The sequence below is a fragment of the Blennius ocellaris genome, assembly GCF_963422515.1.
Source record: "Blennius ocellaris genome assembly, chromosome: 4".
Taxonomy (NCBI): domain Eukaryota; kingdom Metazoa; phylum Chordata; class Actinopteri; order Blenniiformes; family Blenniidae; genus Blennius; species Blennius ocellaris.
This window is the reverse complement of record NC_137653.1, coordinates 12420236-12622903: the sequence shown is the minus strand read 5'-3', so window position 1 is coordinate 12622903 and position 202668 is coordinate 12420236. Positions and strand designations below refer to the sequence as shown.

At 43.6% G+C, this 202668-nt stretch overlaps 11 protein-coding genes across 17 annotated transcripts; 6 read left to right on the top strand and 5 right to left on the bottom strand.

The window, feature by feature from the left end:
- Positions 1–1705: 1705 nt before the first annotated feature.
- usp49 (ubiquitin specific peptidase 49) lies at positions 1706–10436 on the bottom strand. 3 transcript variants are annotated; one of them, XM_080494900.1, is made up of 7 exons: positions 10375–10436; positions 8325–8412; positions 5929–7406; positions 4750–4957; positions 3804–3912; positions 3461–3666; positions 1706–3374 (listed from the first exon to the last, which is right to left on the bottom strand). In XM_080494900.1, exons 3-7 carry the CDS (start codon positions 7339–7341, stop codon positions 3271–3273), a joined length of 2040 nt encoding a protein of 679 aa, XP_080351026.1. In that variant the 5' UTR covers positions 7342–7406; positions 8325–8412; positions 10375–10436; the 3' UTR covers positions 1706–3270. The 3 variants fall into 3 exon arrangements, with proteins under 3 accessions (XP_080351026.1, XP_080351028.1, XP_080351027.1); XM_080494902.1 differs by lacking the exon at positions 8325–8412 and having other exon boundaries at positions 10375–10418; XM_080494901.1 differs by lacking the exon at positions 10375–10436 and having other exon boundaries at positions 8325–8509.
- Positions 10437–11547: 1111 nt separating this feature from the next.
- On the bottom strand, positions 11548–14300 carry med20 (mediator complex subunit 20). Of its 2 annotated transcripts, none has more exons than XM_080495950.1 (4): positions 14267–14300; positions 12823–12968; positions 11976–12229; positions 11548–11887 (listed from the first exon to the last, which is right to left on the bottom strand). In XM_080495950.1, the coding sequence occupies exons 1-4, from the start codon at positions 14278–14280 to the stop codon at positions 11666–11668; spliced, it is 636 nt and encodes a 211-aa protein (XP_080352076.1). In that variant the 5' UTR covers positions 14281–14300; the 3' UTR covers positions 11548–11665. The 2 variants fall into 2 exon arrangements, with proteins under 2 accessions (XP_080352076.1, XP_080352077.1); XM_080495951.1 differs by lacking the exon at positions 14267–14300 and adding an exon at positions 13973–14000.
- A 228-nt stretch (positions 14301–14528) lies between these two features.
- Positions 14529–19635, top strand: bysl (bystin-like). The gene is made up of 7 exons (XM_080494668.1): positions 14529–14887; positions 15380–15536; positions 15625–15763; positions 16509–16642; positions 16735–16895; positions 18709–18811; positions 18980–19635. Exons 1-7 carry the CDS (start codon positions 14611–14613, stop codon positions 19332–19334), a joined length of 1326 nt encoding a protein of 441 aa, XP_080350794.1. The 5' UTR covers positions 14529–14610; the 3' UTR covers positions 19335–19635.
- An 830-nt stretch (positions 19636–20465) lies between these two features.
- Positions 20466–24326, top strand: ccnd3 (cyclin D3; the record flags this gene model as incomplete). The annotated part of the gene is made up of 5 exons (XM_080495424.1): positions 20466–20756; positions 20828–21043; positions 22290–22452; positions 23805–23947; positions 24138–24326. The coding sequence occupies 5 exons, from the start codon at positions 20466–20468 to the stop codon at positions 24324–24326; spliced, it is 1002 nt and encodes a 333-aa protein (XP_080351550.1).
- A 387-nt stretch (positions 24327–24713) lies between these two features.
- nuak2 (NUAK family, SNF1-like kinase, 2) lies at positions 24714–35875 on the bottom strand. The gene is made up of 6 exons (XM_080495751.1): positions 35624–35875; positions 30200–30320; positions 29597–29748; positions 28457–28522; positions 27809–28061; positions 24714–27577 (listed from the first exon to the last, which is right to left on the bottom strand). The coding sequence occupies exons 1-6, from the start codon at positions 35834–35836 to the stop codon at positions 26529–26531; spliced, it is 1854 nt and encodes a 617-aa protein (XP_080351877.1). The 5' UTR covers positions 35837–35875; the 3' UTR covers positions 24714–26528.
- A 3776-nt stretch (positions 35876–39651) lies between these two features.
- On the top strand, positions 39652–56604 carry dstyk (dual serine/threonine and tyrosine protein kinase). The gene is given in 15 exon segments (XM_080495615.1): positions 39652–40734; positions 42654–43063; positions 46671–47099; positions 47101–47184; positions 47419–47614; positions 48702–48940; positions 49087–49170; positions 49254–49430; positions 53115–53244; positions 53863–54019; positions 54409–54541; positions 54778–54891; positions 55326–55440; positions 55598–55732; positions 55983–56604. Coding segments are annotated over 15 exon segments (2790 nt in total). The 5' UTR covers positions 39652–40535; the 3' UTR covers positions 56171–56604.
- A 2120-nt stretch (positions 56605–58724) lies between these two features.
- celsr2 (cadherin, EGF LAG seven-pass G-type receptor 2) lies at positions 58725–121409 on the bottom strand (the record flags this gene model as incomplete). Its single annotated transcript, XM_080494622.1, has 34 exons — positions 58725–58850; positions 60708–60930; positions 61029–61211; positions 61737–61904; positions 61988–62073; positions 62162–62292; positions 62729–62839; positions 62929–63055; positions 63511–63593; positions 63828–63940; positions 64250–64424; positions 64513–64713; positions 64794–64917; positions 64994–65161; positions 66116–66434; positions 66949–67132; positions 67355–67564; positions 68068–68162; positions 68304–68405; positions 68529–68712; positions 69771–69891; positions 69994–70135; positions 70408–70564; positions 70719–70832; positions 70909–71088; positions 71427–71596; positions 74076–74201; positions 74493–74656; positions 75262–75419; positions 81328–81416; positions 81501–81616; positions 85887–86109; positions 97607–98308; positions 117878–121409. 34 exons carry the CDS (start codon positions 121407–121409, stop codon positions 58844–58846), a joined length of 8988 nt encoding a protein of 2995 aa, XP_080350748.1. The 3' UTR covers positions 58725–58843.
- A 2493-nt stretch (positions 121410–123902) lies between these two features.
- On the bottom strand, positions 123903–140046 carry capzb (capping actin protein of muscle Z-line subunit beta). Of its 3 annotated transcripts, none has more exons than XM_080495567.1 (10): positions 139805–140046; positions 132798–132887; positions 130674–130795; positions 129453–129566; positions 129223–129364; positions 128521–128637; positions 128340–128405; positions 127284–127360; positions 126881–126975; positions 123903–125090 (listed from the first exon to the last, which is right to left on the bottom strand). In XM_080495567.1, exons 1-9 carry the CDS (start codon positions 139805–139807, stop codon positions 126882–126884), a joined length of 825 nt encoding a protein of 274 aa, XP_080351693.1. In that variant the 5' UTR covers positions 139808–140046; the 3' UTR covers positions 123903–125090; position 126881. The 3 variants fall into 3 exon arrangements, with proteins under 3 accessions (XP_080351693.1, XP_080351692.1, XP_080351694.1); XM_080495566.1 differs by having other exon boundaries at positions 126874–126975; positions 139805–140045; XM_080495568.1 differs by lacking the exon at positions 126881–126975.
- Positions 140047–142062: 2016 nt separating this feature from the next.
- LOC308129655 (MICOS complex subunit Mic10-like) lies at positions 142063–149089 on the top strand. The gene is made up of 4 exons (XM_080495648.1): positions 142063–142139; positions 148591–148638; positions 148711–148820; positions 148922–149089. Exons 1-4 carry the CDS (start codon positions 142079–142081, stop codon positions 148928–148930), a joined length of 228 nt encoding a protein of 75 aa, XP_080351774.1. The 5' UTR covers positions 142063–142078; the 3' UTR covers positions 148931–149089.
- A 3209-nt stretch (positions 149090–152298) lies between these two features.
- Positions 152299–159508, top strand: nbl1 (NBL1, DAN family BMP antagonist). 2 transcript variants are annotated; one of them, XM_080495944.1, is made up of 5 exons: positions 152299–152538; positions 152642–152737; positions 153777–153957; positions 156345–156456; positions 158784–159508. In XM_080495944.1, exons 3-5 carry the CDS (start codon positions 153785–153787, stop codon positions 159063–159065), a joined length of 567 nt encoding a protein of 188 aa, XP_080352070.1. In that variant the 5' UTR covers positions 152299–152538; positions 152642–152737; positions 153777–153784; the 3' UTR covers positions 159066–159508. The 2 variants fall into 2 exon arrangements, with proteins under 2 accessions (XP_080352070.1, XP_080352069.1); XM_080495943.1 differs by having other exon boundaries at positions 152299–152737.
- A 2508-nt stretch (positions 159509–162016) lies between these two features.
- Positions 162017–172888, top strand: tmem88bl (transmembrane protein 88b-like). The gene is made up of 3 exons (XM_080495174.1): positions 162017–162146; positions 162876–163170; positions 172337–172888. The coding sequence occupies exons 2-3, from the start codon at positions 162877–162879 to the stop codon at positions 172562–172564; spliced, it is 522 nt and encodes a 173-aa protein (XP_080351300.1). The 5' UTR covers positions 162017–162146; position 162876; the 3' UTR covers positions 172565–172888.
- The last annotated feature ends 29780 nt before the right edge of the window (positions 172889–202668 follow it).

Here is a 202668-nt window from a genome sequence, read left to right as displayed (position 1 = left end):
AATAAACCAAATAGAGCCGGGCAATACTTTTCTATTTCTTATTGACACATTGACCATCTTTTGATGGATTTTCTACAAGGAAAACTTTGAAGAGAAAAAATAGCTCACAATCCGTTTCTGTTGCAATGCAATAAAAAAAAAAACAACAGAAGAGATTTTCTATAAATGTTTTCTAAAGTATAGAAATGTTTAAAAATAAGAATTCTTGAAGAATTTTAGGCAGATAAAACTCAATAATGTATAAGTGAAAGTTGATTATGAATAAACCAAAGGTCAAATATTCCTTCGAGGCATGTTCTTATTGTTCATAGAATAAGTTGTCTTAAATTTGTGTCCATCCAATAAAAAGGATATCTTGTTAAAGAGCATAAATCAGCATTTACTGCTTCTCGCGCATTCGAAATGATTCTTTCCCTTAAATAAGTTTAGATATTTAGCTTCTAATTTAGTGTACCGGTACATGTTAGATACTAGATGTCCCATAGAGATCACTGTATGTGACTGCTGCAGCATTGTGGAGTGGCGGCAGCAAGTCTCCATTTTACAATTGTTCTAATAAGTTTATCCCTCCATGTTTCAATCGAGCTGACTGTGAGAGAAAGGCTGGTTCACCCTGTACATGTAGCCTATACATCAGAGGACAAAAACAGAGACACACAGTTTTTGGACTGTGGTAGGAAATTGGGAGTATTCAAAGAAAGTCCACATGCACACAGAAAACCCCCCCCAAAAAAAACAACTTCCAAAGAGACTTGAAGCAAGAATTTCCACGCTGTGCGGCAGTACAAACCACGACACCACCCTCCAGCCATAAGTCAAAGTTTCCATCCCTCATGGTTTGCCAGAGAATCTTCAAAGCTGACCATAAATGAGCAGAATCCATTTAGATAGTTCTTATTCAGTTTAGATTTTTAGACATGCCGTTTTAACTTGTTTTCATTTTTCAAGCCCGAAGCAACATATTCTAAAGTAGGATAGTATTGAATAGTGCTGCTGCATTAGCTGATTTCATAACCCTATCTACTCCCTCCTGGCTGGATTTTCCTAAAAGGTTAAAAATAAAAAATTAAAACAATAAAACAAAAAGGTTCAGGTAAATATTAAGCCACAATAAAATGCAGCAGTCCTGAGAACCAGCAATGAAATTTGACAGAACTGTTGCAGAATCATTCACTCATCTTCCACACTGCTTATATCCCATTCAGGGGGAAGCTGGTGAAAATATTAAAATGAAAAAAGGACATGGGATCGCTTCACTCGTAAGAAGAAAAATAATCTTTCAGAGATTATTTGCATTTAATGCCCTCCTATCAGTAGTTTCTTTCTTTGGACCAGATTACATTTGCTCTGGGTTTTAACTCTTTGAGGAAGCATTAGAGAGGCAGACTTAATAGCAGGTTTTCAGATCTGACGTGTATCCTTCTTCTAATCCCGTGGATTAGTTCAGTTTTACTTTATCGTGTCTGCTTCAATCAGGACACTAAATTTAGGAATAAACCTTAAAAAAAAAAAAAAAAATCGTTTTCATCTGACATAACATTAACCCCATAAGACTGTCAATATAATAACTAAATGTTAATGGATACACAGAAAATGACTCATTTCTTTCCAGAAGATCAACATGTTATGACAGTTAAGTCTTCAGCCTCCGCCTTTTAAACCAACTCTTCTCGCTGTCAAATAATAACACAAACACCATTTGGGATATGTTTTGTCTTTTTTTTAATAATTACTGTCAGGCAGAACCCATAAGACCATTACATGTATGACAGGTTTTCTTACAGTACAAGACAGAACTCAGGGGTAATCAGATCCAGTGGCATGGCCACACCTGACCACTAAAAAGTAAGACATTCATTGTCATCAGATTGTTCCAACTTTCACAGAGTTCACGAATGTATTTTTGCATTTGACTCGTATCAAACACAACAGTTTTTCTTGCTTACCTAGAAATCCTAAAGACCTTTATAGAAACAGCAGAGTAGAAAAACAAAACAAAACCAAAAAAAAACCCATTGTACAACAAGCAGAATTCCTGATTTAATTTCCTGTCAAGATGCAAGATGTACAATATATTGCTTTCAGGTGCTTAACTCAAAATGGGTAACGCAAAGTTTCCCCAAATACACATTCTTCAGTATCTCGGTCTGTCTGCCGTTTCGCTCATTTCTCATCTTCCAAGCAGGTCAAAACGGAGGTACAGTGTCTCAGACCGTTCTGACCACAGGAGGAGCTGCCGTTATCAAAAGACAGGAGTCAAACATAGGACCAGTAGTGAACGACTCTCCCGACAGGTGCGGCTTGCCAACACTCGTCACCGCTCGCGTCTGAAACGTGGACGCTTTGCTGCCTTTTTCTCGGAACTGAAACAGAATGGCTACAAAACAAAACTAAAAAAAACAAACTATTCGTGTTCACTGAGAGCCTTGAGCCTAAGACACAGTATCCAGTCACAGCAGAAGTCTGAGGAGAGGACATCTATGAAGTACAAATGACACAGGGGATGAAGTATTTAGTTTTCAGAAGTGACATTTCCACAATAATCAAAAAGCTGAACAGGAGGTAACACGGATTGTGGACTTGAGTCCGGTCGCAAAAGGTCCCTTGTGCACCTCCACGTTGATGTGCACGAGGATCGACTGGACAGTTACATATGAAATGCACATTACCGACTTGCTGCCACTAAATGGTCTTACTCCAGAATCCGTGTTGCCTTTGCGGTGTGAAATGCCGTCTCAGCAGAGCGCCTGGTCGTTTCCAGGTTCGGACCGACACCAGCCCGATTGCCGTTCAAACACACGGGACACACAGGCTTGGCGTTCGGCAGGATAAGAACCGGACCTGCACCCACAGTCGTCGGGCCATAAACCAAATGTGCTGGTCCCACAGGCTGAGGAAACCCCGTGGCCTCATTTATGAGACAGTTTAGATTCTCCCTCCCTCTTTCTCTTTTTTTTCTTCTTCTTTTTAGTTCAAACCAAACAAAATCCAAATCTTTCTGTTGACTATTCAACATTTCCCTTTAACCAAAAGGCAAACCCTGTCGCCATCCGATCTCATCTGGATTAACGCTGCGAAATATTGTCACCTTGACTCATGACTGTGGCTGTCCCACTGCCCCCATTGCCATCTTTTTTTTTTAGCAAACCGTGTCAAAGTGATCGCTTGAATGACATCTGGGAAAACACCAAGAGGAGGTTTTTTTTTTCTTTCATAAATGCAGCCCTAAAGTTGCCGAGCACAGGTCAACGTGGTCACAGCGAGAGGTACCTAGGCAGACCTCTGGGTATAGAAGAGAATATAGGCCTGAGTGTTGCACACTTCTTCCACGCTGCAAACCTTCATCTCGGAGTCGTTGCAGTGGACCCAGAAACCTGGGGAGGACACAAAGACAGAGACATTAAAGCGCGATTAACGCGACGCCGCCGGCGTCGAAAACAGGTGGCGCTTTGTGACTCACCTCCCTCGGTGTTGTAGCAGTATGCGGTGTAGTGCCCTGAGCCGAAGCCTTTGCCATGGTGCATAACTACAGCGGAGAGATCGTAGGTGTAGCCCCCTCTGTGGACAGAGTGACCTGAGCCCGTGCAGCAGTACGGTTTGATGTTCAGCACCTGGTCGAAGGCCACATGGACGCCGATTTTCTCTCTGTGGTTCCTCCCCGACCATCTGCCGCACAACGGGGGGGGGGGGGGGGATAGTTAGTGCGATCGGTAAGTCACGTGGTTGAAAGACAGTACGTCTCTGTACTCGAGTGCCGCGGGTTTGAGAATGTGATGAGAGGGAGAACGAGATGAGAAACTTGCCTGAAGCGTTTGAGGTGCAGCCGTAGAACCTGAGGTAAACGGTAGATCAGAAGCTGCTTACATGCTTCTGACAGAACTAAGGGTTTGTGGGACGATTTCCTTCTTCTTTCTGAAACAACGGGAAAAAAACCAAACAAACAAAGGTGCGTCAGTCTTCTCAACATGCAGCACAGTTTATTGAAGCCGTGTTATTTTAGAGAGAGCATCTTTCAAACACTCGTTTAGAGGGTGGAACTAACGAAATGAGACGCTCTACAGGAAATTCCTGACTGGAGAGGTGTGTGACGGTTGCCTAGCAACCGTAATGAGGTAACTGAAATAAGGGGACAGTTCTTTTCTTTTCTTTTTTTTTAAATGTCCTTTTGAGGACACTTTACACAACCTTAATATTGCACACATTTCAGGGTATTTTGCAATGCCAATAATAACAACACTTCTATATCCAGTTTCACTTCAGTTCAGGTGCGTCGTCTACAAGTGAACACTAGGTGGGACTGAGAATGTACAATTTTTTTAGAAACGTTTGAGTTCCTTTGAACTTTGGTACATGTGAACATGTAAATAACAGAAAGTAGATTATGTTGTGGAGACAAATGCTGCATTTGAAGGGAGTTGTGTCATTGGGACAGCCTTGTAGTGTCATGAGTGATGTCACTGAAATGCAAGTGGAGAAAGCAGCCATTGAGAGTTGGGACACAAGGTTGAAAAAAAAAAAAACTGAATCGTCAATCAGGTCGCGACTCGTGGGTTCACAGACATTAACGACTAAGTTTTACGCTCTTTATGCGAACGCTGGGCTTAAATTCCACTGAAATGCAATCACGCTGTTCCGCCGTGGACAAATATCCCGAGGCGATTTCAGGTCTGTTTAAGTTTAAGTGCAATCTTAAGCGAATAATGAATAAACCCTGGGTCTCGTTTGTGCGGCTTGGCAAGTGGTACTGACTGTTGCAGTGGTTGCAAGCGTAGATGCTGCCTTCTAGAGCCTCCATCTCTGTAAACTTGGACAGCATCTCGGTGAGGGTGCAGCTCCGCTGGTAAACCGTAGAGCCTGAGCTTTTGTCGATGCTGTGATATCGCTCTGGGAACTCCAGAGACAAATCCCAGAATGGCTCTACTGTGTTGGACTTGTGCTTACAGGACAGACACGTCACCTACAGAAACACAGAAAGAATACAAAAAAAAAAGAAGAAGAAGAAAAAAAAAGTAAGAACTTCAGGAGTGGGCTGCTGTAGTAGTTTGCATTCTCACCTTATAGTGAGAAATACGTGGGTTTGAGTGGAGACTTGGACTTTCTGTGTTTGCATGATCCTAGTACGCTGTTTTTCCTCCCACAGTCCATAAAGCATGTGTTGCAGGCTATTCGCTCTTGAATCGATATTGCTGTGGAATATATTTTCTATCTCATAAATGTATTACCGACTACATGAAGTTTCATGGATGTTTAAAAACTTGGGGATGGCAGTAATTTTGAGTGCAGACGTGGTGGTGCTCCTTGAAATATTTTAGTACACAAGAATAAGGTGATCCGGTACATAATCTCCAGAGGTCAGCAGAGGAATTCAAGAAAGCAAACAATAAAATGTAGGTGTTCACCGAGTAGTATGTGTGTGCAGGGAAAAATCTTTGTGTGGAAGCAGATTGCGAATGTGGACATGGTCCATCATTTGACCAAGTTCAAGTTTCTGCTGCATTCCGTTTGGCTGTTTATGCAAACTCTCATTTATCCAGGCAGTCAGCACCTCAAAGCAAGTGAATCAGATTACCTAAACTTGCTCTTAATGAATAAAAGCACATATGACCAAGTCCAGTTGACCCGAGTCATTTGCTTTGAGAGATATTTTAGGTGTATTAAGTCATACTCTGCGGTGAGACGGTGGTATTTCAAACAATTATCTCAGGCTGTCCGGAGCTGCGTGACGGTGATTAACTGTCATTAATGAAAAGTGAGCAGCAACCGTTTCGTTCAAAAGGTTACGGACAGGCGTCACAAGGCGTGGACAGAGGGAATCAGACATTTCATGCAGGACTGGTTAGAAAGAGAACATTGAACTCTGAAAAGTGTTAAGTCTTCGCAATGACACAATGTTAAACAAATGACCACGTGATGCTCTGACGGTCTCACCTGGCTGAGTAGCTGCCCGTGAAAGATGGTGTTCAGAACCTTTAGCACTTGCTTGGACAGCTTCCTCTTTGTGATGGGGATGACGATCCGCCGCTTGGATCCCTCAGTGTCCAGCTCCTGCTGCACCTTGTCCAGCAGCTCGCACAGGAACTCCTGTGCGTCCTGCTGGTCGTACCCGCGGAAGGCTGGGATGAGGTTCCACACCGAGTGCAGCATGGCAAAGGGGGACACCAAAGACCACCGGCCCGACCACATGACCCTGAAAAGTGTGTGTAGCTCGTGGCACAGAGACATCTGCTGGCGGGTGGAGCACCGGGGCTCCTTGGGTTGGACCAACTCTGCGGCCTGCGGCGGGGGCTGCACGCTTTCTTGCTTGCCCACTGGCAAATTCCAACAGCCTTCCTTCCCCACGCGTCCCAGGGGGCTCCCCGACAGCGCCGCGTTGCCACTGCCGACTACCCCTCCTGTCACCCCCTTGATCCCTTGGGAGTGGTTAGTCTTGGCCAGCAGCTCCTCGGTCTCACACAGGTCCAAAGTGAGAAAGCACTCCCTGAATTTCTGCAGGTGGCTCAGCACCTGTAATATAGAGTTCATGTAGCACGTGTTCCCCAAGTTGCGCAGACCAGTGACTCCCGGGGTGGGTCTCCGCCGCGTGACGGCATGTGTGGAGTAGTACCTCCTCGGTTTAGCGGCTCTGCCATTCTGAGGAGCTTTGCGGGATATGGTGAGGATGGAGGCCTTCTTGGCGATGGGAGGAGGAGGTAGGCGTTCGGGGGGGTCGCGGAATTTGCGAGGAATGAGCGTGATGGTTGAACGAGGCGCCTGAGTAAGAAGCCGAGCACTCTTTCGGGGAACGACATTGCCCAGCTCTTCCATAAGTCTCCTTTTCACTTCTTTCTTTTGCCTTCTCACTTCCTCGAGTTTCTCTTGACGCCGATTCTGAAGCTCCTGGTGTTTGCTGATCCACACCTGAAGCATCTTTCCGAGGAGGGCTTTCCTCCTGTGGCGTAAGGCCAGCTGCATGGCGGGTTGCGATCCACTCTCCCCGACCCAGGGGATACAATCCCCGCCGGTCGAGGAGCGCAGTGAACGACTACCGGGGCTCCGCACGGTCGAGAGCGCCCCTCGGAGGAGCTTGAGGTCTCCCTCTGCGTTATCGTTGAGTACATAGTCTCCACAGGCAAAGCAGAAGACGTCCAGCTCGCGCACCTCCATGGCCAGTGGGTGTTGTGACTCCTGAAAGTGTTTGAGCGAGTGCTCCTCCATGAAGCGTCCGCAGGCCACGTGGGAGCACTTGAGGCAGGCCCACACTGAATCGGTCGTGCTGCAGTCCACACAGTGCCATTTCTGCGGATTGAGGATCGAATGGTCCTGGCCCAGGCGAAGGCGCCCCACGTGCTTACAACGATCCATCTCTCCAGATGCACATGTGGCCTCAGTGATAGGACACACGTCCTGTAGCCGAGCAGCAACTCATTCTGAGAAAAAACAGTTTACAAGGAGAGGAGTTAGATTCAGGCAGTGTGGACGCACATTTGGAATAAGTCAGGAAAATGCTTATTTTAGTACTTTGTTCGATTATATATTAACCTTCTAACCCTTCGGTGCAAAAAATAAGTGGATACTTATAAAGCAGATAGATCCATTTAAATGTGAATGCAGTACGGATGCAAGAGCATCAGAACTATTGTCTCCATGTGTTCTAGGTATGGAACGTATGGATGAAAAAAAAATCGTCACGACCACACAGTGATGTAGTGATTAGCACTGTTGCTATAATATCCCCAGTGCACTTCCAGTTTCCGTGTGGAGCTTGCATATTCTGCCTATGCAGGTGTGGCTTTGGTTTCCCTCCTACAATCTAGAAATATGCATGCCGGACGGACAGATTATTTGAAAATAACCCGCAGAAGTAAATGTGTGCGTGTGTGTCTTTCTCTCTCTCTCTCAGGACTGGTCACCTGTGCAGAGCGTACACATGATGTGTGAAGATAGATGGACAGATGTGAATGAATTATCTTGGCTCGCTATGCTCCAAAACAGGTCCAGAAATGAATGGCTGAATAAATTAGCCGTTTCACTGCATTTATGCCTCAATGTTCTCTCTCTCTTATTTTTTAATACATTCAAACTGATTTGGGTGCCATTTCAGTTGTGCGACGTGATTTATTTGTGGCTGTGTGTACAAACTGAAGCACTTCAGGATAGAGCATGCTGTACATCGTTTTTCATAATAAAAGAATCTCCAGTTTTGGTCCGGACCAGGAAGGCACACCACTGACAAAGAAAACCCACGGCTGGGTAAAAACCGGGAAAAACACAAGCTATGCTTCTTAATTACAGCGGCTGTATGCTGAATGTAAAAGTGATACTTTTTGCAAGGACTGTATACTAACTGTTAGAGTAGTTTTCTTGATCGGGTCTGGGAGAACACATCACAACATATGTGGAGAACTCATCACCACCGGCATAAATAGGAAGAGTCTGAAAAATAAAACAAACATTAGACCTCAAGCGAGTAATGACAACAATGGGCTTTTCAGATTAACCTAGACTCAGTGGATGTATATTGGGCCTCACGGTGGTCTGGGATCAGATACTGGCTAGGCCTTTCAGTGTGGCTTGCTTATTCTCCCCTTGTGTGTGTGTGTGTGTGTGTGTGTGTGTGTGTGTGTGTGTGTGTGTGTGTGTGTGTGTGTGTGTGTGGGGGGGGGGGGGGGGGGGGCTTCCTCCCGCAGTCCAAAAAGATGCATGAAAGGTTAATTGGTGACCCTTAAAGGTTGCCCTGGTGACCTGTCCAGTGTGCACCCTGCCCTCGCACATAGTTCGCCGGGATTGGCTTCAGCACCCCTGCACAGGCTGAAGCGGCGTAGATATGAATGGGTGTAAACATCATGGAAAAGATAATGTTTGTAAACAAGGGTTAAGGTGTTTGAGAAGACCAATCAAACGACACATTTATCTTCAACATGGAATTGGAAGACTCTCTCAAAAAAAAATTTAAAAAAAAATCACAGCCTGAAATCAGGATGAGATAATCAATTCAATCAATCTGTGCAGCCTTGGTTTGAGGTCTCAAACTCGGATCCCGGAGGGCTGCAGCCCTGCATGTCCCCCTTTCTGCAATGCACCTGAATGTCCTGATGGTTCGTCACCACATTCAGCACAAAGCCAGGTAATGAGCCACCCTTTGCAATCGGCCATGTTGAAGCAGGGAAACGTGGAAAACATGCAGGGCTGCTGCCCTCCAGGATCTGTGTTTGACAGCCCTGGTTGGATAGAGAGCGAAACATCAATACTTTTGAAAATCTGATTAGGTGAGCTGAAGAAGAAAATGTAGAGGTTCTCAACAGACTGTGTGGTATTGGTGTGTACATGAAGGAGTTTGACTTCTTGTGTAAAAGAAAACAGGAGCCTAAACCTGAAACTTGGATTCAATGACTAAACCCAACGAAAACCAGAGATCTGAGAAGAAAAAAGCACAGCCTCGGTTGTTAAAAACTGTTCGGAGGAAGAAATGTTTCCACGAAGGACTGTCCGTCTTGTCCATTTCAATTATGAGCTTAATTCGTGTAATTGTGTGGCTCACCAGCACAGCGCTGTGTCACACCAGTCTGTTCCTCTTTGTGTACATTTATGCACTATTACAAAAAAAAAGAAAAGAAAAGAAAAAGAAACGAACGGAAACACAGCTTCAAGTCCTGAGGTCGGCGCAACTGGTTTCTTGGCCCAAATCATGGCACGTTGGCGATGCTGCTGCGAGTAAACCGTGTCAACATCCACACACGATGTTTGATTAAAAAAAAACAACAACCAAAAAACAAAAACATCCCCGCTGAGTGTGTCGGTGTTCCGGAGCACCTTGCCGTGTCGTGGCTCAGACAGGCTGGCTGGCTGGCTGTCCTCGCCATGCTAGTCTCCACCATGTCGAGTCAGAACAAAGAGCAGTCACGGAGCCACTCTCCGGGAAACATCCGACAACTTTGTTGGTCCGCGGCAGCCCGGCGGCCAGCGGCAAGTTAGCCACCGCCGCTAACGCGTTAGCTCCGGGTGGTTTTGCACGGGGTCGGCGCCGCGCCGCGCCGCTCACCTCCCCCTCCCCCCCCTTCTCTCGCCCCCCCGCCGGACCTCACCGAATAACGCACTTTAGTTAAACGCGAACAATTCCCCCGGCACCGGGCGGCTAACGGCGCCCGTCATTAGCGGTGCCACGGTGGCTAGCGTTAGCCGCTCGGCTAACGCGGAGGACAATCGAAGTTAAACCCAGCGGCTGCAGTCGGTCGCGAGACGTTAACTGGAAAAAGCTCGCTGGAGGAGCTGCGCCGCGACGCGTCCACAAACCCCCCCACCCACCCCTCCTCCCCGGTGACATTTCGCGGGCAAGAGACAGCCGGCGTGTGTGGCCGCCGTGTTGAGGCATTAAGTAGAAAGCTTGGGTAACGTTACCATCGCCGGCAGCGTCCATCCGTCCCTCCGGTGCTCGGAGCCGCCGCCGCTTGTTGTGTCCTCGCAGATTGAACAACCCAACTCTCGATCCGAGCCCCAGACCCCGCCGCTCTCATTGGACTGGCACCGAGCGGCAGCCCGGCGCTCATTGGCGGAGCGGCTGAACAACAGGCAGCAGGATGGAGCGTCCGTCCGTCCAAGCGTCCACCCACTGAGCGAGGCCACATGGAACAATAACCGAGGCCGGGACGTGTTGCCCGGGCTCAGAGGACAGCTGTGACCCCGCAAGCCCCAGTAAAGCCGAACTCCTGTCTCAGATGCTGGGGGGGTTAATCTAATCCCATCAATCTGAAAACACCGTGCTAAACTCAATCCTGAAACCTTCATGTGGAGGGACTTAAATCCGAATTTGGCCTCTGTCACTGTAAATGAGTGTAAATCAAAGTAGCTCAAGGTGACACCAGTGCAGATCTGCTGTCTGGGAAAGTACCTTATGAGCAGGGGAGGAAAGTTTCAAGGAATCACATAAACCATGAACGAATTTAGACCTATAGGAATCATACATCACCGCAGATCAGAAAATAAGCTTCTTCAATGTAAAGAATAAAGTTTTACATTTTCAAAATGTTAAAGGTACAACCCACAAGATTAAGTAAGTGTCATTGTTGTGTGTTAGATGGCAGTACTGAGTTGCTCCTGCAGCCAGTCTACACGTGAACTGTCACGTAATTACCCTTTTTTTTTAATCTTCAGAGTTTTTTTTCATAACAGTTCTGCAGTACAGAAAATGAAGCGAAATCTAGATCATTTCCATACAATGGTTCCTTCAGTTTGAAAAGCTAAAAACTGAAATTCATTTCATAAAATGCCAATTTTCTATAAAAAATAATCTAAGTATCAATTTCGGCTATTTTAAACATTGTTTTTTTTTTTTTTATAAATATATATGCAATTTTAAAAAACATTTCTGTGCAATTTTATTAACTACACTAAAACATGTTGTGATGTCTGCTTTACCTGCATTACTTTAAAAGGGTTAAATATGAAGTATGTCTATGAATATAAATGAGCCGAGACAGCAGAAATAAACACTCAGACTCCATTACACCACATAGGTTTGATCTTTTAATAAAAAAAAAAAGAAAAGATTTTGTTAAGTATAGCTGATGAAAAATTGAAGCTCCAAAAATAAAACTACACCTCGTGGATCTCACACTGACCCACAGAACCAGAAATAAACCAACATCAATACAAACATAAGAATCCCCTCGGACATTTCCAACGTAAACTCCTAACGCACGCTACTTCCTGGGATTTGCAGTTTGCGAAGTTTGTTGAATAACTCTAAATATTGAGTCATGGTGTCGACGCAGTCTGCTGGTGCAAAGAGCCCCTCAGGCTTGGCGGCGAACACAGACGGCAGTTCGGGAACGCTGGTGCCGAGGAAACACTGCATGAACTCCTTCATGAGGTTCCAGCAGTCCCCCGGAACCACACAGGGACAGTACTCCACCTGAGGAAAGAGATTAGAGAGTTAAAGCTGCCACTGGGAGGAAAACCTCGAGCCGTTTTTTTCTCTCCACTAATTACATCAAGCGTACCTCTACTGATATCCCCCGGGCGCTCGAGCTCATTGTTACGGTACCAACTTTGATCAAGAAGTCACAGTAGCGATATCTTGAGCCGCGACACTCCACCTTGTGTCCTTTGGCGTTCTGGAAGTGACTCTTGAGCTTCACCATGAGGACGTCAAAGTTTGCGTCTGCCACCAGACAGGGTCCGCCTTCAAACAGCGCCATGCAGCTGAGGGGAGTTTCAGAGTTGTGCATCACATATAAGAGTTTGGAGGGCTGGCCTGTGAACGTCAGAAGAGTTGAGGGAGGGGAAAAAAAAAATAGTCACGCTCAGGAATCTCAATTAAAATGTTTTTTTTATTAATTTACTTGTGAGGATAAAAACTATTCTTCCAAAATCATAGTCCCTTATCAAAAAAGTTTGAAGATGGAGTTTACTGTCCAACGCATCAGTCTCAAATCTGCAAAAGGCGATCGTGAAAATCAACGGACGACAAAGGCCATAGTGTACGAGTCACAACATTTTCACACTCATAAAACAATTCAGTGATTCCTGCTGCCTCTTGAATTCTCCTTAAACCAAAGAGTAGTGGTCCAGCCTTCAGGTGTTCTTTAAAGCCATCATCACTCTATTTTCACAGGATGCCTTTTAGTGTAAGTAGCACTATGACCATTCCTGTGACTCTTCATCTTGTGTATAATCCGTCGTCACTTGGAAGGATAAATGGAATTTGTAGGTATAACCCATTGTCCCATATAGGTATGTAAGTAATGGTGCGCTAGAATATTAACTGTCTTCTAAAGGTCCTCGACACTCCGTCACAATGAAAAGGTTACCTGTTGCAGACAGAAATGGTAGATAATTAAACATTACCGCTGACATTTCCTGTGGCGTGGTATGTCTCACAGTCGACGCAGAAGCTGCCCTGCTTCACGGCACCCATCTGCTCCAGCTTCTTGTGCAGGATGTCGACGGTCTGCTGCACACTTTTGCCCTCCGCCACGGGCACCTGACACACACTGTGGGACACAAACGAATTAGGAAAGAAAGTCTGGACATGCGTTTAATATTATGTTTGTAAATCAAAAGAAACTTCTCACTGGGTCTCGCAGTTTGTTAACATTTTGACAAGTGGATTTTTTTCCTCCCGTCCAGCTGTGCTTTACCACTTTTACACATAAATGAACTTCTAAGCCTATGTAGCAAACAGATCTGAGTCTGTACTGCATCAGCATTTGGAAAGTTTCACACCGACTGCTGACATTTCTTTCCCTCTTTCTGATGCGCACATTTTAATGTCATCACTTTGGAGACGATGATGATGCTGCTATTGTGTCCGGTTGAACCCTCACTTCCTCCTCAGTCTGACAACATTGCTCTGTTATACAATGTCTCCAACAGCCCCTGGAACTTGCAGAAAGATCTTCTCTGCTGGGTCAGTGTGTAAATGGCTCCAAAGATGTGGAAGGTGAACATACAATAATTGAATGCGTGGTTGTAATCTGCTTGCTTGATACTGTCTGTGAGACAAATGTTCTTTTGTGAAGCCTTAAGATCTGTTTCTATGTTTTCCAACCTACTTACAGCTGCTCGTCCTTTGTTGAATGAGACATAATCATAGATTCTACTTATTTTACACTGATTCAACTGTCCCAAAAGTAGTTCCACACTGTTAGCCACAATCCTTCATTCAGTCACACATCAGTGATGACGTTTGCCATGCAAAGCACTCAGTATGTCCACTGGGAGTAGTTATGGGTTCAGCGTCTTGCTCAAGGACACTGGACATGGGAGAATGAGGGATCAAGCCACAGTCGCCCCAGATATAGGGAGAATTGTCTCAGAGCAAAGAGTAGCTGAATAGTCAGGAATGATGGGGAATCATTAGAGAAAGTCTTTATCCGTGGATGCATCGGACTATAGAAACTGATTATTTGTTATTTTTGTTATGACAAGTGAGCCGTTATATCAACCAAAATACAATAACTATTAGTCTCGGATAGGATAATCCTAATATTCCCACCTGACAATGCTGAATAACAAAATGCCGACGTAGAGGTCCGCCCGTCTGCATAAAACATATCAACCACGCACAGATATATTCAAAGACTTTACAAACAGACGCACGTTTTCATATATTTTCCACACAGCTGAGGAGCCATATCAGTAATGTGATGACGGTGTTTCACTTAGTGAAAAAGAAACAGAGAAAGGCAGTGGTGAAGCATGTGCATCGAAGAAGAGACAATAAAGTGAGAAAAAAAAACTGGGGACCAAAGACCATTTTTATATTGAAAACTATTAGAAATCGTCTTACCATGTCACCCCCATTGATGCTTCTGTCTCCAATAGTGTTTCTCCGTTTGAGTACTTCCGGGTTGAATAAAGTCTTCCGGGGAAGAAGAACCTAAAACAATTTTAAATGTAACCTTGGCCTTTGATTTCATTTTACATTATATCATGTAAACAATATAACAGTTATTTTGGTGTGTAAAAATTATATTATGTTTTTAGAATAAACATTTCTGAAGACAAAACGCAGACTGCTCTGTGACGTCACTTCCTCCCTCCTGGCCCTGGACCCGCACGTGTCCAGCACTGGATGTTGACAGTACTTGTAAAAGTCCAAATACTGGTTCCGGCTGCGATTAAACTATCGTAATGCCGAAGGTGAAAAGATCCAGAGGAGGAGGGGGCAACGCTGGAGGGGAGAGGACCGGAGGAGCGGTGGCCCTGGCCGACCAGATCCTGCAGGCCGACACGGTGCGAGCCCGAGACCGACTTAAGGGCAGGGACACCCGGGTGGAGAACCAGGACGAGTACGTGGACGAGCGTCTGTCCAGGAAGATCCTCCAGCAGGCCCGCATCCAACAAGAGGAGCTTCAGACGGAATTTGGACCGGCACCGGAGAAGAAGAAGGCTCCGGTCACTGTTCTCGGTAATGTAAATGCATGCGCGAGGCTTTAGATATTTTTAACTGGACCAGCTGATCCATGGTGCTCGTGTTGTTAACGAGTGGATGTTATTCACTTTATACACAGACTTGAGTGCGTGCACCGTTCTTATTAGCTGTAATTTGTTTCTCGGGTTGTTGTTTGATCTAACATGTGTTGAATAGTAATAGAATAAGATGAGAATGTTATTAAAAACATTTCATAAGATAAATAAAAACTCTGGCAATGCACCCTAAAGTAACATTAACATCTCGTGTCCAGTGTATTCAATGTTCTTCTGTTCACCATCCATTTCTCACAGCTTTTGTTCCACGATTTCAAAGGGTGGTTAATAGGGGTTGCATAAAAATCCAACAAAGTGAAAAAGTTGCACAGACAACAGTAATTTTTCATTTGATTCCAAGCCAAGTGGACATGTTTCCCATTTCTGTTGCTCACATGGTCCGCTCTTGTCTTTTCCATTCGATCTGTTTTAGGCCCGGACTCTCAGGATGCGGACTCTGATGAGGAGTGGCCGGTGGTGGGAGCAGCAGGCGCCGGGGATGGCGATGCCGAGTGTGACACAGAAATTGTGGTCGATCCCGAAGATGAGAAGGCAATGGAGATGTTCATGAATAAAAACCCTCCAGTCAGGCAAGAGACATAAGTGATCACGGTTATTGGAAATGATGCACTGTGTGAGGTTTCTGCTTAAATGACTCCTTTACTGTGGATCTTGTAGACGGACGTTGGCTGACATCATCATGGAGAAGATCACAGAGAAGCAGACTGAGGTCGGAACAGTGATGTCGGAGGTGTCGGGGTGTCCCATGCCCCAGCTCGACCCGAGAGTTGTAGAAGTCTACAAAGGCATTAATAAGGTGAGTCGTTCTTATAGTCAGACATCTATGTGCTTTTGATGGTCATCAAATGCCTCCTGAATCCATCTAGGAACAAATTGGTGACAAAATAAGTAGTTTAATAGAGTAATAAAAATAAAAAAAAGACAAACTTGAGATATATATAGCTACTATTCGAATGACTAAATTTAACATCATATACTGTACAAGCATCACCAATTAACCATGACCTTTGCAATATACTAGACAGTATTGTCCACCAACATCATACAAAAAACCCAACTTTTTTTTCTTTCTTTCCTCTATTAGGCACATGTACTTTTCATTCATAACTCGGGAGACTTTTTGTATTTCTAAACTTCCAACACAACCCGAAAAATAAATTGTCAAATCACAGGCCAGACTGGCTAATCTTGTAACATCTTGTAACATCAATATTACAGGGGGTGTAACACACCCCCTGTAATATTGATGAACTTCCAGATATTGGAAGTTGTAGTTAAAAAAAAAAAAGTAACAAGCAAAGATTTACTGTAAATTTTTTTGTGCAATAAATTCGGAAGCCATAAGATCAACACGAGTCCGTGCCGCCTCAATGTCACTATAGGCGTATGAGTGTGGAGCAGAGGCTTGTTGCAACAAACAAGCCCTTTTAAGACGGACTGAATAATGTTTAAGTTGGCAATGTGGAGTCTCAATGTGTTGAGTTTGAATGTGCAGAGCCGTGATGTAACATGTTGTCATTGTAATTCCCCGTTTGCTCCAGGTTCTGTCAAAATACCGCAGCGGCAAACTACCAAAAGCCTTTAAGATCATTCCAGCGCTCTCGAACTGGGAACAGGTTCTGTATTTGACACAGCCTGAAACGTGGACTGCAGCCGCCATGTACCAAGCGACAAGGTCAGTCCTCCGCTTTAATACAAGTTCTATTGATAACTTTGCACTCATATGAATACAAGACGATAATCTTTACATTTCTGTTATTGTCGTAGGATTTTCTCCTCGAATTTGAAAGAGCGAATGGCCCAGAGGTTTTACAACTTGGTGCTGCTGCCTCGAATCCGGGATGACATTGCAGAGTACAAGAGACTCAACTTTCACCTCTACAGCTCGCTGAAGAAGGCCCTGTTCAAACCAGGAGCCTGGTTTAAAGGTGAGGCTTAAACAGAGAGGCTATTTGTGTTTTAAGGGTGTCACGTGAAATTCTTTCTTCAGGTAAGTTACACAAATGATCGTCAGTCATTTAATAATGATCATCGTAATAGAAACGTGATCACTGTGGTGTTTCTGAGCTCAACTACGTTGAATAAAAATGCAATTTTCCCCAACTAATTTCTAAAACCTTTAATATTTGTGCAGTGTTTCCCCAAACAGCTGGGTGTATCACATTCCTTTCAAGCATACTGTTTGTTTCATTTAATATCCTGAAAATGCTGGGCTGAGATTTCATGTGACAGTAGGGGGGGAAAAGCAGTGGGTAATGTAAATGAAAGAGGGGTTATTTTTGATGTTTTTTTTTGAAGAGCCAAAAATCCCAACTTTCTGGGACATGTCGCATATCTAATTTCACCAGTAATTTTAGAAATACTGAAAGCCCTGACGGAGGATTAGCCAGTGTCTACAGGGTAAATAACAGCGCTGCTTCTGGGAGTATAGTAATTAACACATTCAGAATTAATTGGGTCAAATCTTCCTTTCCAGAACTGATTGTTAAAGTTTTTTTTTGTTTTTTTTTAATCCTGCCAGTTGTCTGTTCACAAATTGTCTCAGCTTGACTGGACTGTTTTCCCCAAACATCCCCGTGACCGTGACCCCGTGATCCCCGTGAATGCGAGTCACGACCACTAGGGGGCAGTGCTGCTAATGAATACAATAATTGGTGCAGAAAGAATGATGGCGCTCGTACACAACCTGGAGTATCCCATTTATGCATTTACTCAAAAGTAAACCTCAATATTTGATGCACATAATTCTTTTATAAAATAATAGTCTTTTTTTAATGTGGTATTCAATGTCATCCAATTGCTACGTTTTGTTTTATGTTTCATTTAATTAAATACATTACAGTTGGTCCTACTACATTTCAGTTTCTACCTTTATGAACTCTGAGTACAACATTTTTGCATTCAATGCCAGCAAACATAACTTGACAGAGCTGTTTATGCTTGAATCAGTTCCACAAACGTTTATCTTGAGGTTTTTGTTTGAGTCATTGATGTTTTTTTTTGGTTTTTTTCCATCTACACCAACACAGAAAAGACAGATTCTTGTGTTGTACTGGGTTTCCACAATAACCTTTTTATCCGTAGGATTAAACATGATTTTATAGCACCTGTTACATAAGTCTTTTATGACTTGATTGACAATACTGGATGGGGGGGGGGGTCATTTGTATCTGTTACAACTGGCAGCCACTATTGAAGGGTTTCATGTCGACAACCGTTTTCGAATCCTGGTCCTGCCGGTTCCCAATCCTGGGTGTTCTCCAAATTTGCCTGCATCAACACACACGATCATACTAAGTGGCACATTATCAAGCTTTCTGATGACATAACATTTAGATTGAGGTTGGAGCAGGAACTTTTGTGATACATGCAGAACGGTGGCCATGCTGGACCTGGATTTGCCGCCTCTATTTAAGACAAAACCACGGTGAAAGTATATTGTGCACATGGCAGCTTCTGTGACTTTTCTGTCCTGCTGCAGAAGATTACACATTCTTGTTTTACTTGAATGGAACAGCATCAGAGATGCTTTTGAAAGGGGGACCAGGGTTCCTGTTTGTCTGCTTGTTATGTGAGCATCTGAGCTGAAAGGCAGCATCCATACCTCCGCAAAAATTATCTGCAGAAACAGGTCAAGCACAACACTTGGTTTCAATTGTGAACGCGCCCTTAATGTCACTTTGGCATCAGCACAAACTTGTCTGATTACCTGTCAATTTCTATGCCTCTGTTGTCACGCAGGTATACTGATTCCCCTGTGCGAGTCTGGTACATGCACTCTCAGGGAGGCCATCATCATCGGGAGCATTCTCTCAAAGTGCTCGATCCCCGTGCTCCACTCCAGGTGAGGTGTCCTTTCAGTCGATTGCTCCAGAACACAGATTTCAGCTCCTTAATTGCCCGATGAAGGATTCAGCTCGGTGGCCTCGACATGACCCACGTTGGGATTTTGGGCAAGGCGGGGTCAGGTTGAAGGTTGCATGTAACATGTACTCTTTCGATTGTCTTTCAGCGCTGCAATGCTCAAGTTGGCCGAGATGGAGTATAATGGTGCCAACAGCATTTTTCTGCGTCTGCTGCTCGACAAGAAGTACGCCCTGCCTTTCCGTGTACTCGACGCCTTGGTGGCTCACTTCCTGTCATTCCGCAATGAAAAACGTGTGCTTCCTGTGCTGTGGCATCAGAGTTTACTCACCCTGGCTCAGCGCTACAAAGCCGACCTGGCCTCCGAACAGAAGACGGCACTGCTGGAGCTGCTAAAGATACAAACACACACGCAGGTTTCGGCAGAAATCCGCAGGGAGCTGCAGAACTCTGAGTCGAGGGACGTTGAGATCGGGCTCCCCGTCACAGTTGAAATGGACTGAAACAGTTTGTTCTGATCTGTCGCTTTCTTATTCGCGTTTCCTCAACATGAAGATTATTTCAGTGAATATCGTGTGTTGCCAGTCCCCTTCCAAGGACATTTTTAAAGATCAGAGTGTCAGTGCTATATTTCTATATGAATGGGTTTGCACATTGAAATATGCACATTATTAGTGATGTTGATGTAATTCCATACCAGGAATCCCTGAGCATTTACTGCCGAAGTTACAGAGAAATGTTGGCTTGGTAATATACACATTTTCTTCAGTGAAAGAAACTAATTTGATATGTGCAAGCAACTATTTGGATTAAAAACAAGCAAAATCCATAAATGATGGTCACTAGTGTTCTTTATTATGCATTACATACATTTAAAGTATACTATCTGGTAGAAGAAAGGTAAAACCACTCTATTGTTTAAATGGTCAACTCATGGTTGGTTTAATTGGGTAAAACCAAGTTTGTTTACGTAGTCTACCCATAAGGTTTAGTGTGTCCTGCATTACCATTTAATTATAGCATTGTATCCGTCCTAATATAGAAACCTGCCAAACACCAATTGTAATGCTACAGAATATTTTAAATGAATTCTTCGCACTTGATGTAAGACTTGACTCAAACTAAACACAATGTGTTATAGTCCTATTTGTAAATTCAGTCTCTACTACACATTATAATAAGAGAATGAAAGCCTAATAGATTAAGGTAATGAAGACCCATTCACCTTTCTTTTTTTTTTTTTTTAAGTGTGATTAGATTAGTGGTCGGTGGGACGGTACGCACAGGGCTGTGCGTAACGTAGGTAGCGCGGTGCCGCGAAGTAGTTCACCGCCGTACCTCTAGGGGGCGTAGTAGTGCTGCAAAGTTTAAGCTAGCAGTTTGCAGCGGCGAGCAACAAGCTCGGCTTCCTGCAAGTCGCTGTGGACCGCAAAGTTGCTTTTTTTTTTTTTTTCTCGAATAAAGTGCAGATTTAACTACATAATCATCATTCTGAGGCTCACGTGGAGTGTCTTGAGCAGCAATGTTGGAGGTGCGCAGGGGGGTGGGGGGGTTGCGTCGACGCACAGCCTTCGTTTACGTATGCAGCAGTTATTATTTAAATTATTATCTTTGAATTAAAACAGTCCGCCATGATGGCTCACCAACTGACGTCAGCCGAACGGGACGTCCCCTCTCTCTCAAGTGTGTGGCGGGAGTCCGTTCAGATGGACAGCTCCGTCGTTGAGCCACGGGAGAAGAATGACGCCTGGGTGGTCCTCCGGGCGGGTTGCGACCCCGCAATGACCCGGGACCTCAGAGTGCTGCGCAACCTGCGGGAGAAAGAGGCCTGCGGCCCGGCCTCCTCCTACTCCTCCTCCTCCGGTTGGGAGCAGACAGACATCCAGCCACACATGAGGAGGACCCTGACAGAGTGGATGTTGCAGGTACACCCATGTTGACTCAGCCCCCCCATCCACTAGCCCTACCAGAAATAACCCCCCTCCTGTCCTGACAGGTGTGTGAAGAGCTGCATTGTGAGGAGGAGGTGTTTCCCCATGCTGTGCAGTACCTGGACTCCTGCGTGGCCCGGTTCACTGTGGAGAGGTCCAACCTGCAGCCTCTCGGAACCGCCTGCATGTTTCTGGCCTCCAAAATGAGAGACATGGTCCCTCTGACTGCCAGCAAGCTGTGTGTCTACACCGACAACTCTGTCTCAGTCCCAGACATCCTGGTAAATCTCTCATCTCCGGTCGACCATTCAACCAAGGCAAACACAAGAATGACCAGCAAACATTATTAATAGATCCTCAACAACCACAATTATTTTTTAGTGTCATTGTACTGCTGGTGGAGGAGCCCCCATTAAAGCTGCAGTGGGAAAGTAGTATCTGGACGAGAGGTTGCAGATCGCAAACAGCTTAATATTTACCCCCCCCTCCCATGCCTGCCTACAATGACATAAGAGAGATGTATCGTGGTTACAAATCTTGCATAATAACTTTCATATCCTCTGTACTATCGGGTGTTTGTGTAGTTAAGTGCACTCTGTTGAAACATAGGTCGGGCCCTTTATATACATAAGGATTATCAAAACGCAAACAAAGGTTTTATGTAATCGCTTGGCGTTCAGACCCCATTGTTGTTAGCCTTACAACAGGTCCAAAAAAAAAAAAAAACACTTCATCAGATGCAACAAAACTCTTCTTTTATCTCCCAGTCATTACACCCACATACTGTGACCCTCCAGTCCAAAGTTTCCTTGGCTTCTTCCCTCAGTTTTTTTTTCCAAGTCTGGATTGTTTTTGCTGTTGTGGCATCTAATTGTGTTCCTCTCCTGGAAGCTTGAAACTTCTAAATATCCATCACGACAACATCACACTGCTTGTGTCGCTGCAAATTAGACCTGTGCTATCAACACATCATTTCTTCCCCGATTTCTGCAGAAAACAGTCTTCTTTACACCGTTATGCAGTTTAAGGGTGTAAATACGTGCACAAACACGTGCACGCTCTCACATACACGAGGGCTTACTGAGTTTCAATTTGAATAGGTTGAGCATATTGAGGATATTAAGATGTTTGAAACACTAATGCGATCCAAATATCCTTAAGCCTTCTCTGATACATAAACGTGTCCAGAACCTTTCCACACTTATTTGTAGACTAACCAAGAATTGGAGGTGTCTTCTCCGATTTTACTTAAAGCCACCTTGAAAGGCTTTCTGGCATGCATGACAAACAAGATTCTAATTGCAGCTCTTTTATGAAAGGATACAGCTTGACGAGGAGTAAGGCCACTGGGGGTGGATTGGCTCACAGGAATTTGTGTGTGTGTGTGTGTGTGTGTGTGTGTGTGTGTGTGTGTGTGTGTGTGTGTGTGTGTGTGTGTGTGTGTGTGTGTGTGTGTGTGTGTGTGTGTGTGTGTGTGTGTGTGTGTGTGTGTGTGTGTGTGTGTGTGTGTGTGTGTGTGTGTTGCAGCAGTGGGAGGTGGCGGTGGTGTCCAGGCTGGACTGGTGTCTGGCCTCTGTGGTTCCCTCTGACTTCCTGGAGCTGATTCTTCACGCTCTCCCTTTTGTTCAAACCCCCCGCCGATCAAAAATGCGCAGGCACGTTCACACCTACATTGCTCTGGCAGCTCTGGGTAAGTGATATGATAACGGTACCTACACGTACAGTGTTCTCTATATAAATCTTACCAACAGGAAACGTGTTTCAGGAACAGGTGGAACGTTGCACTAACACTCTCCTCACGATAAATCACTGCTGCGGTGACCTGTGAGCCAGATATTATCATTCAAAGCAAAACAGCAGGTATTATTTTATCCATTGTAACCGAATCAGTGATACCATCATGTCTTAATGATTCTATGATGTAAGTGTGAGACGAGCGGACGTTCCAAGCAGGGAACAACAGGCACAAAGCCGCCATAACTTTGATTACGTCGCGTCAGCAGTTCATTTGGGAGGCAGAGAGCTGAGTTTGTGTAATCATGCTTTGTCTCCAGTGAAAAGACCTGCGTTTGACCATTCAGCTGGCTGATTTCCCACGGATCTCTGTGATGTTGCCCGAGGCAACAAGTCACAGGGATACAGCCAGTCGGTACCAATTCGGACAGGCTATAACATTACAGCTCCTCAAAATGAAGATGCCGTGCGACTCTCAACAATGTAACCCGTTCACGGAAGGTGTTTGGGACTGAGTGGCAGACTTTTTTCCCTCAGCCGTCTCCTGCCTGAAGCAGTTTAGGATATCACGTTTGTTTTTCCAGCACTTGGCTTTGTCCATCGGGGTGTGTCTCCTGCGGTGGCATCTGTCTAATTGTCTGTTACCTAATACCTGACTGGGATACTGAGAAAGATCTCATTGTTGTGCTTAATCATAAAACAATGTGCAACAAATCATCGTCCTCTGCCCATCTGCAGAGAGGAAAAGTAACAAAATACAAGCAGTTAAGGGGAGTTGACGTAAAAGATGTCAATCGAGGGAAAAGACACAAGAGGAACCTGACCACAGAAAAAGGGATGTCTGTTATATATATATAGAGAGAGACCACTGACATAGAGGAAATGAGTCAGATAAGTCAATGAGGACAAGACAACAATTCATGTCCTGTTAATAGTATTACACAGAAATGTATGAATTTAGTACTAGCCAGTAGAAATATTTTAACCAAGGGATACTTGCTTCTTTTCCACTTTTATCACATTTGAGAGACTGTACGATTTTCCTTTAATCTGTATTTTCCTTTTTAATACCGTTTTTACTGAAACAACTACTGTGGATGCAAGTTCCTCATGCATTTGTTACTTCGCTATATAAATACCATTTAAAATTAAACATCTGGGGCCTTGAAAGTATGTTTTATTTATTATTGTATTGTATTTGATATCCCATCTCAGAAGCTAAAGGCTTGTGAGGGCGATTAAACGTCATACAGTTTGATTTCTACTTGGGAGAATGAATGTACTTCAACCATCTATGCTTTTCTTCAGACAGCAGGCTTTCAGTTTTCCTACCCTCCACTGTGGTGTGCGCCTGCGTGAGCCTTGCCATGCAACGGCTGAAGTTGCTGGACACTGCCGCCTGCCCATATTTGGTGACCAATTTCTTGGCTAGCCTTTTGGCCATTGATCTGGTAAGCCCAATGTTTGACTCGTCTTCTCAGTCAATGTTGATTTTCACAGAAAGCGGTCGATCGTGTGATGGTGGTTTAAAAAGGGTGTATGTGGACTTAAAAAAAAAAAACTGTCCTTGACCATATGCGTTTTGCCTCATCAGTACTGATAACGTCGGGTCTGTTTCTCTTTCAACGTGACCCTGAACAGAGTACAATCCTCCTCTGCTGCGACCGGCTGGGGAGCGTGGTGGAGCTCAGCCTGCCCGCCTGCTTCCTGAACAGATCGGCCGTGCGCGTCACGGGGATCGGCTCCTCCTCGGCCGAGAGCCTGGACGTTGCGCAGACGTCTGTGAGATCACCTCAGGAAATGATGGTGAAACACTCCTCTCCTCCTTAAAAGGTTGCGACGAACTGCGGATCTCACGGCAGAAACACGGGGCAAAATGTTTAAAAGTATCGCAACTGGTTTTACGCACGTTTGTAAAAAGTCTTCTTTGTTCTGTGGATTTTATATAATGTTGATTTTTTTTTTTTTTTTTTTAATGAAATACCTGAACTGACAAGTTTTAATTCAAACTGTTCATTTGCACTGAACGTTTGAAGCAATCTCTTGCATATGTTGATCATATTTACTTCTATGTATTTTTCTGGCATCTGAAAGCTCAAGTGTAACTGCATTGCATACCCGCTTTCAACATGCACTTTAAAGTCACACAAAAACCAGCAATTGAGTTCTTTGCTGTATGTTTTGTTTTTTTGTCTTTATTATTGGTGTCACAACAGCATAGCACATCACAGTTGGAAATGGTGTGTCAGCAACTTTGGCAAGCTTGTTTTTTTTGTATCCATTGACAAAAAAAAAAAAAAAAGATTGAAATTTCATGACAAACATTAAATGATACAAAAAAAAAAAAAAAAAAACATTTTCCCTGTGTCACTTCAATTACAAGAGAGCTGTGACATTGAGTGGAACTCGTTTCTTAGATGTCCAGTATGCAGGATGTTTTGGTTGCCCTCTCTGGCAGTTTGGTAGCCAGTATAGATATTTATGAAGGGCTTACTCTTAATAAATCAATTCACAGCCATTCCCAGGGTTGTCTGCGATTTCATAGTAAAAACGCAGTGAAATGCTTCTGAAAATAGAGTCCCTTAAATCTCACATACTGGATATTTAAATGTAATGTTCAAGAGTCCAGGAATGTCAAGAATTTCAGTTAAAATAAAAACATACAGACATTCAATTCTCAATTAACTTCGGCGTGCCAGAAAATTAAACCATAAATAATTTAAAAAAAGAAAAACTTAAACAGTATGGCTTCACCTTATGCAACTTCTTTTTACACAAGCGCCATACTCAACTGACGGCAACTGAATAATCAGTATGCCAGTCAGATTTCAATAGCCAGTGTTATTCCAGTTAGACGCTTCAAAGTGATGTCGATGTGCAGCCCAACCCGTCGTTACAGATACAAAAACATGCTGTTATAAGCAATCGCTAATAACCAGAGCGGATATCATAATGCAGGATTATCAAGTCATCCACATGGATGTGAAACTCATGCTCAAGCGCGATGATAATTTGTACACATAGTTCATGATTTTTCCCCATCAACTCCAACATAAAAACAATTGTTTTAGTCACTATATTGCAGCATTTATACATATTTTTTATGTTAAATGGTGGATTTTTGCATTTAGCTATGTATAATACTGCACCGTCCCAGATACCACGACTGATCTTCAGTCGCAATATTCGTAAACATACAGTGACGCAACACCTCATGATGACCTTCAAAGAAAAAGAAAAAGGGCCTTGAGGAGAACCGGCTTCTGAATAAAACTGCCACCTCAATGGAGAGTCACTTGTGCACGTTTCCCCGAAGCAGCAAAAGCAGGTTCAACTGGTTGCCTTTGTTTTGAGTCATATGGTGACAAATATTGTCGTCACCATCAAAAGGAGCAATTCCAGTAAGAAAACTCCAGGAAGTCCCTTTTCCACAAGCAAATATCCTGCTTGGCACCTCTGGTTTAAGTGTTGCCCGAATCATATTTTCACTTTGGTTTTCATGAAATGTCACGTTGCAAGAGAAGAGTCTCAATACAAAACCACACAGTGACCACAACGCTTTACCAAACTGCCCTGTTGGCTCCATTTGCCACTCAGTTTCAGAATACAAAAAAATTCAGCTACATTCAAGCATTAGTCCCCATTGGGTTTGTATATAAAAAAAAAACAACAACAAAGTTTTCTCTCATTGAAGTTCTCCGCACTCTTACTGCAGTTTTGGTTTTAAGTGACTACTTGAAGCCGTTTTCACCTGAGAAAAGTCAATTGCACTTTGCATATTTAAACATGTAGTTTGATTGTCCCAGCAGGTGATTTTGAACCCCTTTTAACACCAGCTGAAAAAAAAAAAAAAATGAATAACCCTTTTCCCTTTTTGGTTCTGTGTAATTCCTGAAGTTATTTATCCAGGAAGATAATCTACAGTGTTCTGGCATTTTCACATAATGCACTTTGGGTCTCATTTCTGCGGCCATTTACAAACTGAATTATAATGAAGTCTTAAGTCAACGACTTTTTCACGAGGAGCGATCTTCAACTTGCGGCAGGCCCTCGGATGACCATGGCCTGCTTGTATGCCTCTGTGACGTTGTCACAGTCGGTGATGGAGAAGGCGCTGTCAGCCACTCCGGCCTCGTAACAGTTCCAGGACCTCAGCAGCCCGTCGGCAAGGATCACGTCCTCTTGGATGTCCAGGAGGTTGTCGGCGGAAACTGAGCCTTTCATGCTGGCTTTGGCCGGTTTTGCAGTTTGGCTCGGTGGCCTCACGCGGTCTGGGAGGTCCAGCTGGTCGAACGACTCCGAAGACAGGATGCTGTCCTCGCTGATAGCGCTGCTTGGTCTCGACTTGGCACCTCCGCAGGGTAGAGTTGCTGCCAGCTGGTCCAGAGAGCCAAACTCCTGCAGTCCACCCGAAGAGAACTTTCCATTGCGCTTAAGGATGCCCTTTCGATGTGTTGGAGCTGACGGACACTCTTTAGTTTGTGTTGTCCATCCAGAGTCATTGTTCTCGGGGGAGGACGAGTAATATCCCGACTCCTGCTCTGCAGGCTTTTTCAGGATACCTTTGCGAGGGAGCATTGCAGCTGCAGGGTCGTTGGCTGGTGCCGACAAGCCCAGAATGTTCTGCGACTCCACTGAAGCTGCAGCCTGGGTTTCGCTCATCGCCTTCTGTTTGATGCTGTTTCGTCTCTTGAGGATACCCTTGGAGGGACGAGCATCTGTGCTTCCTTCAAAAACAGTCTGGGAGACGTTGTTCTCTTTGCGTGACCTTCGCAGAGAACGCTGCCGAACGACGTCTCCGCCGCCGGCCTGCGAGCGGAGCAGGCAGCGCATTTTGGAGCCGTTCTCCAGCAAGGGCCTCGATGTACGACGCAACCAACTGGCGACGCTGGCCAGACCACCCGGGTGAGATGTGGATGTAGACACCGGAGGGGGCGTCTGCTCTACTGCGCTGTTCCTTCGCTCGGACAGTAACGGCTGTTGGTAGCCCCAGTTGAGCCACCAGTGTCCAGCAATCTCCTCAATCGTTGCTCTGCGCTCGGGATTTACCATCAGCATCCAGCGGATAAGTCCACATGCATCTAAAAGAAAGAAGTGGTAGGAGAAACATATTTAATCTCAAGTTCGTCACAATAATCCATCTCGAAGCAAGTGAATCAGGTCAACCGAGCTTGGCCATGTGTCTTGGAAAATGTTTCAGTGATTTCATTAGTTTATCTCGATCCGATTCAGTTGCTTTCAGATCTTATTGTTAAACAAAGCAGATACACCAACTTATTATTTGGATGACTGTTAAAGTCAAGAAAGCTCACCAGATGGGTTGTTCGGTTTACGGTAGTTCCCAGTGCTGATCTGCTGGACCAAGGTTTTGTGGCTGTTCCCATCAAATGGCATGGTGCCGTGAACCAACGTGTACAACAACACACCAAGAGACCACGTGTCCACCTCTGGCCCGCGGTACGGCCGTCCATTCACAATCTCTGGGGAGGCGTACAAAGGGCTACCACAGAAGGTCTGGAGGAACTCGTCACCATGGTAGAGGTTTGATAGTCCAAAGTCTGCAATCTGCAAGAACCAGAAATGGAGGTCAAAGGAGGCAGTTTTCCAGTTACTGTCAGACACCGAAACACAGACAGTGTAGACCAATGGTATTCAACAAGTGATGTAAGCTCCCAACAGATTTAAGAGTTAAAACAAGTCATGAGTTACCAGAAGTAAATCAGGAGTTGACTGGATGTGTGTTATTTCAAACTATTTACAAAAGTGATCATCATGATGCCACAGTAAAAAAATAAGCAAGTGGACACTCTCTCAGGAGAGAGAGAGCAAAGGCTTCACTAATACATATAATATAAACCTGGACAGATATTATTGCCTCCTGCAGTTGTTGACTGAGAAATACTTCTCCAGGTGTGTACATGCTCATTTCTTTCTGTACACGGTTGTCTCATTATACGCACCTTGACATTGCCGTTGCCGTCAAGTAAAATATTTTCCAGTTTCAAGTCCCGGTGTACTATTCCATTCTGAGAATAGGGGAAAAAAAAAAGAAGAGAGATTCGTTTTCAGTTTTTCATTAGTATTCTTTGACAACACATGACCTCCGATAGGGCCATTACGCATCAGTTTACTAGAAGTTGACAACATTACATAAAAGGATTATTATCTACTGGGTCACAACACATTCTTTTCCAAGGGAAGACTTTTTTTTCTTTTTCCGGCGCGTCAGCCAAGCTTCATTGTCCTTGGCTCTGCGGGGGGGAATGCCTTCGACTCAAATTGTATTTGCTTCGCTTTCAAAAATGCAGGTCAACTATTTCTTACGTACGCCCAGTTGTTGTTGCAATGCGCACATTCCTTGTGGTTTGCGTTATGCGGCTGTTAATCGTTAAGATGTGATTATAAATTCGAGAGTTAATTCTCAAGTAAGGGATACAATGAAGATGGTGAACACATTGTTTCCCCACTTCACTAGCCTCGATTTGAAAAAAACCAACCAAAAAAAACCAAACAAACCCAAAACGATTAAATAAAACCATTAGGACTCCTTGAAGGTGAAATAAGGCCGATGGTTCATGCAGTAAATGAGTGCAACTCACTCTGTTAATATTATTTAACAAACATTTACAAAAGGCTGTGCAAAGTGCTGAACCGCCACACTAAAACACACTGAACTCTAAACGCTTGTAATTACACAGCTCCGGTCTCCGGGAACAACTGATTGTGTGTGTGCTCTGTCCCTTCACACCCTCATTAAATTGTTAGACGGTGCCTGTGTGTGTGTGTCAGGAAGGCTGGCCTTTCGCCCCGACGCTGTTGCTGCACAGACCGACTGTTCATCTCGCCCTGCATCGTTCTCACAGCTTCCCAGCGCAGAGCGCGGGGCTGTCAGTGAATGATGCCCATTATGTAACTTCGGAGGGGGGCTCGTGTGCTGGAACACAACCCCCCCCGACCAAACCCCCGAGAGGGGCTGTGCATCATTAAGCTTTACATTTGATTAACTCACAGGCCTAATGCACTCTTCCACTGGACTCGGGCTGTACGTTCGGAAAGCAATTTCAACAAAGTCGACATGCAAAAATGTTTAAATGCCTCACCTGGTGGCAATAGTGTACAGCAGAAACGATCTGCCTGAAGAAGTGCCTGGCCTCTGGCTCAGAGATGTTCCTCTTGTCACAGATGTAATCATACAGGTCTCCTTTGCTGGCATACTCCATCACGATCACAATTTTGTCCTTGTTTTCGAACACTGCGAGACAAAAGCGCACAAGCACAAGGGCTCGGGAGTCAGGACTTTCAGGCCTTCAAAGCATTTTTTGATATGAAAACTGTGGGCGCAGCCCGAAGCTCCCAGTGATTAGGATAATCCAGGCTCAAACAAACATGCAGTGAAGTGAAGAAACACCGACTGATGATCGTCTCATCAGGCGTGATGGGCACCAGAAGACACGAGGCCCTGCATTATCCCCCAGTGATGTTGGTGGGTATGGCAGGGTATCAAAGCTTATATAACGGAGCTCGGCTCCTTTTTCAGCACAAAGACTTGCGTGACCAAACGCTGGACCTCAAACAGAGGCCGGATTGAGACACGATTTTCCAGGTATCACGTTTCAATACAGCGTGCAGCAAAAAAAAAAAAAGAGATGCAGTCAACTGCTGAAGAGCAGACGAAAGTCAAACCAAACGTTTTGATACCGTACCTTCATATATCGTGATGATGTGTGGATGACACAGCGAGGACATGATCTCGATCTCCCTGCGAATGTGAACCAGGTCTTGCTCATCCTTGATCTTCTCCTTCCTGATAGACTTCACAGCAACCTTGGATTAAAAAAGAAAAGATTCCATGACTTTAAAAGAATTGTATCTTGGCGTAGATGTTTTAATTGTGACATAATGAGAATTATGGCCCAAATCAGATGGTAAGAGGTTGTTAAAGTTGTCACTTTCTAAAGGGAATTGGTTGGGACATTGGCTGTAGTTCATGTAAACATTTCTCAGGTTTGCTCAGATTGAAACAAACTTTGGAGCAACGACACCGGTTCAGTGCCGAAGTACAAAAACTACCAGATATATTGGTGGCCAACAGGCTAAGGAAGTGAGCTTGTGACAAGAGAGCTGCTGGTTTGAAACCTGAATCTTTACTCCGACATCCAGTTTTGCTTCGACCTTTCGGAAAACTGCACCCAATATGTGAAGACGGAGCTAAGGAACAGTCAAAGTGGCCACACGTGACATAAACCGGAATGTGTAATTAAAACTTAAGATGGATTAGCAGAGATGTGCAATCAAGTTAGTGAACTGCCAGGGAGCAAGATAATGTATGACTGAAGAACATCGATTGAAATAGTAATTATTGCAGATCAAGTAAGGATTTATTCAATCAAAGTTTTCCAGGAAAAATGATGATAGAGTATAAATAACACCAAGGCAGTCATTGTCAATCGGAGCTCATTATTGAAGATGTGAAATTACACGTCAATTTCTAAGTTTGTGGAGAAACAAAAAACAAAATTCAGCTTATAAGCAATGAACCGAAAACTGCGCTCTGCCCTTTCCAACGGCGCCAAAGGAGTAAAGTCAAGTATTTTCTGCGGTAAAGAAAACTATTGTCTCCCGCCATGCTTGCGAGAACCTCTTTAAGTTAATTCAAGTGCGAGTAATAAGCGTGAGCTCTGTATTTGCAGCCTTTGTCAAAGACTGTATTCATCCCTTTGAATTTGTCGAGTTTGTCTTGTGGGGGTGCGGATGCTTGGGATTCCTGTGCCGCGCTTAGTGCGTCATCCGTCTACCCCAAGGTGGAAGGGTGTCATGAGGCACCAGATGGCAGTGGTAGTGGTGGTGGTGGTGGTGGTGGGGTGTCCCTGTCTCCCCCCCTCAAGGCTACAGACACGAGGAAATGAGTAAGGCAGCAGTTTCAACACAGGCCCCGTCGCCCGTCATGAGTCACTATCTGCCGGCGAGGATGCGCCTCCCGGTCAGCGCCGTTTTCACGCCACACAGACATTTTTCCGGGGAACTGAGGTTTCCTGCTTTTGTTTGCACAGCGGTCGGACTCACGATGCGCTCACACCCATGTGAGGATACCGGCGTGTGTGCACAGTTTTGTTCACATCTATCCGCTCTAACGCAATGGCCACTGACGCGTTGAAATATTCGATATTTCACACACAGGCTGCATTTCTCCATCTTTTTTTTTTTTTTAACATTACCGACTTTGTGATGCATATTAAAACTGCTTCTTTTAGCTCAAACTCACTTTTGATAGAACAACATAAACTGGTTTGTTTGTACGTTACCATGCTACCAGAACTACTGGTCTAACTTTTAACATAATTTGGGTAAAGATATGAAGCACAAGTCAATGAATAAGCCTTCAAATTATTTTGGGGACCATCTTCATGAATAGTTTATACAATGTGCCACTGTTCCATTTGGAAATTAACAGAACAGAACTATAAAACTTGGTATTGTTGTAAGTGTGCCATTTCTAAGTGTTGCAAACTGCACAAGAAAATAAATATGTAGAAATGAAGATTCAAAATAAGGAAAACATGTTACACTATTTTTTGGTGATTGTGTCTGGTGATTGTGTGTCGAACCAAAAATGAGAATTTAATACGATGGCTCACCATTGTTAATCCTTGAGACCCTTAACCTCAAACAGCCAAGGTATTAAGTTAGAGGAGTATCCTACTTATGACGATGAAACATGTGAATGTAGAAGGGCAAAGAAAGCAGACCAGGGCCTCAAATCCAACCCAATATATTACATTTAAATCACAAACATAACACTTTATAATTCAAGCTTATGACTGCATATCTCCTAAAACTTTTTATAATCATAAAATGATCTGCCCTACTTATGTCAGGGGCAATTAAATCAAACGTAGTTTAGCTTTGACCTATTTCTTTGCTAACGAAAATGTTTAAAAAACATGGGTTGGTCAATTAAGCGTTCATTATACTTTTTACAAAATTATCGTTTTTAGGTTATGATAGTACTGCATGATTCATCACTTTTTTTTTTTAATTGTTACTATTAAATGTGTTTATTCGTCAATCTAATGACGTGTGTAGTTGTGAATCACACAAAGAGCAGGCTGGGCGTCGAAATGGGACGCGCGGATTCAACATCCATACGACGCACCGAGTGGCAGATCAACACTACGCTAATGTGTCCCGTGAACCCCAAATCTAAGTGGCTTATGTAATCCAACGTGCGCGCAGAGACAATAGGAACAGCTGTAGAGCCACAGCACGCAACATGAAGCTACCGTTTTTTTTTTTTTTGTTGTGTCACCCACAGTGGATCAGATTACACTCCTTTGTCCATTACGCTTTCAGTCCTCCAGCAGGTAAATGGCGTTTCTGCCGTTTCAGGTCCGCACGAACTGCTGCCATTTGTCTGGTTTAAGTTCGAAAACACAAATTGGGGTTGATCGGGTGTTTTGAGTATTTGAGGCACCACACGGTCGGGACACATTGCCTGCAGCGACGAACCTTCACACGCCAATAAAAACAGCGGCGTGGCAGAAAGTGGTGTCAGGCGGTGAGAGAGCAGAGGTGTGGACAAGGCTCAACTTGTATCGCCGCGTGTTTACTTCAAGGGCTGACGGGGAATTCCTGCTGCTCTATCGTCTCGACGACCAGCCGCTTTCACTTGGGCCATACGTGATCTTTAAATAAGATAATTTCTGGAAAACCCACGACAGAGCAGCTGGACCCGATTCACCGACAAGAGCCACAGCTCTATTTGGCAGTTTGTTTAACCACTGAATTCATCAGACAATAAAAAAGAAAAATCACTCTATTTGGTTTTTGTATTGTATCATTTTACTACCAGTTATATTCCGCAGAATGTTTGATCTGGTCATAAAAAGAAAACATGACCCAGGTTAAGAGTCCAGTGACCCAGATTCTGCAATGTTTAGATAAGATCAACAGTAACTTTATGAGGTCGGATTGTAAAAAAGTGAGAAGGTTAGATGGAAAGATGATTTGATTGTCAAGTCAAGTTGAGGCTGGAGATTATAAAGTTGTTAACCTGGATCCCATCAGGTCCAGAGCTGCAAGTTGCTATAATATTCCTAATGTGTGTGTGTGTGTGTGTGTGTGTGTAAAGAACCAATGATTAGTTTCGGCTTTAAAATGTTTGAAAATTATACAAATGGTCAAACTATGTTAATTAAAGACAAGTTGCAACTCATTTAGTCTCGTTCATGTTGGGCAAATTGTAATCATTTTCTGTTCATTTTCAGCGGAAATAAATTATTCCAAATTGTTATTCTAACTTTTCTTTAGTCTGAATAACTCCACATGAAAAAAATATGGGACGCTATCTGTGAAAGTACCCATTTCATGAACAAAAAGTTGTTTCTCTCGTTTATGGAATGGGCACAGCACATGGCTGGACAGCTCTTGAAAAGGGTGGTTTCATAGATAACGTGTGATAAACACACACACACACACACACACACACACACACACACACACACACACACACACACACACACACACACACACACACACACACACACACACACACACAGACACACACACACACAGACACACAGACACACACACACACACACACACACACACACACACACACACACACACACACACACTAAAAAAAAAAAAACCCAAAACCCATTTCCATGTGAACAACTCGCACTCAAACAGGTTTGAGAAATCCATCATCCACACAAGCCTGGTGTTTGCCTGCATATTTATGGCCTTTTAAAAGCTTATCTCAACCCAGACTGTTTTAAATACCTCCCATTTCCCTTCAGGTTACAGAGAACTGGCCTGAAAAGGTTACTTATGGTTTCACAGGAGAGCGGACTGAGAAAGTTACCCAACTTTCCTGTCTGAAAGTCCCTGCTGGGAGAAATTCACACAGTCCATTCTAATCAGACACTTCCTTTATACGACATACAGTAAATCAGCCCACTGAATCAGATTATGTAAAGACTTCCTGGGTAGGATGTAAGGTGGGGGGGTCTTGGTTTGACCTCAGATGGAGGGCCAGCTTTAAAAAGGTGTGAAAACACTGAACGTATTAAACCCATATTTTGTGCATTTTTGTTTTAAAATGTTGACTTATGTATGAAGAATATTTTAAAAGCTGGTTCTGCTTATGCATCATTAAGTTGTATGCTTTAATTTCATTTTTCACAAACGACACACTCAGAGAGCGCAGTCAGTATAACTTGCACCAATAAGGATTAATGAATCAAAAGATTTGCTAGTATTTCCATTTTGTTACAATAAAAAAAGGAAAGTCTATGTAAAGAGGTAGGAATGTAACACTTGAATGCTCCTATTCATTTCTGTGTGCCTTCACCATTTAATGTGTTTAGTATCCTTTAAAAAAAGACTTCAAATTAGTCATGGTAAACTAAAAACAAGACATTCAAATACAAAACTACGTTATAGAGGAATCATCATCAAAATTAAAACAATTAAAACATGATTGGGCAAATGTGATGACGGTTAGAGCATTAAAAAAAACAACGTCATTGTCAAACGCCTCCTTTGTGACAGATCATAAACAACATGTGATTAAAATCACTTTTCCAGGTTCCATAGCCTGTGAAGCAGATAACTTCAGTAAAATAGGCTCGTGTCTGCTTTAAACAAGTGTAAGTCTTTAGCTAGACAATCTACTTTATCACGAATCTGTACCCTTAGCTGTACAGGTAGATTAAAAAAAATCTACAGGTAGATCAAATCTACCTGTGAGCAGACTGCGTCTCCTAAAAATAGCTCCGTCTCCAAACAACAGGTGGCCCTTGGGCAGGAGCGCAAACAGAGTTGATACCGGGTCGACACGGGTTTCGGGTTAACTTGTTTCCCTGTTATCTGGTGACCAACCACCTTCATGGCAGAAGATGTTGACAACCCGACAGAAATCCGTAACTGTCCCAATGAACACCGTTTCGTCACATGTAAAAAATAACGTTTCGAAATTTTCGTGAGTCTTCACAGCTGTGACCGCAGTAACGACAGACGCTAAATGAAAATCGGTCACCAGTCAACAAGGAAACAAGTTAACCCGAAACACCGGGCCAAGACAGCCAGTGGACTTGCAGATGTGGATCGTGAGGTTCGAGTCTTACCAGTCTGCCCGATCTCTCTCTGGCTTTCTTCACCTTGCCGTAGGTCCCTTTGCCCAGGGTCTCCAGGAACTCGTACCTGTGCTTCAGGTTGTGTTTGTGGTGGTGTCTCTTCACGGCTTGCTTCTTCCCCGCCGCCGGGCCAGGAGCTCTCCCCGCCGGGGTGTTGCTGTTGACTCTCCCGGCAGAGAGCTGCGCGGCAGGTGGATCGTCCATGTCGGCTTCGCTGAGACACTTTCAGTTCGGCTCGGTTTCCAAGCGCATTCCCTCCTGTCGTGCGGGTACTATGCGGGTTAGATTGTCCTCCAGCAGCGGGATCGTGTCAGGTCGCCTCCACGGTGAGGTACGCACACACACACACACTGCAACAGGTACGAGGGCGCGTGGGCCGGAGAGCAGCGTCGCCCCGCCCACGCGCACAGACATCAAATAGCAGAGAGGGGCGGTGCATTGGCAAAGGAGGAGCGATGGATTAACTTGTTGCCGAGTGTTACTAAAAAGAGATATCAGTCGTCCATCTGTCACCTCTAACTACTCGTGTGTGCTACTTTAATTTAAAAGATATCGCCGCATGTCGTCTGATAACTTAACCCCGCTCGCCCTCTCTAGTCTCTTTGCAATTACAATAATTAAGACAACCGGCGCGCGCAGAGATGAAGAACAAACGCACACTCATGTAGTCAACTTTCGCACTGGAAAGTTTCTTGGTGGAAGAAAATGTTCTGAATTATAACTATTTTCACTGACGACGTATGAGTGCTTTCGTTTTAGATGGTTGTACTTTTACTATATGCAAACATTTTATTCAAAGCGTGCAGTGAGCTCATACAATATGTTGAATATTAAAAAAATTTAACTAATTCGAAAATGTTTACTTGGACTGTCTTATATGTGAATACACCCCTGATCTTTCCCATATTGTTTTAGAAGACAGGGATTTTTTCTCTCTCTCATTTCCATGGTTGAAGTGAACCCCCGTGTAACTCTGCCAAGTTCGAAAGAAACGTATTTGGGGTTTTCCATGAACACTGATCTGTGGGACTTTGCTCAGAGGGGGAGTCGACCCATGATAGGATTGTTTGTTGACTTGTTCCCTACTCAGACCCTGAAAATATGAACCAAATCGAAAGTCCCACCCACCTGTCCTTTATTACTTTGTACAAAGTGCTAATCACTACCCCACTGATTAAATCACGTTTTACATTCACACTTTGTTTTGCTTTGTTTATTTGTTTGTTTTCAAAAATGATTGAATGTATACAACATTTAGTAGTTTTGTGAGAATCTGTATATTGAAAGCTATGTTGTGTGCTACATGATTGACATGTGTTTCTCATTTCATTTCGTTTTCGTTCAGTTAATCGAATATTGTGATTTAATCTTGTGGCTCCTTCTTGACAATAGCTGTTTCAAATCAAATTTGTTAGAAGGGCACTTGAAGCTCTGAGTGTCATTACAGATGAAGGCCACTAAAGGGCAGCATGCAGTCAGTACGTATTTGCAGGAAGGTGAGTTAACTGTCCTCTGAGCAGACATCATGGAAAGAAAAAGCAAAAATCAACAGCCTAAATCCCATTCAATAACAATTACCGGTCTAATATGGGGAGATTGATGCGTTTCTGTTAACTTAAATTTAATAAGACGTTACTCATGTCAGTTGTCACATTATATCAGACGCTACAGATGAATGTAGGTCTCCCAGAACAAAACGAGCAGTTGATACTAATATTCACACACGTCCTGTTATTTATTTGGGTCACTTGGCTGCTTCTTCACAAATTCTCTCTTAATTAACCTCTTAACCCTTTTCGTCTGTCATTGAGTTTGCACAGGAACGTGCCAGGGATTCATTATTTGTGCAAGAAGAGGAACGCTGAGCACAAAATAAACAATGAGAGCAAACAAAAAAGATAATTATGAAGCAAAGATTCTCAAGCCATTTCATATGTGGAAGATATGAAAACAAACTGCCACGTCAATGTGAAAAACACGACGCGGAATGCAGAGGGAAAAATATTGGAGAGAGACAATGACAGACAGGTATTTCCCATTTATTTACACTTCTAAATAAACTGTTATTTAGTTAGGTATGCCAAACAAGATTGAGTTAAAGCATACAAACGTTGACAAGCTGGAGGCTGAGCAACAGGTTGTTCATGTAATTCAATATTTCTGCAAGAAGAGGGCGCGCTTTACTAATATGTATAAAACTGATCGCTTGTTTTGAACATTACTTGCCATAAATAACCACTGTAGGATTTGTCTTCATCCACACATTTTCTGTACAGTCTTATTGCACATCATATAGAGCCATGATGCAAAAATATAAAACAGACATGATTGATCTTTGAAAAAGTAAACAGGATAAACCTGATATGCTGAATTGTTTGTGAGTTGGACAGAGACCAGAACAGGTGGTTTCACACGTGTGATGGGGAACCATGTCTGTTCCTGCCCTAATCCAAGTTTTCCTCAAAGCAAACAGGGAACAAAGAATTGCAGCCTGATGCCAAACTGAAAAAAAAAAACAACAACTTTGATTCAGCCAAACTGCAAGAATGCCCCCCTACGTTTTTATGGCAGTACTCTAATGACCAAAATCATACACTTTCACTATGAACATTCCCATCAGAGCTGTGCATCTTGCACACCTCTCTGTTTTCCTTCCAAAACAGCCCTGACAAGTTGAGGTATGGATTCTTCCAGAAAGTTATTTGTGCTGTGGTATCTGGGACCAATGTGTTACCAGTAAGTACTTTGAATCCTGTAAGGTGGGGCCTCCAAGGATTGGACTTGCTTCACCAGCTCAATTGTATTGAGATCTGCAGGCCAAGGCAACACCTCCACACCGTTGTTGGATTCCTCAAACCATCCCTGAACCATTCTAGCTTTTTGACATGTTGCATTATCCTGTGGATGGAGGCCATTTCCACTAACGAATGCTATTTCTATGAAAGAGTGCGTATGGCCTGCAAAGCTTAGAGAGGTGGTTCCTATCGAAGTAGCAGCCAGGTTATAGTTTTCCAAGCAAAACGTTTTTGAAATAACTACATTGAGTCCTAGTTGTCCATAATGACCCTGTTTCCTCAACTTGCCAATTCACTACTTTTTCCTCAGGAGCTGCAGTTATAAAGATATTCTGACCTTATGACCATCACAACATGGCGTTTGTCAAACTTTCTCAGTTTCTTATGCTCGGCCGTTTTTCGGCATCTAACATGTCAACATTGAGAACAAAAGTATTGCAATTAGATTGTGTTTCAGCAGATAATTAATATCGAATAAGTAAATTTTTTTTACATAATGTGATAATATTATCAACACCTGGGTTCAGGCATGTTAAAAAATACCTGCACTCTCATCTTAGCATATATTGGGTATTATCTTCTGTATTTTCTTTTTGTTGTATCAAGCCTATTTGTATTTATAATTGCGTCTCCTTGTGGCATTTTGAAGATATTGTCGAATTTGCATGTATCTGTTGTCATTTACTGTTTCTTTATGATTGCTTTGTGTATCTTTTATGATTGTTTTGAGGGGATTTTCTTGTTGTGTTGCATTCTCCTCTCTTTATATTTTGGTTGGTTGTTTTTTTAATTATATTTGTACTGTGTTAGGTGATGTTGCTTCTTTATTTTTTTATTTTTTGTCTCTGCGCAATAGCTGTGGAGTTATTCAAGGTTATTTAGCATCTTTGTTTATTTTTCGTTTGTTGGTGGGGAGTCAATCTTTGTGGTCCTCTTTGCATGGTTTTTGGTCGTTTTGCATGTCTTTGCGATCATTTTACAACTTATTGAAGTTATTTTTTTTAAGGTCGATTTGCATCATATTAATGTAATTTGATACTGTAGTGCTGCGTTTCTACCGTCGTTATATAAGCTTCCTTGAATAGATGTGGTAAAAGTAATATTTCGATCTGATAATGCGCCTGAAGCGTCTGTCCTACATTTCCCAGAGTGCAATGCGCGACATTCTGGCCCCGCCCTCTCCTCTCTAACTTCAGCCTGCTCCACTTTCTATTTTGCTGTGATTTCACTACCTGTCGGGTCCTGAAGCTCCGGGAACTGGTCCGGAGACACACCTCACACTCCTGCACCACCGACACCCGGTCTGTGGTTGATCAGAGAAGGCTGTCTGCTTCATCTCGAAGCCGTGTCGCTCCCGGGAGATCCGTCAGCGTCTCCAAACCAAACCCACGGAGGAAGCCTGTGTTATTTTATTTTTTTTTCTTTTCCCTCCCACTGGAACCCACTGGAACCCGTCGTCGGGACGAACGCCGTCGTTTCAACACCCGAGCTCGGCTTGTTGTCGCTGCCATTCCGCAGGCGGCCGTGGTCTGCTGAGAGGCGGTGCCGCCCCGCGGTTATGGACGTTGTGCCAGGCCGAGGTGGGGACGGAGCGGAGATGCCCTCCGGTTAGCGGTGCTAACGGGCGGACCGCATCCGAGGTCTCAAAATACAAAGTTCTCAGTCGTTAACAACGCGAAGCAGCATTTTGCTTTTCAGACAGGCCGCGGTCAGAGGCACGGGCGTTTGCCGGGAGGTCGCGGAATGAGTTAGTTTAACGGGTTGTTGTTTTGTTTTTTGTTTTTTTTGCACTCGGCGCTGTGAGCGGAGTTAGCGTCGGCTGAACGTCATAAAAAAAAACAACAACAAATGCCTCCTTATTCAGCGCCTGTTGTTTGCTCGGTGTGCGGACACACGCGTGTTTTCAGTCACCGACGCTCTTTTTTTTTTAACTGCAGCTTGACGGCGACACAAAGCATGACAGCACCGTAGGAGTGTAGCATCACAAGACACAGGCTTAACATTTGTGTGTGTGTGTGTGTGTGTCTGCACCTGCCCGACACTGTAACTCACAAGTCGAGAGAGGGAAGAAGAAGAAGAAGAAGAAACAAGCTTGTACTTTGTGGACCATGGAGGTTAATGTGCAACAACAGAGAACCACTCCTCTGGCCCGAGAACTGACCAAGATATTCAGCAGCTACAACAAGCACTCCGTGCAGCTGAAGAAGAACCTGAAGGAGACCAACTCTTTCTTCAGGGAGATCAGGCAGAACTACAGCAATGCCTGTGCGTCGACCATGAGCTCGGATTCCGCTTCTCTGGAGGCAGGTAGGTCTGAACTGACTTGTGCAATGCACAGACCTCTGCAGCTGCAAGCCAAGGCATTGCCCCACCAACATGCAGGCCGGGGGGGGGGGGGGGGGGGGGGGGTGTAAAGTAATCCATTCATTAGGGTCAAACTAAAGAGATTAAACCCCCTCTGGAAAGCATGAGGCGACTAAGTGCACCAAATATGCTGAGATTTCTTGCACTCACTAAACCAACGGAGAGCCTCAGATCTTGTCTTTGTAATTTACTGTGTCTCTTAGTTTTACTTTCAGAAATCACAATCCCAATGCACACAAACCTTTGCAAACACTGGGGTTAGGGTTATACATTTTCTTTTTCTATGAAAGTTTGTTTAAACACAGTGGAGTGAAGGTATGTCACATCCCAAGAGACTGTTGCACCCAGAGAGCAGGTCAAAATCGTTTCCTTCACTGTTGAATGAACCGTGTTGAGCTCAAAATGAGTCATAAGCAACTGGAAAGAGAGGCCACATTGCCAAACACACTTCCTGACTTTCTAACTGTTTGTCTTGCTTATCAAGACAAAAAAATGCGCCCATACAATAGGGTTTAGTATGTCGCTTTATTGCATAGAGGTTATGTGCAGGTCTGTAACATTTGATGTTTGACCGAAGGAGGGTAATGTGTATTAGAAGGAGACATTTGGATGAACTGTGGTGAAGTGTTTACATTCTGAATGAACGCTGTAAAGGTATAGGAGTATGAAGTAGGTCATCTCTGTTTTGTCTTAGTTATATAATGGTTTTAGACTGTGACTCAGCATCATTGGAGCTTATGTCTGATCCCTGCAGCAATGATTTGGAGAATATTAACCCAGGAAATGATATATGAGAGTTTTTATATCGATAGATAGATAGATAGATGTTTCAATATAGGCTAAATATTTTCTTGGAAAATTCCCAACAAGTCTAATCTACTCTTTTCTATTAAGCACCAACCATTTGGGTTATTTCTTCTTTGACCCATTTTTAGATCGCTGCATTTCAGAAATGCTGATTTGTTAAATGGTACAAAACCTGATAAGTTGGGCCTCAGTCTGGCTTTACCCAGTCTGGGTTGCGAGTGTCTCGACCAGGGGTGTCAAACATGCGGCCCGGGGGCCAGAACCGGCCCACCAGAGCATCTAATCCGGCCCGCCATGTGATTTTTATATATATTTTTTAAAGTATAAATATGAAAACTGACAGAGGCTGATCTAAAAACACTAGATTGGCAAAAATGACATTCAAAACCGCCCTTGGTCAGAATTAATTAATGCAATCTGTGGAGGTCACATAACACAACACCTTTCACAATAAAGGTGTCCAATTTATGTGAAATGATACTTTAGACAGGTAAACTCAAAACAATTTCCAGATGATGACAAATTGTTTTAATCCTGAATAAAAACATGATATCCAGATACAGGTGACTGAGGGTTGTTTTTTTTTTGCAAATATAATCATATCTGATTTCCTTTTAATATGTAAATGTCAGAATAGACTGGCAAATTCTTGCAGTTACAAAAGGACCAAAAGAAGGAAAGACTTTAACATTTGTCCATATCTGCAGTTTAATATGTTGCGTTTGACTTGTTCGGCCCTTCAGAGGTCAGGTTAGGGTGGATGTGGCCGCTCAACTGAAATGAGTTCGACACCCCTGATCTAGACGAATGGGCAATTTACCTTTGTACACAGAAGCCTCACTGATCACATCAAAAGGATAGTACACATTAAACCATACAGCCCGGTGCAACGATGGTTGTTATTTGAAACAACTGATCGATTAATTGATCATGTAAATGTTTGCAGCCTTGGCAACCAATAAGGTATGACATGGCTGCCTTTTTGTTTGCCGTCCTCTTCATGGCAGCATATACCACTTTTTGTCCAATTGTGTCCCCCCTCCCCTCCTCCCCAGGCCAGCTTAGCTGCATCTCTTTCCCGAGTCACGAGGAAGAGTTCCTCCGCAACACCGTGGGTGCTGCTCCGTACGTCCTGGTTCTGGGGCAAGACTGTGCCGCCCGCTACCAGCTGCTCAACTGTCTCCTGGGGGAGAGGCTGCTGCCGCTGGGCCCCGAGGCTGGCGAGGCGTGCGAGGGAGTCCAGGGAACGGCGTGCAAGAGGCGGAAGCTGTGCTTCACTCACGGCAGGCAGACGCGGCTCAGTCTCGCCCTGCCGGGACAGTACGAGCTGGTGCACCAGCTGGCGGCCAACCGCGGCCGCTGGGACACGGTTCCCAGAGAAGACCTGGAGATCCACGAGGAGTGCGAGGACCCAGCTCACCGGCTAGCCGAGCTGGAAATCACCCTGCATCACCCGCTGCTTCAGGTAGGCCCCCCCCCCCCCCCCCCCGAGTCTGCAGCTCCAACACGTCACCTTGGTGTGATGGGGACGTCCACATCATCCGTCTCGTCTGGGTTTTTCTCGTGACTGAGTGAGTTGGACGACGTCTGTGCAGAACAAAGTTATTCCAATTAGTCGGATATTGAAATGTCCTATGATATAGGATGTCAAATTGACCTCGTCACTTCTGGCTTCTAAATGTTATAAGAGCAATATATACTGTTTTGGTTTTTAAAAAGCAATTAAATAGTCGGGAAGACCATGTGATTTATCAACAAACACAAAGTAATCATACGAGTGGACAGAGTAGAATTTTGACATTTACGTATATACGATCGACACAGTTTCAAAAGTTTTTATTGGCGAGGTGCACTTAAGTTGCATGGAGTTTAAAACGATGTTGCGACTAGTTCAGTGGACACTTAAAATCTTGTTTTACACTGAAGAAATGGAAAATCATCCCTCTGATCACAGCTTTGATTTCACTCTGAACCCTGTGAAGATGTTTTTTTTGCAGCATTTCCTTCAAAAGTAACACAAAAACAAAACTGTCTTTCATCGTTTTATTCATCACCATCTTTTTTTTGCTCTTGAACTTGCTTTCAGTCACGTGGCTGTGCCCTCCAACAGATTAATGAGCAGAGCTGATTATTTCCTGCGTTTCTCTGTTTTACCTGACTCGATTTGAGTCACTGTTTAGGGATGCTTTATTCTCCAGTCACATTTTTTTTCTGCAGTTAAGGAGCACGAGCGGGGGGAAAAAAAGTTGATATGTGTCAAATGGAAGAAATGCAGGGACGCATTGTTGAAGTCATGCTGCTCCTCAGCCGGTGTGACCTGAAAATCACAGTATCTCATTGGAGGGAAATGATTTGTCGCAGCTTAAGGGTTGTATTATTCCCCATCCTGCGTGATACACGGGAATTAGCCTCTAATCGTTCAGACTGCGGCCTCTCGGCGAGCATCACACTGCTCGAGAAAACTAGGCCTAGTTTTTTTTTTTTCCCCTCGACCCACCCGCCCAACCCCCTTACGTAATGCCGATGGTCTGGTGTGATTCACATGACTTGGCCGCGTAAAAAAGAACAAATTTAAACCTTTTGCTGGATAAAGCCACCATGGTTACAGCCAAACTGTGGCACACCAGTGGCTTTTAAAAGTTTAACTCGGGTAAAAGGTTTTTTTTTTTTTCTATTACATTTTTTTATTATTTCAGCATGAAAGTTTTTAAATAAATTTAATTATTTACCAAAGTTAGAAACACATCATGTGCATAAACATCAATTTACTTCAGTACGTTTCAAATGAAAGAACATGTCGTTGTGATTATTTTTTACAAAGAGTAGTGTGTGGCATGCTTATTTTGAAATTAAAACGCCTTTACTGAAGCTTCTATATTTACAAAAGTAAAAAAAACAAAAAAAAACGACCGTGAACAAAAATCTGCATAACTGTTGATAAATCTGTTTTTAGGCCTCAGATGTTTGTGCCTGAGAATTTAAATGATTCAAATGCTGAAAGACTTGCTGTGTTTTCGGAGTCTGTATGCTGGATGAAGATGAAATCTTTTCTCCGTCAGTCAGGGTCTCAACCTGGGTTGCGGAAAAATAAGAGCTGCTGTTTTTTTCAATTTTTTTTCAATTTTTTTTATTAAGGTTTCTGATGACTGTAAAAGAAAAAAGAGAGATTAGCGTCCGTACTGAAGGCCCAAAATCTCTCTGCTCTCTGCGGTATTCACACTCTCCTGCCATAATCACAGCACCCTGCTTCAGAGGCCCGTCGATGAGAAACCAAGCCGCTAATTAGTCCTCGCTTCACCCTGGAGTTTACTCCTGCCTCCCACTTCGACTCAACCACCGCGAGGATATGAAGGGGCGCTAACCTGCCACCATATCCCCCCCCCCCCCCCGCAACGAGTTCAGTGAAAGCCTGCCTCTTAAACAGGTGTGATGTTAAAAGTTAGCTTTAAGATATGCTACGAGAAGAAAATTCTTCTTCTTTTTTTTTTTTTATACAAGCTTATTTATTTTCACTTTGTCACGAATAGTGTCACTCTTTAAGGGAGTCCCAAGTTCCAGTCACTTCAAAATCTTCTCCCAGACGTCGTCTTTGAAAAGCCGGCTGCACTGAGGCGACTCGAACACTGTATTGATTTCGATTGGCTGCGAACAAAATGTTTGCAGGCGATCTCTGTTCCGAAGAGACTGCTCAGGCGGGCTTGCCTCTTGTTTCTTGGAGACAGGACTGACTGTCTCCTTTGTGTCGCTGTTGGTCATTTCTGCCTCTTTTCTCTGGCTGGCTTGTTTTTTTTTTTTTCTCTCTCTCTGTCCTCGTCTCCCTCTCGATCTCTCTGCCAGGCTGTTTTGATTGATGTTGTTATTTTGAACAAGGGTCAAACCTTATCGACTTGTCATTTTTCTGGCCCGTCACAGGCATTCCCAAGACCTCCGCAAATATTTATACGCTCGGGCATGGAGGCAACGTGTCACGTGTGTGGATGTTTTTCCTTCTGCTCGGAGTGGAAACCCCCCGAGCGTTTTAAATGATTAGTTTGAAGAACCTAATGAGACTCCAAATGTAAGACTTTAAAAAGAGAACGTGCTCATCTGTAATTCACGAGTTGAAACGGCCACTGAATCTAAACGACGGCGAAAACATGCTGGCGTGGTTTACGCAAATATTCATAAATGGAGACTCAAAGGAGCATGTAAACATCTTCGGGAAACCCTGGGCACAACATGGCTATAGTGATTGGTTGGTTTTTGTCCAAGCTGGACCAATAAAGGGGATTTCCTTCTGCTTTTGCTCTAAAAGTGTCTGTTCAGAAACTTCTGCTTGTGTTTAACCACAAAACACTCATGGTTACTTTTGGTAGCACGTGGAAGCAGTTCTCCACAGACTGCTGTGTTGTTTTTGATGTAAAGAAATTACTGGTGTTATGCAAAACTTCAGTTTTTATTTTCTTTGTTTCGTTTGAATATTGTACTTGTCAGATTGCAGTTATTGTTTTGGTTGATTTTTTTTTCTCCCTGATAGGACTTTAGTCTCACAAGCTTGAAGATCTTCTTTGAATAACCATTTCTATTTTTATTCGGTGTGGAAACGCCATAAGCAATAACTCATGTGGTTGTGGATAAGTTGATGGAGTGGTTTGTCCTCCAGGATAAATGATAAGATGACCTGGGACACTGGGCAGCATAAACTTGTGTGTGGCTGTGAGTTTGAGTGGGAAATGTTCTTCCCTGAATCGGAGGTAACAACTGCTTTGAAATGCTTCAGTACAAACTAATAACAAAGTCCTCCTGTGCGCCGTCTATGTATGTCACCGGCGCCTTCAGGATATGAATAAACTACTGTAAGTTAACAGAGAATGGAGAAGCTGCTTTAGTAGCATTTATGTGCAGGGGAAAAAAAAAAAAAAAAGCTCAGTATATAAGTCAACTGAGAATGTGGAAGTGGTCTGTCGCTTTGCCCCCTTAATGATCTGCTATTATTTATTTTGAGCCGTGTAACTTGGATTATTAACTTGAATTTTTATTAGTATGACGCACAGTTCTCAAAGGAGCGTTGCATGTCTGTGGTTTGTCCTCAGGAAGCAAAGGTCATGGTGGTGCCCTGTCCAAGTGTCCAGCCCATAGAAGAGGCCCTGGAAGACTGCACCCGCAACGTGATCCCCGTCATGCTCTATGCCATCAACCAGGACACCCTGAGCGCGGAGCAGGTGGCCGAGCTGTGGCGGGTCAAAGAGATGCTCCCCTTTCCCGTCTGCTTCGTCCGCATCCCGGACTCCATCACCTCGGCCTCGCCGGAGCCCGGCCGCCGCGCGGAGAAGGACAGGGACAGGGAGAGGGAGAAGAGCGCCGTCCACAAGCAGCTACTCTCCCTCGGCCTCCTGAACAACCCCACGGGGAATTGCTCCTGCGGTGCCCCGACACAGTTGCTCACCCCGGGGGCCAAGCCCCAGAGCATGTTTGGAGAAGCCTTCGAAAGACTGAACCGCCTGCTGGTGCCGTTCACACGCCCAGGTGCTTCAGAACCAGCAGGTGGAAGCCGCCAACCTGCTGAATGGGCTTCACTGTAGGTGCCTGGACCTTTTTATCAACCAGGTCAGAAAATGGCGTTCTCACAACCGTTTTATGTTTGTCTGCAACGACAGGCGTCACTGTTGGATTCTCATGTGACGGTTGTTATTGCCACTGCATGCGCGGCTTCATCCCCGACCCCCCCCCCCCCCCCCCCCCCCCCCCCCCCCCCCCCCCCCCCCCCCAAAAAAAAATGCCCCCCTTGGAAGAGAAAACGCCATCAGACCTCTGTCCCCTTCTGCTTCACTCCCTTTGCAGGCCTTCGACATGCAGAGGGACCTGCAGATCACGCCCCGCAGGCTGGAGTACACCCGTGAGAAAGAGGGTGAACTCTTCACCTCCCTCATGGCCATCGCCAACCGGAAGCAGGAGGAGATGAAGGAGATGATCGTGGAGACGCTGGGCAGCATGAAGGAGCAGCTGCTGGATGACGCCGCCAATCTGGAGTTCACAGGTTCGTTGAGCAAGGTCACTTCTGGTGGACGCCGCGAGGCAGGCGCAGGGTTCCTGCTCCGCCGATACTTGGGAAGATTTGACCCGTGGCACTTTGAACAGTGCAGGAGAAGAACTTGCGGAATGGCAATTTCAGATGTTTGATACTCGTGGCCTTTTCTGACACAATCTGAGCCGTTTGGGGTTCAGGGCCGTTCTCACAGACCTGCAGTGGTATTTTGATCGAAGAAAATACGATTTGAAGGATGAATTATGTTTTAGGTTTCAACGGAATTTGCTCATTATATATTAGAATTTGCAAGCCAGATAACCAGGACTTTTTTGGGTCTAATTTGCACAATGGTCTCACAGTCGATTACTCAAAAATGATGACCTATTCCATAGTGTTTATTTTTTTACCACATCAGAGTGTAGCCTTTTCACATTATCTTTATCTATCCATGCCTCAGCATTATAGAATTGGAGGGAGACTAATTAAGTGATTTGCTTTTAAAGGAGTTTTCAGCCTCAATAAATCAGAATAAGTTTCAGTACCGTTTGCGCGGTGTTTTGAGGTTTGTTTGTTTTTTTTAAGGGATGTGGCTGAACCAGCTGTGTTTCGCAAGCTGCCCGCAAGCTTTGGCATTGTCTGACTCACCGGCTGGGAGAATAGCCTCTTATTGGCTGTTGTGTTTAGTTTCGTCCTTGGTCTGTCCAGGAAACAGGTTTTTGTCTGTTATCCGTGTCACTTTGGTTCAGTAAAACCAAACAGCCAAGTTTTGATATCCGTGAGGCGCTGCAGCGAGGGGTCGTAGATGATTATAGATGAACTTCTTTTATAATGGCGTCCTTCATACTTGTAGTTATTGATACAAATCAAATTACTTTGCACGTGCCGGACGTGGAGCACGATGATTTTATTCAAGCCCTGAAAGTCGACGGAATAGAATAAATTTGAAAAGTCTACGGGACTATGACAATACAAGTTCACACTGAATTGATTAATGATCACTCTCAACTATTATTCATAACTAATTATCAACTTTATGCCACATGGTTTGTGTGTGATCATCATATTAACTCGGTCCACCGTGTTCTTCCTCCTGCAGACATCATTGTGACAACTAACGGAGAGCCTGTTACATCGAAGGAGATTAAATCATGCATTCACCAGATCCAGGAGCTGATAGTGGTTCGCTTGAATCAGGCTGTGGCAAACAAGCTGATCAGCTCGGTGGACTATCTGAGGGAAAGCTTTGTCGGAACCCTGGAGCGATGTCTCAACAGCCTGGAGAAATCCACTTTTGATTCCTCGGTTCACAACATCACTTCTAATCACCTCAAACAGGTAAAGCTAAATCGGTATGCCGGTCAGCGGTTGTAGCGCGGTAGCATGATTGAACGTTGCTACTCTTTGACACGTGAAATGTTAGCGCAGGATTTTCAACGTGTTTTTTTTTTTTTTTTTTTTTTCCCCCCCCTGATCTTCCCCAGTTGTTAAATGCGGCCTATCATGTCGAGGTCACCTTTCATTCAGGTTCGTCCGTCACAAGACTCGTGTGGGAGCAAATCAAACAGGTCAGGATCGCAGTGATTCACCAGTCAAAATTAATTGGGAGCGACTCGGCCGTGCCATTGCGAACCTGCTTCTCCCTCTCTAGATACTCCACAGGATAACGTTCGTGAATCCTCCCGCCATCACGCCCGAGTGGAAGCGGAAAGTAGCGCAGGACGCCATCGAAAGTCTCAGCGCCGCCAAACTGGCCCGGAGCATCTGCTCTCAGTTCAGAACCCGCCTGAACAGCTCCCACGAAGCCTTCGCCGCCTCGCTGCGCCAGGTGAACGTCTCCTCTGATCTCGCCTGGGTTCACTCGCTTGCTGCTCCTCCCATTTGTTGTGAATATGATTGCGATGACTCGACACATTATTGCTCTGTTCACTCGTGCCATTTGATTTTGGGGTGGACAAGACGCCACGTGGACAGCAGGAAGTAAATCACTTTTTTATCTGTTAACATGCATTTTCACATGCATCTCTATTGGCCACCTATAGTTGAACCTCACATCCGTCCTCTAGCTCCCATGTTTAATGGAACAGGACAAATTCAAGAAGTTTCCAAACTGCAACCAAATCAATTAAGCAAATGAATTAGTCATTAGAGACCGTTTCTGCTGCCTTTCACAAATATTCTGGCTTTTTGAACAACCTCGAGCTTCAGCCTCGGCTCCACAAGTTGGTATCTAAAATCCCTGACCGGCCAGGGTACAGGGTTTTTTGTGTTCCAAGTTTATTAATACACCTTGAGTGTGGGTCTTGACTACGTCTTCATCTACCTTGGGAGACTTGATCAGGAGCAAAACGACCCAGATGATGTAGTTCAGGACACTACAGAAGTCATTCTGCCAAGGTCATAATAAATCATCTGAACTGAATTACTTTATGTACAATTTAAATATGATGTGAATCACGTTTTAGAAGCAATTATTTTTAGAATGTTGATGCATATCTTGGAAAGTTTTTAGCGTCCTGATTTCATATATTGCATTTAGGAATTATGGTTAAGTAGACTCACGTTATAAACAATAAGCCGCAATAAAGCAAAATGCATGTCGTGTGTGATAGAGTCAAATAATCTGATGAGGAAAATTAACTCGGTGAATTGAGAACATCAAGTGCTGATTGTTTGCCTTCTTTCACTTTGAGCTCCGATTTTCACAGAAAGGCTAAAAACATTGTGTGAGGAGAAAGAGATGAACTCTGTAGTGCTTCGAGTCACTGCGGGTTTGAGTTGTGCTCAGGGAGGCAAGGTAAAACTGCTTCATAATCCACCTGAAGTTCAGTTTGTATTTCCTCCCATCATCTCTTCCAGTTCAGCTCTGACCAGGTCCGTTCCACTGTTTTGTTTGCTTTTGTAGACGGTGCCTGCTGAGTAACTCGTTTACTGAGCCCTCATTGTGTCTTTGCTGCCTTTTAAGTGAGGATCCCATACAGCGAGCTGTCGGATCAGTTTGAATGGTGATTAACGGTGGTGATTTACACAGAATTTCATGACTCACTCGTCTTAAAAATATTTCCACTGTCGTCAAACCACTTCGGCCTGTAAAGCAAGGCTCCGGTTAGAAGAACATCAGGGAGACTTTAACCCTAAACTTCTAGACGTCACTGTAAGATGGTTTAGGTTCGTGGATGCGTCAAACCAGGAGGATATTGTGAGGTAGGAAAAGAAGGCCCATAAAACGGCGTCGGCAAGGACGAGCTATTTATTTAAAGAGCAGCGCTGCCGAAGGACACGCAAATCTGCGAAACGTGGAATACATGACCTGTCTAATGTGAATTTTTTTTTTTTTTTTTTAAATGAACGAAGTCTATTGGCGTTGACAGAAATGTACTGGGGAAAATTTCCTGTGACGTCCAAATCCTCGGGGAGTCCCGTATCCTTAGATCATGGGAGCATTAAGGACTTGTAGCAGAACAGCTTGTGACGCAGCAATTTTTAGCTCCCACTCATTTATTACATTGCCTTTTGAGCTGCAATATAGTAGCGACGTCTCATCCCCTGACAAATCGGTTCCTCTCAAATGGCTCTGATGATTACTATCACATGACAGACGCCGTGTGTCACATCGCCAACAACATTTTCATGCTCGCTAATTCTCCGCTCTTGATGCAGTTACACAATTCCGCTCGTCAGTTGTGACAGTCTTATGAAGGCGGCGAGGCGTTTAGAGTCGGGGCTTTGATGGACACAAGTAATCCTAATTTCATTTAGTTATATCTCTGACTTAGTGGTTGAGTACCGTGAAAAGTAGTGTGTGTGTGTGTGTGTGTGTGTGGTTCTGATACCTGTTGGTCCCCTCAGAGCAACGTGTAAAGTTTTAGTAATATGATAAAGATTTAATCCGTGTCCTGCAGTACTCTGGTGTGGTGAAAGTAAGAGTTTCGTAACCTTCCAAACAGTTCAATTAACACAGTTACCGATCAATGGATCTATTTGCAGTATCTATTTACTATTTACAGTACATCGCACCTTTCAGACGGCAGCATGCGAGTCGGAGCGCTCCAGAAAATGATCCCGAAAAATATTTGCAAACGTACAAAACTTCCACATATGTATACGAGTGCAGATGCAGCAAATATCCAAAGTAATAAAAATGAGACGGATGATACAAACCAGGTGTCATGAAATATATTTCAGGTCTGAAAGATCTTTTTTTTTTTTTTTTTTTTTTTTTTAGATGTTTGGAAATTAAAAAAAGACAATAAAAAAAAAAAACACACAAATGAGGCTATATCTAATTTTATGGATTAGATTATCCATTGTTAATGATACACACAAAGCAAATAAAAGTGTGTGTTCAACGCGCAGTCGTCAGAGTGACGGCTGGTTTGTGTTTTGCTGGTTTGGTAGTGGGGAGCTCCGGATAGCGAGCCGACGCCATGCCAGACAACAACACGGCATGTTTACGTACAACTGACAGACATTATTCACTGTTGAGTTAAAAGGTCAAAAGAATAAATTAATCAGGCAGTGACTCTGCGTTGCCCCGGTCTGATTTTAAAACAGTCTGGGGTCAAAGCTACCAAGTGATGGATGTCTTTTGAGTCGGCATAATGTTTTCACTGCGATGCCGCCCACCAGCATTTTAATGTTGATGACAAATGTGAGAGGACATGTTCATGTGAAAGGATGGGAAAACTGACAAGCGATAAAAAATTATCTTGCAGGGAGGTATATTTTGTCATTATCCCGACTGGGCTGGACCAGTAAGATGAGAGTTTATTGTACAACCGATAAATCAAAATGTTTCCCTTTTCGGTGCAAAAACGAACGAGGCCTTTTTACAAAAAAGAAAAATTAAATTCAACTATTTTCTGCACCTTAAGTTGTTTTTAGAAAGATATCCAAGGCGGTTTGCGTCCACTGCTGCTTCACTCTTTCTCATCGAGGCCATTTTTAACTTTCTTTTTCTTAAACCGTGTGGACCTCAATGATTATATTTACAAATGCAAATTGTTCTTTTCTGTTTTAAAGAATACCGGCGGTTAGGTTTTTTTTGTTTTGTTTTGTTGAGTTTTTACACAATGCAATGTAACATTATGCCATGAGATGCAACAGGTTGGATATGTTTGACACACCTGCTTTGACACACATCCTAATAAATTCTCGTTTTTATTTTGGTAAACATAAAATGCAAACAGTACAAATGGCTTACAATGTACAACAAGCTTTGTGTGCTGTAGAGTGAACTTCAATTAACTAAAATATTGCATAATATAGAGAGTTTCAGCATTTTTGATGAGAGAAAAACTATTTCAGTTAAACGTTTAAACAAAGTTAATTACTAGGGATTGTGGAATCCAACTTCTACGTACTGGAAAATCTACATCGAAAGTAAACTATTCATATCGGCGATCCGGCTTTGACTGAAACTTAAATTTACAAAACTTAATATGGAGTCACTTTACTGTAATGCTCACCATGAGACGCTACCACATGTTTTTTTTTTGTTGTTGTTGCTTAGCTGGAGGAGGGACACACGGGCCGCCTGGAGCGCACGGAGGATCTGTGGCTGCGCGTGAGAAAGGACCACGCCCCTCGGCTGGCCCGCCTGTCCTTGGAGAGCCGCTCCCTGAGGGATGTGCTGCTCCACGGTGAGTCACCACCCAATCCTTCCACTGCGCGCACACACACACACCCACACACACAGGTCGAGTTAAACTCGGTGTTCACACTTGGCTGCAGAATTGTACTTTCTCCAAAGTCTGTACACTGCGCCTCTTGCAGGTGTTCTCATTAAGTCGCTCCAGCAGACACGCCGGAGTTATTCTGACGTGGACAACAACAACTCCAGGACATTCACGTTAACGACGTGTCTTATTTGCTTCTTCTCGTTGGAAAAGCCCAAAAACCACAAACGTGAACATGTTTCAAAACTCAAACTGCTTCTTGATTTGAGGTGATTGAAAAGTTGGTTGGAATTTTTGGTATTCACATTAGTTCAAAGCATCTTTCAGCTCTTCAGAGGAGCTGAGCCAGACGGTCACGTTGAGATCTTTTTAAAGTGAGATCTATTGGAAAATGTAATAGAAACACAATGTAATTAAAGATGTGTGTAAAACGATGGAGAGCTTAGTTTTATCATTCATAAATTAAGTTCAAAACACATTTTTGGAGTGAGAAGAATCATTGTACATTACAAATGTGTTACAAATCTGAATTGTTCAGCTTCGTAGCGTGTGTCAGGGCATTTATCTGACTGCTTGTTCCAGGCAAACCGAAGTTGGGGCGAGAGTTGGGCCGGGGTCAGTATGGAGTGGTGTACCTGTGTGACACCTGGGGCGGACACTTCCCATGTGCCCTCAAGTCGGTCGTGCCGCCCGACGACAAACACTGGAATGACCTGGCTTTGGAGTTTCACTACACAAGGTAAGCTTTGTTTCCTTTACACACAGACGCGCTGAGAAAACAAACGCCTCCGGGTGCTTTCGTCACGTCCGAACGTCCGTCTCGCTCGCACACGGCCCGCGTGAGAAACGTCGCGTCTCGCGTTTGGACGGAGCAGTGGGTTTGTTTCAGAGGCCAAACTCCACCCACGTTACAAAAGAATGGTTTGAACCGTTGGAGCCTTCAGGCTGTCCGGTGTCATGTCAGCGTGTTAAACGGTGACGGGCGTCATTAATCATCTACCGCAGTAAACCCGAGGAGCGCGGGGGCCGTGGCGACGTAGAGACGCAGATCTTGTGTTGACGAATGAAATAAAATCCAAGTAAACACGGAGAGACCATTTGGCGGTTTTCCTTCTCTTCCTGCTTCAGGTCCCTGCCCAAGCACGAGCGGCTGGTCGACCTGCACGGCTCCGTTATTGATCACACTTACGGCGACGGCTGCAGCATCGCAGTGCTGCTCATCATGGAGCGGCTGCACCGAGACCTCTACACGGGCCTGAAGGTGAACCACGGAGCCTGGCCTCAGCCCTCATGCTTGAGAACTACTGACCTATATGTTTCAAATGTCTTTCAATGGGCTTTTTATTTACAAGAGGCATGAGAGGGAAATGCCCCCCCCCCCCCCTCCTCCTCCATGCCTGGGAAAATTCTTCATACGAACATAATAATCCACTGTGTGTCCTTGGACTTGTGCTTAAGTTTCTATTTCCTTGCGTCTTCCCCTCTCACCTCCGCCAGGCTGGTTTGTCTCTGAGGGAGCGGCTTCAGATCGCCCTGGATGTGGTGGAGGGGATCCGTTTCCTCCACGGTCAGGGTCTCTTGCACCGAGACATCAAGCTAAAAAATGTTCTGGTGAGTTCCGACTACATAATTGCAGGGGTTGAGTTTGTCCCTCGAGGATGAGTTGGAGGTAATCAATGGAACATTCAATGCTTTGGTTGTGGAACAATGCATCCCACGTTTGGCGGTGAACGATGTAGGTCTCAAATGTAGGTCGTCACTGCCGATTCATATCATGAACTCTGTATAAAGCTGCAATTTTATTGACTTTTTTGTGTTTGGTTTTTGAAGTATATTAAATAAGATAGGACAGTGGTGGCTGAGGGTTTGGGCAATCCACTGCAGGCGGGTCACTCAGAAAACCTGCCAAATCAAATGTATGGATCAGATGATCCTGGAGAGAAATAACCAGGGTTATTCAGTTGTTTTTTTTGTCAGTTAACCTCCACGTCTGGGATATTTTCTTCACGTCAGCCGAATTATACTTTCTCTCTTTTTCCTTGTAGTTGGACAAACAAAATCGAGCAAAGATCACCGACCTTGGTTTCTGTAAACCGGAGGCCATGATGTCCGGCAGCATTGTTGGGACTCCCATCCACATGGCTCCGGAGCTGTTTACAGGTACGACGACTGAGCGGCCACGACGTTTGATGATTACATAACACCGAGGCTCGTGTGCCGGCTGACGCCCGCTGTGCACGCTGATGTTTGACATGCGGTGGCTGTGAGACCGATTCCGCCTTAACGTTATGCAACGTCTGTGTCTGCGTCCCAACAGGAAAATACGATAATTCCGTGGACGTTTACGCCTTTGGGATCCTGTTCTGGTATCTCTGCACCGGTTCCGTGAAACTCCCAGAGGCCTTTGAGAAATGCTCGAGCAAAGACCAGCTCTGGAACAATGTTAAAAAAGGTAAGCGGTTCTCACTCTGCTTTCTTCTTCTTCTTCCCCATTTATGATCGACCAGAAGGAATATGTGAACAGAACTTGAGGAATCAGATTAGAAGACCAAGACCCAAAGAACAACGGCATCTCTGACCGTTTGTGGCCAGAAGAAGATGCTGCAAGTAATCAGTACTGCAAAGCATAATCTCTGAAGTGAGCTGTGGTGTGTGTGTGTCTAGACTGCAAGATGCTCACTTGTGTCCATTGCCGTTTTCAGGTGCCCGGCCGGAACGGCTGCCCTCTTTCGACGAGGAATGCTGGCAGCTGATGGAGGCTTGCTGGAACGGAGATCCTTCCCTCAGACCCCTGCTCGGTATTGTGGAGCCCAGCCTGCAAAGCATTATGGACCGACTCTGCAACTGCGGCTCTGAACAGAAAAGCAGCAGCCTTGAAGACTCAAACTGAAAACACTCCCAAAAAAAAAAACTAACCCATGCACCACAGGGACTCTGATCGGGGGAGGGGGAGAAAAAAAAAGTCTTATTTTGTTGTATTTATGAAGAAAGGAGCTGAACGAAGTATTTCTGGAAAAGTGACCAATGAGAACGGCGTCTCTCCCGCTCTTCACAGTTGTATTTGCATTTATTTATGAGGAGCTGATACAAACAAGAAGTTTGGAAATGTGTGTTTTATTGTTCGTGTTGTGTGCATTTGTATACGAGCTCTACAGTATGCTTCTCGTCATAGTGCTAATCGCTGCATTGTCATAGGATTGTTACTAGATGCAAATTGTTTTAAAAAGTAGTCCACTCCCAGTATTATGAAAACTATAAATACATAAAAAATTAATTTTAGATTGTATTTAAACTGAAAATGTCTGCATCTATACAATTTTTTTTAATAAAATGATCTGTTACAACAAACGATTGTGTCAAATATTTGACGTCCACTGAAACCGCTTTGTGTAATCGCTGACCGTCTTTGGGAGTAACGCACTCATTCACGCGTCACTGCTGCTATGCCGAGCGCTCGCACAACACCGGGAGCTTTTTTTAGTTCCCGTCTTTCCAAACGCACGCAGACGGGCGATCATTTGGATTACACGGTGAACATTTGGATAAGATCTAATAGAGTTTAATTTAATATCCACTAAGTTTCCAGTTGTCCTGAGTTGTAGGTCGTTTCATACTAGGTCTTAGTTCAGTGTGACATTTCTTCTATTATGTAACTTAAGTTTCCTATCATTTAGTGCAGCAGATTAGTCGAACAGTTGAATATGTAATGCCTGAGTCAACAAGTTCAGAAATGGCTCGCCTTTTCTTTGCATATATGATACGACCTATTTGTAAATTTCAGCCCGTTTTTGTTGCCAGATGCTCAGCAGAGACTATAAAAGCTAGAAAAACAGGTGAGCAGCACCATCTAGTGAGGTGCTTCATGCCTCGTCTCTCTGGTTTTCATGAGACGTCTGCAGATTGACGTTGTCTGGGCTTGTATTTGGATGCAGCTCCTTGAAATCCAACTCCCCACAGACACGGAGACTATAAAACCCATAATCCCAGCTTTAAAAACTTTTCTTTTTACTTGCGATGACGAGTAATAATCAGTAACATTTCCTATGTTGCAGTAGCATCACAGTGCATCTCTCCCCCCCCAAAAAAAACAAAAAGCCAATACAAAATGCTTCAATAAATATCAGGCTGCGTTGTTTGATTAAATAAAGTTGAGCTGGAAATGGTACAAAACAGTTTAATCGGTAAAAACAGGAGCGGCAGAGTAAAAGACACAATCCTCTGTTTGAATATCAGCGTTATTAACACCATGATAGATTCTTATGGCATGAGATTTACACATGAAATTCACATGGTTGGTAAAAATGGCTTCCACAAATATGACATCGATCCGACTGGAAGTAGTAACTCTTTAAAATTCAATTCCTAAAAATGATCTCGGACTGTGTGGAGGAAGTTTTACAATATTTACTTACATTTAAAGATATGTTCTCGATTCATTTACAGGCCACTCTGTACAGTAGAAATGAATTACAGCTCAAATAGTATTACAGCACAATTATTTTACAAAAAAAAAAAAAAAGACAAAAAGCCCTGTCGATGCTAATCTATACAATACAGCTGTTTAGTCACTGAATTTGAATGATTCCCCTTCTCTGGTAAAACCGTGAAAAGTGAGAGCGGTTTTGATGTCCGTAATAAAAAAGAAAATGTGCTCTCTGTCGTTCACAAAAAACAAAAAACTTGATGTATCAAAAGCCCCCTTTTTTGAGTTCTTCGTAGGGCCGTAAATGAGAAGTTTATCCCCAAGCGAAGGCCAACGGTCTGTGCTTCCTCTGGAAACGTCCTTCATTCGTGAGAAATAGCTTATTTGGAGCCTCCGGTGGATGCAGCGATTCATTTCTGTTCCGTTTGAGTTCGCACGCACGAGCCTCTGCGTCTGTCAAGCGAGCTGCACCGCGACTGAACCTCTCAGGCGTGTGACGACAACCTGAGTCTGAACCCCGCTCGCCTCAGAGTGGCACAAAGATCCACCAGAAGGTCTTCACAAAACAGTTTTTGCGTGGGGGAAAGAAAAAAAAAAAAAAAGGAATTTTCCCTGAATGTTTGCTAGTCTACGACCACATGGCCAACCCACAGAGCAAGACCTCTTTATTGTTCCACAGTCCTCAAAACAATCGACACATCCTGGAAGAAACACAAGAACAAAACTACAAAATAATAATAATAAAAAAAAAAAAAAAAGTGCATTGCTTCAAGTATGTAAACAAAACCATGTGTTTAAAGGGAGAGTGGGACTCTATCTGTCAGTGTGCAGGAGCCCGGACCAGTGCATGGACTCCTGAAGTTTGGCACACATGTATGAACTCACACACACTCTCACACACACACACACACACACACACACACACACACACACACACACACACACACACACACACACACACACACACACACACACACACACACACACACACACACACACACACACACACACACACACACACGCACACTCCTTCAGAGAACCATGATGACAACGGGGAATCCATTTTCTTTTCCACTCTTTTTTTTTTTGAAGGAGAAGTCTGGTGCACCTTGTTTGCAGTCGCAGTTGAGGAGAGAGGCTCTATGACCTGCAAAGACACACCCCTCCGTCAGCGAGGTCACATGGACGTGTTGCAGTGGCTGCTGGGAGAACAGGGTGGTGCGGGGAGGAGGAAGAGGAGGACGACGAAGGAGGAGGAGGAGGAGGAGGAGGGAGGGTTGAATGATGAAGCAAGTGTTGGGGACAAATGCAGCACAGAACAGAAGGAAAATAAATGGTGATGACACGACAAAAACAAATGTGAAGACACACACACACACACACACACACACACACACACACACACACACACACACACACACACACACACACACACACACACACACACACACACACACACACACACACACACACACACACACACACACACAGTGAAGGGTGGCTGATGCTGAATGCTGCACCGATCTGAAGACAGTGATCCTGATTTTATTGGAATGAGGATCAGAGCTTCATGGCATAAAATTAAAGAATAAAAATCTATGATATTTGGAAAGAGGAAAGGGAGCAAAGACAATTGATTAGTAAACTAAAAATTTGTATTTTGCTTCAGTGAATAAGACCTACTATACTTAAAAGCTTTAAAGTACATATTGAGACACAGTCTGCAGCCTTCCTGTAATATACCCACCGCAGTATTACAGACAGTGACACTGCGTCCATGTTGCTCACTCAGCAGCAGCTTTACCAGTGCAATAAAACTGTACACAACATGAGAAGGAAATACTAGAGGGTATCGAGTGTGAAACTGAGTGAGGTCATAACCAGCCTCCATAGAAACCTGCTCAGCCAACTGATCACTACTGAACTTTAAACCCATTCAATTATGAGTGTTTTGCAAATCTGTTGTCTTGGATAAATGATCATGTTAACTTATTCTTTAATCAGTTCCTCGCGTAGTTATTCAAAAAGGCTCTCAATGAAGTGTTTCATGTTGGAAGCTATTCTATAAAAATATGTCCACGACCCTGCAAACATGTGGTCTTCACATCACCAGCACTACATTTATAGTTACAGTTTTTTTAAATACTGCAAATATTTGAAAAGAATTCAATTCTATGATAAAGAAGCAGTAACTCAAAGTCTGTCTGAAAGATAGCAGTGATCATCACGCAAAGGATTCTTGTTAAAATCACATTAAAATGAACTCTGACATCGTCATGAACATTATGCAGCAAAAAATGTATAAACCATTTAGATTTATTACACTTAAAATAAAATATTTGAAATGTTTTGTTGTCTAAAGAGATAGAATCTGAAAATAATATATTATTTCAAATATTCTGATGGTTTTCCTACATTTACCCAGAAGCTGTAAATATCAGACGAAATTCAGAGAATATTTGAAACTCTTTGATTTTTGTTCAAAGTGGCAAAACAACTGGCTTTCGAATGATATTCTATTTTTGGAGATGCACCTGTATGTACCACACAAATCATTTGCATGTCATTCTTAGTAATGGAGCGATGATGAAACGCTGGAGCTGCAACAAGCAAAGGACGAGACACTGTAAAATTAAACTAACTGTGCTGCAAGAGCGGTGAGAATTAAAACAGAATGGCTGTATGAAAGACCAACATGATTTTTGCAACTCAAAATCCCCAACGTTGCTTTTATTCAGCTAAAGTTTCAGAGAAATGACGTTTGGCTCAGCGGTTTTGAGCTGAGCGCCGTCTTTATTTTAACTCGGCGTGTCGACGTTGGAAATGTGACGGACCACGAGCAATGAGAACAACACCCACTTGGGGGGGACGGCAGCACGGACAGCTGGGGGAGACACTAAACGACGTCTGCGACAAACAGTGGAAACACGAGGAGGAAACAACACTGAGGGCGTCCTCTTTGTGGCCCGGGAGGCAAACTCCGATGCCTCGTACGGATACTCACTCTGATCCCGATGAGTCGCCGTCCACCGTCCCGGCCTTGATGCTCAGGGCGACGCCGTTCAGCTGGTCCGGCGGGCCGGGTTTGGCCGGGCAGGCTCGACCGTCGCTGGACGAGGAGCCGTGCGGGGACGCTGGTCCCGGGGCTTTTTCACACAGTTCATTGTGGATGCGGTTTAGACAGTTTCTCTCTACAATAGGAGAAAGCTGCTTCTTCTTCAAGATCCCTGAGAGAAACGCCAGGAACACAATCGTCACATTGAACGGATCACATTTAGGTGTATGCACCTTTTTTTTTTTTTTTTTTTTTACAGGTATATTTCACCTTTGTGAGGGTGAGCGTTGAGGTTTGGCAGACTCGGCAGCAGCATCATCATGGCGTCCGGTGTCCAGTCGTCTGGCCGGGTCCGTGTCTCACGGCCGAGGCTCGACTCTGGATTGTGTGGACTGTCCACCTTCACACCGTCCCCGCCTGCGAGCTCGCTGTCGCTTCCTGCTGCCGCGTAATCTGCAGGCCAGTTCATCTTACTCAAAGTGTTGTCTGTCAAACGAGCACAGAGGATGTGCAAAATTTTCAAAAACCCATTGTCTCTATTGAAGTGTAAAACCAAACATTTTGCTTTATTGTACATAAAAGCAAAATGTACAATTATAAATATACAAATGTACAAATTTAATTAAATATAAGCAAGATTACAAAGACGTTTTTTGAAATAACCTAATTCATAACCTAATGTTTGACCTAATTCTGTTCAATAAGAATATTGGGTATTTCCAGTTTAAAAAAAACAACCCATGATGTTGTGTGGTTAATAAACCATAAATCTTCAAATCAGTCAAGGTGATTCAAATAGTAATAGTTCAATACAGTTCAGGTGACGTGTGCTCATGTATGAATGGAAATTAAAGCAGCACCTGTTTAATAAAAGCAAAGTAATGATTGCTGTAAATGGAGCCAATAGGAATCCTGTATTTTATCGCCTCATAGTTTGATTCGATTGTCGTGGCTGAACATGAGACGAACTGCGCTTACCGTGCGGTTGGGGTCTCTTTGTGACGTTAGACGCCAGGTTTTCCCAGCATTCCTCCGGTGGGAGGGGGCCGTCCTCGTCCTCGCTGTCAGAGGAGTGAGTGGAGGCGTAAGAGCCACTCTGGTCGTCCTCCAGGGACAGATCGCTGTCCGAGTCGCTGTCATGATCTTGTGATTGTGAACATGAACAGTGATTTCAGTAAACAGCAACGTGAACAACGATGCGAATCACGTGTAATCAATGAGGATGTTACCGTCCAATTGCTCCTTGGTTTCTTGGAAAAGTGACGTGTGGTCGTTCAGAGCGATCTGAGCCTGGCTGTTACTTAACCCGTCGTCCCTGAATAGATTTCAAAAAGATTTAAGGAGACGTGGTTCGAGTCGCTCCCTCTGCATAGTTCTATGTTGTTTTGAAAGGATTTCCTCACCGGAGGACGAACGGCACGTAGCTCTGCTGGCTCTTGCCGCTCTGCATGGTGCCGTTCAGAGACACACTGGAGTCTCCAAAGGGAAGGTGATACAACCGGCCATCCACATAGTTTGTGTTGCATTTGTAACCCTGGAAGGCAAAGAAGAAGGGAAAAAAACCTTTTTTATGAGAACAAATCCAGAGAGAAACAACTCCTGTACACGTGGCGCTGTCAGTGAGCTGGTGTTAGTGAGACACGTTGGCGTTTAAACTTTGCACAACTGACCCAATCTTTAAATTAAAACATTGAAGATACAATAATTCCACTTTTACATATTTGAGTTGTTAATTGTACACATTAATTTGAAAGACATTTGGCACTGGCTTCAACTAAATACGCAGAGCAGATCATGAATACATTATTTTACTTTCATAAAGTGAATGTTAATTCATAGCAAACAGGTACTTCAAACAGACTTCCTTGTTTATGCACCAAATACTCTGATGAGGTGTTTTAATCAGGTCAATCACAGACGACATGACAGTGTGCAGTATTTTCCCACAGAGTTTGTGGTGCGAGACTCACAGAAGCCTTGGATTTGATCATATGATCGGGGCGCTTGCGGCTGCAGCAGTATTTCATGGCATTTCTCGCTTCTTTGTTGAAGACGATGCGGAAAAAGAAGACAAAGGGACCCTGCAATGGAACGAGACAGACGCGAAGGAGGTTGGCACAAAGAGAACGAGAGGCTCTTGCAGGCTGATCTGAGTGACGCCGAGGCCGACCTGCACACAGTTGAATCCAGCGAACAGGTAGTGGAAGATGATCATGTCACTGTTGACAGAGAGGAGAGCCAGAAAACACGTAACGGAAACCAGGAAGAGGACGCCGCCTGCAGTCTTCAGGCCCGAACTGCAGAATAGAAATCACAAGAGAGAGAGAGAGAGAGACAGAGAGAGACTGTAGTGCAGCTTTTCAAAGCAATTTCTTTTTTTTTTTTTTACACAATAAGTGATCAGAAGTCAGTGAAGCAGACACCAGGAGGGTGGAAACAGCTGCAAAACAGAGCAGATCATTGTCCTGTGAAAAGGCTGGAACGTATCATGGAGTACACAGAGGAAGACACAAGTTTGGAAATTATTCAAGCAACAATAAACAAAAGAACTCAATAACGGCATGAATTGAATGAATTCTAAGATTCAAGAGACACATCAAATATTTTCAACGCTAATTAATTCATCTTTCTAAGTACAGTATTTATAGTTTAACCACTAAGGAAAACAAAAACATATTCAATGCATGTTTGAAAAAAAGATCCTTGCAGGCTTCCGTGTTTAGATGTTGACTGGAGGTATTGGGACACTCACGCTCGGGCCTCTTTCTTCTCAATGCCGTGGTGTCTGACTGAGCAGGAAGCTCTGGACGACAGGATGTACAGAAAGATGTTCATCTGCGCAACACAAGACATTTATATATTAATGTGACTGAAACTTGTTGACTGATTGAACTGCACGGCTCAGCATCTCTGAAAAGATCCAACACGAGTCACGGCCGTAGAGGAACAAAACACTGATACGGTCATGCAGCATGAAACTGAGAACCTCACAGCTTCCATTTCCAGGATTCTGAGTCTTATTTTATTTATTTATTTATTTATTTGTGCTTTATCTCGCTGGAGACTCACCGACACGGCCAGGGCGATGGGCCCAGCAAAGCTCCAGATCAGCGTGTCGTACATCGACAGCCAACAGTAATCGGGGTTCCCGTAGCCTTCGGGGTCCAGTCCCACAGCCAAACCTGAGACAAACCAAGAAAAAGATTTTTCTTTTACTCACGCTGTCTTCATGTTGGTGGTGCAGTCAAACATTTGACCAATAAGACAAATAAATTACAAAATGAATACAAATGACTTTGTGTCCTATGTTATCTTATAACGCCTGTTCGTTCATAGTTATTCTTTTCTCTAAACAAAAGTTCACTTCTTGATGATTTGCTAATTACAAAGTGTTGGGCGCTGAGCTGCCAGTGCTTTTGGAGGTTTAAGATTGCAGACTGTCTGGAGATACAAATAGCTGAGCTTAGAAGTGACGCTACCAGGTTCCATACCTGTGATGAAGGCAGGCACTCCCCAGCCAATCAGGTAGTAGAATCTCATGGGTCCGTAGTTGATGTCTCGCACTTCGCTGATCATCCGGTAGACGTGCAGCCCCTCCAGGAAGAGCCAGGAGAAGGTGCAGAGGTAGAAGAAGTGCAGCAGGATGGCGATGACCGTGCACAGGAACTGCAGAGCCGAGAGAAGTGATAAGAAACCCGGAGTGAAGAACACCTTGACGGAAAGATCTCTGCGAGAAGGTTGCAGGGACGGTTACCGGATTGTCGGCCTGGTTGATGCCGAGGATGAAGATGAGCTCAGAGAGGAAGAGGGCGGTTGCTCCGTTGTTGATTATGCTCGTCTTGTTGCACTGCATGGCTCTCAGGCAGAGGAGGAAGACTGAGGTGAGGAAGAGGAAGCCCAGCGTCACGCCGGCCGTGCTCCACGTCAGGATTTTGATGGGCAGGATCTCGCCGTTCTGACGCAGAGGAGAAGAGTTAGAGAGCAGAGCGACGATGCCTGTGACGACGCTCCCGAGCTTCAGGGTCCCCGACTCACTTCTCTCCGGGAGACGTCCATGAGCACGGCGAAGCTGGTCATGTGGTAACACTGGCAGCTGATGTGCGTGCTGTTCCTGAAGACCACCTCGCAACCTTTCGCTGACCAGCCGCCGTTACCGGCACTGACAGAAAGCACACAGTGAGACGAGCGAAGGCCTCCTGCTCTTGCTGTGTTTTCTCTGGTGTCGGGGTACTCACAGGATGCTGTGGTTCCAGAAGACACAGATGGGTTTGGAGCGCTCCTCAGTGGTGACCAGGCGAAACTGCACGGTGATGGGTTTGTCCAGCGTGTGCTGCAGCAGCTCGTCGTTGTCGTGCACCGTGATGCTGACCACCGGGGTGTTGATGACTGGACGCTTTGGCACACTGAAACAAATCAGAAAACAAAACACACGAACACAACGTTTTGTGTTTGAACGTGGGGGAAAAAAAAAAACAACAACTTTTGTTTCAATAAGCTTGAAAGTTTATCAACAACTACTGATGTCATATCATTACTGAGATACTGCTATTACGGTAACTTATATATTCTAAATCAATCAGCAGTGAATGTGTACACTTCGAGAAAAATTTCAGGGTGTTTTGTGTGTTCCAGGAAAGCATCACAGTGACTATATGTAGACTTATAGGTAAAATAAAAAAGGTGAAAAAATAACATATAGATTCAAAGGAATGAAAACCATCATCATATTGGAAGAGAAGAGAAAGAGAAAGCCTTTAGTGATTAATTTGTGATGAGTGTGAAAGTCTATTCAACTGCTTCCTTAGAAGCGAGATAAAGTCACTGCAACTCCCACTGTTTGTTTAGTTTGCACACCTGCAACAGGAACACAAACCAGGGACCTTCAAGCTCAATGTCAAGACTCAACCTGATGCTTCACCACCAGGGGGGGTTACAGTTCACCAAATTCAACAATGTGAAGGTTTCCCATTATTAATGCTTTTCCAGTTTGTCACACTCAAGATTTATGCATATTTCTAGATTATTGAACCCCTGTATATTGAAAAAAAAAACTGCTTATAAATGTTTATTATTCATCAAGAACAAAGCTCCGTTAATTTGATGGATCGAGAAAAAAGTACTAAATGAGCTGCAATTGAACACTATCAATCGATGAAGGTCTCTTCTTTTAGATTTCATGCAGACATTCTATCCATAAGTAAATCCACCCAGGCTTGGACAGAACATGCAAACTCCACACGGAAAGGCTCTCGCCCAGAAGTCAACATTCTATCTTCTTGTTGTGATACGTCAAGGTTGTTTACTGGAGCTGCTTCCCGCGAAAACACGATGGAGGATTTTTTTCTCCTCGTCCTTACCGCAGACTTCTCTTGTCGGGATCATAGCTCTCCGGTAACAGCGAGGCCAGGCTGTGGAAGATGATGACGCTGGCGATGGCGTCCTCTTGGCTGGCGTCGGGGTGGCGTCTCTTCCTGTTGGAGGAGCGGTTCCTCAGCGAGGACTCTGGGAAGACGTCCAGGTGTCTGTGGCCCTTGGTGTCCACGGCGGGTTGAAAGACGGAGTCAGGGAGCGTGACGGCCGTCTCCTGGTCTGCCGGACGGGGGCCCCGCAGGGACTGGTAGCGCGGCAGCTTGGCTCCGGCGAAATTCATCTTCTTCAGACGGTCCACAGAGATGACTGCAAAGCCACCAGGGAGGCAGAGTCAGAGAGCGCTTCCGCAAAACGAACATCGTCTCACCAGAGATTAAAATAACCTCTAAAAATGACGATTTTATCACTGATGACAGGTTCTTCCTGTATGTTTCCTGTATTAAAATAGAATTCTCATTGATGACTTTGGTGAAGAAAGTTTGCTTTGTATTAGGATTGAAGAGAAAAATAGATCAACGTGATGAAAATGAAATATAGAGTATAAAATATATTTCAGTTGGAATATTAAGATGAGATAATATTGTTGTTATTCAGCTGCCCCAATGGACAATTCCAGCTTCACAGATGTTACCTTCTACTGGATTACACACATAATAATGTACTTTTTTATAATTAACAATGATGAAAAAGAAAAAAATTCTTCTGCAAACATCCAAACCGTGATTCTAATTCCGATTCATTAACATATTTATAAAGCCTGATGGAAAAACAAGAGGCAAACATCTGTTAGCGCGCGCACCACATGCTTTACATCACCCACCTATGTTTGGCGTGACAATGGTGAATGGGCTGAGGTAGGTCTTCCTCATGTTCTGTGCTAATGTGTTGGCGTACTCCTCGTAGTGGCGCAGCAGCGCCGCCGTGCCGCCCTCGGCGTGCTGGATCAGCTCCCAGTGCGGCTGCGTGTCCGCAGACAGGATGGCGCTGCCCACGCGGACCAGATTCTGTCAGGAAACAGTGAGAGTTCAGTGTGACAGGATGTCACAGCGGAGAGACAAATGAAGTGTGATGTATTCCCTGCGGATACAAAGCGGCACTGCGATGCCCGCGTGCGCCGGGCCCGCCGCTCTGCTCGCGGACCTGTTGTGCTTCCTGCGTTTTGTCTCCTGCTGTATTTCGCCATCTGCGAGCGGTGCGTGTCAGGAGGCCTCCCGCGGCCCGCTCACCTCAGTGAAGTGGACGTCCTGCGTGGCCGTGAGATTGAAGCCCTGCTGGTTGCTCTCGTGCTGCAGCAGGCTCTGCGTGAGCCGGTACGCCACTTTCACATCGCTGCCGTAGTACTTCTCCGTGTGCACGGTGGCGTTGGCCAGCATGGCCGCCGTCTGCTGAACGTGTCCAGAGTCGAGGAGGGAGGCGTTACGGAAAAACCTCTCGGACTGAAGAGAGAAAAAACAAACGAGAAGCTTTTAGTAAAAGGTAGAAGAAACCAGTAGATGCGAGCAATGAAGCGTGAACGGAACGTTGCTGCCTTTCAGGCAAAAAAAAACCTCATTCTAATTTGCAGAAGTGCCAATTGTACATGTACTCTCCAGTTAAATACTGAATACTTGAGTAAAAGTATCATTTCAGCTCCTCCACAACCCTTTAGTGGCTATTAACTACTGCACTTTTTTTTGTTTTTCATCAACACATAAAATAAACGGCAGGATTAACAAAAATTACATTCCCACCAGCAGTAGCTTTTTAAATGTTTAGATCAGCTTAAACATTTCTTCTTTCAGCTTTCACATTTTAGTTTTTCTGTGTCCAACAGGAAATTCACTGATTGCTATGTTGTTATTGCTACCTGTTTGTCTTTTGTCACACAAACCCAGCCAGGTGACTTCATGAATGAGGATTTCATTGTGTTTTTAAAATGACAGGAAGAGGAGAGACAAACCAGAGCTTTGAGCTTGCTGAAGGTGACAGAGGTGCAGTTGAAGAGATTGGGAGGCAGCCAGCCCTTGTGCTCATCACAGTGTCGGATGGCTGTGCCTGGGAAGGAGAGAGAGAGAGAGAGAGAGAGAGTTATCATAAGATGGAAATTGGCTGCAGCTGCTGGAGAGCTTGGGGCAGGTTTTTGTATATTTGCCATTATTATATGGTAATTTGATGAGCTGCCAAAAACCATGATACCCATTGTTCCCTTGGGACAGGGGACTGCTGCAGGGAGACCAAACTTAGTCCTGGGCCACCATATCCCAGCCTCAATAGCCTGCGGGCAGCTGTCATAGATTACTGCGAGAGAAGGAGCAGGAAGGAGATGATGAGGATAAAAACAGAACATTCTTTTTTTTCAGCGTCGCAACCCCATGACGGAACAGGGATTTAAAATCAAGCGTTACAGTGATGTATTCTGACCTTCGCAGCCATTAGCAGAAACCTCAGCGAATGGGTTGTCACAGTGGTCACACTGGCGCCCGATGACGCCGGGTTTACACTGACACTGACCGCTCTCCCGATCGCAGGCTCTGGAGAAAGAGCCCACTGGGTAGCAGTCGCACAGCAGGCAGGTGTCACTGGCTTCAGGACGATAATGGTTGTCCTGCACGAGAGATCAGCCAGACAAACAATGGATGGAATAGTTTGGAGAAAAAAACAAACAAAAAAACCCCCAATCCTTTTTCAGACATCTGCACAAAATATCAACGCCTTCGATTCACGACGACGTTCAGCTGCTCGTTCAAAAGGATCTCGCTGTGAAGAAGTGACTTTCTGAATCATGTGTTCCATCTTTTCATGATCAGCACGAGGACTCAGACCACACACAGACTCTCAGCAAGTTTCAACAAGTGGCAAAGTGCATCATTAAACACACTGGATCTATTGGAGGTAATATTGTACAGTGTCATTACCTCTTTGTTCGGCATACAGAGTGAATACAGGAGTTCTGAAGATGGTGAAAATTGATTTTTTTTCCTCATTTGTGCTTGAATTCAGAAACTAGAAATGGATTTATGAGTATATTGGAATAACCTTTGGTTAACCAAATTAAAGTCGTGGAGGCCTGGAGAGGTCACCAGTCCATCGCACGCACGCAAGTGTGCACCTACAGGCAGTAATGTCAACATTTAACCGAACAAGCGAGTGTTTGGACTGTGTGAGGAAGCTAGAATACACAAAAAACACAAATACAGAAAGGCTCATTGCCCAGTTAGTCTTAAAAACACTAAACACCTCTAATTTTTCATGATTTCGGTTCATGCTGCCACTTTCGCTCAGCAGGGCTCAAACTACAGTGGAAGTCGGACTGACGTCTCATTATTTCTGGAGTTGGTGCATTTTTTTAGTCTGTATTTAATTAACTAACTGCAGATAAGTGCAGTTAAGTAACACACTGAGAAGAAGGCCTTTTTCATAGCGAATGAAGGTTTTCATTTTGCTCAACCTGTTGTGATGTTTGCATGTTAGCTTGTATGTTTTTTTTAACATTTGGTAAGTCTCTGACATACAACAAGGATGCTATAAAATGAAGTAAAAAATGAGGTTGAACAAGGAATATTCTAGCTTTTCAGACCAGGAATGCAATTTTTTTTCATGATATTCCGCCCCTCTTATCTTGACATTAGGTTGCACCGCAGTGTGTGTTACAGCTGCACTCACCTTACAGCGGCAGTCTCCGCTTGTCTTGTTGCAGTCTGAATCAAAACCTTTGTTGGTCTGACAGTTACAGGGCCCACAGGTCTTGTGGCCCCACCAGCCTCTGGGACATGGTAGATCAGTCCTGCACACACACACACAGACACACACACCATGAGTTTATTGAATTGGACCTGCAGAGTGATGAAACAGGATATGTGAGAAAGAACCACAGCGAAATCCGTACTTTTTCTCACAGTAGTGGCCAAAATAGTTGCTGGGACAGTCACAGGTGTAACCACGAGACAAGTTTGGCTTCCTGGTGCAAGTAGACTCGTGTTCGCAGGGGTTCATTGAGCACGCATCAGTGCAGTTGGTGCCAAAGTAACCTATGAAAAAAGGAGAAATTGAGTTGCTGTGGTCTTGGATCGGCGACGTCAAGCTGCTGAGCTGAACAAGGTAATCATCAAGAAACTAAATCGGAATTGTAAAAACAAAAATGAAACCTAAACCAAATGTATTTTTGTTTCTAAATACTTGATAATGTACAGTTCATTGGTATTGTTTGACATATAGACAGAAATAAATGCATTCATCTTTTCTACCGGTCACCAACATCACGTCTTGTTGGCTTTCTAGTGTCTGAACACAACAGACCGACCGTTGAGGCACGTGCAGGAGTAGCTGTCCCAGTCGTCGCTGCAGTAGCTCTTGGACGGACAGGGACTGGAGCTGCAGGGGTCAGGCACACTGCAGCCAGGCTCCACGTTCACTTTCCTGGCCTGAGACAGACTCAGGGCACCGCCAATACGCAGCCCCTGCAGGGAAAACAGACACATGTTCATGGTCAAATATGAGAACATTTTGGTTTATTTTAAATTGTCAAAATTACAGTTAGAGGAAGTATCCTTATGTTAATATAAGCATATATGATTTGGAAAAGCATGCATGTGGTCCAGAGAGAGGAGGAACCTGTACGCATCCGCGGAAACCATGTTGAATTTTCCCATCGAGCCTTGCCAAGCCGCCAATGCTCACAGTCTTCAGCTTGGAGTCCTGCAGCTTTCCGTCCACCTCCATACTGGCCTTGACAGGAAGGTGACACAACATTTAAGCCAGATGCTCAGAAGGATTGGATCCATAGTGAATAACAGCGGCTCACCAGGTAGAGTCCGTGGTCTAAAGACAACACGGCCTTATGGAGGCTCGTTGCTCCCCCCAGGCGACTGATGTCCAGCTGCAGGTGATGCCAGTCGCCATCGTTCACCAGCACCTCCTCCACACGGGAGAGAGTGGAGTCTTCCCCCCGGTGTAGCCCCATCAATACACTCCCACCTCGTAGCTACAAAGGGCATGGGGGGGGGGGGGGGGGGGGGGGGGGCAAAAAAAACAAACCAAAAAGAAAAAAGACACCATGAAGAATCAGCGCCGCATCACATGAAGCACAAGTTTGAACCTTGAGGCTCTCGCTGCACATCTAAGGCTTCCCACAACGGAATGGATCACCAGATGGTTGTGTAACATCGAAGACTCACACTGAATACAAGCTGAGGACGGGATTAAAGATGTGTCCGTTTCTTTTCTCTATGCTTCCTTCATCTCATCCTCCCCCTGTGAGGTGACATGTCCTCCGGCAGGAGGAGAGTCTGGAGGTTTGCATGTTTATTTAACAAGTCTCACCTGCAGCGTGAGGTTGTGCTGCTGACCAGAGGAGATGTGAAGCAGCGTGGCGCTGGACTGACGGGTGCGAAACATGAGCTCGACATGCCAGGGGACGGAGGCCGCCGTCGCCGCCATGTTGTTCCACTGCAACAAGCTGTTACCCAGGAAACGCTGCGGGCTGGCCATGACTGCGGGAATAATTGCAACGGGGGAGAGAAGAAGGCAAAAATGAGACGAAATACTCTTGCGGATGAGGAGTGAGATGTGGATGGATGGATGGATGGATGGATGGAGGGATGGAGGGAGGATGAAGCATAATGAGGACAGAGAGTTGCAGAGTCGGCGACACCAGACAGCGAATCATTAACGTGAACCAGCATGTCCAGGCTGTTCCCCGAGCTCGTCCATGTTATCACACGCTTCAACTTGAGGGGAGAAAAGAGACACATGAGAGAAAGAGGCCGTCCTCCTGCTTCTTTGTGGCTGAAATGAAATAAGATGTTCCTGGAAGGCTGAAATGAGGAGTTTTAAAGTAAAGGTACATTCTGAAGAAAAACACCAGGTTTTTGTATTTTTTGAGCTACAAATTAGAAGGAAGTGTTGATGTCTGCCTCCTCTTTGAGCTCTGAAAGAGAAGCTTTGTGGCTTTTTCCCATGTCGACAAAGTGACAGTAAAGGACATGCTGCCAGCCTGATGTGCAGCAGCTTCCTTCTCATTAAGCCGTCTCTGCGTGAGAAGAGAAGAAACGCACCTGAACCTCTCAGATTGTACCGATCGATTAGCTACAGCAAATGAACTTGACGCACTGGAGCTGGTGAGAGAAACCCTCAGCCCTGCCTGATTTAAACACACACGGTTACTTTCTGTACGTTTAATAGGTCTGGCAGCAGAAGATCGATATTTATGGAGGTTTATGAATAAAGCAAAGCACAATCAATACATTTCATGATTGATTTCTTCCATTAAATGTCAAAAAGTAAAGAAAATACCTGTAGTAATTTAACAGAGGTGAGAGTGTCAGAATCAAATGGTTTGTGTTGTATGAACACTTCAAGCTGTGAATTTTATTTCTTTTTGAGGCAAAGCAGTGGAGCCAATGTTCACAATTAAACCAATCAATACGTTTTGAGTAAAACTAAACACTTCATCATCTGTCAAAACGTCTTTTAATTTTCCTGTGACAACTAGTTCTGCTTGCATCGAGTTGAAATGCTCACAAAACAGTTGATGTAAATTTGTTTCATTTCATTCATCCAAATGCAGGGTTGTGTTTTCGTTTAAAAAAAAAAAGGGGGCCTTCAGATCTGTTATTTATATTATATTGGCAGCATGTTAAAAAGGAAAATCGATCTGAGATTACTTTTTTTTTTTCTCTGCAGTTGTAACTGTGTGTGGCACCGTGGTCTGTCACAGTGTTTCACTGGGTGTTGCAGCAGGTAGATGAGTCATGTAATATAGAGGAAATCACTCAGGTCATGGATGGCCACATGGTTTTAAACACACATGCTGAAAACTGAGAACAAAACTGTGCACGTAGTGGAATGCAAAACTGTTGGTCAGTATCGCTGCAACAGGTAATTGGAATCAATAAAAATGTGAAAAAGTTTGATAAAGAAGGCTTGCCAGAGATGGCAATGCCAGAGAATAAAACTGCTGTAAAACTGAAACTCCTCCCAAAAAACTGGTTTTCTGGTTATTGTTATTGTATGATGAATATTGGTCAATATTGGTCAACCAATACTTTATCCCATGATGTTGTTCATTAAATTGCCGGATGTCTTTGTAGGAGACGTTCTGCATCACTGAGATTAGAGTTGGATAAAACTATTTCAAAGGGAAGGTTATTTGCTGTTAAATTTTGACTTAAGCACTGCGATGATAAATCATCCTGTGGAGATCCCCTCCCTGAACACTTAAGTTATTAAAGCCCATTGAATCATGTCCGTAACATGTCATCACAGTGGAATCTGTCCCACCTACAAACTCCCATCATTACTTTCCTCTTACACTTCTGGGCTTGACGCAACACGGCTGTCCTTTTCCCTAACTAACCAAAACAAGAGCTTCCAGTCTTCTCTTGATCTGCAGGGAGACTGCTCAAATAAATCTTTTGTGCCCGTTCCACTTCACACCAGAGATAAATGCGCTCTTTTCACTCCAGTCTCTAACATGGCTCATTTATGACTCTCTTCTCAGATTACTTCACAGTATAAATCAGCAGCAGAAACAGCTGCAGCAGATCAGGTGGAACAAAAACCGACACTGGAGAGCATGGCGGCAGAAACATAAGCGACACACCGTATATCTTTAAAAGTCAAAGAGCAATTATTCTTAACTGGATCAACATCACTAAAAGCTGGAGAGAAAAAAATCTACATCAAGCAGTCTTTTTTATTCACAAGTGTCATAAATCAGGCTTCAAAGCTGCAGCCGTTTAATCACTATGCTTTTAACCTGACACATCTTTAGATACAGACAGCTGCCGCTAGAAAGGTTTTATCGCTGCCACTGCACTGAGGACAGCCTCATTTCCACCTGCTATTTTCCAATCAAATCTACTCTTCCTTCACTTCGTCTCCACACTCGCTGACAGGTTCAGGCTTGGGACGCAATCTCCAGTCGAAGCTGAAGACAAATTGGTGCGAGTTATCCTCTCACTCGCTCACCTCTTTCACAGTTTTGTCCTCCGAAGCCAAGTGGGCACTCGCAGCTGAAGGAGCCCCACAGGTTCACACACGTTCCTCCGTTCAGGCACGGGCTGTTGTTGCAGAAATGCCTCTTGGCGGAGCATCCTGGGAGGGCGGGAAGGTAAGAGGGTAATCCATCCGTTTCATCTATCCCACCTCATTATTTCATCAAAGCAGATCAGAGTCAGAGGCTAATAAACTATTCATAGCAGGTACAATGTTCATTTCCCTCTGTCTCCACCGTCCCGCTGCTGCTCATTATAGTCGTAGCCGCTTCCTCTGCCAGTCTTTCCCACTTGGCTGATCGAACAATAAGCACCGTTTCAGTGCAGGACAGTCAGAGCTTCACGAGATTAAATGGCAGGTGGAAGCCAGTGGAACAAAACGCTTTTATACCTGGGAGAGTGCCGTTGTTAGCGATGAAGCCGGCCATGTCGGTGTGCTGGTTGTCAATGCGCAGGTTCTTCATGCATCCCACAAACTGCCGGTTACGAACTGGGAAGTCTTCTGGGAGTTTAGGGACTCCTCCGAGGAGCAAGGGCCCCGTCAGGTCCAGAGATCTGACAACACATAACCCGGGAGAGTTCTGCCGTGCCTTAACGAAATACATCCTCATTGAGTGAGTCGGGCCAAAAATGCATGAAAAATTCATTATAGAGTTAATTCTGCTCTGCTATTTCCCCCCCTGGAGAAGAAAACAAGAAAAAAATATCATTTAAAAAACAAAAGCTTAGCTAAGACCCTGGAGACGAAGAGCTTTATTTCAAAACAAGTTTACCCTGTCTCTTAATTAGGTACAACACTGAGAGTAAAGTAAATTACATTAATCAATATAGAAGCAATAGAATAATTTAGGCAGCAAAGACAAGGAGTATTTGTGGCATTTCATTTTCAAGGACTGCATTCAAATTATAATCTTATAGATTTTCATGAACATTAAAGGTAAAGATGAATCACTGCTCATCATTTGATCGACATGTGAGGAAACATCCGGGTCGACTGAAGCTCTTTAATTTTATCAAGCAGCATGCATGTAACATTTTCTTTCAAGAAGAAAAAGAGACACAAAGCTAAACACTGTCTCAGGTTACGGAAGTTTGAAATGCCACATTTTTGGGATCGATGCTGTGGAATTATCTTCATCCCGTTTGTCCTGCCGACTCACTTTTTGGACCCCGATTGGCTGCCCTGAGCAGAGCAGGTGTAGTTTCCGATCATGTGACCAAACCTCAGGGCCACAGAGGTGTCACAGTTGTCCACCATCACCACGACAACCTTCTGGTCCGAGGGTCCCTGTGGGAGGCCCGCCTGGTTGAAGATGGGCTGAGTAAAAACAAGACAGGATGGTGAGTGTAAAGTGCACAGCTTGGGCTACAGTCAAATGAATCAGATGATACGAGGCATGTTTGAAGTTTTTATGAATGACTTTTCGTTAAAATTCTTGAAAAACAAAAACAAAAAAACTAAACAAACTATGTTGCTATTGAAATATTTTTGAAGACTCCACATTTATAAACAGTACAAAGAAATAGGTTATTGCAAAAAGAATCTCATTAATCTGCTCCACTTCATGAAGGATTAATGCATAAAACACCACTAAAACTTCTGGGAATCTCAGCGAGTGCAAAGCTGGGCGTAGCTTTAGGAAGGAGATTAAAAACTGCAGCTTTGAAAATGGAAAACAACCACGAAACAAACGATCTTTTGCATCGCACTCACTTCCGTCCCCCCCTTCAGCTCCAGCTCTCTGCTGCTGAGTATTTTAATAATTCATATCATAACAGCTAGAGCTAAAGGCAACGGGGCACACACACACACACACACACACACACACACACACACACACACACACACACACACACACACACACACACACACACACACACACACACACACACACACACACACACACACACACACACACACACACACACACACACACCCTGCCCTCTGCAGGGCATCTTCCCTGTTGACAAAGGTTTTTCTTCATTGTTTGAGAAATCAATGGGGGGTGGGGGGGTGGGGGTTACAAAAGGAGGAGGGGCCTGCCGGGGGAGAGAATGATGATCCCGTCAATAAAAGGTCGTGACCTTTTTTCAAACTGGCCAGTTTCTGCGAGGTCACGGAGAGCTCATATTAACCCTTAAGTGTGGGTTCAGGCGGCTGTCGTGCGGCAGAGCGCCGCTGCCTGACGCCCAGCTGAGCGGTGCTGCGACGGGCCGCTGAGCTGTCAGCTGGTCAGACAGGATTTAGCAGGAATTAGCTCGTCTCGTGTGCGGAGACGATACCAGAAGTTGCCTCGTTGCTGAAAACGCACGTTGGGCTTTTGTTGTTACTGTCTGGGCATTTATCTGTGTGATGTCAAACTAAAATAGATCCCCCTCAGACCGACTGCAAGAGCCTCAGGAATTATAATTTCCTGATTGCTCTGCTGTTATGACTTCAGCGTCTGATCCTCTAATTTAAAAACTCTGAAAAAAAAATAGAAAAATGACACCCAGCCTGAAATGTAGAGTAGATTTTGCTGGCTGGCACATCATCTTCAACGGCTCTATCCTGGAAGATTTATTAAGAGAAAACCGAGTCTATCAAGCTACCCAGACATGGAAAAGATAAATTTAGCTCGAGACACTGTCTCAACGTTACGTCTCTCACATGATTTCCTCGTTGAGCAGATTAGATTAAATCTCTCTGGGCTTCACCAACTTTTTACTTGGAGGAGGTATGTGCTGGGGTGGAGGGGGGGAGCTGTTTGTTCTGAACTACATTAGCAATATGTTATTGAATGTATAACTGTAATTTCTGCTTTTATATGTAAAAATTGAATAAACAGAATTGTCAAAAAAAAATCTCTGAGCTTCCAATAAAACGTGTGTGACCTGAAACTGAGACGCTTGAAATGTGGCAGTGTGTCTTGTGATCAGAGGTATGAATAAGGACTGTAAACCATCTTGTTCAATCTCATTCAAACATGATATCTATTGATATGATTGTGATGAAGATGTGCCCGTTTTAATTTACACTCTATTCTCATCAATATGACTGACGTTTTCTTAGATTTTTTAATTTTTTTATTTCACCACTTGCTTGTGCTTGTATAGTGTTGCAGTCCAAAGAAAGACATATGATGGAAAGGTGACAACACTCGTTAAATTGATTCCCCAGCTCAGAGGACTCCTTGCCTCTATAACAAGCAAAACAGGTGGTCATAAAGTTATGGCTTATCTGTGAATAGAATGATGGATTTTGGTTCCTAAAACCACAAAAGCATCTTTTACTTAACGTCAAACTACAAATGAAACTCAAGTAAACAGGATGAAAATGGAGCCTTTCAAAAAAAAAAGGATCTGAGCATTTTCACTTATGGGGAAAAAAAACCCAAAAAACAATGTGAAACAAAGAAAGAAAAAAGATAAAAACAACAGAAATGTGAAAGTGGGGATGATAAATATGCTATTAGGTGTGATGTAAAGCACATGGATCCATCAAGAAGGTCATTACTTTGCTGGGCATGACTTCTACTGGAGCAGGCTTGTGTAATTGATTTACAGGATCGACCGGCCCCCTTGAAAGGTATTGTGGGAAATATGAAGACGAAGATGGTGGGTACAATTTACAGAGAGGCTCAATTGAGAGTCCGGAAGAGCACAAACAAGCCGTGTTATTGAGCACCTTTCCCACAGGAAGCCACACTACGCTGTGGAAATGTTAAGCAGTCAGAGACAAGAGGGTGGAGGTGGCTTTTACTTTCCAGTTAATACTCCTCGAAACCAATTTGTTACAAATTTGTCGATGATGAAACAAGCAAACATGTCGTGCGAATTGCCAAAGGTGAAATCATCCGACATGCCCTTTTTTCCACGGTTTTTTTCTCTCCATTCGCTGTGAAAGCTCTGAAGCAGGCAGCGCTCCAGCTTGGACGCTCCTTTCACTGACCTCTGCTGTCATCAGTCACGGCTATTGACTCTCCAATAATGACTGTCTGTCAGGACGTCTTACTGCCACAGGAAAAAAAACACTGTCCCGTCAGGGCTGATTGGCGTGCACATATTTGCTCTGTGCCACATTAAGCAGCGCTCTCGCTCGCAGCGCCATGGGATTATGGGAATATGAGTTCTCTGTCAGAGGGCTTGACAGGGGCTGTGCAGTTGGAGCAATGCAGCAAGCAACACAAATATGGGATCTAAGATTGACTAGAAAACCATAGCAACAAGAGGGGCTGGCCCTGAAGCGCAGTGTCCCCGTTCAAAGCCCGAGTCAATACTTCTCCCTGCCTTTCTTCACCCTCCTTTCGCTCCTCTCCTGCTTGGCTTTTCTGTCCTCGCTGGAGAACAGTGAGAGAGGGGCACCTTCCCCGGGGCCGCATCATTCACTGCCCCTGGTCCCAAAGGAAGCCGAGCCAAACACAAAGGCAGCGGTCATTGCCATTCTCCACAGTCCCCCGCTACCCTGAAAGCCACATTTCAATCTAAAAATGCCCCCTCCCAGACTCACCCTGCCCCACCCCCTGTGGACAGGGACGGGTCAGAGTGGGCCACCGTGGGATACCTCCTGTGGGAGGAGCCAGGTTTCTACCTCAGCGACTCGCAGGATGTGGAATATGAGAGAAGGACGGCGAGGATTAGTTCAGCTCGAGATGTGGGCTGGACCACCGACATGTTGGGGATGTACGGGGAATATGCTACATGTTGGACATAATGGACCCACTCAGCGCCTGTGACAGAGGTTCAACTGTTCTGTACCCAGAGGAGGACTCACCACTTACTACATTACCTGTTCCATCAAAACTAAACCCACAGGTCTCTATAACCATGAGACCTGTGGGCCTTCATTTGCCATGATTTTCTACTTATAACATTATGTATTATGTCGTATACGCTTAATTAAGCTTAATGAGGTTTGAAAAGTTGGTGAAGTAACTATCTCAAGGCTACATTGTTACACTTAACCGTGTAAGTCAGAAAAATCAGCGACGGAAGCGTTTCTCCAGGTGTGAGATACAGAAAAGAGTGTATAACGGCTGTAAAGTGGCTCCTGTGTATATTTGCAGTTGTGTGTGTGTTGTTGAGTGAGCGAGAGGAGTTCTGTCATACTTGGCTGGAGTCAGAGACAAAAAAAAAACCTCCAGTCATGAACCAAGAACTGCGTCTCTCTTTAGCTTCATCACTCAGAAAATAGAAAGCGAAGTGAAGGACTGATCAGATGAGGCGTTTCAACATTCATGTATTTGTGAGTGCAGAGTAAATTGTACATTTCATACCATTACCGTCTCCTAATAAGCACACTCTAATAAGTGCCGATTCCTTGCTATTAAAAAAAATATATATATAATCTTTTTAGTCACATGACCTTTGAGTGCATAGTTTAAAATCTGCGTATGTAAACACCACTGATCTCATAAAGAGGATGAATAGCGTTCAGTTCTTTTTAACATCCTAATCATTCTGCAAAAACACATCCGCAATTAGGCAAAACAAGCCTGCTGTATGACGGTGTGGAGGCATTGAGGTGCATAAGATCAACCACATCAGCCAACAAAGCAATACATGTTGATATGAAGCTTTTACCTACAATCTCAAACTGTGACGTACAGCACAGTCAAAGCCACTGTAACTACCTCAAGAGAACCTGGACATCTTTATGTTTGTAGAATTTTTACATTAGAGTACCGGTTTATGGTGGACTGTTCAGGTTTACTTCATGATGTGACCTCTGTATTTTACTCCATATCTAACTCAGCAGACAATTAGCTCACAACACTTATTCTCATACACATGATCTCTGTAACACTGGTCGTCAGTATGTGACGTCTGCACTGCTCCTGAGCTGCATCAATGTCATTAATGAGACTGTAATGTTTGTATGGCAAAGAACCAACCAAGTTTCCCCCTCCTTCCATCGCTGTGCCGGCTAAAATCTGACCACGTTATCATACACGCTGAATAGAAAATGGGCACGGCGGGGGAGTTGCCTTGGCAACATCTTTATGATGCAAAGTGACTTTCTCAATAGAGTAAAATGTGACATCCTGTGTGTGGGTCCTGGGTGGGAAAATACTGAGAGAGCAGAGACAACAGCTCCAGACATTCCTCTGCTGATTGAGTTGTTGTGATATTGCTAGAGAGAAATGTACTCGTCAAACATATTTAGTCCAATCTGAGCATGTCTGGAGATCCAGTGCCAGCCCACTCTCTGGCTTTCATTCACACCCCTGACACTGTCTGTCTCTCTCTCTCTCTCTCTCTCTCTCTCTCTCTCTCTCTCTCTCTCTCTCTCTCTCTCTCTCTCTCTCTGTCAGTGTCTCGTTGGCACTTTGGCTTTCTTCCAGATCGTCTGCCCATCAGCAGTGATTCTTTAGTCAGACGGAGCAGCAGCACTAAAGACGAAGAACAACTAACTAACAGCTCACAGTTTCCATTCTGCACTTTGTCTTACACCCACTCCAGTCACAACGTCTCAGCGGCCACCGAGACGGAGCGCCGGCCGGCAGCCATCGCTGCAGCCTCCTCACTTTAGTCTGCCGTCTCCACCCATTTCTTTTCTACTTTCCCTTTACATTACTGTAAAGCTGCATATCTATTAATGCCTGCTTGTTTCACCGCTACAGAGAATGTCTGCCGGCACTCAAATCAACTTTACTCCTGCGGCACTTTAAAAAAAACGACCTCCGCTGAAACAAAGTGTGTCGACATCATGAAGGTGACAAAACGCGCTGCACAGTAATGGTCATGAAAGCATCAACATCAATAAAAACAATAACCCAATTAAAAAAACAAAGTCTCATGCTATTAAACCCTGCTTTTCCTTATCTTCTGAAAAAGACAATAAAACAAGAATTTATGTATTTGTTTATTTGTTTATTTATTTATTATTGTTCTTCCTGGTTTATTTGGTATACCAGGAATCTCAATCATGTGTTAAAACTTTGAAATTAAATTACGTTTTTTTTAAATATCATTAGGGTGTGCAGCCTCGGTTTATAAAAGATAAATAGACAGCAATTCAGATGATACACAAAGTTAAAAAAGCATTTTATATAGTAAACAAATTATAAACAAATAATATAAAACACGTTTTTCTTGTTTAATTATAAAGGTTCTGGTTTGAAGACAGACGAGCTTAAACCTTTTTTTTTTCAACATCAAAAATTTGTTTTACAAAAGCCAATATTTTCCTTTAAACTTTTGATACTGGGAACATTTGAACGTTTGAAATTGGAGGTCTTGCTCACCTTGTTGTAGTAGTGAACTTCCACCACATGCCACTGACCGTCGCTGACGCCCCCAACGATGTACGGAGAAACGGTGGTCTTTGTCTCACCTGGTAAACAAACCAGTAAATGACTGCGCCTGACACGGAAGAAGATTTGAAAGTCGATAACAATATGAGTGATTTCTTTTCCACCTGCAGAGAAGGTGAGCTGAATCTGCTCACTGATGATTTCCATGGCGATGAAGTCATGTTTCTCATTGAAGCGGCCGTTATAAAGTAACAGGCCGTCGGGCTCTTTGGTAGCAAACCTGAACAAAAAGAGGACAATTTATTACAAATTGACAAATTCAATCATGTGCATTATTCATCTCCTGCGCCGCTCATCGTGTGTCCTGTGCTGGAGCTGATCACAGCTGACCAGGAGTGAAGGCTGAACAGGACACAGAACGTCACACACACACACACACACACACACACACACACACACACACACACACACACACACACACACACACACACACACACACACACACACACACACACACACACACACACACACACACACACACACACACACACACACACACACACACACACACACTCACAAGCAGTACGGGCAATGTGGAGCTACCAGCTATCCACACTTGGACAGGAGCACCTGAAGGAAAACCCACGCAATACAGGCCTCCAATCGCTCGAGCCAGAGATATTCTCAGCAAATCATAGATAAATATAAAATTCACAAACATGCACACACAAAAAAATGTTTTTTTCTGAAAATGAAGTGACACTGATAGCACAAATATATCTTGTGTAGATTAAACTCAACACTTTATTCTGTGTCGCATGCTGCTTTTCAAAAAATGAACATGGTCTCCAAATTCCCTTTTGATGCCTCACATATCATCTTCGGGCTAAAAATACTGCCTTGTGTTTCAAGGAAACAGTACGACTCACGGATGTTCACTTTGAAGTATGAAGTACTATAACAAACACATTCTCGCGGTTTAACAGATGAGGTCAATCGTGAGCACAAGGGAAAATAAAAAAGTAGTTTTTTTCAGCTGAAACACAGTCGACGGATCTGCGTGCCACGAATAGATGCCGAGCCACATGAAGTGACACACAACAACGCAGAGACAGAAAACTAGGGCAATGTTAACGGAGCCGGGTTGGGGGGGGGGCCCATTACTGAGAGTAAGGAGGGAGACAGTTCGGGATAATGACAACGACAGCTTCAAAATATATTTCCTCATGGAAGAGAGCAGAGACAGCTGCAGCGCCAGCCACGGTTTCACATTACCGCGTGCAAACCAAGAGTCCCCGGGCCGCCGCGTGGGATAAAGCTGGCAAATTAATGCATATTTTAATACGCGCAGTTCAAAAGAGGTTGGGGTATTTTTTTTTCTCAGGATAACAGTATGTGGTATGAATATAACACACTGTACCTGTCAGCTGTGGTTTGTGGTCATAAGTAATTTGACTCTGTGGAAATGGGTCACTGGGATGTTTGAAAGTGTGTTATCGTAATAAAAGACCCAGCACTGACTAACACATTTATTCATCCTTCATCCCACGGGGGGGGGGCCACAACGACTCTCCTGTGCACATCTGCCAGCCGAGGAGCACGAGTGATTAACTGCTATCTGTATTTCATGGTCATTTATTCCATTTTCGACTTAAGAACTACATATTTTCTTTCTATTAACTACTGCTATGTTCTTATTTATTCTGCCCAAACGAGTCCCTTTCAGAGGCGTTTTCTCTGCAGGAGAAGTATGGCATTCATGCTGCCAAATATCTGTCTGACAACATGAGCAGTCCCCCCCCTCCCCACCCCCGTCTCTTAAGGTCTGCAGGCTTGGAGGGTATACTGTACATGATGCTGTTTGCGCAGTATTCTTGAGCTGGAAAGCAGCCAGGGGGCATCGCACCACTGACCTGCTTACTGAGGAAAACGATAATCACGACCTCTGAGGAGAGAAAAAGAGATGCCGATGCTCCAGCGGACAAGAATGGAGAGAGAGCAGAGAGGAAGTGCGGCCCGAGCTGCTTCTACACATGCAGAAAGGAACACAAGACGCCACGGAGCATTATAATCCGGGGTTCTCTCGTCCCTCGGTGGCCCTTCAGTCTTTGACGTATCGATTTAAAAGGCTGCTCCGCGTTGCCCCCCTGAGCCCTCTGAACTATAAGGGTAATCAGCCAGAACTAAACACTGACTTAACTGGCATCACTGTGTCACATTAGGCACCCATCAGTAAAAATAACAACCAGTCTGCCCTTATGTAGGAATCCTTGTCACGCTATGCTCACACGCTGCAGTGCATACGATGTGCGCAGAGGGGAGGGGGGCAAAAGATGACCCTCATATTGATTCTGCAACCTCTGAGTGGGGGAATAAAGACACTCACACTCATGTGAGGTGAAATATATACTAAAATAAGAACTACTGGATTGATATTGACTAAAGGGGCAATATGAAGCCTAGTAGAAATTCTTCAAAATCAGCACATTTGTGGAAATTCTTTATGGGATCATTGGTACAATGTTGTTTATGTTGCCTGCAGAAATGTTAAAACAGCAGTTTCTCAAAACTCAGTGACAATCTCTTATTGCTGGTTTTATTTAAATATCAAAAATGTTTACTGTAAAACAGTAAAGTAACAAATAATCTTAACTAAGATCCTGGGAAGAAGGTTCAAAATTCCCAGGTTGAAAGAGTGGAGAAAGCAAAATAAGTTGTTTCAGATCAGATATAAATTATTTCAATGATGAGAATGAATAATGATAACAAGATAACAAAGCACTGAATAATGTCACAGGAAAACTCCACATTGCTTAAATCATCTGTTTCAATTCCAAAGCATTTTACTGAAAACTTGCAAACAGAAACCACTTAAAACAATGAAAACTTCCACCTCACAGCTTAACTGAGGTCTATACAATTATGTTCAGCAAGAACCTTCAGACTGAAAATCGAACTTGTTATCTCCTGGAATAACACAGTAATTCTCCACTTTAAAAAAACAAAAAACAAAAAAATCCTGGAAAACAAAACCACTGTATTCAGAAATGCTACGTTGTCGCTGCTGATGCCATGACACTATAAACCCTTGGTGAGATTTTCACCTCAATTGCAGCAGTGCACACCGAAAACTCGCCGGCACTCTTGAGCGAACACGATTCACGTGTTGAGACGTTTGCGGTGGCAGAAGCTCGGTCTCAGGTGACGCGGCCACTTGCCGAGCTCACCTGCCTCCAGCTCTCAGTGGCGGCACTCTTCACAGCTTCTCTGACCTTCCAGCGAAATGGAAACCACTTTCAAAACTGGTCTGAGCGGTTCCCCATCAAAAAGGCTGTCATCTGAACCTCGCTTAAAGACGGGCCGAGTCCGTAAAGCTCAAGGGGGGTAGCGTTTTAAACCGTCAGCCCATTGTCAGTGTGAGCAACCTTGCCAAGCGTGTCTACGGTGACAAAAATCACAATAAACTCGGGCGAGATGTCAGAACGCGGCCCCTGTGATAGCAGCCGAGCGGTGATACTTGTTGTGGCAGATCTCCCAACAGCTTTTTTACCTCTATTTTGTTTCGTTGCATGGAAGCGCCCATGCAGGTCCGAGGAGCCTGCTGTGTTTGCATGTGTTCATGATTCACAGTTCATCTGCTCCTTTTTGAAACACCTCCCCCTCATAATCCACATTATGATGATCGACCGTATATGTCAGAAGCGCCGAATGCAGCCTCGACTTCATTTACAAGAAATGAAATTCAAAATAGGGGCTGTCGTGTCTGTTTTCAAAACCAACACACTAAAGTGAGCCTGACGTGTCTGGTCGGCCCCGTGGTTTTGAGTTGGGTGGAAAAATGAAGAAAAATGATGGGGTCCCCAGCTGAAGCCTTTGCTATTTTTGATGAATGTGAATCGCGCTTCGGATGTCACCTCCAGCTCTCAGTCTAAGTGTTGGCGTTCGCGCTGACATCACATCTCACGTGAAGGAAAATCTCTGTCAAACTTTTCCTTCAGCCCCGCCTGAGATCATGAGAACCGAACTGAGTGCGTCTCGCCTTTAAATACATGTTGTGTATGTTGCGTTCATGTGATGAGATTTGGGACCGTCTCACGTTTGAACAAATAGGATCTTGTTCAAAATGAAAGTGAGACTTTGCTGAAACCCAGATGAGAAGATAAAAACGACTCTTGCCTGCAGTATTAACATCCTGGTGTTATGTTATGTCAGCCTGCGCCCTCAACATTCAGCCACACGACTATTTTACAATCTTTCTTTTACAGGCTGCTCCCCTGTCCATACATCTAACATGCTTCAGCTGTAGCTCTGCAGTATTTATAGCTCAGGTTGCTGCACTCTGATACTGAAGTGGCTCTACAGGAGATGGCTGTTGTTCAGTGATCCCACAATTGCGATTAAAAAACCATCACGTGGGGGCGGTGGTCAGCGTGTGGGAGCCGGGAACGTGCATGTACGAGTGGGGGCGTGGAGGCGGATGACGAGTGACTCACAGAGAGCAGGTAATGCAGGTGAGCTGCGGCTCTTTGCGGGGAGGTGGGGTTGCTTACGTGAGCGAGAGGGTGAAGTGAAAGCGCTGGCGGAGGCCCTTGAAGGTCACGAACGAGTGCGGGGGGAAGTTGCGCGTGGTCATCTCGCAGTAGGGCTTCTCGTAGCCGCCCGGCGGACAGTCGCACTTGAATCCGCCGACCAGCAGGTTGACGCAGGAGCCCCCGTTCTTGCAGACCCCCGCGGCACAGCGGCCCGAGCGGGACGACAGCTCGCACCGATCTCCTGCAGAGGGACGGAGGCGCGGGGAAAGTGGAAAGAAATGAGGATTAATATCATCGGTGACAAGCAGCCTCACCTCAAGTCTTCACCATCTGGGATTTTATGCCGCTATGTGCTCTTTTCCCGTCACCGCAGCTTCCAACATGTGCCACTGAAGAAGTGTAACATCATCCACCTCGTCTCCGTGAAGGATAAACTTTGAAACGTACAGGAATGGATGCAAAATAAATACTGACACCGTTGACAAAGTGTATCACAGAGAATCTTGACTTCACAATATCGGCAGTGGTTTCTCCCCGACACCTTCTGCAGTTTCAATCTCTCTTTTTTTTCCTCCCCACAATGTCACAAGCAGCATGACTCCTTTTCCTCTCTCTGGGGGGAAAAAGCCGCAGCTTGTGCAGCATTCATATTCAGAGGAACGACAGGGCGGCTCGAAAGCAGTGAGCTGGAAGTGTTTGTGCATTCAGGCTGTGAAGCGGTCCAACCAAATGAGAGCAGTTTCCGCAGACAGTGATGGCTCGCGATGATTGCTTTCTGCTTTCTCACACCTTATAGTCAATAGAACAGTTCATGTTTTTATCATGAGCCATCCGGGGGCGACTGATTGAGCAAGCCACAGCAAGCCATCGAAATGTACAGAAGTTCTATCACTAAAAGGCAAAGTTATAATAACAACGCTCATTAAATTATCCCTCAATAATGGCAAAAAGTTAAGAACAGGACTGCACCTCGAAATAATGAGTATACACTACAGATTATAAAGATCTGCTTGTACTTTTCTGTACTCGCAGCTGATCTGCGCCGCTCGTCGGGAGCGTCGGGATAAAGACTCTCCAGCAGCTCGGAGGTGAAACTGCTCCCCTCGCTCACTCCCCTCGCTCGCTCCCCTCGCTCGCTCTCTCATGTGTGAACGGAGATTTGTGTGAAAGCGACCCAGTCAGCGGCCGGGACGTCTTTTACTGTCTGACACTGACTGATGCACAAACAGCCCACAACACTGATACACACAGTTTTTTTTATTCACTCCCTCACGATTAATCACTTCATTCACAACCCGCTGAGGGCAAGCTTCTGAGTTTTATTGCTGCTGTTAGGAAACGTCGATTCAGTCAGACGATAATGGCTTAAAATATTCATAGACATCTTCCCGGACCAGAGGTCATGACGCACATTGAACTTTTAGCGTTTTAGAGTAGACCGTTTTATTAACATGCTTTTATGAATTGCTATTACGTGTTTCGGTTGGCGTTTGAATCCATCTAATGTGATTTGATTTCATGTCCCAGTCTTCTGTTTTTCTGTTCCTACTCAGTATGCCATTCAAATGACTCTTCGGGGGAGAATAAAGTGGATAAATATCCCCGTCTGGTCTGAGTATCTCCACCTCTGCTGAAGTATTTCTACTGTAATATAGGATACAATCAATCACTCTTATATAGTTATAAAAGGTCACTTCAGCAGAAAGCAAAGCAAAGCTCACAGCTGTCATATTATATCAAATGTGTTTTCATTTTTACAAAATTCTTATTCTTTAATCTGATTTACTTTCACTTTTCTCCCTCCTGTTCTGGCATCACAAGTATCACCAAGTATACCAGATGTTTGCTCGTGAGAAATTCAGTTCATGCTCTGCAGATCAGTAACACGGCTGCCATGTTCAGCTGGTTTATTATCTTCTGCTGCAAAGTTTCCCTTGATCTTAATACAGCAGACAGTTTTACCAGTTGTAAGAACCTGATAAATATCACTTCAATTTTCATCAGTTTATGTAGTTAGAGCTTATAAAAAGAATGCACTCAGGTCCAACAAATGTAGGACTATGAAAACACATGGTTACCCGGGATTTTATCGTTTACTGTGGTGTTCAGTTACATGTCTGTTACTACACATTTAATATTTACATGATGCTCTGTTTGTGTATTATTCAATAGTGATGTCGGTTTACAATAAATTGGTAATTACAGTGTTCTAAGGTTTATAATAATTACAATAATTTAAAGTGAGCGACATTTTGTTCTCTAGGCAGTTTCTTCGTATTAAAATATTCCCTTTCACCATCTTATAAATAAATATTGAAAGCTAACAAGGGGTGAGTGCTACGAGCCAGTGACGAAATGGTTATACAGTTAAATAATCAACTCGAAATAACATCATGCTGATTTTTGTCTTTACGGCAAGAATATTGTCCACTATGATGTCTCTGATGTCTCACATTAGATAGGATTAAATGGTAAAGCTTTATAGATTTATAGAGTAGTGGATTTTATAATTAGATTTAATGCCCGGAACAGACCATTGCTGCTCCACAAGGCTCCGTCCATTAATTAGCCATTTCAGCTAATCACTGGAAATGAAGGTAACAACGGGTGGTTGATTGGAGTTGATGTAACAGTGGTGTTGTGATTTACCTTTTTAGTAGATGAATGATGCGAAAGCCCTTTACAGGGATCCAGTGACAAATGTTTAAAAATGTATAATCTTTGTTATTTTTACAGTTTCCAGTGGTGTTTATATCCCCCATATATCTTTGCAGTACAAAAAGACATCGTATGTTAACACAATGCTGCCGCAGCGGCAAGCTGTCAAATCCCTCAAGGCACAATGACGTACTTGATTCTCTGAGGTTGCGTCGACTATCACAGGAAGATTATCTGCTCTGAGACAAGTGGGGGAAAAAAAAAAAAAAAAGACTACTGCAGTGCAATCACAACAACGGTGCCATAACGTTTGATGAATCTTTGTTGCTCCCCTGGCAGTTATTGTTTCTTTACATTGAACCCATCCAGTTCATAGTTAACCTGAACTTCACACACGGTAGGAGGAGCAGCAGCCCACCGCCACCAGGGGAGTTGTTGGGGGGGGGTTAAGTATCTTGCTGAGTGATCCAGAGTAGTTACCTGTCTAAAAAGGGAATTGAACCATCCCAAAAGGTATCCTTCGTATGTAGAGCTACAGGCACCTTTAAAAGTCTGTGTAAAATAAAAAAATTTTAAATTATTTTTAGGGTGTTTTCAAGGGAAAGAAAGAGAATTTGGTGTCCTTGCCACTGACACGAGCAATAAATAAAAAGTTAAATGGTAACACGGAAAGCAGCAATTTCGAGTAAATGTAGTGGAAAAATAATAGAGAGCGAGACATATTAAGTATTATGACAGCATATCCTGTTCTGAAGTGGTATGTGAAGTTATGGTGTGTCAAAGTGCCATTTCTCGGCACCACTCTGTTGGAAATGGAGTATAATGACTGCTTTGTCCTGTCAGACTGTAACTATTAGATTTCATGTTCGTGCTGAACTCTCCTGATGACAAACAGCCCCTGCTGGCCAGCAGGTGGTGAAATAAAGGCTTTCTTGTGGCAGTGCTTGCCTTCTTATTAATTCAGTGACTTGCTGTAGGCGAATAAAGTTCACGTTGCTTTAGGCAGTGGACAAACATGACATCAGCAAACAGCGAGTTAGTAAATAAAGTCGCAGTGAATAACGAAATGGTTTTCCCGTTAAAACGGTATTCATCAGTTGTTTTCCATGCTGCTGTTCTTCCTGCCTGGTGGCGCCCTGCGGGACGCCTCCGCCACAGGTGCTTCGAACAGCAGCTTTATGTTACCAGGTGAGCAGCACACCGGGGCGGGAACGATCCCTCAGCACGTCCCGATCAATAATTCAAGCACGTCTCCTCTGCTCTATTTACGCCCCTATATATAAGTCCAGCTCAGTGCCCACACTCTGTGTTTGCTGCCAGCATGAATCATTAAGCAGCAAATCGCTCAGACACCTCGGAGGGCCGGCTTTTATTTAGACACCTAGAGACACTTTGCTTTTTTTAATTGTAGGCCTTTTTGTTGGGGTGAACGCATGTAAAGAGATACTGACATGTACCAACAGAGAAACATTTCAGCTAATAGATGCAATTAAAGTCAAAACAATAAAATGTATAAAAAAAAAAAAAAACAAGACTGAAATAGACTGTAGAGGATTCAGGATCATATTAAAATAAGTACATCGAGATATAGAAGGGTTAAGATTAGAGAAAGATTTGGATCTTCCTTCTCCTTTTCAGACATGATTACTGTTTGTGTGCATGTGTGGTGTGAGTGAGTTTACATTCACTATAGCTAAAGGGATATGGGTATATTTATACATATATGTAAATATTTAATAATTGTTATGATCCGCATGTCTTAAATAAATAATTTCATTTATTCGATCATTCATTATAAATTGATAACCAAAAACAAGCGGAAGCAAAGCAAAGCAAACCTATAAATCAATTATCTCTATTAACTATGTAGATTTCTTGATAAACATCCTGAGCTTTTAACCCGTCTGAGTGGCAGATATTGTTACCAGATGATGAAACATGAAGCCAACAAATCAACCAAAAAGGTAAATGCAGAGTTTTTGTCCCGTTGGTTGTTTGTAATGAGCGCATTGTAAGTACAACACACAGTAATAGTGCACCTCCCCTCTGTGCAGGCTGCACCTGTGGAATACATTTCCACAGAGATCTTGAGTCTGGTGATTCTCAGCTGCCGGGGTAACAGAGGAGCATCATCACTCCTCTTCCTCGGTGAAACGGAGTGGGTGGATCCCTCCGGACACACCAAAAACACAGCACAGGTAGGCTGCAGGAGTGAGATCTGCTCTCTCTACGACGGTTTATACAAAACACAGATCCTGTGTGTCGCAGTGGAGGAGGCCGGTGTGAAGATATTGTATAAAGCTCCACCTATACGAGTGAAATCATTCAGGAATATGAAGGTGAATAATCTGATCGGGTGATCAATAATGCGACAGAAACATGACCTCTAGCTGTACGTTGGATCGGATCTTCCCATCACATTACAGGTCAACTGAGGCCTGAAGACAAAAGGCATTGGAATGCCTCTCACCCTCTGACACATCAATAGAGACAGTAAAGGAATATTCTACCACAGAAAAGCAAGAATACTAGGTTTCTGTAGGATACATGTTTACAGTCTGTTTCCCAAAGAGCTTAACCTACATGCAGTCATTGCAGTACAGGGGGGAGGTGTATGAATAAATAATAAAGCTTTAAAGCATCCTTCAATAATCTACTACTTGTAACAGCAGAGATATCGTAATAAAAGTTCATGTCATGTAAGAATGGACCTTAAATATACTGTATATAGGCCGGTCATACCTGTCACTGTAGCTGCACTACTTTTGCATTCTATGTATTAATGTGAACACAATGTAAGCATAGCATGCAAAAATCACATCTGTTTGCATCACATATGCAAATGCAAATGTTTCAGCATGACTCGATGGGTTCAATTATTTTTCTTCATCTGTGCTCTAATAACTCAGGTGACAATTACAATGATCTAATCACTACGGGGGTTAGTTTCTTGGCCTCTTTTCACTTTACATAAATACTATCCTATGTTTCGAATTAAAACAAAACTGAAAATACACAGCCCCCGTCATTTCCACACAGTGATGCACACTGGTTTTTACCCCTGAGAAAGAGAGAGAGGGATTTCATGTTGGTTTGGGAATCAGAATTCACTTCAGTGCTCAGCTCAAATATTCTATTAAAGAGGAGAATCTCCAGAACAACATCGTGCTGATTTTATGATTTCAAAACAGTCCATGTGTTTGGCAACAGTTTGATTCACCCCCTCTCCTAGAGGGAAATTGTAGTGGCTTTCAGCATTTGGCAGGTGTTCATTTCACTAGTGTGAGGTTGTTTGAGTGTGAACATTTGCCAGTTTTCATTCCCAACCATGTCTGAACATTCAGAGCTCACAGGACAAATTAACAAAGAGGGGAGAGAGAGAGCGAGAGAGAGAGAGAGAGAGAGGTTAACAGTGAGCTGAGAATGATCATCGCAAACACAAACAGAAAGCTGTCGATGATGTCGATTAGTGTTTGAAAAGATGAGTGTCTCTCCTGTTTGTTTTAAGAGGAAGGTGTGAGGACTAAAAGCAGGATAACATGCCGTTGTTCTACAGAGTGACTAAGGCGAGTCAAATCATCCAGTCCGTCCCTCTAAAGAACTGCAAAGATGATAGCTGATGTTTTTTTCTTTTTTCTTTTCATTTTTCTTCCCGTTACCATCTGGTAACGCCTACGGTCCAACAGTTTCCCAGTACACACACGTACACACACACGTACACACACACACACACACACACACACACACACACACACACACACACACACACACACACACACACACACACACCATTAACACATAAATATTCCACAGATTGTCAGTGCACCTTTCTTACACACATAATTGCTGCTATTCGGCACTTAACCACCCACCCCAGCCACACAGGGAGGGTGCAATTTAGCACTCCGAAAAACACACTCACACAGACACACACACACACACACACACACACACACACACACACACACACACACACACACACACACACACACACACACACACACACACACACACACACACACACGGTTTGTTTAAATGCCTTGCAGGGATTCACTTACAGTTGTTACTTTAGCCATAACTACTACTTGTCTAATGGTAACCGTTACCTCTTTACCCTGACATTTTGATCTATTTTCTTTTTCTTACCGCGACACATTTTTTTTTTATCTTGGTCTAACTTAAAAATAAACCGTTACTAAAAAAAATTATGCTTTTAGTAGGAAAGACACTTGCATGTAATGTAACTTGTGTCATTTTAATAATAAAGATAAATGTAATGTGGGAGATGATTATAATTTCAAGTAGAATGTAGAGCCTCTTGAGAAGGAGGATGCCTCAACATTGAATATTTTGTGATCATTTGTTTAATTCAAAAAACAAAATGGTATTTTTGGTATTAGTGATGCCTGAAAGAAAGGTACTTCAATTAAGACCATTATACTTTCTTTCAAAATGTTTTACCTGTCCTCTATAGTCTCAACTGATAGGCCAGCGAGACTCAGGAGGCGGAGCCAAGAGGGAAGGGTTAGGAGGAGCAGGAAGTGATGTGGGAGGGGGGGGGGAATGCTGGGAACTCATGAGGAAAGAGAAGCTTGTCTTTGGCGTGATTTTCATTTTGCAATACTGGCAGCCCCTTGCACCAATTTCACACAAAAAAATCAGCTTCTACAGTGATTTGGATTGAGTGATCCAATAAAAAAGTCCTAAAATCACATTCTCACCACATTCTCACAACACCATTTCAGCTATAAGCTTAGAGGATTTGCAACTCCTCTTCATACCGGATATAAACAACGCAAACGTTTTCAGACTTTGTAAATAAAATTTCTTGGTACATTAACTTATTAGTATATGTATTTTGCACAATCTGGATGACGTGCCTGATATTTCATATCCACAAAGTCAATAGTGTGTGCTATTTTGCGTGTGTGTGTGTCAGACGTCATCCTCAGTGCGTCGCGTTAGTGGATCAGCCTCCATGCATGTGTGTCCATCACCAAGATTTTATATGGACAAGCCCTCAGTAGATCAGGCCCTGTAAAGCCTAACCATAATGTTCACCTATATGGCCACTAAAAATAAGCAAAACTTTCCAATGTCGAGCATTTTTGGTCCCGACATGATCTTTCACTACACCTGCTCACACCTCAAGATGTGAGAAAAACAAGGTCAAACATTCTCTCCAGGGACAATCCATTGACTGAAATGCATTTCCTATGAATTTACACACACACACACACACACACACACACACACACACACACACACACACACACACACACACACACACACACACACACACACACACACACACACACACACACACACACACACACTGAGCACTGATGAACCCGGCGTTGACTGAAGTAGAGCAGTGGGTGTTGTATATCACAGTTAAACACATCTAATAAAAGCTGTCTGCGCGACCTCGTTTAATCAGACAGTCTGACGGTGTGATTCAAACATCAGCTCCAGGGACCCACTCAGCGAACACAGTGAGACCAGTCCACCACATTTAACTGCGTCGGAGTCTAAATCTCTCTAATGCTGCCCACTGTGGGAGAAAAATACCCCCCACTCCACCCACTCGTTGGTTCTCCCGCTCTGCCCTTCTCTGCTGATTCACGTTAAAAGCAACTGCAGTTCAGCGCCAAACACCCACAGCTGTGCCATAATATGTAAGTGCCACTCAACCTGGACTCTGAGCCCACGCACTCAAATGCCGACACTATTTTGAGGATTCATACACAGCTGTATAAATAGGTGAGAAAAAAAAACAAAAAAAAACCTTTCAGTGTTCAAAAAGACATAATCAAGGAAAAGCTATTACTGAGTTCACAGAGGCCACAGCATGACTTTTAGCAGCTCCTTTACCTGAAGGCCTTTTCAAGCTGCAGGGTGGCTTTTGGCGGATAAAGTACGGTAATTATTTTCTTGCTGATGAAAAAGAAAAGGAGAAATCCAAGCGGTGTTTCCACAGGCCTGAGATGAAGTATCTTCTCTACAACAGCGAAGGAATGCACCAATAAATATGTAATAAATAGAGTCGGAATAATCTAATCTGACACACTTTACTCCGCTAACCATTGAAAATGTTTATTCACTTTAAATCAATTATAATACCGTAGTTTTGAACTGATGGATATAGCTACCTAACTGTTGCACAGACAAATGGTGCCTCTCTGCAAATTTGTATAATGGAATCATGCACACATCGTGACACACTATATGTCAGGCTTCATGCAGAAAGTGGAATTTTATGTTGCTTTACTCCAGTAAAAAATATGTCGTTAAGAGAATAGTCATCCATCTTCTATACTGCTTATATTCTCCTATTCAGGGTAGCTGGAGCTCATCCCAGCTAACTGTAACTATATAACACTGGGAAAAGAGAATAATCACAAGAAGAAATGTTCTCAGCATGAATCTAAAAATCAAGACAATCTTTTGGTTGAAGACTGACGACTTCAAGTTGAACTTCCATGAGACGGTTTCTTCACTGCTGCTTCCTACTGTTTTATGCTAATGTCTATATTTCTTGTGTTTTCGCACTATATGTGAAGCACAATATGTATTCTGATGTTTTTATATGATGTTCAGGTGGCTGAACAAGCGTGAGGTCACAATCACCTTTAACCTTTGACCTCTTAACCACTAAACGTCAGTCGCAGCGAAGGGAAGTAAAGCTGCATGAGGGTTCAGACATGTACATTTATAAAACATCCATGTACATAATTGATAAACATGTACCATATCAGGTTACAAACTACAGATTTACTGCTGACACATAACAAACTGAGGGAGGTAGTTCACCCCATAAACACGAACAACTATCATGGTGTTTCAAAGACACGCTAAAACTCCCAATCGCATTAAAAAGTCATCATGTGACCCACTTAACCTCTCAACAAAAAGATGGGGCAACTACCCTGAAATTCATATTGTATAAATTAGCATACATTTGCTCTATTTCTCTTTAAACTCCTTTTCAGCTTCTCCCTTTTCCCCTTCCACCATAAACCCACTGAGCAGACAGTCTTTAACCCTTTGAGGATGTGAATAATATCTAGAGCAATGAATAAATAACATATCCTGCTGTGATAAATTAATTCTTCATTTTCAATTTTTTTGGGGGGGGAAAATGAAGGCTGCTGTCCTCTCTTTTTCACTTTACGATGTTTTTATTAATTCTTTAGTCTTAGGTGTTTTAACCAGCCAGGTATTTCAGAGCCAGGGGACAAGCTCCATCTGTAAGCATCTATAATTAATCCTTTCCTTCCTTTGCTCCACTCAGCACAACGACAGCATAAAGAGAAACTGCTCTTGTTTGTTTTTTCCCTTCATCATCACCAGTTTTTAAACAGGCAGGAAAATGATGCAACATTGCTCTTCTACCCATTTACTCCAGTCTTTTGTTTGTATATGTTTCTATCTACATATCTATTTTTTACGTCACTTCCCGCCTTTTAACATTCAGAAACGTGAAGCCGTGCTTTTCGGGATCATGTTTGTTCATTAGCGTCCGATGTGGATTACCACCGCAGGGACACATCAAATCAATAACTCATCACTCAGTCTTTGTCTGCTGAGCGGTGGTCATTAGTGGAGTGGACAGTCTGTGTCTATAAAGGGCCTCGTTCAATAAGGAGCTGAGGACGAGACAGATGCAGACATTAAAGCCCCCCATGGGATCTTTGTGGAGAAATGAACATTTGGGAGGCGACGTGTGAACAGCTTGGCAGAAACCGTGCCCTTTCACCTCCAAAGAGAAATAAACACTTAAGGACAGATTTTCTTTCTTTTTTTTTTTTTTTTTTATACGAGTCTGAAAATGTTTGATATAATGCTAGTTCTTCATAAAACACAAAATATTAACGTACAATAAAGTATCACTTTGCTTGTCAAAATATCTTCTTTTGATACCGATTTATCAATATCTGTGATCAACATCAACTCTACGAAGATTGAATCTTAATAAAAGAACAACAATCATTTTATATGTGTTCATTATTTGTTATTTGTTGCGTGATTTTTCTCTTTTTTGGAGGGTTATTCTTTCAACATGATATGACCCGATGGGGGCCGCAGGGGAGCATTGGTAGTGGTGCATGCGTTTCTTCTGGGTACTCCGTTTAGTATGTGTGATTGCTGCTCTGCAACAAGCAAAGAAACGTTTACTCATGTAATTAAAAAAAACAAAAACAAAAACAAAAGAACTTGGGACAGAAATGTGACCTGATTTTGAATTAAAACATCAAGAAAATTCAGAGGCTGAAATGTTGTCTTTGTTTAGCAGATAAACAACACAACTGAGAATTTAGTGTAGCGGGAAAGGCATAATGAAGAATTCATTAAATAATATGTATTTATCTTGTTTTTAAATGATAAATAACTACTTTTTGTCTTAGAATTAGATGTATTTGGAGGTGTACTAAGTCTGAAGATGACCAAACCTAAGAGCAACCAAACTTTAAGTTTGTTTCCATGTCAGGAGCCTCAGTGAATGACAGAAAATGACAGTGATGTGCAGGATCAACACAAAAAAAAAAAAAAGAACACTTAATAAGTTTATTTTCGAGAAGAGGCGGAAAAACCTTTCAGAACAGATCTGTTTTCCAGACCTCCTTCACAGGGAGAGGCTTCACGGCGGTGCACCTTCTATTAAATCATCCAAATCAAAATCTGCAGCGAACTGAAAAGTTTCACCTCTCTGACACGATACTGCTGAATGTCAGGTCACAACCAAATACATTCCAGAAGTTTTATTTTGATGCTCCACCGATAAAACGGAGCACAATCCAGAATAGAACAAGCAATCAGCCTGAGCAGCAAAAGCCTCATAAAAGATTATGTTGGAAACGAACTATGACAAGAAAAAAACTTCTGCCCACGTAGAGTATTATTTAGTAAAACATAGTGGAGCAAATATGTCATATGTTCATGTCAAAGCAGAGTCTGTAAATTCAATCTGTGTACATCACATGTTTGAACGACCATGAAGAGGACCATCTGGTTCATGAAGCTATAAATTGATTAAAAAAAAAAAAAAAAAAAAGATTTTATAAAACGGGGGCTCTCACCTGTGTAGTCCTCAAAGCACTCGCAGGTGAAGCCTCCCTCTCGGCTGCGGCACACGCCGTGAGGGCCGCAGGGTTTGGAGTAGCACAGGTCGATCTCCGTCTCGCAGTAGTCTCCCGTGAAGCCGGCGGGGCAGCGGCAGCGCAGCCCGGCGATGGGGTGGATGGGTCTGAACAGGATGGTGTCCGAGGAGACGAAGGGAGCCAGACTGTCGAACTTGAGCACAGACACGCACTTCATGTAGTTCTCGCAGGGTTCCCGCAGGCAGATGTTGTCGTCGAAGGGGAGAACCTCCTGAGAGGAGATCTGAGCCAGGAGGCTGCGGTTCAAATACAGCCTCTCCTGGAGTTCCTCGGAGCAAAAGAACTCCCCCGTCTCCAGACCCCTGCCGGGCCGATCCCCTCCGTGTGAGGCCCCCCCGGGGCGCTGGTGCCCCTCCCCGAACACGGGCACCGCCACGGACAGGCTGACGTTGAGGATGCGAGCGCTGACGTCCGTGTCGTCTTGGATGTTGAAGATGACGACGTCCTCGGGGGCGGCGGAGAGGACGCGGGCCACGCCGTCCAGGAACTGCGCGAGCAGCAGGGACAGGAAGTGCTCCTGGGAGGTGTTGGCGAGTCGCAACGTGATGCTGTTGGACAACATTTCGTCGGTGATGATGGTGACCTGGAGGAGGCACTGAGCTGACACCGAGTGGATTCCATCTGAAACAGAGAGCAGGGGGGGGGAGAAGGAATAAAACCACTGACTGATAAACGTCTTTAATACGCAGCTGGAAAGGATGAGAAGGCATCCCACTGCTCACACCAGTGCAACAAGGTGTAATGACTTAAACCACCGGATGTCTCAAAAAGAAAAACTCCAAGGGAAACGTATTCATCGGGTGGACTTGAGGGGAGTTTTATTTCCTCAAATCTTTTAAGGTAAAGCAAATTTTAAACACAAAATGCCAGAACATGTGTGTACCAACACCTACTGATCACAACCAGCATTGGCTTTTACAGCAGTCTCAGCTAAAGCAACTTGTTTGTTGGTTAAGACCGTATGGACCAGTCTTTGCTTCCCATGTGCCTTAATTAAAGAACCTTTAGTCAGCCGTAATCCAGTCAACTGGGCCCTTTTTTAACACCGTCCACTGCAGACCAGGAGGAACTCACAGGAGCTGCAGTGATGCTATTCTGATCAAACTCACTCAGTTAAAACCTCACACGTTCGTATTTTTCTACAACCTTGGGGACAAAATGTTCACTTGCTGCCTAATATAGTCAATCCTAAAACCAGCAGTATGATACACAGAGCATCCGTTTTATTTCCCTCACCTACTCCTGACTAGTGGAGCTGCAGCGCCTGTCACCTCATAACCAGCATGGTTTATTAACAGCATGAATATGAGTCCATTAGACTGTTAAATCACATCAAGCATATTATATTTACATATTTCAAAATGTTCTGAGGATGAAAATAATTTTATCCAAAAGTACCGGTAATTTCTTTGTAAAAATTAGACTCAGGGCCTGAATGGCTAAAATATTGCGTAAAAGAGTATAGCTATAAGCAACATAGAATAGAATAGAATAGAACAGAATAGAATAGAAATCCCAGAAGGTAATTCTAGACAAACCAAAAAAACAAAGTATGTGGCGCACTATACACCCAACTCTTCCAAGTGTTCTCCATGACCTGAAGACACACCCAATATTTCATACTCATGAAGGTAAATGCACGAAACTGATGTGTGTAATTTTGTATGTCTACCAAACTCAATCTATTTCCTGCTATTAGATCGTCATCCACATGTGGGTGCATGCAAAATAAAGTTATCTCCAACTTCTTTTTTTTTTAAAGCACAAACCGAGAGTAGATCAAATGCGATGAGGACCAGTCGTCACTCACACACGGTGCACCTGTGACAGCAGGCCAAATGCAGGTTGATGCAGGTTGATGCAGGTTGATGCAGGTTGATGCTGGAGGGTTTATGCAGCTGTCACTCTGGACTTAAACAAAGAGCAGAGAAGCTCCGAATGGAACCGCGGAAAGAGCCAAGGGTCACAAACTGAAGGAAAAAAACCCACCTACAACTGTGCAAAATGAGACTTTGATGAATATAATAACGAGCCTTTTTACCCCGCGTTCTTGGCTCTGAGGGGTGTTTTCTCGAGTTTTGAGCTTGAGCAGATATGAGATGTATGCCAAGACTAAGAGAGAACAAATCCATGTTTCCTTTCAGCACTTTCCAACTTTCTAATCAGCAATTTCACGCCTGTATTCACAGCTCATTCTTTGCTGTCTTTGTCCGGAAGCAAAGATGCTGCTCCATTATACGTGCTGCACTCAGAGCCTTAAATACCACACTCACCCGGTCAAGCATTCCTCTCGTCTATAAATCTCCTGTTTTCAAACCAGATCCATCTTTGCGGTTTGAATGGTCCCCCCCCAAAAAAAAAAATTCTTGTTGTACAGCTTTCTCTGTACAATAAATTACTAAATCTTTATTCCTCAAGAACAATCTTTAACAGAGACCTTGCCACCAGCAAATAAAATGTAAATGAATCAGTTTCATCATGTTGCATCACACCATAATCTGCTGGGCAAACATATCACAATTCATATTCACACCGAATTACGACTTTACTGAGCTTGTTTTATTGCTTATTTTTTTGCCGTAACCTTGCCCACAATAGAGTGAAACAGCTCTTCATCGTGTATGAGGTGAACAGTTCACAGTAAGCGCACTGCTCGCTCAGGAGTAATATTAGAATGAAAGCAATCTGAACAAGGAGCACTCAGGACAGTCAATTATATGAGTAACAAGTACAAAGCCAATTGATTTCTGTCTACCGGTACTTCAGATTGGATGTTGTTGGATGTTGCTCTTTTTTTTTTTTTTTTACACCAAACATGGGAGGTATGCACCTAAGAAAGTGAGATTTCAGTGTTTAAAGTTTTTGCTAAACAGCGACTCCTGCGGCCGCTCGAGACTTTTCTCTTTCAAACAGGGAGCTCACATCCTTTTGTCTTCCCAAAGTTTCATATTCTCCCTTTAAGGTCGTGGCGGGAGGCCACTGTCATTTTGTCTAAGTGCCCTGCAGGATTCTGTAGCCTCAAGAGCAAACACAAAATGGGCTTAATCAAATCAAATGTGTCATGAAAACAAGCCCCGGCCTCTCCCCGCAAAATCATCAATGGGACGCTTTGTCTGTGGCGTCTGGACGGCGGCCAGAGAGCAGAACCTGTGAGCAGAACTCACACAAACAGCACTGCCCAAAGTTACCAGAGCTCTGGTTTGGCACCGGGCAAGTTTAAACACAGAGTGCCAAGGGAAGAGGGGGAGGAAGAAAAGAGGGGGGGGTCATAGAGGAAGTGAGACAGAGAAGCATGTTTGACACGGCTTTAATCCTCCAGCTTTCAGTCAAGCGCTTCCAGCACAGTAATAATACAGGGCCTTAGAAGAGGAAGTGGGGACAAATCAAAGCACAGGCACAAGCAGGGTCGCTGCACTAATTCACACTTTACTGTAAACACACACACACACACACCTGTGTACACAAGAATGTGAGAAGCGACAAACAACAGTAGGTCAGACTCTACTTTCACAGAGGAATAATTCAATAGTTTAATATGTTGTCTGATCATTTTTTTTTTGATGCACAGTTAAATTATTTAAGGTTGTCTTTCCCTGCCTGGTGGTCAGTAGGACACAGGCCAAAGGGGTTCACAAGATTCAGACAGGGATTCTTTTTTTTTTTTTTTCGTATCATGTTTTCATGTTTTGATGAAACCTGCTCAATTTTAGTTGTGATTTAATTGGATCTTCTCATGAGTCACTGAGACATTATGTGCGATGCGGAGGATGAATTGATGTCTCTGCTTAAATTTTGAGGCCAAGTATTTCTTCCCAAGACAAAATGATGGTTAATTAGGAACAATTTCCATCACAATTTTGCAGTGTGTCTTCAAAGCACTTATTTCAGTGGGTAAGAGCGTAAAACTTCAAGATAGATAATTCTTAAAGCTACAATAGCATGAAGAAGCTGAGGTGGCCAATGTTCTAAAACGTTTTTCAGCAAAAGTCATGATTTGAATGATCGTCAAAGCCACTTAAACAAAAATCCATAAATCATTTTTGCAGTATTAACTGATCCATAGCCAACTTGATTCAAGTTCAAACCAATTACTGTTTTATTGTGGCTTAATAATTACATAATAAAGTATTAAGCAGAATCACTGCAACTTGAACCTTGAAGTCGGACCAGTTTTAGCCTCAGAGAGCTTTTCTGGCACAACAAGACTTCAAACTAGGAACCTCCTCATTTTCAGATTTTGTTGACTGAACATCAGAATTTAATCTTTATGAAAAGAAATGCTTCATTAACTTAATATCTGTGAACAAACGGGATCATTGAAACTGTGACCTGAATGACCTCGACACAGGGTTCAGACGACTTTCAGCAAAGTCTCTATTAGTCTCCTTATTCAATCAGGTCAATTGAATAACTCGTGTCACAAGAGACATGAGTTATTCAATTGTATTGAAATGAAACTGTCGGATTTGAGTGTTTATTGGGGTCATTTTTCCACATGCAAAAGCTCCGCAAAACAAAACTCTCCCTTATTGTTAAACAGGCCAGAAAAATCATAGGTTCACCACAAACTCAGATCCCTGAACTGTCTTAAGTGTGTTTTAAATATGTATTGTATTTTATTGTTTGGAGCCTTGTTAAAGAAAGATTTCCGTCACCGCTTGGGGGAGACAATAAGGTTTATCTACTTAAATGAAGCTGCTGCTGCTGCACAGTGAAGCACTGTGGTTCCACTTTTTCATACTAGTGAGAAAAAAACATTTAAGATGATGCAGAGAAGCTTTCTAACATTTGTAAACAAACAACAATCTACTCTCTGCCTCAGCCAGTTTTCTCGTCGGCTATTCAAGCCATACAATAATTGATACTCTGCAGCAACCAGCCAGGGGGGAAAAAAAAAACACTGCTCTGAATACGAGGCCGGGTTCTTAAAGGTTAGGCCATGTATAAGGACAGACATCGCCTTAATTATGTCCTCTGCCAATTCACATTCTTGGATGGGGGGCTCGGGCATCCAGAGGTAGACGCAGCGCTGGGAAACTGAGCGCGAGGAGAATCTCCCCTGAAAGGAACCAGACCATCCTTCAAAGAGGTCATTCTCCATGGAAAGGATCCTCGGCTCAAGGAACGGAGGGGTAAGCGGGGCGTTTTGCGCCAAAAAGGAGGCAAAATGGGGATGCCTGGATGGTAACGAGACGAGATGCCAGCTCTGAAGTGTGACACTGCTCGGCCCGCAGCTCAGCCCCCTCTGGGCCTCTGGGTGCCAGGAATGCTCTCAGCTAGGAAGTGGCGCCAGGGAAAAGATTAAACACACACTATGGCTGTAGGGCTGCCAGGGCTGTGTGCAGCATTGTGTATGTGTTTGTGACTGTATATATATATATATATATATATATATATATATATATATATATATACATACACACACACACACACACACACACATACACACACACACACACACACACACATACATATAATACACGTCGAGAATTATGAATATATAAGAAATGCAAATGACAAAATGAAAGGGGATTGGACAAATGTTATTTTTACTTTTTCTCACAAATGATCAAATATGGATTTCTATGCACTATGTATGTATGTATGTATGTATGTATGTATGTATGTATGTATGTATGTACAAGCAGGCCCCTGAAGTCTGAAGACTCAAACCAGGGATACATTAAGGACAGTGTGACGACCACCACTCCACCATGCAGTCTGTTATCTATCTAACCAAATGAAATATACACCAATTACCCAATCGCTGTGAATTGTCGCATTTTATAATATTTACAAGATGAAATGCAGGACATAAATTAAGCATTAGACTGTTTTTGTTTAGATATAGCGGATTGTGTTGCATATATTTTATTCAGAAAACATAATCAGACATTACCAGAGGCAAAACAACCTCCACAACATCTCCTATAACAGACCAAAGCTTGTAAACAAACCAGCTCATTAAGATTTCCAGAGAAAAGTTTCTCAGAGGCACACACAGACGCCGTTTGACTGTAGGTTTGAGGCCTTCACACAGAAATCATAAATTATCAGCCAGAGGTTGGAGCGGAGAAGAAATGTGCTCCTTTTATCAGTGATAAATTGCCTAAGCTCAGTCTCAGTCTGTCAAGAGAATTATAAACAGCGAATGCTCCAATGATGTGATATATCAGCAAAAGAGGCTTCAGGATGGAGCATTCGCTATCAAGAAAACACGTCATCAAAGCGGGATGTATGGAGGTTTTTTTTTCTTCTTCTTTCAGTCCACTCTGAGTTTCAGTGGCCGAGAAAATAAAGTGCTGAGAGAGAAGTCGAGACAAAGAGAGAGAACAAATCGGTGAGCCTGGCCTAATTGGACCACAAAGTTGCCATCAAATCTCCAGCTGAATCCCAGAAAATGTCAACAAAGTCATGGTGGATAAAGATCAGAAAGACTGTGTGACCAAATTACTGAGGACAGAGACATCACCCAGCAGCACAGCAGTAACCCCAGCCCCCCCGCCCATGCTGTGAGGGGGGCACTTTTTTCACTTATTTGCCTGCTTCTCTTCGTGAGTGAAGGTTTTATGAGGATTTTGTCTTTGCGGGATCGAGGCTGACCAGAGACAAAGAGGCGTGCGACGTACAAAGGCTGCAATTGTGATCTCAAAATGTGAACTAGGTGGAAACATCTGCGTTTCACTGCAGGAGATGTCTCATCTTCAGAAAATGACCTTCAGAGGAGTGATGGTTAGCAGCCTCAATCTGTGTAGTTTCTGCTATACACCGGCTTTTTTTTTTTTTTTTTAATAAAAAGGGAAATTCTGCCTAATTGTGATTACTGAAAAATAATTTTGGGGCATGCAGTATGTGCCCACATTTCTGAAAAATAATATTGAAATACTACTGCTAGTAGTCATGAGTAACTCCTGGATCATTATTGTGATGAGTTTAATATGTCTGCTGTGACGAGTTTAACTGGGCCTGTTATTTAACTACATGAGAAACTGCGGTAGAGCTAAAGAGCTCCTGGCTTGCTTCAACTATTTCACTAAACTCCTAAATATCAGCTTCGCTTTATGAATACATCTGCGACTGTCTGCATTGTGGAAGTTCATCTCGACTCAAGACTGACATTTTAGAGCATCGTCCCTCGTGTTTAAATAGGAAGCAACAACGAAGTTTGTGTGGGGCAAAACGTGGTAGAAAAGTATGTCCGTATTTTTCAGAAATTAAGACCACCTAAAGATCGCATGATTAATTTTTGTCCATTTGTTTTACACATCGTAGGATCTATTGGACTTCAACGGCGGCAAAGACTGAACAAAACACCTCAGACTCCCTGCATGCAGTGGTAAACTTAAACCCAGCTCCACAGAACGCCAGAAACTTCTCGCCACGGAATCTTCAGGCACTTGGTTTCACTTTTTGTTTGCATTCCGCTCAAAAAGCACTTCACATTCTCACAGTCACGCGGCCTCAAAACCTGCTCCGCCTACTAATGTGCAGGTTAAACACTGAACCAAGGAGACCATGTTCTGGTTACAGTGGGGAGGGGAAACACAACAGACCTACCATAAAAAAATACCATCTATCATTGTGACAGTGGGGGGGTGTGTGATAAATAATCGCACTCAAACAGCTTTCTTAAAACACTCATTCATCACATGTCTAATTGTGGCACATGAAGACGTTCTCACTTGAACACGATCAAACCGTAGAACCGCAGAACCGTAGAACTGTAGAACGGCCTCGGAGGCAGCCGCGCGTTTCTCTGCACAAGTGTGTCAGGTTGGAGGGAACCTCCGGCGAAGAAGGTAATGAGGTTGAGCAGAATCTATCCGAGTCGTTCAGCGTCGACGCACTACGACGTGTGCAGCATGCACCAAGCGCTCGGTACATCAAAGGGCGCAAAGCTGGAGTCCCACTTCCAAGATCAATACGGTGTTCATAAATTAAAAATCACTTTCAAGGGAAAAGACTCGCAAATGTCTTCGCGGTTCACAGTTACTCCAGCTGCAACCAGGGAGTCGCTCTGCAAACGTACACGTTTTTAATGAGTTTGATGAGTTGAAAAATGAATCTGTGGAGCATTTCAGTCTGTTGACAAAAGATCTGAGACCAAGTTTACCAAACTGGTAGAAATTAAATATTTAAATGGCTCCAAAGAGGCAGCAGAGGAGTGTGAAAAGTTTTTTTCATGAAGAATAAAAGAACAAGTAATAAACATTTTGGCTAATCAGAGACATGCTGAGAGCAGAAGAGGTCAGAGGAATTGTTACTCTGCATCTGATGGTCATAGATTTTACTCTAGATGTGACCTTTCACACCCCCTAAAAAGTAAAAATATAACTTAAAGGTTGTGTTTGAGATGAATCTTTGACAGTCGTTCACTATATGAGCACAGTCCTGCTTCACATTCTGTCTATCAGAAGGAAAACAGCCGATAAAGCAGCCAAATTTAATTGAAGCTGCTTTGTTTATGTTATTTTCACACCTGAAGCGAAGCAAGGCAGCAACTGAAAAGTACAAGCTTCAATCAAACGCCAAAAAACACAGAGGAAGTGTCCTTTTCTGACACGTGGTAGACGTGTTTCATGATACAGCATGAAGTGTTAAAAGCATGAAAGATCTTTTCAAGTCAAATATAAGCCTGAGCTACAGGGAGCTGAGCTTTGTCTGTAAGCATCAGCAGTAAAAAAAAACAAAAAACAAAACACACGTCGACAAGCTCCATAGTGTGAAACTGCTGTCAAAATATTATGCTTACATATTGCTGACCAACGCCACACGTCAAGCCCACACAAGGTCACGGGGAGACAACACATGGCGCACAATCAATCAAACCAACCGCAGAGCCACAACCTGAGTGTGTGAGCCTTGTGGGGCCAACAACAGGACACAGTCTAATTTGAATTAAACACTTTGCCCTTGAAGCTGCCTTTAATCACAAAACATTAATTGCTTGGACTCAGCTGCTCTGTGTGTGTTTGTGGGTCGGACTAATTTACTGCGTCTCACTTGGTGCTTCTGTCAGCGGCTCGCTCTCGCTGTCGCTTTGACGTGTTTATGGGCCGGTTTGAGACAAAACTGTACAGGTGTTGAGACCCTTTGATCGTGAGCCCACCAAACTGTAAATCTTCTCGGAAGTAAATCAGACGAGAACAAACAGCATGTTTAACACCGCCGAGGTGAACAATAGCCACAACTGATACTGGTTGAAAGGAAATATGTGCGTTTTGTGACATTTAAGCTGATTTTCCAAACAATAACTAAAAAAAAAAAAACTATTTTAACGATATAGTTTGACTGATGCTGGGCGACTGGTAAGACTTGAGCTTTATTCTTGAGTGTGTGCAGACACACAAGGGCAGAATATCCCACCCCCCGCAGGACTACAGACATAATCCCCACTTTCAGACCAGGGAGCAAACCCAGGTTCAATTAACCTTCAAGTGAAGAAATAAGTAAGAAATCCAGCCTGGACCAAGGCTAATGAGTGCTGATGTGGGTTTAAAAACCGAGTCAACAGAAGTTTATCGTGATGATGATGATGCTTTGCAGCTCCGTGCCCTAGTAGAGTTTAAAATTGCATAATATCTTTGAGATCAAGCCGATCCAGTGTCTCCTTCATTAAACCTGAGAGCTCTCAGTTTGGTGTCCATTTAATTTAAAAGCCGGAGTCTCGGGTTCAGGCTGATCAAAAGGGACGCAGTAAAATGTGGCAGGGAGCGGCGGCCCGTTTGAATTAGGCAGAGCTGAAAGGTGAAGCACACACTCGAATGCTGCCTGAATGGAGCCCCGACGGCTGGTGGGGGGAAGCTCCGCAAGGGAGGACGTTTTTTTTTTTTTTTTTTTTTCCATCCCATTACCCCTGTACGCCCACCCTTTCCTGACCCTCCACTCAACAAGCAACGGCCGATGCTGACACCCCACCACCACTCTTTCTACCCCTCAGCATTAAACGCTCTTAACGACTCCTGTGAGCCCCCCCACTCCCCCACCCCCCCCACCCACCCCCACCCCAAGAGCAGCTCACATCACTATTCACCCCCAACAGATCAAGAAAATCAAGTCAGCAAGGAAATCGTCACAGCAAGGTTTATAACGTGGAATTCACAAGAACATTTGGATTGGATGGATGAAACACAAAAACCCAATAATGAAATAAAAAATGTAAATGTTACAGGTGGGGAGTGTTAAACCGTGGGACCAGATTCTAACTCTGCCGTGGCGACGGGATCCTTCGGGAAGACATTTTGATAAAAGGATTAAAAGTGTCAGAAAATAGAATCTGGATTTTCATCCATAAACAAATATAGCTGAGCGTCTTTCCAGGTGCTGTTAGTTACTGTCTGTCCCATATTTCCCAAACAGAAGTTACGAAGCATTCACAGTGCAGACGTGGTGGGAACTGATCCAGGTTTGGTTCTAAAGCTTTGTCCACAGGAGGAAACTTTAAAATCTGCACTGTATCTTCATTCATTCTATTCTGTGTTTATGCACAAACTTGAGATTCTGAGAATTTTTTCTCTGTGTCATTTGCCTTTGAACAAATGAGCTGAACCACGCATGCACGGGGAGAACAATCAACCACAAAAGACCTCAAATTGCGGGATCGAACCAAAAGGAGGCAAAAACATAAACCACTGCACCAATTTTTTCACGAAAGGTTACCAATGGTTTTTTTTTTACAAGTAAAACTGATCAAACAGCATTTTGCTCATCTAAGTATATGTATACACATCCAAGTTCAAGATAAATATGTAGAATACAGGAGCAAAAAAGAAAAAAAAATCTGCATTCCATAGGAAGAAAGGATTTAAATATGAGCAAAGCCGCTCTCGCTATGTGACACAGACTACTATTATCCACTTCAGTAAAAACACCAAACATGTTTGTACTGCTTCACTTAGGAGTCAGTGTAGGTGAGAAATGAGTAGCTTGGAGGCTGAAACACGCTGTGAGGGCCGGGACGACATTACAGCTTCTCTAATCACCCAAAACACTGACGAACAGCTGCAGCTGGAGCGGCTCGGTGCAGACCGTCGACGGCAGGCTGAAGCAGATTTGTGTTTGATTTGGGATAAAGCTCCTCACCTCCGCCAGATTATTATTGTCGGGAAAGAGCAAAACAAAACCGCGCACTCGCGGCTCCTTAATAGAAAACCCACTTGCAGCTATGTTTGGAAGGAGTGGACATCGTGCCGACACTCCCACGCAGCAGATTCACTGTTTTCTGCTTGTGAGCGACACTAAAAAAGGCCGTTACGCCAAGCGGCAGAAAATACAGCGAGCATCGCAATTAGCAGCTCCGCCGTGCTCGCGTGTGTTAATTAGCTTCAAAAGCAGGTTAAATGAATATTCATGTCTCTGACCTTGTTTTTGAAACCCCCCTCACCCCAAAAATAAATAATAAAGGTTTTATGAGCTGTTTTATCTGTGATCATTGAGGCTTTGATGGAAAAAAAAGGATAAGCTGTAATGATAACCGTGGCTCAACACCTACATCCTGCAGTGTCGGGGAAGTCAATAATGAGAACTGCTTGTGTAGCTCAATGTCAACCCAAGGATTTCAAACCTGAAGGGAGAGAGCCGGCCCACAATCTCCATCCTGACTTCTCCATTTGGGAGAAAGCTGACTCTGCTGGACAGAGGCCATTCATGTTCATTTGCAGCCCCTGCCATTGCATCCCCCTCCCCGATGACACTTTTCTGCTGCATCCGAACAAGAAGACATTCCACAGATTCTTCATCGAGAGCGGAGCGGCTTTCCAGCCTCAGAAAAACCATGTGAGCTCCTCCAATCTGTTCATTTGCATATCAAAAGGAAAACCGCTGTCAGTGCAATGGTAAAGAGACATTAGCATGCAGAGACATTCCCGAGCATCGGGCCGTTATTCAAACAGTGCAACAATCGTTTGATAGATATTAGATAGTGAACATCTTGTAGCACAATGGCACGCAAGGAGGCGATTTGAAACTGAGGCGTTGAGAACTAACAGCCACAATTAACTTTAATTGTGGTACAAAGAAGAAAAAAAACCCAGATTATTTTCACTGACAAGCTGAAGACAATTAGATATACTGGAGACCTGTAGTAAATATATGTACATTTAATAGGATGTCACTTATGATTATTATTATTATTCAGTATTTTATCAGTTATGAAAAGGAAAAAAAAGTTTTCTCTCAATAAGGACGCATTGACAATATGCAATACACATTACCTGAGCTGTCGGCTCTGCTTGGGTCAGTGTGATGACTGATCCACTCGTTAAGTTCAGATGACGTTTTGTCAGTTTAGCTGGACGTTAAATGGTTTTGCGCGCACATGTTCATTTGTTCTGTTTGAATTTGGAGTTTCTAAAAGAATTTGGAGTTTAGTATTTTCATTTGCAAACACTTAACACTGAGCTTTGCCACTCAGGCGCCACTCAGGGTGAAACCGCTGCTTCAAAATAACATATTTATGAACTAATGGCAATGAGGAAAAGCAGCAGAAAACTGCAGAAAAAGACACTTTTTTCAATGGATGGATGAATGAATGAATGAATAAGTGATTCCTTGTCATTGTCACTTACTCTACCTGATTATACAAAAACAATCCGTTTTTATTGCTGGAAACACTCACTTGGAAAAGAGTCCGTTCAGATGTGTAAACGTGTTAACAGCAAAACAAAGGAGGAAAGGAGGATGAGTTCACCCAATACGACCAAACTGTGAAAACACAATCACTTGACTGAAGTAACTCACAAGGAGACCGTCTGTTTCGTTAACTGGACGCCTTCCCGTCAGTTTTGCTATAAATTCGAGGCTGATGAAACATGTTAAACTGCAGCACTGCAGGGTTCACCACCTCCACCAGTCACACTCCTTACCCTCGTGTCGAACGCTGATGCCGACAGGCCCGGAAAGCACAGCTGAGGCATGTGAAAGCAGGTCAGTGTGAAAGCTCGGCCTGCTCCGACACTAAATGAGAGCAATGTAGCATAAAGGTAACGGGCTGTTAAATAAACATAATCTGTCACGGTGCGAGACGACTGTTTCACTGTAGTGATTTCTGGACTCAAGTGGAGCTCTACTATGTTTCTTTTTTTTTTTTTAGCACAAGAGAGAAAAGGAAGAGCTGTGTGTATTGTTTAGGAGCTTGTTTTGACTTGTTTTGTATGACATTCCCTCTCAGCTGAGCGAAATGAAGTGCGCTTTTCTTTTGACACCATGTGTTGCGTCATCTTTCAAATGTTTTTGACTTCACTGAACTGAAACTTGTTTTGGATCACAATCAGTGTTTTTTCAAAACACCATGAAGAAAAACAAGACTGAGAACAAATATATTCTGAGAGTTTGGTTCATTTGTGCATTTAGCCAACCCTGAATGTCATTTTCATCACTTTTCATTTCTGCATCATCTGTGATCCTGACTGTCACAGAAAGCTGTTTTTAAAACATTGCTGGATGTTTCCAGTGTGATTTGGTGTCTTCCTAATTCCCCTAATTATTTACTGATATTTTAAACTTTGCCCATACGCTGTAGCCATGGTTTCATTGGTGACGGTAGCTCATTTTAAGTATATCTATATTATATCCATAGAAATGAAAAACTACTACATTTGGGATAAATCAAATGTATGCACATTCATTACAATACACATGTGATATACATATCACATGTGATATACATATCACATGTATGAAATATCCAATTAGTCATTGTGATGATATTAACTGCCACAATTATTATAAGTCCTTGTGGTAGGTGTCACAATTTGGCAGTCAAATAGTGAGAATTAATTTTTAAGGACCCTCACACAATGACTATTCAAAGTTACTGCCAATCAAATTATATTAGATTCTCTTCAGGTAAAACACACGTTATTTATATTTTAAATTACATTTTATTCTCCCCTTTGAACTATTTATATTTGACTTTGAGCGTGCGATACGCAATTGGAGATGGATTAATATAACTATACAGGCTGGAGCCACTTTATTAGGTATGTATATATAATATTATACAATCCAGCACAGCTGTAATTTTATGAAACTTGCAGCTCCTAAGTTACTGATTAAGCGGTCGGAAAGGAAATAGTGCTTACTAGATTAATACAGAGGTTGTAATGGGAAGTTATATTGTGTTATAAGTGCATCTTACGATAAGGTGGTGAAGTAGGTGGTAAAACCCACTGCAGGCTACAATTTCACCTCTGAAAATGATTACTTTTGTGAAGTTTTCTTGCCCCAAAGTACCATAAAGTGACAAGTGAGCACATTTTAAAATCACATCAAAAGTCAGTTCATCAATTTGTTTCCACTATTTCGTATCAGCTGACCCATCTGGTCGTAGATCTGTACAGGCAGATTGCAGCTGAGCTTTATTCTATGAACCCAATCACTGGAAAACTGTCTGCATCCGACCGTACAGTAAATAGGGTGATTCATGGTTGAATAGCAGGTCTGGTGATACTCTCCTGAAGCTGGCTGGGGTAAACAAGTGGACACAAAGACCCAGGAGGAGGGGGGGGGGGACTCCAGACGACAGCCCACTCCTATTGTCTGTCAGGATAGCGAGGACAATGCAGGACAACGTTAAGATATATGCAAGCAGCACAAGGCCTCAGCCCAGGGATGCACCGGCCCTAATCCTAAACATGATCTCCCCTCCACAAACACAGATGATGTCATCCATGCCCCCCTTCCTCTCTCCTGCACCTTCACCCCACCTAAGCTCCTCCGGAACCTTAAACGCGACCAAGCGTGGAGCAGCATGGCTCGCAAGAGGATGTTTCTGCTGCTGAAGAAACACGCCGGCAGCGAGAAACCAGATACCCTTCTCGGCGCATCTGCGTCGCAAATCAAAGAGCTTAAAGACGACACCACCGTGTCACCATGATCTTTAAACTCTGGGGCCGCTCTCAAAACAAGAGGGCCTCTGAAGTCTGTCACATGTGAGGCGAGACCTTATCCTCCAAAAACACAGCGGATGGAAACTTAATATCTGCAGTCAGGTGTCGGCTGCCTCACAGGAGCACAGTGAAAGCAGCCGGCGGGACAGGTCAGAGCGTCCCGGAGCATTACAGGTCCACAGAGAGCTTTACATGCTTCACTGGCAGGAAGGAGAGGGGGACAGTTGCTCTTTAGAACTTTATGTGCCTCCCCTCCCCCCCCCCCCCCCCATCTTCACTCCACAAAAGAGGCCTTACCCCTCCGTCCCCACCCACAAGGAATTTCTCAGGCATTGCTGGGCTCACCATGACAACTGGGTGCTTAACAAAGCATTTCTCTTAGGCATTCTTCCTTTCACAGGGGAGAGAGGGGGGGCAACAGTCAAAGGAGGGAGACACGGAGTGGGGGGGTGGGGGGGTGAGGATAAAGAGGAAGGGTGGAGGAGCTCGAAATGATGGGAGGGAACAGTGGAGGTTACAGGGGTGAGAGCCATAGACCCCGAATAGATAGGAGAAAAATAGGGAACGGTGACAGGCAAACAAAAAGAGGGAAAGAGAAACAGGATCAAGGTGATAGGTGACGATAAATAGGAGGGGGGGGGGGGGGGGGGAGAGAAACAGCGCTACAAACATTCCACGCAAACTGCGAGTGTGACTAACGTCAGCCAGGGAGGGCGAGGAAGGCACAGGGACATGAAAGGCGCCCATCACGGACGACTCTGGTTTCACAAAACACCGCCGAGCGTCGCAAGCTGTGACTTTGTGTCGTATGAATCAGACGCGAGGAAAACAGGCATTTACCAACCATAAAGAACACAGAAATCCAAGGTGCGCGCCGCAAGAGTGAGATAATTATACCACGAAAGAGGAGAGAAGCAATCAGAGTGGTCCAGCTGTTCGAGGAGACACACACACACACACGCACACACACACACGGGCTAACGTTACAGAAGACAACCCCTGAGAAAGCCCCAGCTTAAAGCTTTAATAGAGTTTAATGAAATTACGCTGGATGTGAATGTCTTGGCTCTGACGTACAGCGTGTGATAGAGTTTCCATTAAAATTCCAGGCTTTTTACAGTCTCCTAGGCTTGGGTCAGGACCTTAAAGCACAGTTAGTGGCCATTAAGCTGAATATCCTAATATTCGAGTTTTCAGAGTGTGGCATTAATGTGGCAAACCACACATTTGGAGCGATATGAGTGTATTGGCTGTGTGGCCCGGTGAGCTGGGCTGAACGCCAGCAGGATCGGCTCACACAACTTCCACAGCGAGGGATTTTAACCTTGGTACATCAGCGGCCACTTCACACTCAGCACTTGAAACTCAAAAGGCTGTTTTCCCGGGCCGACAGTGACCGGGGAGTGAAAATACCTGCTGTCCACCAGGCAACTCCAGCGCCTGTACAACCCGCAGTGTGATGTGAGCTGAATCAAACTCCTGTCATTAGTCATGGAGGCGTGTTTGTCGGAGAAAACTCTGCTCTTTTCAAAGGGAGCATGGGGGCACGATATTGGCTGCGACTCAAGAATTTCATTAAAGGACAAACTGTCCTGATGGAACAGAGGAGACAAGATAATATTATGTTTCTGCAGTAATGTAACTGTATAAGTCACACAGGAGTCACTTTAAGGAGCATGAAATTTACAGAAACTGACACGTCAACATAATAGAGACACAACAGACCTCACATACAATAAATACGTCAAACACATCAAATGGTGGTGAGGGATAATGAATGATTAGATATACTTTCTATATGAAAATTAATAGGGCTTTGTGGATGAAAGAAAAGCCGGGGGTGGGTGGGTGGGTGGGAGGGTCTCTATCATCAAATGCAAACATCTATTTATGCAAGCTCACGCTTGCCTGGGAGAAATAGATGAGCTCCCGAGTATGTCAACACCGCTCTGACAGATCTCAGGATACAGATGCGGCAAATGTAATCCCACATACGACAACCGGCCTCTCACCCCGCACTGTAACCACAATTCTCTCCATGACACTGAAACGACACGCGAGATGAAATTCCGTGTGTCGTATCTGGTCCTAAACGTGGCAGAAATCGTAAGTTACAATCCAAAAAAGAAAAATCAGTCAAATAGAAAAAACAATCCGCTGTGTCACACGTTCGCCTGAGTTTATGAGCTTCTTCTCTCTCACTGCTTGAGAGAGAAGAATTTTTTGACTGGCTAACATAATTATAGGGTTATGATTGCTAATTAATGCAAGTGCACACAGCCAACACGCAATGAGACGGAGGGATCTCTGGGCTATGTCAAGTCTGTGAAGTGGCTGCTGGAGGCTTTCGATAATTGTGGTGCTGGAACGAACAGCAACGAGCAACATTTTCTGTTGGATGATGTGTGCTTATTAAAGTATCTTAAAAAAAAAAAAAGTAATGAGGCCATATATACGCACGTCCAACAACCAAAGCAAAGTCTTTCTATCTGAATATTTACAGGTGGAATATAATAAAAGATGCTGTTGCATTATCTGAACTCAACAAAGACTTCAGTCTTTTTCCTTTATTCCTTGAAATCACTTAAATATCCATTTTGACTTCACAGATGACGGATTAGCAATTAATCAGTATTTAATTCTACAACCTGCTCTACACATTGTTTGTAATGTTGTTTATTTGTTGTTGTATTTATAGAACTGCTGTGTACAGTTCTATAACCGCACATTCGCAGTTCATTTTAAATATTTCAAATCCAGCTAAGTAGTTACATTTCGCTAAAAACTTACATAACCTTTTAGAAATATCACCTCTATTTGTACTATCAAGCATTCATAAAGCATCTCTATTGCCTATTTGATTACAGTGAGTAAGAGTTTGCAAATATTTAAAAAGCAAACAAAGAAGCTCTAAAATGAATCAAACAGACATTGAATATCTTTGAGCAAATTTGAAAATTAAAATATTTGCACATGGATATGAGGTAAGACAGAACAACAACTTATATAGACTTCATGTGAAGCACATACCACATAGTACAGTTAAACGGCAGACTTTGGAATAAAAAATTATTCTATCATTTTTGATGTATTTCAGATTAGATTTTGCAGTTTTTAATTTGAGGTACCAAGCCTGTAAACTGCTGCCAGAATTCAAGCACAAGTATGTTTAGGATCATTGACTAGTATCTCTGTATTTTTTTATAATGTAATGTATATATTTATGTATTTTTTTTTTTATAAAGTACCTACACCTACCTAACTTGACAATGATAAAATAAAAATTTTGAAATTTAATACTGTACATAAGCAAACTGAGGTCAGACAATATTTTAGTAAAGTTCGCTTCAACACGACCTGATTGACAATAAAAAAAAAAAAAGATAATCTTCACATATCTGCTGCAGAAGAAACACTTTGAACGTGAAACCTCTTCTGGACACATTTGAGTCATTACATCCATTTCAGTGTGAAGACCAGCGCTCAGAAAAGATTTTAATCACAGTCCAACAACATACAAAAGAGCCCATCAGAAATCGTCCATCATAAGGGGCCTCTTAAACGGCAGCATAAAGAGAAAGATAATGGGAAGACTTGGGAGGTCCCTGGAGGGAGAAGCCTTTGAAAATTGGGGTCAGCAGCACCCATAGAAGACACTTGTCTCCTTTCCCTGTTCTCCTCCTCCAGCAAGCTCCTGTCTAATGACTTCCCTGCTCTTACAGTACTACTGTATTTTCCAACATGTCGCCAGTTTACACAATCACAACTTAACCCTCCACTCCTCCCTCCTTCCCCCGCTTGCCCTCCTTGCCTCCCTCCATCTCCTTCTGTCTCCTGCAGGGGTGCTGACACATAAACCCCAGCAGGTGCTGGACGCGCTGGGCAGACTCGGCCTCTAATTGGTCCTCGGTGGAGTCACAGCTGTTGCCCCCAACCACAGCCTGGTTGAGCTCCTGAATCGACAGCCCACTATTGTTCTCCAGAGAGGCAAGCTCGCTCTCCATTTATTATAATGGCAGCCCACGCTAACCATACAGTATCTGTTCCTCGCTGTCAAATCATCATATAACTTAAAACTGTCAGTCTCTGCCGCTGCTGCAGTTTTTCTGCAGATATAGAAACCGTGAAGGTTTCTGTCGTCTTCTCTTAGATATTCTCACACAGAATCTGATTTTTATTAACCTTGATGTCCAGTGTTTAAGCAATGTTTCCTGTTGTGTTCTGCCTCCCTCTTACTCTAAGCCAAGGTCAAAGAAAAAGGCGGATTTAAAGCAGACCACACTGCGTCAAACAAGCTCCAGCAGAGGGTAACTACAACCCCCCCTGATTCTCTGTGGGTGCAATTCAAGTTCAGTAGCATTTTCAGGAGCAAACAAAACTGTTATTTGCGTTGGCACACCAAATTAAAGGTTCAGGGAACAGGTCCAAGACGAGCTGGATAAGAAAGGAACAGGCAATCAGACGAACAGAGATTTGTTTCAAGCTTACGTGATCTTTCTTTTCCTACATGAATTGTGACTCAGTTGCTTGCACATGTTCTGCCATCAGTTTCAAAAGCACTGTCCAAAACTTTTAAGTGTCACCCTCAGTCAAATAACAACAAGCGCAATTGTCCTGACAATACATCGCTGAGAGAACATCATTCACTCAGACTCTAAACAAGCTGTAGAAACTGATCATAATTGAATTAGGTCTGTCATTCTTGAAGGGAGCAGGGGTATGATTGGTAATTATGGGGCATGATCAGCCTGCACACTGGAGTGTGGGTCCCACAGGACACAGACATGCTCAGACAAACAGCTATTTAATACATAACAATAGACACAGCTGAATTAGGCTAATGTAAATAAGTAGGCCCACTAATGAGGGGGCCAAAAAAATTACAAACCCTAATCCTCAACAGCCTCCGCATCAAAAGAAATTCAGGAAATGAAACAATCAGCCAGGAATAACAAGAATTTTAAGGCTTTTAGACTGTCGGTGTGGACTGACACACTTTTTGAATTGCTTTGTGTGAAGTGAAATGGCTTACAGATATTCTGCAATGAATATTAATCGCCTCTCATGAATATTTCTATTATAAGCAGATCACTCTGGAATACCTAAGCTATAAAAGACATAATCAAGTCATTATCTGTTCGATTATCCAGTGAAGTGAAGCGCAAATGTAAATGAAGAGACAGAACATGTTAATGCCCATAATGCGAGTACACACCTCAGTGAGCCCGCTCTCCTATTACTGCACTATTTTCACTCACTTGGGTGGAGACTGCAATTACAGAGTGTTATCTAACAGCCTCACCTGACACTGAGATCCTCATGGAGGCCTCCAGGGGCCGGTTGTTATCCAGGGCCCGGCTCAGCTGGATCTCTCCTGTGCTTTGGTTCAGCAGGACCAGGTTCAGCTCGTTTCCCACCTCAAAGCTGTAGTGGAGCTGATCCGAGACGTCTGGGTCGAAGGCGGGGATGCGTCCGATTACTCCCGTGGGGAAGCTGCTGGATTTGTCCGTCACGTAGTTATTGAAGATGATCTGGAAGTTTTTCAGCACGGGCACGTTGTCGTTCTTGTCCACGAGTTTGATGTGGATGGTGGCGCGGCTGACCAGCGGGGCAGAGGTGGCCTGGACCACGATGATGTACTCGGACCGCAGCTCGTAGTCGAGGTCTATCAATGCAGTCAGCTCCCCAGAGAAGATATCCAGCTGAAACACCTCTGGGATGTTTCCCTCCACTATCTGATACATAATCTGTGCATTACTGCCTTCGTCGGGATCTGTAGCTGATATATGTGCGACCACGAGGCCTATGGGGCTGTTTTCCTCCACCATGATGTCAAACTCGTCTTTCTCAAACACAGGGGGGTTGTCATTCACATCCAGGATCGTTACTTGAATGTTTACCGGAGTTTTCAGAGCCGGAACGCCTTTGTCTACAGCAAAGGCCTGGAGGCTGTAAATGGGCACATTCTCTCTGTCGAGCCTTCTCAGCGTGCGAACGATCCCCGAGGTGGACTCGATTATGAAATCCCCGTCGCCATCGTCCCCGCCCTGAAAGGTGTAGAAAACACGCCCGTTGAGGCCAGAGTCTCTATCTGTGGCAGAAACCTGGACGACGCTGGTGAACACAGGAACATCCTCCATCACAGAGCCCGCGTAGTGATCTCTGAGGAATCGCGGCGAGTTGTCGTTCACGTCGTTCACCAAAATCTCCAAGTAAGTCGTGTCAGACTTCTGCGGGATGCCGTTGTCTCGAGCAGTGATAGCGAGCGTGTAGGAAACTTGGTCCTCGTAGTCGAGCTCCATCTGAGTCGTCACCGCCCCCGAATCTGAGTCAATGTCGAACTGAGGGATGCTGTCGTCCATAAAATAGGTGATGCGTGCGTTCTCGCCCGTGTCCTCGTCTGTGGCACTGATCACCACCACCGTGGTGCTGACGGGTCGGTCCTCGTTGATGTTGACTGTGTAATGTGAACTCTGAAACACGGGCCGGTGTGTGTTGGCGTCTGTGACGTTAACGAACACCTTCGCTGTGTCAAAGAGGGTGCCGTCACTGGCGGTGACGGTGAGGACGTACTGACGTTCCAGTTTGTAGTCGAGAGGCAGAGCCAGCGTGATGAGCCCGCCGCCGCTCTGGCTCGTGATGGAGAACCTGTTGCGGGTGTTTCCGCTGGATATCTGATAAGTCACCACACTGTTGATGTCCTGGTCCACGGCCGATACCGTCACCACACTGGTCCCCACAGCCGCATCCTCATTCAGTCGCATGTAATACGCCTTCTGAGTGAACTCCGGGTTGTTGTCGTTGACGTCCAGAATCGTCATGCTGATGCTGGCTGAAGATGACATGACGGGGTAGCCGTGGTCGCGGGCTTCCACTCCAAAGTTGTAAAAATCTACGCTCTCCCTGTCCAGCTCAGCGGCCACTATGATCCAGCCGGTGCTGTTGTTAATGCTGAAGGGGAAGTTTGGAGTGGTCTCAGTGAGGCGATACTCCAGTCTGGAGTTTTCCCCAGAATCAGCATCTATGGCTTGGATGTGGATGATGGAGTAACCCAGCGGCACGTTTTCCAGCACGGTGGCCTGAAACGGGGTGCTGACAAAAATGGGGGCGTTGTCATTGACGTCCAGGACTTGCACGGTGACCAGGCCACTAATGTTGGAGAGCGGCGGTCGTCCTCCATCCTGGGCTCTGATTCTCAGCATGTACTCTTTGTTGGCCTCGTAATCCAGGTGGCTCACCAGGTCCATTTTACCTGTCTGAGCATCAATGTAAAACTGACCACGGGTGTTTCCACTCATGATGCTGAAGTGAACAACAGCATTGCTCCCTCTATCCTGATCCGAGGCAGTAACCTGCAGGATCTCTGTGTTGGGGGTCATGTCCTCGGGCACCTGGACCACGTAGCGCTTCTCACTGAACTGAGGAGCATTATCATTGTCGTCCTCCACCACTATGTTAACAGTCGCTGTGGCGCTGCGCGGCCCGGGGTCACGACCTTGATCGTTTGCTTCAACTAACAACATATAGGCTTCTACTTGCTCTCTGTCAACTAGGCCTTTAGTACGGATCACTCCAGACCTGGAATCAATCTCAAACACATCATTGGATCCGTTATTGTTGAGTATGTGGTAGAGGATGTTGCCATTAACAGGGGCGTCCCCGTCTGTGGCCCTCACAGTCAACACCTCATACCCTATTTCTAAATTCTCCCTGATGCTCTCTTTATAGTCTTGCTGCTCAAACACGGGGTTGTGATCATTAGTGTCCCTCACCGTGACTGTGAGGGTAGCCATGGCTGTACGTCGAGGTGTGCCGTGGTCCACAGCAGTCACACGAAACACATGTGTTTCTTTCGTCTCCCGGTCCAGCACCTCCACAGTGGACACTGTCCCTGTCGCTGGATCCACTGCAAAAAGATTGTTGGAGCGGCTGTCAAAGAGAGCCTCTATAAAATACTCCAGCCTTCCCGCCTCGCCTTCATCCGCATCCACTGCTTTCAAAACAACAACCGGAGTCCCAGCAGGCTGATTCTCTGCCACAGACTCCTGGTACATCGGCGGCTGGAACTGAGGGCTGCTGTTGGCGCTTCTCCTCCTCCTCACAATCCCTGAATCAGACTGAGCTGCCTTTTTTAATAGTTTCTCCAGGTGGGCCTGCCTGAAGGGGCCCTGCCCCACACGCCAGTGAATGGAGATGGGATTAATGTTTAACCTATTTCCACTGAGCACATTGCAGAGCATGTCCATCTCCAGGAGGGTGTCCTGCCTCCAGCACAAAGTCTCAGACACAAACAAGCTCCCGTCAGAGAAGTAAAACTCATGGCTGTTGGGCACTTTGCAGCTGATGAGGGGGCCAGGTAACAAATCCCCCACCGGGAATAAAGCAGAGCCAGCCTGGTGGCACTCCGAGTTGTGACGGCTGTGCCTGCCGAACAAACTGAGGACTTCCATGTCCCACTGACTTTTCCTTTTACGCTTGTTTGAACAGTTCCTACCGTGAACATGCACATCGTACTGGCTGGTGAGGAGGTGCCTGTAGCCGGAGCCAGCGCAGTCCGACACCGTGTACACGGTGAAAGGGTTGGATCGCAGAGTATCACACTTTAAGGAGTCCGAAACAAACACACTTCCCGCCGCGGCGTCGGTCTCCAGGAAGCGCTCGGTGAATTTGGGAGCGAGGACCTGATCCAAAGCGCACAGTGCGCCCCGCTGCGCGCCGGACACCGGCGTCCCCGGCCCGGCATCCTCACTGATGTGAACCGTGTAACAGCGCGCCAGAGGAGCCAGTTCGCACCACCACAATATCACCAACAAATCCCATGTAACGAAGTGCATCGCTCCTCAGTTAAGTCTTCTGCGGCGTGGGAATTTCCGTTGCTCCTTGAATTTCTTTTTTGTTAAACTTTCCACCTGAGAGTTTGTCTTTGTTGCAGAAGAGCCATGCTCTCCCAGGGCGCGCGCCTCTGCGAACTCCGGCTGGAGGGAAGAGGTTGAAACTGGCAGCAACCTTGGCCGGAGCAGGGGGGTCTCTCACAAGCGCGCACTCACGCTCACAGACGCCGGTTACAAAAACAACAACAATAACAACAACTCCAGCAGCGGCTGCAGCTCCACTCCGTCCGCGAGACTCCGCATGAATGAGAAAGATGGCTCCTGCTCCAACGCGAGCCTCTGGGGTCCTCATTAACATAAAGAGTGAGTGTGTGTGTGTGTGTGTGTGTGTGTGTGTGTGTGTGTGTGTGTGTGTGTGTGTGTGTGTGTGTGTGTGTGTGTGTGTGTGTGTGTGTGTGTGTGTGTGTGTGTGTGTGAGAGAGAGAGAGAGAGAGAGAGAGAGAGAGAGAGAGAGAGAGAGAGAGAGAGAGAGACGCGCTCTCTTGACAATAAATGAAAAAGTACTGATAATATACACTGAGCTACATAATTACTGTTGAATTGCTCGAAATGTTGTCAATAACAAGAAAATGTATTGTTAAATAATATAAACATACCAAACATAACATAAAAAACGCACCCATAAATGGTATCTAGGGTCAAAACATATTTCTCAGAGAGGTGCAGTAGTGTATATAAAAAAATATCCACCTTGCTCAACAAATATAGGCATTTAGTTTAAAAGGATAAACCTGTTGGCAACACCACGTGCATGGAAATAAATGAAAAGGTTTTAATATGAACTCAATTTGTAAACTTTCTCAGCCGCACCTTCTAGTTTAAAAAATAGGAAAATGGACAAGAAGTTGAGGATTGCATTCAAGTATGAAGAGAATGACATACAATGCCACTGTTAAAAATAAATTCTTCCTAAAAGTAATGTGAGTATTTATGTTTCAACCTGCTGTATTCTCGTCAATTATTGTTTTCTGTCCACAGAGCATGGATATTATACATTCCTTCATTACACATTACCAAATAGTTTACTCATTAACTGGAAAGCGTGTGAGGTTTCAGTGGTTGTGCCACTTTTAGTAAAAGTTAAAAACCTAACTGGGCTGGAATAAAAGGTATTTCATATGTACATTGTGCTCAGATCCAATAACGCATATTTGTTAAAAGCTTTTCCTCCCGTCAGGTTTACTACTTTATAAATGAATCAGTTTCATAGCAGAAGAAATAAACTGTAACCGAAGCAGAAATGGTAACTTATTACTCGCATTCTCGATACTCCACAGATCAATCCTCATTGTTCTCTGAACATGGAGGTGTTTTTAAATAAGCACTTGACGTTTTAGACCGTCTCAAGTCTAAAACGGTGGAAGCAGGTGAAATAGTAACTCGGAGCTCAGCTGATAGTGTGCGAGTGACATCTAGTGGACAAACTGCAGTTTCTCCCCACACGAAGCTGGAACGCTTCTTTGCCACCCATTTGTTTACATTTGAATCTTTCCCGTTAAACTAACAACTTAAATTGTGGGTGTGATTATAAACTTCAAAAGTCTATCGAGATATCGTTCCATGATTTATTTATTTAGTTTTATCCAAAAAGTACACAACAATATCAAAGAGAAAACGTTCTATTGAAGTTCAGACTGTATTTGAAAACACAGTTAAGAGATGATACTTGTTGGAACGGTTTGGAGGAAAAAAAACAATTTGAATGGCCTTAATTCATGCAACTTTTTGATGAGAAAAAAAATGCATCAACTACCTAAATCCATGCATCCATTTATCTTTCGTTCCACTTTATCTAGTTCAGAGAACTGCAATAATATAGAAGGAAAGGCAGGAAGCACCTCAGACAGTCGCATTCACACCTCAGGGCAATTCAGGGTGATCGATTAACCTCACATGCATGTTTCTGAAATGTGGGAGGAAACTGGGGCGCCTGAAAAAAAAACAAACTCATGCACATACGAGGAACATGCAAACTCCACAGAGAAAAACCCAACCTGGATTCAAACTCACATTGTCACGAGGCAAACATGCCGACGACTCCAACATGTGGCTCGTTACGAAATCATGAAACGCACAGACAATTCATAAAGGTGCTCAATACTTATCACATCTCATCATGTACGAAAACAGCTTCAACTATTTCAGAAGACTGTTGTAGACAAGCACCTTATCGATGACCAAGAAATGAAACTGTCAAAGAAAGGCCGAAGTTTTAAACAATATCAAATCCAACAAAAATAAACCTCCTGGACAGTAACATTGATGTAAACAGATTCATTTCCAAGTGTAGAAATGAAAAATGTTAAAAGGACACCACAGTGCCGATTGTTGAACAGTACGGCAGCGCACTCAAACTCTTATGTACAGATTGTGTCGTCATCCAGGAGCTGGACATTGCGGCGCACCGACATTAAGAAAAACCCAAAATGACGAGTGTAGCTTTTTACTGTTTTTATTGTTGCTGGAGGCTCTAATACAATATGAATCATAAGCTTTACAAAATAAAAACAAACAAAAAAAATACAACAAAAGATTCCCCTCCAAAAAAAAAAAAAAAAAAAAAAAACCTTAAAAAAAAAAAATGGAAACAAAGGTTTCCAACCGAGACACAAAGACAAACCGTGACCCCCAACAAAGACGTAGTAGGAGTGAGGAGAGAGAAGACTGAATAAGCTGGACAGAGGGGAAGCAACTGTCATGATATACAAAGTGTGGTGGTGGTGGTGGTGGTGGGGTGTTAATGACGAGGGTGTAACCGGTGATAATAACAGTCCAACCTTGTGTTTGAGGTCCGCATGTCCACCTCCTGCAGCCTCGGGCAGACGTGCAACGTGAGACAGGAAGTGCGGGAACTCAGATCGGGCGCCCTCGCGTTCACACCCGTTACGTCGCCCACGAGAATGGCGGTAAATACGTGGACAGTTATATCTCTATACAAATATATCAGGGGGTGGGGGGTGCCGTAGACAAAAATAGGTGCACGAAGTCAATTTGGATGAAGTCATAATGGCGCCACTGACGAGCCTACACCACCTACAGCACAGTCTGTGTCAGTTTTCCTCAGCGCGGAGGAAGAGCAGGGCCAGAGTCACATCGGCTGTGAGGACATCGGGGATTATTACTACAATGACCCTCACGCTGGAAGATTATCATTAACCGTGGTAATACTATCATTATATTCATAACATGGGAGAGACGAGGAGAGGGAAGAAGAGAGACAGAGGAGGAGCGAGAGAGCCAATGAGTGAGTGAGAGAGTGGCTTCATGGCAGATGGGATGCATGAAAACAAAACTAGACGGGAAAATAAACAAAAACAAAAACAAATAAAAAAGCTAAGCATTTTCTCCTTTTTTTTTTGTTATTCCACAAATAAACAAGTGCAGCACTGAAACAGGCATGGAGGAAGAGACATAAAGAAACAGAGATGGAAGAGATGAGGCAGAATGAGAGAGAGAGAGAGAGAGACAGAAAAAGAGAGAGAGGGAGAGAGAGAGAGAAAGAGAGAGAGACAGGGAGAAAAACAACGGTAGCATCTCTAGCAGTTGTGTTTCTTCTTGAGTGCCTCCACCAGGTCGAGCTTCAGAGCCTCCTGCTTTGACTTGTCGGCCAGAGTCTGAACACTCCTGCAAGGAGAGACGGAGAGAGAGAGAGAGAGTCAGTGTACAAAGTCACGCTGGAAAACACTTCCAAATGAACGGACTGGGCTGTTTTAGTCACACAGGCATCACACGCCAGCTCTCCCTGGAGAGAACAGTGTTAAAAAGTGCATCCTCCTCTTGTTTCCATCTGCACACTGCAATCGAGTCGTCGTTAGTTTTCATGTCATCGTGCAGCTGAATTGTCCCTCGAGCTTTTATTTTAATTTCACAGCATTGCATCTGCCCGGACCTCAGTGGGAGCCTCAACTCTGCGTGCATGAATTCAACAAAAAATAACAGAAATAGCCGGTACGATGTCATCTATTTTATGTATCGAGTGTTTTTGAGCAGCGTCACAGGAAGTCTAATTATCAGTGCAAATAATCTTCACCGAGTCCTGGCGGACTTGTCTTATTGGTGTGAATTTCCCCACAGGGATGAATAAAACATCAATTACTTTTTAGACAAGCTGGGCTGCCATGACGTGCGCTATTTTCCCGACATTAGAATTCACAAGATTCTTCCATCACAAACTACGCAACAAGAAGCAAAAGGAGCTGGGCCACAAATGACTGCGCTTCAAAAAGTTGGGAGATTTCACTGCAACTTGAAAGAGATGGAAGAATAAAGAAGAGATTTAAAAAAAAAAAAACCCAAAACAACCAGAACATTTTCAAAAATAAAAGTGGGTTCACAGAGGGCAGGAAGGCAAAACAACCATGTCTGAAGTTCGAAATAATCCACAGATCTTGACCGACTGAAGCCGGCTCATTTCGTGTCGTCTCAGAAGACGGCGAGTTTTAAAAGCCATCGGTCAAAATCTGAAAAATCGACGCGAAAGCTCACAGGGATCCAGAGGAGAGCAGGCAGGATTAAAGTGATGTAATAATATTGAAGCAAACAGGATTTGTCTCCGTGGCAACCAAGACGACGGTGGTGATGGCGCGGAGACTTTTTGCCGCCGGATCTGTCTGCGGATTTATGATGTGAACATTGGAAAAGATCCCGGCAGAGACATGAGAGAGCACCACGACTGTTTGCAGTGAGTTTTGTTAATCGACATAATTGAACATGCCGTTAATGTTTGAACTGTTAAACCCTGCTAACTGTACCGAGGTACATAACTACATACAATCTAGTGTTTGATTGTTTTTTTTTTTGCCTCAGTCACGTCTTGATGACACTACCAGCCTGTGGTAAAATACCCAGCAGGCTTAGTGTCACAGATCACGTCTTACTCCCTATGATTTAACAACTTAAAGAGTTTTATTCAGCCGAAATCACAAAATGTGATCTTTTAATGGTGAAAGCTTCCATTCTTGCTTCGAAAGTGTTTTCCCTCCACTTGAAACAACGTGTTCCGAGCAGAATAAACACCTCGTCTTCGAAAGCCATATTAGGGCAGCAAACTCAAAACAAACAAACACGAGGGTGACTCATTTAAATACTTTTACACATAGTTCGTTTGCAACTTCCTCAGAGATGGACTGGAGAGGTAAACAAAACCCTCACAACATGCTCACACAGCTGCGCTGCGTCCTCAGGAAACATGCACATATGTTCACACACTCATTCACCGTGTGGCTGTAATTTGGTTATTCAGAGTGCAGTCTTTTTTAAATTTTTATTTTACGATTGTGTTATGTGACCTGACGTTCACCGTGCAAGTTACTCTGGAAAACTGTTCCCACGTCCCGATCTCTTGACGCTGGGGTTAAAACGAGCACAGTATGCTCACACACATACACACGTCCATGCCTCGCTGTACCTCTGACCCTAGTCAATGAAGATCTGACGCTGGGTGAGGACCTGCGACAGCTCCTTCTGGAGCTGCCGGTACTTTTGGTTATCGGGCAAAGACTCAATAGATCTGAAGCACAGGGGAGGAGCAGTGGGAGGAGAGAGGTGACGGGAGAGAGATTAAATACGGGGAGAGACACCGACAGGAACGGCGGTGCACACGATATGAAGTTCAATAATGGAGTGTGACAGAGAGGAATAGAAGAGAGGAGGAGGAGGAGGGAATGAAATATCAGATAAAGGGCATGAAGTGATAAAAAAAAAAAGAAAAAGATGTGTTGATCAGAAGTGGACAGATTGATAAAAATAGAAGAAAAACCCTGCAGACTGAACGCCCTGTGGGAGAAGGCCACAGTGAGACCTCAACAGGCGCCGTACCTTAGGCCGTTAACGATGTCCTTGGTCTTCCCAAAGTAGATTTCATTCAGTGTGGAGCGGATCTTGTTCTCCATATCCTAAAACATGAAGAATGACAATCTTTCAGTCAAATAACCCGGCCGTCCCGTTGCGACTGCATAAAGGTGCTGAACGTGAAGCTGCGGCGGCTCGTCGTGGTGAAGAGATGTTCTTTTCTGACGCCGCCGCAGCTTGAAGGGTCACAGAGAGGGAAACTACATCTGACGTCAGGTTGAAGACAGGCGTGAACAAGCTTTTGTTACCACGGCGCCTGGAGGTTTTACTTGGGATTTTGCCATTTAACAAAAAAAAAAAAAAAAATCTAAAATCAACAAAGAGAAGACTCTGTTGAAAAAAGTTGTGGAATCTGTGGCCAGTGACCCCAAAACAGCCGGGCAGTAAGGTTTAATTTGGGCCCTTAAAAGGTAGAAAAAAACAAAAATCCAGCAACATTTAACAGGAAGCAGCAGTGAAAACTCGCCGCCGTACTACAAGACAGATGGAGATATAAAATAAAGGCCCAGCAGTTGAAGTTCACAGGCTTTTCCACACATTAGTCTGAAGAGATACACTAATGTTTTTATAAGGAACTTTTCCTCTAGAAACTCACAAAAACCCAGTGTGCCAGGTTTTGTTTGTTCATCACCACATTTCTGCGATTGCATAGATACATTTACAAATAGTTGGTTCAGTTGTCAAATAATTCTAATTGTAAAGACGAGTAAGGATGAGTCAAGACAAAGTCTTTTTTTTTTTTTTAATCCACGCTATGTGGAGGGAAAACCTTCAAGACCAAATATTATTTCAAACTAAGTAAAGTAATTTTCATTAGCTCTTGTTCTTGGGTGGAATTAAACAGCCGTGATGAAGGTATTCCCACAGAGCACAGCCCCACGGCCGTCTGGAAGATTACTTGACGTATGAAGAGGCTCGTGAATACCTTTGAAGCGAGGGACTCATCTTTTCAAGACAAATAATTAACCGCGGTAGTTTTAGTGGCTTCATCACACAAGCAGGACGTCAGTGGAAACTACTGACTTCAACAAGGCGGCCGATGTTGGCGATGTGAGGCGAAGACTCTCCGACCGTCTCGTCTTTTTCCATCTGTGCCAAGAGATAAGAAATTAGCTGTGCGAGTGCTTGACAGCACAGCTGGAGAAGTCGGCAGCAGTGGGGGGGTTTTGTTGGGTTTTTTTCTCTCTTCAGGGCGACATCCCACCTGTCTTGTGAGGCTGCCACCGAGGTTCATGGTGCCAGAGCCGGTCTTGGTTGTCTGGAGCCACAGCATGACGGTGGAGGTGAGTTTGTAGTGAGCAGTACGACCGCTGGACTTCTCCTGCAGGCACACAGTTATTTATGGATTTATTTAGACAGCATTCATGGCAGGTCGAAGGAGAAATTAATTCTTTAGTGGATCACATTTCATACGATTTCAAACTCCCATCGAAAAGGTCTGATTTCCTGAAACAATAGATTAATTTACAACAGACATTTATAATACATCAAAATACATCGGACAACAAATGCATCTGCTTAGTTTTTTATGTTTATCTTTGACTTGTATGGCAAGAACTGATATTTAATAGCAGCACTGTGAAACGTTTCACAATGACTGAATGACTGTACCAACTACAAATATATAGATTAGTGTACCACACAGTTAAATTGCAGTAACTCTGACCTTCAGGATTAAAAGCAGGCCCTGAAGACATTAAAGATCAGACTGCTTCATTTACAAACATCTAACATCCTGAAGCTCAAAAGTTTTCCATGATGTATTTTATAAATTGCTTAAAATTTGAAAATACATTAGCCAGAGAAAAGGTTCCGTGCTGTCCTTGAAACAAACGGAAAGACAAAACCCGGAGCTTTCCAGATGTGCGTTCAGGTGTGAAACGAGTTTGATTCAGCCGCTTCCTACCTGCACCTCCACCACGTGGATGGAGTCCCAGCAACCCTTAATCTTCTTGGATCCATCCCCAGCCTTCTTAATGAGAATAACTCCGGCAAAGCCGTGATCCAAGTCCCACAGGTACACGGAGGACACACCACCCTCGAAGTACCTGAACACGACAGCAGAGGTCACGGGAGGGCGACACTTGAGCGGCTATTGGGAGTGACTCCTCTCTGAGGCGCGGTGCTCGTACTCACAGGTCTCTGTACTGGTCGAAAGCGTTATTGGCTTCAACCTCGAGTTTCCTCAGGCGAGCCGAGGGCATTGCACCGTCTTCAATGGGAGGCTCATACTTATTACTCCACGGAGATCTGATGGCCCGAAAGAAGACGAGAGGACCACATGAAGCCGAGGCAAACACGGAGAAACAAGTACAGTGTGGCATAAATAAACTTATTCTGAAGGTAAACGGTAATATGTTTGTCCGTCCGACACGGTTTGTGTGTCGGTGTTGTGCAGCCTGAAAAATTTCGTTTCTCTGTAAACAGAAATGATCAAGAGAAACATCTATCTCATTCAGATAAACACCACAAAACTTTTCATGAAGATTGTTCCCTTTACACAGGCATCAATGGTCAATGATACAGAAAAGTCTTCAGTGAAGAAGCTCTGGCCTGAAACAAGTGTTTTTACCTGATTACATTTTTTTTTTTATTAAACTCAAAATCTTAAAGATCACATGATCATTGAAGTACTCACACAGCCCATAGAACAAATTCCTTCAAAAGTCTACATTTGTGACTTAAAAAAAATAAATAAAAAAAAGTACACTGTCTCACTAAAATAAAATCCATTGTTCATTTTGGTGGTTTTACACCTGAAGACACTCGTAGTGTCATGTCTATTCAGCAGGATCCTCGTTTGGTCATATTAGATTACTTTAAAGAATGTGTAAACTGTTGAGGTAGCTTTAACATAAATTCATTCTGCTCTTATTTCTACTTCTATTTGCCAGCATTAACAATTTTCCGGCCAACTCATTTCTTCCAAATTGACTGAAAAACAGGCACGGGGTCATATTTTCGTTTTGAAATGAGACCGTTCATATTTATATACATTTATAGGCCAGCAGGACCAAGTCTTTTAAAGGAAGTGACAAGAGGCTGGTACAAACTTTTACAAACACCCGCTGTGAAATCTTTTCCATGTAGAAGGATTTATGAGCAGCAAACTGTGTGATTTTAGCAGGACTTGCACTGTTTTAGCAGATTTTATAGTACATTATATATACCATACAGTGGTGTTTATAGCTCTCCCTATATATTTAACACCCCCCCCTCCAAAATATACATTTCTGAGGACTTCAACTCAATGAAGGAGTGTTTTATTCACTCTGAGGTTTGTTTTTTCTTTTCCCTCTGCCAAGACACAGCTCCACTTCAAAATCGCCACGAGTGACATGCAGTTGTGAACTGAACCTGTAGGAGTCGCCGTCTCGGTTGTAATCGCAGAGCAGATAGTCTTTCCCCACCACCTTGTCGCGGGCGATCTTCAGGGGCTGGTCCACAGAGGAGAGGAGGTCCTCGCACAGACTGGGCACCTGGACAGAAACGCAGAGGGAGCTCAGCTCATGAGCGCAGATGTACCTCTGTCCCAACGCCGGCTCGCCAAGCCTTTGATCAAATGTGCACCGTGAGACCCGGGAGTTGCGTACGAGACACACAACAACAAGACGTTTAGATCATTTCAGGCTTCCCGCGACAACATGCCAGCTTTAAAATTACTCCCAGGACTGAGGGCGAAGGGACTAGTCTGCAGAAAAATGAGGATAATGGCTTCCGATAGCCTCATTTTAGATGTAAGGAGAGGGTTTCCAAGTTCCTTGTTGTCCTCTCGCATTCCAGGGCGAACAAGAAAGCGGAGGTTATTGGGAGAGGCTGGAATGAAATCTCATTGGGGAAACATAATATCTGCAGGATAAGAGGGGTACAAATTATTTCTCACAGACTGACATGGAGCCCCTCCGCCGTGTGCTTGTGCATCACGGCGTCGACACAAAGGAAGGCCTGTCGTTGTGGAAAAGCCCCCATATCCCTGAACACGGCACACCTGGCTCGCCAAACTGACTGAGACAAGGAAAACAAGGGTGAATAAAAACTCACAAAGACGAGTGTGTGGCAGGGTAGAGAACTGAGATAAGAGAGGGAGATGCGGGACAAGCAGGAATATAATACTCCCAAAAAAAAAAAAGAAAGAAAGAAAGGGGTGACTTAAATTGCGAGAAAGAGTTTTTTGCGGCGGTGGGACCAGGGGAAAAAAAAAGCCCACTAGTGGAGGTGATTGACGGCTATGATAATAATCACTAATAAACCCAGTGGTCAGAGGAAAAAGAAAGAACAGATGTCCGGGGGGGAGAGAGGTGAAAGGTGGGAGAAGAGGAAGGTGAGCAGGTGGGGGTCTGACTGAACAAGAACGGATATAGCAACAAAAACAAGGTGCGGGGCAAACAGAAGAACGAGTGTGATTTGATTTGTGTCCCATTTAGTGGCGTAATCTGTCTGGAAGTGCTCTGGTGAAACACACACACACACACCCGGTCCCAAAATGACAAAACAGAAAAGGTGTGGGAAGAAAACAAAACTATTGGTTTATAATCAGAGGAGGAAGTCCTAAAGTGTAACACTTTAATTGTGTATAAAGTTATAAAACCATTTCACATAGACGGATTCCTCTAAACCAGCTTGACTGTGTCCATGTACAAATTAGATACAAAAAAAAAGGATTTCTTTCAATATTGTTACAATTAGCATTCCGAGATAATAGATGAACATCCAACAATGTTGAATATTGAAATAAAACGTTCAATAGTTTGGAAAAGACACTGAAGTAGATGATGTCAATGTCTTTGTTCTTCCATGAAACAGTAATCTATCCCTCACCCTGGTTTAAAACTCACTGATCTTTGTCTCGTCATCACAATGCTCGCTGAGCTTTCTCTACACTCTGTGACCTCCACACAGTAGGTGGGCATCAAAGGTGACTGGCAGAGCATTAATGCAGAAACAGCCTTTATTGCACTTTTGTCAGTCTTTAGAGACGTGTATACAGCACACACACATATATACATATAAAAACCCAACAAGACTGCTTATCTATCCATTTGGGCCCTGCATCACGGAGTTTCTCAAAATATATTCAGAAAGACTTCAGTTTTTAATGCATCTCATATACAGGATAGGACAGTGTGTCACTGGACAGGTGTCTAATTAATAAACAAACTACACAGGCTTCAAAGGCTTTAAAATATTGGAGGTAACTTTGTGAAGCACTTTGGTTCAGCCTTAGTTGTTTTATAGTACTAAAAATGACTAAATGACTAAAAATGGGTTTCAAGATGAGTTTTAAACAACACTTCAAACCAGCGAAGCAAAAAAAAAAAAAAAATCTCCAGGAGGAAGAGGCTGGGGACAAAAGAGGCTGTAAACCGTCCAACTTTGACGAAGACACTTGGGAGAAGTTTGGGACTCTGACGAGTGACTACAAGAGGTACTCGGTTTTTATTTGACCTGTGAGGAGATGTGAGGGATTGTAGGGTAACTCACCAGGTCGATGAGGTCACTGAGGTTCTTCTCGATCTGCTGAGGAGGCAGACGCCTCATCAGGTCCAGAGCACAGTCCAGCTGCTGGTCATTCTGAAACACACGAGCCACACTTATTCCACCAGACCACCAAACAAACACGTCCAATAAAACTGTGGCGAGCATCGCGATTGATTTACAGTCTCCCAGGGTTTCGGTTTCATCTCAAAAAACAAGACAAACAACCAACTTTCTCAAATCGGAAAGTACAAAAGGAGGCGTCGATAATGAAACCTGGGATCAAACATGGGATTCTGCTGGGAGTCGGAGGGAATCTTGCTGCAAAACCAGTGTGGCGTGTCGATGCTCATTTAAAAAATGAAAACAAAGGAGGAAACAGAATGGCAATATAATCACTCCACACAAGTTTTTAGTTATTAACCTGCACTGAGCCACAGCTGCTTGCAGTATGAACGTGTTTATCAGACGGTGACGCAGCGCATCATAATGACCTCACACGATCTGACGTCACTCGACTTTTATCGGCGGTAAAGACTTAGAGAGAGTTAATGGAATACTTTGAGCCTAAATACACAGCGCCTGCAAGCAAAAGTGCAAAAATCTATGCCTTATGCGCCATTTTCAGGGACACAACACATCTGTACACCGATAGAGGAACTTTATTTCTGCTTGCTTCGACCACAATTCAAGAAAAAGATGTCCTCAACTATTTTGTAGAATCATGGGCCTATTAAGCAACAAACAGTCAATTGAAGCACAAAAGAGGAAATAATAGAGAATATTCTGTGTGATTGCTATATCTGAATTTCACAAACTTCCGGCATTTCGTGTTACGTGAAATAACTTTAAGGCTGTGGTTTATCCCGTCAATGAAAACGCAAGAGATCTAAATGGTAGAAATGACAACAGCAAGCAAAGCCCGGTTCAATGTCCACATTTATATTGGTGTATTTATTTAAAAGAGACTTAAATGTATTTTACTGTACTGATGGAAGATTTCCACTGTCATAAAGTGAGATAAAAAAAAATTTAAAAGGCTTTAATTGATCTAAAAACAACACAGTGATCAAGTCCTGCTACATTCTGAATTAAAGGTACGAGAGCAGTTGGAAATGATCACACCCCCCAAAGCCACTGTGTGATTATGACAGAAACATTTTCAGCTCAGCAGACTTTTAACAGCACTCATGATTTGTCATGTGAGTATTTTGCAGGGAATAGTGAAGAGGAGCGATCGGACAAGGCAGATCATAAGGGGCATATCGGTTTGTGTGCAAAAGCTTCAAACTTGTGGGTTAATGTCACAACAGGTACTGATCAACAGTCTGCAACACCTCAGTCTCGCTGTTGCTGCTCTGCGACACGTTCACAAATGTACATGTAAATAAATGGCTGTTTACATATTTAGAATCATGTAGATTCAAGAGAGCGTCAAGATTCAAAGTGTTTATTGTCACATGCACAGTAAAGAAACGGGTTTCCCTGCACAATGAAATTCTTAGTCTGCCGCCTGCACTGAATGCCACAAAATGTAAACTAGAAATACTATAATAAACTTAAGCAATAGAAATAGAACATATATATTAAACGGTGCGAACTACAAGTGATATATACAGGTGAATCTACAAAACACAATTTAAGGTAGAAGTAAAAATAAAAGAAAAATTAATAAAAAATAATAATTTGTAGGATGTAGGACATGCCAATATGTCGGACAACAACAAAATTAATTTCAGATTGAGGTGACGAATGTGACACTTAAGAGATCATATCTATTATGTCAACTCAACCGTCCCTCACGTCCACGCAAAGTACAATGTCCACACCAGAAATGTTCACACCCAATAAATAAATAAAGATGAACGGGGAGGAATTAACGTTCAGTTCCTTCAGCGATAACGACGCAAAGTTCCATTGTTTGGACCGACTCTTGCTAAATGTGGTGTTCAACAGTGCAAGAAAAATGAAATGTAAGAAAAATATTGACTGGGAATCAGGTCAACTAAAGCGTAGAGACATATTGGCACCGTTTTTAAAACAGTGATTGGAAACGGGGGTCGTAAACTTACGATGTCTTTACTTTTAAGGTCGACTACGTTTTCCGGGTAAACAAAATGTGTTTGGTGCGAGAGAAGCAAAAATGTCCTTTAGCAAGAAAGCCTCAGACTTTTGGTTCAAACTATCAGCTGTTACAGGCGGAGAAGTGTGAGCTTGGTCTTTACTTGTAACTCAGTATAAAATGTATGAAAAGGTAAATGTTGCCCATATTAAACCATCGGTGGTTGGGGACAGAGCCAAATTGAGATTTATGCTTTCTTTGACTAAACCACAAAATCTTAAAGCCATAATCATGTTGTGAAGGTAGAAACAACAATAACAACTTACAGCTCCGCCTTTAGATTGCCATATATACTTATACTAATTGATTTTTCACTTTATTAAATGCACATAATACACACGAATATGTCCTTTTTTTGTGACATTAAAATATATTAGAATCGACGTTGATCTATAGCACGCTTATAATTTGTAAAGCCGTCATTTCACACTGTAAATAAGGGACATTTTAGCTTGACGAGCTGCTGAAGGTTGCCGGTTCAGCTCAGCAGACGCGGCACTTGCCGAGCTGAAAACTCTCTTGCTGTGGAAACTTCATCCTCCTCGCTGGCAGGGTTGTCCTGTGAGCCCAAATATAAAACAGCTGCTGTAACATCACTGACTGGGGCGTGCCCTCAAGTATAACATATGTGAAACTTTAAGTTATACCTCAGTGCTCACACACACACACACACACACACACACACACACACACACACACACACACACACACACACACACACACACACACACACACACACACACACACACACACACACACACACACACACACACACACACACACACACACACACACACACACACACACACACACACACACACACACACAAGGAAGCTGAGCAGGCATCAGCCCATCGGGGGAGAGAAGATTAACACAGCAATATGACTTTCTTTTTTAAATGATCCTTTGCTTCTCACAATAAGTTGTCAAAATGGATGTCCAACTGGTGTTTATCAAACAGCTTTCAGCCGATCTGAAATGCAGGCTAATACTTTCTCCTCAATAGACATTTGATCGCCACTTTGTTTTTAACGATGCCCTGTGCTGCGTCGTAAAGTTTTGATTAATAACTCCAAAGTCAACATCCATTGCAATCAATCACCTGCAGCGCCAAGTCAGACAAATGTTATTCTGTGTGATGATGGAAGTCGCACTGCAGCAACACTCATTCAATGTAGGAACCACAGACAAATTTCATGAAACAAATTAAACAAACAAAAAAAAAGATTTTACAAAAATCTTGAGGCTTTCTATCAAAACCAACATTGTAACTGAGCTGTGATTAGAAATGTGACATTAAAAACCAAACGCCAGCAGTCAAATACATGTATGTGACAAATATATCATATGAGAGCCGACAGGCACGGCTGTAACACCTTGATCATTTCTTCTCCTGGCTGTTTATCGACAGACGATCAAATGGTTGGTACGACTTCGCCAACAAAACAAAACAAACTACAATTCTTCCAGTAAAACCTTTATCTTGTTTGCAAACCGCATTCGTTTCTCAACTGCATACCAGAAGCAGCAATTCCTGCTACTGCACCTACTCACAGGATGTTTGCTGTGTGTATAAGTCTTAACCGTCTCTTTAGGCTGGCAAGATCTGAAAGATAATATTCAGCACTTAAAGGGTGGAAGAAAAAAAAAAAAACCCAAAAAAACATAGTGCTGAGATGCAAAGCCTCGCTCCAGGAGCTCCTCTTCCTAAAATATGTAGACCAGCCAGAACATGAAGCTCTGTAGGAATGTGTGGGAAGATGTAAAGAAGTGTGGACTCACAGGGACAAAACAAGTTTTCCAGCACACCTTCACACACGGCTGACCGCACGACAAACAATTTCAACAGTGGCCTCAAAAAAAAAAAAAACACCTGATCTGGATCCACGTCCAACTCCAACACCGGGTCTCCAGTAGCCATCAAGTACTTTGAACGATCTTTATACATTTGTCCCAACAGCTTTATTGTGTTTTAGTGTGAAAGCAGACCAAAATGTGCATTATGGAAAGCACTTCTGCAGCCATTATTAAACTCCGATGGGAAAAGAGTCGAACAGTAAAGCAGTGGAGACTCTCCCGTTTGTCATATTATTTGCATCCCATATTTAATCCACCTGTTAGATGTCAACGAATTTGTCTCGGCTTTAAGTAAGTAATAATAACAAAAGCCCACCACTCCATCCATCTGGTCCTGGGACCATGGCATGTTATAATGTATAAAAGCCTCCATTTGTAAACATTTTGTTCAGGGTGACCCCCCCCCGGACGTAACCCCAGTTTCTAAGCAACCCTTTCAGGAACCATTTCCTCAACGTCTAAAAAATCTCCCACAGCTGATGAATCAGTGCGCTTTGTCAGACACCTTGCGCTCTTTGACGCAGTGTTTACCAGCGCTCCTGTCTCCCGTGTAAACACCAGTCCGGACCAACAACCCACGGGGGTCAGGGGGGAGAGTGGCGAGGCCGAGCCAGCAGGATGAATGAGGTGACGGCGAGGAGAGTGGAGGAAGAGCAGCTGGCCTTTCCCATTTCGGACGCCATGTAGGCGTGTTTAAATAGCTAGTCTGAGCCGATCCAGGCGAGATTGAAGTTACTTGTGATCTTAAAGGAAGCGGCTCTTGAGATCGGATGCCGAGTCAAAGAAAGTTGGTTGTGTGCATCCACTGCTTCTGCAGCAACGGCACAAGGTTCCCGGGGCAACGCGGTACAGAGGATTTCAAACCAGCTACATCAACACCTCCCCCAAAACGCTGTGAAAAACAAACATCCCAAACATGGCAATAACACACAGACGAGTCACTGATATCATGTCCTGTATTTAGCATCTGGTATGGAAACTGTACAGATGCTCGTCCATAAAAGATCATAAATACGGCCTCTCCTTGTCAAAATCAGTAAGTCATGTAAAGATGGGCGTGAGCTCACCATATAATGGCCAATCCTTCACACCACTCCTCATCTAGGAGCGGATAGTTTGGAGCGTCAAGGTCTCCGATACATTCTACTACTACTTACTGCGATATTCACCCTCAGGACATCAGGACCGTAAACATTGTTGTGACTCCGCCTCTGCTTTAGCAAACAGAACAAATATGTACACAAAACACAGCAGCACTTTGCAAACACTTTGTTTGCACCAGGAATATGTCTTAAGCCTGAAAAGCAGGTCTACAGACAGCCACATCTCTACTGACCAGACGTTTTACTTAAAAGTCTGAACGACACTGCTGCTGCACAACCGGCCGGGACAGAAGTCAGACTGAGCGCTTTGACAAGTGCAATTTTATCGAGAGAAGCTTTTATGGAACTGAAGGTGTTGGACCCAGTTGCAGAAACTTGACTTGATCCATTTGTTCTTTAAAATCTGTAAATGTTCCTTGAGGTTTGAGAGTGTGGTCTGTCCATGTGCTCTCAAACGCGGTGGATGACTGAGCTCCCTCAGGATCTCACTTCCTTTTCATAGGAGAAAGCAGTGCAATATTAAAGTAAAAAAAACATGCTGTGCTGTTTGGACTGCTGTGTGCATCCCGTGGGTCTCTGCCAGAGGGACGACAGCACAGACTGTAGTGGTGCCAAATAAGTAATACTGGATCTGCTGTTCGACTGTAGTTTTCTGATTATCATGAAGACACAACTCCTAATGCCTTACATCATTTAAACAGCTCGTTCCACTGTAGCTGCCCTTCGATCTGATATTAGAAATAACATCTGACATCAACTCTCTCCTCGCTTGTGCCGTTTACAATAAGGCCTATGCACATTTACGCGAGATGAACTACAAGTGCCTCTGGACTTTTGTTCCACTGCATCATTTATGAAAACTACTTATACACACAGTGTATACAGTCACAGTGTGAATACAAGACGAAATAGTAGTAACAATCACAAGTAAGCCATACATAATGACTGATGATATGGACTGGACCAAGTTCCAAGGCGCAGAACAAAATTGAAGAGAAAATCAGTCGTATCCTTCATTTTTACAAGTTTTAAGATCTGAAAAAAGGACAATTTATCCCCTCTATGTCCAAGTGAATACTTTTTTACCCTGTTGCTTCAGCATTGCAAAGTTTTCTCTAAATCAGAGCAACGATCCACCAGAACGATGCATATTGTATGCAAATATACAATTTAGTTCTGGTGAACAGTGTGCAGACCCTTTGAGGGGGTGAAAGTGAGGTCTGAAAAACCTCGTGAGACACCGATATGCATCTGAAGACACATTAGCTTCCTCACACATAAATGATCTTGATGCTGCTTCTATTTTTAATTTCCAACTGTATTTGAGGGAGTGGGTAACTTGTGGACATTCTACAGTCCGTGAAGTGCCAGTGAGGGTGTTCAACAAAAAACTGCAAAGTGAAAGCTAAATGCTGAAACATTGGTGATCAGCCTGACTTGGCAGGGGAAACTCACAAAGCTTGACAGCTTGTCATGGTTGGAAAAGGAGGAGCGAGGAGTCTTATTTTAGCTCCACACCAACCAGGAGCTGCACTGCTTTACCATGCGTGTGAGCGTGCGTGCGTGTGTGTTATATTAGGACTCCTCGCCATTACTATTAACAAACTTGTGTCAAATCCAAAACATCCTGGTGCTAACTTTGTGCCGACGGGGCAAGGTAGGTCGACTTGGCGGCTAGCAGCGAGCTAACTGGGCAGGAAGAACCAGCGGCTCGCTGTCGGGCGCTGGGGCGAATTCATTCTCGTCCGCCAGACGCGCACAACTTCGGCGAACTGCAGGTCAGAAATGCCGCGGTGGTTTTAGACCCTGCGCTCGGGTTTCCATCCGGAGGCTCCAGCCAGCGTTAGCCTAGCCTTAGCAGTTGCTAGCTCCGCTAGCTGCAGCCCCACCAAAAAACCCCTCTCCGGGAGCAGCTCTCCCGCGGCCCTTACCATGTCTGCGGCGGTCTCAGCTGGGGCGGGGGAGCGCGGTTTATCCGATGACTGTACGCCTTAGCTGGGCTTCGATTTATTAAATCTGCTCCTCTCGCCTCTTGTTTTGACGCTGTTGTTGTTGTGTTTTTTTAGTCCCCCCGCGGAAGATGTTTTGTTCGCCTCTCCCTCTCTGAACCCAGCCCTGTCAGCGAAATCCACTTCCTCAACCGGGCTACAGGAAGGCGGCTGCAGTCACAGCAGGCCCCGGTAGCACATCCGGGTCACTCCGGGCTCCCGGCGTCGCAGCCAATAGCGAAGGAGCGAGAAAGGCATTGCCAAGTATGGAAAGAGAGGAGTGGTGCAGGAAACACGCAGTCACAGAGGGCAGCACGCGCTGATGGAGGTTCTAACAACCAGCCACGAACCATAATAACAACAATTTTATTGTAATCTTTTTCTTCTTCTTCTTCCTCGTCTGAAGACGAAAAGACAAGACAGTAGAAAATATGATAGGTCTTCATTAATTTTGTGTTTGCAGGGGATGGCAGAGCATGGAAAGAGAATGAAAAGCTAATCACACAAGGGAGGAATTAAAACACAGAGAAGAAGATGATGATGATGATGATGATGATGATACTTATTATTATTACTCGATTTTACCATTGTGAAGAAATATTGATATTGCACAATATAGAAATATTATGGCTGTGAAAAGGAGACAGAACTTTTAAGCTATATTCCAGTTATAGTCACTTCGGAGAAGAGAGGGAGAAGAAAGAAAGAAGTTTCAGTACCACTGTTGATTTTAGAGCTTTATGTCATGAAAGAAGTGTGACGTCGCCCATTCACACTGACTGAAGTGGTCTGCTTCTGAAGAAATGAAATCTCAGTGGCTCGTGCGAAGGAAACACCTTGGGGTTATTGTTTGGTTTGGAGAGCAGCTTACTGTAGCAAGATAATACAACCATTGCTAAAGTAAGTTGCTCGTGATCATTATTATTTTGCCTCTGTTGTTCTCATGTCTTCTATGCTGAACTTTGTGGTGCAGAAACCTGGAAATAAAATCTGCTACCGAAATAAAGTCTAATTTAAAGATTAAATCACATATGCTGCAAAGTATAGAGGTTCACTAATAAACATCCCTCCTTTGCAGGTTATGAGATTAAGTTTACTCTTACTGACATTTCTCTGGTTTATCACAATGTGTAAATACTTTCATGTTTTTATATTTCTAAATATAACCATGTAAAACATATCATAATATGACACAAATGTGCTTTCTGTCCAATATATGTGTTTATACATCCTGTGTCGCTTGCACACCGGAAACGTCTATGTGAACCAGGTCAACATCTGCATATTGTTGACTGTGTGGGCTGCAGCGCTTTGACTTCCAGTATCCAGTCTGTTGGAGGCTCATAAGAGGAGAGGAATTCTCATTCAAGCCAAAAAAGATCAGTCTCAGTAGAAATATGCTCGACTCTTTCACTGCTGAAAATGCCACATGAAACAAAAACATTGGTAAAAAAGAAAAAAAATGCTGAATTTGTGAGAATGCTTGCACTTTCTTATGCATGTACAGTAAAAGTATTATCAATGTGATAGACTAGTTCATCAGTGAAGAGAGGAAGCTGTAAAATGAATAACTTGAGATGAATGAATTTATACATAAAACATCCAAATGTGGACTAAATTAAAAGAGAATAAAGGTTTTGCTATTTAATAGATCTGAAGGATTACAGGCAGGCAAATATGGAGATGCAAAGTAGTTTTTTGGGAACAGTAACTATTCTTGAACATTTTTTGATCAGAATTTTGAAGCCAATAAGCTTATATTTTTGAAATAGGAAACTACTGCATTATATCTACTGATACTGTGAACTAATTTCTAGATTCTTCAATCAATTAATCAATTGATCGTTACAAAAACACCTAGTCAGCCAAAATGCTTGACATACATAAAAAAGTAACAAATCTGAAGAATAAGAGGTATAAAACCAGACTAAAATACAGCTGTACAATAAATAAAAACTACAAAAAGACTGTTTTAGAAATGTATTTTAGACAATTCATCAGGATAAATTGCTTCAAATTAAATGCATTTGAAAATAACTAATTAGTCTTTCAGAAACATTTTGGAATTTTAGAATCAGCAGTTTAACCGAGAGAATAATAAAACATTTTCAGTATTTTGTCCACCTCTGTAAATGAAAGCTCCTGAAAACTGCAGCTCACGTGACTTCACTATAGTCTCGCGATATTTCCCCACGAGTCATTCTGACAGCAGCAAACATGGCGGAGGACCACGGACGGAAATGGGACCGCTGCTTGGCTGACACTGCGGTGAAAACAGGTGCTTTTCTGTCCAGTCCGTTGATGTAGCGACTTCCTCCGGCCGTTGGACCTCCAGCAGCGGGTCGCGGTCTGCCGGAGAGCTGAGCTGCGGGTCGAGGCTGCAGACGAGTCTCTGCTTAAGCGGCTCGTCAGTCTGACCTGCAGCAGCTGAGGTCAAAGTCAGTCCAGCATAAAACTATAGATTTCTTTTATTTATAAAAAAGAAAAGAAAAGGAAAACGTCTCTCATAAATGCATATGGCGTTTATGTATATGCTAGTCTTCACACTTTGAGTAATAGATAGGAATAAGGTCGCATTTGGTGTGATGGGTTATATAAAATGAGTTGTAAATTAGTGTGCGCCCAAATTCCTCTTGGTTTAAAAACAATAATCTGTTTATTATCAGCTAAATGACTGTTTCTCTTTGATTTGGCTGCAGGGATTACAATAGTCACATTTGATCAAACTATTGTGCTAACCTTTTTGACTCAAATATAAAAAAAAGATGTACAGAAAAACAAAAGTAGTTGATCTGTATGAGTATTTAGTCTGTCCACACTGAAGTTACTATTTCTTGAAATGTGATTTCCATGCCATCAGGCTGGTTTCAGTTCTAATATGCATGCAGTAGAACTTTTGTGTAGTGTTGAATCTACTTCTTAATCAACCAACAGTATTTCGTGTTTAGGGGATTTAATCTCTTCCTGTCAGAAGAAGAAATCGGCACCACATCATATATCCATTTTTCAATACAATGAGACAAAAGACAGAGTGCACATTGAAGTGAAGTGCTTTTTACGTCATTTATTAACGGAAACTTCCAAGTAACATGTGGAAAATGATGCCACAACACCAGTTTGGGTGAGCGTTTTAAAAAGGTTCACATGGCAGTGTCGCTATGATAAAATATTTCATGAAAATATTCCTGTTAAAGCTCTCTCCCAGTTGCAGCACAGCTGATTGCAATGAAAGACTTGTTTTGGGGCTTTTTCACAACCTTGGTTGATGACATCATCATCAGATTCAGTCCTGCTGAAGCAGGGAGAGAGCTACAACATGCAGGACACCGGCCCTCCAGCACTTTGGGCTCCCCTGCCGTGAAGCAATCAAAGATGAGACGCATTAATTGATGTGGCGACTACTTTCTTCAAAAACATTCATATGGTGCCTTTGCATGCATTTTTGTGGAGACTCTGCGGAGAGGCTGTAGTGTTGCAGAACTGTCCAAATATCATCTGTGGATGTAATCTGCCTCAGATGCTTGTCTTTCTTTTTGCCGAAAGTAGTTCTTAGTGAAGTCTCAATGTCCTCTGTTGCAGAAGAAGATATAAATTCGTTAAGTCTGGACTGTGAATGTTAGCTGACCTGTACTTGAATCCTGGTTGTGGAAGGACACGCATTCAGTGTAAAATCCAGCCAAGTCTATGAGGAAAGTAGTAATGGTTTGTTGTGGTGAACCTTGTAAAATGAATCAGCCTAATGGATTATTAAACAAATAAGAGAGGCACTGGAACATTTCACAGCACGCATGTTTGAACTGTCAAACTACTACTGAAGTAACAGCGTAAGTAAATGATCATATATCTCCCCGAGACGGCCGTCCTAATCTGTATGTTAGTTTTCTTCTCGGCCTCTGGTTCTCAGCTCTGATGAAACGGCACAGATTTACAGTTCTGAACAGATCACTTAGCTGCCTCTCTGCAGAGTGTTGTTTCAGATTACGTTTATTTGTGGTATTTGGCTCGGTGTTGATCTAATGCTCAAATACTTAAACTGGCAAACAGTGTGTCCCAAAAAGAAAATTGAATGACGTCAGCCTTTGGTGCAATAACATGTGTTCCTTGCTGTGAGGGAAAACATGTGCATTGTGGCATTTCTTTGAGCTCGGTGAAGCAAGCTGCCAGCTGTGCCAGCGTGTCTTTGGTAGCCAAAGAAACCCAGCAGCACATGTTCCGCTCAGGGGGTCTTAGAGAAGCTCTTCTGTAACATTTATTTTAGATTTTCGTGCAGTATATAATTTATTTTGAGGCATTCCAGTAATCATAAAATGAGATCGAGAGATGTACTATTTAGAGAAGAAAAAAAGATCAACTTTAGTTCCTCAAGTTCAGGTTATATAGTCAAACATTGCAAAAAAAAAAAAAAAAAAAAACACTCGACAAAGGAAAACCATGCAGGCTGACTTGGAGCTCTGTAAACCACGTTAAAGGTCATGATTCTACTGAGTGGCCCAAAGTCCAGTGATTAAAAATGGAAAAGACCCTGGGAGAGGTCGCATCCGTCTCCTTTATGTACGGTAATGAGAAACTGATTTTATGTTGGCTGGTGCTGCAGAAGGAGACAATCAGCAACATCCTCTTCATAAAGGTAAACAACTGTGTTTATTGGAAGTGCGGTTTTTAATTTGAGGAACTGCTAAACAATCCGAGCGAGACAGACCATTAACCATCAACAGCTAGCCCTTGTCGGAGGCAACATGGCGTCGGTAAAAAAAAGTGATTCATTGGCCCTTCCACTCATATCTACTTCTGTAGCTTTTACATATCGTACCTGAGAACTTTTTTTTTTTTGGCAATTCTCAAAGAAAAACTTTCTCGATTGAATGTTACATGAGGATATCATGTGATTATCTGCAGATACAACTTGTTTGCAGTTCCTCGTTGTCCAGTGAATGTGTCCATCTAGAAAATGTGACTTTCACACCTGGAAACTTATCAACTTTTGCCGCTGCCTTTAAGGACAAGCGGTCCACCCAGTCCTCGCTGTGACCTCAGTTGAAGGCTGATTGCAGCACCGTTGCTATTGTTTTGGTTGCCGGGACAGGAGGTCTTAATGGGCTGTAACACAAACTACGTGCAGCTTTTGTGTCCAGGCAGCGCCGGCTTCCCCGAACGAGCGTCGCCTCGAAGCTTCCGTTTGCCCGAACTCCCGCGTCGACATGTCTGCGACACCAGCGATCCGACCACAGGCTCGGCCACAAGCTCGCGCATCACCGCCGAGCTGAGCGGCTGCAGCTGTGCTCACGACCAGCAGCTGTTTACTGTCAGAGGCCGGCCTTTTAAAGAGAGGAATGACCAATAAAGGCATCGTGTCAAGCATCACATCATCCCTCCTCTCTCTGGTGTTTACAGAGCGTTTTCTTAGGCCCCGGCAGTGTGTCACAACTGAACTGAACCAGCAAACTGCTAATAAGAGTACAAAAGAACTCTGGGATGCGTTTCCTGTGACCCAGTACTCTAAATGAAATAATTTTTTTTGTCATTGGTAGTATTTTCCTTTCACGTCACTTTAAAGGGTAACTGAAATGTTTTTCAGATTTCATCTTTAGAAAGAAGAATAAATATGCTTTCGAAAGGTATATAACATTCCCAGATAAAAGTCAGAATTCCGACCCTTTTAATTGACTTTACATGATGCAGCAGACGACGGTATATTTGCGGGCCATAAATGTGAGCCGCCTGAGCTAGACCGGATATGACGTACGAGGGGTTATATGTCCCAGCCAAAACAACATCAGCTGATTGAAGAATGGAGGGGTTTGGCGATACAGAAGCACCTAGGAGCGATGTTAGCGAAGATTTAAGTGACGTATCGTTGGTTTTGGACGAAGATGAAGGAGAGGAATCATCGGAGGAAGAATTAGAAGAAAATCAAGGCGTTCAACCATACATGTTTGAGCCGTGAGTACATATTGTGTGTGACCGGGTATTTACCCGTGAGTACATATTGTGCGTGACCGGGTATTTACCCGTGTGCACATATTGTGCGTGACCGGGTATTTACCCGTGTGCACATATTGTGCGTGACCGGGTATTTACCCGTGTGCACATATTGTGCGTGACCGGGTATTTACCCTTGTGTCAGAGTGGGTGTTTTGCAAAGTTTATTGGTCTATTTGTCTTAAGTTTTAGCAGGTTTTAAAAAGACTTACTGAAAGTTGGGTTTAAAAATCCGTTAAAAAGCCGTTTAAAAATGGTGGGGACAGAACCAGGTTTCAGGATACGTTTCCTCTTCACATCAAAACCAAGTGACTCTCGGATTGCGGGTGCTGTTTCGTAACAGTCATCCGTGAAATGTTGACTGCAGAGATAGGAGGCCTCTGTTGGTGTCCAGTTGGAGCGAGTGCGCTGCACTTGTTTTGTCCATAATCTCCTCAAAGTTTCATCTTTTGGGAATTTATGGACACTTACAGACGGACTGGGCATTTGGGAACACCCAGCCGCAACACAACGCTTAGGCATGACTCTAAAAAACTGCTAAATAACGCGATAATGCAGAGCACATGTAAACAAGACACTACGATCAGCTGTTGTGGGCGGAAGTAAATAACTCCTCATACGTCACAGCGCAAAACTACGGCAAGTTGGGAAAACTAGGTCAGATTCACAGGGCGGGAGATTTAAAGGCATTTTTAGACGTTCGGCGCTCAAGAGCAAGATAGTGGTGTGATTGTCATTGGTGTGTCATATATCATTCGAAAGGGGGAAAAATAATGCTAAATACTGGTGTATTTTAATAGAATTATTTCAGGGACCCTTTAAGTAGTCTCAAATATTGTATGCAGTTGTTTTTTTCTCAGCCGGGATCTGTGATATTTACTTTGTTTGTGTGTGTTTTGTAGTATAAAGGTCCACTGCCATGTTTTCCAGCTGCTGAGGATAGTTTGCACAATTGAAATGACTTTGCTCATAACATGACATTAAGGAGCTGCGACTATTACAAAAAGGGCATGAATGTTTGTCACGGAGAACAACAAACTGTGGATATAATTATTGTCCATCCAATAAGTTAAAAACTTTTGTTACGATGATACAGAAGATTTTTACCAAACTGACAAATGGAAATGAACTTGTTACACTGTATTTTCTTATGCTAATTACTATTACACAGTAATGACTGTCATGATCTTTTTCCACATCCATCAATCTTCCACAGCACTTCATCCAAGTCAGGGATGCTTGGCGCCGGCGCAAATCTCAGCTGACTTTGTGAAAAATGACCAGTCAAACACAGACAGACGCATGTTCATTTTCACATTTTGCTTCATAGTCGGCAATTTACCTCAAATGCGTCTTTTTTTTGGATTGTTGGAGGAAAGCGTCATACCCGGAGAAATCCCAGCGACACACAGGAAGAAAATACTGGATTCAGACCGGAGACTTCTCACTGTGAGGCAGCAGTGTAAACCACTACACCACCCTGTGGCCTCACTGAAACACAAAAAGCTTAATATATATATATATATATATATATATATAGTATGAGCAAAAAAATGTCTGCTAAAGTTTTATTGCTTACATTGGCTAAAACCACTGATGGAACTTGACTTTATTATTTTACAACAAACAACCTCAATTGAATCATGGCAGGGATGAAATGAAGCACCTCTGTATTTCATTTTCTGCCTGAGTGTTTGCAGGCCTGAGGGTGAAATGGTTTTTATTCCCCTCCTACCCAAATACTTTTATCATAATCTGACTCTCTTGGAGATGGCCAGACAAAAGAAGAGATGCCAGCGAGAGATATTGATCTGCTTTCATATTTTTGCTTGCGCTCGACTGTCAGCAGGAAGTCGGAGTGCTTCAGAAAGGCTCTGGCTGAAGAGCAAAAGGACTGGGCTCCAAGCAGAGGGGAGAATCCTGCATTTAACCCCGAGCCTTCGCTTGAAGCGGCGGCAGTGGAAATATTTATCGTTGATGTGCTCTGATAATGAGGATGTGTGGTGTCCCTTTGTGGTCTTGTTTGACATTTTAAATTGTGTAATGGAGAACAGTCTTGACGGTTCTGGTTCAGACACATTGGTCATGCTGCATAGCGCTCTGAATCCAATTAGGAGTCGGAGGGGCCCAAATGGCTGTTTTGGTTTTTTTTTGTTGGTTTTTTTTTTTTTTAATGTGTTTTGTGTGCTGGCTGGCCTGCCATTGGGTGTGGTGTGGCCTGCAGCGAGGTGAAGCTTAAGCGCACAAACACATTCCTCCTGAAAAATCTTGTTGAACTTCTACCGATTCGTTGGCGATCGCAAGTGCTGACTCACTGTTCTCTCCGTCGTACCGAGTCTCAAGATGTGAGTCACCTTCATGTTTGCACCCGCTGACCTCTCACCTCCCGCGCCCTCTGCCTCGTGGGCACTGTCATCACCCTTAAGCCCCCCCCCCCCCCCCCCCCTCCTCCTGCACCTCGTTTGCTGTTTTCTGTCCTCCTTGGATGTTTTCAGTATTTTTTTTTTTCCCCCCCTCTCAGCTTCTCGTACCCTAATGAGCAAATCTTTCTAAGCAGCGCTATTTATCCACTTTTGAAACAAGCGTTCGAGCAGCACCCCACTGACCTCATTTCGACAGATTTACATCTGTGCCAGTCGGTTTTTAGTACTGCGTCAGCCCGGGTTCGTTACCTCACCGCGAACATCAAAGCTGAGTTTACATCTCTTTCGAGTCGCTTACGTTCTACTCCTCTCTCTCTCTCTTCGCAGCGACGGGCCTCGGTGTTGGCATCGTGTTTTCCGTCCTGTTCTTCAAACGTAAGCAGTGTTCATTTCGTTGTAATCAATACTTCTAAAAGCATGCAAGTGTAATGGGTTTTTCTCTTCCAGGGCGCACATGGCCCGTGTCCTTCGGCACAGGTTTGGGACTGGGAATGGCATACACCAACTGCCAGCACGACTTCAGGTCACCCTATCTGATTCACGGCCGCATGGTGAAGGTGAATGTGTAGCTGTAAAGTGTTCCCTTGTGCTTAAGGTTTATTACACATGAGCACATCATTCTGAAATCTTTTTTTTTTGTGTGTGTGTTACTTTCCAGGACCAGTAATGAAGGACTGAACAAGTTTCTTCTCTGCTTTTTGTGTTTTGTTAGTTTCTTTTTGCCACTTGTTGCTGCCCTGGCACTAATAACCAATGATGTCCACATTGTGTTTTGTTTTTTTTCAAAAAGGTATTGAAAGTATATTTAATAAAGCAATTGTGGGGAAAAAAAAGTTTATCTCTGCTCTGTGTTATTCTGTTTGAATGTTAGTGAAGAATGAAATGTGGTTTTGGGGGTGGGAGGTAATTTTGTGTGTTAATGAGCTGGGAGACTTGAACTCCTGCTGTTTTGGAATGAGGGCCAGGTCCAGCATCTGCAGCCCTCTTGCCGAGTGGGAGGATGAAAAGTTGCTCTGAATGATGGGATAAAGAAATGCAGTGAGTATAAGAACAAAGACACTTTGAAATAAAGCTGTTTCAATTCGCGTGTGCAGCATGAACTCGTATGCAGTGGATCGGCCCGCGCTTTTCTTATGGTTTCTTAGTATGCGGATAGTAAAAGTGTAGCGCATTTAATTAAAGAAAAAGTACATTAAGATGGAATTTATAAATCAGGAGGAATCCGGCGGGTGTATTACATTCGTTAGCTGTGTGTCTGTTTGTCAAGATTGTTCTGTAAGTGATTGATCACTTATGTGTGGTTGCATGGGTGAGAGGAGTGTGTGTGTGTGTGTGTGTGTGTGCGTGCGTGTGAGAGAGTTTGTGCACGCGCACATGTTTATCCAGCCCCCCGGGGGAAACAGAATCTGTGGAATGCTGAGAAATGCCATTTCTGGACTTGGAGCACGCTCTTATTACTAACAGGTGAGCTCTGCACTTTGCACGTCTGAACATAACACATGTACGCTTTCACATCATAGAGAGCACTGGTTGGATACGCAGTCATATTTTCCCTCTTCGTCACAGCAAGAGTTTGCTAAAGCAATGTAATCGTATACATTCCTGCACACAATAGAATCAAACTATGTGTCCAAAAGCCCGTTTCTTCAGCCCGAGGTTTGCTGCAAACGCATCTGGCACCCGAGAAAACCCTGTCAGAAATTAAGCCGTGTCACTCATCCCCTGTCCATTAAAATATTTGTTTGCAAGTGAAGCATGAAACCGATAGGGGTTCTTATGGACGTGAGCCAGGTTGAACACCTGTGAGCAAAAGTGCACTGGCAAATGGGGCGTGAGTGTGTGTGTGTGTGTGTGTGTAAAGCCGTGGGTAGCCTGGTGACACACCTGAGGTGTAACGGGTAAACCACAACTGAAAAGACCGTAGCTGTGTGAAATCCTCTGCGCTGATTCATAATAACAAGTCCAAGCCAATCACAACAGTTAAGTAAGGACGGGTGAATATCTGGAATGAAATGTAAAACCAGACATGTCAAATGTAAAACAGTCGTGTTCTTTTCGGTGTTGGAGAGAAAGATTAGTCCCCTTCTCTCTCTCTCTCTCTCTGTCCTGCTTCATTTTGACCTTCTGGTTTTTGCCATTTGTCGTTTCATCGTCTTCATAAAGTACAACAATCCTCATATTGTTGATAGTTTCATTACAGTCATATATTTATTGATTACATGCTTTTTGGATTCATACTTGAATTTCCGGTGCAGTGAGTCAACCTGCCTCTCGCTGCATTCATTCTAAGAACAAATTAAGCTGTAAGTCATATTCCATACCATCAAGACAGTATTGTTATACATTCTCATGTCTTCAGACAAAAAGAACCCTGAACAAACCCACTACATTGTGTGAATCACATCGTTTGATGTGCAAACAAATTATCAGTGAAAAGTAAAAGTTAATAAAGTCTATTTGATGGATTATTTATCTCTGTGTCAAACAGATTTGTTTTTAGCTGCTGAAGCTCCTTTGGTGTTGTTTAGTGGATGAGGTGATTTGAGTCTGAAGAAACAAAACATATTAGTCTTTTTTTTTTTTTTAAACCAGTAGCTTTACAGACAAGACCTTAAGTAGCATGTGGAGGAATCATACAGACCCACAACCTCCTGGCGTCTCTCCTGGTGATCACCAGTTTGCTCACACTGCTGTGGAATAGATCCATTTCTTCAACCAGCATTTGTCAGCCAATGACAGCACGCCCAAGCTGATCCCACAAGAGTTAAATAGAGTTGAGGTCAGGACTGCTGGCAGGTCATTCCAACTTCTCCACTCCCAGAGTCTGGAGGTAGAGTCTGATAAAAAAATCCTTCTCGATTCAAACCTTGTTTATACCTTTGTTTAACCAGATTGGTCAACCTCTCCCAATTGTTACCTGTGAGAAAGTCCAGCTTCTCTAATGGGCTTTGTTTATATTGTTGGTCCTGACCTCTTGCTCTGTATTTCCTACTGTTGCCTCTGACCAAACTGCTGTGCATCAGTGCCAACATTTCACATTTAGCTAAGATCTTTTATTCAATTGTTAAAGAAATACACTTGATTTGTTTTTTTTAGGTTCTGTTGTGAATGGGATGGGACTATCACAAACTTGCTTTATAACGCCATATGCTCAAAGGGAATGACGTTGTCTCATGTTCAAAAGCAAAATGATGAAACACACTATGTTTGAGTCTGTATCGCTGTAGTTAAGTTAAAGAATCAGGGAGCTGTATCTGCACTATGCTGAATCACTTTGTGCATTTTATTTTGATATGTTTTAGCCTATATTATGCTCATTTAAGCTCTTTAAAGCTTTTATTAAAGCTCTTACTGCGAGGTGCATACAGGTACACTGGTTACTGTCGTCCTGTCGTATAACTTTATTAGATTTGAATGCGTTCTTCTCAATGCTGCTTCATGAAAATATCTGAAGAGACACTGGTGTTTTAAGCAAAACACCAGCATTATTTCCCAAAGCCAAAGAGGTGGACGTATTCCTCTTGATCCCTTTTAAATTATTTTTTTTCTTTAAAGGAGTCTGTATCCAAAGGTCTGCAGAAACCCATGAACTTAATGCCTCTTCGGTAAATCACGAGCTCATGACTCCGTCCATATAGTTTCACCAGGAACACATTTAAATACTTCAAATAAATCAAATCGTCATGAGCTTCTGGTTAGTAACCGGCTATTCGTGTCATTTCAACAGCTTAAAGCTACGTTTAATGTCCTCGTTGAATAGAATAGAAGAACAAAAAATAGTCATTGATCACATCTGTTTTCCACTTGTGCTGCAATATCTTCGAGTTATTAATATTTGAATTACAAGATCTCAAACCATGTGGTGGCAAAGCAGTACCAGATGTACGTGTATGGTACTAAAATGTGCCCCGTTTGGTGTGATCTTGTCATATTTGCACATTGGTTCAGTGAATCTGCTCGCTCCTGGTTGAGGGGAAACATTTGAAACTTTTCCAACCCTCCCTCCCTCCTCACGGTCTTTCTGTCGTCCAGAAACGGCGCAGCAGGACGTCCGTATGCGGCTCAGCCGCGCCTAACCCCGGGCCGAGCCTTTCTAACCACAACCAGCGCAGTTCCACGGGGACTCTAACTCGGGACGAGGAGAGAACAAAGGGGAGGGACGGTGCGAGCTGGTGGTGGACTTGGAGATTAGATAGTAGAAGCTGAACCCATCTCCCCATCCCTCCGCGCCCGCCGGACGCACGGACGCACGGTGCCTTTTCCTCTCCGGATGATGTAACTGGGTTTTTAGTTGGGTTTTTTTTTTATGACAGGCTGAGCTCGGATTTATCGTCGCTTCTCACGAACCGCTCACGTCGTTCCCCCCTTTTACCGTCAGCTCACGGTGATCGTTGGTCTGCAGCCCGGGTGTCGGTCTCGGTGAGGGCGCGCGGCTCAGCGGGACGGTGCGCGCTGGTCGACTGTCAGAGCGGCGGTAAGTGTCTCCAACTCACTGTCACACCTCGACATTCTCCCCCCCAAAGCACAAGGATACTGAGAAAAGTAGTTTGCCTGAGAGATATGACCTTTTATTTGTTAATTAAATACTTTTTTTGTTTTGTTTTGTTACAGTTCTAAGTTTGTAAAAGTATCACAACTCCACTTCGAAAAAACGCTGGTAAATCAAAGTAAATCAATAAATAAATACACAAACCATAATTTACTAAAATGCAAGGCCAGGTCATATTGCGTGATTGGGGTACATTGGCATTAAAAAAAAAAAATCCAGATTCGTATTTCAATGTCGTTAAAACCACATGTGGCAAAGTTTATAAATTAAGAGTTATTCCAGTGATATATTAATTATTTGACAGACTTTCAACAAGTACTACCTCTAGATTAAACATAAAAGGTGACGTTAATCCAAGCTTTCCATCAGGAAGAAAGCAAATAATTTAGCAGCAGCAGCTTATTTCCCCCTTATTACAGATCTCTTTATAACGTTTCAGATGTGCACACACTCCAGCCAAACGTCCCGGTGTTGATTGTTTTTAGAGAGTGTCAGAGCCATATGGGAGCGTAACGGTGGATGTGGGTGACCACCAGACACTTTTTATTAGCACCAGGAGAAAACGATTTTGTAGGTTGTAAATGACGTGACTGGTTGAGGCATTTTTAAAGAAGAGGGTAAAACAGAGCTGGCTGGATGGCAGGAGGAGGCATGCAGCTCCAACATTGTTCTATCTTTTTGGGGCACAATTATAACTCTCTATGCAGATACATAGCTTGTTTCTCTTTGGTCAAACAACTCAAAATCTGATATCGGGACAAAACATGATGCACAGGGGCCTCTGGGGGTTAAAACTGTCCGTCACCTGTCACTCCATTCCATCAGCAGGGAGATGCGAATGTCGTATCATTTCATTTTGCATTAACATGGAACCATACAATATTTCTCCATCAAAAAAAGAAACTGTATGCTGCCCCACCAAGTTAGCAGAGCAGTAACTGGCTGTGGTTTTCTCTTCCTTTAGGTGCAGTCATGTGGCAGAGGATTCAAATTTACTGTGCACTGTTTGCACTGTATTCAGCGGCACCGCCTGCACACATCAACCGCCTGGCGCTGTTCCCTGACAAGAGCGCCTGGTGCGAAGCCAAGAACATCACGCAGATAGTCGGGCACACGGGATGTCAGCCTCGCTCTATTCAAAACAGGTCAGGATGAAGGCCCTCTCTGTCTCTCTGAGTGCAGCTGAAGAAGAACAATAACGCCGAGATATCAATAAGTTACATTCTCAGAGTCCTGCCTCATTCAATTTGTGGGCTCTGACTGAAAATCTTTGTCAGGGACTAAAATCTCCACAATGCTGAGATTTGTTTTCAGTGTTACAATGCAATTTCATTTTGACTCTATCCTCACTAATGATTAATAACCACACCTCTGTTTCACAGTAAAAGATATGATTTTAATCCCAAATACTTCACATCATAAGCGTGCCAGCTTGTAAATAATTGTGGCCTGAGTGGATCCCGGAGTGACCTTTTCATAAGTCGCACAAATGAAGCAGCGTTGAACAATGTGGCCGTATTTACTGGATTCTTCTGCACAGTTTACAACAGAAGAGTTGCTGTGTCTCTGTGTATAAAAGATATATATAGTGTCTCTTTCCTAAAATATATTAAAACAAACAACACAATTTGGATTGTTGTAACTTTTCAACAATACACTATATATCTGGTGAGTTGTTTTCACATGACTTCACATATAAACCCTAATCATGTGTTTCCTTGGTGATTGGCTGGGAAAATGATGGGTTGTTGTTTGTTAACAATATTCTGACTGAGTCTTGTTCACTTTATTATTCACTTTTATCATCTGCATTCAATTTAGAACATATAACCTGATAGGAATCTGCAATTGAGAATACAAGAATCATAAACAACAGAGATATATTGTTCTTTTCTAAAGCTTTCTCAGCGCGATAACACGCCCGTCTTGTGGTCAAGGCGTTCTTCTTTGTGCTTCTGATCCAACTATGGCTGACGTAAACAGGTCGCCAGGACGTCGCTGGGCAAAGTCAGTCACAGCCACTCACTTTCACAGCTACAGTCAATTTAAAGTCACTGATTAACTTAAAATGCAAATTTTTTTTGGTATTTTTTTTATTACAGTTGTACCAGGAGGAAACCTACACACACACACACTGAGTACATAGAGAGTAAGCAGTGTTGTACACACATCTGTATGATGGCAGGGCATTTGGAGCACAGCAGACTTTGAAGTGAGCATGACAGCTGTGTGAATATAAGCAGTGCAGCATTTTTTTTTGTTCATTTTTTTTTTTTTTTTACAGTTCAAGTTTTGGACATCGCATTTAATAAAGTCCACATTATCCAAGTAAGGTTCCCATTGTTGCTCCCTGCTGCTCCCACCTTGTTCATTGGTGCTGTCCAGCCTTTACTTGAATATTGTGCAAAATGTGTTGGATACTTCTGCAGCCTGTCTTTACAGCTTATCGTTTTAGCAAAGGTCTTTGCGCATTGCTCAACCTTGCTAAAATGTATTATCCCCAAAATGTTAGCGTATTGTGACACACAGTGAAGCGTAGAAAAGACTGGGCTCCAACGGAGCTCCGCGTTTACAGGGGTGAACTCTGAATATTGAACTTGGCTCGATAACAGGCCGATTTTAAGATCATGTGAACATTAGCTACATGAATGGTTTGAAAACTGAATGTAAAACTATAGACATTTCCTGAAAAACCACATGAAATGAGTACTGAATAGAGGCGGACGATATTAGCTTTTTTGTTTTTACAAAACCCACAAAAAAAAACCTACAATCTGCTCTGTTCTCAGGCAGGAGGAAATGGTACATTTACTCTGCACTATTTCCAGTACAGTTTGGTTGTTATGAGGCAACGTTCTTTTTTTCCATGATTTCAGGTAGATGCACTGTAATTCATCAATAATTGATGTATCAAATGTAATTATTTTCTGATTCATGAAAATCTCCAGCTTGGCAAAGGTATATGTTTTGGGCTGCATCACAGCTATGGGAATTATTGTCACCATTTTTTTTATTTTTTTAAACAAGTTTATGACTCCTAATAGACCTAAACAAATGGCTAACAGATGAGTTCATGAAGTGAAACACTCTTATGGCTCTCCATTTAACAACCTGGGTAAAAGTCTGTCGTCGTCTTTGTAGAACCGGCTCGTGAGAACTTGAGCTGTATTCTCCTTTTTTCTTTTCTCTCTTTTTTTTTTTCTTTCCTTCCTTGCTCGGTGCCTCCCAGGTTTATGGGAACAGTGTTTGGAGACGGACACATTCTAATCACATAAATCATGATATTCTTTTTAATCACACAGTAACTGCTGTTGATTCACCTAACATTTATGAATAATAACTCTTTCTTTTTTTTTTGTGTGACCAAGGCCTGAGGCAACCAGGCATCCTCAGACTTGGTAAATCAGTTCAGATTTCAGACTCTTTTGTCTCTTTTCTTGCAGCTCTTGCTTCCACAGGTCGTGCAATTGAATCAAGTATGCGGAGTCTGGAGGAACAATGAAAATAATGCCCTCTTTCCTGTCGGTTACAGAGCTTGTCTGGGCCAGTGCTTCAGTTACAGCGTCCCCAACACGTTCCCACAGTCAACCGAGTCTCTGGTGCACTGTGACTCCTGCATGCCTGCCCAGACTCAGTGGGAAGTGGTAAGAGTTATTGGACATCAGGCACACACCAACAGTGACCTGTCGAACTCGCACACTAACGTCAAGTTTCCAACATAAGTGCTCACTGTTAAAGCAGATATGAAGAAGTGAAATATAGATTTTTAGAAACAAAAAAATGGATTTCCAACAACATAATGGAATCCATCGCACGTTCTTACATTCTCTAAAAAGTGTAGACTTTAAAAAAAGAACAAACTGCAAAGTTCATTGTCCCCTGAAGCGAGAAAAGGAATACACTCCTGTGACAACAAAGGCTTTGTGGCACGGTGTGTGTAGTTTGGAAAGCTGCCAGGTGGACTCGGCGGGCGGGCCCACAGGTGAGGTCACCTCACGTTTCAGTGGAAAATGTTTTTATCGCTATGGCTACTAGCAGGAAGTTTCATTAACTACATTTTCTTAGTGGGTTTGCAGCAAGAGTAAGGCCCCTGAAAAAAAAAAAAAAAAGTGCATTTAAACTCTCACCTTACTTTTAATTACCTGGAAATGAGTGTTTATGTCTGTGGTCGTGATTGTTGTCTCAGGACTTTAAACAAAATTAAGTTTGAAGCAAAATAAAGTCCGCTCTTGTGAAAGAGGATACTGTTCCCTGCTGCTCCGACTCCTGATAAACTTGCTGAACGATCATTTTCAATGGATAATGGAAACAGTTTGGAGGACGTTGCGTGAGGTCGGGAAAGCTGGCCGAGCTTGTTTAACACTAAGGTACAGCAGCAGGCTTTATTTTCACTTTAATACAAAGTGTTTTCCCAGCAGTTGCTGATCTCATCAAGTGTCTTTTATTCATGCCACAAACCTTTTTTCAAGGAAAAAAAACCCCCACCCACAAAAACACATTTCTAAGGATGGAAGGTCCTCAGGTAAAACACATTAAGCCATTCAGACAACAGTCACATTACTGTAACCAAGAAGTATTTTTTTCGAGCACAATATTAGTCATACTTATTACAATTGACATGAAGCAGTCGACTTTACTGCTTCTTACTACCATTTTTACAGACTAATGTTTATCTAAGGCAGAGGGATAAAACAAATTGTGGTTCTGTGGCCACATGCTGCCCCATTTAAAGCCCCGGTATGTGAACTTATAAATAATTACACTTTAAGTGCAGAAAATAGAAATGCATTTGGAAAACAGTGATATTTAATGTTTTATAAACAATATGATTAACTTTAAAGGGCAACTTTAAATCCTCTTTGGCTCACTGAATATCTTTAGATTGATGTTGGCCTTTGCAGCCCTTTAGCATCTGTTTTCACTAAATTGCTCTCACAGTATGAAGGTACTAATGAAACTAGTACATTTACAATTGTAATGTCGCAAGCAAAGAGTTCGCTGTAACTGCAAAATCTAAAGAATGCTGCTATTGTCTGATTTGTGATTTTTAGATTTTGCACGGTACTGAATTGGAAGCCTGCTCATGACAATAAAAATAAATGCAGTAAAAAAAAAAGTACGTTTTTCTAAGAAGAGCAACTAATGAATGCAATTAAATTAATCTAACGATGCTACCTGTTTTCACATTTTCAGTACTCCTTCCACTCTGATTATATTTACATTTATCATTATGGAGAGCTGCTTGCACTTGAGCCAGTAGGTAAACAAACCATGAATGTTTTTATCTTAATCTTAATTCTTATTGATCCGTGACAGTAGTTCTTATTTATCTTCTTACAGGAGTGTGACATGAATAAGATTAAAGGTCTTTTTTGTTTTTTCTAATCATTATTTACCAACAGCAGGGTAACACAATGGTGTGGTGACTAGTAATGTCAGGCACTGCGCAAAAAACAAATTTCATTTCTGGACTGGGGTCTTTCTGTGTGTAATCTGCCTGTTCTCCATTAGCCTGAAAACTGTTCCTGTTCTATTGTTGCCCTAGTTCATGGAGACAGGTCCAGTTTTTAGCGTGACCCTGTTTACCGCTTAAAGGTTCAGTGATTCCTTGCTGTTTTGCCCTTTCCTGACCCACTTGTGCCACTGTACTAACTTATTTTGATGTGTTCTCATTCTTGAAGCATAGTAATGTGATTCGTTATTTTGATTCCCACAACAGACCGAAGTAATTATATTCTCATTCCATATTCTGTCTTTACTTTGGTTCTTTTTTACTACAATGTGGTTCTCATCTGTTTTGTTTATGTTCCGTCTCTGTCTGTTATCATATCAATAATTGACCTCTTTTGTGTTTTATTTGATTGAAAACCTTAAAAATAAGATGATACGTCTCAATTGGGTTTATTTTCACACACACACACACACAAAAACTTGCAACGATGTACATTGTAACTATTGTTTGCGTGTGCAGGTGACCCTGGATTGCCCGGGCAACGAGGAGTCTCCTCGCGTGGACAAACTTGTGGAGAGGATCTTCCACTGCAGCTGCCAGTCATGCAGCAAGGAAGGAGCCCAGGAGGGGGCGGTGATGCAGCTGTACCCAGACAACGGCTTGGACACTGGTCCATCTCTAACCGACACGCTGAGCGGGGCCCAGTCTCACCCTCTGCCCCACTCAGACACACACTCCATTAAGCATGCCCAGCTGCACACAGGCCATCACACGCTGCCGCACACATCAGACGGAGGGTAGGTTCAGCCATCTGGCCCGACTCTGCTGTTTGTGACTTTGCTCATCTCTGCTGCCCTCTCTGTTCTCCTCCACACCCCTGAACCAGTCTGTAGTGCTCTAGAGGAACTTTGAAGACTTCACTTTCTGTGGACACACACACACACACACACACACACACACACACACACACACACACACACACACACACACACACACACACACACACACACACACACACACACACACACACACACACACACACACACACACACACACACACACACACACACACACACACAGCACTTTGTAAATAAGCTCGTACAAACACACCAGCACGTGACACTCTGTTTGCAAATGACGACAAATGCATGTGTGTATATTTGTCCGTTCAGACATGACTATAGTCTGTTAATGAGCTGTAGTCTTTTAATCTGCTTCGAATGCAATAAATCCCGTTGTGATAACTTGTCTTCTCCTCTCGTGTTTCTTAAACACAAATAATCATCACCTCTCTGTGTTTCCGCCTCAGTATTTCTCTTGAGTGCCGCAGGAAGTGGAGCTGCAGGAATTTACTCTGCGATCGATGGTCCAAAGTCAGACCACACACACACACACACACACACACACACACACACACACACACACACACACACACACACACACACACACACACACACACACACACACACACACACACACACACACACACACACACACACACACACACACACACACACACACACACACACACACACACACACGGCTGTCTGTTTTATGGGGCTTCTGTGTGTGTTTGGGCCCTGGCACATGCCCTTCTTCACTTTAATTACCAAAACTCTGGTGGTGGACGGGCTTTTAAAACGTGCTGGTGCTCCTCACTCACTCACTCACTCACTCACTCACTCACTCACTCTCTCTCTATGCCACAATACTTAAACAGACGAGATGACACAGAGACCAAGAGAAATTACATCAGAAATGTTCATCTTCTATAGAGTTGTATCTAAAAAAAAACAAAATTTCTAGTCCACAATCATCTCTATGTTTACATGTCACTCAATATAATAATAGTTCAGTATGTTATTAATAATAATAATAATAACAATAATAATAATAAACGACAAAAATGTTTATCTTTATATTTATTTATCTTGTTTTTATTTCATTTCATCGCCTTATCTACTTTTTCTAGAGTAAGCATAGTGAGTGTTTCTTATAAAACAGTGTTTTCTTACACTGCGGTTTGGTTCATTTACTTTAGGAGACTGAGATAGAAAGACAAATGGACTCCTTTTCCAGAGGACTCATGATTGTCGTCCTACTTGTCGACGGACACTGGGAGATGAATTGCCATGGAAACCTGGATGTTGTCCCTTTAATGGATGGTGAGTGGCCTGGTGTATTGCTCAAGGCAGAGAGTGACAGCAGACTCAGAGAGCCTGACGGCCATTGTGGAAAAACAAAGGGAGGATGTTCAGTTCACGGTCTGCCGGGTTGAGTGAAGCAAACCTCACAGACAACAAAGACTCCAGTTAAAACAAACACAGTCCACTCAATAAAGGAGGGCTGGAGACCATTAACTGAGTAAGACTGTTTGATGTGGCTGCCAACAGACCATGTGTGAGACTGAGGAGTGTTTTTGTTTAGAAAGTTCATGGATGGTCCAGCAGATGTCAGCAGATGTTGCAGGTAGACTTGAGTACGGTGGCTTTTATTATACAGACTGTGGCATCTTTACTCTTCCACCATCAATCAGTACCACACTTTATCTGCACGTCCAGGAAATATCTCCTCCCTCGTTTCTCCGTACCGTATCCCCTCCATCTTTTCCCCTCGTTCAGAGTAATTAAATGTGAACTGTGAAAGGTTGACTGTCCGTCTCTGCTGGAAAACAAATCGATCATCTCCCTTATCTCGCAGCCACACAGTTCACAATGTTCTGTGGTGGTGAAAGGCAGGCTGCGCATACTCATATTGTATGTTACATATTACGGCTTATTGTCACACATAAACTTTGCTTTTTCCGCTTTCAAATTCCAACATTAATCTCTCTGGCTCACGCACAACTCTCACATTATCTTCCGACTGCACATTTTCTGATCCAGTGTGTGTGTATGTGTGTGTTTGTTTCTATCCTGTGGGATGTTGTGCTGCCGAGTCCTCTTTGCAGTACAGGGTCCTTTTAATGCGAAAGCAAAACAATACACAATAAGGACAATAATTTCAGTTTCCTGTGTGGTTACTCCATTATCTTACAAATCTACTCACATTTACTCAAGCAAATCTCTGCAACGCTCTTCCTTGTGAAGGAACCCCAAAGTAAACAAAGTAAAGCAATGCCTTTGGGACTAACAGATTCATGCTGTGTGGAAGCACCTGCTAATTGGACGTACTTTCCTTTATAATTGAAAGAAGGCCATTGATTTTTGTTTTTTTAATTTAAAGCTTGACCTCTCACCTCTGATGTTGCTCAGAGCCGATCAGACCCTGGACTTGTTCCCCAGGGTCCAGAGCTTATTAATACAATACCCATCCCTAAAATGTTAATATACAGTGATTTTCCTTAACAGAGTCCATTTTTTGTCTTTACATTGAATTGAATCCTCAGTGTGCCATCAAGCTGACATCCCAGAGGCAAGAACGCGCACGCGTGCACTGGATTAACACAGTCTGAGGATGTGGTCACTTATGAGGACCTCTTTCTGAACGTTTCCCCAGTTATAGCTGGTATGTGAGGTCATGAACATTATGAAAATGTCATCTGTGTCATGTTATTTTGGGTGCTAATAATGAAGGGGGGAAGAAAGAAAGAAAGAAAGAAGGACAGACAGACAGACAGACAGACATTCTAAATGTGAACAGGTCGCGCGCCTGTATGAGAGAGCTGTAGCGCGCGCGCGGTGCCGCGCGCCCCAGCTGCGCGATCCCGCGCAGACGCTCCAGCCAGCAGCATCAGTGGAACCGCGCAGGGTTCAAGTCACAGGTGCTGCTGCTTCTGCCTGCACGGGGGTTTGTTGTATTTTGCAAAGAAACTGAAACGTCCTGCTCAATCAGGAAAAGGAACTCAGCAAACACTGGGATTTATCGCATTTGCACTTCGAGGTAAGCAATACAATATTGTGTTTATACATGTTCACTTCATCCGATCATGCATGCAATTAACGCGCCGATTAAAATAGCTTCCACCCAATTAAAAAAACAACCTCTTAAAGTTTGCTGAATATATAAGTACAGCATATGCACTGGGCTGTTTTGTCCTGCACATGTAGAAACGGATTCATAATAGTGCAACGAGGGAGAAAATTTGATCATGAAGTGGTTTGTGTTTGCAGCTCAGCAGCGGGTTTTTCCGGTTAAAAGGTGGCTGACCGAAAAGCTTTGAATTGGCAGGCAGCCCTGACTTTAGTGCCCTGATCGAAGAGATCGACCTAAGGGAGCTAGAGAAAGACAGCTAGAAAAGTCTGAAGTCAATCCAAGCTATAGATTCGTCATTTGCATAGTCTAATGAGTTATTGGCTGGCTGGACTGAAGAGGACAGAAAGGGGACAGAGGTGTGTGCTCCTCACTCTTCTTACTGAAGATTTGGACATTCAACCCAGCAGGTCGCTGTCTGTCAGCTGCAGATGAGGCAAACAGCTTGGAGAGGGACTACAAGTACTTTCTGGCTGAGTCAGTAGAAGAATGGTGACATAATGACTCATTGACATACATTTCTTCTCATTTCTGTGTATTATATTACGAGTTCATTGTAAGAGACACTGACTACATTTTCCCATGACAGCACCATGATTTACACTGGATCTCACCACAGTTTGCACTCCTTTCTCTCAGGATGTGCGGTATGGACGTGGACCTGGATGATGGAGGTTCGGCTGAGGAGGAGAAAGAAGAGGAGCTGTGGATCAGCGAGGGAGTGAAGATGCTGCCGCCTCCCGTGGCCCACAGCGGGGGCAGCGCGTGGGGCAGCCGTAGGGGCAGGTGTGGCTGCATGGCCTGTGGGCTGGCGCTGGTGCTGTGGAACCTGTGCGTGGTCTTGGCCAGCACTCTGCTGCTGGCTGTGGTGTTCTCTGTGGTGCTGCTGCCCGCCGCCCTGCTGCTCTATCTTGGTTTCCTCTGTCACTCCCGGGTAAGCTTTTCACATTTTACCTCTGAAATTCAGAGTGTGGAGTAACATCTGATTCAGCATTTTTCAGATTGATCAGCAACTGCTGGGGAGATATTTTGTAATGCAGGGTGAAAACTGCAGAATGAACCACAAGGTGGTTTATTGTCCCAGAGAAATTAAGCTTTGGTATTTGCACCTGCAGAAATAATTCAAAGTAGTGCATAACCGTGAAAATAAAACAGTTCTTATTTATTAATACACCAGAAGAAAAATACACACTCATTGCAGTGCAAATAGAGTTCAGAAAGTGACAATGTAGAGTAGAACAAGCCTAAAGGCAACCCAATGCAGCAAAAAGTGTGAGGTGCATCAATCATGGCAATGGTGAGCAAACCTTTTCAGTAAAATGATGACACACAATACATCCCACACTAGAGTATGAACAAGGGGCTGGTGCATTTCCCTCAAAATATTTATCCGTTTATCCCTTTTTCATCACAGTTGTTAAAAATCTTGTCAAATAATTCTCAAATAATCCCCCCCCCCCCCCCCCCCCCCCCCCCCATTTGAATCTTATAGAATCAAACATCCTTGGACAGTTTGCATCCTGTGAGTGTAGCACCGCTTGGAGCTTGAATGAGAGTTTAGGGCATTTTAATAATCTAAAAGAAAACACTCTTGATTTCCCTGGTCGTGAGTCATTTCGCCGTTTAAAGCAACACATGGTTTTTTCCATATTAGCCTCCTGTTGCTGAGTGCAGTGAGATATTTCCTGCGTGAGTTAGCAGAGACCAGAAGCAGTGATATAGCCACAGAGCATTTCGAACTTTACATTTTTCACACGACCATAGGCCTAATTGCATGGTAATGTGATGCTCTGGGCTGTGTTTACAGCACTGCCTGTGTGATAGTTAGTGCAGGTTTTAGTGGGCCAACGGGTGTAAACAAAACATTGGATCACCGCTGGGAGAAATCCGCACCTAATTGATTAATGAAGTGGAAAGAAGTGAGCATAACCCCTGGAGAAAACAGCTTTCGATAATGAGATTTGTGATCAGAAGGCTTTTGATTGATATTTAAACAGGAACAAGCACACAATGATCTGATAAACAAAAGGTTTGGCCTTCTGCTTGTTCAAAATACTATATTATTAACTGGTAGGATCTTATCACACTTATAACATCTTGAAGAGCAAGCCAGTATTTATCATTAGAAACTCCCAATAGGGACATTTCCACAGTCTGATGAATTGTCTGACTCTTCATATGTGTGGGAACACCAGTGAACTCCTCTGAGCAACTGACTGAGGATTTGACGATGAAGCTAAACGATGCGCAGCAGATGATGGCTATAAAAAGACATCTGAGAGCCTCCAGATAGCAGACACTCTGAGCGTCATTAGGAAATGGCAGAAAACGGGGGGAGTTAAAGAAGAGATCTAGAACGACAGGAAAACTTTTAAATACAAGCTGAACGTGTTTTTGCAGAAAGGTCAAGCTGAACCTTGGCAGGACTGAGCAGAAGTGGCAACAGAAATCAGAAAGTACTGGAGGAGCCATTAGCACCAAATCTTACCTGCAAAATCGTCTCAAAACTTTGAAACATAAATAGCAAGATCTGGAGAAGCAATCCAGTTGTTTTTGGATTTGTCTATGTGCAGGGCGGTGTGGCGCTGTGCTGTGTATGTGCCTCCGAATCACAATAAAGTGTGTTTTACTTGTTTAGCAGTTTCAATGCACATTACTTGATGAATCAATTTCACCACGTGGTGTTTGCTGTCAAACAAGAGGCTCAGATAATGTTGGGAATAATTTGAGGTTTAGTGTTTGGCAGGTGACAGGGTGATATGTGGGACCGAACTTCAACCAGGATTTGATGACGACCAGTTTAAACCCACAGGGGAACCTTTCACTGAAGATATGAGGAATCCGGTCTAAGATATAGAGCAGTTCTTTGGCTTCAGGGTGTCACATACAATTCTAAAGACTCTTATTTTTCGACTTTCCACCATTTAATATTAGCAGTGGCTCAAGGTGGTGTAGAAGGATGTCATTATACTGCTGAATTTCTTGTTCCTAAAGAGTTCATTAATGAACATCAGCTTTGTTGCGAAACAAATCTGAAAAATGGAAAAAACAAACAAACATTTGTGCAGATCTGCCTAAATATTTGCCTACCGCTCTAGAAGAATGATTATTCATCATTTAAGTGGAGTAATCTGCACTATTTTTGAGCTACTCTGGGTCATTTGACCTCAGGGGAATTTCAGGCGGGTAATACAAAATTATTTTTGTAGAATGGCATTATTACACTTCCCATTGGCGTTGAGGGAGCATCTTCTTGGGCCCGTGTTTTGTATAAAAAGCTGACACTCCTCTTCATGTTTGTGCTTCGCCTTTTACCAGAAATAAAAAAAAAAAGCCCATTCAAAAATGGAATGACTCACCAAAAGGTGTTGGAGCTTGTCTGAAGGCGTGTCTTGTGAGGCCATGGTGTGGTGAGTCTGAGTCACAGAGCGGTCACAAGGCTCACCTGTGCAAACTGGCGAGTCTGGGCGTCGCATCACGTCACACTGGGGAGGACCTTCACATCTATGATTGGTTCTCCAGATGGCTTTTCAAACCACATCCCTTTCAAACAGTTTGAGCAGGGGGAGGGCTCGGTTGACTAATTGGGTTTGTGATCGCGCTGCCTTGCAGACAAATTAGCAGGATTGGGCAGGACTATTTGTTGTGATTCGGGTGGAGTGAGTTTCAGTCAGTGAGAGTTTTTACTGATGTGGTAACAGACTGAATGTGGAGAGAGAGACAAAGAGAAAGACAAAGAGAAAGAGAGAGACCATGGTGAGAAGACTGTCTGATTCGGTGCCATCACCAGCTGTGCACAGACACACTGACGGCACAACAAGGAAGGAAATGTGCTTGATGAAAGTAAGTGCTTTGCAGAGGCGTGTCTGTGGAAGTGTGCACTCATGTGTGTGTGTATTAAATGTTATTGTTGTTGGGCTGCACTTCCTTGTGGGTTTAAAAAAAAAAGTCCACAATGATACAAAATTGAGAAAAAGGTCCTCAGATGTAATCACGTCCTTTCAGAGAGCGTCTATTCAGTGTTTCAGCTTTTGTGTGTCTGTATTAGCGGGGATGTCAAGCTGAGGGCACACTGATGTGACATGAGGACAAATAGACAAAAGTCAGGGTCTGTTTAATGAAACTATTGATATATGGAACACATAATGACGTGAAGACAGATTAAAAAAAAAAAAAGCTTTTAACGACGTATTTATTATAGTGTAGCGATCACGGAGGTGGTCGCTGCAAGGCATGATGGGAATTCATGTTTTGTTGTTGTTGTTGTTGGTTATTGTTGGGCTTGGTGTTGTGTTGATTGTGCTTTTGCTGTGTTTTTGTTCCCCAGTTCAGGGAGTGTTTGTTTCATCTAGTTTATTTTGGTTGCTAGAAAGTTGGGTTGCACCATGAGTGATGGGGGTGTTGTGTGGAGTGTCGTCCGCTCTGAAGTTCCGGTTGTGTTGTTCGTGTTGTCAGAATAAAAGCCTCTGGGTGATCAGCTGGCAATCTAAAAAGAGCAATTCTTCCACGGCGCTCGCTACATTGGTGTCAGAAGTGGGATGATGGCAGCTGAAAGAAGAATTGTAGAGGAGATACGCCAGCTGGAGAAGGACATTAAAAAGAGCATGTCATTCCTGAAGAAAGAGCAGCAGAGAGCAAATTTCTCAGGAGCAGAGGAAGACCATCTCCAGCCACTTGGTCCTGTAACTGCTGGCAGAACCGCTGAATACTCACCGGTGAATGGGAGGAGTGGCGTTGAGGTTGACGCCCCGCAGTTTCGACGCCCCCTGGTGACGAGAGAGGGGAGTGCAGCCAGATCGACGCTACAGGGAGGCCTGCCGGATGGAGCCAGTGCGCCACGGCATTATCATCCCCTGGAGGCCGGGAGGGATACTGCAGCTAGTTCCAGGAGAGCTGCTGGTCTCCCCCCACCAATCGTCAGCACTATGGCTAATGCTGATGGACTTTTGCCCTTAACCACACCAAGCCCATCGCTCCCGGTAACTGCACCCAGGACATCTGTGAAGCTTCCCAGATACAACGGGACAACGCTGCTGGAGCCGTACCTTTCTCAAGTTCAGCTCGCCGCACTGCACAGTGGATGGAGTGACGAGGAGGCAGCCACTCACCTGGCCCTGGCATTGGAAGGGAAGGCGGTACAAGTGCTTCTTGACCTCACCCCGGCAGAACAGCGAGACCTCCACCACCTGATGACAGCACTACAGAGGCGGTTTGGGCAGCGACGTTCCACTGACCACAGCAGGGAGCATCTGGCCAGCCGCTGCCGACAGGAGGGTGAGAGCCTGGGCACCTTCGCCGCCGATCTGCAACTGTACGCCCAACAAGGTTACCCTCACTTTGAAGCAACTGTCCTAGAGGAGCTGGCCCTCCACGCCTTCTTACGGGGGCTTCGACCTGAGCAGCTACGTCAGCATGTTCGCCTGTCGTTGCCCCAGTCACTCACCGAGGCTCTGCATGAAGCTGAACGGGCTGAAGTGGTGCTCTCCCCAATACCAGTACAACCGAGACCCCTGACTCCAAGACCCCTTGTCAGAATGGCTGCCTTTGAGGAGATGGAGGAGGCTGAAGAGGTCTGCCAAGCCATGCCACTTCAGTCCTGGGGAAGGCCTTCCCGCTTCAAACGTGCAGCTCGACCAAGTGACCACTGCTACAGGTGTGACGAACCTGGACACATTGCACGTGAATGCCCAGCTCCTGCCCCGAAAGCAAAGATGACGGGAAACAGCCATGGAGTGGCTCAGTGAGGGGACTGCCACTCCAAACTCCACTCCCCCTCCAAGGCAAGTGTACGCTGGTGGGCCGCTGTGGCCACACAAAAGGATTGTACCTGGACTGCCAACTTGATGTTCAATCCTGCCTGGCTTTGATAGACACTGGGTCGACAATCTCTTTGGTACGACCAGGCACCATTCCTGATGTCACCAACCAACCTCCCGTGGCCTGGACCCCAACCAACACCCAGCTGATGACAGTGACCGGAGAAAGGTTCAGCATGAAGGGGAGGAAGCTGTTGACAGTCCAGGTTGGGGACCAGAAGGTGGTACATGAGTTTTGGCTTGCCAACATCCAGGACCCATGCATCATCGGCTTGGTCTTGCTGAGGCACTGGGGAGCCCAGATTGATGTGATGAAGAAATCTGTTACCCTTGGCATTGAGACTGTCGCGCTGCAGTCTGGTCAGAGAAGGAATTCCAAGCCAAGTGGACAACGCAAGTCGGCTGCAGCCCAACCAGTCTCAAGTCCATGTGCTCCAAGACCTCCTGCAGAGCCGGTGAGTACCCCATCTGTTGAAACCACCGAGGCCATACATCAGTTGTGGCAGCGCAGCAGTGCCAGCCTCAACCCACAGCAGAGCCATAAGCTGAAATGCCTTCTTGATGGTTATGGGGACATTTTTGCTGCTAGAGATGATGAATGTAAACAGACTGAACTGGTTCAACACACCATTGAGACTGGCAGCGCTCAACCTGTTCGACTACGCCCCCATCGGCTGGCCCTCTCTAAACGACAGGAAGCGGAGCAAAAGATTCAAGAGATGCTCGCTGCTGGGGTGATTGAGCCATCAGATAGCCCATGGGCAGCCCCAGTGGTCTTGGTGAGGAAGAAAAATGGCACCTGGCGGTTCTGTGTGGATTATCGTCGTCTCAATGCAGTCACCAAAAAGGACTCCTACCCCCTCCCTCGCATTGATGATGCCCTTGACCACATCGCAGGCTCCAGTTGGTTTAGCTCCCTAGACCTCCGCAGTGGATACTGGCAGGTAGAACTACACCCTGAGGCAAGGCCAAAGACTGCTTTCACTCTCGGACAAGGACTATGGCAGTTCCGGGTCATGCCATTTGGCTTGTGCAATGCACCAGCCACATTTGAGCGGCTGATGGAGAGGGTACTTGCTGGTGTGTCCCAGAGCCGATGTGTGGTCTACCTTGACGACCTGCTTGTGCATGCTGCAGACTTTGACGGAGCTCTGTGCAATCTGCAAGAGGTCTTCAATGCCATCCGCCGGGCTGGGTTATGACTGAATCCTTCCAAGTGCCGTCTGCTGTCACGGGAAACTGAGTTCCTCGGTCATGTTGTCAGTGCTCGTGGTGTCGCCACTGACCCTGCAAAGGTGGCTTCTGTCCGAGATTGGCCGACCCCTGCCAATGTTAGTGAGCTGCGGAGCTTCCTGGGGTTGGCCTCCTATTATCGGAGGTTTGTCCAAGGCTTTGCCACCATTGCCAGCCCCCTGCACCGCCTCACCGACAAAGGCCAGGCATTCCATTGGGACGACAACTGTGCAGCAGCGTTCGCAGAGCTCCAGACGGCACTCACTGAGGCACCAGTTTTGGCGTACCCCGACAGCCAGCAGCCCTTTATTGTGGACACAGACGCTAGTAATGTGGGCGTTGGGGCTGTCCTCTCCCAGCAGAGAGAAGACGGTGAGCGTGTGGTGGCCTACTTCAGCCGGGCATTGAGCAGAGCTGAAAAGAATTACTACGTTACTCGCCGTGAGCTACTGGCAGTTGTTCTGGCCCTGCGCCAATTTCGGCCATATCTGCATGGGAGCCACTTCCTCCTCCGCACTGACCATGCCTCACTCACCTGGCTTCTGAACTTCAAGAATCCTGAAGGCCAGGTGGCCCGCTGGTTAGAGGCTCTCCAGGGTTATGACTTTGAGATCCAGCACCGCCCTGGACGGCTTCACAGCAATGCAGATGCCCTCTCACGCCGTCCATGTGAAGCAGTGGAGTGTCGCTACTGTGTGCGCCAAGAAGAGCGGAGCCAAGAGGGGCAGTTGGTGGCAGCTGCATGCCCCATCGATGATGGGGAGGAGTGGACCGCACTGAGCACTGAGCAGCTGAAGCAAGAGCAGGAGGCTGATGCAACCTTGGCACTGGTGAAAGGCTGGCTGGAGACAGGACAGCAACCAAAGTGGGCTGAAGTGTCAGCCTTGGGTCCCGAGGTGAAGGCCTATCACTCCCAGTGGGGCAACTTTGTTGTCCATGATGGACTAATGTACAGGCGCTGGCAGGCACCTGGACGAGGAACTCATCTCCTGCAGCTGCTGGTGCCCCAGGCCCTGCGTCCCCAAGTTCTTCGGAGTGTCCATGGTTCGGCGGGGGTGGGGCACTACGGGAATGCAAAGACCCTCCACCGGCTCCGTGGGCGGTTCTATTGGCCGGGCTGCCGACGAGATGTGGAGCTACATGTCCATTGTTGCGATGCCTGCACTGCTCAGAAAGGGCCGACCCAGCGCTCCCATGCACCACTGCAGCAGTACTTGGTGGGGGCCCCGATGGAGCGGGTGGGAGTGGACATCCTTGGACCCTTCCCGGTCACCGATTCCGGCAACCGCTATGTTTTGGTGGCCATGGACTATTTTACTAAGTGGCCAGAAGCATATGCGGTTCCAGACCAGAGTGCCATCACCACGGCAGGGAAGTTGGTAGAGGAGATGTTTACTCGATTTGGGGTTCCCGAGGAGCTCCATAGTGACCAGGGGCGGAATTTTGAGGCCCACGTCTTCGGTGAGGTCTGCAGACGGCTGGGAGTGAGTAAGACCAGAACAACTCCCCTCCACCCACAGAGTGATGGTCTAGTAGAGCGATTTAATCGCACCCTGGCCACCCAGCTTGCCATTCTCACCAGTGAACATCAGAGAGACTGGGACCGCCACCTGCCTCTTGTCCTGTGGTCCTATCGGTCGGCTGTCCAGGAATCCAGCCGGTGCACGCCTGCAGCTCTCATGTTTGGGAGAAAGCTCCGAACACCCGTGGACTTGGTCTTTGGTGCACCTCCAGAACCTGAGATTGCCGGGGGGAAAGAGATGGACTACTTCCGCAGACTGAGAGAGCGCCTGCATTTGGTGCATGACTATGCTCGCCAAGCCCAGGCTGACTCTGGTGTCCGGCAGAAGAGAGGCTATGACACCCGTTGCAGAGGGAACCCTTTCAGGCCAGGGGATAAGGTTTGGGTGTACTGCCCAGTCCGCAAAAAGGGAGTTTCCCCCAAACTTCAGAGCCACTGGCAAGGGCCTGGAGAAGTGGTTTGCCGCTTGTCTGAAGTAGTTTACCGTGTTCGGATGCCCGGCAGAGGTCGCATGGTGGTGCTGCACCAGGACAGGCTCTCACCCTACCGTCCACTTGCCTCACCTGCCACTGAGGGCGGGAATGGTGGTGTTGCCTTACCCCAAGAGCCTGGACAAATTGACTCATCCATTGGGACAACTCCTGATCGGCCGGAACGGTCAGTTCGGCGGCAGCCAGGTCGACAGCGGCGGCGGCCCCAATACCTGCAGGACTTTGTTTTGGATGATGGGGTCGCTGAGGACGTCTGACCCCTCAGATGGGGGCTATGTAGCGATCACGGAGGTGGTCGCTGCAAGGCATGATGGGAATTCATGTTTTGTTGTTGTTGTTGTTGGTTATTGTTGGGCTTGGTGTTGTGTTGATTGTGCTTTTGCTGTGTTTTTGTTCCCCAGTTCAGGGAGTGTTTGTTTCATCTAGTTTATTTTGGTTGCTAGAAAGTTGGGTTGCACCATGAGTGATGGGGGTGTTGTGTGGAGTGTCGTCCGCTCTGAAGTTCCGGTTGTGTTGTTCGTGTTGTCAGAATAAAAGCCTCTGGGTGATCAGCTGGCAATCTAAAAAGAGCAATTCTTCCACGGCGCTCGCTACAATAGTTTGAAGCAATATAACGTGTGTGTGTGTGTGTGTGTGTGTGTGTGTGCGTGCGTGCGTGCGTGCGTGCTGAGATAGCAAACCTCTCATGCACTCTGCTCTCACTCCCCGCTCGTCTCATTCAGCCGCAGTTTTGTCCCGCCGTCTCTTTCCGTTTCCGTATCTTTCTTGCGCCTCCTCCCTCTCGGCCGACCCTCACTGCGGACTGACAGCTCAGACGCTCTCCGACTTCTTTATCTCACGCAGAGCGAGGCAGGGAGCGGTTCCGTCACGGCCCGCTAACCGCCCGGTCCTGCAGCCGCAGCACACACACTGATCACACTGAACAAGCAGAACCCATCATTTCTCACCGCAGTCAAACTCTTAGTGACGTCCCCCGGAGCTCTTCTGTCCTCCCTGACCCCCCCATCCCCTCTCTGTTTCTGTGTTTGACCCCAACAGGTCCTCGACGCCTCCGCTGCCGTCTGCCGTTACCTCGACGACAACAGCTGCTCCGCCCTCATCATCCTCGGCTTCGTGATGATGTCGCCGCTCGTGGTCGTGGCAGCGGCGGTCTTCTGCGGGCTGCTGCGAAGGTTTCGACTGCTGCTTTTCATGCAGCCCATCACACGTGCCTGGTACAGAGGGAGGCTGCTGGACTGGGCGGGCAGCTTCCACGCTTGGGTCTGATGCAGGGCCCCTGCGAAGAGGCGCCGACACCTTCAGGGACGATCAGAGATCAAAGTTTGAAGCAGATCTGTGTAAATTCACCCAGGAAGACCCAGAGAGCAGAGAAAATAACAGAAACAGTTGGAACAACAAGTTCTGTTTTAAATTTTTATTTAATTTAATTTTTTTTCTTTGTTTTTTTTTCTCAGTGGAAGGAAATATAATCAGTTGTTTTAGTTTAAGTGGCCTCTGATGTACACGAGCAGTCGATGTTAAATGAAGAAAGTCTGTGCAGGATTATTTCGGAGGCACCGTCACGTCTCCATCCCGTCACATTGAGCAGCTGTTAGTTCTAATATTTCGTCTCGTTTTCATCATTTCAAACTGCCACTGAACTGAAATCTAGCTTTACTCAAGTTGCAGTTGCAGTTATTAAAATGTGCGTGTGACTAGTTTTGCATTGGTCTTGTAAAAATGACTTTTGTGAATAACTAACAGCTATGTATAGTAAGTCATTTGAAAAACAATCCACTATACTTTCACAAGAAGCAACAAGCAGATTTTTTTTTCCCAATATGGCTGTGTGCAGTGTGACATGTCACCACAAACAGTATTTTAGTGTCGTATTTACAGTACGTAGGAGTTTTCCCTTTTGCTTAATTTACTTGGGCTTGGACGTGGAGGTCGAGCAAGACCAAGTTTAACAGGGTATGTCCATACACTGTTGACTGACTTGTAAGTTGATTATTTATGTCACCACATGTTTTTATGGAGGCGGTTACGTCATTTTAAGCTCGGAATCCAGATCGTCCATCAAAATGTAAAGTGCCAAGCCTGGCGAAGTCGAGCTGAGCAAATCTAATCGAAGCAGTAAACGAATGGATCAGTTTTTCAAAAGTTGAAAAAATGTTGAAAATAATTGCGTATTTAAAACTCTATGGTTAGAGGTTTTCTATGTTTTAGATTGCACTGTTGTGTAAAACTAGTATAATCTAATTTAATATAAGAATTATATTATATACACTATTATATTATAATTCTAATATAATATTGTGCTACATCGTGCTTTCGTCTCCCCCTCTGTAACTCTTGGTAATTTTGTGATTTATTGTGAAGAAATTAAAAATGTATTTGAGGTAGTTGTAGCTACTTACACACCAGTCTAATGTGGCTTTAACATAGAGTAGTTCCCTGAATAGAAAACCTTTTATTTACTTCGTCACAATGCTGTATTCAAAGATTACAGTAAAAATAAAGCAAACCGTTTATCCCAGGGGGAAAAGAAAAGGAACTGATGATGTCCAGGAGTACAAAAGGGTTCTCTTTGGAAAATAAAGGATAGAACAAGAATAGTTTTCAAACAACCTACAGCAGGTCCGCACCTGAAGAAGTCGTCTTTGTCTACAGTGTTTATTATGAAATTAAAGACCAATGGTTTGGTTTGGTATTACCTGTTTGCTAACTGTGTTGAAGGTTTACATGGTGCATTGTGGCGGCACAAAGGACGGCTAGTAAAAGATCAAAGGAATATTACAAAGTGATTCAGGATTGTGCTTTGAGGTTAACTTGATTCAAGCTGCAGAGCTAAAATCTTGTAGACACTGATATAATCAAGGTAAATGTTGATATGGTTTGTAGAGGATGACTTTTGTGTTGTCTGTGAGGTGACCATGATGTCTGTATCTCAGCAGGTTTTTTTTTTTACTTGAAGTAGCATCATTAGTAGTCCTATCGTGTGGGAGGCAGGGAGTGTCTGAAGCACATTTCATCCTCACGGATCTTTCCGATGACGTCGTGCCATAAAAACAAAAGACCATCCTTCTCTGGAAAAACAACACTTGACAGTAAGACAAAAGAATAGGATAGCGGTGTAGTGGGAGCCAGGTGTTAAAGAGGCGCTTAAATCAACAGATCAGAGCCTCATTCTGCTGCCTCTGTGCTTTTTGAACATTGAAATTCATCAGCAAACCGGCTGCTCATCCTTTCTCTGTGTTCTCACTCTGTAATTAGGTGTTCAGGCTCAAAGTTCTCATTTCGCCGCAGAAGAAATTGTGTCATGATTGTCGAGAAGGCTGCTATTACTTGTCGAGTGCAACTATCACCTATTTGTTTTTGATTTAAATGTGTTCATTTGCAGTTTTGTCATTTTAAAATGTCAGATGTGCTAATCACCAAGCTTTGTATGCTCTCCTCGGGTACGAAACTGAAGTGTTGTTTATTCCGGTACTTTAGAGAACTGTGTTAAAACAAGGGTGGGATTTGTTTTTCATTTATTTTCACAAAATTATTATGAGCACTTCATTCGGTACACTAACGTGATCCAGTGCATCGCCTCTGGCATGAATTCTGATTTTACAAACGTCATATTATTAATTTTCACTAAAGACATTGTCATTTGTACTGATGATAAACAGTACCGTGATTCTGCCTCTCTCATCAACATACACAGGTTGAAGTAACCACAACAGAACATTTGTACTTTTGTAGAAGCGAAATCTATTGCAAGGTTGCTCTACCGGATCACATTTGATTGTACCTCATGATGCAAGCATTGATTGTATGTCAATCCTGAAATAGTTCATTGGAAAGATTGCAGATTGCCAGTGGTGGATTAGTCTTTGTTTTGTTCAGCTTTTCAAGTAGGCGTTACCAACAAAATGGCATGTTGTGACCTTCTGTCAATAAAAATAGGACCGTTTTTCTCAGCTTGTCTCTTTTGTGCTGTGGCCTGTTTCCGAGCGTTGAAAAGCTTAGATGATTTGAACATGACGTAACCGTCAATTGCAACTTCCTCACCACATACGCAGCACTCACTTTAAAATACACACAAACAGTAAAATGCTTCAAAACAAAATGTGCAAAAGTGTGCAGCGCAAATACTCTGTTTACCGCCTGTTCCCCGTGTCGCATGTTGTTTCTGAAGGGAGACGTTACCTCTGATGGGAACTGTGATTATATGTGTGTGTGCTGATGATGACGTTACATCATCTAATTCACCACTGTTTACGTTGATATATTCATCATCGTCGTTCACACATGTCAGCTCTCAACCCACAGCACCAGCATCAGAAGCTTCTCTCTATATGCAAATGGCACAGACACACCATAAAAAATATGAATGCAACATACCGGGGCTGTGAACGCCACCAGCTAACATTCAATATCTTTTATTTCTCCAGGAAAACATCTCTGAGATTAAAACCTCTTTACGCTTCGTCTCATGTGCTGTTTACGTGTTGATATAAAACTGTTTGCAATTCTCACGGGAAACTCCCTCTGCTGCACGTTAAGAGCTTGAGCTTGTTCGATGTGTCGAATAAAACAGTAAAAATATATAGGGGGTGTCGCGACACTCAAGGTTTTTACTGCATCTCTTATTATCTGGAACTCCTGAGAAAAACTCATAATAAAATGTCAATCAGTGGAATTTAAAATAGATACATATTTATTGAAAACCTTTTTCCGAACTTAATGTAATGGAAATATAATGAGGAAAACTAAAATGATTGAGAAACCGCTCGTATAATGGTCAATATAAATGCTTACTTATACAAAAATATATCAGATCTTTTCCAGTAAAATGAGATAACTAACTGTTCCGAATATCAATGCAGCTGCTTTGTTTTGGCTCCGTTCTCTGAGGGATGATCAGGAGGAAATGAGGTACCAACATTTATGAATTAGCAGATTTTAAAACCTGAGCGTCAAGCAGTTGTAAGGAGCTTCACAAACCATCCCAGTAGCTGCAACAGGTGCCTTTACTTTATTAAAAAACTGACCTGTGGAAACATTTTAACCATGTGAGTGACAAGTTGGAGCCCCGTTGCCCCAAATCAACTCACTTCTGCAGCTCAGCTTAGAAACAGATTCAGTAATTAAGATGATTGTCTGGCATACGGCCACATTTGATATTACTTGCATACAGCTTGCCAAAGCAGCAGAGTCATTATGAAAACGGCATGTGAAATACAAATCGGAATGATTTCCAGTGGTTCAGTAGAGAACGCCAGCTGTTCTACAGTAATCCCTATAAAGCACGGTCCAAGGGGGGCGTCGGGTCTCCGGTCTTCTGGTTAGTTAGGTGATTCTGCTGGAACTAAAGCTGGACAGAGAGTCAACGGAGAACATTTTGTCACATCACAACTGGACATTGCGTTATACTTCCACAGGAGTTCGTACTTTAGTGTCTTTAAGTCATATTTTGATTATACGTTCACACAGACTCAGACGGATTTGTCTCCATGACAACTTTTCAGGTGTTTTCCATGGCAACCAAAGTTTGTCGGCGGAAATGGTGATTATGTATAATTTACTAGTCTGGCAGTGACAATGTGGCACAAAATCAAAAAGGGGTTTATAATAATACGTTCTTAAAGTTTTTTGTTTTTTTTTAAACTATGGTTTGACGCAATAGGGCTATGTGTTTGTGTGTGTGTGTGTGGGGGGGGGGGGGGGGGGGTGTTGGGGGACGACTGAGGAGAAAACCGAAGGTCCGTTGTCATAGAAATAATTTTGAAGCAAACCATACAAAACAGAAAATCTGTTCAAGTTTACCTTCTTGACACACTTCCAGCTGAGACCAGTCGACGAGACGGATGAAATTGTCTTTTTTTTACCAGACAGAAACACCAAATACTTACCTACACTGAAACAAAACCCACTGCTGCAGTAAACAAATATATCACATATCCCTGCAGAGCCATCTGGAAAGTCCTGTTGTTCCAGTCCAGAATAAATGAATTCTAAAAGGCCTGATAGCGTGCAGATATAAGCAGGGCTGGCAAAAGTTCTCACATTCTTTAGGAATCCTCTCTTCCTTCCCCTGATATGTTGGATTACTTTATTCCACCAACACACACTATATACAGTAACCCTACGGTAATTTGTGCTGGGGGAGCACAACCGTCCATCCAACCACTTAATGGTAAATGCAGCAATAATCTACACAAACTTTAATTTGAATCTGCCCGTTTGAGTCACGCTCTTATTTTCACTTGATTACCGGTGAAATGCATGCAATCTAAAAATGACATCCATTAGCATGAGCGTGCAATTTAACGTGTGAAGATCTTAGGATGCGTCAGATACAGTAATCAGGGTGAACTAAAGTAATTCTTCCGAAACAACACCAGTGCCCATAAACGCATCATTGTGCTTCATGTCAAAGTTATAGTAGTAATATAATCGCTCGGGGAGCGTGAACATAATCATATCCAAGCTGTTGTAATTTGCTCAGGAAATTGAGAAAGTCAAAACCATTTTTTTCTGTTCTGATTTATTCACACTGGGATGAGACAACCTCAGGAAAATATCAGATCTGAGCAGCAGGAGCTCATTCAGTATGCTGTGTTAATGTCAGACCACTACCCATAATTTCAAAACATTACAAATGTCCTTGGTAATGAAGAGTTAAATCGTCATCAGGGGTGCTTGCATATTTCATCCCTTGCACCCTCTGTTAATGCTAATTCTGACCACATGAGGCTTAAAACTGATACGTTTTGATATTTATGCTACATTTAGTGTTAAATAAATTTTTTTCATTTGACAGCCGTGGAAATTCTGATGTTATGTTATTGTGGTTTTGAGAAAATGTGATCTGTGTTTTCATGTTGAATTTCACCTTTGGGCTAAATAATGCATCTTTCAACTGCAGCTGCAAAAGAGTACTTCCTCAAACGCATAAATGTTGCATACAGTAGTGTTAAAACGAGCTATAGTGTTCAACTGCTATCAGCTAAAGGCATATTAAATGGGATGTGTGCTGTTTCGCTTGAGATGCAGATGTGTTCTGATATTTGAATAATCAGGTGAGTTTTCCTTTCCTTTGGCCCCCCCCTTTTTTTTAATAAATAACTCGCACTCTCGTCAATAAGAAGATTATTATTTGCCTTAAAGCTGTGAGTTTTGGCCTCATGGTTGCTGAGTTTTTCTGAGGTGAGACGTCTCTCCTGATTCACCTCGACTGCGAGAGCACTGTTTGACTATTTCTGAATAATATTCAGTCAATATTATGTGAAAAACCCTCAGACCAATGGTGAATTTCTGAATTCAGTCCAGCGCAAGCAATCGAGTCGAAAGTTAACAATTACACACAGTCAACAATTTAATCTGCAAGATTACGAACCCAGAACCCAGAGTTTCAGTAATAGCAGGATTAGGTAAAGATGATATTGGTATTGAGCGAGTTTAGATTTGCCCCCCCCCCCCCCCCCCCCCCCCCCCCCCACTTCGTCTGTGTCCTCTAGTCCTGCAATTTTCTTCTCAATTATCCCTCTGCCTTAACATGCTCTCAATTAAACCATTATCATCATCATCATCTCTATTCAAGGCTTCAAAAGCCTGTTTTTTTTCTGGGCTCACCCGGTGAAGGTTAAAACAGACCACGAGTGGTCTCTCTCCATCCATCAGTGGTCTCTCTGGCAGCAGGTGTTTGTGGTGTGTGTGTGTGTGTGTGTGTGTGTGTGTGTGTGTGTGTGTGTGTGTGTGTGTGTGTGTGTGTGTGTGTGTGTGTGTGTGTGTGTGTGTGTGTGTGTGTGTGTGTGTGTGTGTGTGTGTGTGTGTGTGTGTGTGTGTTTACAAGACGTCCTTGTGCAAAACATTGTGTTTGTCTCACTGTGATAACTGTTTGTTTTTGCAATTAAAATCCACTCATGCGTTATGGAAGTGACCCAGCCCTGCCTCCGCTGTGCGCATGGGTCGTAAAGCGAATCGCCACTGTGTCAGTACGCAGATGTTCACCAGCACAAATTGTCTCTCATTTTGTTTTCCGCTCGCGCCGTAGTGACCAACTGCTGGTGATAAAGCACGAGAATGCAGAGGAACAATTACCAGCAGGGCAGTGAGGCATGGTGCCTGCAGCAAGCTGTCAGAGGGAACAGTTCTTCCCGGGTGGAGCTGGGAGGAGGTGGAGGTGTGTGTGTGTGTGTGGGGGGGGGGGGGGGGGGGGGGGGGGGTGATGGCTTTTAATTGGCACAATGAGCCATTTCTCATATAAGGTTCATTTATACTCTCTAATCCAATTACCAAGTGGCCTGGAGGAGCTATCGGGAGCCTCCAGGGCTCCGGGGCAGAAGTGGGAGGTGGTGTCAGCCCTGAAGACAGCAGCAGTGAGCAGTAAGCTGTCATCACTGAACAGAGTCCAGCTCAGTGCTCAGTGAACCAGGAATGTGCAGGGCTGGAGGCCAGGACTTAGATCACAACATAGAGTGGTGTGAGTCTTCATATGGGTTTATCGCCAAGTGATATTTAGCATAGCTTGGGTTGAAGCCTGAACAAAAGGAACCAGCTGTCCCATATGGACATCTTGAAGCTTATATTTTACTTTTAGTACAAATTGAACTATTCAACTATGAGATCTCATCTCAACTTGACCAGTTGAATCTCAAAACATGTAGGCGATGTTAATTAGTGAATCTAAATTTCCCATAGGTGTGAATGTATGTGTGGCTCTCTCTCTGTCTCTCTCTCTCTCGCTCTCTCTCTCTCTGTTTGCCCTGTTGTGGACTGTCGACCTGCCTAAGGTGTAACCTGCCATCACCTGTAGTCAGCTGAGATCCACTCTTAGACCAGACCATCCATGAGTTGGACAATGTGGTGTAGAAGATAGATGGATGGACTGTTAAGTCATGCCATGGTGCACACCAACTGTTTCATCTGTCTGATGAAGACCTTTGAGGAAGGTTGATTGTGTTTTTTTTTCCCTCCACCAACCGTTGCTATTTTCCCGTCTTCTAAAAACTTGATAAATCGCAACGAGTTGTGAGTTAGCTCAGTTCTTTAAGAGGATTTAAAGTGTGTTCCGACATTATTTTGCTTATCTTATACTAATAGCTTTAGTCATTTTTATTTGCTTGCAGGATTCTAAGTTTGATTGCTTTTGTTGTATTTTTTTGAGATGAATGTCTCTTACACATGTTTTTTTTTTTTTATTGAAAGAATCCATAGGTTTTTTTTTCTCAATATCATTGTTTTAATTAAACCTGGTTTAAAACTTATTTTGTTTGTCAAAATCATTTAATGAAGTGACTTTGGATGGTGCTATTCGACGAAGGCTGCTATGCGTTTACCTTCAGTGTGGTTCGCAAATGAGGACATAAAATTATTTATGTGAAAATGAGCCTCGAAAAGTAACACAGATCTTTCTCTTAAGCTCTGGTAAATGTACACTGTGAACTAGTTTTGGTGCAATGTATTCTGCTTCTATTGCAGTTTCTCGGTCACCTGGATTTTAGATGAACTTGCAAGCTTGAGTCATGAGAACAGCATGACCCGATGGAGCCACTTTAATAAGAAAACTGCCTCTGTTTCTTTACAAAGAAAGTGGAAGGTTTTGACCTGGAGTTCATATATTTACCTGCCTAGAGATGAAATAAACCCCAGTCTTGTCTTTTCTGCTTATAACCAATGTTGGGACTCATTTTTGCGAACCAGAAACAAATTAAACACATACTGTAAATAAATATATAAACAGGCAAAAATTTAAAAATGAACTCAACTGAGAAATGAGGGCTACTTTGAGAGCCGTGTGTGTGGCTGGTGTTGTGTGTGTGTGTGTGTGTGTGTGGTGCAAAACAAATTAAAGCATAGCAGCTGGTGCTACTGGTGCCCGCCTGCCCAGGAGAGAGAGAACATGCGCTACCAAGATGCAGATGGTCACTGATCACCGGGGCCACAGCGGACAGTCAGTGAGGCTCGTGGGGAAAAGAGCAGCAGTCACACCAAACTATCTCGGGAGACCACAAGGAGCAGCTAATCTCGTCTTTTTGGGGCCGTAGATGTAAATTTGTCCCTGGACAGCATTTTTTTATACAACCACGGCACAAAGCAAAGTCTCATGTCACAAAAGCTTGTTACGATGTTGCCTGGAGAATAAAACGGAATGACACCCCAGAGTTTTGGACTTGTACCAATACAAGGCTGACATTTGTGGTTTGGATTGAAATGTCAGGACTAAGACAACAGAGTGGGCCATAATTAAATTCCGGCTGAAGATGTTTCCATTATCATCTGCCGTGTTTACTGCTCCTCAGAGGACGGAAGTAATGAAATACATTTATGATATATTTAAGCATTTGTCTTCTGAGGTTACTGCCGGGGTTTTACCTCAATTATGTCTGTGTGCTCTGTCAAAATATTGGTTTGTGAGAAAGAAATACTGTATAGACATCTGTGCATTTCAGCGTGCCCCACTGACATTAAGTCAGCTTGCTTCAGGAATCGATGGGACAAAAAAACACTTTTGTTGATTGATAGCATGCACAACAGATGCAAAACAAAAACAAAAACGATTGGAACAAATTAATCACATCCACAGGAACTGGTCCTATCACTTTCACAGAGAGCTGAAATCATTACAACCATATCTCCTGTTCATTTATGACGTCTTCATCTATATGACTTCCTTCATGCAGTCTCTTCTCTTTTTGGAAAAAAAACAGCAGTTTGAACATGCAATTACAGAAAAAACAAAACATAGTCTGTATATAGATCGATGAGCATTAGCAGTATACTGTTGTTGTCAGCATCTCTTCATGCTTCACAAGCAAACAATTGATGAGAAATGGGACTGTTTTTGTGAGGTTATTTTCTGAAATTTTTCCCATTTTGAAAACGGTTGTGGTACAAAAAAAACGCCCGAAACTCTGAAAACCCACAACACACAACAAGCATTCATGCTTGCACCCAGAGAACAATGTAAAGATTCAGACTCCTTTCGAATGTCTGTTTTCATCATATAGGTCTGCTCAGTGTGTGTCGGTTTGAAGAAATGTCTCTTGCAAATTGAAGCTATTAGATCCATGACTTTCACTCAATTACTTTTCATACTGATGATCTTATTCCCCCGATGAATGTCTCCTGTTTTGCACTTCAATAGATAGTAGGTATCTGTCCTGAAAATGTGAGATGCCGGAAAAATCATGCCGCTAAAGCCATTTTTGTCAAATTTCCCATGGAAATCAGATTGTCTGATACTGATCCTCTTTGCTCTGGAAGGCTTGAAGCATAACAATCCCCCCCCCCCCCCCCCCTGTCTTTTTATGATGACAGAGGCGTATTATCCATTTTAAGGGCCATGGAGGTAATCAAGTGTAATCTCTCTTTGTGATTAGAACCAGCGATGATTCTCAAAGTGAACTTATGATCGCAGGCAATCATGAGAGAGTTCACAGGATCGCTTGGTGTAATACACCTTGTCTGTCTGCTCTGTGAAGTTCAAAGCAGGATACAAAAAATAAGTATATTTAAAAAAGAACAATAGACTTAATAGAATACAACTGAACTGAACTGAACTGAACTGAACTGAACTGAACTGAACTGAACTGAACTGAACTGAGAGTCTGGCTCTCAGAGCCTACGGGTTAAAGCTGTGCTTAAGGCTGCCTGATATCCTTTACCAGAGGGGAGGGGGGAGAACAGGTGGTGTCCAGGTTAGTAACGCCGGTGGAGATGGATGTGGCCTTCTGCAGTCGGCCTCATCATAACCTACGCAGGTTCCTCCGGTCCACTGCAGTACAGCTGGTGATCCACGCCGTGCAGCAGTAGGTCAGGAGGCTTCTGTAAAAGTTCACCGGCAGAGGTTTGGGGGGAGGTGAGCCTGCCCTAACTTTGTGAGGAAATAAAGCCTCTGTTGAGCTTTCCTCACCTGGTGGGAGATGTTGTTCGGTCAGGTGAGGTCAGCAGAGATTAACTTGTAGCTCTTCACTCTCTCTACCGCCTCTCCTATGATGCAGCGAGCAGAGGGCTCCCTGTGTGGATCTTCAAAAATCCACTACGTGCTCCTTGGTTTTTGCTGGTGTTCAAGTCCACGTTGTTGCTGTTGCACCACCCTGCCAAGTACTGGACCTCCTCGCTGTAGGCTGACTCTTTGTTGTCCGTTATCAGGCCCTGGTCGCTCAGTTTCACTATCCGTTTGTGTCAAATGACTGCGTTGAAGGCCGAGCAGAAATCTACAAACAGCATCCTTACATACATCTGGACTTTGTACATCAATGGTTTTATCTGGCAAGAAGACCCACAGTGATAGAAACACAAACACGGGTGTGACTCACTGTCGCCCTCATGACTTCTGCCTCTCCCGTTCCCCCTCGCTCTCTCGTTGTCTCCTGCTCTGCAGCTCTCTGAAGCACTGCTGTGAAAATGAACCTTTTCCCATGATCCATCTATATCAGGCACTCTCAGCCCATTTTCCGCTCTTCCATTCTCTCGAACACTCAGCCTCACCTTCCCGCAACCAGAAAATCACTGGTCTGTGTTTACCACCATAACTGCTATTTCTATAATCTTCCCATACCTCCCCGGTCCTCACAGTATAATCTTTCTCTCTCAAATTGTCACTTTGTACCTTAAAGAGGTGAAACTGATGACTTTCACCTTTTATAGTATGTGTATGCCATACATTAGGCTCTTTAGTCTCTTGTAATTGCATTTTTCAGTTTTTTTGCTGGAAAATCTATCGTAGAGCTTTCTACGCAACTCATAACACAAATTATGAACCGCCTCGTGAATATAATTTGTTTGTGCAATCAGACGTTATATCTGCCTTTTTAGGTCCCTTGTATCTCTTTTTACAGAGTAACATAGCTGAGCAGAGCAGCTCAGTTTAGTAGAGTGATGAGGCACAGAGTCAGCACAGAATAGAGTAGCGGTGAAGAAGAAGTGTCGCAGCGGTGGCTGGAAGTCAGGGACGTGAACGAGGTTGGGCAGGTTTGAGTTCCACTGCGGACAGGTTACCTCTGGGGGTCATAGATCTCCCAGCAGCTGGCCGGGTGCTGCACTGCGGCAGCCCACTGCTCCTGTGTGTCTTGTTAAGGTGAACTGTGAATAGGAGGGGTTAAAGGCAGAGAAGTAATTTCCTTGAGGGGCTCCGTGAGATATTGCTTTGCATAGATTTCAGATGAGTCAAGTGACACAGTGCACATTATAGCAGGTCAAAGTAGTCCATCTTGCATTAACGGTAGAAAAAAGAAACATGTCCGCCCCACTGAGTGCCTGGCGGTAAATAACGGTTGGTTCTCGACTGTTGATTACTGTATTTTTCAGAAACAATCTGTTTCAGAAGTCAACTACAGTGTTTAAAGGTAAGAAAGTAGAATTTTTCCAGTGGTCTGACTTCTTTTGACAGTCATTTTACGTGTTATTTGAAGTCACCCAGAGAAGCAACGTGAGGCCTTTGCGAAGAAGAGATGTGCGATTTTCTCAGTTTGAAACAATTATCGCATCTATCTGCCCTTTGTGACAGCCTTGTTTTCACTCTGCCACGCCATAACAGTTTTCTCCTCAGACACGGAGCTCTCGTTCTGCACACACTCGCCGCATTTTGCTTGCTCACCTTGGCTTTACATCGGAAAATATCTGCAGGCTTTTATTTTGATGCTTCATCATTTGTGTTTTAATTCTCCCCACGTTCTTTTCAGACTTCTGCTCTGCTGCCTTTTCTGTTTTGCTCCTCAAATTAACCCGTGAACACAATGGTTTTTCCCCTCCTTGTGTCATCCACGGACCGTCTCTCATTACCCCCCACCTGGGAGAAGCAAACTCCCACTATTAGACACCACTTTGTCCCTCTCCTCCACCTTCTCTCTCATTACTCGCCTTTCAGTTAGTAGCTTAACATTTCAGCTCTTTGCCGAGCGCCGTCCTCCCTCCCTCATCCTCCTACTATTTCTCGAAAATTTAAATCCATTTTCCTTCTTTTTGCTCTTGTCTCATTACAGCTTTTTCCCCATCTCCTGTGGCTGCAGGATGAAAAGAGGAACCAACGAAGGCTTTTCACGAGCACTAATTCCATCCTGTACAAGAGACCAGAAGCAGCCAGGGGCAGTTTTCAATCCTCCTCACAGGGTCACAAGTGAGGACTCAGTCGGTGTAATCAAAAATTTGCCCACTTGTGTGTGTTAGTGAATGACAGTGATGCACAACTCCTGCTGATAGTCGGTTCAATACTATGATCACATAATCCGATTTATGATCACTGCATCGTATTTGTTTGGGTTTTTTTTTCAGTGCTATTCTGAAACCATTGTCAAACAAGCATAAAATATAAAACGATGGTCTGCAGCATGTGGACAAAAAGCTGTGGAAAAACGTGCTCCCTTTTATTTTGTGCTCCCGCCTCAGGGTAAACACCTCCCCCGATCATTTAGATAACTTAGCCCATTAAACCTGCCTAATCAATCTTCATATTGACAACTGCAGAGATGAAGAGATACCGTGTGATCAGGTAAGCATAATAACATCAGGCAGTCCAAGCGTTGCTCCAGAGAGTATCAATTTACCACAGGAGATTAGATTAAGGTTCATCCAATGATTGTTTTATCGAATTAGGTTTGAATGCTGAGGTTGAAGGAGACACTGCATCTGCATGGTGGGCGATAACACACTTGTGTTGTATTCTAAGCATTCGATTTACAATTGTGTTGTTTTATTCCTCCATTTTTCCAACTGCGATATTGAGACATAAAAATGCGTTTAATTTTCTCCCAGTCGAAAAGGCGTCATAAAAGCGATCCCATTCCCTCTTCTTTATCACTTTCATTTTGTATCATGACTTTTGAGAAAGTACCAGGTGGCATTAATACACACCACCACAAAGATATGAGGTTTTTGTATGAGGACAGGGCTTTATCATCCTAACCTCGACTGGCAGGCTGCAAATGGTACACAACTTTCAGAAATCATGTCAGCGCAAAAAGATGGCTGTGGTCTGTCGCCATCAGTCCCATTGATAAGTGGTAATACAGCCCAACTGTAACAACTGGAGCCAAGCGGAGGGATTTATGGCAGCTGGAGGAAGGAAGCAATGACAGGATGGAGGTGACAAAGTTAAAGAGGAAAACAGGGGATGAATTTTGCTCACGATAACTTTTAAAGTGAGAACTTTCAACCAGCAGACATCAGCACATGCTCTTCTTTAAAATGTCTTTGTTTAATGTGAAATACAATAAGAACATTTAAAGAATGAAAACATGTCACAGAGTTGAATGACAGTTCATGGGATGAGGATGAGATGATGCATTCCCTTTTGGGAAAATGTTAATTTAAAAAACTCCAATGCAAACACATTAACTGCACACTGTAAAAAAAATTAAATTCAGGAGGAGTCAATCCCCCATGAGAGGAGATCAGCGGAGATAACAATGGACCAAACAGCAGCTGAAGTCCAACCAGCAGAAATCTTCATACTAATAACATTAGTCTGTTACTCAGGGGTCACTAACTGCACATTGTGAATTTTCAGTGATGCTGTCGATGAAACTGGACCCATGGACAGGTGAAATCTTAAAGGAACCTTCACAGACGGAGTCAGGCAGGTTAAGAAATGGACAAAACACCAGGCAACGAGTGAGTTCTGAAAGACAGACGACAAAAAGCCGAGCTGGGAACAACAAGAGCAGCAGAACACGACAAAACTCTCCAAGATGGACAAGCACACGTGACACAGCTCAGCTCAGAGCCCAAAATCGAAATACCAGGCAGGGGAATTTAAAAAGTCACCATTGAGGGTCACGCTGATCAAACCAGCAGGAAGTCAAGACCCCTGGAAAGAGTTCACAAGCTGGGGGAGAAAGAAACAGAGAAAAACAGAGAACACGACTCAGAGAGTTTCTCAGAACAAGGACAGAAAAAAGGAGCATTTTAGGGATGTAATGGAATCTGTCTACATGCAATAAACAGACAATATGATTATTATCACTGATGATCACTCAAGACTACACACTATTGCTTTTCTTTTGAAAGGTCTTAATGGTTTCAAAATGTCTTTAAAGTGTGGGAAGGACCATCTGTGACGAAAGATATTGCGAGCATCGTGAGCAAATATTTACGTCTGTTGTACAATATTTACAACTTCTGTTGTACAAGCTTGAGAAGCAGTGTTGTGAATGAATCGTTTAATTTAATTTCCAACACTCAGATTAAAGTTGACATACGAGAGATTAACCATTATGGGTTGATAAACGTTTGGAGTTGTGATATTAAAAGGAACTGATATGTTTTTCGGATAGATTTTCTCTCTGCATCTAGGTTGTACGCTACAGTGACCGTCTCCCAACCAACGGGGGAGGGTACTATCTGTCTTTGCATCTAACTCCACACCAGAAAGCAATAAAGTACATTTATGTCCCCAGAACCCCACAATATTCCTTGGCAATGAAGTAATATTGTGGTGTTTGTTTTAGTTAGAGATAGTGAGCAGCTGCCCCGGCGAAGCATCACTGCTTTAACGGCGACGTCCTTGTTGTCTCGGTGAAGCTTCTCCACTCAGAGTCTGTCAGTGTGATTGACAGCGGAGGATAATCGGTGGGCTCAGAGGCCCTGGTTTTCTGCGTGGAGCTTCACATCGAGACATGCCCACACACTCCCGCACTGACAGAGTAATAAAGCTGTTGTTAGAGATTCGGTACGTCTGCGCTCACATCGTGGTGCTGTCTGCAACCCTGGCCACAAACCTCTGAGCGGATGAAGATATGACACATTACAGAGACAAAAATGTTGTACTATAATCAGTAAAGGAAAATCTTTTGAAGATATGAGGTTTTTTTAATCACATATGGATTAAAGTTAATTGCAGATAAGCACATTTCACCAACAATATTAATTTAGCCAACAGTTTGAAAACAAAATCCAGTAATATTGTTTCATCAGACAAAGCGTTCACAGTTCTTAAAGGTAATTCAAAGCATATTTATTGACATTTTACCATTTGTTCTTCTTTTTCCCATCTTACTCAGGTCTTTATTCCAGGTCATTGGGTGTTTCGGGTTTTCAGTATCAGACACTTTCACCCAGGTGACCTGATCAGGACTTATCAGACCTCAGTCTGTGTGTCAGTAGCATCAGTCAACATATCTGCCATCTTGACCCATAAAATCAATATGACGGGTGTCATATTTCAGGTTTGAAATAAAATTATTTTCTTACTTACTTACTTTACTTACTTACTTATCATAGTTTTTCCCAGGTCAGCACTGTGTGTGCCTGAGGAAGACCCTGAAGCCCCGCTTCTCCCTGGGCACCTATCCTTGCCTTTATTGTTGAAGTTAACTATCAGTAGGATGAGTTAAATGCAAACAAGGAATTTTGCCAAGCAGAGCATTAAAATGTGCTATCTTCATTTCCCTGCTGGCAACGCTGTTCTCCAGTAATTACGATAAGGTATGTATGAGTGTGCATAAATTGAAATTATTGCTCCCAATTATTTTTACTGACTTATTTTGTTGGCGTGTATCTGTGCACATTACAGACACAGACAGTTTTAAGGAACACAATCCAATATTCATGTGTTTTTGGGATTTTATTTCTGTTAACACTGGTATATTTTCTTTTTACTTTGTGTTTTCACAACAGGTGAATTTTCTGTCAACTGTTCGGTGGATACAATGTAAATTTGTGCTTCAGGTTATAGTGACCTTGTATTTATGTGCAATATGTGTACGGACAAACCTCTCTCAAAGTATTTTGCAGATGACCTGGGTACTCACTCAGTCACCATTATCACTGACCTAATCAGCACCATTTTAGCTGCAGCTAATTGCTTGTGACTGAGGGCATGATAATCATCCCCGCAGTAATTCAGTGTGTCGTTAAAAGCACATTAAAACCCTGTGAAGGCAATACAAATGATGGTAACATCATCGGATAAGTCTTTTGTAAATAACTGGGTGCTGTGCTGTTTGTTTTGACTCCTGTGTGGGAGGTGAATTGATGCAGGAGGGCTGACATCAGTAGCCTATACTGTGCATCAGGGGAAAACAAAACGAGCATCGGGAGGGGAAATGGGACAGGTGTAGCCATGTGCAGGAAATAAGGATGAGTGGTGACGTGCATGTCTCACAATGTGACTGTTTATCTGCCTTCAGCTTCCATCCAGCTGTGATTTTATCTATTGCTATGCTCAAACTCTGTCCACTGTGTTTTTCCACATAATCATACAGAATATTTTAGAAAAGTTTATTTCAGATTAAATAGGCCAATGATTCAATAATGTACATCTAGAACTGTAACTTAGTTGTTTTCTGTACAATCACAGGCGGTCTAATGTTTAGAAATGTATTTGTTAATGTTCCAATTCTTTTTTTTTTTTTTGGATCCCTAAAGACTGTAGAGTTACTTAAAGCCAAATGCTGACAACATATCAAAGAAGGAGCCTCCAAAATAAAAGCAATGTGCAGGTCGCCAAGTCTGCTCCAGTTTCACAAAAGTGAACCATTATGTCTTCCCTATCATTAGTACGTCTGGCGCTCCCAAAGGGAGTCCTGGACACCAACACATTTCAAAAAGAAGTGCCTACAATAATTTTTTTTTCTATGCAATGTTAATATTAGGATTACTGTCTATAAAAGATGGATGTATTAACATGAAATTTCTGCTCATGATTGTATCACTGAAGACGTACACCACAACCGTCGATTCGAATTTGCTCTCATCTATATTATATTCATACAATTTTAACAAGAGAAATTGTTTAAGCTGGTATATTCTTTGGTTTCGACAGTCACAGTTTGTAATAATCCACTTACTAGAGCCAGCGATTGATTTGGTTACACTGCTGACTCTGCAATCTATTTGAAATCATCAAAATATTAACACGTAGAAACGAGCCCCAGCCACAAGCATGTCCCTTAAAAAAAAGGGACAAGACAAAACAAAAAGTTGTTTACTTTCACTTGGCGTCTGCAACCCTTCAACTGAAGAGTCCCAGTGATAGTGGATCTTTTTCTAATATTTGTCAGTCTACCTGCCTCTCTCTCAGCAGCACAGCATGTGAACCCTGATGTGAGTGAACTTGGAAGATACAACCCCCAGGCTCTTGATGCGCTCACACACAACCATTACTCAACACAAAGGCACAAAAAAACCCCCAACATAGTTTGCTGTACAAAAAAGGGACGGGACAAGGAGAGGAAAGGAGAAATCAAGCTCAGCCAAGAGGAGAAAAAAAACCCAAAAAACAGCTTCAAATGAAAAACAACACATATGGTGATCTGACTCATTATAGTAAGATTCAAAAGTGAAGCCACTGACATTTCCCTGATTTCATAATACGTCTGGCCTGCTGTCGCCCTCTGAGCATTATCGCAGATGATTAGACGCAGCTTGTGTCGCAGGTGTGACATTAGCAGTGATTGGACGACGGCCGTGACGAGACAGACGGAGCACAAAGCGGACGCGCCACGTTCAGGGTTAAGTATAAAGTGCGCTGCAGAACGTTGCTCATCAATGTCTGTTCCTCGTGGACAAGGTGGGAGCCAAGCAGAATGACAATGAACATCTATTCATCTCCATCAAACGTAGTGAACTTATCTCAGGAGGCAAATGACTGAAAGGAAGGGTGGAATTTGAAGTCACGGGGAGAATATGTTTATTCTGGAAAGGCCCAGGGAATCGAACCAGGGGTCTTCTCGCCATGCTGCAAGAGTGTTAACCACTCAAAAAAGGACCAAACATTTTGCCGTTATGTTATCAGTTACCTTTTTATTAGGTTTTTTTGTTCTGTTGTTTTTTGTTTTTTTTCCAATGTCTCAAAATGAACAGGCACAAACACCCAATACAAGAAAAATGATTGTATACACACTTGTCCAGCTTTCAAACAAAGACTTGGCAATAAAACAAATTCTGGTTCATGTCATGAGTATAACAAGATGACTAAATATAACAACAAGACAATATTTAATGACCAACACAGAGAATAAACTACAAAATGATCTCAGAGTTTTACTGTGCAATCTAAATGCTGCATCACTGACTGACATGACAGGACTGCATTCTTCTGGGTATACTTGTTTTTTGGGGGGGGTTTTCACACTGCACCCGTGACATATCTCCATTTAAATAGTTTTCAGCCATTTTAACGCTGTGCTAAGTTGAAGCCGTGGCGACTTCATGTTGAAGGCTTTCCTCTGGTGGATGAGGCGTTGGCAGCTTATTGCAGTGCCTCTATAATTATCTTTGTAATACATTTTTATATAATGTCTTTTTCCATTGCTTGATGCTTGTGAAAAGTAAATCCTGGACACCTGAGAGTGTAACATGCACGTGGCTCAAAACATCTTGGACCTCCAGCTGTTTAGGAGGTGAGACTTTCAAAGAGCTGCATGTCAAACGTCAGCAGATCTTCACTCTGAGTCTATTCTTGTTCTCGCCTCGTTGGCCTGCAAGAGTCTTTGATCGACTCCAGTGTGAAGTGCTCTGCTGCTGCTGTGCGGCACATATGTTCTCAACTGGAGTGGCGCTATGACACCTTATCCTCCAGCAGCACACTTGCCATCATCGCCAAACGCACACAGATTCTATAGAAGCCTCAGTGAAATCTCCCAAATGTGATGCATGAGACAAAGCGGCGCCCAAAAATAAACCGACTGGCTCCCACCCTGCTATTTTCCTCTTGATGTGCTGCGAGCTGGGAGCGGAGCCCGTCTCCTCGGTTTGTCCCCAGAGGCAGATAAAAGGGAAATACTGACGAAGAGGAGGCAGGTGATGGATGTCGGAAACAATAGCGTGAAGGTGGAAACTGGTAATAGAGTTGAAGAGGAGTGAATGGTCAGATGAGAGGGTGGACGTGAAATGCAGTACAGTCACAGCCAAACGGCAGGAGACTAATATCTTCCTCTAATGTCCTCTGAGCCAAAAAACAACAACAACTCGTCTACCGTTTGTACCCGAGCACAAGTTACCAAAAAGAGATTCAACTGCAGATGAAGACAAAAGAAATCTGTCAAATACACAAATGCTGGCAGTGCACTTTTCAAAAACACAGCCCAAAGTCTCAGGCTGAAATTCGAAACTATTAATACTGAACTCAGAGAAGACCATAGCTTACGTATGTCTCCTTTTTTGCAGGATAGGTTAGTAATCATCGTTGGGAAATTTTTTTACTAATTATCAACAAGTAATTGATACAGTGTGTGTGGATTAGAATGAATTGTGTCAGGGCCAATCAAAATGCTTCAGTCAGCTGTTTCTGGGCAACTTAGATTATTATTATTATTTTATTTTTAATGCATAGATGATTAAATGCATTTTCTCCCTAAAAGAAGCATTTCATACATGTGACTGATGCAGATTTCTGACTCCTGCTGCAACAACATCAACAAAACTGAAATATAAATACTGGAAAACCTTTTGGAAAAAGAAAAAGGTTTTAAACTCGATGACGCTCCTCACTGCCACTAAGTTTGAACAGCCCAATGATTTTTGCAGCTGCTTTCCGAGATGATGGCAGATTCTGTGTTTTGAGCCGATAGAACTTTAACATGCACACACATGTATCTTATGTGTCTCAAGAAATATGATATGAGATATGAAACACAACAGCAGTCAGTCTGCAAGCTAGAAATTCAAGGCCTTCTATTGTATTCTAATATTTGTAAATCTGACTGTAAAACTCTCATTGCCTGTCCTGCAAAGTGAGTAACCAACAAGGTTGTTGTGGTTCGTACTGTTACCTCACAGCAAGAATATAACTGATTTGATTCCAAGTGGCTCACAACCTGAAACCATCCACCAAAATCAATTATATTACATTCCCTCCCTCAATGATGCCAGTCAGGCTCCGGCCCTCATTAGTTGGATAAAGCAGTTAGGACGATGGATGGATGTGGCACTGCAACAGTGTGTCGTACTGTCAGCTCACAGTGAGATGATTCAGGTTAGATTTTTGGGCGACAAGCTTTTCTGTGATGAGGTTTGTTTTTGTCCCTAGACTTGCTTGATTGATTGATTGATTGATTGATTGACTGATTGATTTTTCCCCAGATGCTCCGGGTTCCCACCACAATTCCAAGGTTTGCAAAGTGAATTAACTTAATTAACTACAGCTGTGTGCATTACAAAGATTGTGCGTCATACTGCGTTATCGGAAGGATGGATAGGCGACCCATCCAGTGATCCAGTGTCCAAATGCCCAAAGCGGGCGAGAATGGAGTGAATTAATACAGAGATCAAGATCATTACATTGGAAACGTTAGTGAGTTCTCATATCGACCTGAACAAGTGGGGTGAACCTGTGTAATACACAAATAACTGCATCTGCAGGGGGCCGAGCCTGTGCTCTATATCCGGAATCTACTCTGTGTGTGTGTGTGTGTGTGTGTGTGTGTGTGTGTGTGTGTGTGTGTGTGTGTGTGTGTGTGTGTGTGTGTGTGTGTGTGTGTGTGTGTGTGTGTGTGTGTGTGTGTGTGCGTGCGTGCGTGCGTGCGTGCGTGCTTGTTCAATCGTGTTCAAAAGGGTATGGAAAGGTCAAGAAAGCGTTGCAGATATTTATTTTCCCAGTAGTAACTGTCTATAAGCGTTTGTACAAATGACTTGTAAATGTCACATCATGCAGCGGATTTCACGTCTGAAAGGCAGAGATCAGAATATAAACTGCATCTAAACCCGGCAAAAACGACACTAGATCGGGATGTGTGCTTGTGCCTCAGGCAGGAATTCGAATGCTGAATGCTTCTCGAGCTCCCTCAGCCTCCCACCTGTCTCTTTAATGCTTCAGTCAGCATGCAGAGCTTTCACTCTTTGCGTGCGTGTGTGCATGCGTGTGTGTGTGTGTGTGTGTGTGTGTGTGTGTGTGTGTGTGTGTGTGTGTGTGTGTGTGTGTGTGTGTGTGTGTGTGTGTGTGTGTGTGTGTGTGTGTGTGTGTGCAACCAAAGACAACCTGCAATAAAATTCTGACGCTGTCATTTGAGGTTTTCGTGGCTGCTCATGTCACCTTGTTGTACCGCATTATGTAATAATGGTGCAATATGCGATAATGTAGTACACTTTCAAGTCATTAATAATAACACAACATTTTGTAATAACCTGTTGCATATTGCAACAGTTATTACAAAATAAAATGATTAAAAAGAGTGACACATAATTCTTGTCCAACTGAGTTTATATATTTTTTCTAATTATTAAACATAGAACCATGATACAGATAAAGGATAACATTTATGACATAATGCACCAAATTATTACAGTTTCTTAAAAAAAGAAAAAAAAAAGAAAAAGTGGAACACCCACATTTTGTAATAACGGTTGCATTATGTAACGAGTTATTACAAAATGCAGCAAAGTTGATTAGGAAATGTGTTAAAGAATTTTATAATAAAATGCGGCAGATACATAATGAGTTGAAAATTTGTTACAATCTTATATAATTACACCATTATTATATACAGACCTACATCAAATAATTAAACAATAGAAAGGCGCTACAATAGCAAAACGCGTCAAAAAATGTATGTGGGATGTGAACAAACATTTCTTTGAGAGATTTCTCTATAAACACAAATCCTACAGCTGCTCTGTTTCGCACGCTTATGACGTTTTTATTCTTGTGCAGTTACGTCAACTCGCGTAGATTGTAAGCTGCGATCCAGCTTCCATTTTCATCATGCATGCTGCGCACAGCAAACTTCATCGTTTGTGCCGAAAGTTTATTAGGTTCATGTCGTTCAGTGTGGCGGGCGGTGAACTTAAAATCGCACAGTGTGTCGGTTAGGTGAGCTCAGTGTTTCCAGAGCTCTCTAAAACTCTCCCACGAGGAAATAGGAAATGTCTTACTTCCCGGTTAAGGTGGATACGTTCTCAAGAAAACTAAAGAAATGTATTTATTTATTGCATGTGATTTTAACAGGATGAATGGTCTCATCATGACCTTTTATACGCAATCGTCTCGAGTGCAGAGCGTTGGGGAGGGGAAAATGAGTTATTGAAAGTGACATGATTGCTGTTATGCATTAACTGTTATGCACACGTGTCTGATTAATCACACTCAAGAGCTGCTTGGAACCTCATCAGAAAATGCCTGCGAAAGAAAAAAAACGATCTGCCAAAAAAATGTTTTTCTTATCTGTAACAGAGACGCAAAGAGCTGTATATATTTTCTAACAAACTTGAAGCACAAAATGCAATTTAGGCCTCGTTTACAGGTACCTGGGTTTTGTAAACCTAGATAGGGAACTGTCAGTTTTTATAAAAACCCAGATCTACATCCAAATTCGTGACATTGTGTATTTTCTTTTTTTTTTTTTAAATAGAAAAGCCCAAAATATCCACATGAGCAAGCAGGATTATTTGCAACTGTGGAAAGGAAAAACTCCCTCTAACAGGGAGAAACGTTTGCATTGACGTTGTGTATTTTCAAGGATTCTGATTGGCTGTCCTGGCTTCATGCTTTTTTTTGTCACACTGGCCCCTACAGGTTTGGCATGCACATAGAAGGTCTGAACCAGATGTAAATAAAGATTTTTTTTTTTTTGTCAGTGGAGGGGGAAATATACATTTTTCTATAAAACTTGGGTACTGTAGATGTGTCCTTAATCAGTGCTTTGCAATCCTGGTCATAAAGAACCATTATTTTTTTTTCCTCTCACACACACACACACACATAATGTCACTGATTGGCTCGTCACTGAGGTCTGCAGAGGTCTGATTATGAGACTTTAATTTGAATCAGTAGTGTCTGAGCACGGAGCCGTTTCAAGCATGCACAGCAGACCACACAGGCCCGGCCAGTGGGACACTTTTAACCACATGAATGCACTGGTTTAGATCTCATTAGTGAACAGTTATGTATGATTGAAGAGAGATGGCTACAGAATGATATATATCGGTGAGAAGACTGAAATTGTCTTCTTTTGAAACGGCTGAGCACCTTCGGTGAAAGAGTCCGCAATGTGTTAATGTCATAGAGGAATCTGTCATTTAAATGCTCTTCCTCAGGGGCAGATATAATTGATTAAGTGAAAAGTCAGAGATACTGATATATGATTCATGAAACACCTAAAGCCCTGCAGTACATTACATGCTTACCATAGAGGCAAGAAGGACACAAACAGTACAGAGGTGAAACCAAACACACTAACGGACATATCAGTGAAAAGGTGAAGTAAACATCAAAGATGCTTTGCCACGAGCTACAACTGTGGGAACTACTCTGAAAACGGTTGCAGGTCATCACTTTAAGATGGTATCCTTGAAGCAGCCACATTTTGGAACCCTTCCGCATCGTCAGCAGGCATCTCAGGTTCACAGGTGTTTCGCCCCTTAACCTGTACACCTCGCCTGAGTGGGGCAGCGAAGACTGACTAGGCTTCACCTGCGGAAGGGTTCCAGCTGTGAGCTCTCTTTAGCCATATCCATCTTGAGCTGGACTCGGCTGCTGCGGCTATCTCCCTGGTGGCTTTCTTCAGCTGTTTGGGCTCCAGCCCCATCCTCTGGAGGAAGAACCGCACCGACCTTGCGGGAAACCCACGGCAGCCGACTTCGATGGGAAAAATTGTTGCATGCCATCCTTTCAGGACAGCTTCGTCAATCAGGTCTTGGTACTTGGCTCGCTTCAATTGGTGAGACACGTCCAGCCTCTCTTCCCAGGGCACCGTGAGCTCTGCCACTATGATGGTTTTTGTGCTTCTGGACAGCAAGACTATGTCTGGTCGAAGTGAGGTCACTGCCACGTCCTGTGGAAAGACGAGCTTCCTCTTCAAATCCACACTCAGCTCCCAATCGCAGGCGCGTTGCAGGGAGGAAGGTAGGTTTTTGGCTGTTGTGCTGGTCTTACGAGCCGTTTCCCCTTCCCTCACAAAGGTTATGGCTTTGGGCGGTTGAGCGTGCTTGTTGTTGGCTTTGACCCGCTGCTGCTCCACCCAATTGGCGATTTCCGAGAGGACCTTATCATGCCTCCATCTGTAGCGCCCTTCAGCCAGCGCCTTTGGGCACCCTGTCAGGATGTGGTTCAGCGTGCATGCGGGTGCGTCGCATTGGTTGCAAGATGGGTCTTCTTCTCTGCCCCAGATCTTCAAGTTGCGTGGAGTGGGCAACAGGTCGGTCACAGCGCGCAGGAGAAAGCTCAACTTCCCTTGGTCGGTTTGCCACAGCTCTTTCCAAGGCATTGGCCGCTCCTGTGCCTGATCCCACTGTGTCCATCGACCCTGAGAGGCGAGTCCAATCGCTTTCACTCGTCGGTCCTCCTCTGCTGCCTCGCGAACTCTTTCCACCACAAGAAAAGAGAAGAGTAAAATGCAGTTTAGGAAAGTCAAGATTTTGGTTTCATTTATGGAGCATTAATAACTTCACAGTCTGACAAATTGACAATTTGTGAGTAGCTCTGTGGTTCTATACTACTGGAGACTAACGTATGAATATATGGTGAGATATAGCATGTTGTGTTGTCAAAGCACATATATTGCTTGACTATTCCTCATTTTAATTCTAATTCTAATTATACCTAAAGATATGTATAGTTGCATGCCATCTGTGTAGTAATGGAAACGGATGCAGTGCCTCCTGAATGGTATTGAGTAAAGAGGCTGCGTGAATTGAAGTGTATTCGTCCAAACACGGAACCCTGCTGGACTCCACTGACCCACACTGAATACCCTTGAGAGTCAATGTAAATACTAAGACACTAAGGAGGTGAAGTGGATATTGTTTAACACAGTGCAGGTAAAAAAATAAATAAATAAGAATGTGATGGTCAGAATAAAAGTTTTCATTGTAAAGCAAGAGCACAATGTTTAGAAATGGTGTGACGGTTGTGGTTGCCAATGAAAAAAAGAGGAAAAACCCAAGACACGAGTTACTGCCAATCAACAAGTTCTCTCTCGCTCTCTTCACACCCATTCCTCATGGTCTTGCACAATTCACACCACGATTTGAGTAAGAAGTCTTATTGGTGTGAAAGAACCACCACATGTTTACAACTGGGCTGGAGAGGGGGAAAAAAAGACCTTGCTTACAACTTTCTACTTCCCTCATCTCTTCCTCAAGACAAGCATGACTTCATGCATGTATTCCATTGCGTTTGGTATCTAATCTTATATCCTTGGTTCAGATGCCACAGCCAGATATATTCCGTTGTCAGTTGCATGGGGGAAGTCCCATCCATCTCATTTAGCTATCATAACCGGCATCCACTGTGTTTTGGATCTTGTTGATGAATTAGTCTGGTTCCCGCGATAGAGTTGATATCAATGCAGCAATTGTGTGTTTTTTTTTCCCCCCTCCAGCAAAAACAGTGTTGCCACAGTTACTTAAAAAAAAAAAAACTAATCCGATTATTGATGACTAGTTTTTAAAAGTAACTTCGGCTACTTGTTTTTAAAAGTAACTAAGTTAGATTACAAGTTGTTTTATTACTTACTTTCATGAGCTGCAGACAACACCCCCCCCCATCGTCTGACCATAAAAATTACAAACGGTTTTGCCAAAAACTCTGCTGATCGCTGCTTCCTGCACCATGTTTATACATATTTAACCTTTGACCTTCATTCTTTGTTGTATTTATATCTGACTCATGCTTTTATTATCAGATTTTTACTATTAGTGGTATTTATTTACCCAGAGATGTAGTTGTAGTCTGTTGTTGCGCTATTTCTTTATTAATTTGCACTGCCTGCTCTATGCGACTTCATTTGCCCCCCCTCCCGGGCAACTAAAGTCTTTGATTGATTGATCGATTAATTTAAAAAGGGGGGCTTATTGCAATGGTAAGGTTTATTGACGACAATGGTTGGTTCTAATTCTTTTCTGTTACCTGAACTCAGCGTTAGAGGGAGTTGGCCTGTGATTGGCTGAGAGTGGAGAAGGGGGCGGGTTTGTGGATGTGTCTGTTTGGCAGCATATGGAGGAGTGGCCTGTTCTGTTTAATAATAAAGCAGCTTTGCAGACAAGAAACTCGCCTTATTGGACGCCACAACAGTAACGCACAGCGAATTGGATAAGTAACTTCAATCTGATTACTGGTTTGGAAATAGTAACATGTTAGACTACGCGTTTGTGAAAAAAGTGGTCATACGAGAGGAACTTGTTACTAATTAACGCGTTACAGGCATCACTGAGCATAAGACACTTTTATGTTTAATAAATATCCTACAGCAATGCTCTCCCTCTTAAATGGGGTACATTTTTCTAATTCAATGGCAGAAAGCAAGAAAAGACAGACATCATTTAAATGACATTATGTTGACCTGTTGCACGGTGCTGCAGTGATTAGCACTTTCACCTCATAGCGAGAAGCTTGAGGGTTTCAGTCTGTAGCAATATACAGAGCTGGATTTAAAAACGTTTGAAAGTGGTAGGGAGAGTTGGTGTACGTGGTTTCAGTTAATACGTGTGCACAGTGCTTGAGTTTTTTGGGGGTTTTTTTCCATTTCTGTATGAGATCGTGTTCCGTTTATTTCCTTTTGTCCTTTTGTAATTAAAATGAGAGAATACTGCAAATAATGGAACCTCGCTGCAACAATGGGTGCTTTCAACCAAAGGCTTGGCTGGACCGGGCGGGAAATGCCGAACAAGTTCACACATTCATTTGATCTGATTCACTTTCACGCTGCACTTTTGAGGGTTGGAAAGAAAAACTGACACAAGGTCATTCAGCTACAACAGCTGGGGATGTTAACAACAGACAGGGACACTTGTTTTTAGTGACCCTGGTCAATGTGTTCAAAATGGTTTATGCTTCGCTCTTTGAAAATAAGTGGAGCTTTAGCATAGCTCCAGTTTGGAAAATAAAATATGTTGGTGCACCAAATGTTGACAGCAGGTCAAGGCCGTCAAGTCATTAGGTTTTGATTAATTCTCCTCTCCTGTGACGTCTTTATGAGATGAGATCCTGACAAATGGCTTGGCGGGTTGTAACACTGGTTCATAACGTCGGTGATCGGATGACTGGAGCGAGGCAGTGAGACTCTTCCAGACCTTTGACTGCACCTCAGCAAAGATTAATATCTCCATCATATGGTCAATATATCGGCTGCTGGTCTGAAAAGCTCCGAATTATTGATCAGCTCTGGGTCACCACTGGCCACACATTTCACAACACTGTAATTCTGACATTTATATGTCATAATACATGTGAGCCTGGAACTTCATGATGAGACATGATGTGTCACCATCATATTGACCCCACTGCTGGTCTATGGTGGCATCTGTGGTTCATTTTTTTTTCTTCTTGAAATCGATGATGTGTTAATGTGCTCTATGTGCATTAGTTCTGCAGTGCTGCTGTATGTGAGTGCAGTGGCTGCTTGTTATTGTGAAAAGATCATCTCTGCTCAGCTAAATCGGCAGGTATCTAATCGTTTTGCCCTCTGTGGTCAGTCTTCCTGGGTGAGTGTTGATTCACAGCGCAGCGCCGTCGCTTCATTTGAAGTGCTTCATGAAAATGAAAGCAAATCAGTCTATTTTGTTTCTGAAGCTGGAGGCTTAATTCAGCTCAGCAGCTAATGAGACATTTAGAGGAAGCACTGTGAGAAATGTTGCGAAGCAACGAGCCTCCTTTCCTTTGTTTATTGAGAATTCGGGCAAGTCTTATGAAATGAAAATGTGATATGGGCTGTTGTGCTTTCTCAGGCACGGCACTGTGAAGCGCAGTCAGAAACTAAGAAACATTTCATTCTGAAATGAGAGAATTTGAAAAGCTATATAAATTGCTTTTCATCATTTCTTGCTGGGTTGGTTTTTTTTTTTTGGTTATCTTTCGCTTCTTATTACCACCATGGCTTTTTGTTTCTTCTGCATTTTAGCGCTGCATGGGGCTTTTGGTCACTTATTTGATCTTAATCAAATCATGCATAGCGGAATTAATTAGGTTAATGAGGAGCGAAGTACTCCTTTAACTTTTTACATCAAGCTGACCTGTGCATTATTAAACTACCAAATCAAATACACCATACGATTCATTTTATTTCACAAGCAGCAGACCTCACAAAAGTCAAAAAAATTTAATAATTGATGTATTTATGTATTTATGTAAGCCTGGTGTTGCAACACGGGAGGAAAATGAGGCACTCCGAGGAGGGTTCTGGCCTCCAGTGTTTCCAGTGCCACAATGCTTCAACGCCTCCTGAATTTAATGGAAGTGCTATCATGAACATCTCCTGAGAGGATGATAACAAACCACTCGTGATATTCTGGTATGCTGGGATAAGTCATGCACACAACCAGGTGTCACCACCGGTTTTTAAAGTAAAAAAGAAAAAAAGAAGACAGAAATAAAATTTTACAGGGTGTCAGGAGCACATGTAACCACAGGACAGGGTGGTCCGGGCTACAGCAACATACACACATTCTCACAGGCCCAGAGTCGTAAACATACGTGCACTTTATGTTCATATCCTTGTTTGTTGAGCGTGAAGTGGCCTTTGTAATTTCTTCTTCCTGGGAAATTCCATTTAAAAGGCACTTAAGGTGATGCTGCGAGCTCAGACATGTACCAGACACTGGATGAAAATAAAGAATGAAGGAAGGGGGGAAAGGCTACGTCCTTATTAATCTGCCCTATGAGTCAAAGCCTACAAATCAATACCTTTTAAGAGCACTGCATATGGGATGTTTCCTGCTTTCACAAATCTCGGATCAAAGTTGTCCTCGAGGGCTTTTTTTCCTGCTACCATTGTTCAGATTAAAAGGCAACTCAGACCTTCAGGCACAAAATAAGCCAATTTAAAGGGAAATAGGTCACCACCTAATTTGTGTCCAATGGAGTCAATATTATCATGTTACATTACTGTGTGTGCTGTTTTGATAAAGAAATTGTGTTAATTGTGCAGCTGTGGCAGGAAGCGGAGAGCTATTAATCTGAAGCTAATCAGCAAGGCTCCTCAGCACAGGCACAGCTTGTCAACATGGCGTTAATAAAATAGCTGCTTAATTGCGCACCTTCCTCCTTGGCTCAGAACAGTGATTTCTTTGACGCCGAGGATAAAGTGCAGGACATTTGTTAATCAAATATGCCTTCATGCCACATGCACAAAAAGGAATTTATAATAGCGCTTACGCAGTTTCCCAATGGTATAATTGAGTTTTGCAAGCAGAAACTAACGTCATACATAATAAATGCTTCTTTTTTTTTAACTCACATTCTCAAACAGAAGAAGAAAAATATTGCTTTTAAAATGCTTTAGTTGGAAATGCTGAGGGGCTACAGAGGACTCATTCTTCCCCGCATACAGATATTAAAATTTAATACCAAACTGAAAAACAAATACTGCACTGTGATGTTTTACCCTTTCATATTTTAGTTTACTATAAAAGTAATATAACATGTGCTAATCTGTACTAAAGGAGCCAACTATCCATTTGCTCAACCACTATTGAGGATGACAGAGTAGCGGAGCCAATCTCAGCTGATTATGGTTTTAGAC

Coding starts and splice junctions, on each gene's coding strand:
- nbl1 (XM_080495944.1), top strand. CDS start 153,785: ATGTGGCAGAGGATTCAAATTTACTGTGCACTGTTTGCACTGTATTCA. Junction 153,958..156,344: donor CCTCGCTCTATTCAAAACAG/GTCAGGATGAAG, acceptor TGTCGGTTACAG/AGCTTGTCTGGGCCAGTGCT. Junction 156,457..158,783: donor CCCAGACTCAGTGGGAAGTG/GTAAGAGTTATT, acceptor TTGCGTGTGCAG/GTGACCCTGGATTGCCCGGG.
- tmem88bl (XM_080495174.1), top strand. CDS start 162,877: ATGTGCGGTATGGACGTGGACCTGGATGATGGAGGTTCGGCTGAGGAG. Junction 163,171..172,336: donor GTTTCCTCTGTCACTCCCGG/GTAAGCTTTTCA, acceptor TGACCCCAACAG/GTCCTCGACGCCTCCGCTGC.
- nuak2 (XM_080495751.1), bottom strand. CDS start 35,836: ATGGACGATCCACCTGCCGCGCAGCTCTCTGCCGGGAGAGTCAACAGC. Junction 30,321..35,623: donor GAGAGAGATCGGGCAGACTG/GTAAGACTCGAA, acceptor TTTTAATCCAAG/GTTGCTGTGAAGTCTATCAG. Junction 28,062..28,456: donor ACGGCAACGGCAATGTCAAG/GTGCGTATAATG, acceptor TGGTTCTTGCAG/ATTGCAGACTTTGGACTATC.
- capzb (XM_080495567.1), bottom strand. Junction 129,567..130,673: donor CGAGACGGCGACTCCTACAG/GTTCAGTTCACA, acceptor TCGGGCCATCAG/ATCTCCGTGGAGTAATAAGT. Junction 126,976..127,283: donor GACATCGTTAACGGCCTAAG/GTACGGCGCCTG, acceptor CCTGTGCTTCAG/ATCTATTGAGTCTTTGCCCG.
- bysl (XM_080494668.1), top strand. CDS start 14,611: ATGCCGAAGGTGAAAAGATCCAGAGGAGGAGGGGGCAACGCTGGAGGG. Junction 15,764..16,508: donor TCTACAAAGGCATTAATAAG/GTGAGTCGTTCT, acceptor CGTTTGCTCCAG/GTTCTGTCAAAATACCGCAG. Junction 18,812..18,979: donor ATCCCCGTGCTCCACTCCAG/GTGAGGTGTCCT, acceptor ATTGTCTTTCAG/CGCTGCAATGCTCAAGTTGG.
- usp49 (XM_080494900.1), bottom strand. CDS start 7,341: ATGGATCGTTGTAAGCACGTGGGGCGCCTTCGCCTGGGCCAGGACCAT. Junction 4,958..5,928: donor ACGGGCAGCTACTCAGCCAG/GTGAGACCGTCA, acceptor GTGTTTCTGTAG/GTGACGTGTCTGTCCTGTAA. Junction 3,667..3,803: donor CTGCACCTCAAACGCTTCAG/GCAAGTTTCTCA, acceptor GTTGTGCGGCAG/ATGGTCGGGGAGGAACCACA.
- LOC308129655 (XM_080495648.1), top strand. CDS start 142,079: ATGGCGGAGGACCACGGACGGAAATGGGACCGCTGCTTGGCTGACACT. Junction 142,140..148,590: donor TGACACTGCGGTGAAAACAG/GTGCTTTTCTGT, acceptor CTCTCTTCGCAG/CGACGGGCCTCGGTGTTGGC. Junction 148,639..148,710: donor TTCCGTCCTGTTCTTCAAAC/GTAAGCAGTGTT, acceptor TTTCTCTTCCAG/GGCGCACATGGCCCGTGTCC.
- med20 (XM_080495950.1), bottom strand. Junction 12,230..12,822: donor CGCCACAGGAAATGTCAGCG/GTAATGTTTAAT, acceptor TGACGTTCACAG/GCCAGCCCTCCAAACTCTTA. Junction 11,888..11,975: donor CCCGGGGGATATCAGTAGAG/GTACGCTTGATG, acceptor CTCTTTCCTCAG/GTGGAGTACTGTCCCTGTGT.